The 217,524-nt window shown below is 37.7% G+C and overlaps 12 protein-coding genes and 3 long non-coding RNA genes across 17 annotated transcripts; 9 read left to right on the forward strand and 6 right to left on the reverse strand.

Annotated features, from left to right (window-relative positions):
• Positions 1-19,038: 19,038 nt before the first annotated feature.
• Positions 19,039-21,202, reverse strand: LOC120486106 (uncharacterized). The gene is made up of 3 exons (XR_016155341.1): positions 20,207-21,202; positions 19,442-19,533; positions 19,039-19,355 (listed from the first exon to the last, which is right to left on the reverse strand). It is a non-coding gene; the product is annotated as an uncharacterized LOC120486106 (long non-coding RNA).
• Positions 21,203-41,145: 19,943 nt separating this feature from the next.
• On the forward strand, positions 41,146-46,788 carry LOC148981953 (interferon-induced very large GTPase 1-like). The gene is made up of 2 exons (XM_089127989.1): positions 41,146-41,338; positions 45,722-46,788. The coding sequence occupies exons 1-2, from the start codon at positions 41,146-41,148 to the stop codon at positions 46,786-46,788; spliced, it is 1,260 nt and encodes a 419-aa protein (XP_088984115.1).
• Positions 46,789-48,518: 1,730 nt separating this feature from the next.
• On the reverse strand, positions 48,519-73,419 carry fbf1 (Fas binding factor 1). 2 transcript variants are annotated; one of them, XM_089129297.1, is made up of 28 exons: positions 72,949-73,419; positions 72,296-72,323; positions 72,083-72,209; positions 71,863-71,923; positions 70,468-70,518; positions 70,291-70,396; positions 70,150-70,221; positions 70,001-70,051; positions 69,712-69,928; positions 67,089-67,198; positions 66,512-66,608; positions 65,332-65,697; positions 65,196-65,258; positions 65,059-65,120; positions 63,920-64,035; positions 63,695-63,826; positions 63,261-63,361; positions 61,501-61,707; positions 60,195-60,302; positions 59,976-60,115; positions 57,754-57,872; positions 57,141-57,263; positions 56,703-56,888; positions 54,987-55,163; positions 54,767-54,904; positions 51,894-51,987; positions 51,717-51,820; positions 48,519-48,648 (listed from the first exon to the last, which is right to left on the reverse strand). In XM_089129297.1, exons 1-28 carry the CDS (start codon positions 72,949-72,951, stop codon positions 48,580-48,582), a joined length of 3,228 nt encoding a protein of 1,075 aa, XP_088985423.1. In that variant the 5' UTR covers positions 72,952-73,419; the 3' UTR covers positions 48,519-48,579. The 2 variants fall into 2 exon arrangements, with proteins under 2 accessions (XP_088985423.1, XP_088985424.1); XM_089129298.1 differs by lacking the exon at positions 70,001-70,051.
• A 4,999-nt stretch (positions 73,420-78,418) lies between these two features.
• LOC120492797 (uncharacterized) lies at positions 78,419-99,518 on the forward strand. The gene is made up of 17 exons (XM_039691048.2): positions 78,419-78,590; positions 78,750-79,094; positions 79,177-79,521; positions 80,336-80,431; positions 80,588-80,668; positions 84,463-84,555; positions 84,784-84,855; positions 84,981-85,094; positions 87,515-87,649; positions 90,087-90,170; positions 90,369-90,473; positions 90,556-90,639; positions 91,667-91,762; positions 92,084-92,182; positions 97,966-97,988; positions 98,124-98,162; positions 98,582-99,518. The coding sequence occupies exons 1-17, from the start codon at positions 78,539-78,541 to the stop codon at positions 98,729-98,731; spliced, it is 2,013 nt and encodes a 670-aa protein (XP_039546982.2). The 5' UTR covers positions 78,419-78,538; the 3' UTR covers positions 98,732-99,518.
• Positions 99,480-101,918, reverse strand: tmem220 (transmembrane protein 220). Its single transcript, XM_039691050.2, has 6 exons — positions 101,728-101,918; positions 101,603-101,632; positions 101,443-101,503; positions 100,995-101,118; positions 100,409-100,468; positions 99,480-100,315 (listed from the first exon to the last, which is right to left on the reverse strand). Exons 1-6 carry the CDS (start codon positions 101,821-101,823, stop codon positions 100,183-100,185), a joined length of 504 nt encoding a protein of 167 aa, XP_039546984.2. The 5' UTR covers positions 101,824-101,918; the 3' UTR covers positions 99,480-100,182.
• Positions 101,919-114,839: 12,921 nt separating this feature from the next.
• cygb1 (cytoglobin 1) lies at positions 114,840-129,636 on the reverse strand. The gene is made up of 3 exons (XM_039675181.2): positions 129,503-129,636; positions 119,272-119,503; positions 114,840-117,483 (listed from the first exon to the last, which is right to left on the reverse strand). The coding sequence occupies exons 1-3, from the start codon at positions 129,634-129,636 to the stop codon at positions 117,316-117,318; spliced, it is 534 nt and encodes a 177-aa protein (XP_039531115.1). The 3' UTR covers positions 114,840-117,315.
• Positions 129,637-130,237: 601 nt separating this feature from the next.
• LOC148981954 (uncharacterized) lies at positions 130,238-135,547 on the forward strand. Of its 2 annotated transcripts, none has more exons than XR_016155343.1 (3): positions 130,238-130,498; positions 134,036-134,225; positions 135,420-135,547. It is a non-coding gene; the product is annotated as an uncharacterized LOC148981954 (long non-coding RNA). The 2 variants fall into 2 exon arrangements; XR_016155342.1 differs by having other exon boundaries at positions 130,382-130,498; positions 134,109-134,225.
• On the reverse strand, positions 132,816-135,972 carry LOC120482076 (E3 ubiquitin-protein ligase TRIM69-like). The gene is made up of 3 exons (XM_089129302.1): positions 135,880-135,972; positions 135,388-135,512; positions 132,816-134,204 (listed from the first exon to the last, which is right to left on the reverse strand). Exons 1-3 carry the CDS (start codon positions 135,927-135,929, stop codon positions 133,699-133,701), a joined length of 681 nt encoding a protein of 226 aa, XP_088985428.1. The 5' UTR covers positions 135,930-135,972; the 3' UTR covers positions 132,816-133,698.
• Positions 135,973-140,246: 4,274 nt separating this feature from the next.
• Positions 140,247-146,753, forward strand: LOC148981955 (uncharacterized). Its single transcript, XR_016155346.1, has 3 exons — positions 140,247-140,469; positions 142,748-142,821; positions 146,687-146,753. It is a non-coding gene; the product is annotated as an uncharacterized LOC148981955 (long non-coding RNA).
• Positions 146,754-147,140: 387 nt separating this feature from the next.
• On the forward strand, positions 147,141-152,984 carry LOC120481497 (sterile alpha motif domain-containing protein 9-like). The gene is made up of 2 exons (XM_089127995.1): positions 147,141-147,146; positions 147,212-152,984. The coding sequence occupies exons 1-2, from the start codon at positions 147,141-147,143 to the stop codon at positions 151,634-151,636; spliced, it is 4,431 nt and encodes a 1,476-aa protein (XP_088984121.1). The 3' UTR covers positions 151,637-152,984.
• A 278-nt stretch (positions 152,985-153,262) lies between these two features.
• On the forward strand, positions 153,263-171,103 carry gga3b (golgi associated, gamma adaptin ear containing, ARF binding protein 3b). Its single transcript, XM_039675195.2, has 17 exons — positions 153,263-153,530; positions 154,351-154,435; positions 154,517-154,589; positions 154,678-154,776; positions 155,927-156,050; positions 156,255-156,358; positions 157,266-157,346; positions 157,816-157,953; positions 162,989-163,070; positions 163,150-163,266; positions 163,566-163,814; positions 164,674-164,747; positions 164,834-164,964; positions 165,170-165,432; positions 166,559-166,728; positions 167,442-167,552; positions 168,263-171,103. Exons 1-17 carry the CDS (start codon positions 153,482-153,484, stop codon positions 168,371-168,373), a joined length of 2,061 nt encoding a protein of 686 aa, XP_039531129.2. The 5' UTR covers positions 153,263-153,481; the 3' UTR covers positions 168,374-171,103.
• An 854-nt stretch (positions 171,104-171,957) lies between these two features.
• Positions 171,958-180,238, reverse strand: nup85 (nucleoporin 85). Its single transcript, XM_039675196.2, has 19 exons — positions 180,063-180,238; positions 179,660-179,753; positions 179,404-179,560; positions 179,257-179,327; positions 179,137-179,180; positions 178,163-178,232; positions 177,949-178,070; positions 177,722-177,856; positions 176,469-176,591; positions 176,257-176,388; positions 176,010-176,116; positions 175,845-175,928; positions 175,448-175,513; positions 174,946-175,097; positions 174,637-174,754; positions 173,298-173,398; positions 172,736-172,887; positions 172,389-172,478; positions 171,958-172,305 (listed from the first exon to the last, which is right to left on the reverse strand). Exons 1-19 carry the CDS (start codon positions 180,096-180,098, stop codon positions 172,207-172,209), a joined length of 1,953 nt encoding a protein of 650 aa, XP_039531130.2. The 5' UTR covers positions 180,099-180,238; the 3' UTR covers positions 171,958-172,206.
• A 1,636-nt stretch (positions 180,239-181,874) lies between these two features.
• On the forward strand, positions 181,875-189,688 carry sumo2b (small ubiquitin like modifier 2b). Its single transcript, XM_039675201.2, has 4 exons — positions 181,875-182,032; positions 184,000-184,131; positions 187,571-187,642; positions 189,090-189,688. The coding sequence occupies exons 1-4, from the start codon at positions 182,012-182,014 to the stop codon at positions 189,150-189,152; spliced, it is 288 nt and encodes a 95-aa protein (XP_039531135.1). The 5' UTR covers positions 181,875-182,011; the 3' UTR covers positions 189,153-189,688.
• A 456-nt stretch (positions 189,689-190,144) lies between these two features.
• On the forward strand, positions 190,145-203,609 carry jpt1b (Jupiter microtubule associated homolog 1b). The gene is made up of 5 exons (XM_039675200.2): positions 190,145-190,323; positions 192,830-192,969; positions 198,250-198,350; positions 200,034-200,064; positions 203,133-203,609. The coding sequence occupies exons 1-5, from the start codon at positions 190,268-190,270 to the stop codon at positions 203,249-203,251; spliced, it is 447 nt and encodes a 148-aa protein (XP_039531134.2). The 5' UTR covers positions 190,145-190,267; the 3' UTR covers positions 203,252-203,609.
• A 6,528-nt stretch (positions 203,610-210,137) lies between these two features.
• LOC120481493 (ly6/PLAUR domain-containing protein 3-like) lies at positions 210,138-215,643 on the forward strand. The gene is made up of 5 exons (XM_039675180.2): positions 210,138-210,186; positions 210,270-210,383; positions 212,991-213,134; positions 215,005-215,112; positions 215,282-215,643. Exons 1-5 carry the CDS (start codon positions 210,138-210,140, stop codon positions 215,464-215,466), a joined length of 600 nt encoding a protein of 199 aa, XP_039531114.2. The 3' UTR covers positions 215,467-215,643.
• Positions 215,644-217,524: the final 1,881 nt, after the last annotated feature.

Consider the following 217,524-nt stretch of genomic DNA (forward strand, 5'->3'; position numbering starts at 1 on the left):
TCAAGTTTCTCCAATCTTCTCAAAACTCTGGATTATGATAGAGGGCCGCGAGACTTTGACCTGAGCGCAAAAATGGAGGCTCTAGACCCTTCCAGAGCTGAGATATCGAAACTCAAAATTTCGACCCGAAAAAAAAAACCGACAGTGTTACCCCTTACGTTTTTTTTCGTTCTCTGGCGAAAAATCAAGTTTCTCCAATCTTCTCAAAACTCTGGATTATGATAGAGGGCCGCGAGACTTTGACCTGAGCGCAAAAATGGAGGCTTTAGACCCTTCCAGAGCTGAGATATCGAAACTCAAAATTTCGACCCGAAAAAAAAACGACAGTGTTACCCCTTACGTTTTTTTTTCGTTTTCGGGCGAAAAATCAAGTTTCTCCAATCTTCTCAAAACTCTGGATTATGATAGAGGGCCGCGAGACTTTGACCTGAGCGCAAAAATGGAGGCTCTAGACCCTACCAGAGCTGAGATATCGAAACTCAAAATTTCGACCCGAAAAAAAAATGACAGTGTTACCCCTTACGTTTTTTTTCGTTTTCGGGCGAAAAATCAAGTTTCTCCAATCTTCTCAAAACTCTGAATTCTGATAGAGGGCCACGAAACTTTGACCTGATTGCAAAAATGGAGGATCTAGACCCTTCCAGAGCTGAGATATCAAAATTCAAAATTTCGACCCGAAAAAAAAAACGACAGTGTTACCCCTTTCGTTTTTTTCGTTTTCGGGCGAAAAATTAAGTTTCTCCAATCTTCTCAAAACTCTGAATTCTGATAGAGGGCCACGAGACTTTGACCTGAGTCCAAAAATGGAGGCTCTAGACCCTTCCAGAGCTGAGATATCGAAATTCAAAATTTCGACCCAAAAAAAAAAAACGACAGTGTTACCCCTTTCGTTTTTTGTCGTTTTCGGGCGAAAAATTAAGTTTCTCCAATCTTCTCAAAACTCTGGATTATGATAGAGGGCCGCGAGACTTTGACCTGAGCGCAAAAATGGAGGCTCTAGACCCTTCCAGAGCTGAGATATCGAAACTCAAAATTTCGACCCGAAAAAAAAACGACAGTGTTACCCCTTACGTTTTTTTTTCGTTTTCGGGCGAAAAATCAAGTTTCTCCAATCTTCTCAAAACTCTGGATTATGATAGAGGGCCGCGAGACTTTGACCTGAGCGCAAAAATGGAGGCTCTAGACCCTTCCAGAGCTGAGATATCGAAACTCAAAATTTCGACCCGAAAAAAAAATGACAGTGTTACCCCTTACGTTTTTTTTCGTTTTCGGGCGAAAAATCAAGTTTCTCCAATCTTCTCAAAACTCTGCATTCTGATAGAGGGCCACGAAACTTTGACCTGATTGCAAAAATGGAGGATCTAGACCCTTCCAGAGCTGAGATATCAAAATTCAAAATTTCGACCCGAAAAAAAAAACGACAGTGTTACCCCTTTCGTTTTTTTCGTTTTCGGGCGAAAAATTAAGTTTCTCCAATCTTCTCAAAACTCTGAATTCTGATAGAGGGCCACGAGACTTTGACCTGAGTCCAAAAATGGAGGCTCTAGACCCTTCCAGAGCTGAGATATCGAAATTCAAAATTTCGACCCAAAAAAAAAAAACGACAGTGTTACCCCTTTCAATTTTTGTCGTTTTCGGGCGAAAAATTAAGTTTCTCCAATCTTCTCAAAACTCTGGATTATGATAGAGGGCCGCGAGACTTTGACCTGAGCGCAAAAATGGAGGCTCTAGACCCTTCCAGAGCTGAGATATCGAAACTCAAAATTTCGACCCAAAAAAAAAACGACAGTGTTACCCCTTACGTTTTTTTTCGTTTTCGGGCGAAAAATCAAAATTCTCCAATCTTCTCAAAACTCTGAATTCTGATAGAGGGCCACGAAACTTTGACCTGATTGCAAAAATGGAGGATCTAGACCCTTCCAGAGCTGAGATATCAAAATTCAAAATTTCGACCCGAAAAAAAAAACGACAGTGTTACCCCTTTCGTTTTTTTCGTTTTCGGGCGAAAAATTAAGTTTCTCCAATCTTCTCAAAACTCTGAATTCTGATAGAGGGCCACGAGACTTTGACCTGAGTCCAAAAATGGAGGCTCTAGACCCTTCCAGAGCTGAGATATCGAAATTCAAAATTTCGACAACAAAAAAAAAAACGACAGTGTTACCCCTTTCGTTTTTTGTCGTTTTCGGGCGAAAAATTAAGTTTCTCCAATCTTCTCAAAACTCTGGATTATGATAGAGGGCCGTGAGACTTTGACCTGAGCGCAAAAATGGAGGCTCTAGACCCTTCCAGAGCTGAGATATCGAAACTCAAAATTTCGACCCAAAAAAAAACGACAGTGTTACCCCTTACGTTTTTTTTCGTTTTCGGGCGAAAAATCAAAATTCTCCAATCTTCTCAAAACTCTGGATTATGATAGAGGGCCGCGAGACTTTGACCTGAGCGCAAAAATGGAGGCTCTAGACCCTTCCAGAGCTGAGATATCGAAACTCAAAATTTCGACTTGAAAAAAAAAACGACAGTGTTACCCCTTACGTTTTTTTTCAATTTCGGGCGAAAAATCACGTTTCTCCAATCTTCTCAAAACTCTGGATTATGTTAGAGGGCCTCGAGACTTTGACCTGAGCGCAAAAATGGAGGCTCTAGACCCTTCCAGAGCTGAGATATCTAAACTCAAAATTTCGACCAAAAAAAAACGACAGTGTTACCCCTTACGTTTTTTTTCGTTTTCGGGCGAAAACTCAAGTTTCTCCAATCTTCTCAAAACTCTGGATTATGATAGAGGGCCGCGAGACTTTGACCTGAGCGCAAAAATGGAGGCTCTAGACCCTTCCAGAGCTGAGATATCGAAATTCAAAATTTCGTCCCATAAAAAACCCGACAGTGTTACCCCTTTCGTTATTTTTCGTTTTCGGGCGAAAAATTAAGTTTCTCCAATCTTCTCAAAACTCTGGATTCTGATAGAGGGCCACGAGACTTTGACCTGAGTGCAAAAATGGAGGCTCTAGACCCTTCCAGAGCTGAGATATCGAAATTCAAAATTTCGACCCCCAAAAAAACGACAGTGTTACCCCTTTTGTTTTTTTTCGTTTTTGGGCGAAAAATTAAGCTTCTCCAATCTTCTCAAAACTCTGGATTCTGATAGAGGGCCACGAGACTTTGACCTGAGCGCAAAAATGGAGGCTCTAGACCCTTCCAGAGCTGAGATATCGAAACTCAAAATTTCGACCCGAAAAAAAAACGACAGTGTTACCCCTTACGTTTTTTTTCGTTCTCGGGCGAAAAATCAAGTTTCTCCAATCTTCTCAAAACTCTGGATTATGATAGAGGGCCGCGAGACTTTGACCTGAGCGCAAAAATGGAGGCTTTAGACCCTTCCAGAGCTGAGATATCGAAACACAAAATTTCGACCCGAAAAAAAAACGACAGTGTTACCCCTTACGTTTTTTTTTCGTTTTCGGGCGAAAAATCAAGTTTCTCCAATCTTCTCAAAACTCTGGATTATGATAGAGGGCCGCGAGACTTTGACCTGAGCGCAAAAATGGAGGCTCTAGACCCTACCAGAGCTGAGATATCGAAACTCAAAATTTCGACCCGAAAAAAAAACGACAGTGTTACCCCTTACGTTTTTTTTTCGTTTTCGGGCGAAAAATCAAGTTTCTCCAATCTTCTCAAAACTCTGGATTATGATAGAGGGCCGCGAGACTTTGACCTGAGCGCAAAAATGGAGGCTCTAGACCCTACCAGAGCTGAGATATCGAAACTCAAAATTTCGACCCGAAAAAAAAATGACAGTGTTACCCCTTACGTTTTTTTTCGTTTTCGGGCGAAAAATCAAGTTTCTCCAATCTTCTCAAAACTCTGAATTCTGATAGAGGGCCACGAAACTTTGACCTGATTGCAAAAATGGAGGATCTAGACCCTTCCAGAGCTGAGATATCAAAATTCAAAATTTCGACCCGAAAAAAAAAACGACAGTGTTACCCCTTTCGTTTTTTGTCGTTTTCGGGCGAAAAATTAAGTTTCTCCAATCTTCTCAAAACTCTGGATTATGATAGAGGGCCGCGAGACTTTGACCTGAGCGCAAAAATGGAGGCTCTAGACCCTTCCAGAGCTGAGATATCGAAACTCAAAATTTCGACCCGAAGAAAAAACGACAGTGTTACCCCTTACGTTTTTTTTTCGTTTTCGGGGCGAAAAATCAAGTTTCTCCAATCTTCTCAAAACTCTGGATTATGATAGAGGGCCGCGAGACTTTGACCTGAGCGCAAAAATGGAGGCTCTAGACCCTTCCAGAGCTGAGATATCGAAACTCAAAATTTCGACCCGAAAAAAAAATGACAGTGTTACCCCTTACGTTTTTTTTCGTTTTCGGGCGAAAAATCAAGTTTCTCCAATCTTCTCAAAACTCTGAATTCTGATAGAGGGCCACGAAACTTTGACCTGATTGCAAAAATGGAGGATCTAGACCCTTCCAGAGCTGAGATATCAAAATTAAAAATTTCGACCCGAAAAAAAAAACGACAGTGTTACCCCTTTCGTTTTTTTCGTTTTCGGGCGAAAAATTAAGTTTCTCCAATCTTCTCAAAACTCTGAATTCTGATAGAGGGCCACGAGACTTTGACCTGAGTCCAAAAATGGAGGCTCTAGACCCTTCCAGAGCTGAGATATCGAAATTCAAAATTTCGACCCAAAAAAAAAAAAAACGACAGTGTTACCCCTTTCGTTTTTTGTCGTTTTCGGGCGAAAAATTAAGTTTCTCCAATCTTCTCAAAACTCTGGATTATGATAGAGGGCCGCGAGACTTTGACCTGAGCGCAAAAATGGAGGCTCTAGACCCTTCCAGAGCTGAGATATCGAAACTCAAAATTTCGACCCAAAAAAAAAACGACAGTGTTACCCCTTACGTTTTTTTTCGTTTTCGGGCGAAAAATCAAAATTCTCCAATCTTCTCAAAACTCTGATTTCTGATAGAGGGCCACGAAACTTTGACCTGATTGCAAAAATGGAGGATCTAGACCCTTCCAGAGCTGAGATATCAAAATTCAAAATTTCGACCCGAAAAAAAAAACGACAGTGTTACCCCTTTCGTTTTTTTCGTTTTCGGGCGAAAAATTAAGTTTCTCCAATCTTCTCATAACTCTGAATTCTGATAGAGGGCCACGAGACTTTGACCTGAGTCCAAAAATGGAGGCTCTAGACCCTTCCAGAGCTGAGATATCGAAATTCAAAATTTCGACCCAAAAAAAAAAAAAACGACAGTGTTACCCCTTTCGTTTTTTGTCGTTTTTGGGCGAAAAATTAAGTTTCTCCAATCTTCTCAAAACTCTGGATTATGATAGAGGGCCGCGAGACTTTGACCTGAGCGCAAAAATGGAGGCTCTAGACCCTTCCAGAGCTGAGATATCGAAACTCAAAATTTCGACCCAAAAAAAAAACGACAGTGTTACCCCTTACGTTTTTTTTCGTTTTCGGGCGAAAAATCAAAATTCTCCAATCTTCTCAAAACTCTGGATTATGATAGAGGGCCGCGAGACTTTGACCTGAGCGCAAAAATGGAGGCTCTAGACCCTTCCAGAGCTGAGATATCGAAACTCAAAATTTCGACCCGAAAAAAAAAACGACAGTGTTACCCCTTACGTTTTTTTTCGTTTTCGGGCGAAAAATCACGTTTCTCCAATCTTCTCAAAACTCTGGATTATGTTAGAGGGCCGCGAGACTTTGACCTGAGCGCAAAAATGGAGGCTCTAGACCCTTCCAGAGCTGAGATATCTAAACTCAAAATTTCGACCAAAAAAAAAACGACAGTGTTTCCCCTTACGTTTTTTTTCGTTTTCGGGCGAAAAATCAAGTTTCTCCAACCTTCTCAAAACTCTGGATTATGATAGAGGGCCGCGAGACTTTGACCTGAGCGCAAAAATGGAGGCTCTAGACCCTTCCAGAGCTGAGATATCGAAATTCAAAATTTCGTCCCATAAAAAACCCGACAGTGTTACCCCTTTCGTTATTTTTCGTTTTCGGGCGAAAAATTAAGTTTCTCCAATCTTCTCAAAACTCTGGATTCTGATAGAGGGCCACGAGACTTTGACCTGAGTGCAAAAATGGAGGCTCTAGACCCTTCCAGAGCTGAGATATCGAAATTCAAAATTTCGACCCCCCAAAAAACGACAGTGTTACCCCTTTTGTTTTTTTTCGTTTTTGGGCGAAAAATTAAGCTTCTCCAATCTTCTCAAAACTCTGGATTCTGATAGAGGGCCACGAGACTTTGACCTGAGTGCAAAAATGGTGGCTCTAGACCCTTCCAGAGCTGAGATATCGAAATTCAAAATTTCGACCCGAAAAAAAAACAACAGTGTTACCCCCTTCGTTTTTTTTTTCGTTTTCGGGCGAAAAATTAAGTTTCTCCAATCTTCTCAAAACTCTGGATTATGATAGAGGGCCGCGAGACTTTGACCTGAGCGCAAAAATGGAGGCTCTAGACCCTTCCAGAGCTGAGATATCGAAACTCAAAATTTCGACCCGAAAAAAAAACGACAGTGTTACCCCTTACGTTTTTTTTCGTTTTCGGGCGAAAAATCAAGTTTCTCCAATCTTCTCAAAACTCTGGATTATGATAGAGGGCCGCGAGACTTTGACCTGAGCGCAAAAATGGAGGCTCTAGACCCTTCCAGAGCTGAGATATCGAAACTCAAAATTTCGACCCGAAAAAAAAACGACAGTGTTACCCCTTACGTTTTTTTTCGTTCTCGGGCGAAAAATCAAGTTTCTCCAATCTTCTCAAAACTCTGGATTATGATAGAGGGCCGCGAGACTTTGACCTGAGCGCAAAAATGGAGGCTCTAGACCCTTCCAGAGCTGAGATATCGAAACTCAAAATTTCGACCCGAAAAAAAAAACGACAGTGTTACCCCTTAGGTTTTTTTTCGTTTTCGGGCGAAAAATCAAGTTTCTCCAATCTTCTCAAAACTCTGGATTATGATAGAGGGCCGCTAGACTTTGACCTGAGCGCAAAAATGGAGGCTCTAGACCCTTCCAGAGCTGAGATATCGAAACTCAAAATTTCGACCCGAAAAAAAAAACCGACAGTGTTACCCCTTACGTTTTTTTTCGTTCTCGGGCGAAAAATCAAGTTTCTCCAATCTTCTCAAAACTCTGGATTATGATAGAGGGCCGCGAGACTTTGACCTGAGCGCAAAAATGGAGGCTCTAGACCCTTCCAGAGCTGAGATATCGAAACTCAAAATTTCGACCCGAAAAAAAAAACGACAGTGTTACCCCTTTCGTTTTTTGTCGTTTTCGGGCGAAAAATTAAGTTTCTCCAATCTTCTCAAAACTCTGGATTCTGATAGAGGGCCACGAGACTTTGACCTGAGGGCAAAAATGGAGGCTCTAGGCCCTTCCAGAGCTGAGATATCGAAATTCAAAATTTCGACCCGAAAAAAAAACGACAGTGTTACCCCTTTCGTTTTTTTCGTTTTCGGGCGAAAAATTAAGTTTCTCCAATCTTCTCAAAACTCTGAATTCTGATAGAGGGCCACGAAACTTTGACTTGAGTGCAAAAATGGAGGCTCTAGACCCTTCCAGAGCCGAGATATCGAAACTCAAAATTTCGACCCGAAAAAAAAACGACAGTGTTACCCCTTACGTTTTTTTTCGTTATCGGGCGAAAAATCAAGTTTCTCCAATCTTCTCAAAACTCTGGATTATGATAGAGGGCCGCGAGACTTTGACCTTAGCGCAAAAATGGAGGCTCTAGACCCGTCCAGAGCTGAGATTTCGAAACTCAAAATTTCGACCCGAAAAAAAAACGACAGTGTTACCCCTTACGTTTTTTTTTTCGTTTTCGGGCGAAAAATCAAAATTCTCCAATCTTCTCAAAACTCTGGATTATGATAGAGGGCCGCGAGACTTTGACCTGAGCGCAAAAATGGAGGCTCTAGACCCTTCCAGAGCTGAGATATCGAAACTCAAAATTTCGACCCGAAAAAAAAAACGACAGTGTTACCCCTTACGTTTTTTTTCGTTTTCGGGCGAAAAATCAAGTTTCTCCAATCTTCTCAAAACTCTGGATTATGATAGAGGGCCGCGAGACTTTGACCTGAGCGCAAAAATGGAGGCTCTAGACCCTTCCAGAGCTGAGATATCGAAACTCAAAATTTCGACCCGAAAAAAAAACGACAGTGTTACCCCTTACGTTTTTTTTCGTTCTCGGGCGAAAAATCAAGTTTCTCCAATCTTCTCAAAACTCTGGATTATGATAGAGGGCCGCGAGACTTTGACCTGAGCGCAAAAATGGAGGCTCTAGACCCTTCCAGAGCTGAGATATCGAAACTCAAAATTTCGACCCGAAAAAAAACGACAGTGTTACCCCTTACGTTTTTTTTCGTTTTCGGGCGAAAAATCAAGTTTCTCCAATCTTCTCAAAACTCTGGATTATGATAGAGGGCCGCGAGACTTTGACCTGAGCGCAAAAATGGAGGCTCTAGACCCTTCCAGAGCTGAGATATCGAAACTCAAAATTTCGACCCGAAAAAAAAACCCGACAGTGTTACCCCTTACGTTTTTTTTGGTTCTCGGGCGAAAAATCAAGTTTCTCCAATCTTCTCAAAACTCTGGATTATGATAGAGGGCCGCGAGACTTTGACCTGAGCGCAAAAATGGAGGCTCTAGACCCTTCCAGAGCTGAGATATCGAAACTCAAAATTTCGACCCGAAAAAAAAACGACAATGTTACCCTTTTCGTTTTTTGTCGTTTTCGGGCAAAAAATTAAGTTTCTCCAATCTTCTCAAAACTCTGGATTCTGATAGAGGGCCACGAGACTTTGACCTGAGGGCAAAAATGGAGGCTCTAGGCCCTTCCAGAGCTGAGATATCGAAATTCAAAATTTCGACCCGAAAAAAAAACGACAGTGTTACCCCTTTCGTTTTTTTCGTTTTTGGGCGAAAAATTAAGTTTCTCCAATCTTCTCAAAACTCTGAATTCTGATAGAGGGCCACGAAACTTTGACTTGAGTGCAAAAATGGAGGCTCTAGACCCTTCCAGAGCCGAGATTTCGAAACTCAAAATTTCGACCCGAAAAAAAAACGACAGTGTTACCCCTTACGTTTTTTTTTCGTTTTCGGGCGAAAAATCTAAATTCTCCAATCTTCTCAAAACTCTGGATTATGATAGAGGGCCGCGAGACTTTGACCTGAGCGCAAAAATGGAGGCTCTAGACCCTTCCAGAGCTGAGATATCGAAACTCAAAATTTCGACCCGAAAAAAAACGACAGTGTTACCCCTTACGTTTTTTTCAATTTCGGGCGAAAAATCACGTTTCTCCAATCTTCTCAAAACTCTGGATTATGTTAGAGGGCCGCGAGACTTTGACCTGAGCGCAAAAATGGAGGCTCTAGACCCTTCCAGAGCTGAGATAACGAAACTCAAAATTTCGACCAAAAAAAAAAACGACAGTGTTACCCCTTACGTTTTTTTTCGTTTTCGGGCGAAAAATCAAGTTTCTCCAATCTTCTCAAAACTCTGGATTATGATAGAGGGCCGCGAGACTTTGACCTGAGCGCAAAAATGGAGGCTCTAGACCCTTCCAGAGCTGAGATATCGAAATTCAAAATTTCGTCCCAAAAAAAACCCGACAGTGTTACCCCTTTCGTTATTTTTCGTTTTCGGGCGAAAAATTAAGTTTCTCCAATCTTCTCAAAACTCTGGATTCTGACAGAGGGCCGCGAAACTTTGACCTGAGTGCAAAAATGGAGGATCTAGACCCTTCCAGAGATGAGATATCAAAATTCAAAATTTCGACCCGAAAAAAAAAACGACAGTGTTACCCCTTTCGTTTTTTTTCATTTTCGGGCGAAAAATTAAGTTTCTCCAATCTTCTCAAAACTCTTGATTCTGATAGAGGGCCACGAGACTTTGACCTGAGTCCAAAAATGGAGGCTCTAGACCCTTCCAGAGCTGAGATATCGAAATTCAAAATTTCGACCCAAAAAAAAACGAAAGTGTTACCCCTTTCGTTTTTTGTCGTTTTCGGGCGAAAAATTAAGTTTCTCCAATCTTCTCAAAACTCTGGATTCTGATAGAGGGCCACGAGACTTTGACCTGAGGGCAAAAATGGAGGCTCTAGGCCCTTCCAGAGCTGAGATATCAAAATTCAAAATTTCGACCCGAAAAAAAAAACGACAGTGTTACCCCTTTCGTTTTTTTCGTTTTCGGGCGAAAAATTAAGTTTCTCCAATCTTCTCAAAACTCTGAATTCTGATAGAGGGCCACGAAACTTTGACTTGAGTGCAAAAATGGAGGCTCTAGACCCTTCCAGAGCCGAGATATCGAAACTCAAAATTTCGACCCGAAAAAAAAACGACAGTGTTACCCCTTACGTTTTTTTTCATTTTCGGGCGAAAAATCAAGTTTCTCAAATCTTCTCAAAGCTCTGGATTATGATAGAGGGCCGCGAGACTTTGACCTTAGCGCAAAAATGGAGGCTCTAGACCCTTCCAGAGCTGAGATTTCAAAACTCAAAATTTCGACCCGAAAAAAAAACGACAGTGTTACCCCTTACGTTTTTTTTCGTTTTCGGGCCAAAAATCAAGTTTCTCCAATCTTCTCAAAACTCTGGATTATGATAGAGGGCCGCGAGACTTTGACCTGAACGCAAAAATGGAGGCTCTAGACCCTTCCAGAGCTGAGATATCGAAACTCAAAATTTCGACCCAAAAAAAAACCGACAGTGTTACCCCTTTCGTTTTTTTTCGTTTTCGGGCGAAAAATCAAGTTTCTCCAATCTTCTCAAAACTCTGGATTATGATAGAGGGCCGCGAGACTTTGACCTGAGCGCAAAATTGGAGGCTCTAGACCCTTCCAGAGCTGAGATATCGAAACTCAAAATTTCGACCCGAAAAAAAAAACGACAGTGTTACCCCTTACGTTTTTTTTTCGTTTTCGGGCGAAAAATCAAGTTTCTCCAATCTTCTCAAAACTCTGGATTCTGATAGAGGACCACGAGACTTTGACCTGAGTGCAAAAATGGAGGCTCTAGACCCTTCCAGAGCTGAGATATCGAAACTCAAAATTTCGACCTGAAAAAAAAACGACAGTGTTACCCCTTACGTTTTTTTTCATTTTCGGGCGAAAAATCAAGTTTCTCAAATCTTCTCAAAGCTCTGGATTATGATAGAGGGCCGCGAGACTTTGACCTTAGCGCAAAAATGGAGGCTCTAGACCCTTCCAGAGCTGAGATTTCGAAACTCAAAATTTCGACCCGAAAAAAAAACGACAGTGTTACCCCTTACGTTTTTTTCGTTTTCGGGCCAAAAATCAAGTTTCTCCAATCTTCTCAAAACTCTGGATTATGATAGAGGGCCGCGAGACTTTGACCTGAACGCAAAAATGGAGGCTCTAGACCCTTCCAGAGCTGAGATATCGAAACTCAAAATTTCGACCCAAAAAAAAAACGACAGTGTTACCCCTTTCGTTTTTTTTCGTTTTCGGGCGAAAAATCAAGTTTCTCCAATCTTCTCAAAACTCTGGATTATGATAGAGGGCCGCGAGACTTTGACCTGAGCGCAAAATTGGAGGCTCTAGACTCTTCCAGAGCTGAGATATCGAAACTCAAAATTTCGACCCGAAAAAAAAAACGACAGTGTTACCCCTTACGTTTTTTTTTCGTTTTCGGGCGAAAAATCAAGTTTCTCCAATCCTCTCAAAACTCTGGATTCTGATAGAGGGCCACGAGACTTTGACCTAAGTGCAAAAATGGAGGCTCTAGACCCTTCCAGAGCCGAGATATCGAAACTCAAAATTTCGACCCGAAAAAAAAACGACAGTGTTACCCCTTACGTTTTTTTTTTTCGTTTTCGGGCGAAAAATCAAGTTTCTCCAATCTTCTCAAAACTCTGGATTATGATAGAGGGCCGCGAGACTTTGACCTGAGCGCAAAAATGGAGGCTCTAGACCCTTCCAGAGCTGAGATATCGAAACTCAAAATTTCGACCCGAAAAAAAAACGACAGTGTTACCCCTTTCGGTTTTTTTTTCGTTTTCGGGCGAAAAATCAAGTTTCTCCAATCTTCTCAAAACTCTGGATTATGATAGAGGGCCGCGAGACTTTGACCTGAGCGCAAAAATGGAGGCTCTAGACCCTTCCTGAGCTGAGATATCGAAACTCAAAATTTCGACCCGAAAAAAAAAACGACAGTGTTACCCCTTACGTTTTTTTTCGTTTTCGGGCGAAAAATTAAGTTTCTTCAATCTTCCCAAAACTCTGGATTCTGATAGAGGGCCAATAAGACTTAGACCTGAGTGCAAAAATGGAGGCTCTAGACCCTTCCAGAGCTGAGATATCGAAACTCAAAATTTCGACCCGAAAAAAAAACGACAGTGTTACCCCTTACGTTTTTTTCGTTTTTGGGCGAAAATCAAGTTTCTCCAATCTTCTCAAAACTCTGGATTATGATAGAGGGCCGCGAGACTTTGACCTGAGCGCAAAAATGGAGGCTCTAGACCCTTCCAGAGCTGAGATATCGAAACTCAAAATTTCGACCCGAAAAAAAAACGACAGTGTTACCCCTTACGTTTTTTTTCGTTTTCAGGCGAAAAATCAAGTTTCTCCAATCTTCTCAAAACTCTGGATTATGATAGAGGGCCGCGAGACTTTGACCTGAGCGCGAAAAAGGAGGCTCTAGACCCTTCCAGAGCTGAGATATCGAAACTCAAAATTTCGACCCGAAAAAAAAACGACAGTGTTACCCCTTACGTTTTTTTTCGTTTTCGGGCGAAAAATTACGTTTCTTCAATCTTCCCAAAACTCTGGATTCTGATAGAGGGCCATGAGACTTAGACCTGAGTGCAAAAATGGAGGCTCTAGACCCTTCCAGAGCTGAGATATCGAAACTCAAAATTTCGACCCGAAAAAAAAACGACAGTGTTACCCCTTACGTTTTTTTCAGTTTTCGGGCGAAAAATCAAGTTTCTCCAATCTTCTCAAAACTCTGGATTATGATAGAGGGCCGCGAGACTTTGACCTGAGCGCAAATATGGAGGGTCTAGACCCTTCCAGAGCTGAGATATCGAAACTCAAAATTTCGACCCGAAAGAAAAACCGACAGTGTTACCCCTTACGTTTTTTTTTCGTTTTCGGGCGAAAAATCAAGTTTCTCCAATCTTCTCAAAACTCTGGATTATGATAGAGGGCCGCGAGATTTTGACCTGAGCGCAAAAATGGAGGCTCTAGACCCTTCCAGAGCTGAGATATTGAAACTCAAAATTTCGACCCGAAAAAAAAAACGACAGTGTTACCCCTTACGTTTTTTTTTTCGTTTTCGGGCGAAAAATCAAGTTTCTCCAATCTTCTCAAAACTCTGGATTATGATAGAGGGCCGCGAGACTTTGACCTGAGCGCAAAAATGGAGGCTCTAGACCCTTCCAGAGCTGAGATATCGAAACTCAAAATTTCGACCCGAAAAAAAACGACAGTGTTACCCCTTACGTTTTTTTCGTTTTTGGGCGAAAATCAAGTTTCTCCAATCTTCTCAAAACTCTGGATTATGATAGAGGGCCGCGAGACTTTGACCTGAGCGCAAAAATGGAGGCTCTAGACCCTTCCAGAGCTGAGATATCGAAACTCAAAATTTCGATCCGAAAAAAAAACGACAGTGTTACCCCTTACGCTTTTTTTCGTTTTCAGGCGAAAAATCAAGTTTCTCCAATCTTCTCAAAACTCTGGATTATGATAGAGGGCCGCGAGACTTTGACCTGAGCGCAAAAATGGAGGCTCTAGACCCTTCCAGAGCTGAGATATCGAAACTCAAAATTTCGACCCGAAAAAAAAACGACAGTGTTACCCCTTACGTTTTTTTTCGTTTTCGGGCGAAAAATTACGTTTCTTCAATCTTCCCAAAACTCTGGATTATGATAGAGGGCCGCGAGACTTTGACCTGAGCGCAAAAATGGAGGCTCTAGACCCTTCCAGAGCTGAGATATCGAAACTCAAAATTTCGACCCGAAAAAAAAACGACAGTGTTACTCCTTACGTTTTTTTTCGTTTTCGGGCGAAAAATCAAGTTTCTCCAATCTTCTCAAAACTCTGGATTATGATAGAGGGCCGCGAGACTTTGACCTGAGTGCAAAAATGGAGGATCTAGACCCTTCCAGAGATGAGATATCAAAATTCAAAATTTCGACCCGAAAAAAAAAACGACAGTGTTACCCCTTTCGTTTTTTTTCATTTTCGGGCGAAAAATTAAGTTTCTCCAATCTTCTCAAAACTCTTGATTCTGATAGAGGGCCACGAGACTTTGACCTGAGTCCAAAAATGGAGGCTCTAGACCCTTCCAGAGCTGAGATATCGAAATTCAAAATTTCGACCCAAAAAAAAAACGACAGTGTTACCCCTTTCGTTTTTTTCGTTTTCGGGCGAAAAATTAAGTTTCTCCAATCTTCTCAAAACTCTGAATTCTGATAGAGGGCAACGAAACTTTGACTTGAGTGCAAAAATGGAGGCTCTAGACCCTTCCAGAGCCGAGATATCGAAACTCAAAATTTCGACCCGAAAAAAAAACGACAGTGTTACCCCTTACGTTTTTTTTCATTTTCGGGCGAAAAATCAAGTTTCTCAAATCTTCTCAAAGCTCTGGATTATGATAGAGGGCCGCGAGACTTTGACCTTAGCGCAAAAATGGAGGCTCTAGACCCTTCCAGAGCTGAGATTTCAAAACTCAAAATTTCGACCCGAAAAAAAACGACAGTGTTACCCCTTACGTTTTTTTTCGTTTTTCGGGCCAAAAATCAAGTTTCTCCAATCTTCTCAAAACTCTGGATTATGATAGAGGGCCGCGAGACTTTGACCTGAGCGCAAAAATGGAGGCTCTAGACCCTTCCAGAGCTGAGATATCGAAACTCAAAATTTCGACCCGAAAAAAAAACGACAGTGTTACTCCTTACGTTTTTTTTCGTTTTCGGGCGAAAAATCAAGTTTCTCCAATCTTCTCAAAACTCTGGATTATGATAGAGGGCCGCGAGACTTTGACCTGAGTGCAAAAATGGAGGATCTAGACCCTTCCAGAGATGAGATATCAAAATTCAAAATTTCGACCCGAAAAAAAAAACGACAGTGTTACCCCTTTCGTTTTTTTTCATTTTCGGGCGAAAAATTAAGTTTCTCCAATCTTCTCAAAACTCTTGATTCTGATAGAGGGCCACGAGACTTTGACCTGAGTCCAAAAATGGAGGCTCTAGACCCTTCCAGAGCTGAGATATCGAAATTCAAAATTTCGACCCAAAAAAAAAACGACAGTGTTACCCCTTTCGTTTTTTTCGTTTTCGGGCGAAAAATTAAGTTTCTCCAATCTTCTCAAAACTCTGAATTCTGATAGAGGGCAACGAAACTTTGACTTGAGTGCAAAAATGGAGGCTCTAGACCCTTCCAGAGCCGAGATATCGAAACTCAAAATTTCGACCCGAAAAAAAAACGACAGTGTTACCCCTTACGTTTTTTTTCATTTTCGGGCGAAAAATCAAGTTTCTCAAATCTTCTCAAAGCTCTGGATTATGATAGAGGGCCGCGAGACTTTGACCTTAGCGCAAAAATGGAGGCTCTAGACCCTTCCAGAGCTGAGATTTCAAAACTCAAAATTTCGACCCGAAAAAAAACGACAGTGTTACCCCTTACGTTTTTTTTCGTTTTCGGGCCAAAAATCAAGTTTCTCCAATCTTCTCAAAACTCTGGATTATGATAGAGGGCCGCGAGACTTTGACCTGAACGCAAAAATGGAGGCTCTAGACCCTTCCAGAGCTGAGATATCGAAACTCAAAATTTCGACCCAAAAAAAAAAACGACAGTGTTACCCCTTTCGTTTTTTTTCGTTTTCGGGCGAAAAATCAAGTTTCTCCAATCTTCTCAAAACTCTGGATTATGATAGAGGGCCGCGAGACTTTGACCTGAGCGCAAAAATGGAGGCTCTAGAACCTTCCAGAGCTGAGATATCGAAACTCAAAATTTCGACCCGAAAAAAAAACGACAGTGTTACCCCTTACGTTTTTTTTCGTTTTCGGGCGAAAAATTAAGTTTCTTCAATCTTCCCAAAACTCTGGATTCTGATAGAGGGCCATGAGACTTAGACCTGAGTGCAAAAATGGAGGCTCTAGACCCTTCCAGAGCTGAGATATCGAAACTCAAAATTTCGACCCGAAAAAAAAACGACAGTGTTACCCCTTACGTTTTTTTTCGTTTTCGGGCGAAAAATCAAGTTTCTCCAATCTTCTCAAAACTCTGGATTATGATAGAGGGCCGCGAGACTTTGACCTGAGCGCAAAAATGGAGGCTCTAGACCCTTCCAGAGCTGAGATATCGAAACTCAAAATTTCGACCCGAAAAAAAAACGACAGTGTTACCCCTTTCGTTTTTTTTCGTTTTCGGGCGAAAAATCAAGTTTCTCCAATTTTCTCAAAACTTTGGATTATGATAGAGGGCCGCGACACTTTGACCTGAGTGCAAAAATGGAGGCTCTAGACCCTTCCAGAGCTGAGATATCGAAACTCAAAATTTCGACCCGAAAAAAAAAGACAGTGTTACCCCTTACGTTTTTTTTTTCGTTTTCGGGCGAAAAATTAAGTTTCTTCAATCTTCCCAAAACTCTGGATTCTGATAGAGGGCCATGAGACTTAGACCTGAGCTCAAAAATGGAGGCTCTAGACCCTTCCAGAGCTGAGATATCGAAACTCAAAATTTCGACCCAAAAAAAAAACGACAGTGTTACCCCTTACGTTTTTTTTCGTTTTCGGGCGAAAAATCAAGTTTCTCCAATCTTCTCAAAACTCTGGATTATGATAGAGGGCCGCGAGACTTTGACCTGAGCGCAAAAATGGAGGCTCTAGACCCTTCCAGAGCTGAGATATCGAAACTCAAAATTTCGACCCGAAAAAAAAAACGACAGTGTTACCCCTTACGTTTTTTTTTTCGTTTTCGGGCGAAAAATCAAGTTTCTCCAATCTTCTCAAAACTCTGGATTATGATAGAGGGCCGCGAGACTTTGACCTGAGCGCAAAAATGGAGGCTCTAGACCCTTCCAGAGCTGAGATATCGAAACTCAAAATTTCGACCCGAAAAAAAAACGACAGTGTTACCCCTTACGTTTTTTTTCGTTTTCGGGCGAAAATCAAGTTTCTCCAATCTTCTCAAAACTCTGGATTATGATAGAGGGCCGCGAGACTTTGACCTGAGCGCAAAAATGGAGGCTCTAGACCCTTCCAGAGCTGAGATATCGAAACTCAAAATTTCGACCCGAAAAAAAACCGACAGTGTTACCCCTTTCGTTTTTTTTCGTTTTCGGGCGAAAAATCAAGTTTCTCCAATCTTCTCAAAACTCTGGATTATGATAGAGGGCCGCGAGACTTTGACCTGAGCGCAAAAATGGAGGCTCTAGACCCTTCCAGAGCTGAGATATCGAAACTCAAAATTTCGACCCGAAAAAAAAACGACAGTGTTACCCCTTTCGTTTTTTTTCGTTTTCGGGCGAAAAATCAAGTTTCTCCAATCTTCTCAAAACTCTGGATTATGATAGAGGGCCGCGAGACTTTGACCTGAGTGCAAAAATGGAGGCTCTAGACCCTTCCAGAGCTGAGATATCGAAATTCAAAATTTCGACCCGAAAAAAAACCGACAGTGTTACCCCTTACGTTTTTTTTCGTTTTCGGTTGAAAAAATTAAGTTTCTTCAATCTTCCCAAAACTCTGGATTCTGATAGAGGGCCATGAGACTTAGACCTGAGTGCAAAAGTGGAGGCTCTAGACCCTTCCAGAGCTGAGATATTGAGATCCCACGTAGCGTTTATGCCATTATTATCTGAATATCTCAGTTCTGGAAGGGTCTAGAGCCTCCATTTTTACACTCAGGTCTAAGTCTCATGACCCTTTATCAGAATCCAGAGTACTTTATAGCCAAATCTCGTTGAGTATGAATGCCAACCGGACATCTGCCATGTTGACGTTATCATGTGACCTACTACGCGTTATCACAAGCGCAACACCTTAATATATGAACGATATGTTTAATTCATACGTTCATCTATAAATATCTTGATATTGATGAAACTTGCTCATTTTGTTGTGGTATTGTTGAAGAAACAGCTGCCCATTTATTTTGTGAATACATTTACGGTTGATTTAAGTTGTTATATTTTAAACTCCACTAATGACCAACAGTGTTATTCTTATAACGATATTTTTTATTAAGAAACTCCAAAATCATCATCTCTTGATTATGTTGTTAATTTATTTTTTTTTATACCCAAAAAGTTTCTCCTTTAGGTTTTCCTCTTTTTCCTTCATGAATTTACCTCGTTTCATCCCTCAGACATATAACAACTTCTTTTAATGTATTATGACAAACTATAATGAAGATATTTAGCCTTTTTTATTGTTCTTGTGTATAAATATAATTTTATGTCATATTATGATGTACACAAACCAATGATCTTTATATTTTCTGTTTTGCATTATGATTGTTACATAAACTATAGTATCTTTCCATGATCTTGCATGTAATAAGTTTAAGCGACAGGTGCACTAACACTTCATAACATCAGTGACTCGACAGCACAACCTAGAACAGTTTTCCTCTGCGTTTGTAATGTCTGCACAAAGGAGACGGACAGCTGCTCGAAGACCTCTTTTGGAGAAAACTGTTGATTTTATACTCAAAAAAATTAATATTACCTCAGAATGAATTGCATTGTTAGCCCACCCCAAAACTTAATCAAAATAATAATATTAAATGTTGACCAATACTGAATTAGATAACTTTTTATATACTAAAAATATAATTTTATAAAACAAGCTAAATGTAATTTGTTTTGTCATATGACAGTTATGCATGAATTCATTTATATTGCTAAATGCAGTGAAACATCTAAATCGTCAGTCAATCGATGAATTAATGCATACATTAATTAAATTTTATATGCTGACAACAATTAGAAACATGAATAAATTAGTAAAATAACAAATAAAAGTAACCATCACAATAAACAAATGCATATTCAAGTCAACAACACATGAAACAAAGCTTTACTCAAACTACAAGCATGTATTTACAGCCACTGAACACCATATCCTACTGCCGACTCAACACAGCGGTTCCCATTCTGCAGCTTTATTCTGATGAATTCACCAGAGGGGACTGTGCCTTCGTGCTGGAGCTTGTTGCTGCGCTTCACAATCTGAGGCAATAAGGGCAGGTGGAGCGATAGAGGGTCTTGTAAGGGCAGGTGGAGTGATGGAGGGACTCATCCATAGCACCACTTCCAGGATTCAGCTCTGGGCTCCTCATCCTCAGTGCTCACACCAGTCTGCAGACTTTTCAGATCCTACAAAAATGCTCACAAACATTACACAAAAGCAGTCATTTTAACAGCACAATGTCATTTGATTTATCTATTAAAAATAGCCTTACTTTATATTTGAGTTAAATCCCTGAAACCTTTTTTTCCCCCAACAAATGCTGCCATCATCTTTCCTTGCAGGTCCTGCTCCACCACAAAAGCTCTGCAGCAAAATGCAGAAATCAAGACTCAGAAAGGTGTTGTTGTAATTTCTCAGTTTGAAGTTACAATCATTCAAATAAACTACAACTTAACATTCAATAGATTTTGTCATCCATTTCTGTAGTATTCAGTGGTATGAATAGGTTTTGGCACGCATGCTAAAGTTGCCTAAAAAGAGGAATAAAAATCTTTTGGATATTGATCTTAATGCCTTAATTAGAAAAATGAGGAAAACTCCAACCTTTAAGGACACAAATTTTCTTTGTGAATGAATAATGCATCCTAAATTAAATAAATGTTTTTCCTTAAAATACAGGGTGCATAAGTCAGGGCATCCCTATGTTAAATTCCCATAGAGTCAGGCAGATTTTTATTTTTAAAAGCCAGTTATTTCATGGATCCAGGATAATATGCATCCTGATAAAGTTCCCTTGGCCTTTGGAATTAAAATATCCCCACATCATCACACACCTTCCACCACACCTAGAGATTGGCATGGGGTACTTTCCATAAGATCATCTTTCAATGCAAATCAAACCAGCTATTAGGCTAACCGAAGTAAAACCATGTCAATCTCTAGGTGTGGATCAATATCCAAAAGATGATTTTTTTTATACATCTTTTTAGGCAACTTTAGCATGGGTGCCAAAACTTATTCATACCACTGTACTCACTCAGAGCCATTGATGACAGCATTCAGCATCATGAGCCTCTCTCCACCGGATAAACACACGCGTGTTCTTCTGTCCCTGTAACATACAGAAAAGATTCTCATTATGAGCTCAACACTGCATTTATGCTGAGGTTGATGTGTTAACTCACTTTTAATCCAACTTAAATGTTCTTCAATATATCAACACTAATAAGGGACAAATTAACTATATATCATGTTTAGTTACTTTATAGAAGTGTTTATTTACAGCACATATTTGTCTAATGTAAGCAGTGTTGACAACAGTGAATTATCCTACATAATAGCACACACATGTATTTTTCATGTTGGGATGTGCTCACCTGCAATACTTATACAATATTTTCCTTCCTGATGTAAACAGACATTTTAAAAAAGCGTATTTAAGATGTATGGTTAGGTAAATCCACTTTGGAAAAGTAACTTTATGGTTACTGGAGCTCCCCTGGTTAGCTATACATAATAAAACATGTGTTTACAGCAAAATCACAACTATACTATACTGTCTAACTACTTTAGACCTTCAACTTACTCTAAAGTAGTTTAACACATCCGATTTAAACACAATGGAACCATGTTTACTCACATTTCAAACCCCCGCGTCGCTGATCTCCACGATGTTGATACTGACGAATCCTCTCACGTGGCCTCCTCGGATAGATCGATGAGTATCATGAGTACCCATCGGACAGCACTCAAAAATCTGGGCGGAAGCAGTAAGCGATCCGAGAACTTCTCACCTACTCTTTTATGAAAACGAACATACTGCTTCCTTCACGTACTGTTTTCGCCTACTATATAGTAGGAAAGTAGGCATATTGGAACGCACTTAAGTCCGAATCTCACGACAATTACTACGTCACCCAGGTAATTCTCGCCTACTCTTTTGGATTCATTCATACTTTTTTGCTCGCCTACTCTTTTTTCCATACTAAATAGTAGGGAAATATGCGGTTTGGAATGCAGCAATGGAGATCCCACGTAGAATTTATGCCATTATAAATGTCTCAATATCTCAGCTCTGGAAGGGTCTAGAGCCTCCATTTTTGCACTCAGGTCTAAGTCTCATGGCCCTCTATCAGAATCCAGAGTTTCAAGAAGATCAGAGAAACTCAAAATTTCGACCCCAGAGAAACCCAAAATTTCGAGGGTTGAGATATTGAGATATTTATAATGGCAAAAATGCTATGTGGGATCATAATGGCATAAATGCTACATGGGATCTTAATATCTCAGCTCTGGAAGGGTCTAGAGCCTCCATTTTTGCACTCAGCCCCAAGTCCCATGGCCATTTATCAGAATCCAGAGTTTCAAGAAGATTGGAAAAACAAATTGTTTCGCACCAAAAAAAAAAAATGACAAGGGTAACACTGTCGTTTTGTTTTTTTTGGGGTCGAAATTTTGAGTTTTTCTGATCTTCTTGAAACTCTGGATTCTGATAGAGGGCCATGGGACTTAGACCTGAGTGCAAAAATGGAGGCTCTAGACCCTTCCAGAGCTAAGATATTGAGATCCCAAAATTTCGACCCCAAAAAAAATTACAGTGTTACCCCTTTCGTTTTTTTTCGTTTTCGGGTGAAAAATCAAGTTTCTCCAATCTTCTCAAAACTCTGGATTATGATAGAGGGCCTCGAGACTTTGACCTGAGCGCAAAAATGGAGGCTCTAGACCCTTCCAGAGCTGAGATATCGAAACTCAAAATTTCGACCCGAAAAAAAAAACGACAGTGTTACCTCTCACGTTTTTTTCGTTTTCGGGTGAAAAATCAAGTTTCTCCAATCTTCTCAAAACTCTGGATTATGATAGAGGGCCACGAGACTTTGACCTGAGCGCAAAAATGGAGACTCTAGACCCTTCCAGAGCTGAGATATCGAAACTCAAAATTTCGACCCGAAAAAAAAAAACGACAGTGTTACCCCTTACGTTTTTTTTCATTTTCGGGCGAAAAATCAAGTTTCTCCAATCTTCTCAAAACTTTGGATTATGATAGAGGGCCGCAAGACTTTGACCTGAGTGCAAAAATGGAGGCTCTAGACCCTTCCAGAGCTTCCGATATCGAAACTCAAAATTTCGACCCGAAAAAAAAACGACAGTGTTACCCCTTTCGTTTTTTTTCGTTTTCGGGCGAAAAATCAAGTTTCTCCAATCTTCTCAAAACTCTGGATTATGATAGAGGGCCGCGAGACTTTGACCTGAGCGCAAAAATGGAGGCTCTAGACCCTTCCAGAGCTGAGATATCGAAACTCAAAATTTTGACCCGAAAAAAAAACGACAGTGTTACCCCTTACGTTTTTTTTCCGTTTTCGGGCGAAAAATCAAGATTCTCCAATCTTCTCAAAACTTTGGATTATGATAGAGGGCCGCGAGACTTTGACCTGAGTGCAAAAATGGAGGCTCTAGACCCTTGCAGAGCTGAGATATCGAAACTCAAAATTTCGACCCGAAAAAAAAACGACAGTGTTACCCCTTACGTTTTTTTCGTTTTCGGGCGAAAAATTAAGTTTCTTCAATCTTCCCAAAACTCTGGATTCTGATAGAGGGCCATGAGACTTAGACCTGAGTGCAAAAATGGAGGCTCTAGACCCTTCCAGAGCTGAGATATCGAAACTCAAAATTTCGACCCGAAAAAAAAAACGACAGTGTTACCCCTTACGTTTTTTTTCGTTTTCGGGCGAAAAATCAAGTTTCTCCAATCTTCTCAAAACTCTGGATTATGATAGAGGGCCGCGAGACTTTGACCTGAGCGCAAAAATGGAGGCTCTAGACCCTTCCAGAGATGAGATATCGAAACTCAAAATTTCGACCCGAAAAAAAAACGACAGTGTTACCCCTTTCGTTTTTTTTCGTTTTCGGGCGAAAAATCAAGTTTCTCCAATCTTCTCAAAACTCTGGATTATGATAGAGGGCCGCGAGACTTTGACCTGAGCGCAAAAATGGAGGCTCTAGATCCTTCCAGAGCTGAGATATCGAAACTCAAAATTTCGACCCGAAAAAAAAACGACACTGTTACCCCTCACGTTTTTTTTCGTTTTCGGACGAAAAATCAAGTTTCTCCAATCTTCTCAAAACTTTGGATTATGATAGAGGGCCGCGAGACTTTGACCTGAGTGCAAAAATGGAGGCTCTAGACCCTTCCAGAGCTGAGATATCGAAACTCAAAATTTCGACCCGAAAAAAAAAACGACAGTGTTACCCCTTACGTTTTTTTTTTCGTTTTCGGGTGAAAAATCAAGTTTCTCCAATCTTTTCAAAACTCTGGATTATGATAGAGGGCCGCGAGACTTTGACCTGAGCGCAAAAATGGAGGCTCTAGACCCTTCCAGAGCTGAGATATCGAAATTCAAAATTTCGACCCGAAAAAAAAAACGACAGTGTTACCCCTTTCGTTTTTTTTTCGTTTTCAGGCCAAAAATTAAGTTTCTCCAATCTTCTCAAAACTCTGAATTCTGATAGAGGGCCACGAGACTTTGACCTGAGTGCAAAAATGGAGGCTCTAGACCCTTCCAGAGCTGAGATATCGAAATTCAAAATTTCGACCCAAAAAAAAAACGACAGTGTTACCCCTATTGTTTTTTTTCATTTTCGGGCGAAAAATTAAGTTTCTCCAATCTTCTCAAAACTATGGATTCTGATAGAGGGCCACGAGACTTTGACCTGAGTCCAAAAATGGAGGCTCTAGAACCTTCCAGAGCTGAGATATCGGAATTCAAAATTTCGACCCGAAAAAAAAAAACGACAGTGTTACCCCTTTCGTTTTTTTTCGTTTTCAGGCGAAAAATTAAGTTTCTCCAATCTTCTCAAAACTTTGGATTATGATAGAGGGCCGCGAGACTTTGACCTGAGTGCAAAAATGGAGGCTCTAGACCCTTCCAGAGCTTCCGATATCGAAATTCAAAATTTCGACCCGAAAAAAAAACGACAGTGTTACCCCTTTCGTTTTTTTTCGTTTTCGGGCGAAAAATCAAGTTTCTCCAATCTTCTCAAAACTCTGGATTATGATAGAGGGCCGCGAGACTTTGACCTGAGCGCAAAAATGGAGGCTCTAGACCCTTCCAGAGCTGAGATATCGAAACTCAAAATTTCGACCCGAAAAAAAAACGACAGTGTTACCCCTTACGTTTTTTTCCGTTTTCGGGCGAAAAATCAAGTTTCTCCAATTTTCTCAAAACTTTGGATTATGATAGAGGGCCGCGAGACTTTGACCTGAGTGCAAAAATGGAGGCTCTAGACCCTTCCAGAGCTGAGATATCGAAACTAAAAATTTCGACCCGAAAAAAAAACGACAGTGTTACCCCTTACGTTTTTTTTCGTTTTCGGGCGAAAAATTAAGTTTCTCCAATCTTCTCAAAACTATGGATTCTGATAGAGGGCCACGAGACTTTAACCTGAGTCCAAAAATGGAGGCTCTAGACCCTTCCAAAGCTGAGATATCGGAATTCAAAATTTCTACCCAAAAAAAAACCGACAGTGTTACCCCTTTCGTTTTTTTTTCGTTTTCGGGCGAAAAATTAAGTTTCTCCAATCTTCTCAAAACTCTGGATTCTGATAGAGGGCAACGAGACTTTGACCTGAGTGCAAAAATGGAGGCTCTAGACCCTTCCAGAGCTGAGATATCGAAATTCAAAATTTCGACCCGAAAAAAAAAACGACAGTGTTACCCCTTTCGTTTTTTTTTCGTTTTCGGGCGAAAAATTAAGTTTCTCCAATCTTCTCAAAACTCTGAATTCTGATAGAGGGCCACGAGACTTTGACCTGAGTGCAAAAATGGAGGCTCTAGACCCTTCCAGAGCTGAGATATCGAAATTCAAAATTTCGACCCAAAAAAAAAACGACAGTGTTACCCCTTTTGTTTTTTTTCATTTTCGGGCGAAAAATTAAGTTTCTCCAATTTTCTCAAAACTATGGATTCTGATAGAGGGCCACGAGACTTTGAGACCTGAGTCCAAAAATGGAAGCTCTAGACCCTTCCAGAGCTGAGATATCGGAATTCAAAATTTCTACCCAAAAAAAAACGACAGTGTTACCCCTTTCGTTTTTTTTCGTTTTCGGGCGAAAAATTAAGTTTCTCCAATCTTCTCAAAACTCTGGATTCTGATAGAGGGCCACGAGACTTTGACTTGAGTGCAAAAATGGAGGCTCTAGACCCTTCCAGAGCTGAGATATCGGAATTCAAAATTTCTACCCAAAAAAAAACGACAGTGTTACCCCTTTCGTTTTTTTTCGTTTTCGGGTGAAAAATTAAGTTTCTCCAATCTTCTCAAAACTCTGGATTCTGATAGAGGGCCACGAGACTTTGACCTGAGTGCAAAAATGGAGGCTCTAGACCCTTCCAGAGCTGAGATATCGAAATTCAAAATTTCGACCCCCAAAAAAAAACGACAGTGTTACCCCTTTTGTTTTTTTTCGTTTTCGGGCGAAAAATTAAGCTTCTCCAATCTTCTCAAAACTCTGGATTCTGATAGAGTGCCAGGAGACTTTGACCTGAGTGCAAAAATGGAGGCTCTAGACCCTTCCAGAGCTGAGATATCGAAATTCAAAATTTCGACCCGAAAAAAAAAACTACAGTGTTACCCCTTTCGTTTTTTTTCGTTTTCGGGCGAAAAATTAACTTTCACCAATCTTCTCAAAACTCTGAATTCTGATAGAGGGCCTCGAGACTTTGACCTGAGTGCAAAAATGGAGGCTCTAGACCCTTCCAGAGCTGAGATATCGAAATTCAAAATTTCGACCCAAAAAAAATACGACAGTGTTACCCCTTTCGTTTTTTTTTCATTTTCGGACGAAAAATTAAGTTTCTCCAATCTTCTCAAAACTCTGGATTCTGATAGAGGGCCACGAGACTTTGACCTGAGTCCAAAAATGGAGGCTCTAGACCCTTCCAGAGCTGAGATATCGAAATTCAAAATTTCGACCCAAAAAAAAAACGACAGTGTTACCCCTTTCGTTTTTTTTCGTTTTCGGGCGAAAAATTAAGTTTCTCCAATCTTCTCAAAACTCTGGATTCTGATAGAGGGCCAACAGACTTTGACTTGAGTGCAAAAATGGAGGCTCTAGACCCTTCCAGAGCTGAGATATCGAAATTCAAAATTTCGACCCAAAAAAAAAAAACGACAGTGTTACCCCTTTCGTTTTTTTTTTTCGTTTTAGGGCGAAAAATTAAGTTTCTCCAATCTTCTCAAAACTCTGGATTCTGATAGAGGGCCACGAGACTTTGACCTGAGTCCAAAAATTGAGGCTCTAGCTCCTTCCAGAGCTGAGATATCGATACTCAAATATTCGGTCCGAAAAAAAAACGACAGTGGTACCCCTTACGTTTTTTTTTTTCGGGTGAAAAATTAAGTTTCTCCAATCTTCTCAAAACTCTGGATTCTGATAGAGGACCATGAGACTTAAACCTGAGTGCAAAAATGGAGGCTCTAGACCCTTCCAGAGCTGAGATATCGAAACTCAAAAATTCGACCCGAAAAAAAAAACGACAGTGGTACCCCTTTCGTGTTTTTTTTGGGGGGTGGGGCTAAAAATTAAGTTTCTCCAATCTTCTCAAAACTCTGGATTCTGATAGAGGGCCATTAGACTTATACCTGAGTGCAAAAATTGAGTTTCTAGACCCTTTCAGAGCTGAGATATCGAAACTCAAAAATTCGACCCGAAAAAAAAACGACAGTGGTACCCCTTTCGTTTTTTTGGGGGGGCGAAAAATTAAGTTTTTCCAACCTTCTCAAAACTCTGTATTCTGATAGAGGGCCATGAGACTTAAACCTGAGTGCAAAAATGGAGGCTCTAGACCCATCCAGAGCTGAGATATCGAAATTCAAAATTTCAACCCCAAAAAAAACAACAGTGTTACCCCTTTCGTTTTTTTTCGTTTTCGGGCGAAAAATTAAGTTTCTCCAATCTTCTCAAAACTCTGGATTCTGATAGAGGGCCACGAGACTTTGACTTGAGTGCAAAAATGGAGGCTCTAGACCCTTCCAGAGCTGAGATATCGACATTCAAAATTTCGACCCCAAAAAAAAAAACGACAGTGTTACCCCTTTCGTTTTTTTTTTTCGTTTTAGGGCGAAAAATTAAGTTTCTCCAATCTTCTCAAAACTCTGGATTCTGATAGAGGGTCACGAGACTTTGACCTGAGTGCAAAAATGGAGGCTCTAGACCCTTCCAGAGCTGAGATATCGAAATTCAAAATTTCGACCGAAAAAAAAAAAACGACAGTGTTACCCCTTTCGTTTTTTTTCGTTTTCGGGCGAAAAATTAAGTTTCTCCAATCTTCTCAAAACTCTGGATTCTGATAGAGGGTCACGAGACTTTGACCTGAGTGCAAAAATGGAGGCTCTAGACCCTTCCAGAGCTGAGATATCAAAATTCAAAATTTCGACCCGAAAAAAAAAATGACAGTGTTACCCCTTTAGTTTTTTTTCGTTTTCGGGCGAAAAATTAAGTTTTTTTCAATATTCTCAAAACTCTGGATTCTGATAGAGGGCCACGAGACTTTGACCTGAGTCCAAAAATGGAGGCTCTAGCTCCTTCCAGAGCTGAGATATCGAAACTCAAATATTCTGTCCGGAAAAAAAAACGACAGTGGTACCCCTTACGTTTTTTTTTTCGGGCGAAAAATTAAGTTTCTCCAATCTTCTCAAAACTCTGGATTCTGATAGAGGGCCACGAGACTTAAACCTGAGTGCAAAAATGGAGGCTCTAGATCCTTCCAGAGCTGAGATATCGAAACTCAAAAATTCGACCCGAAAAAAAAAACGACAGTGGTACCCCTTTCGTTTTTTTTTTGGGGGGGGGGGGGCGAAAAATTAAGTTTCTCCAATCTTCTCAAAACTCTGAATTCTGATAGAGGGCCACGAGACTTTGACCTGAGTGCAAAAATGGAGGCTCTAGACCCTTCCAGAGCTGAGATATCGAAATTCAAAATTTCGACCCAAAAAAAAAACGACAGTGTTACCCCTTTTGTTTTTTTCATTTTCGGGCGAAAAATTTAGTTTCTCCAATCTTCTCAAAACTATGGATTCTGATAGAGGGCCACGAGACTTTGACCTGAGTCCAAAAATGGAGGCTCTAGACCCTTCCAGAGCTGAGATATCGGAATTCAAAATTTCTACCCAAAAAAAACGACAGTGTTACCCCTTTCGTTTTTTTTTTCGTTTTCGGGCGAAAAATTAAGTTTCTCCAATCTTCTCAAAACTCTGGATTCTGATAGAGGGCCACGAGACTTTGACTTGAGTGCAAAAATGGAGGCTCTAGACCCTTCCAGAGTTGAGATATCGGAATTCAAAATTTCTACCCAAAAAAAAAACGACAGTGTTACCCCTTTCGTTTTTTTTCGTTTTCGGGCAAAAAATTAAGTTTCTCCAATCTTCTCAAAACTATGGATTCTGATAGAGGGCCACGAGACTTTGACCTGAGTGCAAAAATGGAGGCTCTAGACCCTTCCAGAGCTGAGATATCGAAATTCAAAATTTCGACCCCAAAAAAAAACGACAGTGTTACCCCTTTTGTTTTTTTTCGTTTTTGGGCGAAAAATTAAGCTTCTCCAATCTTCTCAAAACTCTGAATTCTGATAGAGGGCCACGAGACTTTGACCTGAGTGCAAAAATGGAGGCTCTAGACCCTTCCAGAGCTGAGATATCGAAATTCAAAATTTCGACCCAAAAAAAAAACCGACAGTGTTACCCCTTTCGTTTTTTTTCATTTTCGGGCGAAAAATTAAGTTTCTCCAATCTTCTCAAAACTATGGATTCTGATAGAGGGCCACGAGACTTTAACCTGAGTCCAAAAATGGAGGCTCTAGACCCTTCCAGAGCTGAGATATCGGAATTCAAAATTTCTACCCAAAAAAAACGACAGTGTTACCCCTTTCGTTTTTTTTTTCGTTTTCGGGCGAAAAATTAAGTTTCTCCAATCTTCTCAAAACTCTGGATTCTGATAGAGGGCCACGAGACTTTGACTTGAGTGCAAAAATGGAAGCTCTAGACCCTTCCAGAGCTGAGATATCGAAATTCAAAATTTCGACCCGAAAAAAAAACGACAGTGTTACCCCTTACGTTTTTTTTCGTTTTCGGGCGAAAAATTAAGTTTCTCCAATCTTCTCAAAACTCTGGATTCTGATAGAGGGCCACGAGACTTTGACTTGAGTGCAAAAATGGAGGCTCTAGACCCTTCCAGAGCTGAGATATCGAAATTCAAAATTTCGACCCCAAAAAAAACGACAGTGTTACCCCTTTTGGTTTTTTTCGTTTTCGGGCGAAAAATTAAGCTTCTCCAATTTTCTCAAAACTCTGGATTCTGATAGAGGGCAACGAGACTGTGACCTGAGTGCAAAAATGGAGGCTCTAGACCCTTCCAGAGCTGAGATATCGAAATTCAAAATTTCGACCCAAAAAAAAACGACAGTGTTACCCCTTTTGTTTTTTTTCATTTTCGGGCGAAAAATTAAGTTTCTCCAATTTTCTCAAAACTATGGATTCTGATAGAGGGCCACGAGACTTTGACCTGAGTCCAAAAATGGAGGCTCTAGACCCTTCCAGAGCTGAGATATCGGAATTCAAAATTTCTACCCAAAAAAAAACGACAGTGTTACCCCTTTCGTTTTTTTTCGTTTTCGGGCGAAAAATTAAGCTTCTCCAATCTTCTCAAAACTCTGGATTCTGATAGAGGGCCACGAGACTTTGACTTGAGTGCAAAAATGGAGGCTCTAGACCCTTCCAGAGCTGAGATATCGGAATTCAAAATTTCTACCCCAAAAAAAACGACAGTGTTACCCCTTTCGTTTTTTTTCGTTTTCGGGTGAAAAATTAAGTTTCTCCAATCTTCTCAAAACTCTGGATTCTGATAGAGGGCCACGAGACTTTGACCTGAGTGCAAAAATGGAGGCTCTAGACCCTTCCAGAGCTGAGATATCGAAATTCAAAATTTCGACCCCAAAAAAAAAACGACAGTGTTACCCCTTTTGTTTTTTTTCGTTTTCGGGCGAAAAATTAAGCTTCTCCAATCTTCTCAAAACTCTGGATTCTGATAGAGTGCCACGAGACTTTGACCTGAGTGCAAAAATGGAGGCTCTAGACCCTTCCAGAGCTGAGATATCGAAATTCAAAATTTCGACCCGAAAAAAAAAACTACAGTGTTACCCCTTTCGTTTTTTTTCGTTTTCGGGCGAAAAATTAACTTTCACCTATCTTCTCAAAACTCTGAATTCTGATAGAGGGCCTCGAGACTTTGACCTGAGTGCAAAAATGGAGGCTCTAGACCCTTCCAGAGCTGAGATATCGAAATTCAAAATTTCGACCCAAAAAAAATACGACAGTGTTACCCCTTTCGTTTTTTTTTCATTTTCGGACGAAAAATTAAGTTTCTCCAATCTTCTCAAAACTCTGGATTCTGATAGAGGGCCACGAGACTTTGACCTGAGTCCAAAAATGGAGGCTCTAGACCCTTCCAGAGCTGAGATATCGAAATTCAAAATTTCGACCCAAAAAAAAAACGACAGTGTTACCCCTTTCGTTTTTTTTCGTTTTCGGGCGAAAAATTAAGTTTCTCCAATCTTCTCAAAACTCTGGATTCTGATAGAGGGCCAACAGACTTTGACTTGAGTGCAAAAATGGAGGCTCTAGACCCTTCCAGAGCTGAGATATCGAAATTCAAAATTTCGACCCCAAAAAAAAAACGACAGTGTTACCCCTTTCGTTTTTTTTTTTCGTTTTAGGGCGAAAAATTAAGTTTCTCCAATCTTCTCAAAACTCTGGATTCTGATAGAGGGCCACGAGACTTTGACCTGAGTCCAAAAATTGAGGCTCTAGCTCCTTCCAGAGCTGAGATATCGAAACTCAAATATTCGGTCCGAAAAAAAACGACAGTGGTACCCCTTACGTTTTTTTTTTTCGGGTGAAAAATTAAGTTTCTCCAATCTTCTCAAAACTCTGGATTCTGATAGAGGGCCACGAGACTTAAACCTGAGTGCAAAAATGGAGGCTCTAGATCCTTCCAGAGCTGAGATATCGAAACTCAAAAATTCGACCCGAAAAAAAAAACGACAGTGGTACCCCTTTCGTTTTTTTTTGGGGGGGGGCGAAAAATTAAGTTTCTCCAATCTTCTCAAAACTCTGGATTCTGATAGAGGGCCATGAGACTTATACCTGAGTGCAAAAATGGAGTTTCTAGACCCTTTCAGAGCTGAGATATCGAAACTCAAAAATTTGACCCGAAAAAAAAACGACAGTGGTACCCCTTTCGTTTTTTTTGGGGGGCGAAAAATTAAGTTTTTCCAACCTTCTCAAAACTCTGCATTCTGATAGAAGACCATGAGACTTAAACCTGAGTGCAAAAATGGAGGCTCTAGACCCTTCCAGAGCTGAGATATCGAAACTCAAAAATTCGACCCGAAAAAAAAAACGACAGTGGTACCCCTTTCGGGTTGTTTTGGGGGGGGCGAAAAATTAAGTTTCTACAACCTTATCAAAACTCTGGATTCTGATAGAGGGCCATGAGACTTATACCTGAGTGCAAAAATGGAGGCTCTAGACCCTTCCAGAGCTGAGATATCGAAACTCAAAAATTCGACCCGAAAAAAAAAACGACAGTGGTACCCCTTTCGGTTTTTTTGGGGGGGGCGAAAAATTAAGTTTTTCCAACCTTCTCAAAACTCTGGATTCTGATAGAGGGCCATGAGACTTAAACCTGAGTGCAAAAATGGAGGCTCTAGACCCTTCCAGAGCTGAGATATCGAAACTCAAAAATTCGACCCGAAAAAAAAAAACGATAGAGGTACCCCTTTCGGTTTTTTTTACGGGCGAAAAATTAAGTTTCTCCAATTTTCTCAAAACTCTGGATTCTGATAGAGGACCATGAGACTTAAACCTGAGTGCAAAAATGGAGGCTCTAGACCCTTCCAGAGCTGAGATATCGAAACTCAAAAATTCGACCCGAAAAAAAAAAACGACAGTGGTACCCCTTTCGTTTTTTTTTTTTTTTTGGGCGAAAAATTAAGTTTCTCAAATCTTCTCAAAACTCTGGATTCTGATAGAGGGCAATGAGACTTAAACCTGAGTGCAAAAATGGAGGCTCTAGACCCTTCCAGAGCTGAGATATTGAGATATTTATAATGGCATAAATGCTACGTAAGATCTCAATATCTCAGCTCTGGAAGGGTCTAGAGCCTCCATTTTTGCACTCAGGTCTAAGTCTCATGGCCCTCTATCAGAATCCAGAGTTTCAAGAAGATCAGAGAAACTCAAAATTTCGACCAAAAAAAAAACGATAGTAGTACCCCTTTCGTTTTTGTGTTTTTTTCGGGCCGAGAAAATAAGTTTCTCCAATCTTCTCAAAACTCTGGATTCTGATACAGGGCCATGAGACTTAGACTTGAGTGCAAAAATGGAGGCTCTAGACCCTTCCAGAGCCGAGATTTTGAGATCCCACGTAGCATTTATGCCATTATAAATATCTCAATATCTCAGCTCTGGAAGGGTTTAGAGCCTCCATTTTTGCTCTCAGGTCTAAGTCTCATGGCCCTCTATCAGAATCCAGAGTTTTGAGAAGATCAGAGAAACTCAAAATTTCCACCAAAAAAAACCGACAGTGGTACCCCTTTCGTTTTTTTTTTTCGGGGCGAGAAAATAAGTTTCTCCAATCTTCTTAAAACTCTGGACTCTGATACAGGGCCATGAGACTTAGACTTGAGTGCAAAAATGGAGGCTCTAGACCCTTCCAGAGCTGAGATATGGACATCCCACGTAGCATTTATGCCATTATAAATATCTCAATATCTCAGCTCTGGAAAGGTCCAGAGCCTCCAGTTTTGCACTCGGGTCTAAGTCTTTATTTTTCCTGCTTTATATTTTGGGGTGAAGTGTGACCAGGATCTGGTTTTGTTGAGATTCAAACACTGACTGTGGTGTGTGTGTGTGTGTGTGTTTGTGTGTGTGCACCTGCTGTCTGGTCTAGTACACAGTAGTGCAGTGCCAGATCAGTGCTGTGTGTAAGAAGCCCAGCAGTGTTTATTTGGATGAGTGCGTGTTGGCGCTGATTGTGTCCTCTTCACATCCGTTCCTCTACTCCTCCAGCACCTGACTGCCAACACGCACTTCAGTCCCTAACATGAAGACATTTGTGATGGATCCGTGTCAATATCGGGATTCGGATAACACCTGGTTTGGCCTATACATCCTTTAACATATCTCAGCTCTGGAAGGGTCTAGAGCCTCCATTTTTGCACTCAGGTCTAAGTCTCATGGCCCTCTATCAGAATCCAGAGTTTCAAGAAGATCAGAGAAACTAAAAATTTCGACCAAAAAAAAAAACGACAGTGGTACCCCTTTCGTTTTTTTTTTTCGGGCCAAGAAAATAAGTTTCTCCAATCTTCTCAAAACTATGGATTCTGATAGAGGGCCACAAGACTTTGACCTGAGTCCAAAAATGGAGGCTCTAGCTCCTTCCAGAGCTGAGATATCGAAACTCAAATATTCTGTCCGAAAAAAAAAACGACAGTGGTACCCCTTACGTTTTTTTTTTCGGGCGAAAAATTAAGTTTCTCCAATCTTCTCAAAACTCTGGATTCTGATAGAGGGCCACGAGACTTAAACCTGAGTGCAAAAATGGAGGCTCTAGATCCTTCCAGAGCTGAGATATCGAAACTCAAAAATTCGACCCGAAAAAAAAAAACGACAGTGGTACCCCTTTCGTTTTTTTTTTGGGGGGGGGGCGAAAAATTAAGTTTCTCCAATCTTCTCAAAACTCTGAATTCTGATAGAGGGCCACGAGACTTTGACCTGAGTGCAAAAATGGAGGCTCTAGACCCTTCCAGAGCTGAGATATCGAAATTCAAAATTTCGACCCAAAAAAAAAACGACAGTGTTACCCCTTTTGTTTTTTTCATTTTCGGGCGAAAAATTAAGTTTCTCCAATCTTCTCAAAACTATGGATTCTGATAGAGGGCCACGAGACTTTGACCTGAGTCCAAAAATGGAGGCTCTAGACCCTTCCAGAGCTGAGATATTGGAATTCAAAATTTCTACCCAAAAAAAACGACAGTGTTACCCCTTTCGTTTTTTTTTCGTTTTCGGGCGAAAAATTAAGTTTCTCCAATCTTCTCAAAACTCTGGATTCTGATAGAGGGCCACGAGACTTTGACTTGAGTGCAAAAATGGAGGCTCTAGACCCTTCCAGAGTTGAGATATCGGAATTCAAAATTTCTACCCAAAAAAAAAACGACAGTGTTACCCCTTTCGTTTTTTTTCGTTTTCGGGCGAAAAATTAAGTTTCTCCAATCTTCTCAAAACTCTGGATTCTGATAGAGGGCCACGAGACTTTGACCTGAGTGCAAAAATGGAGGCTCTAGACCCTTCCAGAGCTGAGATATCGAAATTCAAAATTTCGACCCCAAAAAAAAACGACAGTGTTACCCCTTTTGTTTTTTTTCGTTTTTGGGCGAAAAATTAAGCTTCTCCAATCTTCTCAAAACTCTGAATTCTGATTGAGGGCCACGAGACTTTAACCTGAGTCCAAAAATGGAGGCTCTAGACCCTTCCAGAGCTGAGATATCGGAATTCAAAATTTCTACCCAAAAAAAAACGACAGTGTTACCCCTTTCGTTTTTTTTTCGTTTTCGGGCGAAAAATTAAGTTTCTCCAATCTTCTCAAAACTCTGGATTCTGATAGAGGGCCACGAGACTTTGACTTGAGTGCAAAAATGAAGGCTCTAGACCCTTCCAGAGCTGAGATATCGAAATTCAAAATTTCGACCCGAAAAAAAAACGACAGTGTTACCCCTTACGTTTTTTTTCGTTTTCGGGCGAAAAATTAAGTTTCTCCAATCTTCTCAAAACTCTGGATTCTGATAGAGGGCCACGAGACTTTGACTTGAGTGCAAAAATGGAGGCTCTAGACCCTTCCAGAGCTGAGATATCGAAATTCAAAATTTCGACCCCAAAAAAAACGACAGTGTTACCCCTTTTGTTTTTTTTCGTTTTCGGGCGAAAAATTAAGCTTCTCCAATTTTCTCAAAACTCTGGATTCTGATAGAGGGCAACGAGACTTTGACCTGAGTGCAAAAATTGAGGCTCTAGACCCTTCCAGAGCTGAGATATCGAAATTCAAAATTTCGACCCAAAAAAAAAACGACAGTGTTACCCCTTTTGTTTTTTTTCATTTTCGGGCGAAAAATTAAGTTTCTCCAATTTTCTCAAAACTATGGATTCTGATAGAGGGCCACGAGACTTTGACCTGAGTCCAAAAATGGAGGCTCTAGACCCTTCCAGAGCTGAGATATCGGAATTCAAAATTTCTACCCAAAAAAAAACGACAGTGTTACCCCTTTCGTTTTTTTTCGTTTTCGGGCGAAAAATTAAGTTTCTCCAATCTTCTCAAAACTCTGGATTCTGATAGAGGGCCACGAGACTTTGACTTGAGTGCAAAAATGGAGGCTCTAGACCCTTCCAGAGCTGAGATATCGGAATTCAAAATTTCTACCCAAAAAAAAACGACAGTGTTACCCCTTTCGTTTTTTTTCGTTTTCGGGTGAAAAATTAAGTTTCTCCAATCTTCTCAAAACTCTGGATTCTGATAGAGTGCCACGAGACTTTGACCTGAGTGCAAAAATGGAGGCTCTAGACCCTTCCAGAGCTGAGATATCGAAATTCAAAATTTCGACCCGAAAAAAAAAACTACAGTGTTACCCCTTTCGTTTTTTTTTTGTTTTCGGGCGAAAAATTAACTTTCACCAATCTTCTCAAAACTCTGAATTCTGATAGAGGGCCTCGAGACTTTGACCTGAGTGCAAAAATGGAGGCTCTAGACCCTTCCAGAGCTGAGATATCGAAATTCAAAATTTCGACCCAAAAAAAAAACGACAGTGTTACCCCTTTCGTTTTTTTTTCATTTTCGGACGAAAAATTAAGTTTCTCCAATCTTCTCAAAACTCTGGATTCTGATAGAGGGCCAACAGACTTTGACTTGAGTGCAAAAATGGAGGCTCTAGACCCTTCCAGAGCTGAGATATCGAAATTCAAAATTTCGACCCAAAAAAAAAAAACGACAGTGTTACCCCTTTCGTTTTTTTTTTTCGTTTTAGGGCGAAAAATTAAGTTTCTCCAATCTTCTCAAAACTCTGGATTCTGATAGAGGGCCACGAGACTTTGACCTGAGTCCAAAAATTGAGGCTCTAGCTCCTTCCAGAGCTGAGATATCGATACTCAAATATTCGGTCCGAAAAAAAACGACAGTGGTACCCCTTACGTTTTTTTTTTTCGGGTGAAAAATTAAGTTTCTCCAATCTTCTCAAAACTCTGGATTCTGATAGAGGACCATGAGACTTAAACCTGAGTGCAAAAATGGAGGCTCTAGACCCTTCCAGAGCTGAGATATCGAAACTCAAAAATTCGACCCGAAAAAAAAACGACAGTGGTACCCCTTTCGTGTTTTTTTTGGGGGGTGGGGCTAAAAATTAAGTTTCTCCAATCTTCTCAAAACTCTGGATTCTGATAGAGGGCCATTAGACCTATACCTGAGTGCAAAAATTGAGTTTCTAGACCCTTTCAGAGCTGAGATATCGAAACTCAAAAATTCGACCCGAAAAAAAACGACAGTGGTACCCCTTTCGTTTTTTTGGGGGGGCGAAAAATTAAGTTTTTCCAACCTTCTCAAAACTCTGTATTCTGATAGAGGGCCATGAGACTTAAACCTGAGTGCAAAAATGGAGGCTCTAGACCCATCCAGAGCTGAGATATCGAAATTCAAAATTTCAACCCCAAAAAAAACAACAGTGTTACCCCTTTCGTTTTTTTTCGTTTTCGGGCGAAAAATTAAGTTTCTCCAATCTTCTCAAAACTCTGGATTCTGATAGAGGGCCACGAGACTTTGACTTGAGTGCAAAAATGGAGGCTCTAGACCCTTCCAGAGCTGAGATATCGAAATTCAAAATTTCGACCCAAAAAAAAAAACGACAGTGTTACCCCTTTCGTTTTTTTTCGTTTTAGGGCGAAAAATTAAGTTTCTCCAATCTTCTCAAAACTCTGGATTCTGATAGAGGGTCACGAGACTTTGACCTGAGTGCAAAAATGGAGGCTCTAGACCCTTCCAGAGCTGAGATATCGAAATTCAAAATTTCGACCCAAAAAAAAAAACCGACAGTGTTACCCCTTTCGTTTTTTTTTCGTTTTAGGGCGAAAAATTAAGTTTCTCCAATCTTCTCAAAACTCTGGATTCTGATAGAGGGTCACGAGACTTTGACCTGAGTGCAAAAATGGAGGCTCTAGACCCTTCCAGAGCTGAGATATCAAAATTCAAAATTTCGACCCGAAAAAAAAATTACAGTGTTACCCCTTTAGTTTTTTTTCGTTTTCGGGCGAAAAATTAAGTTTTTTTCAATCTTCTCAAAACTCTGGATTCTGATAGAGGGCCACGAGACTTTGACCTGAGTCCAAAAATGGAGGCTCTAGATCCTTCCAGAGCTGAGATATCGAAACTCAAAAATTCGACCCGAAAAAAAAAACGACAGTGGTACCCCTTTCGTTTTTTTTTGGGGGGGGGGCGAAAAATTAAGTTTCTCCAATCTTCTCAAAACTCTGGATTCTGATAGAGGGCCATGAGACTTATACCTGAGTGCAAAAATGGAGTTTCTAGACCCTTTCAGAGCTGAGATATCGAAACTCAAAAATTTGACCCGAAAAAAAAACGACAGTGGTACCCCTTTCGTTTTTTTTGGGGGGCGAAAAATTAAGTTTTTCCAACCTTCTCAAAACTCTGCATTCTGATAGAAGACCATGAGACTTAAACCTGAGTGCAAAAATGGAGGCTCTAGACCCTTCCAGAGCTGAGATATCGAAACTCAAAAATTCGACCCGAAAAAGAAACGACAGTGGTACCCCTTTCGGGTTTTTTTGGGGGGGGCGAAAAATTAAGTTTCTCCAACCTTATCAAAACTCTGGATTCTGATAGAGGGCCATGAGACTTATACCTGAGTGCAAAAATGGAGGCTCTAGACCCTTCCAGAGCTGAGATATCGAAACTCAAAAATTCGACCCGAAAAAAAAAACGACAGTGGTACCCCTTTCGGTTTTTTTGGGGGGGGCGAAAAATTAAGTTTTTCCAACCTTCTCAAAACTCTGGATTCTGATAGAGGGCCATGAGACTTAAACCTGAGTGCAAAAATGGAGGCTCTAGACCCTTCCAGAGCTGAGATATCGAAACTCAAAAATTCGACCCGAAAAAAAAAAACGACAGTGGTACCCCTTTCGTTTTTTTTTTTTTTTTTGGGCGAAAAATTAAGTTTCTCAAATCTTCTCAAAACTCTGGATTCTGATAGAGGGCAATGAGACTTAAACCTGAGTGCAAAAATGGAGGCTCTAGACCCTTCCAGAGCTGAGATATTGAGATATTTATAATGGCATAAATGCTACGTAAGATCTCAATATCTCAGCTCTGGAAGGGTCTAGAGCCTCCATTTTTGCACTCAGGTCTAAGTCTCATGGCCCTCTATCAGAATCCAGAGTTTCAAGAAGATCAGAGAAACTCAAAATTTCGACCAAAAAAAAAAACGATAGTAGTACCCCTTTCGTTTTTGTGTTTTTTTCGGGCCGAGAAAATAAGTTTCTCCAATCTTCTCAAAACTCTGGATTCTGATACAGGGCCATGAGACTTAGACTTGAGTGCAAAAATGGAGGCTCTAGACCCTTCCAGAGCCGAGATTTTGAGATCCCACGTAGCATTTATGCCATTATAAATATCTCAATATCTCAGCTCTGGAAGGGTTTAGAGCCTCCATTTTTGCTCTCAGGTCTAAGTCTCATGGCCCTCTATCAGAATCCAGAGTTTTGAGAAGATCAGAGAAACTCAAAATTTCCACCAAAAAAAACCCGACAGTGGTACCCCTTTCGTTTTTTTTTTTCGGGGCGAGAAAATAAGTTTCTCCAATCTTCTTAAAACTCTGGACTCTGATACAGGGCCATGAGACTTAGACTTGAGTGCAAAAATGGAGGCTCTAGACCCTTCCAGAGCTGAGATATGGACATCCCACGTAGCATTTATGCCATTATAAATATCTCAATATCTCAGCTCTGGAAAGGTCCAGAGCCTCCAGTTTTGCACTCGGGTCTAAGTCTTTATTTTTCCTGCTTTATATTTTGGGGTGAAGTGTGACCAGGATCTGGTTTTGTTGAGATTCAAACACTGACTGTGGTGTGTGTGTGTGTGTGTTTGTGTGTGTGCACCTGCTGTCTGGTCTAGTACACAGTAGTGCAGTGCCAGATCAGTGCTGTGTGTAAGAAGCCCAGCAGTGTTTATTTGGATGAGTGCGTGTTGGCGCTGATTGTGTCCTCTTCACATCCGTTCCTCTACTCCTCCAGCACCTGACTGCCAACACGCACTTCAGTCCCTAACATGAAGACATTTGTGATGGATCCGTGTCAATATCGGGATTCGGATAACACCTGGTTTGGCCTATACATCCTTTAACATATCTCAGCTCTGGAAGGGTCTAGAGCCTCCATTTTTGCACTCAGGTCTAAGTCTCATGGCCCTCTATCAGAATCCAGAGTTTCAAGAAGATCAGAGAAACTAAAAATTTCGACCAAAAAAAAAAAACGACAGTGGTACCCCTTTCGTTTTTTTTTTCGGGCCAAGAAAATAAGTTTCTCCAATCTTCTCAAAACTATGGATTCTGATAGAGGGCCATGAGACTTAGACCTGAGTGTAAAAATGGAGACTCTAGACCCTTCCAGAGCTGAGATATTGTGATACCACGTAGCATTTATGCCATTATAAATATCTCAATATCTCAGCTCTGGAAGGGTCTAGAGCCTCCATTTTTGCACTCAGGTCTAAGTCTCATGGCCCTGTATCAGAATCCAGAGTTTTGAGAAGATCAGAGAAACTCAAAATTTCGACGAAAAAAAAAAAAACGACAGTGGTACCCCTTTCGTTTTTTTTTTCGGGCCGAGAAAATAAGTTTCTCCAATCTTCTCAAAACTATGGATTCTGATAGAGGGCCATGAGACTTAGACCTGAGTGTAAAAATGGAGACTCTAGACCCTTCCAGAGCTGAGATATTGTGATACCACGTAGCATTTATGCCATTATAAATATCTCAATATCTCAGCTCTGGAAGGGTCTAGAGCCTCCATTTTTGCTCTCAGGTCTAAGTCTCATGGCCCTCTATCAGAATCCAGAGTTTTGAGAAGATCAGAGAAACTCAAAATTTCGACCAAAAAAAAAAAAAACGACAGTGGTACCCCTTTCGGGTTTTTTTTCGGGGCGAGAAAATAAGTTTCTCCAATCTTCTCAAAACCTTGGATTCTGATACAGGGCCATGAGACTTAGACTTGAGTGCAAAAATGGAGGCTCTAGACCCTTCCAGAGCTGAGATATTGAGATCCCACGTAGCATTTATGCCATTATAAATATCTCAATATCTCAGCTCTGGAAAGGTCCAGAGCCTCCAGTTTTGCACTCGGGTCTAAGTCTTTATATTTCCTGCTTTATATTTTGGGGTGAAGTGTGACCAGGATCTGGTTTTGTTGAGATTCAAACACTGACTGTGGTATGTGTGTGTGTGTGTGTGTGTGTGCACCTGCTGTCTGGTCTAGTACACAGTAGTGCAGTGCCAGATCAGTGCTGTGTGTAAGAAGCCCAGCAGTGTCTATGTGGATGAGTGCGTGTTGGCGCTGATTGTGTCCTCTTCACATCCGTTCCTCCACTCCTCCAGCACCTGACTGCCAACACTCACTTCAGTCCCTAATATGAAGACATTTGTGATGGATCCGTGTCAATATTGGGATTCTGATAACACCTGGTTTGGCCTTTCTGGAAAACAGCGAGGGAAACCAGGACAGTATTTTACACCCTCCAATAACACCAGAGCAACAGCCCATCTCACCTGACACGTTATCCGTCTCTCCAGCATCTCCACTTCTGTGCTTCTCAGAGAAAATGGAACAACTGGTGTCTGCTGGAACCAAACTATCACACTCTTTTGCTGCAAGCCCCCAGATACCAACCAAAAAACGGCAGGCCCCAAAACCACCAAAGCTTTCGGGCCCAGCTCGCCCTCCCCCTCCTCCTCCGAGAGCTCTTCGGCCTCTGCCACAGCGCCAGGGCCCACAGCCTCCCCCATCGGCTCGAGGTGAACCAAAAACAACTGATACCAGCTCTAAGTGAAATATTTCGGGTCCTCGCTATGAAAACAATAACTTTATCAAATGTTTACAGAACAAGTGGGAACCCAGTGTGCCTGTATCTTTCTCTATTGCTGTTCATTTACATGATAGAAAATCTAAGGCCTTCAACAGCCGTACAGCAAACCCATCTAATCTGGTGTCCATTACACACCAAACTAAGACTGCTGTGGGGACAAAAAGTAAGACTATAAAGTTAGCACTTTTAAACATCCGCTCCATTAAAAATAAATCACTTCTAGTCAATGACTTAATAACCACACACAACCTGGACTTCATGTTTCTAACTGAAACTTGGCTAGAAGACAGCTGTAGTGCAACGGTCCTAAACGAAGTATCCCCTCCAAATTTTACTTATATGAGTGTCTGCAGAGCGGGTAAGAGAGGCGGGGGCTTAGCTGCTCTTTTTAAAGATGTTTATCAATGGAAGCAAATATCATTTGGGAATTACCCCTCTTTCGAATATCTGGGTATTGTGTTAAAAGGTGCTCCACGTATTTTACTTATCATTGTTTAAAGGCCTCCAAAATACTCTCCAGCCTTTGCTGAGGACTTTACAGAACTGTTATCAACAATTGCCTCTGAGTTTGACTGTTTTGCCATTGCTGGAGATTTTAACATTCACATAGATAATGGAGAAAACAATATGGCAAAAGAAATCAAAACTGTTTTAAAAACTTTTGATCTGACACAGCCTATACATGGTCCCACACACAATCGTGGACACACTCTAGATTTACTTATCACTACGGGTTTAAACATCTCATCGATTGTTATTAAGGATGTAGCTGTCTGATCATTTCTGTATTTTCTTTGATATATTAATCTCTCCTGCCATTGAAGCTAGAGCTGTGTCTGTCAAGAAGAGATGCTTAAATGAAAACACTGGTGTGCTATTTATAAAGGCTATATCTTTAAAACCAAGCATATCTGCTGACTCTGTTGATTCTCTCCTTGATTCTTTTAACTCAAAAGTTAAGAGTGTAATTGATGATATTGCTCCTGTGAAAGTCAGGAAGAATAGTGGCAGACAAAACGCACCTTGGAGAAACTCAACAGCAGTGCAAAATATGAAAAGACAATGCAGAAGAGCAGAACGCATGTGGCGGAAGACAAAACTTGTTGTCCATTATAACATCTACAAAGACAGCATCCACGCGTTCAATAGGGAACTAGGCAAAGCTAGACGGACTTTCTTCTCAAATATTATAAACAGCAATATAAACAACACATGCACTCTTTTTGCTACTGTAGAGAGACTGACAAACCCCCCGAGCCAGATTCCCATAGAAATGCTCTCAGAAAGGAAATGCAGTGAGTTTGCTTCTTTCTTCTCTGAGAAAATCAATAACATCAGAAAGGTGATCAGCACATCCTTGAGTTGCTCTGGGGTCAGGCAGATCAGACCACAACCTGAGAAAGTAGTTACTGTGTCTGATTTCGAAGAAATTGATGGCTCAATTTTAGTAGAAACCGTACAGCACCTTAAAACATCCACCTGCGCCCTTGACGCACTTCCCACATCTTTTTTCAAAAGTGTGTTAAACTGTTTAGAAGCAGATCTCCTAGAAGTGGTAAATGCCTCACTTCGCTCTGGGAGTTTTCCGAACTCCCTGAAAACTGCAGTTGTCAAGCCCCTCCTGAAAAAGAGCAATCTGGATAAGACCATCTTAAGCAACTATAGACCGATCTCAAATCTTCCTTTCATAGGCAAGATCATTGAAAAGGTTGTCTTCAATCAGCTGAACAAATTTTTAAGCTCAAATGGATATTTTGACAATTTTCAATCTGGTTTCCGATCGCATCACAGCACGGAGACAGCGCTCATAAAGATAATAAACGATATTCGCTTAAATACTGATACAGGCAAATTATCCGTGTTGGTACTACTCGACCTCAGTGCTGCATTTGACACTGTTGATCATGACATACTTGGGGTGGGTGGGGCTTTCTGGGATAGTCCTAAAATGGTTCAGGTCATACTTAGAAGGGAGAGGTTATTTTGTGAGTATGGGAGAACATAAGTCTGAGTGGACATCCATGACTTGCGGAGTCCCTCAGGGCTCGATTCTTGCGCCACTCCTATTCAACCTGTATATGCTCCCAATGAGCCAAATAATGAAAAAGAACGAAATCGCTTACCATAGCTATGCAGACGACACACAGCTCTACTTAGCCCTATCGCCTAACGACTACAGCCCCATTGACTCCCTGTGCCAATGCATTGATGAAGTAAACGGTTGGATGTGTCAAAACTTTCTGCAGTTAAACAAAGACAAAACTGAAGTTATTGCGTTTGGAAACAAAGATGAAGTTCTCAAGGTGAATGCATACCTTGACGCTAGGGGTCTAACAACTAAAAATCAAGTCAGGAAACTTGGTGTGTCTCTAGAGTCAGACCTTAGTTTCAATAGTCATGTCAAAGCAATAACTAAATCAGCATACTATCATCTGAAAAATACTTCAAGAATTAGATGCTTTGTTTCCAGTCAAGACTTAGAGAAACTTGTGCATGCTTTCATCACCAGCAGGGTGGATTATTGTAATGGCCTCCTCACTGGCCTTCCCAAAAAGACCATAAGACAGTTGCAGCTCATACAGAACGCTGCTGCCAGGATTCTGAGCAGGACCATATGAACACATCACACCAGTCCTCAGGTCTTTACACTGGCTGCCAGTTACATTTAGGATTGATTTTAAAGTATTATTACTGGTATATAAATCATTTAATCTGATACAGGCAAATTATCCGTGTTGGTACTATTTGACCTCAGTGCTGCATTTGACACTGTCGATCACAACATACTTCTTGACAGGCTGGAAAACTGGGTGGTGGGGCTTTCTGGGATAGTCCTAAAATGGTTCAGGTCATACTTAGAAGGGAGAGGTTATTTTGTGAGTATGGGAGAACATAAGTCTGAGTGGACTGAGTGGAGGTTAGGACCTCAATATATTGCAGATATGCTCACTGAATATAAACCCAACAGATCGCTCAGATCATTAGGATCACATCAGCTAGAAATACCAAGGGTTCAGTCTAAGCATGGAGAGTCTGCTTTTAGCTATTATGCCAGCCGCAGCAGGAACCAGCTTCCAGAAGAGATCAGGTGTGCTCCTACAGTAGTCACATTCAAATCCAGACTCAAAACACATCTGTTTAGCTGTGCATTTACTGAATGAGCACTGTGCCACTGTTCGTCCGACTGTTACTGCACTTCATTTTATTCTAAATGGTTTTAATTTACTGTATTTTATTTTTTTCATAATTTTTATTTTTCATTATTTCTTATTTTTTATTCTAAACTGTTTTAATTATTCTGATTTCTTTTGATTATTTTAATTTCTTCTATGTAAAGCACTTTGAATTGCCATTGTGTATGAAATGTGCTATATAAATAAACTTGCCTTGCCTTGCCTTGCCTATACATCCTTTAACATATCTCAGCTCTGGAAGGGTCTAGAGCATGGGTCACCAATCTCGGTCCTGGAGGGCCGGTGTCCTGCAGAGTTTAGCTCCAACCCCAATTTAACACACCTGAACCAGCTAATCGAGGTCTCACTAGGCATAATAGAAACTTTCAGGCAGGTGTGTTGGACCTGGTTGGAGCTAAACTCTGCAGGACATCGGCCCTCCAGGACCGAGATTGGTGACCACTGGTCTAGAGCCTCGATTTTTGCACTCAGGCTTAAGTCTCATGGCCCTGTATCAGAATCCAGAGTTTTGAGAAGATTGGAGAAACTTATTTTCTCGCCCCGAAAAAAAAAACGAAAGGGGTACCACTGTCGTTTTTTTTTTTTTTTTTTTTGGTCGAAATTTTTAGTTTCTCTGATCTTCTTGAAACTCTGGATTCTGATAGAGGGCCATGAGACTTAGACCTGAGTGCAAAAATGGAGGCTCTAGACCCTTCCAGAGCTGAGATATTGAGATATTTATAACGGCATAAATGCTACGTGGGCTCTCAAAATCTCGGCTCTGGAAGGGTCTAGAGCCTCCATTTTTGCACTCAAGTCTAAGTCTCATGGCCCTCTATAAGAATCCAGAGTTTTGAGAAGATTGGAGAAACTTATTTTCTCGCCCCGAAAAAAAAACGAAAGGGGTACCACTGTCGTTTTTTTTTTTTTTTTTTTTGGTCGAAATTTTGAGTTTCTCTGATCTTCTTGAAACTCTGGATTCTGATACAGGGCCATGAGACTTAGACTTGAGTGCAAAAATGGAGGCTCTAGACCCTTCCAGAGCCGAGATATTGAGATCCAACGTAGCATTTATGCCATTATAAATATCTCAATATCTCAGCTCTGGAAGGGTCTAGAGCCTCCATTTTTGCACTCAGGTCTAAGTCTCAGAGTAGATGAGGAAGATGATGAAGACTGCAGGCGAGGAAGAGAAGCAGCACAGCAGATGATGAGTTTACTGAAGAATAAACATCCGACAGAAATCAAAGACTCATTTCTGCCTCATCAGGGGAAACTGTGGCATCAGTGGAGTCAGAACAACAAAGAACTACATCGACCTCGAGGAGAAGAGACAGAAATGGACATCAGTAGAAAACAAACAGAGATGAAGAAAATTCGAGAACAGCAGCATGAATCTGACATTAGTGTGTTTATGAAGCTCTTCGTAAAACAAATGAACTCACATGCTGAACATAAGAATATGTATTTCATCAAATGGCTTGGAATCCTGCTGGATGAATTTATCTCAGCTGACCTTTCTGTTCTTCATTTCAAGTATGATAAAAAGTGGTCAGCAGTTTTAAAACTGAAAGAGAACTATGATAAATCTGAGCAACTCAAAGCTGAACAAGCAGAACTTGAGAGAATATCTGAGGATCTTCAAGCTGCATCCTTTGGTTTGGAGCACATCATGAGGGAGATCGGTCAGATCTATGAATCATGTTCATCTGTGAAGAAGAACAAGAAAGATCTGCAGGTTCACTTCTCTTCTCTCCCGAGTCTTGCAGCAGAGATGATGATCTCTGGATTTCCACTGGAGCTGATGGATGGAGATGCTGCTCATGTTCCTGTGATCTGGATCTCTGCTGTTCTAGATGAACTCATCCAGAAACTGGGAGACCAGAGAGTCTTTGTGCTGTCAGTTTTAGGGATTCAGAGCTCTGGGAAATCCACCATGCTGAACGCCATGTTTGGACTGGAGTTTGCCGTCAGTGCTGGCAGGTGCACCAGAGGAGCTTTCATGCAGCTGATCAGAGTCTCAGACGAGATGAAAACACAGATGAACTTTGACTATATTCTAGTTGTTGATACTGAGGGTCTTCGTGCTCTAGAACTGGCTGGAAGATCAACAAGAGATCATGACAATTTGACGCAAGGCCTCATGGGGCGTAGGAAACTTGTGGATAATGACTGGATAGCTCATGACGTTCTAAACTGCCACTAGGCAGTGAAGCCACCGGAAGTGTTCGAGCGGCCATCATACGATTCCCTACCAGCAGAGGGCTCCAACGGCCGTCATACAGAGATAGGTAGCTCCGACAGCACTTTTAAGATGACCCGCTGTGCATCAACAAGTGTAAAACGAAGTTCACAAAAGGATCTACAAAAACTGCCCACAGATTGTAATTTAAGCCCATATATAGTAATTTATACGCACAATTGTCGTTATTTCCGTGTTGTTTAAAAAATGAATGGCCTACTATGTATTCTTTCACAGACGTATTCAAGTTTAAACCCAATAAACGTATCATTCAATACATTACTTATTATTCATTTAATTAAATGTAACCTATTTATTTAATATATTTTCATGTCAATCCGTGTTCAGTTTGACCACGAACCATGCACTGTCTCTCATTTCAGCACCTGCAGCACAGCAGAAATAGACTGGGTGCGGGAATGACATCCGACGTGTTTTTTGTTCTTGATTTTTGGGTTTCTACCTTGAGCAATGGTTTCTACCAAGGATAGCATATTGGTGCAATACAACTGAGTCTGCACAGGATGTTTATTTTGAAATTGACAGTGTTTTGACGGTGCGACTTGGACGTGGTGTCCGTCGAAAAAAGACTCGGCGCCTATCTTTAGCAACGCGCCGCTTCGCGGTTGGTTCACTCATGCATTGACTAGAGTGGGCGCGATCAGCTCCGGTAGTCGTGTTGCAGCCGAACGCGCCGCAAACGTGTGCAGTGTATGGGTTTATAAGAGGTGAAACAGGCGTACATTAAACCATAGAGTTTGTATATTCATTTTCTGAACATGTTTTTGCTAACTAATCAAATACTGGAACAGATCTATATGTAAAACACAATCCGAAAGAGCTATATTTTAAGTTCACAATACATATATACTTAATTTTTAATAAGCAGGAATAATTTTCGACTTTAAACAAATACCCATTTAAATGTTTAGGATGTTTGCGTTGTAAGACTTTTCAGGGAGACTTTAGATTTTAAAACGGTGTCCCGTTATGCAATGTTTTCTCAGTCAAATCATACAATTTCCTATTGATTCAATAGAGGGAATCTAGGGAATCACAATATGGCGGCGCGGTGGCTTCACTGTTTATGACGTCATGAGCTATCCAGTCATTCTATACAGATCAGTGATTTGTTAGGGATCTCGCTTCAAACACAAACAGACGTGACGTTACCCACAATCGCTGATACAACCTTTAATGCTCATTGGTTTAAACAACCGTGATGTATTGTTTTCTTTTAAAATGTTTGATTTTAAAAGTCTGATATCAATTTTTATGTGTATAAATTATGTGTGGATATTCCCAAACTCTCTGACTCGATCTCGAAACTCGATCTATGTGATGTTGTTATTATTATTATTTTTAATAAAAACATGTCTGTATTAAAGAAATAGTTATTGATAAACCTGTAGGCCTATTTAAAATGGAATTAAATAAGTACTTTGGGTGTCTTGTTCATTATATTTATTTTGATATAAAAGCACCAAAACTTAAATTGCATCCAGTCAGAGACTGTAAAAAAAGATCCAGTTTATAAGCAACATTGTGCACAAGCGTGAATCCCGCGATATCAGTCTTTGATCTCACAGGTGTGTGATGGAGGGTCTCATAAGGGCAGGTGGAGGGAGAAAAGTCAGTTAATTTGCTGAAATGCCCCACAGTGTGTGTTGGGGAGTGACATCAGACCATGAGAATATCTGAAACCTGCTTTATTTGATGAGAATAAACATTGTAGAAAGATATGAATGCCTCCTGTCATGTGTTGAATGATGTTTTCTTCAGAGTGTCCAGGAAGTATTGCTCCTCCTGCAGGAAGTCTCTGTCCTGTTAGAGGAATGAGTAGAAACACTTAGTGTGTGTGTGTGTTATGTTGTCCATTTAGGGTGATAATGTCTAGGGCTGTCAACTTTAGTCGTTTAGTCGACTAATCGGTCGATGCCGCCATAGTCGACTGACATTCTTATTGGTCGACCAGTTGCATTTTTTTTTTTTTTTTACCAATAGAAAGAATTTTTCAATGATTTACTCCTTGATATTTATAAGCGGTTATTTATTACTGTATTCTAAATATAATTAGCCTATGTTTTGTCCCCAACTTTAAAATGCTTTAATTTAGGCTATTTTTGTAACTGCGCCACAGTTTAGCGCACACACATAATACACTCGGGAACCGCACCTGTGGCTGGCTGCGCTGCTGCTCGCGCTCGGTAAGGGATGCTGTATTCATTCAGTTAGAACGCTGCTTGTTTTGGCTTTAGTCGACAAAATGTTCAGGAAATCTAAATCTTTTGTCTGGCTGCATTTTAAAACAAAGACGACAAGACTGTGGAGGGAGGTGATCGCGTTGCTCCATTATGAGCGCGCAAGTCGCGCGTCTATATTTGAAATCGAACTTGAGCACGCAAAAGACGTGAGCAGCCTTTTAACGGCTATATCATGCTGACTCAATAGATTGTGTTTTCGTTTTTATTTGTACACTTGACGCATTTGAAAATAGCCTAAATAATGCAACTAAACCTATACGCGGTCCTACAGCCTATTATTAGGATTGTTTTTAAGTTATTTGGGTTTTTTGTGTGTTGTTTAAAGGATTAGTTCACTTTTGAAAAAACTTTTGCTGATAATTTACTCACCCCCATGTCATCCAAGATGTCCACGTCTTTCTTTCCTTAGTCGAAAAGAAATTTAGGTTTTTGATGAAAACATTCCAGGATTTTTCTCCATATAATGGACTTCAATGGGAACCAGACGGTCCAAGCTCGAAAAGACAGTTAATAACAGTTTCAGATGCAGCTTCAAATGTCTTTAAACGACACCAGACAATGAATAAGGGTCTTATCATGCGAAACGATCGGTTATTTCAAAACTTATTCCAAAAATGTAACTTTTCTAAGGACAAATGCTAGCCTTTCTCCATTCTGTGAGGCGCGTTTGCAACGTCACGTATTACGTAATTACGTTCAAAAGGTCACGGGCGACGTAGCCGAAAGTACAGAGTCAGTGTTTACAAGTTGAACGCATAGGTTGAACGTGCAAACTAACTCAAACACCGTTTACAAAAAAAGCAATTAAAAGGAAAAACAACGATGTCGGACGATTTTGATTCTGTACTTCCGGCTACGTCGCCCGTGACCTTTTGAACGTAATACGTGACGTTGCAAACGCGCCTCAGAGAATATAGCAAGGCTAGCATTTGTCCTTAGAAAAGTTACATTTTTGGAATAAGTTTTGAAATAACCGATCGTTTCGCATGATAAGACCCGTATTCATCGTCTGGTGTCGTTTAAAGACATTTGAAGCTGCATCTGAAACTGTTATTAACACTATCGTTTGGACCTTGAACCATCCGGTTCCCATTGAAGTCCATTATAAGGAGAAAAATCCTGGAATGTTTTCATCAAAAACCTTAATTTCTTTTCGACTGAGGAAAGAAAGACATGTACATCTTGGATGACATGGGGGTGAGTAAATTATCAGCAAAAGTTTTTTCAAAAGTGAACTAATCCTTTAAAACGCCTTGATCATCAGGACTAAAGTTAACCCATAGCTTTGAAAGTAAAGAAAAATATGAAGCCTGTATAAACGAGAGCTTTTGTTGGGATTTTTCATTGTGTGGCACAGTGGCAGATATTTTTTGCAGCGTGTGGTGTGGTCAGGTGCGCGATTGTGACTGTTACTATAGACCGAGGACAGAGCTCTTCACTTTTTGCAGTTAAAAAGTCACTTCATTTTCAAAGAATTGTATTATTATTATAGTTTTATTTATTTGTGATGTTTTTTTGTTGTTGTTTTATAAATGCTCAATGACAATTGTTTAAAAAATGTTTAATCAAAACATCACGTTTTTGTTTTTTTTGTTGTTTGTTTTTTTTTAGTCGACTAATCGTTGCGCAGGACTCGACTTTGGTCGACTAAGGATTTCTTTGGTTGAATACAGCCCTAATAATGTCAACTCAATGCTGAAGTGAAATGATTGTACTGGTGTTTTAATGATTAGTGCAGCTCTCTGCAATTACTTTTTAATGTGTCATTTGATTTAGATCACCTCATAACTGCATTTACAATCATATAAATGTTTCTCAAGTATTAGACCGACACAAGTTTTGTGGGTCTCCAGATGGACCGTTGCACATCTGTCCATTTATTGCAATAGCAGATGATTATTAATATGCCATTTTGGTTCACTTTAATTAGCTTTTTTGATTTCATGTCATTAAATCGTATTTGTAATGTAATACCCGTTTACACAATCTGGTTAATGCGACACAGTATTTCATGCATGTGAATTTGTATACTGCACAATTTGGCAAATTAAATAATTCATCCACATATGCCATGAAATAGCCCTATTTCCACCCTAATAGAACCGTCACGATAAGGATTATGGGTAAGGGTCAGTTATAATCACTCATGGCCACAGAAATGATGGGCATGATCAGATACCCTTAGTTGAGTGTGTGTGTGTATGTGACAGGAAGTAAGTGCGCAAGACTGTCCCATGTCTTAAAAATGCCAAATTGCATTTTCTCGAATATCGAGGATAAGCGCATCCCATCATGCATCATGTTCAGGAACTGTACATGTACAGAAATGCAATTTCATATAAATAACTGTTTCAATGGTGTATGACCTTACATAATGAACCGCTTTACTGAATAATATAAATATATATTACTATAATAATAGTAAATATAATTTCCTTATCAATCTTTGTAAAGAAACCTCATTGCTTAACTGGCTACTCTCTGCTGTCTCAGACGACGACATCACTTCCTGTCGACTTCTGTTGGGTGCAATTCGCAACCTCACCACTAGATGCTGCTAAATATTACACACTGCACCTTTAAGTGTATATTGTGACGTTATCATCTGTGAAGAGGGTGTTGTCGTACCTTCTCTGCGGTGTGTTTGATGAGGGCGAGGCGGGCGTGTAGTTCGGCGGGCAACGGGTCGACAGCGGCGTTCAGGTGTGTGCTGGCCAGCGCTGGAGAGAAATCTAACACACACACACGTGACTCACTGTCTGAGACGCTGAACGCCTTCAGTGAGGATGTGAACAGAGACATTACCTGCGATGAGAGGAGCTGACGTCACTTGATTGACTGGAAGAGTGTGTCTCAGTCGCTCCATGTCTCTGTGATGATCCGTCATCCTCAAGCGCTCCTGAGAGGTCACATGATCAGAGTTACGTAATTACATGACTACATTAGTGAGTAGTTTGTAACATCATTTACCGTAACAAGCTACATTTCCATCAAATAGTGGTGTAGAGTGACCAAACCCATGGTTTCAGTCAAACATGCTGCTAAATATCCCCAGTGAATCGTGTATTTGAATCAAATAACATTGTTAAAACGATTCATTGATTCGAGTCGCAGTATGACATGATGCTTTTATTATAGTGAAGAATGTTGTTCAAAGCTGCTGTTCATCAGTGTTTAGGCTATTTTTATAGTGTTATTAGTGGTTAATGTAAATATATCTGTTCAATTTAACACTATTACCTGATATTGTGCTATTTAAATATTGGTCTGATAAAGATATAATTCTTTAAAAACATCGTGCTCATCCTTAAACCTCTTCAATGCAGTGTTTTGCTAATAGCTTGTGGAGTAGAGAACAACTTTAAAAGGCAACCGCCATTTATTTTAGATTTATAAAATAATTATTGACACAAATATACACATATATTTTACATATTTATTAAAAAATATGAATATATGAAGAGTTCAGATGCAAAAGCCTCTAAATGCCATTTGAAATTTTCTTCTTTAATGATGTTTTTTTTATCAAGCTTGTATATTTAAGTTCAGTAATTTCACTTAAATAACAATTAATAGGTAATTATCATTGCCATTAAAGTGAAATCACTGAACTTAAATATACAAGCTTGATAAAAATGATCATTCTAGAAGAAAATTTCAAATGGCACTTAGAGACTTTTGCATCTGAACTCTTCATATATATACTACCAGTCAAAAGTTTTAGATCAGTAAGATTTTTTATGTTTTTAAATGAAGTCTCTTCTGCTCACCAAGGCTGCTTTATTTGATGGAAAAAAAAATGACAAACAGTAATATTGTGAAATATTATGACAATTTAAAATGACTGTTTTCTATTTTAATATATTTTAAAATGTAATTTGAAAGCTGAATTTTCAACATCATTACTGTTGCTGATTACACATCAGTTTTCAGTGTCACATGATCCTTCAGAAATCATTCTAATATGCTGATTTTATGCTCAAAAAACATAAATTATGTAATATAAATTACATTTTAATGGTCGTGCACCATTTCCCCCCCCCAAAATTCTATGATGAATAGAACGTTCAAACATTATAAATGTCTTTACTGAAACTTTTGATCAATTTAACTCATCCTTGATGAATAAAAGTATTTTCTAATTTCTTTCCCCCAAAAATAAAAAATAAATTCTTACTGACCCCAAACTTTTGAATGGTAGTAATTAATGTTGCAAAAGCTTTCCATTTCAGATCAAGATTCTTCTATTCATCAAAGAATCCTGAAATTAAAATCTAAAAAACTGTTTTCAACATGGATAATAATCATAAATATTTCCTGAGCAACATATTATAATGATTTCTGTAGGATAATGTGACACTGAAGACTGGAGTAATGATGCTGAAAATACAGATTTGATCACAGGAATAAATTACACTTCACTATATATTCACATAGAAAACCGCTCTTTTAAATTGTAATAATATTTCACAATATTACTGTTTTTTTTTTTTTATCAAATAATTGCAACCTTGGTGAGCAGAAGAGACTTCTTTTAAAAACATAAAAAATCTTACCGATCTAAAACTTTTGACCGTTAGTGTATATATATATATTTCGATATATATTTCATAATTTTAATATATATATATATTAGTGCTGTCAAACGATTAAAATATTTAATCGCGATTAATCGCATTAATGTCATAGTTAACTCGCGATTAATCACACATTTTTATCTATTCTAAATGTCTCTTGATTTCTTTTTGTTACAATATTTTTTTCTCATTTTAATGATCTTATCAACATGGAAAAGTGGAAAAATTATTATTGAAAATAACATTGGAATAGTGTTCAATTTCACACTAACATATAGCCTATAAATAATCTCTCACACTATGTAACACTGTCTATCAATAAAAGGGTGAAAGAAATACTGACGGTCCTGATATTGACGAGGGGGTGGAGAATTCGCATCATCTGTGTGTGTGTGTGTGTGTTTGCTTGGCCATCATCAAGTGGTGTTTCAGACTGGACGTGCTGCGATGATGACCGCTCAGTTCACAACGACAAAACACACAGATCACTTGGTCTTGTCGATGGGACAATATGGCAACTTTTTAAAAGTAAACTTTCCATTCAGAATTTTAGGGCATCCATTTCGGCGTCTCGCGCTCGTCATCCACTCAAAAGTAACGTTACTATTCGGCCGGATCGCAAGCCAAAATGAGTGTGTGCGGCACAAAACGTCCTCGCGCTGCGCTCTGAAACCCTTTCATTTCAATGGCTTGCGCCGCGCGAGGACGTTTTGTTGCTTCTTTGACCAAAGCGCAAGCGGATCTACCGTAAACAAAACAACAGGCACGCCGCAAACACACGTTTGGGCTTGTGAGCCGGCTTTGAGTGGATGATGAGCGCGAGACGCCCAAATGGATCATGACGCAAGCCGCGTCCTGTTGCAAAAGCATGTGAAAAAACTACAAAGTTTGCAAGGACAAAAAGGCCGTTAATCGCGCGATAAAAAAATTAACGCCGTTAAAATGGGTTTGCGTTAACGCCGTTAATAACGCGTTAAACTGACAGCCCTAATATATATATATTAAAATTATGAAATATATATCGAAATAAAGTATTTTTTTAATTTATAATTCTAAATATCAATATAAAACTATATAATCTATGTATATGTATTTGGAGACCTGCTGTAAGCTGTGCTCCTGCTGTCGGAGGCGCTCCAGCTGGGCATGAATGCTGCGCAGTCTGGCCTGATGTTCGTCCTCCACCTGTCTGGCCTCTCTCAGCGCTCGCTCTCCCTCCTCGAAGCGCTCGGACGCCAGCTGCAAACACACCAGAGTGGACGCGTCAGTCACATGATCAGGTGTGTCACTCACACTCTGACCGCGGCGCTTCAGGCCTCACCTTGCTGAACGCCTCCACTTCCTGAGCCCGTGTCTTGAGCCGCAGGGCCGTGGCGCTCAGCTTCTCCTTCTCTCCGTCCAGCTCCTGCCTCAGCGTCTCCAGACCGTCTCTCTCTCTCTGCAGCGATTCCTCCTTCTGCTTCAGCTCTCCGGCGCGCAGCTTCAGATCCGCCTGCTCCTGGGTAACACAGAGGAAAACCCGGGATTGACTGCTCCGTCTCGCCTCAAACAACCCTGAGTAAAACTTGTTCACTTTAAGTCAGAGGCATTAAAACGTAGAATAGTCTGATTGAGAATGAAAAGACTTGCTGTTTTTGCCAGTCAGATTAGTTTACATCTTCACAATTTCATTACAAATTAATATTTTGTATAATTTTTTATACACAATATTGTCTTTACCTATAAAGCCAGAACAGAACGACTTTTCCGAGCAACACACAGCAGTGTTTCATTTCTGAATGAATCTGTGAATGAATCAATCGGGTGAACCAATGATTCAACGACTCACTCGTAAAGAGAGCCATTTACTCAATTCCTGAATGAATCAGCCGTTTATTTAGTCAGTTATCGCCACCTACTGGCAGATTTAGTTTCTTATGTAGAGTAACATTTCATTCTGAAGTGAACTATTGCTTTAACCCTCTGATGGTCCTCTGTCACTTCTGACCGAATCATTTTCTGTTTTGAATTTCTAAAAATCACAGCTTCATCGGAAGGTTATGATGATACTTGGTGACTTTTTTGGCATTTGGTATGTGAATACAAAAAAAAAATTGAGGTCATGATCCGAGCATGCTAAGTGGTCGTAAAAAAAAATAGTCACACTCTTCGGTCAGAAATGACCGACCCATAGGAAATGAATGGGAAATTTACAAAAAACTAAAATTCTCTGAATTTCTACAAATCACAGCTTCATCGGAATGTTACGAAACTTGGTGACATTTATGGCATTTGGTATGTGGACACAAAAAAAATTTGAGTTCATGATCCGAGCGTGCTAAGTGGTCGTAAAAAAATTAGTCATGATTTTGTGACTAATGGTCAAAAATGACCCCCATAGGAAATGAATGGGAAATTGACAAAAACACAAAAATTCACAATTTTTTATTTATTTATTTTTTTTTACAATTTTTTTAATAAGAAATCATTTTGAGATTGTTTCAACTATATATTCAAATCTACCAAAAAAAAAAAAGTGTTCATAAACAGCTGGGAAATTCACATGCTTCTCCATAGAGAGCTGTACATGCCATCTAGTGGTTACACCATGACTCTACGCTTTCTCTATACTGTAACCAGATGGTGCTAATTTTCTTTTAAAAAAAAATTTTCTGAAAGCCTAGACTCTATATTAAACAAAAATACTGAATAAATTTTTTTTATTATATATATATATATATTTCCATTGAAAAAATAGACCATAAATATTGCATAAATATTAATAAATTCAATCAAATTGTCTCAAAATACTAAGTTAAAAAGAATAAATATTATAGAACAAAAATAAATTGCATTGGTTTTACTGGGATGGAGAAAGTTTCATTTTTAGGCCTCCAGTCACTTTTGACCGGGCTGGAAGTCCCAGGACGTGACTCATAAAGGAAGACCATCAGAGGGTTAATATTAGCTGTAAAGTATGAATGAATGCACGCTGAGTTGTTGCCCTGTGCTGTGATCTGCTGATATAGTGTGTGAAGGTTCACACACACACACACACCTGTGCCATGCTGAGGATGGATCCCTCTCTGTTCGCGTCTCTCTCCATGAGGCGGCTGGCCTCTCTCTCGACCCGCTCCTGTCGAAGCTTCTCCTGCGTGTGGAAGCGGCTCCACTCGGCCGCCAGTTTCCGCCGCTCTTCAGCGCAGTGTGTCATGACGGACTGCTGCTCCTCCAGCAGAGCGCTCTGAGAGAGAGAGAGAGAGAGAGAGAGAGAGAGTAACGATACCCTCGTGTCACGATTCACAACAAAATATTATTATACAATACACACATACAGTACATTTTTATTTTGGTTGGACTATACACAATACACAATGTATATTGTGTCACTATCCACGATAGATACTGTTGCATTTTTGTATTGCGAAAAAAAATCACTGGAATTTATCATTTTCTTCATATTTAATGAATGATATGATGTCATTTTGTGCCTGACCTTTGCCCTCTCCAGCTCCTCTCTCTCCATGCTGAAGTGTTGCATCATGGTCCGTCTCTCCTCCTCCAGTCCTCTCAGAGAGGATTCTGCTTTGGCCTGTTCTGACGTCACACGCCAGCGCTCCTGAACACACAAACCAGCGTAACACCATGAGAAGATTTTCCCGTTCCTGTTGCTCGACCGCTCTAGTCTGAGCCGATCCAGACGGTTACGGATGTATTTTAAATTGTGGGGCTGATAACAGAGCTCTCGAATTAAGCACGAGTTTACTGATGGTGTGAGATGTAAATAACGAAGTGTTATGGAGGATGGCAACAGTGTCGGCCCAGATCCAGCCCAAGAATATTAGGCTGCTGTCACTTTAAGAGCTGACGCACATATCCATTAGTGTTTTCTTTCTCAACCGTTTATGTTCACTTAAAACATATCTTGGAGTCCACATGTCCCAGATGTGGGTCGACACTGATGCCGTCTAGAATATTTCTTTTAATTGTATTCTTAACTTGTGTTTACATTGCTCAGCCCGACGGTGTAAAAGCGACTGTTAAACGGTCTGACTGATGTTTCATTCATGTTCACAGCATGTAACTGAGTGTGTGTTGTGTTTCTCCACCTTCTCCAGCTGTCTCTGCTGCTCGCCCAGCTGTGTGTCCATCTTGGCGATGACCTCTTTGAGCCGTGACCTCTCTTCGCTCATCTCGCACTGCTGCTGACTCAAACGCTCCTGCAGCACTGAGAGCCACAAACACACATTCACATCAGCTCCTTAATTTCACTCATATTTATGAGTTACCACTGAAAATAGATGTGTGTGAACTGTAGAAGGTGTTCAGGAATGCACATGCGAATATGAATTAGCCTCACAGGTCTTTTTAAAACGTCTTAAATTCATTTTTTCTTTTCATATTTAAGGTAAATAATATTTAAAAAATATTTAAAATGCTAAAAAAATATTTAAAATGCTATAACAAAAGTCTTTATGATCATATTAAGAGGTCTTAAATTTGAGTTTGCAAAACAGGAATTATAATATGGTTTAATATGACTATTACATTGCATTCAAAGAGAACACATGACACTGTTGTGTGGCTTACAATCATCGAATACTGCAGATTTAATGCTCATAGATTGCTTATTGATTGATTTATGATTGTTTTCTTCATGGTGTGAAGATATATATCATATTTATCATTTTATATACTGAAATGTGTTGTAGATGGTTGAAATTGTGCATGTTTTATCTCCCTCATATGTTTGAATGAGAACAGACATTTCAAAATAAGAGTCCCGGTGTGTTTCGGGCTCGTTTATACTGTAACTAAAAGTCCAGCATTATGAAGAACACATCTTTTTTTTTTTTGGTTATTATTGGTTACAAAATAAACTGTATCTGGCATTTAATTCTCTGCTTAGACACATATTTATAATTTTTGGATTCTAATAAAATAATTTTGTCTCCTATCCCTTGTTTATTTATTTATATCTTTATTTGACATGGACATACAATTACATTGGACGAACCATATGCATTTGTTTTTAGTGATTATAGCATACATGCTAAATTTCAACACCTGTCCACGGGAGGCTTTTAAAAATAAAATAAAATACAGTAACAAGGGAGAATAAATAAAAAATAAAAACAGCAAACAGTTTAAAAAAACAGTTTACGCCAAGGAATTTTAAAAAAAACAGGGTAATTGCATAATTTTGTCTCATAATTCTGACTTTTTGTGCAGTTGTGAGCTTATATCTCACAAATCTTACTTTATTCTCAGAACTGTGAGTAAAAAAGTCATAGTTACCGTTTTTATTTTTTATTCTACTATGGCGAAAGAAAACTTCCATAGTTCAAGGAAAAACAAATAATTTGATGCATTTTAATTGCACGCCTAGTTCCTCATGCTCTTCTAAAATCTTCAAATGCTCCATTTACTGGTATTAAGATTTGGTCGATGGGATCACAGGTGGACGACAATAAATACAGGTGTAAAAGGGGTCAAAACCGGTTTGAGCTTGTCCATTTTTGCCCACTTCTATAAGTAGTCGAAAACACATTTAAAGGGATACTCCACTATTTTTGGAAATAGGCTCATTTTACCACTCGCACAGAGTTAAACAGTTGGGTTTTACCATTTTTTTATGTATTCAGCCGATTTGTTGATATTTTGAAGAATATCAGTAACCAGACGGTTTCTGGTCTCATTGACTTCCATAGTATATTTTTTTCCTACTAAAAAAATTGACTGAATGGATTCGAAAACGGTAAAACTCAACTGTTTAACTCTGGGGGAGTGGTAAAATGAGCCTAGTTCCAAAAAAGTGGAATATCCCTTTAACCGAATTGCTTCCGTTGTGTAAACGCTCATGTGATTGAATGTGTTCAAACAGCCACAGAAGACCATCTGACCTAACGAGTGAACATTATGAGAAGTCCACTAGCTAGATGGGATTTAAACTATCGGCTGAAGACTCAGGCTTGGTTTGAAGATGAAAAATGTACAAAGCACAATGTTCTCTCTCCATTCCTGATTAATAACACACACACTCAGTGTTCGACTGTCTGTCAGAGCAGAAACTAAAGCTGATGTTCTCCGTATGTTTCCGTCGTCTCCGGTGTGTTCATATGTGAGTTTATTTTGTCCATTAGATCTGCAAACCCATACATACACACACACACACCCTCCCATTGAAGAAAGCAGGACAGAAGTGTTTGAAAGTGGACAAGAGATGGAATAAAACATCAGGCGCCGATCCGATCGACTAAAACGCATCTTAACACCAGGTGTAAACCGAGCCGAACTATGAGCAGATGTGCATGTGTGTGTAGAGATGCACCTCTGAGCTGCTGGTCTCTCTGTCTGGCTCCGAGCTCGAGCCCCTGAGCCGTGTGCTCATGTGAACTCTCCACACGAGACGACAGGTCGCCCAGCCTGCGGGAGAACAGCTCCATCTGCTCGATGACGGCCGTCAGAGACCTGCACACACACACACACACATGATGAGAGCGGGCGGGCGAGAGATTGCTCTGTGTGTGTGATCGCTGGCGGGCTTCACCTGGTCTGGGACGTGGCGCTGGTCACGGCGTCGATCTCCTCGTCCTTCAGCTTCTTCAGGTGCTGGATCTGCTCTTCGTGATCTCTCTTCATCTCCAGGATGGACTTCCTGTCACACACACGTCAAACAAACCAGCTCGTTTTACACTCGGGTGGGTTCGCCCGTTTATTCCTGTTACCACCATCAACTTTTAAAGGGCTTATACGTTTGAGCAAAAGTTATTATTTTATTCTTTTCATGAAAAGCTAATAATTAAATGAAAATGAAAAGAGTAATTAAACATTCACAATAAAATGTTTACTAAAGAAACGATGAGATTTATGTTTATCTGCAGGTCATGTGACCATGAACTGACTTCGTTATTGGAGGTTTGCATGACAGTATTCGGATTAGAGCCGACCGATAAAGGATTTTGAAGGCCGATACCGATACAAATAATTGTTGGTTTTAAAATCCGATATATCGGCCGATATATTTGTTGTTTTTTTCAGAAACGCCCAACAAAACATTAACAGATTTCCCTGACATTAGTTATTTGTAGTTATGTATGAGTTTTAACTAAAATAATATGAAAATGCATTTTAAAAAGAAACTTGTTTCTTTTATTTTCGCAACAGAACAGAGGAACCAAAGCTCATTAATGTTAACGTTAGTGGTCTTCCACTGATAGTGGCATTAGCTAGCTTTGTGGTTAGCAGGGACGGTGTAGAGTGCCCTCTGGTGGACAAACTATACAACTCCAACACTCATGACATGGTTGAAGCGTGTTTCGTCCGTTTTTATTTTATTTTTGAAATATTCATTTATCGGTCATTATAACTGCCGATACCGATAGTTTGGAAAATGCCTAATATCGGCCGATAATATCGGCTTACTGATATATATCGGTCTGGCTCTAATTCGGATCCTGCATTTTACTGATTTTATTCATTTTGCCTAGAACTACAATAACCATCATGTTTACACACAGCGCCTCTGCACTTCGATGAGGACAGGACAGCTGTCAGTCAGTAAATAAGAAAAATAAGTAACTTGCGTTACTTTTTTGAAAATGTAACTCCGATATGATGTTGTAAACTCTAACAGTAGTGCATTACTTTACTAGTTACTTGAAAAAGTAATCTGATTACATAACTCAAGTTACTTGTAATGAGTTACCCCCAACACTGCGAGTGTGTGTGTGTGTGTGTGTGTCACCTCTGCAGGTCTCGGAGTCTCTCCACCTCTCGGTCTCGGTCCTGTTGGCTCTGTGTGAGTGTGTGTGAGTGTGTGTGTGTGTGTGTGTGTGTGTGTGTGTGCGTGTCACCTCTGCAGGTCTCGGAGTCTCTCCACCTCTCGGTCTCGGTCCTGTTGGCTCTGTGTGAGTCTGCGCTGGAGCTGGTTCTGAATCTCGACTCGCTCCTGCTCCGCCACACGTGTGACGGCCGCCAGTCTCTCCGCCAGATCCTCGTTCTCCTGACGCAAGCGGGACTCTCGCTGAGCAGACGATTCCTCTAGCAGCTTCACACGCGCTCTGACACCAGAACACATGCGTGTAAAGAATGGCTCTTTTAACACAGTTTGAGTGTGTGTGCATGTCCTCCATGAGTTCAGTGTGTGAGAGTGAGAGAGTGTGAGTGAGAGTGAGAGTTTGAGTGAATGAGTGAGTGAGTGAGAGAGTTTGGGTGCGAGAGAGAGAGTGTGAGTTTAAATGAGAGAGTGTGAGTGAGTGAGTGAGTGAGTGAGTGAGTGAGTGAGTGAGAGAGTGAGTGAGTGAGTGAGTGAGTGAGTGAGAGAGTGAGTGAGTGAGTGAGTGAGTGAGTGAGTGAGTGAGTGAGAGAGTGAGTGAGTGAGTGAGTGAGTGAGTGAGTGAGTGAGAGAGTGAGTGAGTGAGTGAGTGAGTGAGTGAGTGAGAGAGTGAGTGAGTGAGTGAGTGAGTGAGTGAGTGAGAGAGTGAGTGAGTGAGTGAGTGAGTGAGTGAGAGAGTGAGTGAGTGAGTGAGTGAGAGAGTGAGTGAGTGAGAGAGTGTGAGTTTAAATGAGAGAGTGTGAGTGAGTGAGAGTGTGAGTGAGTGAGTGAGTGAGTGAGTGAGAGAGTGAGTGAGTGAGTGAGAGAGTGTGAGTTTAAATGAGAGAGTGTGAGTGAGTGAGAGTGTGAGTGAGTGAGTGAGTGAGTGAGTGAGTGAGTGAGTGAGTGAGAGAGTGAGTGAGTGAGAGAGTGAGTGAGTGAGTGAGTGAGAGAGTGTGAGTTTAAATGAGAGAGTGTGAGTGAGTGAGAGTGTGAGTGAGTGAGTGAGTGAGTGAGAGAGTGAGTGAGTGAGTGAGTGAGTGAGTGAGTGAGTGAGTGAGAGAGTGAGTGAGTGAGTGAGTGAGTGAGTGAGTGAGTGAGTGAGTGAGTGAGTGAGTGAGAGAGTGAGAGAGTGAGTGAGTGAGTGAGTGAGTGAGTGGAGCGAGTGAGTGAGTGAGTGAGTGAGAGAGTGAGAGAGTGAGTGAGTGAGTGAGTGAGTGAGTGAGTGAGTGAGTGAGTGAGTGAGTGTATATAATATATAATACCAATATTAGAGAAACTTTTCTGCCCAAATTTGAATCCTTGATCCCATCATTCTCTGGTCTGAGTGACACTGAGAAAATGTTCTTGTTACTCGGAGAAGATGATAATACAGCTGCACTAGCGGCTAAATATGTGTTAGCTATTCACAGCGCCAGAGACAGCTAATTGTATTGATTCATTTATTAATATATACTGTGTTTATTTATTGACCATGCTACATGTGACATGATCTATATGACATGATCTATACATATATGTTCTGTGTGTTTGTTCTATTATTTATATATAATATGTTGATGCTTTGGCAACATTGTGTTACACAGTCATGCTAATAAAGCTATATTGAAATTGAGTGAGAGAGAGAGTGAGAGAGTGAGCGAGAGAGAGAGTGAGTTTGAGTTTGAGTGAGTGAGAGTGGTAGTGTGTGTGTCTGCTTGTGCTTGTGTGTGAGTTTGAGTGAGAGAGTGCGAGTGTGAGAGAGTGAATGAGAGTGTGAATGAGTGTCTGTGTGTATCTGAGATTGAGTGTGTGTGTTACCTGTGCATGTTCTCCATGATCTCAGTGTCTTGTTTGTGCCTCTGCTGGACACTTTCTAACAGCATCTGATTCTGATCTCTCTCTAGCTGTGAGCTCCTCACCTGAACACACACACACACACACATATATTTTTTCACACTGTTTTGCATTCTGATCGGACAAACCACGTTAAAATAGCTGACACAAACACACTTGTAACACACACCAGCTGCATTCAGAATTAATTTCACCTTATTTTGCTAATATAATTTAATTTAACTTCACATTCACATGTTCTCTGATGTCAATTAATTTAATTTTAACAGTTTTTGTGACTTAAGTAGTTACATTTTTATTTCCCAATCAGGTACTGCTGTTTTAGCATGTCAGAGTAAAGCGTCTGCTGGTGGATTATTGCTTTAATTTAATTTACTTTAGTGTGTGTGTGTGTGTACCTGTGCCTCCAGCTGAATGATGCGTTTCTGCAGTGTTGTCACGTCTGCGTGCTGATGGTCCGTGTCTGTTCTGTGTCTGTGTGTGTTCACGTCCAGAGAGCCGCTCAAACCCCACAGATGAGACTGAGCCAACTACACACACACACACACACACACATTAGTCCGCTGAATATGAACCCACATCAGAGCGTGTTAGTGTTGTACGTGTGTGTGTGTGTGTTTGACCTGTTGCTGTAAGAGCAGCTGCTGTAGGTTGTCTGCAGCCAGAGGTGTGTGTGTGTGTGTCACAGGTACAGCAGGACGCAGGTCCTCCGCTGGTGTAAACACTTGAACAACAGACGCTGTAATCCGACACATTCATATACACACATTTCAGCACCAATAAGATGTTCGTCATTAACATGCATCTTCATGATAATTAAGAAACGGTCCGTAAATTCTCATATATGTGATTTCTGAAATGTAATAAAAAAATTAGGGCTGTGAAACGATTAATCTCGATTAATCGCATTCAAAATAAAAGTTTGTGTTTACATAATATATGTGTGTGTGGTGTGTATAATTATTTTGTATATATAAATACACACACATGCATGTAAACATTTAAGAAATATTTGCATGTATATACTTTATATATATTTATACAAAATTAATTATACAATATACATATATTATTTTATATAAAATATATATATTATACATAAATATAAATATTTGATATATTAATAACACATTTTTCTTAAATATATACATGCATATGTGTGTATTTATATATACAAAATAATTATGCACACTACACACACGTATATTATGTAAACACAAACTTTTATTGTGAATGCGATTAATCGCGATTAATCGTTTCCCAGCCCTAAAAAAATATTTATGAATCAAGTTAATATTTAATTCTCATAATACATATTCTTATAATTTTATTATTTATATATTATTATTATTATTTTATTTATTTATTTCACTATATTCGTTTTCAGAACATACAAATATGTCATGGTAATATTTAATAATGCATTTTAATTATTATAAGTATTTAAATACATTAATTGCTGGTTAAATTTAAATATTATTTATTGATTTTAATTTTTAAAAGTCCTCACTTTTGAAGACTTTTGTAATTGGATTTCTCACTGAACAGGAATAGAAACTAACCGTAAAAATCAAAATCAGCTGAAATGAATGAAAACATTCCCATAATCCAATTAAAAATAATTTTTGATTGGATAATCATGATCTAGAAGTAATTTATGAAGTTATTTTCACTAAAACTTTCATGACTCTTCAAAACTTTGAGTCTTCCATGACTGTACAGTTGATAAGAGTATTATAGTGAGAGCAATGTTTGACTGTACCAGGTTTATGTTGTGTTTCTGTGCTTGTGTTGTGCTGGATAGAGATGCCAGTGGACTCTCTGCTGGAAAACACACACACATAGAGTTAGTGTCACATGAAGTGTCGCACGCCCTCAGCAGTGTTAGCGTGGCTGTACCTGTGCTCTGTGTTAGTGACGGGGGGCTCGTCCGCTCGTCTTCGTGAGGCGTTTGATTTAGAGCTGCGGACACGTCACACATTACAGCAAACCTCTGCATCTCCATCCGACACGACATTCATTCACAAACCCTCACCTGAGAACCATATCCTCAGCCGGACCCGACGTCACTTCCTGTTTGCTCTCTCTTTCCTCTGATTGGCTGCCGGGCTGTGTTTTCCTGCGGCTCAGCGCTCCTGAGAGCCAGTCCTGGTCTTGGTCTCTCGAGTCGGGTTTAGGAGACGCGGGTGCAGGCGTCTCTTCTCCAGCCGGTAATGATGGAGACGCTGGAGTCTTCGGGGCTTCTGGGACAGGTTGTCTGGGTTGTTTGGGTTCCTCCTTTGTCTGTTCCTCTTCCTCCTCCCGCTTCAGGCCGAGCCAGTCCGATCGAGGCCGGACGGCACGTGACGAGGGTTTGGGTTTATGTTCGGGCGAGTGAGCGCTCACGTCTTCAGTCGAGAATCTGACACCAAACACAAGCTTTTAAGCTTTAATACAACTGATTTATGCAAATAAAATCAATCAATACAGTGATAAACTGATATACAGTCAAACCAAGATGGGTTCAGACAACATTTCTCACATTGTGTGTAAAAAGGTGCGCAATTAAAGAAAAAACTAGGGCTGTGCAAAAATTAATTGCGATTAATCGCATCCAAAATAAAAGTCTGTGTTTACATAATATATTTGTGTGTGCTGTATATAATTATTTTGTATATATAAATACACACACATGCATGTATATATTTAAGAAAATGTGTTATTCATATATAAAATATTTATATTTATATAATATAGATTATGTATTTATATATATATACAGAATTTAAGCACAAATAATTCTTAAATATACACATGCATGCATAGGTATTTATATATACAAAATAATTATATACAGCAAACACACAAATATATTATGTAAACACAGACTTTTATTTTGGATGCGATTAATCACAATTAATTTTTGCACAGCCCTAGAAAAAACACTTAAATTTTTGGTCCCAAATATCAAAAATTACATCTAGTTTCTGGATAATTTTTGATTTTATTGGCTGGTGCAAGCAGCCCTCGTGTCTAAAAAGTCACAGTCTTTTGTCTTGTCTTGTCGCAGTACAAATATATAAACCAATCATGATACATTTATAAGCAAAATCCTCTGCCAATGGGATCAGAAAAATAACTTAAGCATAAACTACCTTCATTTTGATCAGTTTCTCAGAAATTAAGAGTACCTATCTTCACAATTTGTGTGTGTGTGTGTGTGTGTGTGCACTCACCTGACCGACTGTCTCCGGGACTGACGTTCCTCTGGGGTCGAAGCCATCGTGGGCTGATATGAGCCGAACGTGAAGCCCTCCTCGTCCACCAGAGGCGCTGCAGACAACAGGACCAGCGGTTATCGTTCATTGATCACATTTATGCATTTGGCGGACACTTTGATTCGAAGTGCATTCATGTACACTATCAATGAGTTCATGCATTCAATGGGACACTTTATTTTACAGTATCCTGGTAACATATTGTTACATGTTACATGTACATTAACACATGTTACATGTACTTACTGTAGTAATAACAGTATATTATGCATAATTACATGCAACTAACCCTCAACCAAACCCTAATCCTATAGTAAGTACATGTAGTTAATTAAAAATACTCTGTACCTATATGTATAATTACACTGCGACGATGACACCTTAAAATAAAGTGTAACCGAATGTTGCTCTGTTTGAGCTGTGATGTGATCTAGAACACTGATGAAAGACTGTGATTTGTGTGTGTCATTGAATCATTCTCTCTTAACGGTGTCTTGAGTGATCCGTGGCCTTCACAGTAATCTGAGATCCTGACCTCTTCCCGTCGAGCTCTTCTCTCCCGTCACGGGTCTCTCCAGCAGATGAGGAGACGTCCCTCGGCCCAAGATCTCGTCCAGTTTGGTGCGAGCTCTCGGAGGAGGATCGCTGAGGAGGACAGACACACATCACGGACACACACTTCTCAGTGCACACAGTCACAAAAGCAGAGACGGAGGAGCAGTGTGTACTTATCTAAACACGAAACCATTTGGGGTGCCATGTGTTTTGTAGGATTATATAAGACAAACATTGGCTTTAAATGTTAATATATTAAATTATGCCATCTCAAGATTGATTTAATTTTTAATGGTTTTGCACTCAAACTGACTGACTATAAAGTGAACATATATACACACATATTCAAGACAATCAACGCAAGAAAGAAACAAAAAGCATCACTGGTCATTCAAAAATAAAACAATTTAAATAATAAAAAATGTAAAAAATAATAATAAAATAATAAACAATTGCAAATAATAAAGGATAAGGAAAAAATGTCACTGGATATAGAATGACCATAAAATAAAATATAAAAATGAATAAATAATAAATATAAAAAACACTGGCTATAGAATGACCATAAAATAAAATATAAAACTGAATAAATAATAATAATAATAATAATAATAATAAAAAAACACTGGCTATAGAATGACCATAAAATAAAATATAAAAATGAATAAATAAGAAATAATAAAAAAACACTGGCTATAGAATGACCATAAAATAAAATATAAAAATGAATAAATAATAATAATAAAAAATAAAAAAACACTGGCTATAGAATGACCATAAAATAAAATATAAAGATGAATAAATAAGAAATAATAAAAAAAAAACACTGGCTATAGAATGACCATAAAATAAAATATAAAAATGAATAAATAATAAATAAAAAAAACACTGCTATAGAATGATAATAAAATAAAATATAAAACGAATAAATAATAAATATTAAAAAAACACTGGCTATAGAATGACCATAAAATAAAATAAAAAAATTAATAAATAAAAAAAAAAAAAAACACTGGCTATAGAATGACCATAAAATATGAATAAATAATAAATAAATAAAAACACTGGCTATAGAATGACCATAAAATAAAATATAAAATGAATAAATAATAAATAAAAAAAACACTGGCTATAGAATGACCATAAAATAAAATATAAAATAAATAAATAATAAATAAAATACACTGGCTATAGCATGACCATAAAATAAAATATAAAATAAATAAATAATAAATTTAAAAAAAAACACTGGCTATAGAATGACCATAAAATAAAATATAAAATGAATAAATAATAAGTATAAAAAAACACTGGCTATAGAATGACCATAAAATAAAATATAAAAATGAATAAATAATAAATAAATAAAAACACTGGCTATAGAATGACCATAAAATAAAATATAAAATGAATAAATAATAAATAAATAAACACTGGCTATAGAATGACCATAAAATAAAATATAAAATGAATAAATAATAAGTATAAAAAAACACTGGCTATAGAATGACCATAAAATAAAATATAAAATGAATAAATAATAAATAAATAAAAAAACTGGCTATAGAATGACCGTAAAATAAAATATAAAATGAATAAATAATAAATAAATAAACACTGGCTATAGAATGACCATAAAATAAAATATAAAATGAATAAATAATAAGTATAAAAAAACACTGGCTATAGAATGACCATAAAATAAAATATAAAGATGAATAAATAAGAAATAATAAAAAAAAAACACTGGCTATAGAATGACCATAAAATAAAATATAAAATGAATAAATAATAAATAAATAAAAAAAACTGGCTATAGAATGACCATAAAATAAAATATAAAATGAATAAATAATAAATAAATAAACACTGGCTATAGAATGACTATAAAATAAAATATAAAATGAATAAATAACAAATAAATAAAAACACTGGCTATAGAATGACAATAAAATAAAATATAAAATGAATAAATATTAATAAAAAAATAAATAAATAAACAATAAAAATGTACTGGTTACAAAAAAGCAGCATTGGTTATTGAAAGAGACTAAAATAAATTAAAATAATATAATAAAAAATACTTAAGCAATAGAAAAAGCGGCACTGGTTATAGAAAGTGCCAAAATAAATTATATATAAATAAAATATGTAAATAATGATACAATGTAAATACTAATAATGTTTGATTTTCTGATTCTTTGGATTATATATAACAGATAAGTACTTAATAGTGATAATAATAATATAAACATTATTAGTAGTAGTAAAAGTTGTTGTTTTAGTATAAATATAAGTATTAAATACATTTCTGTTAATCCAAACATTTAGAAATTTACAAAAAAAAAATGAAGAAAGCAACACTTATTATTGGACGAACCTGAAATGTTTTCTGTTTACTTGGATTATATATAAAAGAAAAGTATTTAATATTAATAATTAATGTATAAATATGTTGTTTATTTGCTCAATCTATACTAACAGGGTTGTTGTTTATGATTGTGTCTTGAATTGTACTATTTTGATGAGAAAAACAGCATTTTTCATTGATTTCATCCAAAGGGAAGAAAAACTCCCAGAATTCAACAGGATTCCAGACATACCTCTCTTTCTTCACCGCCGGTCCATTTCCATTTGATTTGTGTGTTTCTCTGAAGCCCAGGGCATCCATCAGATCATCCTCATCATCGAACGTCAGCTCGTCCCTCTTCCTCTCAGTTTTCTGAGGAGCGACGGGTGAGGAAGACTCGCTTTTCTTCATCGTCTTCTGCTTGCCTTCCAGATCGTCCAGTAAATCATCCAACGAACCGTCCATGTGACCTGTGAGACGTGAAGAACGGGTTCTCAGTGCTCTATCTCACGGAGGTTCATGTAAAAGCGTTGTTGTGATACCTTCATCATCAGGAGGAGGAAGAGGAGGATCAACACCCCCACCTTCATCATCTGAACCACATGCAGCAGGAAAATGGAGCAAATGGAGACAATCAAACCCCGAATGAAGCATGATAACACGGTCAGACAGTCGAGGGTTCTGCTCTTACCCAGAAAGCTGAACTTCTTGTAAGGTCTCGCTGTGGAGGCCGGAGCCGAACTGGGCTTTTTCACCGCTTCCTCTGTAAAAACACATCAAACTTTAAACACACTCGCATCATTTGTGTAAATCTCACTGTGAGGAAACATACCCATGGATTTGCTCTTATCTCCTCCTTTCACTTCTTTCCTCTGGACCGGAGCTGAGCTCGGCTTCTTCTTTGAGCTGAACAGATCCGCATCCATGTCGTCTATGTCCTAGAGTGATGTCACACGTTTGATGATGTCACAGTTCATATTTCAGCCAATCAGAAAGCAGCTTGGCTTACCTTCATGCTGTCCAGCAGAGCGGCAGGGTCGGCCTCAGAAACATCAGACACCTGAGACACAAACACGTCCAATACAAGAGATCAAGAGTCTTTATAGAATAGAGTTTACCAATAACTACAACTAAAACCTGCTATAATTAATTAAGTAAACCTGAACTGAGCTCTGAATGAGTTCAGTGATTCAGTTCGTGAATGATAGCTCCCATACAACAGCCAAATTACATCTGAAGTTAATGATTTAAGAGTCAAGAGTCCAACTAAAACACAATTATGGCAATAAAAAAAGAGTTCTTAATTTTGACGTCAGTCTGTTTTTCCGATATTTTTCTTAAAAGAAATGTGTAAATTTTACTCATTTTAAATGGTTAACTTTTAAGTAATTAATTTGGTTAAGTATTACTCAATACTAATTTGTTAAATTTAATTAATAATATTGATTGTAATCTGTTGCCTCAATTTTATTGATTAGATTTAACACATTCAGTCGTATTCATTTTTACAGTGTAAAACAGTGTGTTACTTGAAAGAAAATAAAAAAACTTTAACTGAAATAATTAAACAAGCTTATTTTATTTCAGTTTCCAAGGCATTATTTCTCAATTTTTGTTTAGTTTAACTTAAAGTACTAAAACGGAAATAAAAAATGATAAAAGTATATAGACATAAAAAACAGATGAATGAAATAAAATGACCAAAACACACAAAAAAACTCACTAAAACATTCAAATGAAAATAGAAAATACTTTTTCTATTTACATAAAAAATGTTTTCCTTGTCTATTAAGTAAAATATTTTTAACAAATGTATTTTATTTTATTTTACAAGGCAACATTTCTCATTTTCGTTTAGCTTAACTTGAAGTACTAAAATAACAAAAAAACGTAAAAAAAAAATTTCACGTAACTTTCCAGGAAAAATTAAGGGAGTAACGCAATATTGTAACGATTGTTACTTTTGAAAATAGAAAATACACAAACAAAAACTAATCCAACGAACATTTTAATAAACACTATAATAATATATCAATTAAATAACACTAAGTAAGTTAATCTGGACTTTCATCTGATTTTTCTAGAAATGAGCTGCATGTATTATTTCTTTATATTGTATTTATTAATACGTCTAATAGTGAATTTTACACTAATAAATGTGGGTTACTTTATTTGAATAAAGTACTTAAGTAATTAGTAATATTAATTAACAACATGCACTTACTATAGACTTAAGTTTAGTTTTGATTTAGGGTTAATCACATGTAAATATGCTTAATTTATAGTTATTACGACAGTAACCACATGTATCAAGGACGTTACCTTAATTGTGTGCCTGCTTTATCTTAGTTTCTTTTAATTGTACAGCATTTAAGTTTAGTTTTTAAAGTGTTTTATGTCTCACCTCCTCATCTTTCTCAGCCTCTTCTGCCAGTTTACTGAAGAAATCGTCGTCCAGCAGCGACCTGAACACACACACACACACACACACACACAGCATCTTTACGTGACGTTTACACAGGTGACGGACTCTATGTGTCTCAGTTCATCTCTCAGACTGTTGAGACTCATACTAGATAATGATCATCCATCATCATCACACACACACACACACACACACACACCTCTTCCCGCTGCGTGACGTGAGGGCGGCCGAGGGTCTGCTGGACACAAGTGCTGGCGATCGCACCTTCACCGGACCTTCATCATCATCACCACCCAGCAGATCTCCTAACACGTCATCTATAGAGCCTGAGAGACGAGGAAACACCACAGCTCACATAACAATCAGACATAAGACACACACACACACAGACACACCGGCTGACTCAACTCACCTCTGAGACCCTTCTTCTGCTTTGACGTCTGAAAAAGATGAAGATGAGATACATTTTATACTAATACATCACTATCATTTTATTATTGTGCTGTATAAAACTTCAGAATAATATCACATGGCCCAGGATTGTATAAATTGTTTTAGAACAATATATTATATAAGCTACACTGTATATTTAAATACCTTAGCATTAAATAGAAATGTTTAATTACAAGATGTCCAAAATAATGACACATTACAGATTAAAAACTTATTTAATTATTACTGGTTTAGTAATTAACAGATTAAACCTTATGTGGATTGAATGGTTACACTTTATTTTGGTGTCTTTAAAGTGTAATTATTCATAAATAGCCTACTGAGTAATAATAGTTAACTGTGTACTTACTATATTCTGATTAAGTTCAGTTCCATGTAATTAATTATGCATAAATATTGTTGTAATTACTATAATAACAACATGTAACTTGTGTAACAGTAAAATAGTGGTAACGATCGACCCTTCAATCTGTTTCGAGCCCAGACCTGTAACCCCTAGACCACGTGTTTGTTTAGTTTTACAGTAGGCTACTGTAGTATTATATTATATTTATTACTTTTTAGTTTTACGTGTAAATTGTGTTTTACATACGCAATAGAGATGATATTTACCATATCTGATTCCCAGAAGGAGAAACGGAGTGTTTATTATGGTGAAATCTGTGCGCGTGCCCGTTACCAATAGAAACCGTGACCGCAGCCTCAACAAAAGCACGAGCGCTGAGACCCAGATCAGCTGATCATCGTCCAAACTTCAAATCCTGTCCTGGACCCGCTGGAGACCCACTTCAGCCGCTGGTTCTGGTTCTGTCTGGATGATTAGCATCGAATCTGAGGATTCAAGTGTGAAATATAAATCCTGTCTGTGTTCTGGACGAACTTTAGTGTTGATGAATCAGTTCCTCAGTCAAAGATCGTGAATATATGCGACCAAAACCGACACATAAAGCCGCACTTCAGTTTTAGAGAAATATTTATAAATAAAACACTATTATTTATTTTATTCCGAAACACTGATAATTCCGTGTGAGCTCTAAGGGTTTGAAATTCCGTGACGCACTTCCTGTTTACAATAGGCCATTGTGGGTAGTGTAGTCCACGTGCACGCGTCTTCTTCTTCTTCTTCTTCTTCTTCTATGGATTTATTGGCGGGTTGCATACCAACTTTATGGTGCATACCGCCACCACCTGTGCTGGAGTGTGAAGTGATTTCAGTCTAGAAGTATGTTAAAAGATGACTATATTCTAGTCCTAAGACCACTATTCTTTATGAATTTTAAAACTGACCTTACACTCTAAAAAATGCTGGGTTGTTTCAACCCAATTTTGGGTAAAATATGGACATACCCAGCCATTGGGTTAATTTTTTTAATTACATTTTTAACCCAACGTTTGGGTTCGTCCATATTTTACCCAAAATTGGGTTGAAACAACCCAGCATTTTTTAGAGTGTACAATTTCCCTGGATCCTTGTTTTGTTTTCAATATGTTATTGATTGTAAATTCTTTGCATCCCATTTCCTTTAGTTCACTTATTAAATCCTTTCTTTCCAGTTCATACCTGGAACAAAATAACAACACATGTTCAACTGTTTCCTTTACTTGGCATATTTCACATAAACCAGTACCATGTTTCCCTATAATATGAAGCGTTGAATTAAGTTTTAGTCATGTGGTCCTCACTGAGGGAACATAACATTGCAGCAGTTTCAGTCGGCAAAATAAAAATCGTGCAGTAATGCATGGACTTATCGAGTAGCCTATATTGTTTGCTCCTCAGAGTAAATAATACAACGGGAAGTTATGAGAGTTTCCAACTTTGAGAAGAAAATAGTTCTTGATTTACATAATCAATCAAATGTATGTATGACAACATGTGATTTTCATTTTTGTAGGCTATTTAGTGAAATATAATATGAGGTTTGACTATTTTGCTATTTAAGTTCAATTCATTATTTATTAAAAATCTGAATTAAAAATCACAAATCTGAATTAAAAATCACAGTTAGCTATATCCTACACAGCTCTTTTGCATAACAATAACATCTCAATGTATGTTGTTAGACTCAAGAATAAAAGAATACTTTTAACACATGTCAGAATTGATTGATTGATTGATTGAGTTTCTGAGGCTAAATCTATATGCCTGTGTGTCATGTGCATAATACAAAAATAAGGAAACTATTATATATATATATATATATATATATATATATATATATATATATATATATATATATCAGTGATTCTTGGGAATTTGGATAAAACAGGTTTTAATTTTGAAAATAAAAAGTTAGTTAAATTACAAAATCTGAAGGTATATCATTATAAAGCAAGGTCTTGGCTGTTCAGCAATGCACCGGTGCAACCTCCTCATTTTGTATTTTTTTCATAAAATAGGCTTTTCTCCAGTTATCACTTTGTTTTTGTCAACACCGTCAGACAAAATAAATAGCAAATTATTTTTTATTTGTTTGGTCTAATATGTATTTAGAGTTTTTAAATCATTATCTGGCATTCTTGGTACACATATATGCTGTTAAATATTGAATATTCACTTTTGTTCATTTTTTATACTGTTTTGCGTGTGCTCCTTTAAAAGATATAACATCATACAACATTTACTTTAAGCCTAAATAGAAAAATTAATGTTGTTTTATTTAACAAACATATTTTTGTATTAAAAGAGACTATTACTTTAATAACTCAACAGAACTGAAGAATCATATTTCAAGTATATTCATTTAAAACAAATAAAACTCCCTCTGACGGTGGTGACTTTAGAACTGACGGTGGTGACATTAATCTTACGGTGGTGACTGTGGCCTCTTTACAACATACAATTCCACAATGTATACCACTCAAGTCAATCAATTCTTGCTTAACAACTTCATTTAACTCTTTGGTCCAAAAAATAACAATCCTGAGCACTGTGATAAACATTTTTTTCCTTTTATGAGGTATTCCTCATTTAACTCTGCCTCACTGTGTATTTTCTCTCTCAGCTTTTTTTGGTATTCCCTGTTTCTTCTCCTTCTCTCCTCTACAGATAGCTGCTGCCTAGCCATAACTTTCTAAAATACATAAAGTCAAAGTTGAGTGTAATGACTATGAAATTGGGGGTAATTACAGCAAATGTTAGATTTGTTTAAATGATGTCATGCCATTTTCATTTGGCTTTAGTCATTGGAGATGCATGGCCTGGAATGGATAGTGCATACTATGTGCTGTGTAGGTAGTATACTACGTGCTGTGTAGTGCATACTATGTGCTGTGTAGGTACTATGTGCATCCCAAATGACATAAGCCAAATGAACATGGCATAATAGTGAATTGAGAGAGAGGGAAGGCACACCTTATCCCCTATTGGATGATAGGCTGATGGTATAATTCATAAATATGTACACTGAACAAAATTATAAATGCAACACTTGTTTTTGCCCCCATTTTTCATGAGTTGAACTCAAAGATCTAGGACTTTTTCCATGTACACAAAAAGCCTATTTCTCTCAAAAATTGTTCAAAAAATCTGTCTAAATATCAAGCGTAGCGTTAGTTCTGACAGGTCACGTTAGTCAAGCTCGCATCAGCCGACTATTAGCTGATCAACCTCACCCTATAGGAATATGATGCCTATCACTGTACACATGCTACAGTATTATCAGCAGCTATCACGTTTCTCAGGAGCTCATTACCCTCCTCCCTCCCCAGCTCCACTCGTCAGTCAGGACTTGACATTCTGATTCCCCAAGAATCTGAATAAATTCTCGAATTATATTGTACTTTAAATTTTGAAATAATCTGCAAAACATTCATGTTGGTTCTGTTCTGTTTACCCCAAGGGGGTAATTGCTGCTCCTATCCATGCTAGGCTTTAACAAATTTTTAGTGTGGGCAAAAATCTAAATGAACGTCATGAAACACAATTTAATCGCATCAAACGTGTTCAGATTAGAACTGCTGTATTCCTGCAGCTGAACCACAGCCGTGAGGATATCAGGAAACATCCTCACTCTCACTCGCGCTAATAGTAGCATGCAGTGTAAGCCTGTATGGAAGAAATATAGGGGGAATTAAATAAATAAAAATATTAAAGAGGTGAATGGAACATTACAGATAATATATTGGTATTTATTGTGATCAACAATTATATTCTAGCCTCTGTTATAGACCATTTGGGGGGTTTTGTCACCACCGTCACACGGTATGTCACCACCGTCAGATAGAAAACCTGACGGTGGTGACGTCTGACGGTGGTGACAAAACCTACTCTTTCACTTGATATGCATGAGTTGTTCACATTATAGCCATCTTGTTTCCCCTCTGTTGCTAGCTACTTCAGACCTCTTCTTAAAAAGTATACAATTATGTCATAATCTAATCTAATATTTTCTATACAAAAGAGACGGTGTTGACATATTATGGTTGTGACAGTAGCAGTGCCCAAATATATGAACAAGTTTAAGAGAAAATAGCAAAATTACGGGAGCTTGAGTGATCTTGAAGCATGCTGTAAAGCTGAAGGTTTGAAAATGGGGTATGGAGGAATGTAGTTGACCTTGTAGTTGCCTGATTTTATTGCTTTTTATAAATATCTGACGGTGGTGACGAATATGTGGGACACATTTTGAACAACCACAAAATAATAGTAAATATTGTTTAAAACTCACTGTTTTTAGTTTTTAATACATATTACAATGTACTCTTTTGTGTGGTAAATATATTATTCAATTCAATTATTCCTTTTTGTTTTTTTATCAAGTTGAAATGATTATCTCCTATCCGAGGACAGCTGATTTTGTAGGCAATGGGCCAGCATATAATCATTAAAATAATAAAAATGAAAAATAAACCTATAAAATAACCTTACATATGTGCAAAGGACCCCCTGATTATAAACTTGATTCTTTTCATTCATGAAAATGTTATTAATTTCCAACAGAATTAGCACTTTTTTTAGTGGGACATGTTTTTGCCAAAGTTTCAAGAATCAGTGATATATATATATATATATATATATATATATATTCAATTGCCAAAGCCTTGAAAGAAAACTAAATACAAATGCAGCGCTATTGTAAAGACTCGTGTGTGTTGCAATGGAACGTTCTATTGGCTTTCACTTCTTGTCAATATACGTTCTTTGGCGTGGGGGAGCGGAGACTTGAATATTTAGGGGCGTGTTATTCTAATGACGATCGTTTTCGGCCGCGGGATTTATCTGGATATCAAAGGTACGCACAGGTTCATAAATCAGGCGGTGAGAGGAGTGTAAGCATAATCTTACGCCAACATATACACCCGTTTCTACGCTAGATTGATAAATGAGGGCCAATAAGATTAGTATGATTTTGTGGTCTCAAATAAGGAATGTGTTCTCTCTGGGCACTCCCAAAAGGGGTCTGGGGGGGGGGGGGGTTCTTTGTTAATGAACATTTGATGGTTTGCATTGATTATCTTTATTGATTGTGGAATTGTAATAATACATTTACCTTATAATATGTTATATTTGTCTATTCAGACTTTGACTTTATTTTCATTGCAGTTAAAAGGAATAGTCAAACATTAACGTAGCCTATATTTAAAATGATGCGCAGATACCATTGCAAAACCTTTTCATTTGGAATCAGATTAAATGAATTAATACATAAGATAAAATGTATTGCATTAAATTAAAAATCCCTTTGCCATGGGAAAGACGGAACACGCGTGAGACCTTCGTCCTTCGCCTCTAATCGAGTACCGTCATTGGATCGATTTAGCAGGACTTACACCGCTCTTTTATTCTTAAAATCACAACATCTCAACATATTGTTCTTATGTCATGGATAAGGAGTAGGCTATACAAGTAGATGGCTGACATGCACTTGATTTTAATTGAAAATGAGTTTGATTTTAATGTTCATTAAACATTCTTAGAGCATATTTTAGTTTGCTGGGCCAGTCAGAAATGTAAATGTGCTCTTTCAATCCTTCAATTCTTTCTATATTGGTTGGTTTTGGTTTAAAACAGCAGGTATCTGCCAGTTCTTCAACTCAGCGTATGATTGGCAGGTGAGTAGGCGATTCACACGTTTTTACTTCCTGCTTATACATGAAAGTGAAAGAAACAGGTCAGTCGACGTACGACTGCTTCTTCACAAACTGTCTGTAATAACTTTGTTATTCAGTTACAGCAGATAAGTCATGTTTCTGTTTGAACATGTTGTTACATAAATACATGTTCGTGGCAGCACTATTTGTGATCTGTGATGGTAAGTATACCCATTTATATATACACTTGTAAGACCTTTTTTTAACCAAACAGATAGATCTAGCATGAATCATTAAATTGTATCAAAAGATTGTGACTTCAAAAGTAACCTTTCATTCATCTCGCTCATCTGAATGTTTTTTTTCTATGTTGTTTTTAGGGTTTTTAGTGAAAGGTTCCTCCGGTCCTCTGGTTGTTGCTCTGGGATCTTCAGTGGTTTTGCCCTGTTATGTCGATGAACCCTTACCATTGAAAGGACTGAAGATTATTTGGATACGCACAGATATTAATACACTTGTTCATGTTTACCAAGATTATGAGAGTCGACCAGACGCCCAGTATCAGGATTATCATGGCAGAGCTCATTTCTTCACTGATCAGATCAAACATGGAAACTTCTCCCTGTGTCTGGAAAACGTGAGAGCTGAGGATAAGGTTTTTTACAGATGTAAGGTTTACACTGAGCAGGAATCTGATGAAACCTTGGTGCAAATTAAAGCAGTTGGTGAGTGAAGATCTCTGGACAACATTTTTAATTGAATGTCAACTTGATTGCAATATTGTTGATGTTTTATGTGTTCTTCCAGAGTATCTGAGTGTATCAGGATCAGCTGATCCCGTATCTGCGTTTGTGGGTGAAGACGTCACTCTGAACTGCTCTGTACACTCTCACATCACACCTGAACACATTGAACGGGTCTCATGGAGGAAGATGAATAAAGATGAAAACATCCTGGTTTTTGAAAGGAATAAAACTCTACCAGTAGACGAGCGATACAGAGGCAGGGTTGAGTTCTTCACCAATGAAATGCGCAAAGGAAACTTCTCTCTCAGTCTGAAGAGTGTCAGGACCGAGGATAAAGGGGTTTACATCTGTCACGTGATCGCTGGAAATTTTTCATCCAGTGCGACTGTAGTACTGCAGCAACTGGGTGAGCTAATCTAGTAAAATTAGTTCAGTGTATGCTCAATGTTATTTAAATCAAGCATATGCACTCTAAAAAATGCTATGTTGGCTTTAATTAACTTTTTTATGTCAACAGGTCCCACATAGGCTACGTAGGATTTATGTAACATTATTTATTTAAATTAACTTAAGTTAATTACATAAGTCAATCCAATGTTGTTCAGTTGAATAAGGTTACGTTTTAATTTTGTATAAAACAGTCAAGTTAAGCCAAAAAAAAAAAGTTTTCACATTCAACCAAAACAAATAATCCAGCAGCTCTAGTGTTAAATGAACTCTCATGGGAGTTTATTTGGCTCCATTCAAGAGTGTTCAAGTGTTAAGTCACCATTATGGTGATCAGTGTTTGCTTTCATTGGGCTCTTGACCCTTAAATCATTAACTTTATTTGTCTGGCTGTTGTTTCTGAGTTGTAACTCTCAGATGAATTAAGACAAATGTTGATCAAGTGGTGTTAATTATGTTATGACATGATCATAATTAGACTTTTATTAACCTTTTGTAATTAACTTAATTCAAATAAATAAAGTACATTAATCCAACGTAACCTAGTTATATGGGACCTGTTGACATAAAAAAGTTAATTAAAGCCAACATAGCATTTAGTAGGAGCGTGTGTATTAGCTTAATTTCTGATGTGCATCTTCTTGCTGGATGTTATAAGAGCCATGATTCCACCAATTTTTATGCAAAAAATAAAAATAAATAAATAACACTGGTTTGCATAAAGTCAAAAAAATTCAAAATTGTGTTTTTAATTTAATGTTTGTGTGCCACAGGTTACTCTTTTTTACACAAAATTGTGCTTACTCTTTGTATTCTTGCATCCGGATGTGCACTGCTGTTTTTATTTCTATGGTATAAAATCAGGAGAAGTAAGTTTGCACAAACATTATTTTTATTTGTTTATTTGTTAGTTAGGTCATATTACACCAATATATGCAAAACAGTGATTTAAATAATTAATAATGTCTGACTGAAATTCATTTTTTTATTGTGTAAAATGATTGTGTACTTCTCTTTTGATGCAGCCCTGTTTCTTCAGATCTTGATGGTCTCTGTACCAAACCTTGTTATGTTTTTCGCCTATTTGTTCTGGGGTGTCATTGAAGGTTAGTATTCCACGGGTAGGCTAGTAATAATTATATGTTTATTTATATAACAGTTGAGGAATCATTGTTCCCTAAGTCAGTCACATTCAACGTTACATCAGACTGAACTGACAAAGTGGGATCTAGCCTGAGAGCCCAAGAGTGTTTTTTTCCATTGCCAAGTGAGATTTGCATTGCAAGCCACTAACCGTTTCTGTGTTTGTAACATCATACTTCCTACACAGAAGTTCAGCCGACACAACAAGTACAATTACACACTGCTACAAATATGACAAAAGCAGCAAAAAAAACTCTCAAACAAAGCTTTAACCGGAAGTAGAACTAACCCAAACACAGAAGATTACTCACCCCAAGCAATCACAGGTAACACTTTAAAATAATGGTCAGTAGTTAACAAGTAGCTATGCAGGAAGTAATAGGTAGTACTGCATTAACACCGAACTTTATACTATTAACTAATATGGAAGCAATATTAACTAAGCAGTAAGTAATAGGTAATTTAGTACAAGGTAGTTCCTTGGTAGGTATTTGATTATTACTAAAGAAATGTATCCTTCATTGAGAACTACTTGTGAACTAAGAAATAATAACCAATTAATTACTAATCACAAAAGTAACATGTCTAAAAAGTGAACAATTGTGGGGGTTTTATATTCTTAACGTGGTCATAACATTTCAGAAGCATGTGCCTCAAATGGGTTCTTTGTGGAAACCAGTTTATGAAGTTTATACATCCCCCAAAATACATTAGCTAGGTTGAGATTGTGACCACTACTCTTGCCAGGATGGACGCATGTTCTTTGTTTATTTAAAACTTAAACATAAAATAATCCTAATAAAGACAGTTTTTACAAATAAATCTTAAATAATTAGGAAGTGATGCTGACACTCTCATGATTGGATTAGTTCACTATTTTGAGCTCTATTGAATGTCAGTCACATATATCTCAGACTCCAAAGACCTATAACTTTATGTTACAGTAGCTGCCTGAGGAGGACTTCTCTTTAGCACATGAATATAAACATTGATGTTCAACAGATGATATTCACTAATAATCGTGTGCGTGAACTCGACAATCCACTACTGTGGACTTCGACAGGAATAGAGATATGTGAGCTGGCTGAATTAACATCATTTTTATTAATATCTTTCATTTCTACTGCAGTCAGATTGACCTTGGCCACTCTTAATAACACCACTCACATGGCTGTGCACTCGTAATGACGAATCAAGGATGTTAAGAGGCTAAAAGCAGGTTTAGAACATGCCCCATTGAAGTCAACAGGGTGTGAATTTAAAAAAGACGATAACACGGTGTAGGCATCATCGATTTTTGTCGTTTTTGTCTGTACTGACAGCACTCCAAATGTACAAAAAAAAAATGAGCTCAATGTTAAAATTGACCGGAGTTCTCCTTTAAGACAGCGCTCCGGACTGTGCTCACACCAATTAAGAGGAAGTTTGCCAAGAATTCGGGCCGGCCGACTCTCACATGATCTTAAAATCTCAGCCTGGATACGTGCTCAAAGTTCCCAACACCCCTTTTGAGGGATCAGGTGGTGAACTGGAAAGCGCTGCCCTTGGAGGAGGCAGATCCAGCCCTTGGATTGCTTTATTGTATTCGCACCATGCAAATGTGGACTTACTCTGGGCAGCAGTTGTGGCACTTTCCATAGGGATCCCAATATGACAATTCAGTCCGACGTAATGTCAAATGTCCTGACAGGGACTGTCTAAGTTAGCAATGCAATGTTGCTTCCAATCACCACAACTCCTGTACCTCCGCTGGAAAGGCCGGAACCACGTTTTACTTTTCAATGTTCATTGGCTATTTCTATATTACCACTTGAATGTGATTGGGCTCTCAGACAAGATCACAATATGTCAGTTCAGTCAGGGAACAGGGGTTACATTAGTAACCCCCCAGACAGCAAACTGACATTGAATCAACGTGGAAACGACGTCTCTCATGACATTGAAACAACGTTGATTTTGCTCATCGAATTAACGTTGAACCAACGTCAGACGCGGCATTCTTCAAAGCTAAATGAAAATCGAAAATTGGTTTGCTTTCATAACGTTGAAACAACGCGTTGATTTCAAGTTGATTTTCCGTTAGTTTTGAAAGAATGACGCGTCTGACGTTGGTTCAACGTTATTTCGATGAGCAAAACAATGTCAGATCAACGTTGTTTCGATGTCATATTTCCACGTTGATTCAATGTCAGTTTGCTATCTGGGCCAGACATTTGGTTATGTCAATTCAGTTTTGTTTAAAATTGTAAAAGGGATTTGTTAACTATTGAAGCTTCTCTCCGCACGGAATACAAAAATAAAAAAGGTAATTGCGAATTTCTATCTCAAAATTCAGATTTAGTTTCTCACAATTTCAAGTTATAAGTCAGAATTTCATGACTCGCAATTCTGCGAAATAATAGTCAATTCTCAGTTTTTCTCGCAATTGCAAGGTTATATGTTTCACAATTCTGCCTTTATATCTTGCAATTCTGACTTTATTACATGCAATTGACCCTTCGCTAAGGCCCGCCCTCCCTAGTTACTGTTGCTACGCCTGTCAAGCTTTCACGGCTGGCATATCTATTATAGTGTGGATGCACCGGTGTCAGACATTCCCAATGAGATAATTAGTAATTTTCGGCGAACAAGTGAAATATCTGCGAGAGAAAGACAAAATTAAGTGACTGCATTATTCCATTCGAGGGATATATTAAAGGTATAGCGGAGGATTTTCTTTTTCCGGGTGGGTAGTCTATACTATTGGTCCACCTAAGTGTCAATCATTCTGGTGATATGTTTACGTAAGGCCGTCGTACGTGCTCATCCCTGGCACAAGTCATGCACCGCATAGACACGGTAAACATCTCAATTTGTCTAAAGTAGCCTTTTGACCAAATGATAAATGGTATCACCCTGAAATATTCTAAAACCTTGTGTGTTCATGTGTTCATATTCTAAAACCTTGTGTGTTTATTATTACACAAATGCAACAAGCTACTTCTCCATTACATAAACAACTGTGTATAAAAATAACGTATTATTAACAATGAGACATATTAGGTTAAGGACCAACGTAATAGCACTGCTTATGTTGCCATGTAACGTAATTGCGATTTGCAAAATAGTTTCCTCAGAAAGTATTTCGTGTGATACAGGGTTGTACATATCATGTCTTGAGTCCTCGGTCACTCAATCGATCAGTAAGTAAATAAAACACGGAAGGGCATTTGACATGTTGTCTTTTTTATGAATGTTTTTTAGTTAGTTTAGAATTTGCAACATAATTGTGCAAGGCGTATAGACGTTCCCTCTCGGGAGCAAGAGTGTTGTGTTTGTCCATGTGCATTTTTTTTTTAAATTGGAGAGGGCGGGTCTTCTCTAAAATTCGGAAAGATCCTCCGCTATACCTTTAACGACATTATATGCAACCGATTAGAGAACAATCCATACACACAATGCTTCAGCATGTTTCCCTCGTTCGAAAGCTTGCCAGACCTCCCGCGCATAGTTACGGTTGCTAAGACAGGATTGGCCAGTGGCGGTTTTCGGGCATAGCTTAGCGAAGGGTCAATTGCGAGTTTATATCTTGCAATTTTGAGAAAAAAAAGTAATAATTGCGAGATTTAAACTGAGTTGTGAGATAAAAAGCCACAATTACCTTTTTTTTTTCATTCCGTGGCGGAAACAAGCTTCCATTATTCATTCCAAAACAGAACCTTGGAATGTTACGACTGTTAGGAAACTAGTGTATCTCCTGTTTTTTTTCTTTTTCTAGGATTTCTGAGTGAGACTGTTGCTTGCTGTGCTCATTATTTGCTGAGGCCCCTTCTACTGTTATGGGCGTCTCCACATTCAGAACATTTCCCAGGTTTGTTTGCTTTGAAACATGATTGCTTATTTAAAGAGATGCTCAGATTAGTTGGTTTGATGATTTTGGATTTGCAGAGAAGCTTGGGAATGTAAATGGGAATGTTTCCCATTAAAGTAAATATAGTAAAAAATAAATGTTTCCGAAAGTGTTCTCTTTTTTTTTTTCAAGTATTTTATTTTTGTTTGGAGTTGTATTTGATTTGTTAAAAACGTTTCTGTTTTGCAGGTGATCGTAAAACAGCTATGCACTGCATTGTTCATCTGCAATATTCCCTCTTTGCAAATGTTGTTTATTCAGGTTGGCAAATTTGAATATTCAACCATGCATAATATTTTCATTGGGATATTAATGACAGTTTCTGTTCATGTTAAGCTCAGTCAACAACATTTTCGTAATTGTCATCGTTTATCTCATTGTCCCAGTTCTTTTTAAATCCTTTTGGGAAAAAAGTCTGAATTATGAACAATCTGACCGAGCCCTGATAACCATCCTTTTTGCTATAATGATTCTGATATGCATCACGAACATCGTCTTCTGTAAGTATTTCTGTCATTCTACACTATGAGTAAATTATATAAATTGATTTTTGTCAGCTCAGTGTAATCTCAGACACGTTATAAGTGCTATTAACTTTTGTATCTCCAAAACTGCAGAACTTATTAAGTACAATTGGCTAAAACTGTTTGCTGGAGGAAAACATATAAATCATTAATATACTTTAACACAAGTTCACACAATGTTTTTTTATAACTTATTTTAGAAGGTTACTTCATTGGTAACACTTTACAATAAGGTTCATTTTTTAACATTAGTAAATGCATTAACTAACATGAACTAACGATGAGCAATGCATTAGTTACAGTGTTTATTTATCTTTGTTAATGTTAGTTAATACAAATACAGCTGTTCATTGTGCGTTCATGTTAGTTCACAGTCCATTAACTAATGTTAACTAATACAACCTTTGATTTTAATAACGTATTAGCAGTGGTGGAAAGAGTACTGAAAAAACATACTCAAGTAAAAGTACCATTACATTCCAAAAAATGTAGTGTGAGTAGAGTAAAAAGGGCTTGTCCAAAAAACTACTTGAGTAAGAGTAAAAAAGTAGCTTATTTAAAAGTACTCAAGAGTAGTGAGTAGTGAGTACTGAGGTGCGGATTCTAACGCTTATAATAAACACTGTGCACAACAATTTATAAATTAAAAAAAATGCACATACTGTAATTCCTACGTTCTTTGTAAGAAAGATTGAAGAATATCTATCATCCATTTTTTTAAATGCATCAAATCAGTACACTCATCACCATTTAAATCATATTATTTGGGGGGGGGGGGGGCATTTAAAATTAGGCGAAAAGCCACTGGGCCTGAGCATGCTATTGTTGCACATAAAATATCAATATTCATAACTGTGCAAAGAATTCAAAAACCTTTAGAAACTCATATGATAGTTCAGCATCACACACACCAAGAGATGGGTTAAATAGAGAGATTAAAAAAAAACCCAATTTCTCTCCAAAACGTTACCAATGTTAGTGTTTTGATAAATGAGAATCACTAATATATATTATCATATTACCTCAACTAATGCACTGAAAAAGGCTGAGATAGTGAGCTAACACTAATTACACACTTTAATTCCATGCTATTAAATATGTTACAATTTAAACATAAATGCACATTGTTCTAGAAAGGTGGCATCATCCTTTACATTTTACACAGCTCACATTGTAATGCTGATAATATAATTTGTAAGGAAAATTGTGCATTAAATAGGGAAGTTATATCCAGGAAACTTTTACAAGAGAAACAAAGAAACACACTTTGTCTTTGAAGTCTCGGCGAAGCTGTTTTATCAGCAGCATCCACACACACACACACCCACACACACACCCACACACACACACACACACACACACACACACACACACAAAAGTTCGACATGAAAAATGTTTTTGCGGAAGTGCACTTGCCAAATGAAGACGGATCGTATAATGGATCAATCAAAAAACGTTGTTTATTAACGAGCTGTGCTAATTTCTTATTAAGTAATGCAGTTGAAGTTAACGACATGGTGCACGGATTCTGAATCTGGCGGCATTGCGAGCGCGATACGCGGCGCACAGATCGTGACGCGCGTCTCTTCTGTGATTGTGAAGTAAATGGGAGCGGGAATTCACCGCATTATGAACTCGTCTCGCAATTCCCCCAACCTCAGACCAAATGTTAGGCCCTGTAGACAGGCCAGCCTATATAAATATCATATTAAGCAGAAATGTACCTTAGCATATTAGAGGAAGACGCTGATATCTGGATTGAATTGATGCGTGATGAATGCACTTCCACAGCAGTCACGAGTAACAGCAGGAATAGGCGGTTAAAGTTTTTTATGCTTAATTTGATTTGATGACAGTCACGAGACCGATTACTCTATCCAATCACGTTGATGGATAAAAATAAAATTAAAACAAGCATGTAACGAGTAACGGCAACAAACAGAGGGAAAATAGCGGAGAAAAAGTACTACCGATACATCACTTAAAATGTACTCAAGTAAAAGTAAAATTACACAATTTTAAACTTACTCAAAAAAGTACAATTTGTGAAAAAAACTACTTAATTACAGTAACGTGAGTATTTGTAATTCGTTACTTTACACCCCTGCGTATATTAGTAAATGTTGGAAATAATATTAACTAAGATTAATAAATGCTGAAGAAGTATTGTTCACATATTGTACATGTTAACTAATGTAGTTAACTAATGTTAACTAATGAACCTTATTGTAAAGTGTTACCACTTCATTGCTGTGTCATTGTTATTAGGATATTTTTACTCAAATTATACTATTTCAGTCTAGTTTCCCTCTTGTTGTATTCTTTATAGCTCTCTTAGAAAATGGTCATTTCAAATGAAACGTTTTGTTAATTCTATACATATTTTGTTGATACAGTATTGGCTGAACTGATCAGAAATAAAGATGGTCGCATGCGTGCTGTGTTAGACCTCGTGTCTGACATCGGCCATGATGTTCTGCCTCCATTACAACTCATTTTCCTCTGCTACGCTTTTGGAGCTGCCAGCAGAGGTGAGACGTTTTATATAACATTTGGATTACAATAAAATTGTTGACCTTATTTGTTTCTCTTGATTAGATAGCACAAAATCTCACCTGAACACATTGAATGAATGGTTATTTTCTTCTTAAAATCATTATTTCATTTGAATACCATCATTTGTGAGATTTTGGAGCTGTTTACATGGCATACATTTATACATTTTGGCCGTTCATTTAAACTCAACTCAACAGTGTTTTGGTGGCCTGAAAACACAAACTTTTGAAAACGAGTTTTTGTAAACTTTCACAGAAGTCCACTGAAGGCAAGTTGAATTGAGAATCCATGTGCAGTTTTTTTAAAGATCAACAAAGTGACAGAAAGATCACCCAAAGCAGGTTTGACTTGATATTAACATGACACAAGAAGAGCTGTTATGAATATAAATACAGTCACCAGCAGTATGGTACAACATCAAAGCTAGACATAGGGAACACGAGGGCTATTTATACACAAAGAATAATGAACCAATAAGAACACAACACATTAAGCGTGTTCGCTTCATGATGCTCTGTGCAGACCGATCGGCAGCTGACTTGAAGCAATGCATGCCGGTTTTATATTTTGTCCAACTTGAGGCTTATGTTGAACTTTATTGTTGTACAAACAGATGCTTTATTAAGCAGTACAGAAAGTTTTGAATGAAAATGTCTCTGAAACATCTGTGCATTTGGCTAATAGTGTTTCTTTACAAGGTGACATCGCCAACTTCTGGCCTGACATAAAAAAATCCGGTGTTTTTTTAAAATAGTTTTCACAGATCCTCCGACCGTTTTGACAACGTTGTCGTTTGTACAAAGGTAAAACTTTATTCCACCAGAAAAATTGGGATCTGTGACGTTGTGGATGTTTAAAATAAGCGAGTGTGTCGGTTCTTCTTCAGGAAGGCTCTCCCGAGGCTGGTGGTCCTACAGCGCGGGTGCAGCGGTGGTCAAAAGTTTTCTGAACTCTCAACTGCTGTTTTAACAGCATCACATTTCCGTTTGTTTGTCTGACGGCCGGTGAGGGCGAAGAGAGTGAGTGCTTCTCTGATAAAGGCTGCACCATCCCTCAGTGTTGCCGCTATCATTCCCGTATCATTTACATCTTTTTCAAGATGTCATTCCACCCGTGCGTTTCTGGATGCGGCCGTTCCCTGTCCCCCTCTGACGGTCATATTAGTTGCATCACGTGTTTGGGCTTACAGCACGCTGAAGCAGCGTTTGTGTATCGCTCATGTTCCCATTGTGGTATTGCAGTCTCGGTTGGATGACGTCTTGGGATGAGACTGCGCTGGTTGGATGGTTGGCTTCTCAGTCTGCCGCCCCAGTGCCTTTCTTCCCCAAAGTGCATGGAGAGCTTACTGAGTCATGGACTGCCTGGATAGCTCCTCCCCCCTCACTACCCTAAACAGAGGAGCGGTGAAGGACAAGGCTACGAGGCATGCTTACGCCCTGAAGTGGAACCTGTTCGTTGATTTGTGTTTTTCTCTCCGAGAAGACTGAGCTCCGAGCTTTCTTTCCTGCAAGATGTGTTGGAGCGAGGGCTGTCTCCATCCACCCTCAAAGTGTTTTTTGCCTCTATTGCCACATATCACAATACAGTGGATGGGAGATCCATGGGAAAGCACAACCTGATCGTCAGGTTCCTGAGGGGAGTACGGAGATTGAATCCGCCTCGCGCCCCCTTTAAACCCTCTTGTGACTTATCTCTGGTGCTGACCAGAGACCAGCTGAGTTAAAAGTCCTGTCTTTGAAAACAGTTCTCCTGCTTGCTTGGGCCTCCCTCAGGGGACCTGCATGCATTTTCGGTCAACGAATCAAACTGTTCTTGACTTTACCCTTTTGTACACTGCACACGTCTGCAGCAGCGCATAACGGCTCTGACAAGATTGTATTCCGTCCTCCACGTGGTCCCAATTGTTACATTGCCTTAATTTGTCGGACTACTCTTTTGTTTTTCTCCATTCCGTGTCATGTTTAACAAAGCTCCTTAGCTGATGCATCTGATCAAATTGAAATTATACCTTGAATGCATTATAAGTCACTTTGGATTTGAAACTATAACGTTTATCTAAATATGAGTTATATTTATTAGTATGTTTATTAGTAAATGCACTTTTATCCTGATGATTAGCCTTACATTTTTAAAGCCATTCAACATTAGTTCGTTTTTATAGGATAACACTGTCAATGAAAAAATATGTTAATCAATCATAATAAACTAGCCAACTAAATGATAGCTAAATGAATTGATCTGCTAATCTGCAACCCATGTGTATAGCTAAATAAAACCATAAAATCAGGGAAAATGACTAAAAGGTTACAGTTAGTTTTAATTTTTCTGAAGGCTAAGCAGCTCACTACTAATAATTGTTTAATTGTGTTGTATGTTTGTTTCTAAAGCCCAGTGTTTTGTCTCCACATACAGCACTTTTTGTTGTTGGAGTTTTTCCACTGTTTTTAACATTGACCAGATATAACTGGCATGCTGCATGTGTGGAAAAACTGAAGAGTAAGTATAATTGATGAATTGTGTTTTTCGACTCTATGAATAACTGATTATAGATAAATCAATGACATTCCATCTATCTTAATGACTTACTGTTGAATAAGAGTGATCGATTGTCAGATCTTCAGGAGTATTTGTCTCTGAAATCATATTTTGTGTCATTTTAAAATAAATAAATAAACGTTCTTACGTTTCGATTAGTTTCAGGTTTACGCTTGGCCAGGAGAGGAGCGTGGTTAATGGTCATGATAGTAATGAATGCAATAATGGTCTATTTGTACCTCATAGCGCTGGAAAAAGAAAAAGGTACAATAATGGTCTCCTCTCATTAAATTTTGCAACTAATGTTGATACTGTAAAGTGTTTTTTTTTTTTCCCCCAACTGTAGATTGTGATGGATGGGTCTGCGTAGCCGCATTTCTTCAAGTTCTCTGGGGAATTGTGGTCCTTAAACACTCATTTGGTGACCTGGGTACAGTACTGATATGAATCATCTTTGGTGTGATTTTTTTTCTGAGTCATTTAAGCTTTTCTTCAATGCTGGTTTGATCCTGCCCAGTCAGTTCCATGTGCAAAAAAAAAAAAAAAATGGCGTCTGACATCCCATTCTTAATCCGTAGGCTTTAATATGGAGTTGGACCACCCTTTGCAGCTATAACAGCTTCAACTCTTCTGTGAAGGCTTTCCACAAGGTTTAGGAAGGTGTTCAAGCGCATTTTTAAGGTCAGGTACTGCTGTGGACGAGAAGGACTTTAGTGAAAGGAATTCTTAATGCTTCAGCATACCAGGACATTTTGGACAACTTCATGCTCCCAACTCTGTGTGAACAGTTTGGGGATGTTCCTGTTCCAACATGACTGTAACCAGTGCACAAAGCAAGGTCCATAAAGACATGGATGAGCGAGTTTGGTGTGGAGGAACTGGCCTCCTAAACTCAACCCGATAGAATTAGAGCGAGACTGCGAGCCAGGACTTCTCGTCCAACAGTGCGCTTCTAAAAGAAAGGTCAAAAATTCCCATAAACACACTTCTAAACCTCGTGGAAAGCCTTCCCAGAAGAGTTGAAGCTGTGATGGCTGCAAAGAGTGGGTCAACTCCATATTAAACCCTACGAAATAAGAATGGGATTTAAGAAGAATAAGAAGTGCATTTGAATGTAAAGGCAGACGCCCCAACACTTTCGGCAATATAGTGTATTAAATTGTAACACAGAATAAAAAAAATAAAAAGCCTTTTTTTTTTATTTTTTATTATAGCTTGGTTGAAGAAAAAAATCACCACAGAATTAAAAAAAAAAGTTATAGTGACTTTTTATCTTGCAATTATGATTTTATTTTATTCTAAAACCAAGTTTTAATTTTAACTTAGATTTGTGAAATATAAGCTGCATGATGTCCAATATGTAAAAAAAAAATTACAAATACCTTATACCATATATATTGCTGCAGCCTTTTTTTTTTTATACCATTTCTATTAACAAAGTTTTATCTGCCTTACAGTTCTTCGTTTTAGAGCTGCTGTGTACCTTATCGGATCAGTGGTTGTTGTTCTAGTGAACTCCTTTGCAATGATGACCGAGCTGATCATGAAAATAAGTGAGTTTTCATAACCATTTAAGGTCCGTAAACTGAAAGGAAGGCTTTTCCCTAGCAAAACTGTAATAAGGATAACATTTCAGTCTACAACAAAAAGTTTAAACAATTCAATTGTTTAGGGCTGCATCTTTTCAATGTGTGATCTTTTATATGTCTGACATCATTTTAATGTGATTTTAGTTTCACACATCATTTCTCAGAGTGCTTCTGTGTAATATTGATATAATGTATAATATTAAAGATATCACAGAACAACTTTACAAATAGAGAAGTTTTAGAGTGATCAAACTTTATATTTACCTCAATAAATTAACTTCACAGATAATGGTGAGCGTGCGATGGGGGATCTGAGGAAAGTTGTCTTTTCCTCTGAATGCGTCTTTGCCTCATTTGTGCTGCTGTTAATCATTTTCGAACCTTGTGAGTACAAACTATTTATCTAGCCTATCCATGTTAATAACATTGAAATCTAATCTGAATATTTAGTCTCTGTATGTTTCTTGATTTGTGTTTAAAGACACTGCGAGGCCCTATCTTGCACCCGGCGCAAATGACTTTATACACAAACGCATGTCTCATTCCTATTTTGCACCTGTGCAAAGCGGGATTTTCCCTCCACAGACGCACGTCGGTAAACTAGGAAATGAACTTCGGTGCAAAAAGAAAGCGTGGTTCAGCGCAAACATTCCCTGGTGCTATTTTACACTTCCAGAAAACAATTGCGCCACTGACCAGAAAAATATTGGTCTAAAGTCAGTGGCACGGTGCGCGTTGTTCCTAATGCTATTTTAAGCGCACATGCTTGGCCATGATGTAGCGGGTGCACAACACGCTGATTCGCTCATCAACACAGATGCAGCGGTTTTTATTTTTGCAAATCATACATTATAACAAGGAAAAATATTAACACATGAGGGAAATCATTGTGGTTTACATGAAGAGGTTAAATTTTGATTTTTTTTTCCTTCCACACCTGTTTCCCGACGCTGATTTGGGTGGGTTTCTCCCATCCCCATACAACGTCACTTCTTACAAGAACGTCTGTCTCCTCGGCTGTGAACGCTCCTTGCATGCGCTTGGTAAATTGAGATGGTTCTCACTGCAGAACATGAAATCCACGGGAAGGAGTCGGATCCAGATCCAACTCCTCCCACCTTTCACACACCTAAACCTACCCAACTTCGCCCCCTAATCCCTAAACCCACCCCTAATCCTACAAATCTCCACCCTTTGGATATTGATCCGACTCCTCCCCATAGATCTCATGTACTGCATTGAGGTGCTAATGGGTAAATTCGTTATAATAACAATTCGACATGAAACATGCGCACCTGTTCTTACCCAAACCACACCTATGAATAATGAAGCTACTTCAGACCAACCCCTTTTAAACTTGCGTCGGCCGCAAGAGTCATTTATTGCAAGTAAAATAGCAACAGCGCCCAAGACCCGCCCACAAAGTTACTTGCGCTTCGTGCTTGAGATCATTTTAGATAGTTTTAGATCATTAAAACAGGGCCCGAGGTCTGTTTTTTTATTTTATTTTTTATATAGTCTTTATTTTTACCAGTATATTTTTTATATAAACTTCTTATTTTTTTGTTTTACCACAATATTACAAAGAAGAAAAACAAAGCATAACAAGAGACAAAATTAATCTAGTGGTAATAATAACATTGTGTATATGAAAAATTATAATTAAAGTGTTGCTTAACTCATTAATGTGCACAATTCTGCATAATAAAAGAAAGTCTTACTGAAAGTGAATGCTGGAAATGGGATTCAGCCGAGGCCAGACAGTAAAACATTCATGGCGGATTGCTTGAAAGAGTCGCAAGCTTTATTGAACAGATTGCACGAGCCTCTTATAGAATATGTCACGTGTCTGTCCTGCCTTGTATTCCACATGGGTGTCTGTCCCTGCATCCCAATTCGCTTACTTATACTACACCCTAAATGTATGTACTCTTTTTGTAAAGAAAAAGTACATATTTTTGAGTGTGTAGCAAAAGAGTAGGCAAGCTTTGGAACGTACTATCACGTCATCTTTAACGGACAGCTCTGTCGCGTGCTGCGTGCATCCTGTAACCGTAAACTGCCCTGTCAATCATATTGTCACAGTTAAAATCCTCCATTCAATCTAATTTGATTTCCTACCGTTTCGGAGAGCACGTTCATCTGCCAATCGTGGGTCTTTAATGCGGATACTTTCCTCGTGTTTTATTTGAATAATTTGATGCATATGTAACCCCTCCACCCGGGTTCTACTCGCCCTGCTCCAAGCGGGCCTTGAACCCGGGTCTCCGGCATGAGAGTCGGGCGCTCTAACAAGGAGGCTAAAGACTGCAGCCTCTAGCGGCTGTCGCTAGAGCAGCTATTGAGAACAGAGGAGTGAGGTTTACTCGCACAGCAACTACCAGCTGGCCTCCGTTACACATATTTAAACTATTTGAATATAATGATGCATTTAAAAAGTAATGGCTAAACGTATCCTTACAAAAGTTCACAATGCTGCAGCAGATGTAATATAATGTGGAGAACATTGAATAAAGTATTTTCGTTAGGTTAGATAGAAATAATTAATCACTCAAAGCTCTTTATCTAAACCTCTCAACATAACCACGGGACTCGCGCGACCTCCGTGTCTGTAGTTTTTTTTTTTTTTTTTTTTTTTAACACTTTTTACTCGTGTTTGTAGTTCTCTAACCGAATCCTAATCCAACGCGCAATGGGTTGTGGGCAATATCAGCCCTAAGAGTGTGCATCGATCTACACTTCGGATTCTGACCGGAAAAAGTAGACCATTCGGGTATCTTTGAAACACTCATTTCGACATACTACGATTTGGGACGTACTAATTCTATTTTCGAATACTAGGACGGATAGTATGCGAATTGGGACGCAGCATTTGTTATGTTGGAGCATGTGCTCTTGTCATTGTTTGACCCCTCCCCCTCGTTACCTGATTAGTGTTGAGTTCTTCCACCTGTTCCCTCTTGATTTATTCCCTATTTTAGTCTCCTCTTGTTTGCTGTCTTTGTCGGATCTTTGTCTTTTGTTACCCCAGTTTCCCTGTGATGGTCGTCATGTTCTTAGTCAGTATTTGTTCTCCTAGTTCAGTGTTGTTTTATGTTTCATTTATTATGTTTTCCCCCTTGTGGGTTTTTGCTTTGTGTTTTGTTTTATTTTGTTAATAAATCATCCCTTCACTACACTTGAGTCCTCCTCTCCACTTTTTGTAAATTGTATCGTGACAGAATATAATTTTTTTGGTAACACTTTATTTTACGACCCGCAAACAACTGTGTAAGTACACTGAAATTATGGTGTACGTTTCTGTAATTATAGTGTACTTCCGTGTAAGTATAAGGGAACAATATGTTAAGTTTGGGATAATAAAGGGGTAACAAACAGATATACACCCTGCAAATAACTTTGTTAGTACACTGAAATTACGGTGTACGTTTCTGTAATTATAGTGTACTCCCGTGTAAGTATAGGGAACAATATGTTAAGTTTGGGGTAATAAAGGGGTAAAAAGCAGGTATACAAGCAAATTATTTAATTAGTTAAAAAAAAACAACAGGTAACTATTCTGTTAATATATTCCAGGCAAAAATTGTACGTCTGTTGTTAATAAAATGTATCACATTTCTGGCAAAATATGTTCTTGTGCAATGTTACAGGTTAATTTTGACATCTGTGGGTTATATATATATATATATATATATATACGATAAAAATTTAATTTATTGGCTTTTCTTACTAGATTACTTAATGTTAAGTCAAAATTATGATTTTAATTTAGACCGTACCATGTGGTAATTAGTTTTTCAATAACACTTAAATGTCAGGGCAAATATACTGTGTAATTAAAACAATTTTTTTTATAACAGTACCTTTCTCTGTAATTACAGTGCAAAGAGTGTTGTTTCGTATTGCTACATAGTAAGTAGCGTTTGTTACCCCCTTGTTCTGCGTAGTTACAGGGTAAGTGTAACTCCTGCGGGCTGTAAATTAAAGTGGTGCTTGTTACCCCTTTATTACCCAAAACTTAACATATTGTTCCCTTATACCTACATGGAAGTACACTATAATTACAGAAATGTACACCGTAATTTCAGTGTACTTACACAGTTGTTTGCGGGTCGTAAAATAAAGTGTTACCATTTTTTTTTCTCGGTTTTAAAGAGAGGTCTCTGACCCTAAAAAAAAAAAAACAGAGAAAAATGTCTCAAAAATGGTGTCCCAAGAACTCGTAAGCTTACAGTATCAAACATGTGCGTGAGAGGTTGGGGTAAAGCAAAATCCCCATTTAATGAACATTGCGAATGTGAATTATATAAACTCTGAGCTGAGTGTTAAATGAACACTGAAGCAGTGTTAAAGTTAATAGGATAATTAAGTGAATACTTGAGTGATGATTGAGCATCATTGAAAACACCAGATGTTAACAAGCAGAATCACTGAAGATTTATTTGGGCTCTTGACACTTAAATCATTAACTTTAGATTTTGTTTGGCTACTGTACATGAGTTATAACAGCCAGATGAACACATAGAAAAGGTGATAATGGGGTTGGTTATGTTTTAACATAATTTTCTAAATCATCAACTACAATTACACTGTAAAGTTGTCTTTAATTAATCTATACAGTATGTTACTGTAATAATGCCTGTGTACTGAATTAAATCCCGAGATTACTTTCATCTGAGGAAATCGTTTACCTTAAATTGGTCAAATGCCTTTTAATATTTATAATGTGAACTTATTTCAGTCCACTAAAAAAAAGAATGTTTCTTAAAATAAAATTAACTTAAGTTAACTAAAATAAGTTAACTAAACATCAATTTAACACGATCCTCTTGCAGATAATTGCTAGTTAACAACAGCACACATTCAGGTGCTGATGAATTTAACAAACATAATAATAACTGCATCAGCAACACAGTTACTGCCTTTAAATAAAGCAACATGCAGCATATCATCAGTGTTTCTCTGCTCATCCTGAACAGACACTCTTTAAATTACAAAACAAATATTGCACCTTTGACTTAGACCAAGTTTTTGTTGTTGGTCAGTGGTGCAGTCTATTTCAGTTGCCTTAAAATAACAATTTGCCATCCTGCACCTGAACACACCTCGTTTTCAGACCAGCAGCCCATGGGCCCTATTTAAACAATGTGGCGCAGGACGTGAAAATGATACCTGCGTCAGGCTGAAACTAGCAAAAAATCACTTGCGCCTGGAGCTGTATTGGGTTTTTGATAGTGCCCATAATGTCTTCTTTTATCTTCAGTTAAATTCTGCCGTGGCTTCAAGCAGGTTTCTTAAACCGCTATTAGTTGACAGGATTTAAACTTTGTCGATTGAAGATCCAAGTTTGGTTTGAAGATTTCTAACTGTAAAAAAAAAATTGCCGTAAAATTTACAGTAACTAACTGGCAATTTTGGTTGCCAGTAAATACATTTATAACTACATAAATATATGTATAATAAATTATAATAAATAACGTTTACACTTTATTTCGATAGTCACTTTAGACATTCTACGAACTATAAGTAACTTTTCAACTACATGTCAACTAAGTGTCATTAGAGTATTAGTATGCTGTAGTAGACTGTATGGTTAGTTAGGTGTTAGGGTTCAGGTTAGGACAACAAGTTGACTTTTAGTTGCTAAGTTACTTACAGTCAGTAGATTATCTGTTGGATTACCAACAAAATAAAGTGTTAGCAGATATTAAGCTGACAGTCTACTAATACTCTAATGATAGTTAGTTGACATGCAGCGGCAAAGTTACTTATAGTTAGTTGAATGTCTAAAGTGGACTATCAAAATAAAGTGTTACCTAAATAACTACAATTATACTGTAAAATTACAGTGCAAACAAACACTGTGAGTGTGTTAGAAATCAAATGAGAGAACATTTGTGATTGGTATGCATTTCATCTTCAAACCAAACTCGGATCTTAAATCCCGTCAACCAATAGTTTGATTTTGCAATTCTGTTTGGTGACACTGGTGGTGTATAAATTACATTCTTCGTCTTAAAAAAAAAAAAAGAGTAATTTTTGAAGGTCTAAGTGAATAAATAGCGCTTTCTTTTCTAAATACACAAATCTGATGTATGTATAGAAAGCTGTGCTTTAGCTGAAAACGATCAATTTGATTCTCTAAATATATTTGCCCCCTTTTTCAGGGATTAAAGATGTTCACCACCAGGTTAGTAATATATATATATATATATATATAAAATTTGATATTTATTAATGTGATATTTATTGCTATGAGAGTTACAAATGACCTGCAATTAAAGGACTTTACTTCATGTACTTACTTGTCATTTCCCTAACACAGAATCCAGCAAGCAGATCGCAGCAGAATCACTCTTCTCAGGTGAATATCTCATTTAATCTTGTATTTATTTGAGATTTGTCACTAAGCCTGCTTTAGTTGAAATGATTATGATGCAGCTGAACTTTTAGGTTCCCCAGACATTAGCTTTTAGTTTATAAGCAACAGATAAACAACAGACAAAATTACTTTCAGTATTCACACTGCAAAAAAAAAAAAAAAAAAAAAAAAAAAAGTTTTTATAGCCTATATATAAAAATGATTAAAGTCTTTTGTGCTTAAAAAATTAACACATATTTGTCAATGGGGTCAGAAAAATAATCTCAATTCAAAGGGAAAACAAAGTTATTTTCCTGGCAGATAGTTTTCTTGCAACTCTCTTTTGAATGAAATGGTTATACTACAGCAGAAAGCTGTCATCATGACTCACGTGGAACTTGTGTGTCTCCTCCTGAGCACAGATTGAGGGCGTGTCTGAAGAAACTCCACATAACCCATCAAACCAGAATGCAGCAGAATCGTTTGAGCTGAGGCCGATGTTAGCGACTCGAGAACAGGAAGCTAGAAACATCGAGACACAACCTGATTCTGTCCAACAATCTGTGCAGTGAGTGAATCTGACAGATTTATCCACCGTTTACTCCTCAAACATTCAGGGGTCAAGCCGAGAGATCAACTTTAAAATGTCATTACATTCATCAAGTTTTGTGTGTTTTTTTGTGGTTAGTGGGTCATGTTGATATAGTGATTTAATAGAAAGCATTGTGTTCCAGTAACTTCTAGATCTGTGTCCTTATTGGACACCCTACAACAACCTCAGTAAAGTATGGTGGTGTCGCATGATTCTCTTGGATGCATAAACACTATCAGAAACACACATCAGTCAGTGCTAAAACACAGCGCTCCAGTTCAGAGGAACCACAGCTGAACAGCCTTACAACTCTTTTTGGTGCTTCAAACATTTTTATAACTAGTTTTACCTTTTATATTTTATTTATATATAATATTGGGTGTCTTTTTTTGATAAGTTGCTATCATGGACAGCATGAATATGGTTCTGGTTTTCCTCATGTTTCTCTTATTATTATCCCTTCTGCTCTTAATTTAAATGTGCTAACTTGCAGACCAGGTTTCTGAACAATGATTCGGCTCGGTTAATATGAAAATATGGGCGCTCATGTGATATTACATCAGGTTTCAGATGTCAAATATCCAAGAATAAGACATTGTAGAAGTTTCCTTTCAGTAAATGTTCTTTTTATTGGACTGGGACAAAATAAATTGAGTTGTGATTGTGTTTATAGTACATTCAAATCAATGAGATCTCTACTGTGTGTATAGAGTTTTTATTTTATTATATTATTTATTTTACATAATAAATTGTATTTAGGTTTGTTACATGCATTATTTCGTCCTCATTCACAGTATCATTGTGTGTTTGTTTGGATATGTTGTTGTTTTAACACTGATGATAGAACTGATGCCGAAGAAAGTTCATTTCTGTTATAAAGAGGGTCTATTAGCATAGATTAATTTGGATAACAAACAATGTTATAACATAACAATTCGTAATAAATATTTGTATTTTAATTCCCTAATGAATGGCGAGTGTACAGTTGGCGATCTGAGAATCGTCTTTCATTTCAGTCTTTCAATGCTGGCTTGGCAACAAGCTGAAATAAAAGTTTTTAAAATATTTTTTTAATTTCAGGTAAATCTTTTTTCTTTCTTTTTTTTTTTTTGGCTAAAAATGCATAAACATGTTTTTAATGATATCTAAACAGTACACATGCATACATTTATGTTTGTAAAAAATCAATTCAAATATTCTGAATAAATCTAAACGCAGTATAAATTATAATGCGGGTGTGGCACATCCAGTTTTATTGTGCTAAACAGAATCGTTTTGTAATCTTCACAGAGAAAGAAAGATACCGGTATATAGAGATTTACCGGGATAGTTACCGGGATAGAGAAGTCATAGAGTCATGGTGCCATCTTTCTGTCAGAAAATAATCCACAAAATAACAGAGGAATGCAGTGAATGAAACCTTGTGGCTGATCAGAGAGCAGTGTTACAGTGTTCAGGCCAGTGTTTCCTCAGCTCGGTGTTCATGTAGTAATAGATCCATGTGATGAAGGGAAACACAGTGATTCCCACAGCGGTGCAGATCCTCACCGAACCGACCGCACTCCTACAGGACACACACATGAAGAGTCACTGCAGAAACACATCACAGATCAGCATTAAACACCATCTTTGAGTTGTATCAGATGGTTTCCAGTACCTTCCTGAATGTCTGCACAGCAGAAGCCAGAAAACCACCAGCAGGAGTCCACCACATTCCCTAAGAGACGACAGTACACTCGTGGAGGTTTATTATTCCTATATTTCAAAGCCATCATGTTGTTCCAAACCTGTATAACTTTTATCATGATATCTTTAAAGAAGCTTCACGACTGTCAAGGTCCAAATTAATGCAAGATCCATAAAGACATGGATGGATGAGTTTGGTGTGGAAGAACTTGACTGGCCCGGACCTCGACCTCATCCATCAGCTTTGTGATGAATTGGGACAGAGACTGCTGGCCAGACGACGTTCCCACAAAAACACAACAAAATCTTGTGGAAAACTTTCCCAGAGGCTCCATATTAATGTATCTATAATGCAATGTCATTAAAGTCGATGTGAAATATCTTTAGTCCATGTAGTGTAGAAAGATAGACAGAAAAAAAGTTTGTTCATACTTTTATGTTCCGCAGCAGAAGAAAGAAACTCATGCAAGTTTGGAACGACATGAGGGTGACCAATTGAGTAAAGAGTGAACATGAAATAAACTTATATTTCAATTATTATCCTATTCTGTTGTTACCTTCCTTCTTCTTGCTGGAAAATGTCTGTAATTCCCTCCTTACAAAGTTTCCAGCCCAGAATGGCTCCAAACGTAGAGGATATGAGCACGTGCAGATCAGCGATTCTCCTCCACAATAATGACTCTGGAAAAGCACAGAACAGTCTCTTCATCACTTCAACACCTTTAATGTTTTCATTCACTGAATATCTCACATTAGTGTACTATATTCTCAAGAATATTTTCTGGAAGTTCGCGGTCGCGACACCATAGGTAAATTGTCAGTAATAAACACTTAAATCTTGACGAGGAAAATCAAATGTGTTTCTAATGACTTGAGGTTGAGTATAAAATATGTTTTCCTAATTTTTTTTTCTTTTTGGACCAATGAAATGTATTTCTGCTTCTACTACACTACACTAGAGGACAGCATCACGTCTTACTGTGATCAATAAAACACACCGTTTACCTGTTATTTGTTGATGACAGCAAATCGAAAAACATAATCCAGCTGGAATAGCATAGCCAACCTGCAAAATTATTATTATTATGAAAAACCCACATTAATAAACTTCTATTTTGTTTTATAGAAATATAATGTTTCTTGGTTAAAGTGAATTCTTTCTTACCATCCACAAACCGGCATCTGGATCATTTATCTGACACAAACAAGAAGTTAATCTGATAATTAAATGACCATCTTTAATATATTAAGGTTGGCATTTAAAGATAATCTGTCAAAACCGTTGTTTACCTGCACGTAAGTTGCCAACGCGAAAAACAGTGACATAAATAAATTACAAACTCTCCAGACGAGCTGAGAGGACGACACACTGATCTTGTTCGTCATTGTTTATTCATTCCAATGTATTTATCAGAACATTTCTCTGAAATACACACTTTTGAACTTTGTATCATTTCCAGGATATGACGCAGAGCGGTGCTAGTCGAGCATTGTGGGAAATGTAGTTTACAACACTGCATCAGACGCGAATCGTTTAATTTCAGAATGAGGTTTCAGGTTCAGTCATTTAATAAGGACAATTTATATATTTTTTTACATATGTTGTCGCATTGAACTAGTAGCCTAATCATATACAGATTGCTTTTAAAAATAGATTCAACTTTTGATTTCACCAGCCTATTTCTGAAATCAAAAAGTTGTAATTTATTTTGATTAAGATGGTAGGCCTAACGTTACTTCTATTTGCGTAAAAAAAGATTCTTTGTTCTTATATTGTTAATATTCTGGTTTATAATAATACGATGACTGATTTTTGAATAATGAAATCTTCTGTCTTGTAATGTAACGGTTCACCAGCAGATGGAGACTCCAGCTCTCTTCGTCTTTTACAGCAAGAACAAAGGCCACTTTACATGAGTTTTCAAGGACATTCTGACCATTTTATTAGTGTGTAAACTTTTAAGGAACTATTTTTAGACATTCATTTATAGCAATAAGATGTAGCCTATTTTTTGCATTTTTTTACATTTGGATTTTTGTACTAAAAATGTGCATTTCCTTATATAGGCTAGATACTTTTCACAGTAAGCAAAAACAGTGTATCGCATGACATTATGGGTGAGACTCTAAGACTGAAGCGGCACTTGATTTTTCAGATTTAGATTTTTGTTTCATCATATTTTCTGGATGATTTAGAGATTTATGGTGCGTTGACGTGTTATGTTAAAATTATATACCAAAAGCCGACGTGGAAAATGCACATGAACACCCTATTTTTCACTGGGAAACACATAGAATATTTTGATGGACGAGTTGCCGAGATGAGTGACCTTTTCAAAATGGCGGAGAGCACCGCAAGAGTCGTGAATGATAAAAAATACTAACGTTATTCATGATCTAGAAAATATACAGCATATTATCTACCGTTTGAGAAAATAAATAATTTTCTTACTGTAGCAGATGACTTAAGGAATCTAAAATAGTTTTAGCTAAATAACAGATCTGGGTCTCCATCTTCTTACCACATTACGACAACAAAAGCACTTGAACACAACATTCTGGTAAAAAAAAAAACAGTTCACAAGTGGAAAATATCATCTTCTGCACATCACGTGAACGCACCAATAGTACCTGTGTAAGGTCTGATTTCAGGCACCAGACCCGTTGTCACATTTCACTGTTTGCTTCAATAGAGTTAAGTGGGGGATTTGTGTTGTAAAGACACTAAAAAAAACACACACACAACAGACCCCTGCGTCTGCTTACACACACACACACAAACACATGTTTGTTTAGCTATACTTACGAGGACCTCCATAGATAAAATTATATTTTAGACTGATTCTGTCCCCTTTCACTTACATTTATTAATCCATCACACAACGTACTCACTTACTGCATTTTTACATTAACACACACACATTTTGTTATATTTATTAATACAATTTTCTTGCGAGGACCAGCAAAAGTCCCCATAAAGTAGGCCTATCTCAATTTTTAAGCTTGAGGGGACAAGTATCTAAACATGCCCACACACACACACACACACACACTCTCTCTCTCTCTCTCTCTCTCTCTCTCTCTCTCTCTCTCTCTCTCTCACACACACACACACACTTTTAGATTATCCAAAACCTGATCCAGTATTTTTATTTGAAGAGCATTTTTCAAAACAAGAGGAAGCACATTATTTCAACACAATGAAGACTAATGCTTGTGATGATTTGAGGTGTGTCATGTTGTGAATTTGCATGAATTACATGTCAATCAGAGAACACCTGTGGGTTCTGTTCATGAATTATGCATGTCCATTTAGTCTATTATTAACAGACCCTACCGTTCTGCATTTCTGTCTGCTCAGTATTATACAGGAGGACGACATTAAGACCTCTCTTGAGAAACATATTAAACAGCCTTACAAATAAAGGTTCCAGAAGTTTCCATGTCCATTTCTGGTTCCTTTCAGTGATCAGTCCTTAAAAGAACCATTTTTCTTTTCTTAGTATGAAGAACATTTTAAAATTCAAAGAATCTTTAGTGGAATGGAAAGATTCCATAGATGTTAAAAGTTCTTAACGGAACAATCGATGCCAATGAAGAGACTTTGTTTTTAAGAGCGAACCAGGTCATATTTCCTGGATCATAACTCTTATTATCGATAAAAGCAAAATGTTTAGTTGGTTTCAACAGGAGGATAAATAGTTTGGACTTTCCATGAAAAGACTGGAAACGTTTAAAACATGGCAGAACGTGTATGCAAATTATCACTAGTGGGGATCAAATGTCTCAAAATATATTCAATAATCACTACTTAAATCTACAACATTTTTTAAAACAAAACCTAAAATATTAAATCAAAGTAGCTCTGAATCAACGTTGCGTTGCTGTCTGCGATCAGACAAATTTCCATGTGCATCTAGAAAAGCAGATGTTTTGGAAAGTGCTGCCATCTAGTGGTTTAAAGGACAATAAAATTGGCGCCTTTTACCCCTGTGCGCCCGCTGTACTCTACAAGTCCTGAAGGTCGGGCAGGTTAACCAATCCTCCTATCCGCTGTCCTAGCAGTAACGGACTGTCTTCTTATATATGTCTGATTGACTGGCTGACCCAAACCAGACAGAAGTAGAAGAGCACAGAAGCGACGGATAACAGCTGAGTAGAACTGTAATCTGTGGCAGATCGAGTTTTTTCAGCTGACGAAGAAAGTGCAAACTTTGCTGGGCCTTTTTGACATTTGAGTCAGAAGCGATAGTAGTTCTGGGAACTTATTTGTAGGAACTAACCACCCGCAAACCAACATTTTCCTGCGTACAACCTTCACTGTCGAGCAGACTTTGCGTTTTTACCGTTTCCACGGGAACGCGGCGGTGGAGCGTTTTTAAGATTTCCACTCTGGAGGGTGGTTTCAGTTTTTTGCGTTTTTAAGCCTCAAAAACGCCGTCGCCGTGTAAACGAAAGGCACATCTGATAAAATATTTTTACGTTTTCACCCGCGAGCGTTCTCGTGTAAACAGGGCCCTAGTTTCTGGAGTAAATATATAAGCTATAATCTCTGTTTTTTTAAAAATGGCGGCTGCCGGTGTTTCGCGTGCGTTCGGCCAATCCGCGTATGCTAACGTCACTGATACCCCTTTTCCACCGAAAAAAGAACTGGTTCGGAACTGGTGCTGGTTCAAAGTTGGTTCGGAGTTGGTTCAACTTGCGAACCCGTTCAGAACTTGTTTGTTTTTCCACTGACTATTTATTTTGATTTTTTTCCCACTGACTAGAGCACCCAGGGAACGACGTCGTTACGTCACTGTGCACGTCGCTAGAAACGCTTGCAAGTACATTGCTTTGTGATTATCTCTAACTCGTGTACCAAGAAAACTTTAAAAACAATTGAAATATGCAAGTCTTTTAATCTTTTCGTTTGATATGTAATCTTTTCTGATAAGTTATGTACCCCTGTCTTGTGTCTTTTTTTCTTTCCATTTATTTGTTCTATATCGTGACTGTTTTCTTCTTTGCTTATGTTTCAAATAAAAAAAATAAATAAATAAAAACGCTTGCGTGTTTCTGCAGTTTCTCCTGGCTTTGCGATGGTCAGAAAATATGTTTAGAACCAGACTGATCTCATGAAGTAGCGTGTGTATGACACGCCAATTCGTATTTCCATTTTTGGCGTGCTATCAAGACGCATAATCGCCTTTCAGCGTGTTTATGAACGCCGTTGACTTAACGTTATATAAATATATGACTTACATCAACCCCGTCCCTAAACCTAACCGTCACTGGGGTTAATGGCATTTATGACTGTTCCCTTACCATCCTAGGGAAAAAAAAGATATGACTTACCTCAACCCCATCCCTAAACTTAACCGTGACTGGGGTTAATGGCATTTATGACTGGAGATTTGACTGCGTGTACAGACACGCGGAATTACGCGGACGTTAATGGCGTAGACATATACGCATACATGCGGATAGCATAAAATGCGTAGAGATAACACGCCACCTGACTCGAAAGTGGCGTATATGTTTACGCAAAAGTCATGATGTCATGTTGTTAGAACACATCTAAACCCGCCCCAGCCCCCGACGTAAACATGACGTGCTAAAAGAACGGTTCTTGTCCAGCAAAGAGTTGGTGCCGATTTGGAACCAGTTTTCCCGGCCGCGAACCGGTTCTTTGGCTGTCGAAACACAAATAACTGGTTCGCGCGCAGGCACCGGCTCCGAACCGGCTCTCAAAATGCTTTGGTGGAAAAGGGGCTACAGAGTTCCTATCAGACCAATTCTAGTAGTTCCTCCAAAAGCAGTTCCTAGAACTAAAATCGTTCCTGGTTCCTGCGGTGGAACCACGCCAAAATCCGTGAACTTCCACCAATAGCTCTTGGAACTATGGAAAGCCCCTCATGTGATTGTCCACTTGAGCTCCTGGTATCCAGAAACCTAAACCATGATGTCAAGTGTGTCAGACAGCCAGCTCTTCAACCTCCTGATGTAACAGACTCATCGCTGTCCTGGACGAGGCCGATGGCTGTGGTGTCGAAACTCGACAGAGATGCAGTCATCAGTGTAGATGCCCTTCATGAGTCTCTCTAATGACTTCATGACCACCGATGTTTGGCAGAATCTGTTGATGGTTGTGTTTGAGAGGGTCTGGGGTGTGAGAACGGGCTTTAAACCGGCAGTGAAACTCATCCAGGTCATCGGCCAGTTGTTGATTCTCCACTGTGTTGGGATGAGGATGTCTTGATCATTAGCTGAAGACCAGGAGGTCCTGATGGTGGACTTCATCTGTGTGTTTATGGACTTCAGAGATGTTTCTGTGGTTGAGATCATAAACACACACTGAATGACGCTTGATCTGCATCTCGTGTGAGTCCGTTGGCGTATTGGTCTGTGTAATCTGAGTTTCCCGGATATTTAGAGACACCTGGAGGAATGTATACACAGAGGAGATGTTTGGAGTGAGGTTCGGGTTTCCTTCGAGAGTGCAGCTGTGTTTTCTGATTCTCTCCCAGGAGAGTTTGAGAACTTTAATAATGAATAATTGAATAATCATCAGAACATGAACTGAGGAATAGTCCTTCTGTCCTTCTGTCTGGCTGAAAACCCATGATCTGTAAACAGTGTTGTTAAAACATCCAGTTTTCTCAATCCATGTCTTAATTATTGCTTAGTATCTCAAAATTACATTTTTTTTACTTATCATTTTGACACATAATTTCAAATTTTGATCTAATTACTAACATCATAATTATGATTTAGTCATATAATTATGGCTTAGTATCTCAAAACTAAATGTTTTTCTTATGACTTATTTTGTAATAAAAATTGAACTTTTTATCACTTAAAAATAATAAAAGTAGTCGATAGTCTCTTATTCGCCTGTTTAGCTGCAATCAGTGATCAAACAAAACAAGTCCTGAAAATGTGAAAACTATTACTTTGTCTTATAATTATTGCTTAGCATCTCAAAATGACATTTTTATCCTATAATTATGACTTATCATTTTGACTCATAATTTCAACGTTTTATCTAATTATTACTGGCGTCATAATTATGATTTTGTTGTATGATTAGTATCTAAAAATTATTTTTTTTTTTCAAATAATTTTGACTCATAATTGTGACTCATATTTTTTTTTTACTTTTTACCTCATAATTATGACTTTGTCTTATAATTATGGTTTAGTATCTCAAATGTTAAATGTTTTTAAATGTTTTTCTCATAATTATGACTTGTAATGTAATTTTGACATAATTTGCTTTAACTTTTTATCACTTAAAAGTAGTTGATAGTCTGTTTAGCTGCAGTCCATGATCAAACCAAACAAGTGAAAACTATGACTTTCTCTTATAATAATGGCTTAGTATCTTAAAATATATTTTTTTACACATATCTCATTATTTTTATTCACAATTTTCACTTTTTATCCTATAATTATGGCGTTGTCTTATTTTTTATAGTTATATATATATATATTTCCATAATTATGAGATCAAAAGACATAATTATGACATAAAAAGTCTAAATATAGTAAAAAAATATAATTATTTACTTTTTATATCAATCATTATGGGTTATAATCTCATAAATATCAAAACTCCATTGACTGTCAGAAACTGTTAAGATATTGACGAGATCTCATTGTTGAACCTGTTTAAACAGACTATGAGGAATTATTGATTCAGATGCACGTGATATAAAATATGCAGCATTTCAAGAATATTGTGTTAATTTCAATAATTTTGTGCTTGCATTCATTAAAAGTCAGAATCGGCTATTGATTGATTGACCATTGCTTGAAACTACAGTGTGCAGAGCTGAAGAACTGTGTGTGTTCGCTGAAGCGAGGTAAACACACACTCACATCCACAGAAAGAGCCCACATGTGAAGGCATCAATGTTTCATGCACTAAACTCCTCCAGTGTCGAGATAACACCGATCAGAAAAGTCCCGCTGATGATGAAGATGATGAAGGTGATGGTCTGTGCCGGTCCAGTCCTGCATGCAGCTGATGGACGCTTGTTGTGTATGAATGATTTACAGGACGTTCGCAGCACTTACGCCTTTAAAATGGAGCAGGGCATCCCGTCCTGAAGCTCTTAAAAGCACTTTTGAAAATATATTTTTTCCTCAGTGAGAGTTGCCACACAAAACCCATTTCAACTCTGTGAATTGTCTCTTTTCCGCGCGCTGCGTGCATGTCGTCTTGTATTCGATCTGACAATGCTCTTGAATATTTCAGGGTGACCATTTACTTTAGAAGATCCACACAGGATGAACTGAGTTCCTTCCAAAACTCGCAACATTTTTCATTTTTTTCTCATAGCTATATTTATGAAGCCGTAGCATCGTTCTCATGCGGCTTTTCCGTTGTCCCGTTCACTTCTGTCATTCTGGAGATATGAGAAGAAAACAATAAGCCTGTAATAAACAGTTTCCAGCTCCATAGATGGCATTTTAGTGCATCAAAAAGATATCAAATTATTTCTTCTAAATGTGTTTTTCATTGTGAAAGCAATTCAGAATACATTGCATTGAGATGGTGACAAAAAAAACAAAAACAAAACATCCAAAATGGTGGACGATTGTGTTTGGTTCATTTGTATGCTCTTTTGAGAAGCACATTGTTGGTTTTAGAGCATTATGACTCTGTTATGCTTTACATGAGAGGAGCATGATTTATTTTGACAAATCTCTCTTAGGGTCCATGTAGGTTAGGATGTTTCCTTTAGAAAGCGTCTATAAAGTTATTTCTATGCATTTTAAGATATTTTAGAAGTATTTGACCATTCAAATCTTAATATTAATACACTTAATAAATTATATTATATTTAATATATAGTTTATTCATATATTATAATATATTCATATATTTGAATAATTAATACAAAATATTTATTAATTCTTTTTTTGTGTGTGTGTGTGTACCCCCAAATGCATTGTTGTTTTTAGGATCTCGTTTTATGGCCCCCCATTAAGCAAGATTTGAACATTTTGATCATATTTATCTCTTATTTTACAATATTAAGTGACTGTTTGATTAAAGACAACATGTGCAATAATCCCCACATTAGGCTACACCGATCGCAGTAGTTCTCAAGGGTCAGATTAGGTATACATGGCTCCTTTTACATAACAACAGCACATTTTAACACCCTCCCTGTGCCTTAGTTTGTTCTGATCTTACAGAGAATGCTGTGGACTCACGGTTTGACGCGGTTGGTGAACATCCGTCGCAGCAGGAGAGCGATGGTGCTCAGGACCATGATGGTGGTGCACATGACTGCTGTACTGTACCGTGAAACTCGGCGAACACAAAAACAACCCTCAGGCTTCTCACCGGGCAGAGGAACTACACAAGGGTCACACACACTTTCACCATGCCCTGCACGTGAATGAGATTATGTGTTTGGATTAGCGCTAATCTCAACCAGTATGAGTCGTGTTGGGGAGGGGGGTCTGAGCCATCAGCACCTTCTGCTGTTGATCGAGCGCTGACACAGCAGATTACACGATCACACCCCGACCAAAACACTCTACACATGCAACAAACCCCATCGACATGCAGAAATATAGTCTTTACATTTCTCTGTGTTGGTAGATTCCAGTGTTGCTAAGAGGTTGCTAGGGTGTTTTAGGTGGCTGCAAAGTGTTTTTTGGAGGTTGTTAGGGTGTTTTGGGTTGTTAGGTGTGTTACTAGGCGGTTGTTAGGGTATTTTGGATGGATGCCAGAGTGTTTCTAGGAGGTTGTTAGGGTGTTTTGGGTTGCTAGGTTGGTTTGATTAGGTGTGTTACTAGGAGGTTGCTATGGTATTTTGGATGGATGCCACAGTGTTGCTAGGAGGTTGTTAGGGTGTTCTGGGTTTCTAAGAGGTTGTTACCCAGACAGCAAACTGACATTGAATCAACATGGAAACGATGTCTCTTATGACATTGAAACAACGTTGATTTGCTCATCGAATTAACGTTAAACCAACGTCAGACGCGGCATTCTTCAAAGCTAAATGAAATCGAAAATTGGTTTGCTTTCATAACGTTGAAACAACGCGTTGATTTCAAGTTGATTTTCCGTTAGTTTTGAAAGAATGACGCATCTGACGTTGGTTCAACGTTAATTCGATGAGCAAAACAATGTCAGATCAACGTTGTTTCGATGTCATATTTCCACGTTGATTCAATGTCAGTTTGCTATCTGGGTAGGGTTGTTTAGGTTGCTAGGAGGTTGCTAGGGTGTTTTGAGTGGCTGCCAAGTTGTTGACTTGGAATTAATAGGGATTTTTTTTAGATATGCGCATGGTAATCAGAGTGTTTCTAGGAAGTTTCTTTCCCTATGATGTTTTTTTATCTGCAGTTTCTCAGCAAGAGAGTGTCCGTATGTAATGTGATTCATTAGTGTTCTGTCAAACCATACATACCTTTTGACTTTCCCTATAGTTTTGGAGTTATGAGGCTTTATTTGTGTGTGTGTGTCACTCAATCACTCACAACTTACTTAAGAAAATGTTGGATCATGTTTCGTGTGCTACGTGACTGACTTCATGGGATCAGGGATAAAGTGCACATTCATCAAACATGCAGTAAATTATGTTGAGTCACTGTATGTTTCAGCGAATTGATGTGAGTAACTGTGACTCATGAAGCAGTGCAGATCGATCACATGGTCAGATGTTTGAGGGGGAATGTGTCTGTCATTCATTTATCTGCTTCATCTGAACGACAATAACCTTCAACCCAGAGACGTGTCTTTCTGACCTCAGATTCGGCAAACATATGAGGGTACGTTTACACAACAACGATATGCCAAAACGCTGTTGTCATGTAAACAAACAGCCAAAACGCTGTTTTCGTCTAAACTAATGGCCAAAACCCTTTTGTTGAGTAAACGAACGGCCAAAACCCTGTTGTCGTGTAAACAAACAGCCAAAACGCTGTTGTCGTGTAAACAAACAGCCAAAACGCTGTTGTCGTGTAAACAAACAGCCAAAACACTGTTGTTGTGTAAACGAACGGCCAAAACCCTGTTGTCGTGTAAACGAACGGCCAAAACCCTGTTGTCGTGTAAACAAACAGCCAAAACGCTGTTGTCGTGTAAACGAACAGCCAAAATAATATGGCCAAAAGGTTTTTGTTGAGTAAACGAACGGCCAAAACCCTGTTGTCCTGTAAACAAACAGCCAAAACACTGTTTTCGTGTAAACAAACAGCCAAAACACTGTCGTGTAAACAAACGGCCAAAACCCTGTTGTCGTGTAAACGAACGGCCAAAACACTGTTGTCGTGTAAACGAACGGCCAAAACCCTGTTGTCGTGTAAACAAACAGCCAAAAAGCTGTTGTCGTGTAAACGAACGGCCAAAACGCTATTGTCGTGTAAACTAACGGCCAAAACGCTGTTGTCGAGTAAACGAATGGCCGAAACACCGTTTTCATGTAAACGAATGGCCAAAACACTGTGGTCGTGTAAACAAACGGACAAACGCTGTTGCCGTGTAAACAAACAGCCAAAACACAGTTGTCATGTAAACAAACTGCCAAAACTCTGTTGTCATGTAAACGAACGGCCAAACCGCTGTTGTCCGTGTAAACGAACGGCCAAAACGCTGTTGTCGAGTAAACTAACGGCCAAAACGCCGTTGTCATGTAAACAAACGGCCAAAACGCTGTTGTCCGTATAAACGAACGGCCAAAAGACTGTTGTCATGTGTACACGAACAGCCAAAACACTGTTGTTCTTGTAAACGAACGGCGAAAACGCTGTTGTCGACTAAACTACCGGCTGAGACGCCGTTGTCATGTAAACGAACAGCCAAAACACTGTGGTTGTGTAAACGAACGGCCAAAACGTTGTTGCCGTGTAAACAAACAGCCAAAACACAGTTGGCATCTAAACGAACGGCCAAAACACCGTTGCCGTGTAAACGAACGGCCGAAACGCCGTTGTCATGTAAACGAATGGCCAAAACACCGTGGCCATGTAAACGAACGGCCAAAACACCGTGGCTGTGTAAACGAACGGCCAAAACACCGTGGCCGTGTAAATTAACAGCCAAAACATAGTTGTCATGTAAACGAACGGCCAAAACGTTGTTGCCGTGTAAATAAACAGCCAAAACACAGTTGTCATGTAAATGAATGGCCAAAACGCTGATGCCGTGTAAACGAATGGCCAAAACGCCGTTGTCATGTAAACTAACGGCCAAAACACAGTTGTCATGTAAACGAACTGACAAAATGCTGTTGTCGTGTAAACGAACAGCTAAAACGCATAGAAAGTTTTACGTTTTTAGTTGCAAACAACCCCTCAGAATAGACTTAGACATTTCTCTTCATTCTCTTCACAACTCTGAATCTTACTGGATGATGATGATGATGATGGTGATGATGGTGGTGGTGGTGATTATAATGATACTGATGACTGTTGACCCAAATGTTGTTATTTCTCGGGAATTTCTAAGACTAAATTTCTAAAGAAATTTCTAAAGACTAACGAGTTTTTGAGTGTGTCATTTGCGTGAGTCAGCATTCTCACAATCCCATACTGCCATTGTGCCTTAATTTCTCCTTATTGATTTTCTAACATGTTGAATAAAGAATCAAACACACCTGAATAGAATTTTTCACATCCTGTGTGGTTCGGGTGTGTTTGATGAGGGGTGGAGCTCAAATCTGCAGCTTGTTTCAGCTTAGTATTTAACTTAGTACTTTGTTATGTGTTTTTTATTTTTGTTAATACATTGTTGTTGTTGTTTCATATATAGCATAGTTATATATGCTAAAAAGTTATTTCTGGTAATATTTCTATTTCTAAATCAACACTTTTTAATATTTTTCAAATTTACAGAGACTTAAGATTCACTTAAATTGTATTTTATTTAGAATAAAAAAAGCAAACATTTCACATTTCTAATTTTTGCTTATTTTTTTTTAAGTTTAAGCTTTGTGTGTGTTCAACTCGCCCCTCTCTCTCTCTCTCTCTCTCTCTCTCTCTCGCTCTCTCTCTTATGAAATCTATTCACACAGCCTGTAACATGCCATTCTTGGAGCAGATATGGGAGTTCATAAAACGGTGAAGAATGTGTTGTGTTTGAGGATTCTCTGTGGCGTGTGTGAAAAGGTTTCTTCTGTTTCACTGGAGTGTGTGAGCAGCGGGTGGTCAGACTCAGATCTGTCTGTCTCAAGTGTTTGTGTGTTTAGAGTTACTCACAGATTTCAGATGCTGCAGGTCGTTTCTACATCTGTGTAAACACACACGCACGCACGCACGCACGCACGCACACACAAACTAACACATACACACACAGGTTTATAATGACATTTGCCCCACTGTGATCCGCTGATTTATCCGGCTCGTGGTTTATCTCTCTCTCTAATGCTCCTCTTATCACTTCGCTCTTGATAAAGAAGTTTTCTCTCTTCCTTTGTAAAGTTTGTTGAGGTCAGAGGCTGAATATGTGTGTGATTGGAGCCATTCCTGCGGTTCGCTGTGGATTATCACACACGCTGCAGGTGAACACACTGATAAATGAATGAATTTAATAGAGATTTAATCACGTTCAGCTCACAGTAAACAGTGCGTGCTTTCAAAAGTTTATCATGGACGATGTAACCATAGCAACCGCCAAAACAACATGTGCTGCGGTGGTTCACGAACTTCCTGTGAAAACAATCGTGTCCGGTGGCTATCAGTGCATGCCTGTAGCAAATACAATTAAAACATTAAAATAAAAATAATATAAATTACAATTATATATTTAAATATGTATTTATATATTAATAATAAAAGTAAAAATGTAAATGTGAACACTAATAAAATAATATATATGTTATTAAAATATGATGTGAATATAATACAGTTAAAATTTTAAATATTAAATACATTTTTATAGAATAATATTACAAATTAAAATGGTTACAGTTTTATCTAATTATAATAATAAAACAAAGAATTAAAATGGTAACATTTTAATAAAATATGCATAAATATTGTGCATGTGTGTGTGTACACACATTTAAAAACTAAAAATTTTTAAAAGTTAAAAATTCAAATATTAAAATACAATTTAAAATTGTAATATTTTAATATAATAGTAATAATAATGAAAATAATATTTAAATGTTAACATTTTAATAACATTATATCTAATTAAAATATGATGTATGTAATACATTAAAAAAACTAAAAATATAAAATAAAAAGATTTATATATATATATAAATATTACAAATTAAATTTTGGATATTTTAATAAAAAAATTCAAATAAAATGAATTCAAATAAAATTAAAATAGTAGAATTTAAATAAAATTACAAATTAATACATTGTTCATTTGAAATATTTTAAAATATTGTTGTTTTTCTATAAAAAAGAAGTGTATGACCAAAACAAAAACACAAGACTTTGAATTTATTTCTTTAATGTTTGAGTTTATTTCTGAATCAGTGATTATATCACACATACAAAACATTCAGAGAAGTACAAAAAGAAAAGAGTTGATCGGCTTCAGTTCCACAGAACAGTCCTTGTTATTCACTTTCATCAGTTTTTTACACAGAGGAAGGGACTGATACAAAAGCACTCATCTCTTTCCCAAACATCCGCTACAGATGAACTGGACAAACCTCCAGCAGAGTTTATTTATAAGACCGAGAGATGTTTCATCAGAAATGCACATTTTTGTATGTGATGGAGGTGGAGTTTGTGTACGAGGCCAGGGTTTATCTGGAGTATGTGTAAATATTTAACGGGAGCCGGACCGCAGAGAGCTTGAGATTTCGCCACTGATTTATGCAAGTGTTTGTTATCTGAGCTGAATAACAGTTGCTACGGATCTGACATCGATAAAGTCCAGATAAAATATTTAGGGCCTATAAACATTTATAAAGTTCACTCTCTCTGTGTTCTTTATTTTAATGGTGTTTTGGTTCCTGATCATTATTAGTCTCAGGTTGTTCATTAGTTCCTGCACCTGTTGTTGTGTGTCACTTTCATTATTCCAGCTGTGTGTTCAATCCCACAGTTGTCTTTGGGGGTGTGTTAGTTTGCTCCTGCGATCTCCTGTATATTACTGTGTGGATATAAAGCCGATATATTGGCCGATAAATCTAAATCCAAAGAAAAGTCTCACCATGAAAAGCCACGTCCCAAACACACAGTTATAATGTTCATATTATTATTTTATGTTGCTGATATGATAGACTTGCTCTGCACACGTTTCACTTTACTGTATTTTTCCTCTTTTGAAGTGATTTCAATCATATTTCAAGCAAACCTCTCATACTGAACAATGTGTATATGAAGTGTCTCAGCTAAAGGATATAATACATTATTTATCAGCTTTAATATAGCGGACACATTTTTCTTATCAGCCGATACGGATAACATTAAAAATGAAAATATATCGGCCGATACTGATAACATTAGAAAGGAACATATTTTGGTCGATATGATAACTTTAAAAATGAACATGTATCAGCTGATACCTAAAAATGAACATAAATCGGCCGAAATCGATAACATTAAAAAGAAACATATATCGGCCGATAACATTAAAAATTAAAATATATCGGCCGAAACCGATAACATTAAAAAGGAACATATATCGGTCGATACGATAACTTTAAAAATGAACATGTATCAGCTGATACCTAAAAATGAACATAAATCGTCCGATACCGATAACTTTAAAAAGGAACATATATCGGCCGATACTGATAACATTAAAAAGGAACATATATCGGTCGATACGATAACTTTAAAAAGGAACATATATCGGCCGATACTGATAACATTAAAAAGGAACATATATCGGTCGATACGATAACTTTAAAAAGGAACATATATCGGCCGATAACATTAAAAATGAAAATATATATCGGCCGAAACAGATAACATTAAAAAGGAACGTATATCGGTCAATACGATAACTTTAAAAATGAACATGTATCAGCTGATACCTAAAAATGAACATAAATCGGCCGATACCGATAACATTAAAACTGAACATATATCGGCCGATACCGATAACATTTAAAAGGAACATATATCTGTCGATACGATAACTTTAAAAAGGAACATATATCGGCCGATATCGATAACATTAAAAAGGAACATATCGGCCGATAACATTAAAAATGAAAATATATATCGGCCGAAACCAATAACATTAAAAAGGAACATATATTGGTCGATACGATAACTTTAAAAATGAACATGAATCAGCTGATACCTAAAAATGAACATAAATGTGCCGATATCGATAACATTAAAAAGGAACATATATCGGCCGATACCGATAACATTAAAACTGAACATATATCGGCCGATACCGATAACATTAAAAAGAAACATATATCGGTCGATACGATAACTTTAAAAATAAACGTATATCGGCCGATACCTAAGAATTAACATATATCGCCCGATACGAAAACATTAAAAGGGAACATATATCGGCCGATACCGATAACATTAAAATTAACATATATCGGCCGATAACATTAAAAAGGAACATATATTGGCCGATACGATAACATTAAAAATTAACATATATTAGCCGATACCGCTAACATTAAAAATTAACATATATAAGCCGATACTGATAACATTCAAAATTAACATATATCGGCCGATACCGATATGATGACCGATACATATCGCGCATCCCTAATAAAGAAGTGTTTGTTAGGATTGTCCCGTGTCATACGATTACAACGGCCACTATTCATGACACTGATTAAAATGGTTTACAGCTGTTTATATTCTACTCGTCCTCTTTTTCTTCCAGGATTTTGTATATAGAAACAAATCAAATTTACGTGTCAAATCTGCAGTAATCTTTGGTGCGATTCATATATTCATATTCTGCATGAATTCTCTCCTTCACTTTGGAGAGGTTTTGATGGGTTCCCAGCCGACTTCAGCATAGACTTTGTTCATCTGCCAGTACAGGACGCCCATGAGCTTAGACCATGCCCCCTGCACCGAGGCGGGACTGAAGCATTGTGGGAAAGCTTCCACCAGCACCTCCAGGATCACTCCGGCCAGAATCTGCAGGAAAAGTAAAACGATTAATACTTTTATCCAGCAAGAACACGTGATTAAATATGAACTGTTCATAATGATAACTGATTTTTGATCATCAGATGACATTAGAATGATTTCTGAAGGGTCATGTGACACTGAAGACTGGAGTAACGATGCTGAAAATACAGATTTAATCACAGGAATAAATTACAGTTTAACATATATTCACATAGAAAACTGCTATTTTAAATTGTAATAATATATCACAATATTACTGATTTTACTGTATATTTACAAAATGAATGCAGCCTTGATGAGCAGAAGAGACTAATTTTAGAAACACTTTATTTCAAAAGTCCACTTTAGACATTATACTAACTTTACAACCATATGTCAACAGGGGTCGGTTGCACCAGCTGTGTGTAAGTTGCAATTTAGCCTATAGTTTTGACATAAGTGGGCACACAGAGTTATAACTTCCGCACAACTAAATATTTTTGCGTTGCACCATTACATTTATTTGGAGCGTAACTCTAGGTATGAACTAAATATCCCCTCCGATCAGGGGTAATGGTTGGAATACAATAGCAGACTGATTGCTGCTATATTTATTTTACGCAACAGACTTTAATCCTTTAGACATATATGACTTATAAATTAACCCTCTCTGGTACTCTTCGTCATTTTTGACCGAAAAATGTTACGGTTAATTTTTATTTATTTTTTTCATCAGAATGGTACGAAACTTGGTAAATGTTCTGGCACTTGCTATGTGAAAAAAAAAAGAAATCATGGACATGATTCGTAAAGGTTAAATGGTCCTGTAAAAAACGTATTGGAAATGAATGATACGAATTTCATCTAGTGGAAGCGTTCGGTACTGCGGCCAAACAACATCTGACTGAAAGCTCATTTTTGGAGATATCAACCTCAAATTTAGATAGAGCACAACTTGTTTAGATTTATGGCTTTGATTTTCTTGCAGTTGTAGTGTTTTTGAAAATAGATTTTTTATATAAAAATTGAAAATATTATGTTTGTGCATTTTTCATAACAATACACGTTAAAATTCTGTTACTTTTTTAAGTTTACTTTTTTTTAACTCAAGTGTCATCTTTTTTGACTTCAGCAATAATCTGCCAAGTGTCGTCTTTGAAAACAGATCAAACATGAGTCTGGGAACTAAAGCATTCCAGATTTACAACAGTTTAAGTTGGAAATTAAATTTTCAGGTATATGCTCAAAAAGTTAAATAAATAGATTATAAATACAGCGTAAATATATTTTAGTATAAAAAAATCCTCTAAAAATACAAATTATTAAAAAAAAACATTGAAACCAAAATATAGTACATTAATTTCATTGAAAAAAAAAAAAAAAATTTGTCATTTTTGACAGAAACGCAAAGAGCGCCAGAGAATGTTATGTAAATAGATACGTATTTTAGTTTAGCTCCAACTCCCCTGCTTGGAAGTGTCTGGTAATCCTGAAAACCTTTCCATAAACAAAATAGTTGTTTCAACATACGATAAGTTTTTGCGGTCATTTAATTTTAAGTTTAGTCAGCTTGAAATGTGAATTTGTTCTAAGTGACAACTTGGATATTTGAGTTGACTAACCTTGCGAACACTTAGTTTTTTAAGTTTACAGTGTGGATCAGATATTTTTAATTAGGGTCTGACTCTGCAGGGCTGATGAGAGTTAGCTGACATGTAGTTACAAAGTTACTAGAAATAAAAAATTGAAATAAAATGTAAAAGAATCTCAAAAATCAGAACTGATGCATCCTGTCGTTTGTTTCCTCATACTCACTTTGAAGTAGACGGGATCCACCTTGTGTCTGAGCGCGTGTGATTTGCCCATCTGTCTGAAAATGGTGTTGAGTTTGTCTGCGTCGCGCAGGTTTTCCACCAGCGAGTTGAGGGTGGTCATGACCCGCATGGCGTGCTTCTTCAGCTGGACGCTCTGCCGCATCTCCTCGGGATCCTGCATGTCCCGGAACTGACTGAAGTACTGCTTCGCCGACGGGAAGTTCCCGAAGAACCTGGAGGAAGCACATTTAGGTATTTTTAAAACAAATATTTCCTTTCATCTGGACCTTCCAAAAGATTCAAAGAGGGCATATTAAGTCTTGATGTTGTTTTTGGCCTCTATTAGAACAGGTTTTCATGCTTGAATGTTTAAAAACACATAATTTTCCTCATATTCTCCACTGTTGCGGCTCCTCTCTTCCCAGTCTGTCAGTATCGCTCTGTTTAGTTCCTGTCTCTATGAAGCCCCGCCTTCTGAAAAGCACACTGTGCTCTGATTGGTCGGCTGGATCGGTGTGTTGTGATTGGTCAAGCGTTTGGGAAATGTCGCGCCCCTAATTACCATAACCGCCAGTTTCAACACACTACTAACTAACTCAACCAGGCCCCGCCCCTTTATTCTGCGTATAAATTATTTAAATGAGGAATATTGTGACGTGTTCGTAAAACGTAGCGGATAATTGCGTTTTTTTTTTCATATTTTATCAGAAAATACATCATAGCAGGGCTGTGCAACCGTTTCATAAGGTTACAGATAAAGGGAGGTGCGCTGTGTGTGTGTGTGAGAGAAAGTGTGTTCGGACCCAGCTGGACAGATAACCTTTCCTGAGATAATATTTAACCAACATTGCTGAAATTCTCCTCCACTTACAACAAATACTGCAATAAAACTCAGGGAATGGCTTTTTTTTTAACTCGACTTTGTAATGAATGAGTTCAGGCGCCGTTAAAGGGATGTTTAGCACACTTGACCCTATAGTGTGTGTGTGACTACCGTATGACAGGTGTTGTGTTTGTGATTCTGGTTTCTCTCGTCCAGCAGAAGCAGCTCAAACACTCTATGTTTAATATTTCTGTCTGTCTATCACCTAAACACACCGATCTCTCTCTCCATCATCACTCCATCCGTGTGTTTCTGCCTTTACTTGATATTTTAGTATTTAGTATTGATGTGCAGTAGCTAGATACACAATAAGTCATACTTGTTTATTACATTATTTAGGATGTGTCAGCATTGATATGCAAAACTTAAATCATATTAATAATTTATTAAACCACCTTGCACACACACAGAGCTGCCTAGCAACCACATAACAACATGCTAACAACCAATAGGAACACCTTAGCGACTGCATGGCAACACTCTGGCAACCATCCATAGACCTTATTCAGAGCAGCGCCATGACAGGTATGAAAGTGAGGCTGTGAGGGATAGACTTACCGTGTTTCCAATGGCATCCGCTGTAACAAGTTGAATAAAGCTGCTAGATTACTTAAAATTTTTCACAGCTTACATTGTCTGGAGATTTTTGTCAACTGACATTTCTCTGAAAGATATTTTTTCCCGTTTTTTATGAGCAGAACAATCCGAAAACACATTAAATAACAGTACAGCCCATTGAAGAGATGCAAGTCTATCCCTCACAGCCTCGCTTTCATTCTCATTAAAAATCAAAGATGGCGCATCCGTGAATAAGGCGTATAGCACTTGATATCGGCAGTGTCAAACATCTGGTTACAAAAAAAAAAACAGTTTATTATTTAATTTTTTTTAAATGTATTGATATGCAAAACTTTACACCGTGTAGTACAACACGCGACACGACGCCGCGACACGCGATAAAAGGCAACGTTATCTTTTCCATGTTAATCAGAGTTTTGTCCTAACAGACGCGACGGCGACACCCGAAGTTTCTAATTTAGAAACGGTTCCTATTTCTGCGACGTCGCGGCTGACAGAATGAAGACATTACACTAGTTATGAGTACACATATTTATTTTTAGTTAAAAATGTCACTGTGCCACAAGCGATAACGGATCATTTACCTCAGATTTTGAAAGCATGTAGCCTAATATAGCGTTCAAAATGAATTATACAAACATCTGTACTTCATAACAAAATTAGCCAAAGAGTATATTTTGTTAATGTTTAGATTTTTAATAATGTTATTTCTTGATTTGATTATGTCCTTACCCATTTCCAATACAAGTGCGGGCCAACAGTGCACTTTCACAGACTCACACGCTGTTCTGAATGTGTGGCAATGGCATCTCAGTCGCGTCGCGTCTAGTGTGGACAGACACACTTGCTGTCGCTGGAATTTTATCGCGTCGCGTGTAGTTAGGACACGGTGTTATACTTAAATTATTAATATGATTTAAGTTTTGCATATCAATACAACTATTTTTGCAAAAAAAGAAAAAGAAAAAAAAAAGAGAAAATCTATAACAAACAGATGTTTGACACTGCCAGGGTGTTGCCAGGTGTTCCCATTGGTTTAGCATGCTGTTATGCGGTTGCTAGGCAGCTCTGTGTGTTTGCTTACTAAAAAGAATATGTGCGCATGAGCTAACAGTTCGATAAAGAGCAGCAGATAAAATAGATAAATGTATAATTCAGCTCTAATAAAACATCACTAATATCCCCAGTGTTACTGTAGGTCAGTGTTGTAGTCGAGACAACCTCACTCGAGTCCGAGTCGACACCGAGACCAGAGAGAGTCGAGTCCGAGTCAAGACCGAGTCCATACCTAATTTACTTTTATTTACTTAGAGAAATACTTTTTTTTTTTTTACTGAATTTACTTAGAGTTTAAAAAATATGATCAGTTTAGGGTAAAAAGGCCACATAGTAGGTGGTTGTTAAAAGTAATTTTATTACAATTTGTCATGCGCAGTTGCGCACTAGAAAATCACCAATCACTGGGCGTGTCAATCAATTTAAAGAAATATTTTATTCACATACATTAATAATCATGAAAAATATTTTTAATTGAACTCGAGTGGACTCGGGAATAATTCCGAGTCCTGAAAAAACAAATGTTCGAGTACGAGTCAATTCCGAGTCCAAATGGACACGAGTCCATGACAAGACCAAGACCATTAAAATATGGTCTCGAGACCGAGTCCGAGACGAGTCCGAGTCTCGAGTACTACAACACTGCTGTACGTGACCTCTAGTCTTGAACGCTATGGTAAGTGTTTGTTCTGATGAAACACACTTCAGATGGTCTACTCTTGAAGGTTTCTGATCATGTATTTTCAAAACAGGACGGCTTATTTTCCCCATAAGAGGCTGATCGTAATCCTGAAGTTTAAGATGTCCTCAAGGAGCGAGTTTCAACACCACCGCTGAAGTGTGCGACGGCCTGCAGGCGTGTTTATGACTTTGTGTGTAACGGTACGTCCCGTTCTTTTAAAACACGCAAATTGCTGTATAATCTTGCCTTAAATTTCCTTTAAAGTGATTTAATATGTCTTAACCTGCATTGTCTGACTCTCACAGCGTGTCCCACATGTCTGAATTCCCTTTTACCAATGAAAGCTGTTGACATGTGGTATCTGACCTCAGATAACCCTGAAGGATTTTGGGTTGATTAATGCATCTGAGATATTAGCCCTAGTGACTGTGATATTACAACAGAACAAGAGTGGACTGGTTTACCCTCTTAAAAACATTTCAGAAAGAACAAAATGATTTCATAGGAGATGAATTTTTATGATTGGCTTCCAGATTTCAGACTCCTGCATCTTTTGCTTGATCTGATTAAAAATAAAGGCTTTTTTGTGTGTTTTTACAGTCATTCCTGTACCAGAGCGGCTCTAATGTTGATCTTTCGAGTCCTACCGGCCTCTTCAACTGTATTTCACCTCAGAACTGAACCTTAAATCAAACTGCAACAAGACAGGAGGACCCATCCTATTAATTAGACGCCCAGAGAAGTAAATGCCAAGAGAAGAGACTCATCCTCACATGTGGAAGTCAAACAGCAGATAAAGAGCCTTTATCTGGTCTTCTCTGTCCTCCTAAAGTGTGTCATTACTCATGTTCGAGTACGAAAGCTCTTAACCTCTGCCGTGTGTCAGCGGCTGGACGGCCAACAAAGGCACTTCAAATCCCCTGGAAATGTTGAAGCAATCATGGGAATGTTAAACGGAGCTCGAGTTATGAAGACACTCTCAGTCCGTGTGCATGTGATAAGACACCTTTAAAGAGCCAGATCACCCAATCTGATCTTTACAAACCACACTCTGCGACACGGATCCCATAAACTTGGGATGTCGACTCTACAATTATGACCCCTATTGAGCAAATATATATACCCTAAATGGAGAAAGATGAATCACACTTTATTTGACAATTGTGTTTATACACTCTCAGAAAAAAGGTACAAAAGCTGTCACTGGGGCTGTACCCTTCCAAAAGATACACTTTTGTACCTAAAGGCTGTATATTGGTACCTTAATGGTACATATTAGCACCTAAAATGTACATATTAGCACCTAAAATGTACATATTAGCACATAAAATGTACATATTAACACCTAACATGTACATATTAGCACCTAAAATGTACATATTAACACCTAAAATGTACATATTAGTACCGAAAAATGTACATATTAGCAACTGAAATGTACATATTAGCACCTGAAATGTACATATTAACACCTATAATGTACATATTAGCACATAAAATGTACATATTAACACCTTAAATGTACATATTAGCACCTAAAATGTACATATTAGTACCTAAAATGTACATATTAACACCTAAAATGTACATATTAGTACCGAAAAATGTACATATTAGCACCTGAAATGTACATATTAACACCTAAAATGTACATATTAGTACCGAAAAATGTACATATTAGCACCTGAAATGTACATATTAACACCTAAAATGTACATATTAGGACCTGAAATGTACATATTAGCAACTGAAATGTACATATTAACAACTAAAATGTACATATTAGCACCTGAATGTTCATATTAGTACCTAACAATTTACATATTAGTACCTAAAATGAACATATTAGCACCTAAAATGTACATATTAACACCTAAAATGTGAATATTAGCACCTGAAATGTACATATTAGCACATAAAATGTACATATTAGTACCTAAAAATGTACATATTAGCAACTGAAATGTACATATTAGCACATAAAATGTACATATTAACACCTAAAATGTACATATTAGTACCTAAAAATGTACATATTAGGACCTGAAATGTACATATTAGCACCTGAAATGTACATATTAGCACATAAAATGTACATATTAGTACCTAAAAATGTACATATTAGCAACTGAAATGTACATATTAGCACATAAAATGTACATATTAACACCTAAAATGTACATATTAGTACCTAAAAATGTACATATTAGCACCTGAAATGTACATCCTAGCACCTGAAATGTCAACCCGATCTCACGACCAAGTCATACGAATTCGACGAATGATTAAAAAGTGGCTAAATCGTAACAATTCATACGACCTCACTCGTACGAATAGTACGATTTTGCTAAATCGTACATATTTTACGAATTGGCCAACTCGTATGAATTCATACGAATGACCTACCCCTTACCCCCAACCATCACGTGGGTTTAGACAAATCGTACAAATTCGTACGAGTGAGGTCCTACGAATTAGTACGAATTAGACACTTTTTATTCATTCGTCGAATTCGTACGAATTGGTCATGAGATAGTGTTGGAAATTATTAGCACCTTAGCATATTAGCACCTGAAATGTACATATTAGCACCTGAAATTGACAAAAGTTTACCTTTTGAAAAGGTACAGTACAGCCACAGTGACAGCTTTTTTACCTTTTTTTCTGAGAGTGTATGTGCGCTGATAAAAAGTGGATGAAGCAAGTAAGTCAAGTAAGTCAATGTTAGGGAAAAGAGGCCAACGTGCCAAGCCAATTTTGCAAATGGATCTTGAGGTAAGTAGTTTATCAATACGTCATTTGATTTCACATGTTTATTGGTTAGTCAGTCGACGTAGGTCGTATCAGCAGCAAACACAGATGATCATGCTAAATTACTGACGCTGTCTGAACATTATCACAGGCTATCTTTGGCCGAACCTCTCTCACATGACCACAGAGATCATTGCGATTGCTCATCTTTCGTCTGGGACAGCCCTCAATCGTACAGTGGGCGTAAGGCACGTTTATAAAAGCTACTTAAATGTCCATATTGCACTGAGGCCTAATCCTGGTTTAATCATATTAATCTGAGGCCTAATCCTGGCTTAATCTAAACCCTGCCTGTGAAACCAGGCATTATTTAAGCATAGATTGAATCATGTGGTTTAATTTGGCCAGATTTGTCAATATATATCTGTTTTGTGTTCTACAGGAAAAATACTAACAATTGAGTTTGGAGCCAGTGCAATTTGAGTAGCATTTATATGCAGTTTTAAAAATATTTAATTTTTATTACATTTTTAATCATTTTACTTAACAATAACAACACTTTTTGGGGTTACATGAAGTAAATAAAGGCCTGTAAATTATGATAATAATACACTCTCAGAAAAAAAGGTACAAAAGCTGTCAAGACAGTACCTTTTCAAAAGGTACACTTTTGTACCCAAAGGCTGCATATTGGTAGGCTACCTTAGTGGTACATATTAGAACCTAAAATATACATATTAGGACCTAAAATGGACATATTAGTTCCCGAAATGTGCATAATAACACTTAAAATGTACATATTACCACCTAAAATGTACATATTAACACCTTAAATGTACCTATTAGCACCTAACATGTACATATATTATCACTTAAAATGTACATATTAGCACCTAAAATGGACAAAAGTTTACCTTTTGAAAAGGTACAGCCCCAGTGACAGCTTTTGTAGGCTACATTTTTTTTTCTGAGAGTGTAACAATAGCTAATGTTGTAGTTAGTTTTCATTAGTGTTAGCATGTCGGTGTGGATATTGTCTGTTGGTGTGGACACTAATATAGTTATTGTTGGTGTTAAATGATAACAGTTTTATTTTAATCGGTGTTATTTTGGGGTGAATTGTCCCTTTAAGTGTGTCTGCTAAAGCGAGGTGTTTTGCCGTTTGCTAGCTACTTCTTGGCTGCAATCTGGTGCTTTTTGTCTCCAAGTATATTCACGGATATGAAAGGGTGTCTTATGAGCTTCAGCGTGCAATTGGGTTTATATAAATGCTTGATAACATCTGATTAATTCCACTGACCTGCTAAATTAAAGCATCACGTAGCTTCTCGTGTGAACGGTCTGAGACGTCCGTTTAAAGCACGTTCCCTCTGAGAAATAAGTCTAATTTCACGAGCTGAAAGAGTTTAATTATAAATCTTTATTGCAGCCCTTCAGGTGTGATCTCGGAGAGCCGTTATCTTTCGAGAGAAACGACTGCAGACATCCATCGCGGTCTTTTCAAGCGCGGTTAGATGAGCTCAGGTCAGGAGTGAAGACATGTGAGTCTTTCATGTGGAGAAACTTTACGCTAAAAGTCATGAATGATTCGCTCAAATTCCTGAACGTTAGAAGAATCGCATGTCGAGGGATATCATCTAGTACAAGTCATAAAATCATAATTTTATTAATCTGTTATTTTTGGGGTGTGGTAGTTAGTGAAAACTAAGGTTAATGGGTTTTATTATGTATTTATTGGCTTTAATCGATTGGACTTTATTTTAATGTTCATGATTAATTTATTCCAGCTGTATTATGAATGATCTTGAACTCTTTCAATTACAATCTTTTATAGTCGTGCCAGTAGATCTAGAAGAGCGAGAGTTGGCGGTGAAGTACAGTCTGTAAGTTAATGTGACCGATGAACTGATTTAAAATTAAATAACATACTGTCGTGACTCAATATCTTCAGATATCTGGCCTGAATTTGCTCTTTTTTTCCCACAAATGCATGTTCTGCGTTTTATCGTGTCTGAACATGCACACTTTTTATCACAGAGAAATACTGTCCAAGATGTCCTGTGATTCATTGTGATTCGCTGAGAAACTGTTTATTGTGGGATTATCAATATCAGATTTATTCACCCCTAAATGGCACATAAAAACAAAATATGTTTACATATTGAAATAAGTTTTAGATGATATCAACACTGCTGTCCTGATTTAGGTGCGTGTGTGTGTGTTGATGTGGTGAAGTGTTTACAGAAGATCACGAGTCAGTGTGAAGGAAGCGAGAGAAGTTTCTTCACTGAAACCATCAAGATCAGTATGTTCATCGAATCCCAGCAGTCACACCTCAGTGTTACCCACAATCCCCCAGCACCTAATATAACCTCTTCTCTTTCCATTCAATATACAACATAAGCAGCGCCAGTGGGATTGGTTTTCACTTTCATGTGATGTCGCCATAGAGCGCTGGTCCTCCTGGAGTCACCTGACGCTCAGTGTTTTCATCACCAACACTAGGATGGTTCACCACTCGCCTTTCAACCCGCAAACTTCAGATGGCCAGCTCTCAACCTCTACAGCACGAGGAAACGACTCGACTCTTCAAAAGCTGATAGGTTTGTGTGAGAGTTTATCATCACCAGCTCAGTATGAAAACAATAGCGATCGATGGAAATTGATCTGTGTGCTTATTTAACTCTTACTGTGGGAATACCATAGTACTCTGAAATATACAGTACCATGTGATTGCTATTCAAAGAATAGCTTGATACTACCATGGTAAAAAACAAACAAACATGATGTTACCATGGTATATGCCAAAATAACCATGAAAACATGTCACATTTCCCCAAAACACTGTATTACCAAGATATGTTCACAAAAATAAAGCATCATGTACTACCACAACACATTCTCATCCCGCTTTTGACCATACGCCAATATCCAACGTTTTAGGGTACCCTTTAACGTCAGTTAGATGACGCGGGTAGGTTTAGGATTAGATAGTGTCATCTAACCGACGTTAAAGGGTACCCTAAAACATCGGACGTTGACGTATGGTCAGTTGTATGACGTCTTGGGATGAGAACGGACTCACAACAGTTAAGATACATGTTCAAAAAAATCACTGTACCACTATTGTTTAATTATCAAACTACGGCATAACCATGATAAATGTTCTCACAACCATAGTATTTGCCATGATACAAGTTAAAAATGGTACTGTACATTTGACCAATTACACGTAATTACTAATTATAAATGACAAACATGGTAAATGTTCAAGAACACTGTAACGGTAGGTTCAAAAAAACGTTGGTACATGCTCAAAAAAAGGTAAACATGTTTAGAAACATCACTGTTACCACTATTATGCATTTTGCAAACTATGGCATAACCATCCCAGACAGCAAACGGACATTGAATCAACGTGGAAACGACGTCTCTCATGACATTGAAACAACGTTGATTTTGCTCATCGAATTAACGTTGAACCAACGTCAGACGCGGCATTCTTCAAAGCTAAATGAAAATCGAAAATTGGTTTGCTTTCATAACGTTGAAACAACGCGTTGATTTCAAGTTGATTTTCCGTTAGTTTTGAAAGAATGACCCGTCTGACGTTGGTTCAACGTTAATTCGATGAGCAAAACAATGTCAGATCAACGTTGTTTCGATGTCATATTTCCACGTTGATTCAATGTCAGTTTGCTATCTGGGATGGTAAATGTAGTATTATAGTATTACCATAGTGCAAGTTGGAATTACCAAAAAACTACAGATTTACGAGTTATAAATGCCAAAACACAGTATTACCATGGTAAATGTTCAAATAAAATGCAAAAACAACATTATTATAGTACATATATATTATGATATATTACGTGCCACCATTGTGCATAGGCTACAAACTATGGCACAACCAAAGGTAAATGTTCACACAACTATAGTTTACCATAGTACACATTGGTGCATTTGCAAAAACTACAGAATTACAAGTTATAAATACAAAAATGCAGTGGTGCAAATGTTCAAAAACATAGTAGTACCATGGTAAATGTTCAAATGTTAATGTTAAAAATGGCATAACTATGGTAAAACGTCCACACACACACAAAAAAACATAGCATTACCGTGGTATGGGGTTAACTTCCAAAAACTATATTATCCCAATGGTACAAGTCCAAAACAATGAGGTATTACATGTCCAAAAGCCTAGGAATAACCCAAGTAGACAACTATAGTGCATGTTCAACCAGTTTTAGTGAGTGATGGGCGAGTGAACAGGCGTACCTGATGAGCACAGCGACTCCAGCGTTCTCCCGGCTCTCATAGACGGGTCTCCACGTGTCCTGGATCACACACACGTCGTCCTCCGTGAGAGTCTCGGGACTCAGTGTGAGCTCCACATCTCCGTCTCCCTCCATCCAGACGCTTGCCGAGAAACACTTGAGAGAGAGAGAGAGAGAGAGAGAGAGATGTGTGTGTTTTCTCCTCCTGCTGGGCTCTTTATTCTGCCTGTCTCTTCAAGAGTCTGATGAAGAGTTTCTGCTGAATGAAGGAGATCCTCCCACCCTCGACCCTTTATCTCTCGCTCACTCTCTCTCTCACTCGCACACTCGTGTTTTTCTCCCTCTTAACTCACGATCACACCTTCCCCCTTCAGTTCACTTGATTTTTCTCACACTCCTGCATCCGTCGGTCGCCCGCCCACAGGAAAGACATTTGTTTCTCCTGGGCAGCGAGGAGATTAGAGGAGCAAACAGAGGCTTGAGCTTCTCAGATGTGGCGATCCCCTGTAGAGTTTCAGACCAGATCTCGACTCAAATAACAAAGCCTGCATTCACATTGTTCTGTGGTTTTTGTCTGGTTGAATGTAACACCGAAACAGCCTTTAAACAAGATACTGGGAGTCACAAATCTGAAAGGTTCACCCGAGGTAACATTTCTCCCAAAAATGTAGGCTGTTTACTTCATACCAAACCTGTTCTGTGTAACACAGAAATTTGAGGTTTCTTTAGGGTTTATTTCCAATAAAAGTCAATGGAGTTCAGTTTCCTTTGGACCTCGATGTTCTTCCAGTCACAGAAGAAAGAACGTCTTATATTTCCAGGTATGGATGGATGAAGTGTTGCTTTATGCCGTTGATCTAATCTCTCTGCTTTTGAATTTAGTTGAAAAGGTGCAGAAAGAACATTTCTCATCACATGATCTGAGCTGCTCCACATTCATCCCTCTCTCACTGGACGACAACTCATTTCGGTTCACGTTCAGGAGAAACACACTCGGGTAATTCCTTTGTTTTAATCTTGAACAAACACGAGCGCTTTGAGAGCAAACGTACCTTCGACACAACTGCTCAGAAGAACAGCTGCTCGTCATCTAGACTGGTTTATTACTCAGCTGTTGCTCTCTTATCAACTTAACGGCATTTTACGTAATGATTTATTAGAGTACAAACATGTTTCTCCTTAAAGTGCCATCAGGAGGAATACGAACAGGCTTAAATGGGTCGATAGCTGTCGTCTGTCGGGGGTATAGAGCTGTAAAAGGAGATTGGAAATGTTTGAGTTAATGTGTACTTTAGCATGATGAAGCTGTTTCTTGAGTGTTTATGAGCTTTTAACTGTAGACTGGTGGGTTTGAGGTGGATGTGTGTGTGTGTGTGTATGTGCATGTGTGTACGTGCATGTGTGTGTGTGTCACAGCAGGTCAGACAGACTCTTCAAACTTTCACTCTTATGTAATCACAGTACAGAGAGAGAGAGATGCAACTGAGTTCAACAGGACAGAAAGACTGATTAATGGCCAGATGGATAGATAGACAGACAGACAGACACACACACACTCACACACACACACACACACACACACACACACACACACACACACACAGAGCAGAAGGTTTTCAAAGACAGAGGTTTTAGGTTTTGTTAGGTCGTCGGGTCAGTTTGACACCTTTGATTATCTATCTGTCTGTCTATCTGTCTAGCTGTCTGTCTATCTGTCCATCTATCTATCTATCTATCTATCTATCTGTCTGTCTATCTATCTGTCTATCTATCTATCTATCTGTCTATCTATCTATCTATCTATCTGTCTGTCTATCTGTCTTCTGTCTGTCTGTCTATCTATCTGTCTGCCTGTCTATCTATCTGTTTGTCTATCTGTCTATCTGTCTGTCTATCTATCTATCTGTCTGTCTGTCTGTCTATCTATCTGTCTATCTGTCTATCTATCTGTCTATCTATCTATCTGTCTGTCTATCTATCTATCTATCTGTCTGTCTGTCTGCTGTCTATCTGTCTGTCTATCTATCTGTCTGTCTGTCTATCTGTCTGTCTATCTATCTGTCTGTCTATCTGTCTGTCTGTCCATCTGTCTGTCTATCTATCTATCTATCTGTCTGTCTGTCTGCTGTCTATCTATCTGTCTATCTATCTGTCTATCTTTTTGTCTGTCTATCTGTCTATCTATCTATCTATCTGTCTGTCTGTCTGCTGTCTATCTATCTGTCTGTCTATCTATCTGTCCATCTGTCTATCTATCTGTCTGTCTGTCTTCTGTCTATCTATCTGTCTGTCTGTCTGTCTATCTTTTTGTCTGTCTATCTGTCCATCTATCTATCTGTCTGTCTGTCTATCTATCTATCTATCTGTCTGTCTGTCTATCTATCTGTCTTCTGTCTGTCTGTCTATCTGTCTGTCTGTCTGTCTATCTATCTATCTGTCTGTCTGATTATTGGTGTATTTGAGTGACTTCAGTGGTTTTCATTTGTGAGTTTCTGTAATGGTCAGATGATGCGTGTCCCACACAGGTAATGTTATAGTAACTGAATATCCGAAATTTCATTGTAAACCCATGATATTTTTTGAAGTACCACACAGTACTCTCTTTACTCCAGTCTTTAGTGTCATATGATCCTTCAGAAATCAATATGATGATTTGACACTCAAGAAACATTTCTGATGATTATCAGTGTTGAAAACAGTTGTGCGGATTCATATTTTTGTGGAAACAATTATACATTCTATGGATAGGAAAATGTTGTAACATCATAAGGTCTTTGATGAATGTGTCTTTGATGAATATAAATATAAATGTTAAAAATCGTACCCCATGATTTTAACAAATTCGATTTTTTAATAAAAGATCAATTCTAATTTCATGAAATCCCCTTATATATTGAAAAGCAACATCTGAGCAATACAATTATAAGGTCTTCATCTGATTCTGAACTGCTTATAGTATGAATATCATCACAGAACATAAACAACACAGAGAGAAATGTTGAGATCATTGTAGAAAAACTCACTCAGATATGGCCAAAATATTTCACATACATCACATATCAACTCTGAAGGATCTGCTTCAAACACGAGTGTATGTGTGGGTGTATAAGGTCAGGAATAATGAAAGGCAGATGCGAGTTATTTGAAGACACATCCCAGCCCTGAAGCATGTGACCCATTATTACAGATTCTCTACAGTATTTATAATAACCCTTCTGTTCAGACTCCGCTTCTGATGAGCAATTATAAAGTCAGTCATGCCAATGCTGAATAGCTGGTTGTACAGCATGTTCTCCCCCCTGTGTGTGTGTGTGTGTGTGTGTAAGAGAGAGATTCCTCTGGTTCTCCGGTTTCCCCCACAAACCAAAGACATGCATAAGATAACTCTAATACGGGTAAAGTGGTTTGGATGATGGATGGATAGACGGATGTTGTTGTACTTTGCCATTACATTTAAGTGCACTTGGCAGAACAAACTGAAAGGTGTTTAGTTATAATTGCATTTGTGTTTTGTGTAATATGAGGTCCGCTTACAGCTATGTTTGAGTGGATTCAATGCCTCGGCCTGTAAATGTAAATTGTTCATGTATGTCTTTGAGCCTTCAGTTTGCTGCTTCTGCTGCCCTCTGGTGGAAGCTGATGCAGTTACACATGAGAGACATGCAGTTTGTCGTTTTGCCCAACAAATATGTAGAAACTACACAGGTTCACTGGCCAATGAAATTTAGGTAGCACTTTATTTTACAGTCCTGTTCCGCATGTGCTTATTATGACAATTACAATAACTGTGTTTTAGGTACTAACCCTAAACCTACTCCTAAACCTAACCATAATAGTGACACTTAGCCTACATTTTAAAATCTTTATTCAAACATGGCAACATTTTAATTTAAAATATTTATTTGAAAATGGCAACATGATACCTCATCCTACAATATTTCTATTAATTTCTATTAGTTCATTACTGTAAGCACTAAGCAGTGACTGCAAAAATATAAAATAAAACCCAGTAAAATTAAAGTTAATATCCTAATTTAAATAAAATGCAATCTTGACCCTTAACTCTTTAATGTAAATGTTTCCGTTGCTGCTTTTACCGTCTGTTTCTGAATTCGTGAAATCCAGACTTTCACATGCTAAAGATGGCACAAGTCATTAATTGGCAGGATCAGATTATGTTTCAGTGATTTTCTGTTGTTACAGTTTAACTGGTAAGATACTTAGGCATTTCATTTCATCAAGATTGCAAAAGAATGGAAAGAGTGTGTCAGTGAAGGTGGTTGTGAATGTGTGTAGATGTGTGTTAGTTACAGGATCACAGAATGACACCGTTCCACTGTCATAGTCTAGATAAACTCTCACACGCTCAAGATCCTGTTCAACACGAAAACCAAACCCAGACACATACAGTCTGTACGGATCATACTCCACACACCAGACATCAGTGTTCAAGAAATCACATCCTTTCCTCTGGTTTGATGCTGTAGTTACTCCAAGACTCCAGCACTCACTCTCTTTAACCTCCACATCCCAGCAGTGTGTTCCTGAGCTAAAACCCTCTGAACCCAGAACACAGTAATACTCATCAAACCTCTCTGGATTATCAGGAAGAGGTTGTTCGTTCCAGCTGTATGCCACACTGGTCAGATCATCAGACAGGACAAGACGTGGATGAGCCGAGTTTGGATCCAGAATCACCGGCGCTGATGAGACACAATCAACAGGTACTTTTGTTCTGTTGTTCATATAATGCACACAGATTGTTATGAATTATGACAAGCAGTGCGCAATAAGTCATGAAGGATTTTTAAACTCATCATTCACTAAACAGCTTTAAACTACGCCATCATTTCTTGATGTAGATAATTAAATCACATCAAGATTCAGTGTATGAATCTCAACAATGGTGACAAACAGAATATTCAATTTATAATTATACATCAAGATTCAGTGTATGAATCTCAACAATGGTGACAAACAGAATATTCAATTAATAATTATTCAGATAATGCATGCATGATGGGAGCCATGAACGGGTTTTGATTGGTGGCACCCAGAATGCAATGCAACATGCTATATAGTTGTCATCATTGTTGAGAATCACAGGCTGATTCTTGATATCTGTGTGTCCAAATAAAATATATTTTTTTTTAATAGAACTTTTAAGAAATCTTTTGGATAGTATTTAAATTACTGAAAATATTATGTTGTGTAATGAAAAGGTTAAACTCTACAAATGAATTTTTTGACAAATGATGATTATGTCAAAACATAACAAACATCACCTCATCAGCGTTCCTTGTTGTTTGATGATTGATCCTTGGTGTATCAATCATCACTCAATTATTCACTTAATTATCTCATTAACTTTAACACTCTTAAGTCTGGATCCAAATAAACTCCCAGAAAAGTTCATTTAATACTGGAGTTTTAGCTGTTGGTTGAATAAAAATATGGCAGGACTTTTACTCTCTGACCCCTGGACTTTCCACCTCTAAAAAAGTAATGGGTCAAGAGCCCAACTAAAGCAAACAATGATCACTATAATGGTGACTTGCGTGAAAAACATAAAAACGAAACATTCCATAAAACATCACCATCTAAACTTCTACTACATCTAAATAAGAAGACCGTGAGTAAATATATGACAGAAATAAAGTCAAACTGTTAATAGTACATGCAATCATGTTCAGTAGTTCTTGTTTTGGATGATTATTTCAGTAGTTCTTGATCGTGTATCTTCAATAATGCTCAATCATCAATTAATCACCTAATTATCTCATTAACTTCAACATTAACACACCGAGGAGTGTTAATTTAACACTGGGGATTTTGCTGTGTACATGATTTCCAGTGTTTTAGAGCACAGATATTCTGCAGACTCACTGTATTGGATGATGTCCTGCATCTTCTTCCAGACTCTGAACGGCAGATTGCTCAAGAATGGTGACACATGAAGCAAAGATCCAGAACCCAGAATCCAGCAAGGATCCGGCTGTGAGATCTGGAATCTGGAAAAATGTTCAAGAGTCAGAACTGCAGTGGATCAGAAACAGAGAGACCAGAGCAGATGTGTATCGTCCAGGAGTCACAAAGTAGAAGTCCTGCCATATGTTTATTCCACCCATGAACTCAGTCAGCTGATTTCTGTCTCCTGGCTGAAAAACTGCTAATAAGAAAATCCAGGTGATTGGAACAAAATACTGAGGAGGACTTTTACTTTCTGAACCTGGACTTTACAGATCTGAAGAGAACTAGCACAGAGATTCAGTCAGGAGTAATCAGCTGGCAGAGGTCATGGGTGGAATAAAAACCTTGCAGGACTTTTACTTTCTGACCCCTGGACTATACACTTCTGGACACCAGCAGATCACTCACCTTTCCATTGAGACTGGAAATTTCTGCAGAACAAACACACCATTTATCATCAAGAACTCAATCAATCATCAATCAATCAATCAATCAATTAATCAATCAATCAATCAATAGATCATCAAGAACAAAATCAATCAATCAAATCAATCATCATTATTTTATTATAATTACACTGATAATTAACTCAAACTCCTTTATCTAAACCTCTAGTTCTAACCAAATCCTTGTCCAACGTGCAATAGTTTGTGGGCAATATTAGACGTTAGAGTGTGCATCGATCTGCACTTTGGATTCTGACGGAAATAGTAGACCATCCGGGTATCTTTGGAACACTCATTTCAACATACGATTTTGGATAATTCTACACTCTCAGAAAATAAAGCACATAATTGTAATTGTAGGGGTACAATGGCTTGTCACTGGGGCTGCAGCCTCAAGTGTACAGATTTTGTACCAAAACTGATCTCTGACCTAAATTTATATTGTTGATTCCAGCAACACTGTGATTAGTGATGTGACATTTGACATTTGACAGGCATCGGAGCTTGTGTCGAGAAAAAATGGGCGTGCCAGAGGAAGCCACGATTCAAGGCTTGTGTTGTTAACGTTAAAATCACGTGACTAATGACAAACGAGGCCTCGGTTTGTGTGAAAATGTCATTGGTTCAGTCTGAGTGTCGCCTCCAGATAAATGGGTTTCGAAACTTGCCCCACCTTCTGGGTGTTGCAGGAGTAGTAGAATCAGGTGTAGTGTCAGAGAGTCTGGTGAAGCAATGGGCTGTGAGGTCTCAGTGGTTCAGGAAGCCTTGTTTTGCCATCACTAACTGCCATCCTGAATTTTCTAAATAATCTAAAGGATTTCTAAAAAGTTGTTCTGATAAAACAAAATCTTTCTTTTAGGCACACATAGATAGGGCTGGGCGATATATCGCACGATATTGTTATGCGCATCTCGTCAGTAAAGCCGGTTCCTTGATTAGCAGTAAATCACCTTCACCTGCTTTCAGATGGAGCGGCATTTACTACAAAGAGCCGTAGATCACTGACAAGCTGAGCCAAATCGCATTAATATCAAGGACGTATCACCAGTAATAATTAATGCGATATGGCTCAGATTGTCAGTGAACTACGGCTCTTCGTACACAGCAAAAACTCCAGTGTTTAATTAACACACCTGGGAGTGTATGTGAGTCCACACTCAAAAGTGTTAAGGTTAATGAAATAATTAAGTGATTAATTGAGTGATGATTGAGCATTATTGAAGACACCTAAAGCAGAATCACTGAAGGACAAAATCTAAAATTGTAAGTCACCGTTATGGAGATCAGTGTCTGCTTTAGTTGGGCTCTTGACCCTTATAATCAGTAGCGGTTCTAGGCACGGGCGAACCGGGCAGTTGCCGGGGCGGCATTTTTTCATGTCACATGGGGGGAGGCACGAGCAGTTAAAAAAAAATCCTCTTTGCCGCGAAGTTTTTCTATTTTTTATCATTTCGATTCAATTATTGGCAATGGCGCCATGCTTGCTGAGAAGGTGCCGTGCGCAGAAGCGATGTCAAGGGGATCTCCTGATTAGTTCACGTATCGCGTCTTTTGCGCGCTCGAGGTTGTTATTTCAAATCCTCTATGTTTCAAAAAGGCGCACGGGAAGCGCGCTCATTATGCGCTCACTGGAAGCGCGCTCATAAACTTTAGAGTATGGACGTGCACCCAAACACTTGGGTGTTTTTTCTCTTCTCTGTAAATAAATCTTTCAGCAGAGCTACAGCAAGCGTTTTTCTGTGGTGGAAATACATTAGCTACTAAAACTTCTTTGCCGTTGGAGAGCGCTGTAATGAGTGCATGGTTCTATTGCAACGACAGCCATGGGAAAATCGGTACGAATTTTACTCTTAATAATAAAAGAAAAGCTATACTGTGCATTATAAATGTCGGGAATGTATCTTTATTGACTCATTCTTTTTATAGAGATGATTTAAATGCTGAAATATGAGGTTTATCTTTTTATAAAAACTTTTTGTTAACCTTTTATTAAGTTTAGTAGGTAAGATAAAAGACACTCCTTAAAAACAAATCTTTAATGTTATTAACTTGGTGAATTGATTTCACTGTGTATTAGGCTTTTTGAACAAGATTCTGTGTATGTGATAATTTTGGTCACTATATTATCTAATAATTGTACTAATGATCAACTAAAATCAACTTTAATTATGTGTTTTTACAGTAGCCTATAATATGCAATTTTTTTTTATTTGGGGGCAGGGGGGCGCTCGAAGGGGGTCTCGCCCTGGGTGTAATTTAAAGTAGAACCGCCACTGCTTATAATATTAACTTTAAATTTTGTTTGGATGTATCTGAGTTATACCTGCCAGATAAACAAAGAAATAAAGTGATCTAATGGTGTTGGTTATATTATGACATTCATCATTTGAACTTAATTTTGTGGTTTATGCTGTTGGTTACATTATAACCAACATTTTGTATAAATACCCAGAATTTCCAGAATTTCAAAAGTTGTAAAAAGAAAAGAAAAAAATTCTTTTAAGGCACACACAGACCTTTTTTTTTTTTTAGAATTACAATTCAGATCACAATTTATTCATACCGCAATGCATGATGGGAGCCATTAATGAGTTGTGATTGGTGGCAACAAGGATTATTATTGTCACCATGGTTGAGATTCACAGACTGATTTTTGATGTCTGTGTTTCTAAATAAATACTTTTGAAATCGAACAATTATTAATATTAAATATTTTGGATTATAAGAAAAAATACGGACTATCATATGGTGTAGAACCACTGAACTGTTGCTAACAAGTTAAACCAAATCATCTGAACAAGTTTCATTTTTCAGATCACAGCATGATTATGTCAAAACATAACCAACACTATCAGATCATACTTGTCTATGTTCATTTGACTGTTATAAATCAATAGTTTTAAGGATCAAGAGCCCAACTAAAGCAAACACTGATCTCCATAACGGTGACTTACATTTGTGATTTTGTCCTTCAGTGATTCTGCTTGTGATCATCAGGTGTCTTCAATAATGCTCAATCATCACTCAATTAATCACTTAATTATATCATTAACTTTAACACCCTTGAGGATTAATTTAACACTCATATCGTCCATCTGAAAGCAGGTGAAGGAGATTTACTACTAATCAAGGAACCGGCTTTACTGATTAGATGCGCATAACAATATCGTGCGATTAATCGTGCAGCCCTAATGTATAATGTATTTTTCCACATACATTTCTGAAATGTACTTCCTGTAAAGCTGCTTTGAAACTGTATGTATTGTGAAAAGCGCTATACAAATAAATTTGAATTGAATTAAATAAACAGAATATTAGGGAAAGGAAATTACTAAGACAATTCAGATAATAATTTATTCATACCACAATGCATGATGGGAGCCATGAATGAGTCATGAATGAAGGTTAGTATAAAAAGAATATAATAAATAAAAAAATAAATAAAATAGAAATGCAAAGCCTGTGATGTGGCCCTCTGTGTGATTGCTGTTAGGAACTGTTTTGAGGCTTGGCACCAGTGAATTTCATGAGGCCCAAAACGCCTGGACTTCTTTTGGAAAAATTTCAATAGTTTTGGTTCTGTACAAGTTATAATGTTTATTCCTGTGCTCCTAGACTCCAAAGACATGAACAAACTGTTTTCCAAAGGAAATTTGATTAGCTTTTATTTACTTGTGTGATTTCAACAAATATTTAAGTTATTAAATTTCCGATTTATTTTTTTCATTTGTCTTAATGGTCCCATAACTTATTTTACATTCAGGTGACATCAATGCAACACAAATATGCTGAAAGTTCAATTTGTCCTGAAAAAAAAAGAGGTGTGTCAATTGTCTGTGCACAAAAGGGTTGATGTTTTCCAAGCTTTTTTAGTAAATAACACCAGACGGAAAATGTATTGTAAAAATACCCTTAGTTCTCTAAGGGTTAAAATGGGTCATTTATGTAGAAGAAATGTGAAATTATTTGTGAATCTGGAGCTTTCTATGTTGTATGTTTTTGGGCGATGTATAATAGACTAGTTGTATAAGTCGTTATTAATTACATTTATTTGGTGTTGTGTGTTTGTGTGACAGTGTTCAGCTAAATAGGGTTGTCACTCCTCTACTGAGTGTTTAATAATATTTTGTCCATCAGGGTTGTGCTCCATTCAGAAAATGCCTTTTAATATGCAGTTCAGTTCTGAACTGAATCTGAATTGAATTAGTAAAGCTTGTCCCGTTAAAGTTTGTAGTTCCTCCCATCTGGTGGTTGTGTCATTTGCACATTTAGTGATGATGTTGTAACAGTGTTTTTCAACACAGACATGTGTAATGGTACAGAAGGGATAATACAGTAAAGTCTGTCCTCCCACTTTTACATAGTAGAGGGCATTGTGGAGTTTACCACCTGGTGCACAGGTAAAGGAGCTGCACGATGAGGGAGGAGCCATGCAAAGGGGTGAAGTAAGTTTGGGTGTTGTAAGCTAAGCACATCTTTGGACTGTTATCATCACCAGTACCCTTTCTGAACAACAACTACAAGAGGGAGCTGGCCGGTGTCTCTGAGTGAGGTAAGTTCACTGTCCCTCCACCGAATCCATACAGAAGCTTCGAATATGATAGATGTTTGGATCATTGGATTGGTTCATTTAGAAAAGGGGTTGCTCAACCTGGTTCCTGGATATCTACCTTCCAGCAAAGTTCAGCTTTAACCCTGATCAAACACAACTGAAAGGTGTGTTGGAGCAGAGTTGGATCTGAACTCTGCAGGTATGGATCTCCAGGATCAGGACAGATTTGGGTCCTTAAAACAGTGCTGGTAGGATATTTGGGGGGCATTTCTGTCAACTGATGCAAATGTCAGAAGGTCCAGGATCTATTTGGACAAGTTCAGCCTTGATCTGTTTATTTATTTATTTATTGGACTGCTCTAACAACCCGTTTATATTTCTGGAGGTAGCGAAAACTAACCCTTAAAGTGGCAAGACCAAGAGACATCAGAAAATGTATTTATTGCTATTTTCCATCTTATTAGGGCACAAATAATACAATTCCATGACTTTTATTTTTTATTTTAATAATTTGTATCCCCAGGATATGTAGCCACTTTGGGGGTATAAATTAATTGCAAAAAGAATGCTTGTTTAGCAACGCGGGCTACAACATCTTGGACACATTTTTAAACCATTTATTCTCTCACAACTTAAACTAAACATTATTTGTAAAATTCAGATGAACAATATATGAATAATTGTAATGCCTATTTATTACTGCCTACTGTATACTATTTCACCAAAAGCCTGTTCTCATCTTTGACATTTACAGTAACATGAAAAAAGTAAAACCAAGTTTCTTGAGTTCAGAAAATGTTTATCTTGCATTTACCTTATAAAAATAATGAATTATTTATGAGAAAAAAGGCTTTACCAAATAAAAAAGTAGGAGCTGTTAATCAGAGGCCAGAATGCATGAAGTAGATTGAGTAAAACAAGTTTTGGTCATATTGATATTTCAAAAGGCCCTAGAAATGTGCATATTAAATATAATACAGTAGGGTAGGCTAATATATTCATAAATAGGCATTATAATTATTGTTCAACAGAATTTTACAAATAATGTTTAGATTAAGAGAGAATAAATGGCTTAAAAAATTTACTAAAATGCTGTTGTAACTCTGCGGCAGGAATGAAGCGAATCCAAATGCAAGCACTATCTTAATAATAAAAATAATAATACAAATAGGTCATGACAAAAATCACATGACAGACAAGAACAAAAACACAACCCACACCGTGACAGCTGGAATACGCATTGCCAATCAAGCATTATGTTTTCAATGAATTTATACCCACAAAGGGTTGAAATATCCTGGGGGATACAAATATTTACAGACAGATTATGAAAAATATAAAAGTTAAATTAATACAATTTCAACTTAAACGTAATCAGCTAACACTTAACAATAACTTAAGTCCCCTCCGAATATTGTAAATATGTGAAACATAACTTTTATCTGAAGGTGAGTACAATTCCAACTAGAGGTGGTCATTTTGTTTTCAAATGCTGCCCATGAATGAAAAGGCACCAAAGAATGTATGAACACACAGCGTTAGATAAATACAGACAGGTGTGTTGGAACAGAGTTGGATCTGAACTCTAAGGCAGTATTCAAATAGGTTCATTTGTTTACACAGAGGAAATGGTGGTTTGCATTAAATGGAAATTTGATGATTTCTTTTGACCAACCAACTTCCTTAAAATAGTGGTTGAATGGTGCATTCATCATCCTTGTAGAACTAATTAACTTATAAATTCAGAATAATCTGAGAAAGTAGGTTTCAGCATGATACAAAAGATCATAAGGCCAAATAACATACAAAAACATCCCATGAATCTGAACTCGGATTTGACAGCAGACTTTAGTCCAGGCACATCTGTTCCTAGATGTAACAGCAATTAACCAACTGACAGCTTCCAGTACAGAGAAGTTGATGTACTGAATCCAAGCAGAATTCTTGTTGAAAAAAGAATTAAAACGGCTAGTGAAAATGAGCCGTTCCTTAAATGATATTAGGCGTAGTTTGTATCACATTTTGAAGATATCAAATGCCATACAAAAGTATATTTTTTTTCTTTTTTCCCTTTTTTACATGCTCAACAGAGTGTTTGCATAAGCAGTTTGCATTTGCTGTTATTAACCATAAATAATTTATGTTTTAATTCTTAATTCTTTCTTGATTTTTAATTTCTATTAATTAATTCTTAATTTCTAGAAACATTTACAGATGTACAGTATGTATTAAACAAAAAAGTCTAAATAGTTCCCTAATCCCTCCATGTGTGAAACAGGTGTTGACATGAAATACCCAAAAGAGCTCGAGATTCAAAACAAAAACAGCATATGAAATCTGTTCTTTGATGTGGTAAGTCAAAAGACAAATGTTTATTTATTTCTTAATTTATTAGACATGCATGATGTAAGGGAAGACCAGGGATGGTTGTGACACTAGTTGCTTTAAGTAATGTTTCACTGTTTATCTCAAATTTTGATTTAATGCTCTCACATTTGTCTGTAACAAATTAAAGTTTTTGAATGTTAATGTCAAGTTCAACTGTCCCCAACCCAGATATTTAACAACCAGAAAAACTGCATTTCAATAGGTCACATAGTTTATTATCCGTCATTTTGACCATTTTAACAATACCTTTTCAAAACTTTCAAAACATAAAGTTTGAGGGCATTTGTTATTCCAAAATTAATTGAATGAGTAATATTCTCTTAGTAATATTCTGTCTTTTCCTTTTTGTAAAATAAGGATTTACTAGCATATTTACTAGCCTGGCAAGCCACACCTACATCAAGTTGTTAGGTCTGGGAACTCACCATTGACATACCTCGATCCAAAGGGCAGATTTTCTTTCAAAATCCCTCTGCACGCAATAGGATAGCGGTACAACCAACCAGAGCAACGAACGGTTGTGGATGATTGAGTCCCATGGGTTTTCCACCAGGGTATCCGGTCGTCAAAACTCTGAACACATCTTCCTTTTTTAAGAATGACTTAAGTGACGTTCTCTTACCTCCAAGTCCTCCAGAGTTGCGGCCAAAGCCGATTCGAAAGGCCGTGGAACCATCACAACTCTGCCATCATTATGTTAAGCCTGCCCACCAACTATATACACAATGTGATTGGCCTGACTAGAGTTTAGTTTTTGCTGCCGCAAGATTTCTATGGCTACATTTTTACCAAATATCTTGGAATATGTTGTATATGTGCAGAGCATCTCTTTTCTCAGTGTGGAGTGGGACTCTGTCAATATGATAGCACGTCTCACCAACGAGTGCACACAGTCAGTGCTGAACTGCCTGAATACGTTCAGACAGAAGACAGTGGTTCCACTGAATCAATTTCAGAGGCTCCTGGGGCATATGGCATCCACAGCCGCAGCCAACATTCAGCCCGTGGTCGGACCTTGCTTTTCTGTGTTCAGGCATATTGTTGTCACAAAAGATGCCTCTACCATTGGCTGGTGTGTCTTATGCAACAGGTATGCTGCCTTGGGCTCCTGGACAGGATCTCAACTGCAATGGAAATCAATTCACCTTTGGCTAAGCCCCGCCCCCCTTAGTTACTGTTGCTACATCCGTCAAACTTCATCTGCGCTCTGCGTGGCTTATGCTGTAACAGCTCATCCTGCTGAAATGTTATCAAACTTTTATAAAGCAGCAAATAAAGTGTCCGATAGAAGTAGACAAAATGGTCTGCAATATGCGTTTGAAGGCTATATTCAAGACATACACGTGAAACGCAAGAAACAAACAATGCATCCAAAATAGAGGCAAAAGCATAACGTTAACGTTACCGGTCACAGTCAAAAAATGAACCACCGCATTTCCTACTAATCGAGACGGAGGCTGGGACTAACAATATCAGGGAGCAACACTGTTCATGCAAAGCTGGGTAGGTCTCTATTCACTTCTATAATCGTTATTACAAAGCAAACGGACTTCACGAGTATAACGTTGTATTTATTAGCAGCGTGTGCTAGCGTATCAACAACCGGTATGAGAACCGAAATCATAACCTAAAACATTATAAAACGGTCTAACTACTATAACTTCAAACTCACAGTAATGTTAGAAGTAAAAAATGATGTGCTTGTTGATCTTTGCGTGGTTTAGCTGACTGAGGACGTCCACACAGTTTAATCCAAAAACGACACTTGTCACTGTCAGGATTTTACTTCGGTTTTGGGAAGGGAAAAAAACGGACACCCCCTCCAACCTCTCTGGGAAACGCGTATCTGTGTTACAAATGCCCGAGGCACAACGTTTAACCATATTTTTGATAAAACTACGACGGTAATAGCCTGCCGCGACCAAAAATATGAGATGCCTGTGTTGAAACTCAATAGAGCGCTGTGAAAAAGTGTCGGAGTCTGTGTGGAAGCTCGTTCTTGGCTGCGCTGTGATTGGTCAATCTATATTCTAGGGCGTGGCTTAGCCAAAGGTGAATTACCCCTAGTTGCAAGCAGTACTCCTTTCCCTATCCTGCATGGCAAGCATATACTGGTCCAGACGGACAACAAATCGACCATAGTGTGTGTCAACCGTCAAGGTGGTTTACGCTCCTGTCACATTTTTTCTCAGAGATGGGGCACCATATGGCACCCGCATCCAGACCTCTGGAAACCAGGTGTGGTCTCTGGGTTGGACGTGGAGGACTTACCACCAGTGGTAGTTGACACCATCACTTCAGGCAGAGCCCCCTTAATGTGGCATGCTTATGCTTTGAAATGAAATTTTGAGAAGCGCCAGGAGGTTAAATCCTCCCAGGTCACGCCTCATCCCCTCCCGGGACCTCTCTGTCATCCTTTTGAGTCTATAGAGAGCTCCCTTCAAGCCCCTAGAGTCAGTTGAGCTTAAAACCTATTTTTAAAGTTGGGTGCTTGATTCCTTTAAGAGGTTGGGGGACCTGCAGACATTTTCGGTCAGTAAATCCTGCTCAAAGTTCCCTTGCATTGCTGTGTCCCATTCATGCACTGCTGGTTTACGTGGACTGCATGCAGAGCTTCAAAAGCTCAAAGCAGCTCTTTGTCAGCAGAAGGGAAGGGATGTCTCCAAAAAGAGGTTGGTCCACTGGATAGTCAATGTCATCACCTTGGTGTACCAGTCTTGAGGAGAGCTGTGCCCCCTTGGGGTGAGGGCTCACTCCCCTCGGGGTGTTGCTTCCTCCTGGGGGTTGGCGCACAGTGCCTCTCTCTGCAGAGCTGCGGGCTGGGAAAAGCATTTGTGAGATTCTAAAATCTCTGAGTGAAGCTGGACTCTTCCTGTGTGTTGGGTACAGACAGGTAGTGTGCCAGAAGACTGACTCAGCCCTCTAATGGGGATACAAGGGCTTACTTGCTCTTCAGGTAATTTCCCCTTTTCCTCATTTGGACTTTCTCGAGGCATCCTTCGGCAGTCAGACACGGCGGAGGCATCTGACACCTAGGCCGGTCAGCCCATGTACTGGGCTAGATGCCCATATGATGTGATTCCCTGCTCGGTAATCCCATATGGGTATTGTTCCACTGCCATCTTGCAGATCAAATTTCGACAACACTGCAGCATAAAATACTACTCTCAAATGCACACAAATAAGAACAATGACAGAGGTAAAGATATTTGTTAAATAATAAATTCGGTTTCAATTGTTTCTTGCCAAATTCGGTTGTTTGCCTAGCCTACATATCCCATCCATTTTTCACAAATAATCTTTCTCTACATCTCTCTCTCTCACTCTCGCTTATTTCCATATAAAGTAATGATATTACTGTGGAAATTAAAACTAAAATAGGCCATGATTTAAATGGTAAATCTTCTCTATTTTCTTGTCAGGGTTATCTGTCACCCTATGTGCACCCTAACAACATAAATCATTTGCAAAGATTTAGATGAAAGAAGAGTGCATGTTGTAATTTAAACAATAGATTCAGGCGATTCATGTTGTACAATTGTATTCTTTTTCTTTTTATGTTTAAAGATAATCCCAAATAACATTTTAAACTATATAAATTGTATACGCTTTGCGTTATGTGTATTGTATCATTTTTACTTCAAAATGTCCCAGGAAGGTAGTGGAATGTCCCAGGAAGGTAGTGGTAAAAGTTTCTTCACTCTACCTATTTTGTAAATACTTAATGTGTTGCAACTGGTTTTGTGTTACAACCCTTCCTGGTTTCCACTATATTACATGTACAATGATACACTTTGTTTTGATGCCATGTTTACATGTTTGTTACTAGACAGGTTTCCAATTCCATTATGGCAGCCTCAAGACATTTAAAGGTAAGTAGCATAGGAAAAGTCAACATATTACTTGTGGACATAATTTATTGTATTCCACAAGATTCTGTCAAGACCTCCCATGACAAATGAGTGGAGGACATCAAGATTGAAAATGTCTTACATAAACAGAAAATGTAAGTTAGGTTAAACCAAGTTAAACTAAAAAACAAACAAGACCCTGAATCAAACACAAAGGAACAAGGAACTATCTCTCACCACACTAACACAGCCCAAGCTTTATAGAGGGAAGAACAGGTGTACATTGTTCCGTTGATTAGGCGAGGAGCCACACCCACTGACCGGCTGTAGAAGGAAGAATAGGAGACCTGTCACAATAGGATGCCTTTGTTATAAAAATGCATTTGTTTATACACTAACCTACTAAAAACCATTATCAATCACCTGTATCAAATGGAGGTTTGCATATTATAATAAAACACAAAAACTATTTTCCTGTTTGCTATAATGTTAATTTCTTTCAGAGTACTGAAGAGATTGCTGTGTCATCTGAACTTCCAGTAGACATCAAAGACTGGAATAAAGATCATGTGAGACAGTGGATGCTTGAAATAAAAGTGGACAAAGAAGATGCAAACATTTTGTATCGTGAGAAAATTAATGGATCTGGCCTTCTCCACTTAAAGATGTCTCATCTCAAAGAGCTACAACTGTCAATGAATGCAAAAATGCTCATTATTGAAAATGTAGAACTTCTGAAACAAAACACTCAGCAGAATGATGTGAAGACTCAGTATTATAGCTTGAAGCCTTACCCTTTCAATAGATTTAATACTGCTCATAGATACAGAGAAAACAGCAATCTAGACGTAACTGAAACGGGTCCTATAGATCTCATACAACCATGCCATGAATTCAAAGCATTTATCAACACAACGGAGGAGAATAGAATGAAAAAATACACTTATGAGGTGATTCGATTTGCAGCAGCTTGTATGAACAGTCGCACAAATGGCACTATTCATTTTGGAGTGGCAGACGAACCACATGGACACATTCTGGGTATTAATGTTCAGAACACAGATGTATTTGATGTCCAACTTAAACATGCAATTGAAAAACATTTCAAATTGGAAAGGTCTGTTAAAATAGCAAAGAGCTGCATTAAACCCCCTCGATTTGTTGAAGTTCTCAAAGCTGACATGACATCGGCAGGAAAACGTGTTATTGAGGTAGACATAGAGCCGTCCTCCATAGTCTGTGAAGAACTTTTCTTTAACACTTATAATGTTGATAAAAATGAAGACCAGATGCAAGAGCCAAATGGTGCAGAGAGGAAGCAGAATGATGGCAAGTCTTTCTTCATAAGAGACGGCAGCAGCAGCAAGAATCTTATTACATCTGCTTCCTCAAAGGAGTATGAGAAATATACTGCAATTGACAACATGCAACAATTGTCCCAGTTGAGGAAGGACGCTGAAGAAAAGCATCTCTCTGTTGCCAAAAACAGTGTGCAAGGCTCTAAACTGTGTGAGATGATAACAGGAGGGACCCATTCTTTAGACAGGTCACATTTTGCATGGTACATTTTGGTAGCTAACAAATCTCACCCTGTTCAGCTGGAAAACCTGGATTTCCTTCTTCACATGGATCTATTGGCTGTTCTGGATTTTGATCCAGAATCTGCTCAGAGTGGCCTGAATAAGCTACTTGAAGAGAGAAAAACATTCAATCCTCATTTACCAGCTCAGTATAAAGTTACAGGTGCAGTTGAAGACATTTTAAACAAGTTAAAGCTGACCAAAAACACAAGCTGGGTTTTCTGTAATGGAGGCATTAATGAGGAAAACCCCTCTGATGTTGACAACTGGTTGCGTGAGAAGGGATCTTCAGTGCGTGATGTTGTTTCTTTCCTGTGCAGAAAAGATGTTGTGCATCGCAAGCAACTTCTCACCCTATTCCTGCTGTTAAGTCAAGTGAGCGACGCCAACGACCCTTTGCTTGAGACTTTCAGTATGTTTTTACAGGAGCTCAATGGAGGAAGCCAAATCTTGTGCATCAGTGATAATGAAACAACGTACACCTACTGGAAGGATCTCATTAAGGGCCGATATAAAGATGACATCTCTTCAAGATGCATTTCTGAGCTAAGTTTTGCTGAGGTCAATGGCACCATCCTCAGTCTGTGGTCAGAGAATCGCAAATCAAGCCGGTTTCTGCCTTGTGGTGGTGGCAGTAATGTTGTACTATCAAAGAAAACTGAGCAATCCCTAGAAACGCTGAGTGTTCTTTGTGTGAACCAGTGTGAAGGAGGAAATGAAGATAAAAAACATCATGAGGAGACATTTTACAAGGGAGGGAAGGTGTCTTGGTGGAACTTCTTCTTCTCAGAACAGCCCGGATCAATGCCATTCATCAAACGTGACAAGTTTGACTATATTATCAACACTATTATTCCAGACATATGCAGCCGGAAGAGAGCTTGTGAGTTTTTCAGCATCTTCCATCTTCCAGGCTGCGGTGGCACTACGCTAGCCATGCATGTCTTATGGACACTGAAGGATAAATACCGTTGTGCAGTGCTGAAGGAAACAACACATGATTATTCTACCACAGCCGAACAGGTTGTGCAGCTACTGACATACGAGACAAAAGAGCAACCTACAAGACTTCCCGTTTTAATCATGATCGATGACTTCCAAGACATCTGCGATGTAAAAAAACTCCAACATCAAATTGAGGAGGAGTGCTTGAACAAAAACATTTTTTCCAAGTCTCCACAAGTCATTATAGTCAACTGCATGAGAGCTGAATCCTGTGACCAGACTGATGATGCAGTTTTCATTGGAAACCGTTTATCTGAGAAGGAACAGGAACTGTTTAAAGAAAAGCTGAAAGAGTTTAAGAAAACCAACACAAACACTACAACGTTCTATGGGTTCATGATTCTGAAGAACAATTTTTCACCTCACTATATTCAGCGTGTTGTGAAAAATACCCTGAAGGGCTTCAACTTCCAAGACAAACATTCTCAACTTTTTGCAGTTCTTGTCCTCCTGCATGTCTACTGCAAGAATGCATTGCTGTCAGTCTCCACATGTGCAGAGTTTCTTGGTCTGCAAAATAAAGCAAAGTTTGAAGTAGAAGATGGATTTGAGAAGTTTTCCACTCTTTTAACAAGATGCACAGCCTATTCCAACATTACCTTTGAGGGTGTGAGAGTGATTCACTCAAGTATAGCTCAACACTGTTTGAAAGAGCTGTCGACTTCGTTATACAAAGTGACAAAGGCAGAAATTACAAACCTTCTGCTCACAACAGACTCATTTTATGAGTACGCTCTGGGGAATCAAAAATTAATGCAGGATGTCCACAGCATGTTGGTGAGAAGGCAATATTCAGCTAAGGCTGAAGACTCACTTTTTTCTCCTCTGATCCAACATATAATGAAGGAGACTCCAGGGATGGAAGAAATTGTTCTACACAATGCAGCAAAGTGCTACAGAAAGGATGCAGTAATATTCCAGCTCCTCGCCAGGTACCATTACATCAAAAAACTGAATTTTACTGTGGCCATGAGTTGGGCAAAAAAGGCCAAAGACCTTTCAGTGGATAACTCCTACATTTGTGATACAGTATCACAGGTACTTGTGCGTGAACTCAAGCATGCTGTTCACAAAGACAGAGATGATCGCTTCAAGCCGGACAGTCTTCATCGGTATCTTACATTGGCTGAGTCTGCAGCTGAAGCTTGCAAAGAAACACAACAAACTGCAGGCAAAGAGGCTGTATCTCGACGGCAAAGACTGAAGGATTATAGTACTTACAACACTGCTGGCCATCTTGGAGAACTTCAAACTGCAGTTACTGTCATACAAATACTGCAAAAGACACCACTGTTTAACTGCCTCGCTCAAGTCCTCTTGGGTAAAATTACCATTGAAGAATTGCTAAGGATGAACCCTGAACTCAAGCAATATTGTGATGTATTGCAGAAGCATAAGAAATGTCTTCTTCAACTAAAACACACAATGAAAAATCATTTTGATTTTCTTGACAATTTCTTTGTCAATTTAGTACCATTTTTAGCAGAGAAAGACAAACAAAAAGAACTAGCAAAGCCCAAAGTTTCCAAGTACTTTCAACAGTACACTGACCTCTTTTGTAAAATAAATTGGAGTGAGCTGATCAAGAATAAGCAAATTAACCTCAAGGTTAAAATTGAGCAGACACGTGAATGTCTGGAGAGGAACAAAGGTGACTCCTATACAGGACTTCTACAATATTTGTATGAGGAAGACTCTGCATCAACTCTTGAAGAGATCATCCAGCAGTATGATTTAATTCTGAAGTCACAAGGTGCCAGGCCGATGGACTTTGTCAACTTTATCTATGCCAATGTAATTCTGGCCAACATCAACCCTAAATCTAAGTACATTATGCCCCACCATGACCTTCGAGAATTAAGCCTTCGGATAATCAATCGCCCCTCACCCTTCAGTGAGATTCTGCCATTGCACTACATCACAGTTTTATTGTTCTGGCAAGAGGCCGACCGCACATTACCAACTTCACAAATGAAGACGTTGTACTCAACCTACCTGAAACCTGTGTCTAATGGAAAGAGAGCAGCCGTCCACTTTTACCTCGGGAAGGACAAAGGTTATGGTGGCCTGATTTCCCACAGGGATATTAACAGCTGTTTAGGATCAGGGCAGAACATCTCAACTCAGTGGGATGATGAAACAATATGGAAGCAAGTGAGAAATAGTAAAAAACTTGACAGAGTTTCTGGTCAACTCTGTGATGGTTTTCTCAGCGTTGCAGACAGAAGGGTTGATCCAATGTTCAGAAGCCAGTTACATAAAGAATATGGCACAAAAGTGACTTTCTGCATCGGATTCTCAATGAATGGACCAGTTGCACTTGACATAGACTTTGAGTCATAAAGTGCACAAGTCCGATCTAATAGATCTGCCTGAAGACATGAGAATCAAAAATGAGAAAACCTTATAGATTTCTAGTTCAAAACATTACGACAATCAAGTCGAAGGAGCTCTAGGACGAAAGCCTGTAGTTGTTCCTAAAAATTATTTAGGTTTGCTTTATTATCATATGCAGTGACCAATCTAAGCCAATCTTTTAATCTTTAAAGGGTAACTAACCCCCTGGTCAGAGCCTGACTCCACCCACTGGCAATATTTGAAAAATGCTGAAAAAGTGGGCAGACCCCAGCGGAGATAGAGGGGACGAAATAGATGCTAAAACACTTTATCCTGATCGTTTTCAATACTCGCAATTCCAACTCCTGACTTGCAACAGTGGTTTTGACGAAACAAGCTGGTTTTTATACTGCCAAAGGGCGTAGCTCGCGTGGTGAGCTGAAACCTGCGTACGTCACGAAGTGCGGAACATCCAATAGGAAAATTCAACTGCAGTAGCCACCGTTCAACCTGAAGAGGGCAGCACTAAGACGTTTTTACACCATATATTGTAGAAATAAAACACTTTATACACAAATGTCAAAAAAGTTACTCGAATCAATGACTGGTATTAATAAAGATCCATTCTTACAGATCAGTAACTAAAAAAAGTTTGGTTTAGGGTTTAGTTACTCTTTAATGTTGCATGTTTTGTGGCTTTGTTTAACAGAAATGCCTAATTGTGTTTATATGTGAATTCTATAAAAGCAATGTTGTGATTATGTTATGAGTGAAGAATGAGAGTCTAATCAATGGCAGCAATGCACTGACTTACAGAGAGCACACATGTACCTCTGTTGTACTTTTACATTTTCATATGATATTGTGTTGGTTTCTTTTTCTTTACATACATTCTTACTGCATTTTATTCATACATTGATATATTCATATAGATGTATTTATTTATCATTTATTCATTATATTGCACTTCAATGTACTCTCTAATCAAAGTTTTTGTAAAAGAAAGGCCCAATTTTAATATGAGAGGTTTTCCATTTTTTAGATGTATTTTGAATTTATCCTTTGCATTTTGTTGTGTTTTAGGGTTGAAGTAAAATGTCATTGACATTATATTTTTCTACTGATTTTAACATTTGATTATTGATAAATCTTGCTTTTGCTGTAACCATCTGTCTTTCTTCAGGGTCTTCAAGGCCACAAATCACTGTTAAGAAGTAGTGAATTTTCATTCCCTTTGCTTGTGATCATAATACTTCTTTCATATATTTCTGTTAAGACCAAGGGTTATCAAATAAACATATTTCTTATCACTTCCTTTCCTGGCTCCTGCATTCCTCCGTGCATCTAGTCATGTCAAGTCTGGATGTTGGGTAAGTAAGTATTAGTAATTAAGATGTACAACAAATCCTAGATAAAATTAAATGATTGATTAAATAAAATGATGATTAGGTACTGACTTCAATGTTGACACTGTTATTGCACCTGTTTTTTTTTCTTTTCTATTCTATTCCGTTCTGTTCTATAATACAAATATCTCAAAGCAATCCATTCGCTATTTAAAATATATATATATTGATGTACTTTTATTTTGTAATTCAACAAGATTCGTACTTCTAGTGACTTTTATTATGTAATCTTAGAGGCGTCTAAATCAAGGACCTCCACACAGGCAGCTGATGATACTGCCGGCAGAAACACTATCATTAATAAATAAATAAAGCAGTATTTTGTCGCGGCCCACAGGCTCGGTTGGAACAGAAGATGTTAGTTTTTATCACAATCAGTTTAATCTGACGAATGTCTGTGTCATCTAAGGGGGAAATGTGTGGATTTATGCCGTCAGAGCTTTAAATGAGGATCATGGCGTTTCCGGAGGGAGAATCACTCGAATCCTGGCTCAGTACGTGCACTATTATCATTTGCATCCCACAATAGATGTAAATAATATTATTATTGTGTGTGTTCGCTGCAATGCATCGGTACCGGCTCGTCTGACGCGCTTGTTTGCCTTTTTTCCGCGAAATTTCGAATCATACTATGACGAAGGTCTGCTCATGAAAATTAATTTTATCATACTGACGTTGCCTGGTAACCTTCCCAGGGCGTCCAATCACAAAGCCTATAATATGTAAGAGCGAAGACTTTCACCATAGTAGGATTCGTTAATTCGCCAGCGCCCACTTACCAGCGCCCGCCTTCCAGCCAATCAGATACGGACACTGTACGAACGTCACGCCTCTTAATTAATATTCATGAGCCAAGCCTTTCCTGTAGTATGATTTATACATTCATATGGAGTGCGTGTTGACTGTCATATCTGGCGATCGTGCGTTCAGATTAAAGTACAAAGTCTGTGTTTGGCTTCATATAAGATGAGTTCAGACCCAGTCCATTAGGATTTACAGCAGAATTCATTATTAATTATCCATTTATCTAATACAATTTACAGCTGGGGTTATTAATTAGCTATTTAATAGTACACTAACCATAATAATACCATTTTTCTTTTTTGCTCATGCATAATGAACATATCATGTAAATACAATGGTGCATAAATATGCTGATAATATACATATATAGCACTTTTCTTTCCATTACTGATGGTAATATTGATATGCATCGCTGCGATTGTCCCTCACACTGTTGTGCCAGTGTATCACAGACACAGAGCTCAACGAGGCCGATTGTTTGGACCTTACGAATATGTGTGTTCTCCACAGACAAAGCCACACACCCCACCAACCGGCAGGAGGACTGGGAATATATTATCGGGTTTTGTGACCAGATCAATAAGGAGTTGGAAGGGTAAGCCTTAGTAATCCAACTCGACTGAAAACTACAGATTCTCTGCTCTTTCTGATAGTGTGTGTGTGTGTGTGTTTATAGTCCTCAGATAGCTGTGAGACTCCTCGTTCACAAAATCTACTCTCAAGAATGGGAAGCCCTTCAAGCTCTGACTGTGAGTGATGTTGTAACGCTAATCCACCATCACTGCTCGGGCATGAGTCTGATCATGGATAATATGATGTGTGTGTGTATCTCTGCAGGTACTGGAGGCGTGTATGAAGAACTGTGGGCGAAGATTTCACAACGAAATAGCCAGATATAGGTTTTTAAATGAGCTGATTAAAGTGGTTTCACCCAGGGTTGGTGGTTTTTCTATTATGAGTTATTTGTGTTGACCCAGATGTTAGCAGCCTTGTTCCCTTGACAAAATCCCAATTGGATTATTGCTGAAAATAAGCTCTGAGACCAACAAACGTTTATGATTCTTACACGTTTTGTTCATCATGATAATCTTCACAAATGTATGAATTTTGAAGCCTAAAACCAATCAGCAGAAGTCGGACGCTAAGAGTAGGCTATACACGAACTACACCACGTCACCATCATTAAACTCTCAACAACATTTTCCATGAAAGTTTTTAGCTATGATAGTTTGCAAGAGCGTGATTATAAACACAATGAGGCGTTGAAAGCGACTAGTGAGTAGATTTTATCTAGTTTACCTGTTCGGTGATGATGTTTAATGTTACAGACAACCTCTATATTCCCATTTTTTCAGGGGAGTTACTGATGTAGTGATTTAACAATATATTATGTCACAATATATCGAAATACAAACGTGTATTGTGTATAATTCAGCCAAAATGAACGTTTTCAGAGTTTTAGTGTCAGTACTACATTAAACTACTGTATAATGTTGAATACAATGTACAATAATGCAATGGGAATATTTGTGGGTCCTGATAACGGCAAATGTCTGATGTTACCAGTAAAAAGTTGCATTATTTTAAACATATCTAGTCAGTGAAAGATTGCAAACATTTTCGTCTAAAACAATTCAGTATTTTCAGCTTGAGGATCATGACTATTGTCTCTATTGTCCTGTGCATTGGGTTTCCAGCACAAGTCCAAGACTATTCGTTTACACTCGCAATGTAACACCAAATTTAGCATTTTAATCAACAGTGTTTTTTTTTGTGAACCTTTTGGAGTATCGCAACAATATTGCATCGTGAGTTCAGTATCATGATATTTATCGAATCATGAGGTTATCGGTACACCCTTGCTGATATATTTATGTTGTAGAATAAAACGTGAAAATATCTTGAGCTTATGTTCACAACAGAGCTTATTTCATGCATTTAATCAAAAACCCATTCAAAAAACATTTGACATCCGGACGATGGAACCAGAAGTGTACAAAATGTGATTTTCTATGGCTCATTCCTGTGCACTTATATGTCTAGTACGAAACACGTGTTAAGAGCAGTGTGTGTGTGTGTGTTGCAGTACATGGGGAACAGTGTTTCTGAGAAGGTGAAGAATAAGATCATTGAGATGTTGTACAGCTGGACGGTGGCGTTTCCCAACGAGTCCAAGATCGCAGACGCGTACCAGGCGCTCAAGAAGCAAGGTGAGATACTCCTCAACTTTATTTCCTGAGCACTTTCAAAAACCACAATGGGTAGCAAAATACTGCAAATAAAAATGACATATGTATATAACATATGTAATATAAAAATGTATATATATTAATTTTACACAATTCTACGGATGGACTTTCTGGGGTGTGTCATGAGCGGTGATTCTGATTTATGGTGTTTGATGATTTCTTCAGGACTCGTGATGACGGACCCAGAACTGACGGTGGACAAAACCCTGATCCCGTCGCCTCCCGCGCGCCCCAAAAACCCTGTGTTTGACAACGAGGACATGGGGAAGGTGAGACTGAGCCTGATGGCATCATTTTCCAAAAACGTATCAGGCCAAGGCACTCGAGAGTTACAGTATAAAAGTCTTAGGCAATTAAAAACTGCACATCAATGCGCTGCGAATAATGTCCTTTCAGGCCGGATTCACATATAGCGCCTAAAATCGTGTAGAAAACGCTGGGCATTCTCCTTTTTCCAAAGCGCTAGGGCGGTTGCGCTGTGGTTGGTTCTTGTCACGTGACCTACTGAGCGCTTATGGTGCGCTTGTGGCATTCTGAAAAGTTGAGATGTTTTTATCTCGATGCGGCACGGACGCGCTTGGAAAAAACGAGTGCCGCATCCATTATGAGCGCGCATACCGCGCGCCTACATTTGAAATAATGAACTTGAGCGCGCAAAAGATGTGAACAGGCCCTTAAGCAGCAATTAGTTGGTCATGTGATCACCTGATTTATTATTGATCACCTAAATTATTAGACAAATAGCAAAGACATATCTTACCAAAACATAATTTATCCCAACATATGTAAAAAAAAATATATATATATATATATACAACATCACATAAGATATCAATAAAATACAAATCAGAGTCAACAATACCAGTATATTCTCAGTTCCAAAATTTGGATAAAAAAATAAATAAATCTAAAATCATATACCCAGAATCAACAATGTATTAACAGTTCAAATGATACAACTAGAAAACAACACCAATCGAGGAAAGTCAAATTACAAATCAGGTAAAAAAATCGAATTCACCATTTGATCCTAGAAATGTAGTTGCTTTCAATGTATATATCCAGAAAGACTCTCTATTATGGTAGGCATCATTTCCTATTTCTGCAACATTTGATTTGATTTCCCTTTATGAAACTACAGAATTGACTTTGTGCTCTTCTCTGATTTTATGGAAGTTGTTGGCTGAACTTCTGAGGAGCAAAAACCCAGAAGATCTTCAGGAGGCGAACAGACTCATCAAAAACATGGTGAAAGAGGTGAGAGAGAGACGTGATGCTGTTCTATATAAAGAGCTCCAGTTTATAGCCAACGTGAAACAGCATGTCCTTCTTTACACTGATCAATCGTTCACAACAAAGCCGTAGCTGTTTCTTGAACATTGAGGCTCCAAACCAACTTTTGAATGATCTTATTTAATGCTATTTAAGAGTTTAAATGAATTTAAGGGAATAAAAAATAAATAAATAACTATTATTCATTGTGAAATAATGCATTTATTTTAAACTATTTGCGAATGATTTGTTTATTTTAAATAAATGACAAAACCTAAAAGCACAGTTGAGTTTAAGTGACTGTTTTTGGCTAGTTCTAGCTTCGGTTTAATTTTTTGGTTTGTTCAAGGGTCTGTGGTGGAGTTTGTTTAAAGCAGAACTCATGATAATGCTTTCAGTATTATCAGTATTATATGTGACACGCATGATGTGATGGACTGAATGTGTGTTGCAGGATGAAGCCCGAGTGCAGAAGATGAGCAAACGCATCCACACGCTAGAGGAGGTGAACATCAACGTCAAGCTCCTGGGGGAAATGCTGAGTCAGTATGACAGGGACCGATCGTCAGACGCCGACCGCGAGCTCATCAAGGTCAGACTTCATGAGCACGACACACAGGGTTTAGACACGAGCGGGCCAAGAAATGACTTGTAACTAATACTAAAGAAGATGTCCTGAGCATCAGGTGGTGAAGCTAGTGCAGTGGTTCTCAAACTTTTTTGCTGCGCAAATCTGAATAGAACAGTGTTTAATAGAATATAACAGAGTAGAGTCGAAAAGAATGTAACGGAGTAGAGTGGAATAGAATAGAGCAGAGTACAATATAAAAGAGTAGAGTGGAATAGAATATAGCAGAGTAGAGTGGAATAGATATAATAGAGTGGAATAGAATATAACAGAGTAGAGTGGAATAGAATAGAGCAGAGTACAATATAATAGAGTGGAATAGAATATAACTTAGTGAGGAAGCAGAGGCTGGGGGCTCAGAGGTGGACTCGTCCATCACCCTAGCTGAGGTCACCGAGGTAGTCAAGAAACTCCTCGGTGGCAAGGCACCGGGGGTGGATGAGATCCGCCCCGAATACCTCAAGTCTCTGGATGTTGTGGGGCTGTCTTGGTTGACACGCCTCTGCAGCATCGCGTGGCGGTCAGGGACAGTGCCTCTGGGATGGCAGACCGGGGTGGTGGTTCCTCTTTTTAAGAAGGGGGACCGGAGGGTGTGTTCCAACTACAGGGGGATCACACTTATCAGCCTCCCTGGGAAAGTCTATGCCAGGGTACTGGAGAGGAGAATACGGCCGATAGTGGAACCTCGGATTCAGGAGGAACAGTGTGGTTTTCTTCCAGGCCGTGGAACAGTGGACCAGCTCTATACTCTCTACAGGGTGCTGGAGGGTTCATGGGAGTTTGCCCAACCAGTCCACATGTGCTTTGTGGATTTGGAGAAGGCATTCGACTGTGTCCCCGAGGCGGCCTGTGGAGGGTGCTCCGGGAATATGGGGTCCGGGGTCCTTTCCTAAGGGCTGTCCGGTCCCTGTATGACCGAAGCAGGAGCTTGGTTCGCATTGCCGACAGTAAGTCAGACTTCTTCCCGGTGCATGTTGGACTCTGGCAGGGCTGCCCTTTGGCGCCAGTTCTGTTCATAATTTTTATGGACAGAATTTCTAGGCGCAGCCAGGGGCCGGAGGGTGTCAGGTTTGGGGACCACACGATTTCGTCTCTGCTCTTTGCGGATGATGTTGTCGTGTTGGCCCCTTCACACCAGGACCTTCAGCATGCACTGGGAAGGTTTGCAGCCGAGTGTGAAGCAGCTGGGATGAAAATCAGCACCTCCAAATCCGAGGCCATGGTCCTCAGTCAGAAAAGGGGGGCTTGCTCACTTCAGGTTGGTGGAGAGATCCTTCCTCAAGTTTAAGTATCTTGGGGTTTTGTTCACGAGTGAGGGAAGGATGGAACGGGAGATTGACAGACTGATCAGTGCAGCTTCTGCAGTAATGCGGTCGATGTACCGGTCTGTTGTGGTAAAGAAGGAGCTGAGCCGTAAGGCAAAGCTCTACCGGTCAATCTACATTCCTACTCTCACCTATGGTCATGAGCTTTGGGTCATGACCGAAAGGACAAGATCCCGGATACAGGCGGCCGAAATGAGCTTTCTCCGCAGGGTGGCTGGGCGATCCCTTAGAGATAGGGGGAGAAGCTCGGTCACTCGGGAGGAGCTCAGAGTAGAGCCGCTGCTCCTCCACATCGAGAGGGGTCAGCTGAGGTGGCTCAGACATCTGTTCCAGATGCCTCCTGGACCCCTCCCTGGGGAGGTGTTCCGGGCACGTCGCACTGGGCGGAGGCCCCGGGGAAGACCTAGGACACGCTGGAGAGACTATGTCTCCCGGCTGGCCTGGGAACGCCTCGGTGTCCCCCCAGAAGAGCTGGTGGAAGTGTCTAGGGAGATGGAAGTCTGGGCATCTCTGCTTAGACTGCTGCGACCAGGCCCCGGATGAGCGGAAGAAGATGGATGGATGGATGGATGGATGAAGTAGAGTGGAATAGAACATAACAGAGTAGAGTGGAATAGAACGTGGAAAAGAACATAACAGAGTAAAGTTGAATAGAACATAACAGAGTAGAGTGGAATAGAACATAACCGAGTAGAGTGGAACAGAACATAACCGAGTAGAGTGGAATAGATATAATAGAGTGGAATAGAATATAACAGAGTAGAGTGGAATAGAATAGAGCAGAGTACAATATAATAGAGTGGAATAGAATATAACTTAGTGAGGAAGCAGAGGCTGGGGGCTCAGAGGTGGACTTGTCCATCACCCTAGCTGAGGTCACCGAGGTAGTCAAGAAACTCCTCGGTGGCAAGGCACCGGGGGTGGATGAGATCCGCCCCGAATACCTCAAGTCTCTGGATGTTGTGGGGCTGTCTTGGTTGACACGCCTCTGCAGCATCGCGTGGCGGTCAGGGACAGTGCCTCTGGGATGGCAGACCGGGGTGGTGGTTCCTCTTTTTAAGAAGGGGGACCGGAGGGTGTGTTCCAACTACAGGGGGATCACACTTATCAGCCTCCCTGGGAAAGTCTATGCCAGGGTACTGGAGAGGAGAATACGGCCGATAGTGGAACCTCGGATTCAGGAGGAACAGTGTGGTTTTCTTCCAGGCCGTGGAACAGTGGACCAGCTCTATACTCTCTACAGGGTGCTGGAGGGTTCATGGGAGTTTGCCCAACCAGTCCACATGTGCTTTGTGGATTTGGAGAAGGCATTCGACTGTGTCCCCGAGGCGGCCTGTGGAGGGTGCTCCGGGAATATGGGGTCCGGGGTCCTTTCCTAAGGGCTGTCCGGTCCCTGTATGACCGAAGCAGGAGCTTGGTTCGCATTGCCGACAGTAAGTCAGACTTCTTCCCGGTGCATGTTGGACTCTGGCAGGGCTGCCCTTTGGCGCCAGTTCTGTTCATAATTTTTATGGACAGAATTTCTAGGCGCAGCCAGGGGCCGGAGGGTGTCAGGTTTGGGGACCACACGATTTCGTCTCTGCTCTTTGCGGATGATGTTGTCGTGTTGGCCCCTTCACACCAGGACCTTCAGCATGCACTGGGACGGTTTGCAGCCGAGTGTGAAGCAGCTGGGATGAAAATCAGCACCTCCAAATCCGAGGCCATGGTCCTCAGTCAGAAAAGGGGGGCTTGCTCACTTCAGGTTGGTGGAGAGATCCTTCCTCAAGTTTAAGTATCTTGGGGTTTTGTTCACGAGTGAGGGAAGGATGGAACGGGAGATTGACAGACTGATCAGTGCAGCTTCTGCAGTAATGCGGTCGATGTACCGGTCTGTTGTGGTAAAGAAGGAGCTGAGCCGTAAGGCAAAGCTCTACCGGTCAATCTACATTCCTACTCTCACCTATGGTCATGAGCTTTGGGTCATGACCGAAAGGACAAGATCCCGGATACAGGCGGCCGAAATGAGCTTTCTCCGCAGGGTGGCTGGGCGATCCCTTAGAGATAGGGGGAGAAGCTCGGTCACTCGGGAGGAGCTCAGAGTAGAGCCGCTGCTCCTCCACATCGAGAGGGGTCAGCTGAGGTGGCTCAGACATCTGTTCCAGATGCCTCCTGGACCCCTCCCTGGGGAGGTGTTCCGGGCACGTCGCACTGGGCGGAGGCCCCGGGGAAGACCTAGGACACGCTGGAGAGACTATGTCTCCCGGCTGGCCTGGGAACGCCTCGGTGTCCCCCCAGAAGAGCTGGTGGAAGTGTCTAGGGAGATGGAAGTCTGGGCATCTCTGCTTAGACTGCTGCGACCAGGCCCCGGATGAGCGGAAGAAGATGGATGGATGGATGGATGGATGAAGTAGAGTGGAATAGAACATAACAGAGTAGAGTGGAATAGAACGTGGAAAAGAACATAACAGAGTAAAGTTGAATAGAACATAACAGAGTAGAGTGGAATAGAACATAACCGAGTAGAGTGGAACAGAACATAACCGAGTAGAGTGGAATAGAACATAACAGAGTAGAGTGGAATAGAACATAACCGAGTAGAGTGGAATAATAGAACATAACAGAGTAGAGTGGAATAATAGAACATAACAGAGTAGAGTGGAATAGAACATAACCGAGTAGAGTGGAATAGAACATAACCGAGTAGAGTGGAATAATAGAACATAACAGAGTAGAGTGGAATAGAACATAACAGAGTAGAGTGGAATAGAACATAAAAGAGTAAAGTGGAATAATAGAACATAACAGAGTAGAGTGGAATAGAACATAACCGAGTAGAGTGGAATAGAACATAACCGAGTAGAGTGGAATAATAGAACATAACAGAGTAGAGTGGAATAGAACATAACAGAGTAGAGTGGAATAGAACATAAAAGAGTAAAGTGGAATAGAACATAACCGAGTAGAGTGGAACAGAACATAACCGAATAGAGTGGAATAGAACATAACAGAGTAGAGTGGAATAATAGAACATAACAGAGTAGAGTGGAATAATAGAACATAACAGAGTAGAGTGGAATAGAACAAAAGAAAGTAGAGTGAAATAGAATAGAACAGAGTAGAATGGAATAGAATAGAACAGAGTAGAGTGGACTAGAATAGAATGGAATGGAGTAGAGTGGAATAGAACATAACGGAGTAGAGTGGAATAGAATAGAACATAACAGAGTAGAGTGGAATAGAACATAACAGAGTAGAGTGGAATAGAATGGAATGGAGTAGAGTGAAACAGAATAGAACAGAGTAGAGATGAATAGAATAGAGCAGAGCAGAGTAGAATATAATAGATTAGAGTGGAAAGGAATAGAGTAGAACAGAGCAGAATAGACTTTTTCTTTATCACCACATGATCGGGTCTGGTGGAATTAGTTTCAGTTTCATGTCATTCTTAAACTCAAAACAGCAACTTTTGGTTGCCAGCCACAAACGTGCGCAATTCATCAGTCGCATGTTATTGGTTGAACATCTTATCTCACAGAAGTCACATGACCGTAGTGAAATAACTGTGAAGTGTGTTTCATGTGTTTAACGGCTGACTTCACAGCAGTTTCCTGTCTGTACTGTTAGAGCTTGTATAATGAGGTCGATGTAACCATGACAACAGCGCTCACATGTGACCTGGCGTCTGTGTCCAGGAGCTGTACGAGCGCTGTGACAAACTCCGACGCACCGCGTTCAAACTGGCCACCGAAGCGGAGGACAACGACTCCAGTCTGGGTAAACCACGTGACACTCCACTTTGAGAGATTGATTGATTGTTTATTTGAAATGTTCATTATGTGTCTGCTTACTGTAGGGGACATTCTCAAGGCGAACGATGATCTGTCCAGAGTAATCAGCTCTTATAAACGAGTCGTGGACGGACAAGCAGACGATAACGAGTGTGAGGATCTCAGACCGGCCGCTAGTGAAGGTGATCTCAGGTTATATGTCGATCTTCCCTCAACTGCAGTACTTTGATAATCCAGAACATCTCATTTTCTCCCGACAGGATTTTTCGGTTACAGTTTATTTTAAGGTGTCATTGTTACAGTGCAATTACACATTTAAGTATTGAGTAATTTTAATTAACTACATGTTCTTACTATAGGATTAGGGTTTGGTTGAGGGTTAGTTGCATGTACTTATGCATAATTTACTGTTATCACTATAGTAAGCACATGTAACGGACACTGTAAAATAAATTGTTACCGATTTTTCTTGTTCCCTCAGGTTGCGAGACCACAGGCACATTGATTGATCTGGCTGGACTGGATGAACCTTCCTCTCCCCCGACCGTCCCTCCTCCTCTTCCTCTTCCTCCTCCTCAGATCTCGTCCACCAATCACACGGCCTCCTCCATCCCTGTGCTCCCGCCTCCTCCTCGCCGATTGGCCGGCAGTCAGAAGAGCAGCCCCAATCACAGGCCTCCTGAGCAGCAGACCTCCCTCTCCCTACTGGACGACGAACTCTTGTCTCTCGGTGATAAATCTCGCTTAAACTCGCTGTGAGACTGTCTAGTGATGTAAAGTAAAGGAATAGGCCATGCGAGGTCATGTGATGCAGTGAGTTTATCATGGTTTTACACTGGATCCCACATAGCGGGTGGTAAATCACTGTAAAACAAAACCTGTCGTCTTTTGTAAAATTACATCAACAGTAATGTGATCAAATTTATTCGTCACTTAAATAAATAATATTATTAATAATACAATTATTGTCCTTATTAATATTTTTGAAAACATTTGGAAAACAATTACTACAATAATTATTAATAGAAATGTTATTATTATTATTAAAAGGTATATACAGTTTTGAAAACAATGTTTAGTAAATTAAAGTTATTATTGTACTTTATATATTTATTATTATTTATGAAACATGTTTTGGAAACTTATAATTAATAATATTAAAACATTAAAATATATTGTTATTAAAAAACCCATGAAAAGTATTGAAAATAATATTCAATAAAAATAATAATAATTATTATTTATAATTAAAGTTTAAATTATAAAATTGTTATTATTATAATGTTATTAATTACAAATATTACTATTTAAAATATGTAAATAAATTAAGTTAATTAATGTAAATTATGATTAATTTATATAACTATAATTTATATATTAATTAATCAATTAATAATTATGAATTAATAAATAGTAATAATTATATGCTTGTAAATTTCTTGCACCATGCCAGTTTTATTTTAGTATCATTAGTTTTATTCATATTTTAATTAGTTTCCGTATTTTTTCAGTTAAATTTGAGTTTAAGTTTATTAAGTTTATATGTAATTTTATTTTTCTGCATGTAAATTTTGTTGTGTTATTCTCAGGCCTGAATGATCCGCCCTCTGTGCCGAACAGACCAAAGCTGGATGAACTCCCAGCTCAGTGGACGTCCCTACAGGTCGGACACTCTAAATCAGATGTTGAGTATTAATAATCCCGAGAGAAGTGATTGAATCTGTGATTTCAGTTGTCCTCTCATGTCAGGCTCCTGATGCGGACCTGGACCTGTTTGGGAGCATCTCGGCCCCGAGCGCCGTCTTCCCCACGTCACACACACCGGCTGTCAGTCAGGGAATGCAGGATCTCTCCATGCTGGACTTTGGAGGTGGAAAAAGGTATGATTCTGCTCTGAAACGGCACCTCACATCAGCCTGAAGGCCTGCACATACTACGAGCGATAACTATAATCATACCATAACTATATTTGCGTATAATAGTTTTGTCAATTGACTTGTCAAGCAGTGGTGGAGTTTTCTGGACCTCAGATATCAACTTCTCCACAATGTCGTCCACCAATATATGTCATGTGTCTTCCTCCAGTGTTTCAGGCCTGAGTGGTATCGCTGGAGGAACGTTTGGTCTTTCTGGAGGCTTCATGGGCTCGGCGGGCTCTAACCCGTTCATGAGCGCGGCGGGTCCCTCGTCTCCGGCTGTGGCTCGGGCTCAGGCCGGGACATGCGGCTCGGCTCCGGGCAGCCCCTTCTTTCAGCCCTTCTCGTCCCACTCGCCCCAGAGCAGCCCAGCGAGGAGCGCAGAGCCCAGCCTGGCCAGCCTGCACGTCCCGCTCGAGGCCATCAGACCCAGTGAGTGACCGACCCGCTCCAGCACACCGAGCGCATGCGCTACTGATTCACATAAAGCTGATCATCGGAAATTATTTTCAAGTGATGAGCTGTTCACACTGACTGATCAAAATATATTGATTTCCTTAAAATTGGAGGGAAAAAAACTATTTTCTCTTTTTCTCTATTCTTTCCTTTTTATTATTACATCTTTGATCATTACTATTGCTATATATATACAGTATATTGTATATATATGTGCATTGTTCTACATATAATCTTATAATAGAGATAATACACATACTCAGCAGTTTTACACACACACTTCACATGACTACATGTACACCCTACTTTCTGTTTTGTAGTGATGGTATCATCTAATTGTGTTTTGTCTTATGTTCTGCTTTAATAAAAACAAACAATAATAATAAATATGATAAATGTGGTTGAAAAAATTGTACAAGCCTTTGAACAAAATTGTAACTAATTAAAATATGAATTAACCTATATAATTATCTATATTATAGGTTTTTTTATTTTATTTAATTCAATTCACATTTATTTGTATAGCGCTTTAACACACATCTTTTCAAAGCAGCTTTACAGAAAATGCATGATCCATATTACAATTCAGTCTGTTATTGGAGGAAACTGTATTAAGTTATGTATTTCGGAAATGTACATATACAAATCACAGTTAGCGAAAAATGTATTAATTTAAACAATGTTATAATTAAAGGCAGAAACAATGAAATCATTGAAGTAATGAATACCATATATATAAATTCTATCATTATAAATATTATATATTATATAACACTATCTAAAAGCCTAATCTATTATTTCATTGTTTTTTTGTTTTTTTTTTTGCAAAATGTGATCTTGAAAGGTGTTGTTGACTAAACTTTAGTTTAAAAAAAGTCCCATTCCCAAATTATAATCTATATTATAGGTTTAAAGTTCCTTTATGAAAAATATAAATATTTAAAATATATGTTGCTTTTATTCTAATATTTGATTATAAATTGTATATAATATAATGTATTATTTCTTTCTATTGATTTTGGGGTGAAATGTGAGTCGAAGGTTCTGTGAGATTGACCCAGATACCCAGTATTTTTATATCTTGTTTGCCTGGTATCCTCAGGTAAAGTCTTACCTGTGACGGTGTATGATAAGGATGGAGTTCGTGTTCTTCTGCACTTTGCGATGGACTGTCCTCCGGGTCGCCCGGACGTCCTGGTGATCGTGGTGTCGCTGCTCAACGCGGCGCCGTTGCCCGTGAGGAACATATTACTGCAAGCAGCCGTTCCCAAGGTACGAGCTCCTCATCTGCAGACACACAGCGGTTCACACCAGTCAGTCTCAATCGGCTCGGTTCTGTGTTCAGTGAACCAATTCACAAAGTTAAAGGTGCAGTGTGTAATATTTAGCGGCATCTAGTGGTGAGGTTGTGAATTACACCCAACAGAAGTAACGGTGGCTGACAGGAAGTGATGTCGTGGTCTGAGACAGCAGAGAATAACCAGTTCAGCAATGAGGTTTTTTTACAAAGATAAATTAGGAAATTACGTTTACTTAATTATTCAGTAAAACGATGTTATTGTGAATATTATTGTTACTTGTTCATCATTGTGTCAGTGTTTTATTCAATGAATTTAGGTTTATCTTTACATGTCCGTTCTGGGCCACCATAGAAACATGTCGATGTTAGTGTACCCGCGGTTAGTGTATGTATAGAAATGGCTCAATCTAAGGTAATAAAAACATAATGGTTCATTATGTAATGTCTTTATACACCACTGTAAACATAGTTATGTATATGATATTGCATTTCTGTCAACAGATCCTCCTAAATATTACACAAGGCACCTTTAACTGAGCATCGTTTTACTGTAAAATATGACATTTTCTTGAAAAATGTTTGATCACTCTGTGTTGTGTAGATTGGATGCACAAGTTGTACTGTGAATACTGAGTATAGGCTTTGAGTTGACCTCTGACCCTGTACGATCTTGTGTTTTTGTCAGTCTATGCGAGTGAAGCTTCAGCCTCCGTCAGGCACAGAGATTGCCCCCTTTAACCCCATCCTCCCCCCCGCCTCCATCACTCAGGTCATGCTGCTCGCCAACCCACTGAAGGTCAGAGGTCACACAGACATACAATACCTGGTTTATTAAAAATATCAAAATATAAAATCCAATAAAATGTTAATAATTTTTCTTTAATTATTTAGAAAAAAAATATTTATTTTAGTTTTTATTCAAAATAGTTATTTTAAATGTATGAATTTTATATAAAATATAATTTATTATATTATTATTAAAATAAGGAGGAATAAACACATTTTTTGTATTTAATTTCAAAAATCTTTAAAAAGAAAATTATTATTAAGAAAATTAATTATTTTTTAAAGATTGTTTCTATTACTGTTATTATTATCATTATAAAATAGTTTTATAAAAATTAAAAGAATTATATAAACATAAAAATATTGTATTTATTTATAATATTATTGTTGTTATTAAAAATAAAGAGGAATACATTTTTTTGTATTTATTCTTTTAATTATTATTCAAAATGCTGTTATTATTATCATAAAACATGTTGTATTCAATTAAATACATATAAAGTATATATATAATATATATATATATACACATACTTAATTAAAAATAAAAAAGTAAATCTTAAATAAGTAAATTTTTGTATTTAATTAAATAAAAATAATATATTTTTTAAAATTCTGAATTGTTTTGTTACTACTTACTATTTATTCCCACTAATTTTTTTTATTATAAAATATTCAAAATGTGACACCACTTCATAAATGTGTGTGTGTGTGTTCCAGGAGCGTGTGCGTTTGCGCTACAAGCTGACGTATCTGCTGGGCGAGCGCCAGTACTCGGAGGTGGGAGAGCTCGACCAGTTTCCCCCAGCGGACAGATGGGGATCCCTCTAGAGAAACCTAAACCTTCGTTCCCAAGTATCCCGTTCATTTGTGCTGCTGATTTATGTTCAATCAGTGTTTTACTGTAGAGCTGTGAAGCTGCACTCGATGCTTGATGTTTTTCGCCAAAATTCAAGCTGGATATTATCATAATAACGCACCGTCGGTGACACACATGATGTCCTGAAGCGGACGCACACGTTTCAGAGATTGATCTTTTGTGTGCTGCACTTCCAGCAGTTTACCATGGTAATCACAGTTTACAGCAAAATACCACAGTAAAACAGGAACTGATAGCACTTTCAACAAATAGGGGACAAAGTTATTGTAAAAATTGTAATTGATCATATTTATTTTTCCTTTGTGTGAAATTACTTTCGTGATTATCAGCTGATCTTTGGTCGATCGATCGATGCATCCCTAGTTATAAAGTCAGAATTGCGAGATAAAAATTACCTTTTTTATTTTTTTTTAATTCAGTGGCGAAAAACAAGCTTCCATATTTCTTATCTTTGTTACCAGCGTTATTTTAGTATCATTGAAATATTATTATTAAGTATTTTGAATTAGTTTTTATTTTTGTATTTTCCATTTTCATTTTAGCTTTAGTGATTTTGTTTGTTTTTATCATTTTTATTATTTTTTTAAATATATATACATACATGTGTTTATAGTTTTAATATTTTTAGTTTAATTGTTAATTGTTTATAGTTTTAATAGTTTTATAGTTTAGTTATTTTTAGTACATTAAACTAAACCAAAATTAATAATGTTGCTTTTTTTTTATTATTATTGCAAGTATCAAGTTTTTTAATGGTTTTAGTTTTAGTTATCTAATAACCCTGCTTGTTACCCAATGTGTTTTTTTATTATTATTTTACATATATTTTCAATTTGTATATCTTTTTTAGATTTATCTAATGTTTATTTAATGTTTATATAATATACGTAGTTGAGCAGCTGCTTTCACAGACTACTTGTTGAAAATGCAACAAAATTGAACAAAATTTCAAGCACTATTTTGTACGTTATTCTGTGCTGACTGTAATAACTGTGATATTTTGCTGTAAACTGTGGTGCATCATGGGAAGTTCAGAAGCCGAGCTGATACTGATGGCGTCACGTGACATCGCCGCCGTCCGTGGAGTGTATTTAACCGTGATTTTAGTCAGTTCTAGGTGTCCTTACGCGCCTCAAAACAAACAAGCATTTGAACTTTGCCGTTTCTAGAACTAAGACTCATCCACTACAAACTTCAGCTCTTGAATCGTGAAGCATCAGAACGAATGTAATGAAACGAGTTTACATCAAGAGTTCATGTTGTGTTTTTGTTTATCTGCCTATGTTGTAGTTCAACACTGTTTCTAATTTGATTTATTGCTGCTACAGGAACGTTTGGACAAGTTTCAGCATTACAGGCTGTCTTACAGCATTTATGGACAATATTAGATTTGTTTATTTAACCCTCATCCTTCCCTCGCACTTTGTAGCATATCTTTCCCACGCGGGTCAAAATGACCCGAAATCCTAAAATTATACCTATTTTTTAATGCAGATTTTTTTGTTGTTGTTATTTTTTTATTTTCTTTACCTTTAAATTACTAGATTTGATCAATAAATATAAGAAATAAATAGAAATTTAAGCACATTCCTCACATTCTTTCAACACAATTTCATGCATCACCCCTTTAATTCAGTAATGTTACTTAATATTGAACGTAGACATTATAATATAATTATTTTGGTAAAGTTTTAGCATTTTTAGTTTTTAGGTTTTTCTATGTGTACTGAAGCATTCCTCACATTATTTTTATCCCTATGGGGGGGCAAATTGATCCGCGAGGGAAAGATTTGTTACTTTTTTTAAATTTCATCTAGGATGAGGGTAATCATGACATACAGTATTTACATGGTGTTTTTGCCTGTGGGTTATGATTGGATAAAGATATTGATTGAGGACGAACTGCATTTGAGTTAATAATGAGTTTATCTTAAATCTGTCAGATTGTAGATGTGTGTGTGTTTGGTCAGTCCTCTGAGCGTTTCGCATGGTTTGAGCAGAGAGAGAGCATTTTACTTCATCTGACAAAGGCCATGTGTGATTTTAGACGCTGATTTAGTCCCAAAGAAACCCTAATGTGTCTGACTAGAAGAACTGGACACCTGCTCCTCCTCTAATATGTGCAAACTGTACAATTCATTACGTTTTAGACATCAGTGACTGAGTGAATCTCACACAGAAATCATATATTTAATAATATTTCACCCGCAAAACCATGTTAGTGGTCTTAAAACAGACTTAATTTGGCAAAATATGTAATTTTGGGGGTGAAGTATGATCCAGAGACATGTTTGAGATTAATCTGATTCATGCCTGTGAATCTGGTTATGTGTTTGAATGCATTAATCTGTAGGCCTATTTGTCTCCTGATTATGACTGATGTTTTGGTGAGATGATGGTTTGAGAGCTTCATTGTGCATCAGCATCAAAGCCTTTCCAGTATTTCAGAGGAACCTCGTGTGAATATTAATGAATCATTGTGTCTCTGTTAAAGAGTCAAAACATCTGGTCTGATAATGTTATTGACAAGGTTTAGGAGGATTCATTTAAGTATGTGGAACAAATGTTGAACTTATGAAAAAAATTATAATGGTTGATGATGATAAAGATGCACTGCTCTGGTGTTTAATAATGATTTCATCATGTGTAACGTTACTGCGCCATTAAATACTTCAAATTAATTGACCAGCAAAAGTTTCTTTCTTTTTACGTTTCTTTTTGGGTGGGATTGAATTACAAATCACTATTTTTCACCATCTGTCATATCAAGGCAATTTTCACCATCCCACTCAGTTTCTGATGGATAAAATCAAGTCCTGACTGAACTTACCGTATTCACAAGGGTCAAGTTATACTGTTTAAATCACAAAAAAAGTGAAACGTTGATATTTTAAAGTCTTATTTACCAAGAGGATCTGCATTTGTAAATTATACGGCTCAATTTTATGATAAGACCATAGCTGGTTTGAGATGAAGAGTTAGCGTATATCAGTCAAGAAATTAAGTGAGATGTTTGAGGGTGTCTAACCTTCATTTCCTGAGGTAAACGACATATTTCACGCGGCTTGATGTTTTGCTCATCACTGAATCTGAATTACGACGTTTTGTGGAGTATCTTTAGCTGTATAGGTCAAAACTAACGTTATTACTCAAAGGTCCGTTCACACAAACAACGATGACTGTTTTTTAGTGTTAGACCAACGGACTTTTCCCGACGCGCGCGCTCCTGGAGTACGTCATTCCAGCGCGCGCTTTTATGGAATGATTCTGATTGGCTGTATCGCTCGTCATCACACAAACAAAAAATCGCTCTCAAAATTGTTTTCAGCTATGGTCATTGTAATCAAAAACCTCGACTTTCTTGGAAAGAAATAAATGTAAAATTTAATATAAATTATTAATTATACATAAAAATGTATTGTTTTAGTGTGAATGGGACTTTAATTGATCTACAAGAAGAATAAACCATTTACAATATTAGTCAGGGTTTGTTGCACCATCATTTAGTTGTAGTATGATATTTTTCGCCCGTATATGACTCTTAAAATCAAACAGGCTGTTTGAGTTGCTGTACCTCAAATTCTAATTCAAAAGAGCACAACAATTTAGTTTACCCTCACAATAACTTTATATGAAGACAAAAAAAATCAATATGTAAGACTTTTTTTTTGCAAATACTGGAAAAGTTTTTATAAAAGACATCACATTTTTAATCCAAGTTTTATGAATTATGTACAGGGGACAAAAAAACAGCTTCGAAAGTAAATCCAATGATCAGATGAATTTATGTTTCTATCGTTCCCTCTTTCACAATGGCCATGGCGAGATTACGGGCCAGAGACAGTCGCAAGAGCTCCGTCTTTGTGGACTCGATATCGTCATCCTAAAACACACAGAGAAAAAACATCTTAATTTACAGCTAAACCTTATAATGGGCAGCTCCAGGACGTCCTGGACGAGCAGTACCTGGTCTGCCTGCTTTGGCTCTTTGGCTCCTGGGTTCAGTTCCTCCAGACAGGACATGAGCTCATACGTCTGATCCACGGAGAAGATCACCTTTACATGCAAAGAAAACACTATGATTAATGGGTTAAGCTGGTATGTGAATATTTATACATTCAAATTATGTATTTTATCAGTTCATATTACACACAGACAGAACTAGTCAATCTTATTTTTTTGTTAATGATGGAAAAACCTCTAAATAGTTTGGCTTCAATGCTTGAAATTCTGTATCTAGCCAAACTTTCATTGTTCCTAGCGCATTCTCTCCTAAGGTTATCGGTTAGTGTAAAGCATGAGATGTGTGTGACCTCTTTCTGCTCCAGCAGGGGCAGTGCGTCGGTCAGCAGGGTCATCCACAGGCTGCGCGGGGCGATCTTAGCCGTCATGAGGGACAGCAGGAGTCTGGCCGCCTCAGAGAAGCGTTTCTCACTGTAGAGCCTGTGAAACTCACGGTACTTTCCTAAAAACACACGCGCACACATGGTCAAACATCTCACGGACTACAGACCTTCTTAAAGACAACATCATTTTTAAGTCTGTGGTGTGACATCGCTCAGAGTGAAACAAAAACAGACTTCATTGGAATTGAATGGGTGTTTCATAACAGAATGAGTCAGAGCTGAATGTGCATTTGCTGAAAACAATAACTTATGATTTGCTTTGGTTATTGGTCAGTATTAATATATGAAGAGAAAGTTATTAGATGAAAGATAAGTATAATGTGCACTGGTGAATCCTTCACAGTAAGTGAAAGCTGTGATGAATAGATCAGAGAAAAACCAGCGGACTGAAATAAGAGTTATTCGTGAAACTGAATTATAGCAGCTCTCCAGATGAATCAGATAAATGTCGTCGCCTGTCATGTTGTACCTAGAAACGTCAGTCTGTCACTGAGCAGCATGGCCGGACCCAGATTATCCAACAAATCCAGATCTGTGAAAGAGCCTTTATTACTGTAATCCTCAAGAAACCTGCGCAAAACACACGGAAAGAAGCGTTAGGAGAAAAAGAGCAATATAATAATTATATTTTTTATGTTTGTTTTGTTTATTCTTATATATTATATATGTAGCATTAAGACAATTTAGTCTGTTTTAGAACATTGCAGTAATGGTTATTTGAAGTGTTTAACCGTTGTAAAAGAAAATAACAATTATAGATTAAAAAGACAACATAATAACTTGTGTATATTGGCCGGAGTAAGTGGATGGATGGATAGAGATCAATGGATGGGTTGATAAAAAAGATAAGAGATGGATAGATGGATTATGGATGGATAAGGAAGATAAACTGGATTAGAAAGATAAGATGGATTATGGATGGATAAGATAGGAAGGAAGGATTGATGGATGAATGGATGGATGATAGATTGATGGAAGGATGGAAGGATTAATGGATGGATGGATGAAAGGAAGGATGGGTGGAAGGAAGGATTAATGGATGAATGGAAGGAAGAATGAATTGATGATGATGATGGAAAGATGGAAGGAAGGATGGATTGATGGATGGAAAGATGAATGGATGGATAGATGGATGGAAGGAAGGATGGATGATGGATTGACGGATGGATAGATGGAAGGATTGATTGGAAGGAAGGATTGATGCATGAATGGATGGAATGATTAATGGATGGATGGATGAAAGGAAGGATGGATGATGGATTGATTGATGGAAGGATGATTGGAAGGAAGGATTGATGGATGAATGGATGAAAGGAAGGATGGATGGATGAAAGGATGACTTGATGGACGGATGGAAAGAAGGATGGATTGATGGATGGATGGAAAGATGAATTAATGGATAGATGGATGGAAGGAAGGATGAATAGATGGAAGGAAGGATGGATGATGGATTGACGGATGGATAGATGGAAGGATTGATTGGAAGGAAGGATTGATGGATGAATGGATGGAAGGATTAATGGATGGATGGATGAAAGGAAGGATGGATGATGGATTGACGGATGGATGGATGGAAGGATGAATTGATGATGGACGGATGGAAAGAAGGATGGATGGAAAGATGAATGGATGGATAGATGGATGGAAGGATGGATGATGGATTGACAGATGGATGGAAGGAATGATTGAAAGGAAGGATAGATGGATGAATAGATGATAGATGGATGGAAGGATTAATGGATGGATGGATGAATGGAAGGAAGGATTGATTGATGATGATGATGATGGATGGATAAACAGATAGTAACCTCTCAGAGATGAGTGTGGCGAAGGCAGCGTCTTTAGCTCTGATGCTCCAGGATAGAGCAGATCCCAGTCTGTTGTTCCTCAGAGCTCGTTTAGCCATGATCTTACAGATACTGCGCACTGCAACACACACACACGAAATATAACTTAATTAATGTCATTTAATAGACTCTGTCTGGTATAGACCCGTTGAGGCAGGAAGAGGATCACAGTTGTTCACTCAGTGTGTGAGTGTGTGTGTGTGTGTGTGTGTGTGTGTGTGTGTGTGTGTGTGTGTGTGTGTGTGTGTGTGTGTGTGTTGCGTCGCTCACCCTGTTCACTCATCTGTCGGTCCTCACAGATCCGCAGGACTTTAATGGCTTTGCGTTCGGAGTCGAGTGGGACTCTCTCGATCTGCAGCTCCAGATACACACGACCGAACTCAGGACAGTGATCGAAGTAATCCACCGCCAGCTGCCACAGACTAACACACACACACACACCAAATCATCATATTAGAATGATTTCTGAAGGATCATGTGACATTGAAGAAGTGCTGAAAATTCAGCTTTGATTACACAAGTAAATTTCATTTTAACATAATCACAGAAAACAATTGTAATATTTCACAATATTCATATTTTCACTGTATCTCTGATTAAATAAATATGATGAGCAGAAGACACTCCTTAAATATGAACACTGAAAAAAGCGTATTCTATAAAGTTGCTTTGAAACAAGCGCTTTTTAAACACACTTGACCTTTGGGGTGAAGCGTGACCTGGACATGTTGTCATTTGTTCAGCAGAGATGAATCATGATGTGTTTAATCACCTGTGATGAGTGAAGAGACCCGAGGCGTACTCCAAAACCAGAAACTCACGCAGATTAGAGCCGAAACTACAAACACACACACAACCAGAACACAGTTACACACATCACATCTACAAACCCTTCTCGAAGAGACACGAGGATATGAACCTGTACTTTTCACAACAGAGGTCGTTAACATACAGGAGGAGCGAGGGAAGAAAATCATCATCATTTTAACTTGTTAATCTAATTATTTTCCTTTCTTTTTCCTTTATTTGGCTCGTAGAAGTTCTGAACGGCCGGTAACTTAAAAGTTTAGAAGCCAAATTGGCCGGTGAGATTTCAAAGCCTTATATAAACATTAAATATGAGTGTGTGTGTGCATGAATCTGATGAGGAGTGTGATGATGATACGCACTCGAGGTTGTGTGACTGCAGCAGTTTGCAGTGATCCAGCAGGTCCGTCAGATGAGCCACAAACCACCAGTTGTTGAGCGCGATGCTGTGGAAACATCATGTGTGTGTGTGAGGGTCTGTTCAGATGAACGTGTGTATGTGTGTGTGTGTGTGTGCGCTGACTCACCTGCAGTCTTTGATCACCTGATGCAGGTCAAACTCAAACGCCGACAGCAGGATGATGTCCAGAGGCTCGGGAGACGCACGCGGACCCAGAAACATGTTCATACTCGACTGATACACACACCGTCAGATGGGGTTTATACACTCACACTGTTTCATGTATTCCTCATTTATATGAGAGTGCTGCACATTGCCAACAGAAATGGAGTGTTCTCTTGTAAACAAAAACACACACACAGTGAGGAACACACCTGGGCGTAGTAGTGCAGGTCGGGCGGTTTGATGGTGGGGTGTGTGAACAGCAGCCGCGTCACCAGGAAGTGATACCAGGTGCCCAGCAGCTCCTTCTGCTCCAGCAGAGCGTCTTCATCGCCCACCAGGATCTGACACACACACACACACACACTCGATCAGGGGGAGGATGATGCCTGATCACGGCTCACCAGAGGTCACGACCCCTCACCTTGCAGATGGTTTCCAGGTGACTGTTGCTTGCGAAGGTGTTGTCCTGGAGACTGCGGTCGCACTCCTCGTGCCAGTTCCTCCATTTCATATCAAACTCCGTCAGCGTTTGAGTTCCTGTGGGCTGCACACACACACACACACACAATTATTTTAGTGACACTGTTTTATAAAAGCAATAAGCCCTTTACACTGTAAAAAAATATTTTCAAGATTTGTTATCACAACATTTTTTCTTTCGTCAAATCAACTTAAATAATTTATTTAGTTCAGATAACTTATTATTTTAAGTTTCTGATGATTAAATCAATCTCCTTCATTCCAGTTCAATCAACTTAAAATTTTAAGGCAACCAGGATACTTCATTTTGTTTAAGTTAAACCAACAATAATTTTTACAGTGTTACAGTGATTTTACTTTAGATAACATTTTCTTCCATGAGAAAAGTGTACAAAAATTTTAGTTTGTTAATTTTTTTTTTTAAGTTTTCTTTTTTTTTAAATGTATGAAAAAAAAATTAAGACCAAAGTCAAAACAATGATTTTTTTTTTCTTGTGTGGTGGAAATGTGCTTTTTATTTGCTTATATTCAAAAAATCACCGGTAGAGCCCGACCGATAAAGGATTTTGAAGGCCGATACAAATATTTTTGGGTTTTAAAATCCGAAATATCGGCCGATATTGTTTTTTATTAAGTATTGTTGGATTTCACACACGTGTAAAAGAAAAGCTAACTTTTCTGCACAAGATACGTTTGATACTTTTACTCTATGTCTAAATGTTCACTCCTCGCAAGTCTAACTTGACTGTAACTAGAGATATGCTAGTTAAAAATACACAGTAATCATTACTTTATTTAGGCAGAAAAAGTTCATTGTGGTTTCCAAGCTCATTAATGTTAACGTTAGCGGTCTTCCACTGATGATAGTGGCATTAGCTAGCTTTCTGGTTAGCTAGTCTATGATGAGCCATAATTTAGCAATAGATAACATCATACTGCAAATGTTAAAACATACATTTTCAATTTAACAGGCCAAGGAGAGATGATTGAAGCGTGTTTTGTCCATTTTTATTTTATTTTTTAAATATTCGTTTATCGGCCATTATAACTGCTGATACCGATATTTTGGAAAATGCCTAATATCGGCCGGCCGATATATCGGTCTGGCTCTAATCACCGGTCTGGTGTCCAACTTTAGCCTGGCGTGTATGATATGCTGATGACAGATGCTCTGTGGTGCGCTGGCGTACGTACGTTAAACACGGGCATGTTCTGCAGCAGGACGTCCATACGTCTGAACACGGCGCTGCTCTCGGGCCGCAGAGACGCCTGCTTGCACAGGACCTGCCGCGCCTCGTCCATCCGGCCCTGCAGCACCAGACTGATCACCTGCACACACACACACACACACACACACACACGTGAGGACCCCAGCAGTGATGTGAGGAGCATCTGGAAGTCAGGGGTCACGCGCTTCATACCACGTCCCAGTAGGCCTGATGTCGAGTGGGGCTCTCGCTCTGCAACACTTCCCTCGCTCTGGAGTCCACGTCCGACTTGTGGAGGCGCACCCAGTCCAGCAGGTGCAGCAGCAGAGACCCGGCTACACAACATCACAACACACTCATCAGCAGCAGCAGAGATTTGGCTACACAACAACACAACACACTCTGGAATGGGAGCATCAGGCTGTACCTGGAGACGCGTCGATGAACAGCACCTCACACAGGTTCCAGATCAGCTCGATGGCCAGGAGGATGGACACCTGCAGACACCAACACTCACTTCAGTGACGGCTAACACACTATTCCCCCAGTATAATATAAAGAACAATAATATCAAGTACGCAGAAACACTGTCCCAGAGGCAGACATGAAGAATCAGACATTTTTACTTTTAGAATAACACTTATTTCATTTTTAATTCATTTTATTATTATTAAAATATGCAGAATGTAATTGTAAAATTGAAATATAATTGTAATATATAATGATTAATGTATTTAAAAAATATTTTTTTATTTTAGTAATATGAATATACTATTATAGTATTTACTAATCTTTTTGTAATCTAATGATTAATTTATCTTTATAAAATAAAGCATATAAAATCTTTAGAAATTACTGTTAATTTTAATAATATTCCTATACTATTATAGTAGCGGTGTTATTAATATTTTGTAATCTAATAATTTATCTTTATAGAAAAATAGTGTTACTTTAGTAATATTAATATACTATTTTAGTATTATGAATATTTTTTGTAATTAATCTGTACAAATTAATGCATAGAAAATAAATAGAAATGAGTGTTACCGTAGTAATATTGATACACTATTATAGTATTATGAATATTTTTTTAATCTAATGATGACTTAAATTTATAGTTTTAATAATCATTTCTTTTATATGTGTCATTTTTCCATTCATTTTTATTTCAGTTTTAGTAGTTATAGTAAGTTGCAACATTTCTAATTTTCTCATCTAATATTTATGTTTTATTTCAATCAACAAAAATGTTTTTAAAAAGTTTTCGAAAAAAAAAAAAAAAAAAAAAAAAAAAAAAATCGAAATACTGGTTCCGCACATCATTTATCAGACAATTCAACATTAAATGAATTGTCATTAGTTATTGAGTTGAGTTAGTGTTATGTGATCATCATCATGTACCTGATCTCCATACTGGGACGCTAAAGACCCCTCCTGTGCCGAAACTGGGGAGAGAAACAGAGCGTGATCAGCTGATCAAACGCATCATCCTCCTCATGCGTGAGTCACATGACCGCTTACCTGCGTTCTGCTGAAGCTCCTCCATACAGGCTCTGATCACAGACCTGTAGTTCTTACTGATGCTCACGAACCTGCGGAAAACAATGACACATCACAAACACAAACACACACCAGGAGGACACACTCGCTTCAGGTCTGAGGACTCACTGCGTCTTCTTGTTTTTGCTCGGGACGTCCTCTTTGATTTTCTGCAGCCCCACGAAGATGAGATGGGACTCGTTGAAGAGCTTTCGCAGGATGGGAGAGCAGATATCTTCATCTTTCCTCACGATGTGGACGAACGGAGAGCCCGCAGACTTCGGACCTGAGCGGGAACACACATGATTGACAGTTTTTATAATGCCTTTTTAACACAAACACACACTCTCTTTCCAGAGTCCAGTGTAGATGTTATTATTAATACCTTGTAGTTTGTAGTTTGTCTCATAGACTAACAGATCTCCAGGACCCCATTCAAAACCCAAGTGCCTCTGATGAAATCCAACGCCGCGAATCAACTGCAAGAAAAACAAATGAACAAACAGCACGACCATGATAAATGATAATCATTCAGTAATATATAAGAATAACCCTAGGAGTTTATACAATACATATATACCATGGTAGCCAGCTTAAGATTAGTTTAGTTCCATAGTGTATATAAGTATATCTACTTATTGAAATACTATGGAGTACTATGGTAAATGATAATTTAGTAATATTACCTTCAGATACCATGGTAACACCATGTGTATTCTTCACATAACGTTATATATACTATATTAATCATCATATACACTGAATAAACTGTATAAATCAGCACGTACCGTGGGACTGGGCTCCACGTCCACCTCCTCCATCATCCGGAGATATTAAATCCTCCTGAATAACAGTGAAAATATGACTTTAAACAGCTTTATGATCTAAACAACATTCAATACGTTCAGCGCTCAGAATCGAGCGCCATGAGCCGGAAGGACCCCTGAAGCCTGCGCGGTTAGTACGGCGCACTGATCGCCTGAGTAAAACAATAATCGACAATTAAATATAAATAATGCACGCCACGGTTTATATTGGTTTCAAATTATATGGTTGTTTTTATAATGAAACATTGTTTGAGAATAATCAGTAGTGTTTTACTAGCAATACATACTAATCACAAATGTTTGTCATATTTTTCATAAAGATGAAATAAATGAGTAAAAAGTTTTTTAAATATTTTCAAATCGCACATGTTGTTGTTCTCTAAAGGATTTTCAGTGGTCTGATGACATTTCTAGATATTTTAATTGAACATATGATAGTTGTATGGATGCACCAATACTTCACCAAAAAATGAAAATTCTGTTATCATTTACTCACCCTCACGTTGTTGCAAACCTGTATGAGTTTCTTTCTTCTACTGAACACAAAGGAAGATATTTTGAAGAATGATTAATTAAACAGTTGTTTGGCTCTCATTGACTAGAAAAAATATGGAAGTCAATGGTGCCAACGTTCAAATCGTTCTTCAAAATATCTTCCTTAGTGTTGAGCAGAAGAAAGAAACTCATACAGGTTTGCAACAACTTGGGGGTGAGTAAATAATGACAGAATTTAAATTTTTGGGTGGAGTATTTAACATTTTGGCCATAACTGATGATTCCTTATATTTGAAAGGTAGTTAGCCTACTGTAATTAGTCAATCAATCTAAATTAAATTTGATAATTGTTTGGGACTGCCTGATTACAAAAACCAAAGTCATCATTAAAAGCCATCAAACACATAATCTTCTCATTATTATATTGGCCGATATGACAGACATGCTGCACATGTTGTACTGAACTGTACTTTAATTTTTTGAAGTGATATTTCTAGCAATTGAAAACCAATGTTGAACAGTGCGCATCTGAATGTCTCAGCTGTAGGAAATAAAACATTATCGACTTTAATTTAAAGGAAAATATTTCTAATTGGGTCGATAACATTAACAATGAACATATCGATATGATATGGTGGTGGCGGCCGATATATCGCACATCCCTATATAAAGTATAAAGTTTTATTCAAAATTATTATAGTGTTCTAGCTTAAAATATAGCTTTTATATCAGGGTCTGGGATTGTAACAGGTATTATGGTATGGATTTTTTTTGTGATTTTACAGCTTGATCTGATTCCTTTACACATTGTAATATTTCTTTGTAATAATAAACTGTTTTATACATTACCCTAATATGTTTACTGGTAAAAAATGACCATAACAGAGTTTTTTTTTAGGCCTTTTCCTTACAGATGTTTCGAATTATTAATAAATAATGGTTGCGGTACGTTCAGCTTGATCTGTGAATTACATAAAGAACAAAATGGCTTCCCTTCCCACTCCTGTGAGAGGAGAAGTGGATCATTTTTCCCTCTGAAACAACAAAATACTCGATGTACGCCCTCATTATGGATTCCCTGTCGTGTATTTGATTATATGTGATATTTACTATAAAATAATCATCGTTTTGTGCTATTTATATTCATATTTGGTCCAATGTTTTTTTTTTTTCTCCGAGATAACGTGCACGAATGCGCGTGCATGTTTCCCCAGCTCCCTGGTCTCGCGCATTACATCACCGTCGTGCATCACACGATGCATGTGACCTGCTCTGGCCAATCGCGACAGAGCGCGAAGAACGGACGCGCCGCTTGTGACCGCGCACGCAGGGTCTGTTTTTAATCGGGGGCGCGGACGTGCGCGTCGCCGCGGATTCTTTGTGTGGCGGCGTAGAGAAGCGCAAATACAATAACCATGGCCGACGAGAAACCCAAGGTGAGTGGCGTTTAAAAATGAAGGGATTATTTATGTTAGTCACAGTTTAAATCGTGCGAGGGATAGTGAAAACATGGGAGAGCACAGATGGTTTCATATTTAATGAGAAATATCGCGCTTAGTGGATAAATCCTGTAACTGCCGCCTCAGAGACACCGGAAGAAGACGTGTGAACGCGCGTGGCGGGCTCGCACCGCGCGCGACACTCACAGGCGCATTGAAATTAAAATAACGAGGAGAACTGGTCTAAAATCAGACATACATTCCTAATACATTCGTGTTATATGTGTGTGCCCATTATTTGTTGACTGAGACCTGATGGAAAGTAGTTTTCTATTGCTTTGAGCTGATGTGGTTCAAATGTGAGCATCCATCACGTGAAGCACCGCAACTCAAGCACAACACTGCCAATAAAGCCACAAATAACACAACAAAGAAAAAACTGAGTGTGTCACATAAAAGAGAATTTATGTGAATCATGATAATTTTTTTGTAGTGAAAATCAAGTTTTTAATGTTGTTTATATGTGTTTTTTTTTAAATATGGTTTAAGACAAACCAACTGCAAATAAATGAACACCATTCATTTATTGACACCATTCAAAGTCAACACCATTGCTGAGTATTTTCCCCTAAAGACGTCTCAAAAAACACATTTTGAAATCGCTGGTGTTTCGGACGTCACAAACTACATTGTAACCAATCAGATCAACGTGTGATAGTCAACCAGTGGATCTCTGAGCTGAGGGAGTGAGTGAAGATGGGGTTTATGTAGAGTTACATTCAAGCTAGTTTAAGGCACAACAATTTTTTTTCCCAAGGAATAAACATCTAAATATGTCGTCCAGAGACAAGAATCGCTAACCTAGATGCCATCATCTCTCTCTCGGTTAGCATCGCCGAGCAATAGCCACAGATATACCATTAATTTTTCTCACCTCACGCCTCAGATCACTTCCGTTTTTGATTGAACCGATATTGAACGACTTCAACGTTTTCATCCTTGCTCATTTTGTCCTCTGGCTCAACAGATTATATTTTTGTGTAACAGTGGGATCAAGATAACGGAGCTGAGATCGGAGCAACAATTTTATACTTACAACTTACCACCCAGAATGCATTGCAATGTCAACTTAAAAAAAACATTGTTTTCAACTAAAAAACGTTAATTTTTTATGCATTTTGACCGTCCGTTTACACGACAACAGCGTTTTGGGTGCCTGAAAACTTTTGAAAACGGGTTTCAAAGTACAAGTTTTTGAAATCCGTCTCTGCGTAAACAACAACAACACAGATCTCTGAAGACGATGATGTCATGCACGTGTGTATTACGTGTTCAGTATTGTGTTCGCCATATAGACCATTTCACAAGATGTAAACAACACTGGTCCAGAAACACTTCCTGTTTCAGTTTGTAACTGTTTTCTTTATTTCACATGTAAAAAAAACATCTTAAAGATGTTTGTTTAACTTTTTGATACATTTTTAAATGTTCTGTTGGGTGTATTTTATCCCAGCTTTTATGTAGTGTTTAAAAACTGAAACAGGAAGTGCTTCTGGACCAGTGTTGTTTACATCTTGTGAAATGGTCTATAGTGGTCTGACAGCAGAATACAGTATTTTAGTCATTTTCGCGGATCCGTATGAATGTGGATCCTTAACGTACTTTGATATCTGCATACTTTTGGCAATTGTAATCTAGTAAGGCATAAGTCTTAATACCCGGGTTCCTTAAAGGATGAAACCAGTTTCTATACTCGCCACAATAATCACATGATAGTTGTTGCTTTTCCTTTCAAACAGTTCCTTTCAAACTATAGATTATAGACGAGACATTGTCTAGAATCTTATATATTATATATATCTTATATATTATGCATAATTACATTTAATAATTACAAATGAGATGCATGTAAAACATGAAAGGAAGAGTGATGTCAAATATCTCATATTTGCATGTGTTCTCAGGAGGGGGTGAAGACAGAGAACAACGACCACATCAACCTGAAGGTGGCGGGACAGGACGGGTCCGTGGTCCAGTTCAAAATCAAGAGACACACACCCCTCAGCAAACTCATGAAGGCCTACTGTGAGAGACAGGTGAGATCATCATGACACACACACACCCCGTCCCGACAGTATTTTGAAGTCCCGGCAGCACGTTAAGAGTTTGTGTACAAAATATAGACAAGGTTTACACAAGCCCATCATAGTTTCTTCACTGCTATACTGGAAACACACACGCTAGAATTTACTATACAACATTAAATATTATTAGAAATTAAGTTTATATTGGTAAATCTGTGCAGAAATTAATTATTTTTTTAATTAATTAAACTGCATTTATTATTACTCACAAAAATAGTTTTACAAAATATACAAAACAACGTACACCCAAAACAGAGAGAAATGCCTTAATTATACACTAATTACCAATATCATTAAAAAGGTTATTAGCCATGAGCCAAGACAATCAGTCACGAGGAGAATCACAACATTACAAACGTTTATTTTAAGCAAAAAAGTATTTGAAAATCTGACAAAATCACAAAGGTACAAGACTGTGAACTTATGGCTTTAGTGAGGGAAATAACTACAATCCCATGATGCATTGCGAACAGCATAAACCAATTAAAAACGATGGAGAAGCATAAAACTACTCATCGCAAATGTTGATTATATATTAGGGCTGCCAAACGATTAATCGCGATTAATCGCATCCAAAATAAAAGTTTGTGTTTACATAATATATGTTGGTGCACTGTGTATAATTATTTTATATATATATATATATACACATGCATGTATATTTAAGTTTTTATTTATTTATATATAAAATATTTTTATTTATATATATAATATAAATTATATATAAATCTATATACATGAAAATAATTATTAAATATATACAAGCATGTGTGTGTATTTATATATACAAAATAATTATATACAGTGCACCCACATATATTATGTAAACACAAACTTTTATTTTGGATGCGATTAATCGTGATTACAGCCCTATTATATATACATATACACCGATTTAAAGGTTATTGCAAAATATTTATTTAAATATTTCAGTATTTTGAGATCATAGAAAAATCGACACGATTACGTTGTTCGCAGTGCTTCATGGGCGCTGACGAGAGATTTTGGTGCGTTTTTCTTGTTTAGACTCTCTGATTGGTGTACTTTGCTGTACATTATGGGTAATGTAGTTTTTCACCACAAATTGCATGATTTCTTTGCAAAATAAGTTGAAAAATGAGTGCTGACGTTTTCAGCAGAAGCATAGTTGGCTCACAGTAGGGCTGGCTTTAAAGACATCCAAGTTATCATTTAAAAGTCAATTTCCCTATGGAGAAAGTGGATGGAGATTTTACTACCGGATCCGTCTGTCGCGCTCTAATCTCTGCTCTCATTTTATTGGACCATTTCACCCTCACAAAACACTGCAACCGCATGACAACATATTACAAAGATATACCCAATAATAAAATGCCCCCTAGGACACATTAATGTGGTGATTAAGGCATGCTTTTAACATTTTAAGCATGATCTTAGCATTTTTATGTCCTGTGTTTCTTGGCCTCCTTATGGAAACCGCCCTGAAGTCGCCCTGAAGGCAATAATTGTATCTTTTGATCATTAAAATGGCATATTTAATCATTTTTCCTTTAAAAAATGTAACTGGACACCCTTGGCTCATTTAGTATGCGCGGTTCTATGAATATGCAAATGAGCCCCACCTCCTCTCACTCAGCTCAGAGATCTAGTCGTTAACGATCAGACATTGATCTGATTGGCTATAAGGTAGTGTGTGACATCAGAAACACCAGCGATTTCAAACCGTGTGTATGATATAAATAAACAATAAGAGAACACAAGATTAGATATGAGAAAATTGATTCAGAAACACATTTGTTTGTTTATTTATGCACATATCGCATGAATAAGGATGACTGATATTTGATAGATAATATCCAAGAGGATTGTTCATTGCACCCGTCTGTCAATATAACAACATTGGAGGATGTATTGAAGCAGGACGTATGAACCAGCACTAAAGCTCTTCATCCTGATGATCAATAACTTCCTCCGCGTCTGCTGGCTTTATCAGTCCCCCGCGTCCGGTTAATGGTCCTGCGCATCCGCTGCGAGGGTTTCTGCCCGGTAGAGAGGCTTCGAGAGCGAACAATGACTCGAATGTTCACGTATGAGACTCACACCCCACACACAGGGTTTATCAGCGCTGGGAACACACGGGGTTAAGATGCTCCTCGTGATCTTCGGGTCGGGAACATGTTTTCCTGGCCGAGGCGCAGGGTTTAATCTCAGTGTGGCCGGCAGAAGTAGGACAGCGTTCACTGGAAGGAAGCGTCTCTGGCCCGAGGAAACACACACACACACATCACGGCGTGAGGTGTCAGCTGATCTCTATCTGACACTTTATTTCTCATCTTTGGGGTTTAAAAAGATTCGGATTTTAACATTGGCCAATTTTAAAATTTCAGCGGACTATCACTAACTAACACTATTAAAACTGTTTAAACACTATTTTTGTTAATTTAAATAAAGTTGAAAAAAAATTGGAAAATTCTATTATTAGAATTTTAGCTTATTTCAATTAGTTGCCAAAGTCGAATTTCAAATAAAGTGATTTCTAGTCAATTTTATGCACTAAAATAAATAATAATTAAATAAAATCTAAACTGAAATAAAAATAAATGTATCATATTAGTATTTCAAAAGAACAAGTCTAATGAATTAATTCAGGATTTATTGAGTTTTCAGCAGGTTATTATCACTAAATAATTTTATTAACACGTTATTGTTAATAATGGTTTAAAAATAAATATATTTATATAGATGAAAAAATGTGACTTATTTTAATTGCTAAAGAATTTCATAATTTCATAACAATTTAAAATAAAAATAAATAAATAGTCGTAATTAATAAATATAATAAATAAAAACTTTCAAATAAAATAAAAATAAATGAATCCTAAATATTAATATTTAAAAATCGATTTATTTTTAAATCTAAACTGAAATAAAAAATAAATGTATCATATTAATATTTCAAAAGAACAAGTCTAATTAATTTATTCAATTTTCAGCAGGTTATTATCACTAAATAATTCTGTAAACATGTTATTGTTAATTGAAATGGTTTAAATAAATTAAAATTAAATATATTTAAATTAGATGGAAAAAATGTAAGAAAAAACGTGCTAAAAAATGATAATTTCATCACAATTTAAAATAAAAACGAATAAATAAATATTCATAAATAATAAATAAAACCTTTCGAATAAAATAAAAATAAAGGAATCCTAAATATTAATATTTAAAATGAACCAAAACTAATAAAAATGACGAAAGCTCATTACAAAGGTACTAAAATATAACAAAACTAGTTAGCTAATTCAACATCTTAATGAGATCGAGTGTGTAACAGTGTGTGAACAGCATAGATGTTGAGTGGTGAAGTGTGTTGTGAGACGCACTGGACTGATGTGCTCATGTGTTTTTGCAGGGACTGACAATGAGGCAGATTCGATTCCGGTTTGACGGACAGCCTATCAATGAAACAGACACGCCCGCACAGGTATGACATCACTGTGTGTGTGTTATAGGGACCAAATGTCCCCACAAGGACAGTAATACCAGTCATTTTTCTCTTGTGGGGACATTTTCTTGGTTCCCATGAGGTGTGTGTGCAAAGGAGTTTAAAGGCCAATCCACAGCCCACAGACAAACAGCAACAAACATGTTGGCTTGTGGATTTATAATTTAATGAAAAATATATGTCATGTTCACACTGCCCCAGCAAACACTGATTGAACATGTTCAGTCGGGTGAAAACAAACCCAGACCAACACCAACAGACGCCAAAACACACTGATCCGACAAAACCCAGCGAACGTGTTTGTCTGTGTGCTTCAAAATAACTGTATTCATCTCAAAGTAAAGGCGAAGCTCACAAAGCCTGAATGTCCAGGTCATATTCAACCGATACTTCATCAAACAAAGCCTAATTGCATTCGTTATCATATATTAAGAAAATGAAGTCTAATTACACTGTGACTGACATCATATTTTCATCATATTTTCCAACTCTCTTACATTAATTACTGTAATGAGAAAATATTTCTATTTTTTTTATAAAAAAATATATTAATATTCAGTTCAAGTTTATTTGTATAGCTCTTTTCCACAGATATATATATATATATATATATATATTAAAAATAATTATTTTATATATAATGTATCGTATATATATATATATATATATATATATATATATATATATATATATATATGTTCATATTTATTTTACTTTTGTACATATTTTACTTTTGTATTTAAATAATACATGTTATATATATATATATATATATATATATATATGTGTGTGTGTGTGTGTGTGTATGTATATATATATGTGTGTGTGTGTGTGTGTATGTATATAACATGTATTAATACAAAAATAAAATATGTACAAATGTAAAATAAATATGAACATATATATTTATGATACATTATATATAAAATAATTATTTTTAATATATATATATATATATATATATATACATAAAATAATATTATAATACTTCCGTAGTGTTTCTTCCCTTGCCTTTATATTAATTTTAAAAAATCATTGAATTACAGTTTTTTTATTAATTCAAAACCATTGAGTGTCAATATTGATAAATGATAAAAAATGATCCAATCATATCATACACCACCACTTCTTATTATCCAATCAAATCCTGATGGAAAATGTTCTGCCCTTATTTTCCATATCGATTAGAAGTGTAATGCATTATTTAGACAACTTTTATCATGTGCTCTTAGATGAAGATTCAGGCAAAGTCAGAAATATTACAGACTTGCCGAATAAACCCGGGGTGACCGCATCATTGTAGATGTGCATCATGGGATAGGAGCGCACCGTAATCAGAGCGGATAGGTGTTGATGTCACAGTCAACAGGAAGTCTCTTGTTTATTAATAATGCTGAATAATAACCCTCATGTTCTTCTTCCGCAGTTGGAAATGGAGGATGAAGACACAATCGACGTTTTCCAGCAACAGACAGGAGGACACATCTGAATCTCTCTCTCTCTCTCTCTTCATGGTTTTCTGTAACTGCTGTTGTATAGTGTTTTCAGTTCATCACGTTTTCTTTCGGTTTTGTACATAAAGGGTTCCTGCTACAGTAATTATTGCATTGGGTTTGTTAATACCTGTGAAATCTGACACATGAAGCCCAAGTTAAACTTTCATGAAGACTGTCATCTGTGTATAGAGACCAACTAATACATGTTTCTTCTTTCCAATCATTGACCCGAGTTTAGATACGAGCGCGCAGGCGTTCTCCAAGTTATTATGATTGTGTGTTTGAAGAAAGCATACAGTGTGTTCAGCTCTGCTGTTGCTAAAGCCTGCGGTTTAAATTGATTTCCTGGTTTCCATTCAGACGATTTGGTTTAAAACTTTTTTTTTATGGTAGTGAACATGTATAGTGCAACGCTTGTGGTAAACATGTTTTGACTCGTACGTACGAGGGGGATTCGTGTTTCCGACAAGTCAAGCATCCGTCTGTATTGTCCAATCTCTTGTGAAAATAAAATATTCTCTTTTTATCAGATGTGGGTCTGTGTGTGTTTTCTGAATGAAACCGTTTTTCATTCCAAATAATACTTATTTCATTTTAGAAATTATTTAAAATGACGTTTAAATGACTTATTAACATAATTAGATACAATTTCACACAATTACAAGGCATTGTAAGTCGAAGAATTTAAGTTACGATTCATAATTATATTCAAATAAAAAAACGGCGTTTTTTTAGTTTATCCTAAGGTTTAACTTTACATTTTTAATGTAATTTATACATTTTATAATGTAAATATGTAAATATCACGTTTATAAGTAAATAGCCTATGGGTGATTCTGCAGTAAACCACATTACATGAACCCAGGAAGGCTATCGTCTGATTGACGGCCGCTCCTCCAATCGAACGCCAGGGACCGCTGAGTTCTGTCCAATCAGACCGCGCGTCGCCCCTGTGGGCGGGGTTTCGTGGGCTGGTCTATAGGGCCGCTCCGTTGCACTCGGATTTCAGCTGGTCCGGGCGGAGTCCATGCGGGATAAACGACTTACACGAATTCAGTCCAGCTGAAGGGTTTCTACCGCGGTTTAGCGAGCACAATACCCGCTCAACATGACTACGACGACCACTTTCACAGGCATGGAGCCCGGTGCCAAAAACAGCTCCAGGTAAATGGATTTAAACAGGTTTGTTGCGTTCGCTAGGCAGACAAAAGAAGAGCTGGAGGTGATGATGATGATGATGATGGTGGACTGATGGATGGATTCCTCCTCCAATACGCGATTGCAAATGAAGCTAATCAACCTTAATATGTGGATTTTAATGGATTTAGCTTGATTCACGTTTCCATTTGATCTGAGTTCCCCCAGACTGTCTGCCACCACCATCATCATCCTCTTCCTCCTGCCAATGAAGACCCGTATCCACCCATATTCTAATCCAGCCACATTTGACGTGTATTTGATCTGATGTCTGGTGTTTTGCTGCCCAAACTTCACCCATTACAAAGGCATTGTGTTGGCAGGCATCTCAAACTGGGAGATTTGCTTTAAAGTTTTGTTGGCATTGTGCTTGGCTTTATGATTTCATGAATAGTTGTGTTCTCTCCTGCTTTTTTCTCTCTCTATCTGTTTAATCTCAGTCATCTGACTATTGAGTGTATCCTCGAGCCCTGGCCCAAAAATACACGCTCCATTGTCCTTAAAAGGTTTCTGATACTGGGCTTGGAGCAGATGCATTGAATGTCTTCCAACAAAACCAACCAGTGGAAGATTTGCAGGACGGTGTGGTCCAAACTAACTAATTTTTATTCTTTTCTAGGTGTGTTTGTGTGTGCAGAAATGATATCTCTGTAACTTTGGAGCGGGCGAGGGAGGGATGGAGATGCATTCTGGCATTTGCATGTCAAAAAATGTTGCAGTGGCTTTTGTTGGACTGAACTGAGGTTGCTTTTAAAGGAGGATTCGGGCATTGTCTAGTGTCTATGCATCCTTGGTGCAACATGTTGCCACCCTGACTCATTCCCCCTGTAAAATCCAAGTGATTTTCTCCATTTTTTCTCTCCAAATCCCGTGTGTCTGGGGTTTCCCTCAGCAGGACGGCCAGAAATGTAGGTCAAGCCGAGAGCAGGCGTGTTTATTGGTCACTCTGTCTGATTCGGTGATGTTTTGAGGATTCATCTTGGGCTTGAGGAAGGATTTTTAATGGCTTGTGTTGTGTGTGTTGGGTGGGGTCTCGAGCGACGCGGCCTTCTCCTTCCCCTGATCTGATCCCAAAGCTTTAGTCTGGTTAAGGCATTAGCTGTTTAGCAGACGGCACTGGATGGTTTTCTAATCTCCGCACCGTCGATTCCTTTGACAAAGGGAGCAGAAAGTTGCGTGTGGACGCGGCGAGAGCCTGACAGCTGCCGTCGGGTGTCAGCTGGGCTCCAGGAGGAGGTTTGATTCGCAGGCATTGATTAGGGCTTCCCTCAGAAACATCAATCTCAGGGCCACTGCTTTTCATCCGGGCTTCGCTGACACCCGCCCTCATGTCTTTTTAATGATTCGACATATGTGCTGAATGAGAACCATCCAACGATGGAATCTGCACTTGTGTTAGCAGATGAGCTGGACTAGTCAGCTGTGTGTGTGTGTGTGGGCAGTTGCTTTATCAGTGTAGCCAGTTTACATCACAAAATATTAATTTATGCTCCCTAAGTGGTGCATATTTTTAATAACCATCTTGTGTGGCTCGAACCGCAAGGTCATGCGTTCAATCATCAGGAAACGCATGTACATCTTCTATAAAAAGCATCTGCCAAATGCATATGTGCAAATATATTTTGCATAATCCAATTAACTGTGATTTTTGTAAGACTTAATTGACTATGAAGCATTTTTTATTGAACTGTCCTGCTTTAAATTATATTAAGCAACAGTTTTGTATGTTAAAAAGACAAGTTACGGTCTTTTTAAAGATGTCTGGCAAGATTTTAGATTTGGTAATAAATTAAAACGCTTATAATTGCTATGTATTTAAGGTTGAGAAAATGATTGTGAATTAATTTTTGGAACGTAATCGAGTATTGAAGTTTTATTGTTATGGATATTTTAATTTTCTACACTGTAAAAAAAATATTTTCTTGATTTGTAATCGCAACATTTTTTCTTTTGTCAAATCAACTTATGTAGTTCAGATAACAAAATATTTTGAGTTTCTGATGATTAAATCAATCTCCTTCATTGTATTAACTCAATTTTTCAATTTCTATGAAAAAATAAGTAACCTGGTTGCCTAAAAATTTTAAGTTAAACCAACAATATTTTTTTTTACAGTGTAGGCTATTCGTTCATTCAATGTAAATGTGATGATAAACTAATGAAAATGAAAACTACTTATGTTTCTATTGGAAAAAAACAAACAGCAAGTTGCGTTATTGCTTGTCAAACATACTGACTGACCCGCCCTGCTTTGAGTTTTCGCTCGTTTCTTCATTGTTCTCGCATGTAAACAACAAAAAGTGGTCAATTCTACTGCTATCATGCTATTCAGATCTCTACTGGTGGCGTATTTTGACTGTAAATCATAATGTCCAGTCAGTGCTGCTTCTAGTGTTTCCTTCATGCTCTATTGAGTGTCATTAGGCCGAGTGTGTGTGTGACACTGATTTGTTGTTCTGACGATGTGTCGTAGGGTGTTGCGTCCCCCTGGCGGAGCCTCTAATATCTCCTTCGGCACCGATGAAGAGAAGCCGGTGCGCAAAAACAAGATGGCCTCAAGTATCTTTGCTGAACCCGACGACCCTCACGCCCACCGAAGGAACAACCCACCAGGTACAACACACACGCACACACATCTGGTTCAGATTCTGCTCCTGGTCAGATCTGGGCTTGGTTAGATTTTAATGCTTGGGTTATTTGAAACCAGCATGGCATTAATGCCGGCCGTATGTTTTTAATTGGTGTCTGTATGTTTGAGCTCGTCTATATGAACGTCTAAAACGACCATTCAGAAGTGTAGGTCTGTAAACTTCTGTACGGTTTTAGAAACCTTCTCTCTTGCTCACCAAGACCGCATTTATTTGGGCAAAAATACTGTAGAAACTGTAATATTGTGAAATATTACAATTCAAAAGGTTTTCTATTGTAATATGTTTTAAAATGTTATTTATTCCTGTGACCAAAAGGACTTTTTTTTGTTGATTTTGCAGTTTGTGTGTTAATGTGGATTAGCCTGTTTGTATAAATGTGTCCCTGTTTTATTTGTAGGTCAGTTGAGTTTGCCTCACACACATTCAGTTATTTGAGTCTAGTTTTGCTCCGTTGACCTCTTTTACAGGCCAAAACATTTGATTTGATTATTTGGACTTGTTTTCTGTTTGAATAATATTTTTTTTGTTTTGTATATGATTTTTAATTCATTTTATATATATATATATATATATATATATATATATATATATATATATACACACATTTATTTTGTTTAATTATATATATATATTTTTTTTTGTTTAATTTATATATATATATATATGAAAATATAAATTTATATATATATATATATATATATATATATATATATATGAAGAGTTCAGATGCAAAAGCCTCTAAATGCCATTTGAAATTTTCTTCTTTGATGATTTTTATCAAACTTGTATATTTAAGTTCAGTAATTTCACTTAAATAACAATTAATAGGTAATTATCATTGCCATTTAAGTGAAATTACTGAACTTAAATATACAAGTTTGATAAAAATCATCATTAAAGAAGAAAATTTCAAATGGCATTTAGAGGCTTTTGCATCTGAACGCAAAAGAAGCGTGTATTTGCATGCAGGAGTGTTTTGAATGCGGTCTGCAGTCATGCGATTAGCCCTGCACAAGCTCATACGGATAAACACTCGTATCGGGATAATCTGAGCTTTTGATTCAGCGCTAATGCACGAGTCGGGCAGGTGCCGTTCCTGGATCTGTTTAGTCTCGTTGTTGGCCCTCTTCTGGGGTTTTGAATCCCTCTGCAGCGTTTGCTGCGTCTGGTTATTTTACAGGGATCAAAACTGACATTCTGTAGCAAGCAATATTCATAAGCTGATCTTGGTGGTCTACAAAACTCTCTGAACGGCTTTTAAAGACTTGATATGATGTGAACTTCATGTCTTAAAGGGCTAGATCACCCAAAAATGTGAATCTGGTCTAAACCCATTGTTCATCCTTGAAACAAATTAAGACATTTTAATGAAATTTAAGAGATTCAGTCTTTCCACTGAAAGTCTATTAAGCCAACACTCTGAACATTCATAAATATTTGCTAAGAAACATATGAAGAGTTCAGATGCAAAAGCCTCTAAGTGCCATTTGAAATTTTCTTCTAGAATAATCATTTGTATCAAGCCTGTATATTAAAGTAAAGTAATTTCACTTAACCTTCAAATGGTCTTCGTTTCCTGTTTACACTTCTATACGACCCCAACAATTGATTGAGTAATTGTACAAAAAATATGCATTTTTAATCATACAAATAATATATCTTTTTCTTTGTTTACTTCTCATCTATTCATCAATGCTGTGTTTTTGGAGATATAAAGTACTTTTGTATCCATATACCACACAATTCCTCAACTACACCATTAGCTTTAGCATTAGCATATGAAATATTATTTTTTTATGACGCATTGCATTTATGCTCTAGTACTAGGCCTTCTTTTCTGTGTAAAATTTTCAGTTTAATGCCGTTTGTTTGGTTTTTTTTACACATGAAGAAAAAATATATTTAGTTTTTTTCACATTTCCAATTCATTTCAATGCGGGGTCATATTGACCCCGAAGACTAGAAGTGTAACTTTTTTTTACATATCTTCAGAACAACCGAATCAAGCCCAGTTTTTGTGTGTGTATAGGTAGATAATGTATGAAAAGTCACAAAATCTTATTCCACTGAGATGAAGGGAACCTTTTTTTTATTAAGTATAAGTCAATTGGGGTCGTATAGACCCCATGACCCGATTGAGGGTTAAATGGCAATGAAGACTACCTATTAATTGTCATTTAAGTGAAATTACTGAACCTAAATATACAAGCTTGATAAAAATGATTATTTTAGAAGAAAATTTCAAATGGCACTTAGAGGCTTTTGCATCTGAACTCTTAATATTTCACTAGAATATCCTTTTTCAAACGATATTACACAATGTTTTTCATTCAGAAAGTGAATTAATAGACCTATTTAAAAGGGTTCCTCCTGAAATATTTTTAGAAATTCTATCATTTTACTCAATTTAAAGATTCTATGGTATATATTTAGTATGTTTTTGTGTATAGACTTAGGTCAAAATTGTTAAATTATTGTGTTATTGTAATCAGAGTTATTTGTTCAAATTGAAATGCTGTTGATTGCCTTGAATATAGCCATTGTTTCTGATATGGCATTAAATCATAAAAAATAAAGTTTAATTCAAGTTTTCAGAAGAGACAGAATGGCTGTTTATAATGAACAGATAGATTTAATGAATGCTTTTATTCTGAATAGTCATTGAACAAATGGAGTAGTCAAATAATATGTTAGAAGCTCAAACATGCTTGACTTTAACTGTATCGTTGTTTGTTTTTTGAAGACGAAAGTCTTGTGTTTTGGATCATGAGTGCAAGTAATGAATTTCTGAATGTCCATTTTTGGGTGAACAAACCCTTTATGGTCTTGAAACTTGACTTGTTTCTTGGTCGAACTTCTGCATACTTATTTTAGTTGTGTAAAGCTGGTCAGATAATTTTTTGGGGGAAACTCTTAGCATTTTTATGTGCATCCGTGTCGGATGTGTGGATTTTCTCTCATAGTCTTGCTCTGATTGAATGAGCCTGAGCGGAAGTGTGTTGTGTTGACCAGAGGTGCCTGACAGGATGTCGTTGTGATTGTCCATTGTTTTTTGTAAAGGGTTTCGATTTTTATTTGTTTTATTGTTTGAGCTAATGGATTATAGCAGTCGGTTCCAGAAGTAAAAGTCACATTCTTGTCCATTAAGGCAAGACATTACAGGACAGGGGACTAGGGTTCAAATGTAACTAATAGATATCATCATAGTACCTTCCCAGCTGATTAATCACAGTACATGAAGACATTTATTTTGTATTTACAAGATTTCTGATATGTGATGTTTAAATATGCGCTCATTTTCCTATTTGATTCCAGAAGATTTATCCGAATGCTAGATGAAGCCAGATTCAAAGTTCTTGTTTGATTTTGTTGACATATTATAGTTAAAGGTTTTTACAGAAGGGATTTCTGATATCTCTTTTTATCACTTCATAAATTGGAAAATACTGCCAGAAAAACACATTTTCAGCATGTTTTTAGGAATAAAATGTTATATAAATCAGTATGAATGATATATGAACAAACCCTTCAGTAAAAACCTTCAGAATATAGACTGGAATAAAACTGTAAAGTTTGGTGTGTGTAAGTGATACTGAGGTGGAGAACAAAACTTTAAAGATGTGTATTGTAATTGAAATCTACAGACGCAAATAGATAAAGTTCAATACAATAAACGCTTAAATGTGTTATGAATATTTTCTGTTCTCTAGTCTGAAAGTAGCGGTTATGAAGTGAAAATGTACTCAATCTCAAAACCGAACAATGGTTTTGCCTAAAGTGTGTTGAGCAGAGTTATTATATAATATCTCTAAAATTAGATAGAGAAATAAAAAAATTTTTTGATAAATGTTATTTTTTTTTATACATTTTTTATTTTATTTTTTTATAAAAAAAATTATCGAAAATATTTCCTAATTTTCGATAAGGAAACCATCCTTATCTCATGTTTAATGGCTAACATGTTGAAGATTAGGAGACGGTCTACTCTGTAGATTGATTAACTAAGCAGTTTTTCCAATGTCCATTGACATCCATTCAAAAATGGCCTCGCCTCCTCGCCAGCGCTGTGTGTAGCACTGTTCTTTTGTCTTTTTGTCTGCCAACCTTGAAGGCTCTGTTAGTAGTTCTCCCGTTGAAAACTTCACTTCCCATAATCCTACAGAATGGCTGTTACCATGGAAACTGGAATCACTGCAAAATGGCTCGGCAGTGACCGGACACTCCCATGAAGCACTGACTGATGTCATCGAGTCCGTTTCCCTACAGCCTCAAACTACTTCTGTAGAAATACATTTTGTGAATATTTTGAATAACGTTAGATATATTTTTATGCTATTTTGTACTGATGTTTATTTGGTTACATTATTCACAGTGCTTCATGGGTTGAATAGTTGGCTGACAAAGTTTTCTTACAGATTTCTTCTTTTAATTTATCTGAATTCATCAAAATGTGTTATGTGATTTTATTTCAGAGCTCGTTTGTTTGCTATCTTAGAAACTCTGCTTTCTCCATAGACAGAAACACTTCCAGAGCACTGTGTGTGTGTCACTGTTGAGCTCGTTTAAAGTTCATAATCACTCCATTGACACACAATAGGATGCTGCAGTTGTTAGACACTAATGGACAGTCTAACACAAAGCTCTTTGTCTGCATTTCAACACATAAGAAGCAAACTGTGATTCTCCTAGATGTGTTTAGGACTTTGACCTCAGGGTCACATTGCACTCGAAATCACTCATGAAAGCCTAGGTGGATAAATTGTTTTATTTATTTTTTCTACTGCAGTTTTTGTTCATTTTAAATGTTTTGTAATTTATTCATTTTTGGGGGTTTATTTTAAATGTAAATTTAGGTTAAGGTCAGTTTTTAGTCAAACATGTCTCTTGTTTATCTTAGCAGATGATTCAAGAAAACATGGCATCATGTTATTGTCATGCTAAGGTTTGTTTTATGACCCTGATGCAACTATCAACATCAAGTCGTGACCTAATAGGGCCAATACCCTACCAGAATTGTCTAAATCAAGTTTCTGATCATTTACTATGAACTGCATTGGACAAGTGATGTGGAAAATGTTTAATCTGAGATGAGAATAGGAAGATTGACACTGACAGTGAAGAAATGCTGCACCTGATATTGTTGTACAGTAGAGTTTGTTTGGATGCACAGCCAAAGGTCCTATGTTATTGATGATCCGATTTATTTATGATCTGATACCTGACTCTGTGTGTGTGTTCACAGGTGGAGAAGCGACGGGCGTCCTGTGCGGTGAACCCTCGGCTCCTCTGAGACGGTGCCAGCCCGCCATCGTTTATGATAACGGCACTCCCGCCAACAGTCTGGTGAGTTCACGCGCTAGATTTATGAGTGTGATCTGGATGTAGGTCACCAGAACCTGTTTGAGGTGTGTTTATTTAATCATTAAGCAGGTCTAAACACTCTACAGCACGGGAATGAAAGAGTTCATGTTGACTAATGAGCTCCACTTTCCTTTCTTCATGTGTTTTCCTGCTCTTACTGTGAACAATTCAACATTTTATTCTCAAGGGAAAAATTCACGATGCAACAAAAAAGTCATAATAATTCAAATTAATAATTTATTTTGAATTTATTTATTTAAATTATTAGTTTAGATTTTTCTTTTAAATAAGTGTGCAATGATTAATCATCTACTACGGTAAGGTCAGACATGTTCATGACGCATAAATATTCTGCAAACCTTTATCTAAATAAATAAATCTTTACTGTAAATGTATTTATTTTGAAGATGGATTTTCTGAAATTTTTCATCCGAGAAAAAAACTTAATAATTGTATTATACATTCTGCAACCCTTTATCTAAATAAGTTTAATGAAAATGAACACATTTAAAAAAAAATAATCTCTAATGAATTTATACTTTTTTTTTTTCAACATTTCATCAAAAAAAAAAAGCAATCAAGTACTATAACGCCAGAGACATTTATGGCAGATGGAAAATACATAAACTTTATTATAAATTATTTGCTTATCAATTTCATTAAAATGAATGAATAAATGAAAAATGAATATGAATAAAAAAATAAAAAATGAATAAAAAAATAAAGTATGCAATGATTAATCAAGTGCTATAAGGCCAGAGACGATCAAGACAAACAAAAAAATACATGTTTATAATAAATATTTATTTGTATTTAATTTGATAATTTCAGTGTTTTCTCCCAATCATTTTCCTTTGGTATAAAAATAATATATATTTTTTTAGATCGTTAAGACTTAAGACAAGCAGAAAATTCAGTCGTTCAGTCATTTAAAATGATTATTTTATTCTCCTTTTTTTGTATCAAATGACCATTTGTATTTCTGTTCAGTCAACTGTGACTTAGTTGAAATTATGATCATAACTGTATTTGGTATCACAGTAGTGCTGTAAACTGACTGTATGTGTGTCAAAAATAACACTGTTAGCTGGGTGGGGTACAAACTAACAGCCGCAGGGTCCACACACACACACACACACACACTCTCGGCTGGACTCCACAGCTGTTTTCTGGGTCAGTAAAACCGCAGCTCTTTATGTGGATGCACTTCATTCATTTGTCCTTCACATGGGGAATGTCTTACTCATTTCATCCTGTGGTGTGTGTGTGTGTGTGTGTGTTTTTTTGTTTTTTTTATATCAAACTTGTTTCTATTTTCTGTCTTGAGTGTCTCTGCTATTATAGTACGTAATTAATTATTGCACACTTTTATTAACATGATCTTTCATCAACTCACTGTAACTCTGAAATGTTTTTCTGTTGATTTCATAAATGCAGACTGCAAATAATAGATGAATACTTCCTGATCTATAAAATCAAGTCTTGCCCTTTATTTCCCTACTGAATAGCCAGTGTCACTCAGATTAATATCTTTATAAATTGCTCTTCGCGTTGTCAGGACATCTGAACTGAAGGAGAGACTGTATTTAATACTGAAGCTTGACAAATACTGTCCCGGTTTGTTTTATAAAGGCGTCTGATCTGAAATCTGCTCTTGTTTTTCAGGATCAGAATGAATACGAGCAAGACAACAACGGTGAGAATCATTTGTAAATCTCTCTCTCCGGTGAAGCGTGACTCACATTTGTTGAGGAATGCTGCTAATAAACGGTTGCTGAGGTTCTGCATTAGTTCTGGAATGTTCCTCTCCTCCGTTAAACACACACACACACACACGTACACACACACACGTTCCATGACTCCATGTCTGCGGGCCGGCGCTTCAGTCTGGGCTTCTCATTAAGGACAGCTGGAGTAACACTGATTGTGGATCTCAGATGACGGTCGCTCTCGCGGGACAGAACGAGGGAATTACAGTAGAAACCCAAAACGTCTGGAGTTCAGGACAGAATCGCGCGTTCAATGTCACAGGATCATTTCACATTTCTTGTGTAGGCATTTTTATTATTTTTTTTGTTTGTTTTTTTATTTTAAGTTATTTTTAAGCAAATGGTCAGTGAAGAGAAGTGCTTAACCTTCTGAAAATGTTGAACTACAAACCTAGGCGGACATACTAAATATGAGCTTTTTATTTTACATTCATTTAGAGGACATCTAAATAAATAAAGCTCAACTCATTTTTTTTGTTTGTTCTCTTTTAAATATTCTACAAATAGATTTTTTTTATTTAATTTTATTAAATGTATTAACTTTTTTATATTTATTATATTTTTAGTTTATAATTTTTATTTTATTTGAAATATTTTTATATTGCATTTTTAGTACTACTAATAATGACGAAAAAAATAAGAATAATAATTTGTAAATGTAAAGTAAAAGATTAAAGCGATTTATTAAAATATTAAATTCAAAAATTGAATGCATTTTAATAATTTTTAGTTGTAAAAATGTAAAATAAAAATAAATTGATTAAATAAAATGTTAATAAACGAAACAAATATATTAGTAAATGCATTTAATAAATAACATTTTGAATATTAAATAATTATCTAATATAAATTACTACTACAAAGGTTTTTAAAGCTAGGAAATTGATGATAAAAAAGGTCACAGATTTTATATAAATGAAATTACACTGTAGTGAAACTATAAAATGTTGGTTTATAGTTTACAAATTAATACAAATTTGCTATTGTTTGTATTGTAAAGATTTTTAAATTTGTATTAATTTTATTAAATGTATTAACTTTTTTAAATGCAATATATTTTTTAAATATTTATTTTGTATTTTTAAAATGAAAATAATTATAATAATAGTAATAATAATTGGTAAATGTAACATAAAAGATTAAAACAATTTAATAAAATATTAAATTCAAAAAGTGAATGCATTTAATAATTTTTAGTAGTAAAAATGTAAAATAAGAATAAATTGATGATTAAATAAAATATTAATAAACTAAACAAATATATTATTAAATTCAAAGTAAATGCATTTAATGAATAACATTTTGAATATTTAATAATTATCTAATATAAATTACTACTACAAAAGTTTTTAAAACTAGGAAATTGATGATAAAAAAGGTCACAGATTTTATATAAATGAAATGACACTGTAGTGAAAGTGAAACTATAAAATGTTGGTTTATAGTTTACAAATGAATACAAATTTGCTGTTTGCTTTTTTTAATGGGCAAAATCATTCTTTTTTTTTTTCTATGACTACAATAAATATTAATATAAATTCAGTATATATTTCATGTGTCTAAAACTCGCATGTTTTCACTCGGGGGTTAATGGCCAAACACTAGCTGTCGCTTTGTGCCTAAGTGTGTGTGTGTGTGTCCTGTGATTGTAAGGGAATCAGTATTCATGGCGTGTCAGTGGTGGATCTGGATTCGTATAACGAGTGTTTGTTTACCAGTCCTCCTCTAGTCTTCATGTCCAGCCATTAGTCAATGCTGATGGTGTAAATATTATCCTGTTCTGGGGTCGTCACGTCTGCTGGGTTTGGCTTTTGCCCAGTTAACACGTTTGCATGATATCGGACTTCCTCTAACTAATGTTTGGATTCTGATAAAACGTTTGCTCAGAGCCATTTTCATAAGATAAAGCTGTATAAAAACCAAACTTTACCTGCTCAGCAAGATTCTCTTCTGTCAGCTTTCTGTCAAGTCAGTTTAGGCAAATGTCCACCTATATATTGCACTTTATACTTGTTGCATTATGAATTGGGCTGACACATTTCTGGACACTATATATTGATTTATAAATGCATTTGCAGTCATCTAGTGTAGTAAAGTATATTTCAGGCCTTACCGGTGGATGCTTTCCCCCTCATGGTATGAATCATTCTGTGAGTCACACTTTACTGAACACTTCGATAATCTTCCTGGAAATGTTCGATCTGTCTGAATGACGAGCCGTTACGTTTCCATCACCAAAAAATGCAAATATACTGACCTTTAACACTTTAGGCGCCATAGTTTTTTTCCTAAAACGTTTCATTTTGACATCTTAAAATCAAAAGGCTATTTCTTAAAAGTGATCAAAGATAGAGACTTTCTGTAAATTAGAGAAATATTAAAGAGATACTCCACTTTTTTTGGGAAATAAGCTCATTTTACCACTCCCTCAGGGTTAAACATTTGAGTTTTACCGTTTTTAAATCCATTCAGCCGTTTTTCTGATATTTAGAAGAATATCAGTAACCAGACAGTTTCTGGTCTCATTGACTTCCATAGTAGGAAAAAAAATATACAATGGAAGTCAATGAGACCAGAATCTGTCTGGTTATTGATATTCTTCTAAATATCAGAAAATCGGCTGGATGGATTCGAAAACGGTGAAACCCAACTGTTTTAACTCTGGAGGAGTATTTCCAAAAAAAGTGGAGTATCCCTTTAAGGATGACCCAAAGTTTATGTAGGGGTAACATTTTCCCATCTAATTTTCATATTATGACGTTATAATTTATAATAATTCATAAACCATGTTTCCCATAACTTGCATTTCATGTCATTTGCATCATTTGTGTAGTCATATTAAAGAGGGATGAGACCTGTTCGTGTTGCATCTTTATAATTGACCATGTGACATAATGCAGATCTGTGGTGAGTTGTAAACCCCTGTCACAAACAGCAGAGGGAGTAGTAGAGCCACACGAGTGCTAACCGTTGTCCATCTGTGTGTGTTCTCCAGAGGAGGTGCCGGAGCAGAAAGAGAAAGAGGAGTGCAGCCAGCCTTCTGCCCCGTCTGCTGCCAACCCGTCCGGCCGGAGGAACCCCCCCGGGGGCAAATCCAGCCTGATCCTGGGCTGAACCGGCCTCAAACTGAACTATCGTCGCTCTTTCTGTCTTTTCTTTAAAAAAAAAAAAAAAAGGAGTTCCCCTTCCTCTTCACTCTACTCGTGAGCCATGGAATTTTTTTGTCCTCCACCGTCTTTTCATTTTTTCTATTGCAAAAACAACAAAAAAAGAAATGGATCGTTGACAGAAGCACTTTATGTAAGAGGTCCGTTTCAGCCGCTCCTGCAGGAATAATGGCATGAGAGATTCAGATCGACTTTTAATCTGCCCTGGTGTAAATCATTTAAGGAAAAAGGACAACAAAAACACACAAAAAAAAGATTTGTTGCGCAAAATTTCTAAGTACAAATAAAGATTGATATGAATTTCACTGTGTTTGTGTTTGCTTGGAGTGTTTTTGTCGAAACAAAATGGTATTTAACACTCAAATGACATTAAAAAACCTGCCACAATCAATGGAAGAACAGATTTCAGTTTCTCTGTGCACACTTTTCTCTTAGTACATGGTGCAATAGGTTTGTGTAATCCGTTATCTCTTTCACAGTTGTAGTATTAATATTTAAAATGGACAAAAGGCAGGAGAAGAGCAGTAAGCACAAGTGACTTTAAATAAAATCGTCATGTATTTCTCCATTCTCAGTTTGACTTCCTCTAAATTTTGAATACTGAAACAAATGGAATATTTACTGCTACCCATCCTTTGGTGTTAAAAAACCTTGAAATGGAGAATTCTCCCTTGTTTCTAACTGAAGACATAACATAAGAACCATACAGAAATAATACAAAAGTGTATATACTGTATATGCAAATGCAATCAAAATTATTCAACCCCCATTGCAAATCAGATTTAATGAACAAATCAAACAAAAGTAATTGAAGTGACTTAAATGCTTGAAAGTGGTTTCCCCTAATTCAATTGACAATGCAACAGCACAAATTTGCAAAACAGGTGTTGTCTCAAGCACACCTGATGCAACTATCAAGGGCTTCATTAGTTGCACCAGGTGTGCTCGAGCTAGAACACCGGACATGTGAACTGTCACGTTGGGCTGCATGTTAAAAAATGGCAAAAGAAGGGTCCTAACTGTTAATAGAAGATATAATTGCCCTTCACAAACAGGGAAAAGGATAGGCAGAAAAAGGAAGCTATCAACGGCTATAAGCAGAAGGCTGGTTCAGCAAAACACTTGTACTGCACAAGACATGCAGCAAGACTTTGTGGCAACAGGCGCTGAGGTTTGGGCTTGCACTATAAGGCTATGTTTACACGGAAACGATTCTGAAGAGAAAACGCAAAAGTGGTGTTGCGTTATCACTTTTTATTCTGCGTTTAGACGAGCGTTTTGGGTGTGAAATCCGCGTGCATATGGTGACTCAAAAGTGTGTGAAATTCAATGTAGTATGCCCTTCAGGCCAACTGCAGACCCGCAGCACACCAGTTTCAGAACCCCAACGCCAGAATCCCAGCGCCAGAACCGGAAGTAAGGGGCGGAGTTACGTTCTAACCAACACCAGCGCCAGGAACGTAGGTGAGGGGCGGAGCTTAGGTTTGAAACCTAATAACGCCACCTAACGTAATTTGGAGGGTATTTTACAAATGAAACGGCTTTTATTGAACAAGAAACGTCCTACTACTTATGTATGTTATTATACTACCTTACAGTACAATATATAAGCATTTTAAAACATTGATTTTGTGTAATATAATTGTATATAGTTTCAGTTATTGGGTTGCGGAGAGTTCGGGTTACGGAGAGTTTGTGAGTTATAACGGAAATTATTATGAACATCAGCTATGCTAATTATTTCCCATCTGCCTTTCTGCTGTTATCTCGGGACACTTGTCCCGAGAAAAATGGCGTCCGTCAGGTCCAGTTTTGTGTCCAGCCTCTCACGGGGATTTCGGATGCCCCAACGCCTGTGATGAGACGACTCAACGCCTGTGATGAGACGACTCAACGCCTGCGATATGTTATGGCGCCGTTTGATTCATAAACAATATTTATATTTAATATTTATATTTAAACAATATGAATGTAAGCCAGAGGAGAACTGGCCCCCGACTGAGCCTGGGTTCTCCCAAGGTTTTTTCTCCATCCAATCTGATGGAGTTTGGTTCCTTGCCACTGTCGCCTTGCTTTTGGCTTGCTTTGAGCTTGCTCAGTTGGGGTTATTTATTTAGTGTTTAGCAATGTTGTTGATCTGTGTTGTGCTACTTACATGTTATCACTGTGAAGCTGCTTTGATACAATCTGTATTGTGAAAAGCGCTATATAAATAAATGTGACTTGACTTGACTTGACTTGACTTATTCGTTTCATTGTAGTATGAGTTACTTCCTGATCATGATGGTGAAAAAATAATACTTGAAACTTATGGGCATTTTAATGTATAACAGTTTAATAATTTTAGCTAAGCAGTTACATAGGCCTACGTGTAGATTTAGGAAGGTAAGACCTTTGTTTGTTTTGTTTTTTTTTGTTTGTTTTTTATGAAGGAGTTAACTTTGTATAACAATTAAAGCTTTGAAAGATATAAAACAAGACAAGCATTGGAGGTTTTCAAAATTATACAGAATTCGATAACTCATTAGACCTCTGTGATATTTTATGTTCTATTTATTTATTTATTTATTTATTTATTTATTTATTTATTTATTGTGTTTACAAAAATCTTAAATTGATTTGATATTGAATATATGTATTTGTAAGATGATTTTGATTGTTTAATAAAAAACGCTTGGGTATTTTTATAAAATATGCTTTATTTCACAAGAACATGTGCAGCATGCATTTTTCGTGTAAAATAATAATGTCAACATCTAAAAAAGAGAGAAAATTCGGCGTTGTTTTGTTAAAAAAATCTATACAAAATGACCAATTCAACCCAAGCTAGGCCTGTTTTATCACAACAATACATAAATTTAATTGTATAAATTTAACTTACAATGTATCAAATTAGGAACTCACTCTCAGGCCCGTTTTGTCCTTACATTCTCGCTAAAATAATTATAATGCAATAATAATAATTTCGCCCTTCCCTCACTTCCGGTTCTGAAACTGGGGTCTGAAACTGGTGGTGCTGCGGGTCTGCAGCCTTCAGGCGGCTAGGAGTGCATACTACAACAACACCAAGTCCGCGCGCCTGCGTACAACCTTCACTGTCAAGCAGACTTTTGCGTTTTTACCGTTTCCACGGGAACGCGGCTGTGGAGCGTTTTTAAGATTTCCACTCTGGAGGGTGGTTTCACTTTTTTGCGTTTTTAAGCCCCAAAAATGCCGTCGCCGTGTAAAGGAAAGGCACATCCGACAAAATATTTTTACGTTTTCACCCGCGAGCGTTCTCGTGCAAACATGGCCTTAGCAACGTACAAAATGCATGCGGTTTCCATGCCATCTCTCCAAGACTTACACCACTACTGACCCAAAAGTACAAGAAAACGAAAAGTCTGCTCCAATTAATGTAGTGCAGATGATGCAGTGGTGTGTCTCCTACATTTTCTACTTCAACACCTGGACATCTCTGGGAATTATTGCAGACTTCTCTTTATTGACTATAGTTCCACTTTAACCTCAATTCAGAGTCGTCTGGTGATAAAGAAACTGCAGAGAATGCAAGTCCCATCATCTCTAATATATTGGATCCATCACTTTCTTTCTAATAGACCCCAAGTGGTTAAAGTGGACAGGACATTATCACCAACCATTGTCCTTAATACTGGTGCCCCTCAGGGGTCTGTACTTGGCCCATTCATTTTTATTCTCTACACAAATGAATGTCAAAGTCCATTTACAACTGCTCCTTACTTTAAATATGCAGATGATATGCGTCGTGGAAATCTCTTGAACTCTCGTCTCAGGCCTACAAGGAAGAAAAGGAATAGTCGAATAAAGTCGTTATTTTTGTTTGTTTTTTCACACAAAAAGTATTCTCGTCGCTTGATAAACTTATAGTTGAGCCACTGTTGTCACATGGAATATTTAAACATTTTCTTCATTGACTTTCTGGGCCATCTAGTTTCAATCCCTTAGGTAGCCAATGGAGGAGTGATCCAGCTCTCACATTTAATCATTTGTGTTCCGAAGATGAACGAAGGTCTTACGGGGTTGGTACAGCATGGGGGTGAGTAATTAATGACTTAATTTTCATTTTTGGGTGAACTAACCCTTTAATGAGGACAATGACTCTTTTTTGGAATATCAACGTTCTACAGCACATTTTAGTACGTGATGTGAGTTAACGTGAGTTAATTTAAGGGTCAAGAAGAGCCCAACTAAACCAAACACTGATCACATATAACGGTGACTTAAAATTCCGGTTTTCTCCTTCAGTGATTCTGCTTGTTATCATCAGGTGTCTTCAATAATGCTCAATCATCACTCAATTATTCACTCAATTATCTCATTAACTTTAACACTGCTTCATTGTTACTTTAACACTGTTTCAGTGTTTATATGAGTCCACACTCAGAGTGTTAATTTAACATTGCGGGGTTTGCTGTCTATAATATAAAATTATTCCAAGAAAGAAAAGAAAATGAACTATACATGTCCAGAGCCTTAAGTCGACATTACCGCTTTCTATATTCTTTGAAATGCAGACATTTACAAGAAACATCATGTGTATTTCCTGTACTGTTACCCACATAACCACACACACACATTTGGCAGCTTACACTGCAGGCCATCATACTGCAATTTTAATGGGTTTCTATGAATTCTATTCTATTCTATTCTATTCTATTCTATTCTATTCTATTCTATTCTATTCTATTCTATTGTTAGAGTGAATTTCCAGGGCACCGCCACCTAAAAGTAATCCCGGGCTTGTCTGTGACCTGATCCCACATGGCAAAGAAAAAACCTTAGCTTTGAATTTCTAGTCTGGTTCAAGCTGGTGTATGCCAGATATTATTGGTCAGCCAGTATGACTAAATTAAAAAAAGAACATTTTGACACACCTTTAAAATATATATTTTTTATTTAATTTAAGTATTTTTAAAAATACTTAAATTAAAATTAAAACATAATGATAATTTATATATATATATAAATTATATATATATATATATATATATATATATATATATATTGCTTGTTTAAAAAGAAATATATTTATATATATATATATATATATATATATATATATATATCTTTTTAAAGAATTACAGACACTCACAAGAAACATCATGTATATTTCCTTTAGTCAGTGTTGTTATACCACACAACCACACACACACGTACAGACTTTGTTTGACTATCTTAGTGAGGACATTGCATAGACTTTCATTGATTTAATATCAGGTTAAAGATATTTTTATGGCCTAACCCAACTCCTGCCCCTTAACTTACCCATCACAGAAACCTGTGCGAAACACTATTCAAATAAAAACATGTTTTGTCTGAATTGTAATCCTTTTTAAATTAGTGTGGAGCAGTAAAATGTCGAATGTCATTGGTTGTCATAATATTTCACTATAAGTGAGGACATCTGGTCAAAGTATAACCAAAAGGTTTTTATTTTGTTTTTTTTTCCAGTCATAGTGATGACTTTCCATTTACAACTATTGGTAGATAGTCTAACAAAGACATTTGCAAACTATTTTTGAGGTTGTGACCCATTTGTGGGTTGCAGTGTGTGAAAGATGGGTTCCACAGTCACTTCACGGGAATTTTGTGGTTTAGATCTTGAGAGATCTGTGTTTAATGTTCTGTTGAGATAAAACGTATTTCTGTTGTCTGAGTGTTGTTGGTCGTGAAGAGTACAAGCAGAATCACTGAAGGAAAAAGAAATACAAGAACTATAACTTACTTCAATCTGAGCCTTATATCAATCTTTAGATACAAAGACATTAAATCTGTGAAGATCTCAGCAGAAGAGGTTTAAACAATTAACCAGACTGACTTTATTTTTGCCATTTATCTTTAGAAGCTCTTAATGAAAAATAACTGAGGTATAGTTAATGTTTTATTGAAATTGTTTGGTCACCATTATGGTGGTCAGTGTTTCTTTTAGTTGGCCAGTTTGACTTGGCTTTCTAAAGGACAAGGTCAGTATTGTACAATTAAAGACCTTTAAAGCAGTTCATCACTTACTTCTCTCATTAACTTTAACACTCTTGAGTGTGGACTCATATACACTCCCAGGAGATCTTGTTAACTGCCCTGTTGGTTCAGTTCTCGATTTCTCGCAAGACCGTTTCTCTGCTAGATTACTTTGAAACAATATGTATTGTGAAAAGCGCTAAATAAATTTTAATTGAATTGAATAACTTCTGCAGTTCACTCTGGCATGATGGATATTATCTTCAGGGTAAATCCTGACATCTATTCTTGTTTTATTAGTGCTCAAGTTGAACACAATTTGTGTGCATTTGCTCATCCACTCACCTTTTGAGGATTGAAGGTTTGTTTTAGGATTACACTTCTTTTGATGTATGCGCTTTTTCTGAACTGCACTAATTTTTATGTAATTTTATGTAAAATTATTCTTCTCCCTTGAACACTTCCTCGTGAGTATCATAACCGTGATTATGGCTCAGGCACATTAGTCCAAGTCATGAGAGACTGAACTGTATCATTAAGAATTTAAATCTAGTTGTTTACAGTTATCATCTTATCATATAATGTAGTCACTTTGACTTAATAATGCTTTTATGGGGCTTTTTTTTTTTTAACTTTTCTAAACCGTAGATCTCGTGGATTCAGTCAGAGTGTGTGAAAGTGATTTTGTTGCTCATTGTGACTTTACCACAAACTCAGTGCAGAAGTGAGTATAAACTGATGGTTGAGGAGGTGAGTAAAGAGGAGGAGGAGCATTACTGACACTGACAGTCCAAACTGTGACAGAAAATATTTTTTCAGCAAGATTGAACTCTTCATTTGTTTTCCATCACAAGATGCATCTGCACGTGTTTATTGCTCTTCTCTTCATTCTTCTCACTGGAGGTACAGAAAACATTTACAGTTTATTGAATTGATATTTGAGATGTAAATAGATCATTGAATGTTTAATTTCATTGTCATTTCAGGATTCGCTCTGAAATGTTATCAATGTTATGATAAACTAAAATATCCATGTTTGAACACAAGCTGTCACAATGAAGAGAGCAGGTGTGGGAGTACAAGAAGAGTACAATATATGGGTAAGTCAGGAGTGCGCATTTACTTTTGTTGACCTTGAAAATACTTCTAAAATGATTTTGACATTATATTTAAATATAGCATGTCATTTCAAACAACGGTTTGACAAAATTAGTGACCAATTTTAGCGGTATAGTGATAAAAAAAATGAAGTCAAAAAATATCTTGTATATTTTTGTAAAAAAAATTATCTTGTATAATATCTTGTATATAATAATTTCAGATCACCTTTTCTAAATGTTCATCTGGCTGTTATATCTCACGTACAGCAGGCGAACAAAATCTAAAGCTAATACAATGTTAAATCATAAATTGGATGTAGCCGTACACCTATGTACAATAACATATCGATGCCCAGCAATCGATTTAATCCTAAAACCGTATTCTGGACAAATGGGCAAAATAGTTTTGATTTATTTTTAAAAAATACTTCCCTTGCCTCCTGAAGACACACAATTTTTTTGACTCAATTCTACAATGTAAAGTGGGTGAAAAAAAAAACTCCTTAATCTTGTATTTGGGTCAAAAATGGCCACCCATAGAAATGAATGGGAAAAACAGTAATTTAGAGCATTGTAAAATACAGGCATGTGATTGGCTAAGGACAAAAAAGCAGGAAAATATACCGAGCCCCCCCCCCCCCCCCCCCCCCCCCATCGATATATATCCCAATATCTTTTTCGCAAAGTGAGAGCAAATGTTCAATCAAAGTCAAATATAGTCTTCACTGTATAAATGATACATTGATTCTTATTAAATCTACTATTAAAGTTCTCAGTCAAGAGCAGTGAGTAATTTCCTATGTTTTGTTGTTTAATTTACATTAATAGTTTTCCAAAAAATTGTAATTGTCATCATTTACACTCAAGTTGTTTTAAACCTGAATAAGTTTCTTTCTTCTGTTTAAGTTATTTGGAAGAATGTGGGTAACAAAACAGTTTTCCATACTAAATTTTTCCCTATGGAAGTCAATGGGGACCAGCAACTGTCTGGTTACCCACATTCTTCAAAATATCTTCTTTTTGTTCAGCGCAAGAAATAAATTAATACAGGTTTGGAACAACATTACAGTGAATAAATAATGACAGAATTTTTATTTTGGGGTCAACTATCCCTTTAAGAACAAGCGGCTGCATTTTTATTATTAGGGCTACTGTCACTTTAAGACCTGTACGCGACACGTCTAATATACACGGAGCATTTGACAAACAGATTTCTCTCAATTTTCTCGGTTTGCTTTGAGTTTAGACATAACCAAATGTAAACCTTGTGTGTATTTGAGAGTATTAGCGAAATAATACTCGAAAGATAACTTAGTCCAGCAACCAGGCGCTGTTAGACAAGCTTTTAGTGCATGTGCACGTCGGGTGTTCGCGCTCAGAACAGCGCATTAGCAGTGAATGACATCTTTAACCGGCAAGGCTTTAAAGCACATGCAAATTAACTTTTGTGAACTCGCTGAACTGATGTAGCCGTTCCTCTGCGTTAATATTGCGAGTATTTGTCGCGTTGTACACTAATGCTGTTGAGACGGAGGTGTCAGGACTGCAACTGACAGAATGCACGATATAGCTGCTACATATTTCTACAAAAGCAGTCAGCAGCTTGCTTGGAGCAATGGATCATAGCGCAAATTTGAAATATATCGATATATCGCCCAGCCCTGGTGACCTAACTGTGATGTTCTGGTCAACTGACAACGATACGATACCAGCGCGAGAGCGACTGAGATACATTTTCAGGTCGGAAAGTCCAGAATTCCGGATTAATCCGGAAAAATCACATCCCTGAAAATAAGACACCAGGTGACAGCAAAGTCACTTCATTTTTAGGTTTAAGCTCTAAGAATTTATTGGAATGATATTTTAATGTAGTTAAAAAAAAATAAAACATAAAAATAAGCATAATTTACATAGAAAATATGGTACTTAAAAAAAAAAAAAAAACAGAATAAAAAACCACCATAAATGGATAGACAAAACTTTATCGAAGACAGTGACATAACATTTATAATAAATAAAATTTAGGATCACACCTGAGTCCTCTGTGCCCACATTTGTCCACAATTACAGGATTAAGGGCTAAGGTTTGAGGGCTAGCATACATTGTGTTTAATTTGTCATTTGATGAGATCTAATATATGTGTTGGTGGCGAGAATTTTCACATGAAGAAATACATGGATCTGACAATTACACACATGCACTTTTAGTCCAGAGGCATAACTTTTTCCAAGCGTGTCACTGCTAGAGGTTCTGGGCTCTAATCCGCACTACCATATGTTTTTTTTTTTTCTCATTAAAACCAATTATGTTTATCAGTGGTTGTATATCAAGAGACACCTTTGTGTTCATTTTAATTTGTGATTTCACTGGAACAAATAGAGAGAGAGTAAACAAACGAATTAAATGAATGCTCTGCTAGTTAACTAGAGATATTTTATTATTTGTATTATTTACATCCGTGTCCCGAGTTGTTTCAAAAGTGGTGGGGACAATATCGACCCTGCACAAAGTGGTGGGGACACGTCCCACCCGTTAATTACGCTCATGCCTCTATGTATTTCTGTACAAACCCAAGCTGTTACTTCCTTCTGTTTCCTGTTTTGTAGGTGGTCTAAAGCAAGAACATATGGAAGCAGCTTGTGTTGGAGCAAGTGAATGTAAAAGCTGGTCTTTTACTGCAACACCCTACAGAATTGAAAATTCTGTGCAGTGCTGCGACACCAACATGTGCAATGCCAGACCTGCCCCAGGTATGCTTCTTTATTACATCATGAACTAATGCCCATTTAGCAGAATATATACAGCTAATTCTGATTGTGGATCTCGAATCTGATTGGTTGAGTGGATTGAGTACCCTTTCAAGCCAACAGATATTCCACTCCTCATACATGAACCCGCTTGTATCTCTCCATGTAGGCTATCTACACACAGCAAAAGCCCCAGTGTTAAATTAACACTGCTCTGTGTTTATATGAGTCCACATAGGGCTTTTACACTTAGCTCGCATTTTTCCTGGCACCCCCGCAGCGTTGGTCTGGTTTCACACAACTTGACTCTATCAAACCCTGGTGTGTTTGCGTGCATATTACGTCATAACAAATAGTGATGGCAAAATGAGGCTTCCTGAGACCTCGCCATACTAGACCTCACCTTGGGGCTCTAAGCATGCGTCAAAACCGCCGCCATCTTGGAACAGGGGTCTTGTCATAGGAAGTAGCTAGGTAAGGCTGCTATCTCTGCCTTTACTTCGAATTCATTGATGGTCGCGGACTTTTGTGCAGCATATGATGTTCACGGATGAAATCTGAACTAGGAAGAATGTTTTAAAAAAAAAAATCTTTCTGGAATCAATGAAAAATACATGTTGAAACAAACCAAAAAAACAAGAAAAATCGCATTCATGATGATTTATGGTGATTATATTTCCATTAGACCTGTGTCTACTACATTGACGCTAATGCATTAAAGTAGAGGGCTCCCCTATTTCAAGATGGCGGCTCTATTGACGCATTCGTTCCAATGAACTGCCGTAGCCAAGGTGAGGTCTAGTGTATATGTCTATGAGACCTCGCAGCCTGTTGCTTCACCCAAAAGTTAATTACTCAAAGCTTCATTCAGCATTTATCAATAGTGACACCTAGCTTCTTTACAAAGAAGTAACACACAAATTAATTAATTCTGAACCAATGAGATATATATAATATATATACGGTATATATATATAATAAAATGACACAACTCTGTCTCTTTTTGTTAAATGTCAGTATCTAGCCTGAAAGGTATCAGTTACAATGAGGAATAATGCAAACAATTCAAACATAAGCTCTCTAATAGGCTACAAAGATAAAATTAAATAGACTATATGAAGAGTTCAGATGCAAAAGCCTCTAAATGCCATTTGAAATTTTCTTCTAAAATGATCATTTTTATCAAGCTTGTATATTTAAGTTCAGTAATTTCACTTAAATGACAATTAATAGGTAATCTTCATTGCCATTTAAGTGAAATTACTGAACTTAAATATATAAGCTTGATAAAAATGATCATTTTAGAAGAAAATTTCAAATGGCACTTAGAGGCTTTTGCATCTGAACTCTTCATATAAAGTTATGAAACTTCACTTTGCCCTCAGCCAAAATTATTATTTTTTTTTGTCATGGAGCAAAATGAGACCAAAGACAGACTTATACACAAGGCGAATTATACGTCAAGTTTATCCACAAGACTAGAGACATCAGAGCCAGCGGCAAACGTCAGAAGCATTAGCCGAGGATAAGCTGTTCCAGTCGGGGTTGATGAGCGCTGAGTGCCCCGTGAGCGCTTGGATGTCACAACGAAAAATTCAGATGCTTTTTTTCAAATAGGCACTATCTTTATAAATAAACCACAGATTTGAGATTTAAGCAACCACATTCTCGCCTGAAACACTCTTAAAATTAAATTTTACGACACAATAGCGGTACTTTGATATTACGCGGGTTGCTTGCTGGTTGGTGCGAGATGCATTCTGGGATATGCTACCTTATTTTCTAGTCTAATGCTCATTTATGATCCACAGCTGAGGAATTGTTTAATTCCAGTGTCACAGACATGAAAAAAGTTATTTTGTTTCTTTCACAGCCTTGAACTCTCAACCCAATGGGAAGAAATGTTACTCTTGTAACTGGGAAGGTTGCTCACAGACAGTGGATTGTATTGGGAATGAGAATTACTGCTTTACTGCAAACGGTAAGAATTTAGTGATGAGTTAAGAAAATTTAATAGCTTTTTTATTCCGTATTATGTGAATACTTTACAATAATTCCAGACATTAAGGCCAGATTAACTGTGTTGCAACACATTGTGTTGTCTTTTGTTTATGATTCAACTTCTTGTTTTTTATATATATTTTTAACAGAGCCTTTTTCACACCATATGATGAAAGGATGTGCATCTGAATTTTTATGCGGGTCGTCAGGGATGTTAGGACCTCATGCTAATGTCACATGTTGTGAGGGGAATCTGTGTAACGCTGTAGAGAGAGTCTCTCAGAGCTTATTGTTTCTCTGCTGTTCTCTGATATTTTTCTTCCTCCTGAACTGATGTCAGATTCGACAGAAGGAGGGGGGAATCAGAACAAAAAAAATAAGAAACTTTTGACACACCAGATTGCTGAAAATACTCAAATTCAACCTTTCTTTTCTAATAAATGTTGCACTTAATTTGTTACACTGATCTGAAAATAAAATGTAAAGAAAATAAAGTATTTTCAAATGAAAACATTTTAGTGGCCTCAAATCTTTTGGAAACCAGTGTGTATTTTTAAATGCTAAAAGAAATACAACAAATAATTGCATAAATGGCAAATATTTAATTTTCCTGAAATACATTTGTTTTTTTCATATTAATTGTATGGCTGGGTATTTTAAAATGTAATTGACTAAATCTGAATGAACAGAGGAACGTGCAGGGGTCAGAAAGTAAATGTCCTGGCATATTTTTATTCCACCCACAGCAAAAACTTCAATGTTAAATGAACTTTCCTGTGAGTTTATTTGGATCCAGACTCAAGAGTTTTAAAGTTAATGAGATAATTAAGAGAATAATTGCGTGATGTTATACGCCATTATTGAAGACACCTGATGTTAAATAATCATTATGGCTCCTGTTTGTATACGCGAAGTGAACTGTCTTTATAAAGTATCTTCTTATTAAACGGTCTGTACACTTACAAAGTTTTCAATGCTTCGTTTTGCATTTATGGACCCTCATTATGTTTCTGTGTTAGTGTGGGGCTATTCTGAGCCTTGTTAGTGGTATAAACCGTATAAACTAGCAATTTCCTTTTACTTAGTTAATGCCCAGTACTAGCATTATACGCTAAACAGTTTTTAGAGGGAATGAAAACAAATCTCAGAGAACTGTTGACTAGGTACCAATGTTTTATTAGACCAAAGGCTCATTTTGTGCTGGAGTTCTCCTTTAAATGTATTAAGAGTTTGTTAGGCTGTTGTAAATGAATTTTAAAAGCCCGATGAACAAAGAAAAAAAAGTGATCAGATGTTATAGATCATGTTTACGCACTCACCATAACGGTGGCTTAAAATGTAATTTTCTCCTTCAGTGATTCTGCTTGTTAACATCAGGTGTCTTCAATAATAGGCCATCATCACTCAATTAATCACTTAATTATCTCATTAACTTTAACACTGCTTCAGTGTTCATTTAACACTGCTCAGAGTTTATATAGTTCACACGTTAAAGTGTTAATTTAAAACTGGGGATTTTGCTGTGTGTTTGTTGCATGATCTGCAATATACAGAGAGTTGATTACGTGACTACATGACAGAAGAACAGGAGCCTTGAAGATTTCACAGCACATGGGACAAGAAAGCTCTTCTGTGGATACATGATGTTCACTGTTTGAGCTCCAGAAACTTCTAAGTGGTTTCATAAATAAATTATTGTATGTGTATGGCCGCGTCCGGGGGAGGCTATAGGAATACCCAAGAGCGAGGGGTCTGGTCAATGGGCTATATGCACGCATAAGTTCCGCATTTGACGTAAGGATGCTCGTCCATTTCCGGTTGTGTAGATTAAAGCGGAGGAAAACCGGAGAAAACGGGATTATGGCAGAGTCTTCAATATGTCCTCCCGTCTTTGAAACGAAACACGTTTAGATGTAATTTTATATATAGTTATGTTTATTTAATATAATTTTAAAAAGAAGCATAAACACAACGAGGGGTGTCTGTTTTATCTGTTTTTGTGACTAACGTTTCATTAGTATAACCATGGAGTATAAAATTCAATATAAATTCTCGGTATTGCATTGGACTCTACGATCGGCGGAAGTTATCGAGCATCCCTAATGCTTTACCGGAAATACCGCCGTGCATAGAGCCCATTGCTTTATTTTACATTGTGAAACTTTTACAGCCTAGTTGTTTTCAAATATTCTATATTGATATTGTGTGAAATTGTCTTCTCATTATTTGTTGCATGTGAAGCACTGTGAGTTGCATTCCATGCAAATTGCGATATTTATAGGCTATTAGGCATATTAATGAATAGCTAATTAAACATGTAAAAGTGTAAAATAAAGGCAATAATAGTTATATTGTGACAAAAGTTATATAAAAACTGTCAAAAGAAAGACTC

This window comes from Pimephales promelas, chromosome 3, assembly GCF_988280905.1.
Source record: "Pimephales promelas chromosome 3, fPimPro1.hap1.1, whole genome shotgun sequence".
Lineage (NCBI taxonomy): Eukaryota > Metazoa > Chordata > Actinopteri > Cypriniformes > Leuciscidae > Pimephales > Pimephales promelas.

Coding starts and splice junctions, on each gene's coding strand:
- LOC148981953 (XM_089127989.1), top strand. CDS start 41,146: ATGGAACAACTGGTGTCTGCTGGAACCAAACTATCACACTCTTTTGCT. Junction 41,339..45,721: donor GCCTCCCCCATCGGCTCGAG/GTGAACCAAAAA, acceptor TTTTGCACTCAG/GTCTAAGTCTCAGAGTAGAT.
- LOC120481493 (XM_039675180.2), top strand. CDS start 210,138: ATGCATCTGCACGTGTTTATTGCTCTTCTCTTCATTCTTCTCACTGGA. Junction 210,187..210,269: donor CTTCATTCTTCTCACTGGAG/GTACAGAAAACA, acceptor TTGTCATTTCAG/GATTCGCTCTGAAATGTTAT. Junction 210,384..212,990: donor AAGAAGAGTACAATATATGG/GTAAGTCAGGAG, acceptor CCTGTTTTGTAG/GTGGTCTAAAGCAAGAACAT.
- LOC120482076 (XM_089129302.1), bottom strand. CDS start 135,929: ATGATAAATGGTGTGTTTGTTCTGCAGAAATTTCCAGTCTCAATGGAA. Junction 135,513..135,879: donor TTTCCAGTCTCAATGGAAAG/GTGAGTGATCTG, acceptor ACATTTTTCCAG/ATTCCAGATCTCACAGCCGG. Junction 134,205..135,387: donor GCAGGACATCATCCAATACA/GTGAGTCTGCAG, acceptor GTGTCTCATCAG/CGCCGGTGATTCTGGATCCA.
- sumo2b (XM_039675201.2), top strand. CDS start 182,012: ATGGCCGACGAGAAACCCAAG. Junction 182,033..183,999: donor TGGCCGACGAGAAACCCAAG/GTGAGTGGCGTT, acceptor ATGTGTTCTCAG/GAGGGGGTGAAGACAGAGAA. Junction 187,643..189,089: donor AAACAGACACGCCCGCACAG/GTATGACATCAC, acceptor CTTCTTCCGCAG/TTGGAAATGGAGGATGAAGA.
- nup85 (XM_039675196.2), bottom strand. CDS start 180,098: ATGATGGAGGAGGTGGACGTGGAGCCCAGTCCCACG. Junction 177,857..177,948: donor ATCAGGCCTACTGGGACGTG/GTATGAAGCGCG, acceptor GTGTGTGTGCAG/GTGATCAGTCTGGTGCTGCA. Junction 176,592..177,721: donor AGAACATGCCCGTGTTTAAC/GTACGTACGCCA, acceptor GTGTGTGTGCAG/CCCACAGGAACTCAAACGCT.
- gga3b (XM_039675195.2), top strand. CDS start 153,482: ATGAGGATCATGGCGTTTCCGGAGGGAGAATCACTCGAATCCTGGCTC. Junction 156,051..156,254: donor CCAGGCGCTCAAGAAGCAAG/GTGAGATACTCC, acceptor TGATTTCTTCAG/GACTCGTGATGACGGACCCA. Junction 157,954..162,988: donor CCGACCGCGAGCTCATCAAG/GTCAGACTTCAT, acceptor GTCTGTGTCCAG/GAGCTGTACGAGCGCTGTGA.
- tmem220 (XM_039691050.2), bottom strand. CDS start 101,823: ATGACGAACAAGATCAGTGTGTCGTCCTCTCAGCTCGTCTGGAGAGTT. Junction 101,633..101,727: donor CGTTGGCAACTTACGTGCAG/GTAAACAACGGT, acceptor TGTTTGTGTCAG/ATAAATGATCCAGATGCCGG. Junction 101,119..101,442: donor CTGTCATCAACAAATAACAG/GTAAACGGTGTG, acceptor GTGCTTTTCCAG/AGTCATTATTGTGGAGGAGA.
- cygb1 (XM_039675181.2), bottom strand. CDS start 129,636: ATGGAGGGAGACGGAGATGTGGAGCTCACACTGAGTCCCGAGACTCTC. Junction 119,504..129,502: donor GGAGTCGCTGTGCTCATCAG/GTACGCCTGTTC, acceptor TGCTTCCTCCAG/GTTCTTCGGGAACTTCCCGT. Junction 117,484..119,271: donor TGGATCCCGTCTACTTCAAA/GTGAGTATGAGG, acceptor CTTTTCCTGCAG/ATTCTGGCCGGAGTGATCCT.
- LOC120492797 (XM_039691048.2), top strand. CDS start 78,539: ATGTTGTTACATAAATACATGTTCGTGGCAGCACTATTTGTGATCTGT. Junction 80,669..84,462: donor GTTCTGGGGTGTCATTGAAG/GTTAGTATTCCA, acceptor TTCTTTTTCTAG/GATTTCTGAGTGAGACTGTT. Junction 98,163..98,581: donor AGCAGAATCACTCTTCTCAG/GTGAATATCTCA, acceptor TCCTGAGCACAG/ATTGAGGGCGTGTCTGAAGA.
- fbf1 (XM_089129297.1), bottom strand. Junction 64,036..65,058: donor AGAAACACAACATAAACCTG/GTACAGTCAAAC, acceptor GTCGGATTACAG/CGTCTGTTGTTCAAGTGTTT. Junction 60,116..60,194: donor AGCGCCACGTCCCAGACCAG/GTGAAGCCCGCC, acceptor GTGTGTGTGCAG/GTCTCTGACGGCCGTCATCG.
- jpt1b (XM_039675200.2), top strand. CDS start 190,268: ATGACTACGACGACCACTTTCACAGGCATGGAGCCCGGTGCCAAAAAC. Junction 198,351..200,033: donor GCACTCCCGCCAACAGTCTG/GTGAGTTCACGC, acceptor CTTGTTTTTCAG/GATCAGAATGAATACGAGCA. Junction 200,065..203,132: donor ATACGAGCAAGACAACAACG/GTGAGAATCATT, acceptor TGTGTTCTCCAG/AGGAGGTGCCGGAGCAGAAA.